At 42.6% G+C, this 288,358-nt stretch overlaps 1 protein-coding gene across 1 annotated transcript; it reads right to left on the reverse strand.

Annotated features, from left to right (window-relative positions):
* Positions 1-941: 941 nt before the first annotated feature.
* On the reverse strand, positions 942-123,347 carry VWC2 (von Willebrand factor C domain containing 2). The gene is made up of 3 exons (XM_068973377.1): positions 122,646-123,347; positions 97,852-97,981; positions 942-1,093 (listed from the first exon to the last, which is right to left on the reverse strand). The coding sequence occupies exons 1-3, from the start codon at positions 123,345-123,347 to the stop codon at positions 942-944; spliced, it is 984 nt and encodes a 327-aa protein (XP_068829478.1).
* Positions 123,348-288,358: the final 165,011 nt, after the last annotated feature.

Raw genomic sequence — 288,358 nt, forward strand, 5'->3', positions numbered from 1 at the left:
ATGGTGTACTAGTTACCTTTGTAGCTGCATCTCCCAAATGACTGAGCATGGAGATAATAAAAGCAGAAAGTTACAAGAAGGAAGTACTAATATTTGTGTGAATTAGACCGGATCCTTTCCCTGGTGGCTCAGAGGTAAAGCCTCTGCCTGCAATGCGGGAGACCTGGGTTTGATCCCTGGGGCAGGAAACTCCCCTGGAGAAGGAAATGGCAACCCACTCCAGTACTCTTGCCTGGAAAATTCCATGGCTACAATCCATAGGGTCGCAAAGAGTCAGACACAACTGAGCGACTTCACTTTCACTTTCATGTAAGGATCAACACTATATCCATCTCTATAATGAAACAGAATTTGGACAGGATCCCACCTGAAACTATCACAACATTGTTAATCAGCTCTACTCCAGTGTAAAATAAAAAGTTAAAAAGAATTTGGACAGGATCTCAGGAAAAATCCATTCTCTTATCTCATGATCCATTCACGGGTGCAATATTCTCAAGATTTGAAGGAGAATAAGCGACTGCAGATAACCTCGTGTGATGGAATCAGGACTGAAAAAGAAATGCAGGTACACAGCTCAGACAGTTGACAACACAGCATTTTTAATCAGTATCTATAGAAAACATGTATAGAAGCTCTCTAATAGAGGGATTATAGAAATACATTTCATATATAATAGTGGACTTCAGTGTACTTACTGTGAAAATAGCACATTTATTTAGAGACGGAATTTTTTTTTGCCCAAAGTTCTTGTGGATGTTTTGAAATATGTCCAGTTCTTTCTCTTGCAGTCTTTGTGACCCAGAAAAGCAAAAGGACCCACAGTTTTTCACGATTCCTCATCGAAAGTCTTACGCATTTGGCCGGCGCCTCCCAGAGTTGCCCAGAAGGTCCCGGCCGGGACAGGGTTCTAGCAGACGCCGAGGCGCGAGCGGCCCACCCTACATCTGCCTGCACTCGTGTCTGGTGCACATGGCCTGGCGCTCGATCCGCCAGGTCCCCTCCTCATAGGTGCAGTGACAGATGGTGCACTCGTCTGTCTTCACCTCTCTCCCGGCAGGGATGACAGCAGTCTCCGCAAAGCAGTTTGGGCCTGAAAAGAAGAAACAGGCTATACTGATGTATGACATGTGTGCATAAGTATACCACAGATTTAACTGGGGACTTTGCTCTCCCCTACAGGTTTTATCCACTCTCTTTCAAGAAGGACGGTGAAAAAGTTACCGTTTCAGCCTAGGAACTGCTCCCACTTTTTTCCTGAAATGCAAGCCATGTTGTTGAGAAGTTTTATAAGTGAAAATCCTGTGACTTTCATCGACAGACTATTCTGTTCTGGGGCCAAATCTGCAATCGCTTGATTGAATTAATTCCAAGTCATCACAGAAAAACTTGATTAATTGGGACTTTCAGAGAACCAGGCTTATTAGGAGAGACAGCAGAAACAAGCATATTGCTCAAACTGAGCTAAACTCAGTGTTACCACCACATCTCAGAGCAGGTTTCAAAAGTCAGTGGATGGAACAGCCACCTGGATGACTCTAGAAACCCTTATTGCTCATCCCAGCCCCAGGACTTCTGACTCACAGGTTTGGGCTGCGGCCATGGAACCTGCTTGGATAACAAGCTCCAGGTTATGCTGATGCTGGTCTGGGGCCACATTTTGAGAAGCACCAGCTTAGCCGGGACCAAGAGTCCATTGTCAGCAGTCTTTCTTGAGCACCGAGGACCCTTCAATTCTCAATTCACATCCCGTACAAGCTTCTCTACCAACAGAGGTGCAACGTGCATTTTATTCCATGTAAAATCCAGGACACAAAGAGATGGGTATCAGGGAGATTTCCAGTGTGAATTATTTCCATTGGAGCAAATGGTTTCTATGTTACGGTTCACACCCCCAACTCAGAGGGGAACAACTGTGCAGACTCCAAACCTTCTAAAATGAAGACTTAGGTCCTCACTGCAGCCTGAAGAGATGTGCTGACCCTGAGTTTCAGCCCAGGGATCTCATGCTCATTCTTCCTTCCTTTGCTTCTAAAGTCTCTGACAATATGCTCACACCAAAGCACATTCAGTGACACTTTTCAAGTCATCAAAAAAATTTACAAAATTAAAAAAGATAAGTTACTTCACTAAAACTCCAGGATAAAAACTGGCCTTTTTATAATTCTAGTCACAATAATTCTAAGCAGAGTATGCATGCTTCAGTGGCTGCGGTCACTGTTGGACTCTGGATCTTTCTTTGTCAATGATTTGCAACCACTGCAGTCTTTATATTCAATTATCCCAAATTCAGCTGGTGAGAGAGGCCAGATGTCAGGCTGCTCTGCTCCCAGGTCCTTTGACTAACTCCGTCAGCTGCTCTCAGCCTCCTCCATGTCTACACCAACAACCTGTTTCAGCTCACCTCAGCTCCTCTGGAATCAGCCTCTTCTCTGAGGGGCCGGGAGTCCTTTGGTAGAAAGGAATTTCGAGGATCCGAGACCTGATTATTGCAAGTGCCTGATACTACTGCGGTGATGTTGCTCCCAGCCCCTCTCAGTGGGCATAGGTAGGAAGGAACACACACACACACAGAGGTTTTAAATTGTGAGTGTATATTATTAGAATTCAAAATCCTTTCTTCTTAGATTTTATATATGTATATCTTTTCTCTTACAATGAAACAGTTCAAATTTAACATATTTATTTGAGTGATCCCATTAACTCAATTGTACTTAGATTTTAAATTATCTACCTTCTCTTGCACTGAGACTCTTTATTAAACCATAAACATGTTGGGACTTTCCTGGCAGTCCAGTGGTTAAGACTCCCTGCTTCCACTGCAGGGGAACGCTGGTTCAATCCCTGGTCAGAGAACTAAGATCTCACATGCCACAAGGCCAAAATAATAATGATAATAACAACAATTAACATATCCATCTATTTTCTCTCTTACACAGTTACATAAATGTTTTAAAATGACACCGTGTTATTCCTAGTAAAGAAAAAAAAATTTTATCGTTCTTACAGTCAATGTATTTTATTCACAAGTCGCTCAGTCTTCTCTCTCTGTGGTCCTAGGGACCGTGATGTGTGGAGTGAGGTTTATCTGTTTCACTGTACCCTCCCCCTCCAATCTTCCTTCCTCCTCTGCCACCTGCCACCCCAGCCACTGCAGTAACCACTTTTACTAGTTCTAATTTATCCCCTAGGGTAACTTTTTTTTTTAAAGGAGTAAACAAATTATTCATCTTTCTTTCACAAAAGATAACATTCTCCTAACTATGTATTTGGCTTTTTCACTTCTAATTTGTCTTGGGGGGGGTCACTCTACTTCTGTACACAGAGCTCATGTGAGGCAGCGGCCCTGTGTCCCCCAACACACGTGGTCAGTGGGGACTTGGATACTGCCCCCTCACCCCATCGTGTATAGGAAATGCTTAAATGTGGAGTGTGTTTGTTATCATTTGTTTCAGGCAAGGAAGAGATATGGTAGAGCCAGGCTTGCAAGAAACCACTGCTAGCCTCCTAGTAATATCTGTACTCATGAGGAAAAGCAAAATCCCACATAAACACCGAGTGTTCAAAAAGGAAAATTAGGGGAATTCCCTGGCAGTCCAGTGGTTAAGAGCCGGCACGTTCACTGCTGTGGGCCTGAGTTCAATCCCTGGTCAGGGAACTGAGATCCTGTAAGCCCAATGGTGAGGCCAAAAAAAGTAATTTAAACACATGATCCAAGAAGGGGAATGTAGCAACTCACACTGTCTCATATAAGAAAGTCTTTGCTCTATAAGCTTTCAAAATACTGTGTATGGCAAAACCAATACAGTATTGTAAAGTAAAAAAAAAAAACAATACTGATAACGTCATCTCCCTATTGTTGATTGATGAATAGTAAGAAGAAACCCTGATTCTCAGCCTCACTGAGATCAACTCTGGATAAATTTTGGGGCAAAGTGCTACAAGCATCTGGACCATCAGAGGTTTATCTCCCAGGCCTGCAATTAAAAAAGAGTTATAATTCCTGGTAAAATTTTATTATGACAAAATTCTTACATTTTTGACCATTGTTTCATGTGGATTATGTCCTATAGCCCCTTCTCAACACCTTGTAGAACCATCTGTGTTGGTATGCATACCACGAGGGGATGGTTTTGTCCAACATGGCAAGATTGACAGAAGGGGAGAGGGATTTGTGTTCCAACTTTGTGCATTTTGTTCAAAAGTCACTTAACTCTTTTTCTTGTCTCTGTGTGGTTCTATCAGTGACACAGAGTTAGGCTGTATAAATGTTGACCCCTGAAGAATTTACAAAATAAATTATATATATATATAATTTATTCTATATAATTTATATATGCATATATTTTATATAGGTTTATATATATATTTTATGGGCTTCCCTGGTGGCTCAGATTTATATTGATATATAAATATAGATTTATATATAGATAGATTTATATAGAGAGATCTATATAGATAGATTTATATAGATATTTATATTTTTCTGTATATATCTCTATATAAGTCTATATAAAATATGTTTTTTATATATATATATATGCATATATGGTGTTGCTTTAGTCACTAAGTCTTGTCCAACTCTTGCAACCCTTGTTCTGTACCTGGCCAGACTCCTCTGTCCATGGGATTTCCCAGGCAAGAATACTGGAGTGGGTTTCCATTTCCTTCTCCAGGGAACTTCCCGACCAGAAGTTGGAATCCAGGTCTCCTGCACTGCAGGTGGATTCTTTACTGACTGAGCTATGCGGGGATCCCCATATAAGTATAGATAGATGTACTCACACACATACATCAAAGGAACTGATGGGTACAGTGGGTGTGTACACGTCTGTGTCATTTATCACAGGTGTAGCTCCATGTGACCACCACCAGTACCAGGACAGAGCTGTTTCATCACCTTAAACTCAGAGTTGAAAACCCAGGTTAGGTTTTCATCAAGTACAAGTTATGTTTCCCTACCGGGCTCTGATTCCTATGGAGGTCTCTGCTCTGTTGAGTTGTGACACTATATCTGTCTCTATGTCTGCGATTTTAGGGGGATTCAGTTTGCTTTGTGATCTTACTTTTCTGATGGATCTAAAAAATATTACTGATGTTTCAGTTTGTTGAGCTTCTCACTTGTGATTAGGAAGATAAGGTGACTGGAAATCCTATAGATAGATTTTTGAGCCCATTTTGCATTCCTGGAGAAAACAATCCCACATGGTCATAGCATAAAATTCATTTTATATATTGTTGCACTTGACTTGCTGATATTTTGTTGAGACATTGTGTTAGCACATATTCATTAAAGATACTGATTTGTACTTTTAAAAAATATTGTTTTGTTGAGTTGTGGTATCAGGATAATACTGACTTCATAGAATGAGATGGGAATTATTTCCTCCTCTTCTATTGCTAGAAGGCTTGATAGAAGTGATATTAATTCTTTAAATGTTTGGTATTTTTCTCCAGTGAAAACAGTAGGACCTGGAGTTTTGAGGGGAGTTTTAAAATTATGAATTCAAGTTCTTTAATGGCTTTTACACAGATTAAAAAATTAGTTGCTCAATAGTGTTGCTCTTTGCAACCCCATGGACTGTAGCCCACCAGGCCCCTCTGTCCATGGAATTCTCCAGGCAAGAATACTGGAGTGGGTAGCCATTCCCTTCTCCAGGGGATCTCCCCAACCCAGAGATTGAATCTGGATCTCCTGTGTTGCAGGCAGATTCTTTACCATCTGAACCACCAGGGAATCACCCTTCATACAGATTATCTGTATCGTATTGAGTAAGTTGAGGCAGCTCATATTTTTCAAGGAGTTGGTTCATAACTTCTAAACTGTTAAATGCATGTGTGCAGAACTGCAGTTAGTACTCCTTTATAATCCTTTTAATTTATGTGAGATCTATAACATCTCCTGTTTTATTCCTAATCTTAGCAGTCTGCATCTTCTGTATTTTTTTTCCTATGTCTTGCTAGGTGTTTATCAGTTTTATTGCTCTTGGAAAACCAGCTTTTTATTTCATTAATTTTCAAAACTGGTCGGTTTTGCTATCTTTTAGTTCTTCTCTTTACTATTTTATTCTTTCTATTACTTTTAGTTAGTTTACTTTTCTTTTTCTAGTTTCTTGAGTTAGTGGATTATATTATCAATTTGAGAATTTTCCTCTTTTCAAGTGTAAGTTTTACTTCCATAAATTTCCCTTTCAAATCTACTGTAGCTGTGGTCTCAAAAGTTTTGATGTGTAGTTGTTGTCTTTTCATTTTCATGGAACACTTACTTAATATTATAGACCTGTAGCCCAAGAACCACTAAGAGACTTGAGAAAAAATACCACATATGAGAATTTGATGAACTAATATATAAGTCACTGAAGAGAACCGTGACATACAGAAGCAGATTCTGGTCACCACAGTTATTCAGTGTCAAATAAACCTTCATTAGAAAGTAGGAAATAGAGAAAAATAGATTTTAATCTTGACTAACTAATATAACTATGATATCTAACTTTCTTATTTATATGGTACTTTAGAAGAAATACGAAGCATGCAGAGTTTTATAAATATGGAAATGAGATTTAGACCATTAGTCCAAGTCACATGACTCATAACTAATTACTGATACATTAAATTCTGTTGATCTGGCCTGGCCATTATTCAAGGACCCTCAGGCTAAAAATGGCTGATTTCAGAATGGACACATCATATAATGTTTCCTTGCTGAAGAACAGTTGTGCAAGTAGGCAGCTGATGAGCATTGCTGAGCTGAGCTTTTCTGTGTCCTTCTGACTTCAGAGCAGGGGGGTCGTGGTGGGGGGTGGCTGTTGTTCACATCACCTGGACCCCATTCACATGGGCACCCCTTCACTGTGACTGACACACAGTGTCAGAACAGCTAGTGTCAGGCCCAGCCCAGGCCCCGAGGTGCCAGTGGAGGGGCTGGAAGACAAGGAGGTCTCTCCCCCCGTTATGGGCCCAAATCAAATCTCCTGAAAGGGAGTCTGTGTTGAGTCCCCAGCTTTGTCCTAATTACCAATGTGAATAAAAATGTGTGGCTGCCATATCATTACACAAAGGGTGCTGCAGCCATCAAGCCATCACATTACAGCCACCAGATGTGAGCCCTGGGGGAACACAGCATGGAGACAGGAAGCCCACCGTCTAGCCCTCATTCACTGCTGCCGCCCCACCCCACCCCACCCCCCAAGATGGACCCAGAGGAGACTCAGGTTGAGAAAGCCCAGGACTGGCCCCAGGTAGCTAAGGTGTGGATCAAAGCAATGGTTTCAGTGAGCCCAGACCCTGCATCTTCCCACAAACAGGAAAGTGCTAAATTCCTTAACTTGAGATGTCTGGTTTTCCTTAATTAACAGTAATCTTTTGATGTTCTGACCACCTTGTCTCTGTTGCAAAAGTTCCTATATATCCTGGTTCCTTCCTTACCTCCTCAGAGAAGTCCCTCAGATTACCCTGAGAGGCTGATTCCTGAGCTCAAGTTCTCAGTTTTGTCCATCAAATAAAACATCATTCTCAACTTCTAGGTTGTGCTTTTTTTTTTTCTCAGTAAACATTAGTACAACCCAGCCCAAGATAGGTGCATTCACTGAACTAACAATAAACTAGGCTGAGACTCATGAATTTCAAACCCAGCCTGGATGGCTGACACCAGCATTTCTCCCAGCTGCTCCTGTGTCTCTTGCCTGTCGCCATGCCCCCTGCTCCCTGTACTCCCCTTGGCCCTCGATGGGGAGCTCCTGGGAGCCAGAGCCATGATCACCTTGGAGTTGCATCCCAGGGTCCAACACTGCACCTACACAGAGCCAGAGCTCAGGACAGGTATACCTGAGTGACAGTTTTAGAATAAAATAATAAATTGACTCAAGAAAATAAAATTCCTGTGGCTATATTGATGGGTAAGCTGCCAACATGGTGTAGATTTTACAAGGACTGGTGAGTCACAGGAAGACAGGATGTTAATGAAGAAGGGCCCAAATGGGTACCTGGGGGCTCTTCCTCCTCCTCGGAGACTGAACACTGAGGAAGAGAAACCAGGGCAGCTGACCTTGTATATGTTTCAGGTGACTTTAGATATGTCAACTAAAAAAATGTACAGTCTAAAAGTTGCAATTATGTTTCATTTGGCACGTTTTTGAGGACTGTAGCCCGGGAAGCAGCCTCTCAGTGAACTCCAAGGGTCTGTTCCGAAGAGATAAAGGAGGAGCCAGGACACATGGGAATTGTTGCTGAAAAAAAAATGTAGTTGAACATCAAAAGATTATGCTAATCACAAAATCCAAACATCACAAGTTAGTGATTTTAGCACTTTTATGTGTATAGGAGGATGCAAGAGTCTGGGCTCATTGAAAGCATCCCTTTGATGTGCATCTTAGCTATCTAGGGCCATCGTCCTGATTTTCTCCATCCTGAATCCACCCAGAGGGTTCATGTCGGGCTGAGGGGGCAGCTACAGTGGCTGATGCCTTGGTGGCCCCAAATTTATTCTTTACTGGAATGGCAGGTGACAGATATATTACTGGTACTTGGAAAAGGATTATTTCCTGGCATGCCATTTCTTCCACTCTTCGTGATACTACTGAGGCTTCTATTTTGAAGGCTAAACTTGATGATGTGCCATCATATTTTTTTTTTTTTACATTTTTTTATTTTTATTTTTTTTTAGTGGCTGAGGGATTTTATTTTATTTTTTATTTTTTTACTTTACAATACTGTATTGGTTTTGCCATACATTGACATGAATCCACCACAGGTGTACATAAATTCCCAACCTCCCACCACCCTCCACATATCATCTCTCTGGGTCATCCCAGTGCACCAGCCCCAAGCATCCTGTATCCTGTATCGAACCTAGACTGGCGATTCGTTTCTTACATGATATTATACATGATTCAATGCCATTTTCCCAAATCATCCCACCCTCTCCCTCTCCCACAGAGTCCAAAAGTCTGTTTTTTACATCTGTGTCTCTTTTGCTGTCTCGCATCGTATTGAATAAAGGTAGGCCTAACTACCAGAGTAAGATGATGAATCATTTAAACAGCCTGGCCGCAGCACCTGTGTTTCCTCAAGTAGGTGAATGTTTGCACCTTGTGTGTGGGATCAGAGGGAAGCAGGAGAAGGCAGAAAATGTTGTCAGAATCTGGGACCTCAGCCAGTAGACTGGTTCCTTGAAGGAGGCGGTCCCAGGGCCTGGGGACTCAGAGCCATCAACAGGAGATGAAACCAGGAAGTGGCTGCAGGCTGGTGGCCTAGATGGAATCTGGGGATGCTCATGGGCATCCCTTTGGGTCCTGCCTGCACCCCAAGAGTGGAGAGTGAGTCCCAGGAGCTCAAGCCTCCCTCATCAGCTTTCCACAGTGACCACTAAAACTATATTGGAAGAGATGGTGTAAATTGGAAATAAATGAAAACAATTAACGTAACCTCTAAATATTCTATCTGAATTCAGTAAGCCTTAGAAGGCCTTTGGCAGTGGCAAATGTGTATGTACCCTGTGGTCATCATTCACATGTAGGATTCTGAACTAGGAGGGCCAGCTGGCTTATTAGATTATACCAGAAACTTTGCAGAGAAAGATATATGTTTTGCAAAAGAAAGTCAGATATGCAACCTGAATTCAAATCTCTTGATTTCTCTAAGTTTCAACTTTCCCATCTGCGTGTTGAGGGAGTCTGAACAAAAGATCTCCAGAATCTAATATTTGTAGTGTGAACATTCTTCACCTCAGTTTTTCCACCTTGCAGTTAATACTCAGGCATCTCTTGTAGAAAAAACGGAGAGTAAACAAACAAGAGATGGAATATTTCCTGTCATATCAGGATGGAATCACAAAGATGTCACAGTCACCAGGAATTCCAGCCACCACAGACGGTGAGCTGGTGAGCCCTCAGAAAACTCAGGAAGGAAGGAATACCTGCCTTCTAGCAGCCATCAGACTGCAGCCATTCCCTATGGTGAGCCCTGAGGAAACTCAGGATGTGGAAACACAGGATACTGGCCCCAGATAGCTGGGCTGCATACAAAGGATTGATTTCAGTGAGCTCAGACTCTTGCATCTTCCCATAAATAGAAAAGTGCTAAATTCCTTAACTTGGGATATCTGATTTTCTTTAGTTCACAATAATCTTTTGATGTTCACACTACCTGTCCTTTGCTGCAAAACTTCTATATAACCTTTCTCCTCCCCTTGCCTCCTCAGAACAGTTCTCTCAGGGTCACTTGACATGCTATCTCCTGGACTTAAAGTCCTAAAAGTTCCCACTGGGTAAAACATAACTCAACTTCTAGGCTGTGTGTACTTTTTCAGTCAACACTATCCTACAGGGCTCCTTATCATCTTCTCCTTACTCATTTGGGAATAGTCTATGTTGAATGAAAAAAAAAAAAAGCACAACCTAAAAGTTGAGAATTATGTTGTATTTGGTAGACAACACTGAGGACTTCAGCCTAGGACACAGCCTCTCAGATAACTGTGAGGCTCAGAAGAGGTAACAGGTGGTGGGGCAGGATATACAGGGATTTTATAAGCAAGACCAGGGAGTTGGAGCATCAAAAGATTACTGTTAATTAAAGAAAACTGGATATCCCAGGTTAAGGAATTCAGTGCTTTTCTACCAAGGGAAAGGTGCAAGAGTCTGGGCTCGCTGAAGTCATCCCTTTGATCTGCACCTCAGCTATCTGGGGCCAGTGTCCTGTGCTCTCTCATCCTGAGTCTCATCAGGATGCACCAAGGTGGGGGAGCGGCAGTGGCTGAGGGCTTGCCAGCAGGCGGGCAGCCTGTTTGTCTCCATCCCGAGTGCCCTAAGGCCTTGCCTTAGGGGAAGCTGTAACGTGATGATGGCTTGATGGCTGCAGTATCCTTTGCTTGGCAGCAACATTTTCCATTCACAGCATGATAGAGTGTATGAAAAACTCTCCCACTGAGATCAACTCTAAGGTTTGGATAAAATATACATGGGTTAAAAAAAAAAATGGTTTGATGATATCAGGCAGCAAAGGACTTGGAGGTCTAGCCGTCAAAGAAAAGGCAGGTTCACTGAACTGAACTCCACACTCACAGCCCCAGTGCTCAGGGTGTTTGCAGGATCTGGAGCAGAGATGCATATCTGCTGAAAACGGAGCTCAAGGTGGCAGCCTTCTGACTGAGCTGGGAGATGGGAGTCAGCATTGGAGCTGCCAGGACAGCTGGGATTTGAGAGGAAATAGAGGAATTTTCCTTACAGGCATTTACAGACTGTAGAGCTGCGATGTGCCAGGCAAGACAAGCAGAACCCAAGCAGAAAGCAGTGGCTGGGCGGCTGGAGCTTGCAGAGACCCACCAGGATTGCAGTGCTCAGGAGGGAGAGTGGAGGGGCTCTGACAAACAGCAGGGGTTTTCAACCAAGACTTCAGAAAGGCTGTGCCCTAGGAGGGGGAGGGGGAGCGGTGGGAAAGACATGCCTGAACAAAGCCTCACATCCATCCTCAGCCAGATCACTGTGCCCTCCTGTATTCTGTCAGCCCAGAGGCTCCATGCAGAGTCTGTACAATGTCCCTTTCGCAGTATCTGTCATTTAGTTAAAAATAGCCAGGTAAGCCAAGAAATAACCCCAAGCCAAGAGACACAAAATAGGAAATGAGAGACCAGGTGACTATTACAGAAGGTTTTTTTAAGTAATAGATTAACGTGATCCAGAAAAACAGAAGAAAAGTTGGAGAATTTCACTCAGAACTGCCTATACTGAAAAAGTTGAATCTGCAAGATGCAATAACTAATTAAGAATTCAGTAGAGGGTTTGCTAAAAAGATGAGGCAGAGCAGAAAAAGGTATCATTGATCTAGAAGACTGGGCTCCCAGCAAAACCTGTGAAGTGAATGTGGTGAGATCAGAAATGTGAGGACAGCCCCCTGGGATGCGCCAGCAGTAACAAAAGATACCTGTCCCATGAACTCCTGGTCTTGCAGTTCCACAAGAGGACAGCAGTAGAGTTGGCTGGTCCATGCAGCCAATCCATCCAGGCATGATGGGATTCTGAGCCAGCCCCAAGGTGGTTCCTGGATTGGGTGGACCCCCACCACCATCACCATATTGGGCTTCTCCAAAGGCCTAGAGGATCTCGTTGATTTTGAAGGGTAAGCTGTGCAATCAGTAATAATGTTATGAATTAGAAAAAAAAAATCTATACTCATAATGGCATAAAATGTATTGGAACCAGAGTTTTCCTCACCCTGTTTTACACATAAATTGATATCTGAAAGAGAACTGGATTTAGGAAACCACTGAGCAGCTAAACAACAGCCACAGAGCTAACCACATGGATCAACACTAAGTTACTATGAACAAGTAAGGAAAAGGAAACCAAGTACTGTCTCTGTGTCACATGAGCCAGGATTCAACCTAAGGAGAGAAAAGCTGAAAGGACATCTAGTGATGATCTGGAAAATGTTTAGCAGGTGGCTCTCAGATACAAAAGGAGAAGGAAAGAAGACCCAGGAAACACAAGCACCATTTATACGGTCACCGTGTCCACCCTGGAGCTGCAAACATGTGACTCTGGATGGAGCCGCAGACTTGGAGGCAGATGTGACCGACCATGTGGGCACAAAACCCAGGCTGTTCAAGTCAGAGAACAATGCCATTAACATGACATTTGATAATTCTGGTCAATTCTATGGAAAGACAAATCTTATGGCACACAAAACAGGAAATTATGAGACATTTTTAGTAAACCCAGACATATTCCACTTCATTGAGAGTTTAATAAAAGTTACAGTTGTACAAAGTATTCTCCTATAACTTTAAATTCAGCCCTTACCACTATTATATCCTCCTTATATTCCATAATTTTATCAAACTGTGTGTGTGCATGACTGCGTATGTGCTCGCTTGTGTCAGACTCTTTGCGACCCTGAGGACGGTAGCCCGCCAGTCCTCCGTCCATGGGATTCTCCAGGCAAGAATACTGGAGTGGGTTGCTGTACTTTCCTCCGTGGGATATTCCCGACCCAGGGGTTAAACCGTGGTCTCCTGTATCTTCTGCATTGCAGGCAGATTCTTTACCATTGAGCCACTGGCAAGTCCTAATTTTATCAATTTAATGTTTTTCATCTTTTTTTTAATTTGACATGTTACCAGTTATCATTTTATTTTCTGGTCACAGAGATAGTTCTTTTATCATTTCTATTTTTAAAAAATTTTCTAATTCACTATCTTTCTATTTGTTTTATAAGCCACTAACTTCTGTGTTATTTTTAGACTTTCTGTTTTTCCCTCTCTGTTGGAAACTTTGCTTGATTTATTTTTATCCTTGTTTAGAAAGGGAAATATTTAAGACAGTGAATTCCTTGAGGACTAGTACACGTTCACAGCTGACTAGCTCGAGGGTTTCTTATGTAGAATCTCTTCCTTCATTCTGCTCTTTTCTCTCTGTCCCTTTAGTTCAGACTGGCCATGTTCCTGCTAATATAACCTGTCTCTATTCCTGGCTTTCACTGGGGTGGCCGAATAAGTCCAAGAGTCACCAGGATCACTTTATCAAGTGGTTTCAGCTGCATCTTTAGTCTTCTCTTTAGAACCAGCTTTCTCATTTTTGAAATATGGATACACTGAGAATGTTACAAATTCCGAAGTTCTAATTCCCTTCTGCTTAACAGTTGTTGGACTCTTTTCTTTCATAATTCTAGAAATTCAAACATTAACTAGTTTCTGTTGACATATTGGACTCTCTTCAGTGCTTTCCACTGATGCTCAGGGAGCCATTTCCAGTAACAAACCCAAACGTCTCTTCAACAGGAACCTTTCTGGGGTTAATTTGTGCTCATGAGTTCACTGTCCTGATGCTCTTCCTGACTTCCCTGTCATCATGGCCCTTTCCATCTTTACACCGTTTGCCCATCCACACCTCTGAGCTAGCTCACTTCAATCCTATGTGTTTGCCACTGCAATTTTTAAACATTAGCAAATAAGATTTTAATTTTCTAATGGGTTTCCTAATCTCCCTATTTTAAATCTAATTTCATAGATAGGTCATTCTTTTCATTTATTTTGAAAACTCAAATTACCTCTATTCCATTTTTTTCCCTGTTTTGTTTAGTACATTTATTTTATTTTATTTGGTACATCTACTTTTGCATGTGAGTTTCTGTTTCTGGATCCACAGGGCACCTGGCCACATGTCCATCAGCCTGAGCTGCTTCTCCGTGGCAGGGCCTTGCTTTCATGTCCAGTCACTGATCTGGGAGAAGTCTCCCTAGACCGGGTTTCTGCTTGTCGGTTCAGATGAGCTCACCTCCATTCTTCCCTCTCTCCTCAGGGTCAGACAGCTCCAGGGCCTCCCTCTTCATTTCCTCAAAGATGATTCTTTTTGAAAATCCCCTGTCTGTCTAATCCTGTCTTGGTGTCTATCTCAGAGGGTCCGGATCAGCACAATGAGGAAGACAAAATCCAGGTAACAAGGTTGGTGGTGGGGTAGGCAGAGAGCAGGGACATAACACACTTTTAGACATGTTGAGAGGACAGGGTGGGCATGGGCTGCTGCTTCAGGGCAGATGAGGGGCAGGAAAATGCAGAAAAAAGAGATGTAGACACAGCTTATAAATCACCTCAATTCCCTTTAAGAAATTAAAGAATCTGATTCCTTTTAATAGTTTTTTGCTTATACTTCTGGAATGAGACTATTCTGATCTCAGGGCTTTAAGAGACCCACACTAGTCTCTTCAACTGCAGTCTGGGGGCGGGGACACTACATTGGACGCAAGGGCTTGGTTCCTAAATCTTTCCTGTCTCTCCTTCCCCGTCTATCTCTCCCTCCCTCTTGCTCCATCCCTCCTCTTTTCCCCTACAAACCTTGCATAGTTGTATCCAAACTATCATAGTGACACTCTAAATTATGGGGACCTATGGGGGGACAACAGAGGATGAGATGGCTGGATGACATCACTGGCTCAAAGGACGTGAGTTTGAGTGAACTCTGGGAGATGGTGATGGATAGGGAGGCCTGGTGTGCTGCCATGGGGTCACAAAGAGTCAGACACGACTGAGCGACTGAACTGAACTGAACTGACGGATGGGGGAAAAGACTGGAAGAGAACACAAAAATGAAAACAGCGGATGGTTTACAGACATGAAATAGTAGCATGTTACACTCCTTTCTAACGTGTTTTATTGCCGTCGTATACATGTAAATGGTTAATGCAAGGGGGCAGGAGCATGGGGGTGAGGGAGGAAGCCAGGCTCTGCAGAACAGAGAGAGCATTCCAGGGGTCTGTCCTCCTATTTCTCTTTGTAAAGTTTGCCCAACTTCGCTGGAAGGGAAGATTACCTCCCATTAGTTTTGTTTTCTATTCAATTAATAAAAAAATAGAACAAATATTGATTGCATCGCCAGTTCAATTTTTTGGGTATATGGAAATCTACTCTTAAATATTCATATGCAATCATTCTCCATGTTAAATGATTTCTAAAATAGAAAAAAAAATTCTGCGAGCGGCAGTTAAGCAGGCAGGTGGTACTTCAATGTTGATGTAGGGGCTGTTTTCTTTTTCTCTTGGGCACATAAAATGATGTGAAAATAAATTTATCCTCAAGATAAATTTCAACAAGGAATAGAAAAACTTAATCGGAGATTATACCAAATAATAAACTTTTACTTTAGTAATTTTAGTATTTGTTCTTCGTTTCTAAATAAATCTATAGGTTCAACTCTGGATATAGATCTCTAATAGTCAACAATAAATTTATAATTATTTCAGTTAAAATTATTATTACGTTAATTTAAGTCATCATTAAGGAAAGAGAAACTTCCCTTCATAGCTTATTTATGGTTATGCTAATATAAATCTAACTGAATGAAAGACATTTAAGGGAAATGATACATCCTAGAGCAGTATCACGGAGAAGGCAATGGCACCCCACTCCAGTACTCTTGCCTGGAAAACCCCATGGACGGAGGAGCCTGGTGGGCTGCAGTCCATGGGGTCGCTAGAGTTGGCCACAACTGAGCGACTTCACTATCACTTTTCACTTTCATACATTGGAGAAGGAAATGGCAACCCACTCCAGTGTTCTTGCCTGGAGAATCCCAGGGACGGGGGACCCTGGTGGGCTGCCGTCTATGGGGTCGCACAGAATCGGACACGACTGAAGCGACTTAGCAGCAGCAGCAGCAGCAGAGCAGTACCATGGTGGCATGTTTCATGGACACAAGCAAAGCATTCTGGATGGAAACAGTAAGAATGTCTGAAGGAAACTGCTGGGGGACTTCCCTTGCGATCCAGTGGCTAAGACTCCTGGCTCCCCATGCAAGGGCCCAGGGCTGAATCCCTGGCTGGGGAACTAGATCCCGCATGCTGCAACTCTGTCTAGTGAAACTATATAAATAAATATTTTAAAAACTAAAAAACAAACTGTTGGGAAAAACAATTTGTCCCCCCTAAATGTGTTTCTTTGGCATGAGGGTTAATTTAGGCTGATTATTTTGAAGAAACAGAAGACTCAGAAGAGTTTATTTTTGCTTCCTCTTTAGCTGCCTAAAGAATTGAGATAAAGGGACTGGATCAGAGCATCACCAGGGAGGGATGAGTCTGCAAATAACTGGGGTGAGGGGCGGAGTGGGGTGAATGGGCAGGGCCCAGACATCAGAGTTCACTGTGTTGCACTGACCCAACAGACATTGGCTCATCAGCATTTTCTTTCACCAGACTTCCCCCATGGCTCAGTGGTAAAGATTCCACCTATAAGGTAGGAGGTGCACTTAGACACAGATTTGCTCCCTGGGTTGGGAAGATCCCCTGGAGGAGGGCATGGCACCCCACTCCAGTATTCTTGCCTGGAGAATCCCATGGACAGAGGAGCCTGGTGGGCTACAGTCCATGGGGATGCAAAGAGTCGGACACGACTGAGCACCCACTTGTTTTCTTTTCCCTCTTCATGTGAATTGCCTTCCTCCACTATGAAGTCCTAAATCACTACCCCCAACATCCTCTTCTGTCTTTACTTGAAGATAGTATTTAAGGTGAGGGAGTTGACCATTTTAGTGAGTGACTCTGGAGAAGGCACTGGCAGCCCACTCCAGTGCTCTTGCCTGGAAAATCCCATGGATGGAGGAGCCTGGTGGGCTGCAGTCCATGGGGTCGCTAAGCTGGGCACGACTGAGCGACCTCACTTTCATGCATTGGAGAAGGAAATGGCAACCCACTCCAGTGTTCTTGCCTGGAGAATCCCAGGGATGGAGGAGCCTGGTAGGCTGCCATCTATGGGGTTGCACAGAGTCAGACATGACTGAAGTGACTTAGCAGCAGCAGTGAGTGACTCAGCCTTCCTGGGTCTCTCCCATGTATACAGGTTATTATACTTTCTTTATTTTTTCCTGTTAATCTGTCTCATGTCTGTTTAACTATTAGACCAGCCAGAAGAACTTAAGGAAACTTTCTTCCTCTGCAATAAAACCATGGCACACATTTTGTGGGTCTAGTAACACCTATCTTGAGTCTCCTAATTATTTCCAAGACAACCCAAACAGCTAACGTCATGACAGAAGACAAATGGACATCTTGCCCAAGGGTAGAGGTGGGGTAGAGGTTTGATCTAATGAGCTTTTATTGTTTTAAACAAATAGTTCACTGTTATTCCAGGTTTCCTCTTACCCCAAAACAATTTCTCCCCTGGTCTTATGAATTTCTCAAGTTGGGCAAGCTGCATTGTCAGATAAAGTGGAGTTGCTAGGTGGGCAGCACTCCAAAGCTGTGAACTAGTAAAAAGACTTGGAGAGCTGGGGCCAAAGCATTCTCGTCTCCTCTGGCTCATGCATCTTCACTTCCTGAACCAGTAGCTTCTAAAGCCTGAAGACATCTGCATGCAAGTGAAACAAAACTGGCTCCCTCGGCCCAGAAGAACCAGGGTCATGAATGAATACTTCCAGCAAGACCAAGGCCCCCAGACAATTGAAAAGGAACCAACAAAGGGTGAAACATTTGAATGGATCAATTACCATAGAAAAGATGGATTAAAAGACTGCTATTCAAAAAAGATACCAAGGCCAGGTAAACTAACAGTTGATTTTAAAGTAACCTTTAACCCCAGGGCTATTTTAATTATCCTGTCATAGGAAAAAATGAAGACTACCTCCCAGGAAGTCAGGAAAACTTTACTACGGAAGCCTAATAAAGACAATAATGATGTACTGAGAAATGCAAGTATGGATAAAGTTAGAAAATTTATTAATATGTTTTATATTAATATATATAAATTTTATCATAAGATAATTTGATCAAATTTAGCAGATATACTTAGTAAAGTATTGCAAAAGCAGAAAAGTTCGTAAATTTAAAATAAACTAGTTTACCAAAAACATCTAATTAGAATTATCTTCTTAAATGATAAGACACTAAAATCATTTCAGTTAAAATCAAGGACTGAAAAAACGCAAAAAACAAGGACTAAAACAGCATGTCCCCTCTCATAACTGTTTTATTTATACTTGAAGGCTGTAGAAAACGAAAAGGGGCAAAGAATGAAATCACTCAGCAAATACTGGGAAACCACTGAGGAGTCTAACATCCTGCTGCTGGTTAAGATGAGACGCACAGAAAACCAAATAACTCTCCTTTTGAAAAAGGAAGTAGGAAAACAATCCACTGACAACAGTGATCACACCGAAAGATTCTAAGAAATAATATTAACAAAGACAGCAAAAGCTTACTGAAAAAAATAACTGTTGAAAGAAATGACACAAGAACCAAAGAGAAAGATACACTGTACACCAGGAAGGAGACATTTTACATCACAAATACTGTGGCTCAGGGCCTGCCCACTGGGGCTGGGGCAGAGCTGCTTGCAAAGGCCACCTTCTTTGAGTCAGGCCACCGTCTTTGAGTCAGGGCCCTGAATTACTACCCCTAGGAAGTAAAAGTGAAATAGGAGTAGCTGGGCCCTCGTGGGACAGAAGCGCTCCTTGGTCAGCTTGATCACAGTAGAGCAAGCTGGAGCGTGCAAAAAGAAACCCAACATCATCTTTAGTCTCAAATGATTTCTGCAATGTTGCTGAGAGTATGTAGCAAATAAGAAAAATGAATAAACACATAAGGAGATCAGTCAACAAGAAGAAAACACATACAATAGAAACATAATTGCTTCAGATATTGGAATTACCTGACACAGAATTTTTTTTATACTCAAGTTTAAGGTAATATTAAGTAAAAGTATAAGGTTACTATTATGGTGTTTTATACAAGACTGCAGTTGAACCTGTATGGAGACAGAAAATCCCATCTACTTTTCTATCTCTAGTCCCAGATAATGTTAGAGTGTTTATGGAACATAATTGCCTATACTTAGGTAACTGTACTTCCATCTCTCCATGTCCTGAGATAGAAATTCTCCAAGACCAGAAAGGAATGAATGTAAACTCAATACATTAGTATAGCGCCCCCAACACACATACAAAATGTCAATCATAAAGGAGACTGATCATCCATATCAGCACATGAAGAATACAGTCACAAAAGATAAATGTCCAAGGAAGTCACAATAATTTGAATCTTATAAATAATCCCCCTGGTTCTAAGTCCCAGCTCACTATGCAGACATTTTTGATTAATGTTATACCTTTTAACTGTTTATGCATTATAAATGTGACACAGAATTTGAATGCAATTTGCTCATTATACTAAAGAAGGGAAAGGATGAAAATTGAGAATTTTGGCAGAGACTAGAAACTATAAAGAAAGAATCAAATGGAAATCCTATCTATAGTAGTAGTTTGAGCACTATAAAAAGTAGTGTTTGATATCATCGTGGCAGTGGGAAAAAATAACACAGAGTAAGCATATCTGAAGACAGAGTGAATGAGCTGGAAGGCAGTTCAGAAGGAAATATGCAGAATGAATCACGAGTAGACGAAAGATGAAAACCTACGGGGCGCATGTGACAGACACAAAGGGGCTCGAGAGAAGAACACGTTAAACCAGGGGTCCACAGACCCTTTCTTAAAGGGCCACAAAGAGCAAGTGTTCTTCGTATGTGAACTAAACAGTCTCCAGCAAACTCAGCTCTGCCACTGCCAGATGAAAGCAGCCGAGCACAACACAGGAATTTGAGTAAGTACAGCCGTGTTCCAGTAAACTTCATTTACAGAGACAGGCAAAGGGCCAAATTCAGTCAGCCAGCCACACTGCTGAGTCCCGGTCTAACTAATGAAAAATTAAAATGCCAGCAGTCAAGGAGAAAATATGCATAAGCAATTGTTTAAAAGATTATGGCATAGAGACATAGGCAGACACAGAGAACAGACTTTGGGCACAGTGGCTCGGGGAAAGGGTGGGAGGAACTGAGAGAGTAGCACTGAAACATACACATTCAGTCCAGTTCAGTTCAGTCACTCAGTCGTGTACAACTGTTTGGGACCCCATGAACTCCAGCACACCAGGCCTCCTCGTCCATTGCCAACTCGCAGAGCTTACTCAAATGCATGTCCATTGAGTCAGTGATGCCATCCAAAAATCTCATCCTCTGTCACCCCCTTCTCCTCCTGCCTTCAATCTTTCTCAGCATCAGGGTCTTTTCAAATGAGTCAGCTCTCAGCATCAGGTGGCCAAAGTACTGGAGTTTCATCTTCAACATTAGTCCTTCCAGTGAACACTCAGCACTGATCTTCTTTAGGATGGACTGGTTGGATGTCTTTGCAGTCCAAGGGACTCTCAAGAGTCTTCTCCAACACTACAGTTCAAAAACATCAATTCTTCGGTGCTCAGCTTTGTTTATGGTCCAACTCTCACATCCATACATGACCACTGGAAAAACCATAGCTTTGACTAGACAGACCGTTGTTGGCAAAGTAATGTCTCTGCTTTTTAACATGCTGTCTAGGTTTATCATAACTTTTCTTACAAGGAACAAGTGTCTTTTATTTTCATGGATGTAGTCACCATCTGCAGTGATTTTAGAGCCCCCCAAAATAAAGTCTGACACTGTTTCCACTGCTTCCCCATCTATTTGCCATAAAGTAATGGGACCAGATGCCATGATCTTAGTTTTCTGAATACTGAGTCTTAAGCCAACTTTTTCACTCTCTTCTTTCACTTTCATCAAGAGGCTTTTTAGTTCCTCTTCACTTTCTGCCATAAGGGTGGTGTCATCTGCATATCTGAGGTTACTGATATTTTTCCCGGCAATCTTCATTCCAGCTTGTGCTTCATCCAGCCCAGTGTTTCTCATGATGTACTCTGCATAGAAGTTAAATAAGCAGGGTGACAATATACAGCCTTGACATACTCCTTTTCCCATTTGGAACCAGTCTGTTGCTCCACATTCAGTTCTAACTGTTCCTTCCTGACCTGTGTACAGATTTCTCAAGAGGCAGGTCAGGTGGTCTGGTATTCCCATCTCTTTCAGAATTTTCTAGTGTTTGTTGTGGTCCACACAGTCAAAGGCTTTGGCATAGTCATAATGCTGAAGTAGATATTTTTCTGGAATTTTCTTGCTTGTTTGATGATCCAGCAGATGTTGGAAATTTGATCTCTGGTTCCTCTGCCTTTTCTAAATCCAGCTTGAACATCTAGAAGTTCATGGTTCACATATTGCTGAAGCCTGGCTTGGAGAATTTTGAGCATTACTTTACTAGCATGTGAGATGAGTGTAGTTGTCTGGCAGTTTGAGCATTCTTTGGCATTGCCTTTCTTTAGGATTGGAATGAAAACTAACCTTTTCCAGTCCTGTTGCCACTGGTGAGCTTTCCAAATTTTCTGGCATATTGAGTGCAGCACTTTCACAGCATCATCTTTTAGGATTTGAAAGAGCTCAACTGGAATTCCATCACCTCCACTAGCTTTGTTCGTAGTCATGTTTCCTAAGGTCCACTTGACTTCACATTCCAGGATGTCTGGCTCTAGGTTGGTGATCAATACCATCATGTTTACCTGGGTTGTGAAGATCTTTTTTTGTATAGTTCTGTGTATTCTTGCCACCTCTTCTTAATAGCTTCTGCATCTGTTAGGTCCATACCATTTATGTCCTTTATTATGCCCATCTTTGCATGAAATGGCCCCTTGGTATCTCTAATTTTCTTGAAGAGATCTCTAGACTTCCCCATTCTATTGTTTTCCTCTATTTCTTTGCACTGATCACTGAGGAAGGCTTTCTTATCTCTTCCTGCTGTTCTTTGGAACTCTGCATTCAAATGGGTATATCTTTCTTTTTCTCCTTTGCCTTTTGCTTTTTTTCTATTCACAGCTATTTGTAAGGACTCCTCAGACAACCACGTTGCCTTTTTGCATTTCTTTTCCTGGGGAATGGTCTTGACCACTGCCTCCTGTACAATGTCACAAACCTCTGTCCGTAATTCTTCAGGCACTCTATCAATCAGATCTAATCCCTTGAATCTATTTCTCACTTCCACTGTATAATTGTAAGGGATTTGATTTAGGTCCTACCTGAATGGTCTAGTGGTTTCCCCCACTTTCTTCAATTTAAGTCTGAATTTGGCAATAAGGCGTTCTTGATCTGAGCCACAGTCAGCTCCCAGTCTTGTTTTTGCTGACTGTATAGAACTTCTCCATCTTTGGCTGCAAAGAATATAATCAATCTGATTTCTTATTGACCATCTGGTGATGTCCATGTGTAGCGTCTTCTCTTGTGTTGTTGGAATAGGGTGTTTGCTATGACCAGTGCATTCTTTTGACAAAACTCTATTAGCCTTTGCCCTGCTTCATTCTGTACACACCAAGGCCATATTTGCCTGTTACCCCAGGTATTTCTTGACTTCTTACTTTTGCATTCCAGTCCCCTGTAATGAAAAGGACATCTTTTTTGGGTATTAGTTCTAGAAGGTCTTGTAGATCTTTACAGAACTGCTCAACTTCAGCTTCTTCAGCGTTACACATTACCATATGTAAAACAGATAGCTAATAGGAGTTTGCTGTATAGCACAGAGAGCTCAGCCTGATGCTCTGTGACAACCTAAAGTGTGTGTGTGGGGATCTAGAGGGAGGGAACATATGTATCCCTATGGTTGACTCATGTTGTATGGCAGAAACCAACACAACATTTTAAAGCAATTAGCTTCCAATTAAAAAGAAAAGATTATAGCAGAAAACTTCCAAAACTTATGAAAGACATTATGTCACTGATCAAAGAACTCCTATAAAACAGAGTAAAAATTTCTAGTAAATTAGTAACCAGCTTGGAATAGCATTTTATAAAAATGCTCAGAAAAAACAAAAACAAACATGCAGAAAAAAATTAAATACAAAATCTTAACAGCAACCAGAGGAAAACTGCAAAGAGCAGCCTGAATGTAAAGCTGAATGTTGGGAATTAAATGACTGAAAACAATGAAAAAGTACATTCAGAGTTTTGAGAGAAAATGACAGTTAAACTAGAGGACACACTGAGCAAACATTTAAAAATTCTTTACATGAATTCCGGGAGACTTTTTGAGGTTTCACATTTGGGTGGGTTTCAAACGAACAAGTACTGAGGAAACTCATGACTACCAGAACCTTACTAATGGGCAATCTTCAAGTAAGACAATTACTTTCCCAGAAGGAACTCAGATTGGCAGACACTCAAAAGAGCAGCAAAATCATAAATATGTGAGTGGATACAAATGAACATCGCCTGAGAAAATGACAATATTAATGTATTGCTATATATACAACAAAGCTGGAGGCAGGTTACCTGATTTCAAATTATATTACAAAGATATAGTAATACAAGCATAATGGTATTGGCATTAACGAATGATATATAGGCCAATGGAACAGATGAAGTTGCCCAGAAATAAACCCCCACAGTAAACTCAATGACTCTTCCCAAGAGGCTCAAGAATATACAATAAAGAAAGGATAATCTCTTCAAAGATGATGCTGGAAAAACTGGATTTACACATGCAAATGGATAAAACTGGACCTCTAACTTAAAGACTTAAAAATAAGACCTAAACCCATAAAACTGCCAGAAGAAAACTTGAGTAATAACTCCTTTGATTTCTTAGATATGACACCAAAAGCACAGGGGAAAAGAGTAAGAATAAGTAAATGAGACGATGTCAAATGGAAAGAAACAAAAAAACTTCTGTATAGTAAAGGAAACAATTAACAAAGTGAAAAGGCAACCTACAGAATGGAAGGAAATATTTGCAAAATTATATTTTCAATAGGGGTTAATATCCAAAATCCATAAGGAATTTATATCACTCAGTCACAAAATCAAATAAAGAACCCAAGGAAAAACATTGGCAGAGGCCCAGAAGAGACACCTTTCTAAAGGAGGACGCAAGTGACCATGAAATGATGCTCAACATCACTAATCGTCAGGGAACTGCAAACCAAAACCACAATGAAATATCATGTCACATCTGATAGAATTAAAAAAAAGGATAACTGTTTGCAAAGATGTGGAAAAAAAGGAACCCTTGTGCACTGTTGGTGGGGATGTCAGTTAGTGCAACTACTGGGAAAACAGTGTAGAGGTCCCCCCAGTTTTTAAAATATTATTACCATATGCTCCAGGAATCCCACTTCTGGGCACACATCCAAAGGAAATAAAATCACTAATGTAAAGAGATATATATGCAAGATAAGAATCAACCTAAACAGCCATTTCTGGATAAAGAAAAATGTGGTATATATACAATGGATTACTATTTAGCCTTAAAATAAAAGGAAATCCTGACATTTTACAACAGCATGGGTATAACTGGATGGCATTATGCTAAATCAAATAAGCCAGACATAGAAAGGCAAATACAGCATGATCTTATATGTGAAATTTCCAAACGTAGAAACTCACTGAAACAAAGAGAAGAACTGTGGTTATCAGGGATTGGGTGTGGGGAGATGTTGGTCAAAAAGTACAAACTCTCAGTTATAAGATAAATAAGTTCTGGAGACCTAGTGGACAGCATGGTGACTACAATTAATAATAATTGCATGTTTGTGATATATCTTAACACAAAGTCACCATGTGAAGTGATGGACAGCTTGAGCTAATGGAAGGCGGAAGCTGTAAAAGACCCCCAAACAGACAAAATAAATCAAGAAAGGAGAAGCAAACTTAAGCCAAATGAGACAGGTTGCAGGAGGCTGGCCCCTGTAACACGGGAATACTCACTCCAACAACATTCACAAAACCCAGCGCACACTCCAGGGGAGGGAGAGGCAGACGGGGCAGCCACAGGTGCCCACCAGGGGTGGCGGGGAACGGCGGCAGCACAGAGACCACGACCTGCCCCCCAAAATACTAAGCAGGGCTTCCATGGTACAGCCTGTGCCTGAAGAGTGACCATGGCGCTCCAGGGATAAGAGGACCAGATGGGTTCTCTGTGTCATCTCCCTGATGGAAGCGCCACAGCTACAGACTAGTACTTGTCCATCCACGAGTCTGGGCTTTGTTCACGGTAGGGTCCTAATGGAGGAAGGCAAAGGGTGGATGGATGAACGAGTGAGTTGGGGGGCATCTCTGAGCATCATCTGTGTGCCAGGAAAGCGCTGTGTTCTTTCTTCCAGTGTATTCTCATTGGGTTTTCACACCACAACGATGCATGCTAGCGGCGACATCTTTCCTCCCGCCTCCTCATGGCAGCACCTCTCATTCTGGCAGAGACTGACATTCAGATAGAAAGTTCCGCAACTCCAGGGTGTTGTGAGGAATAAACGTGGTTAAATGCACTTGAACTCTCCAAACCTGTCAGAAGGGATTGGGCAAAACCACCATGAAACGAGCACATCAAAAGCATCTCGCTGATAAATTTGGACTTTGTGTTTTAAGATGACTTGGCAGGTTGTGTCATATTCCTTAGATATGAAGGCTGAGCAAATAAAGGAACTCTACCACAGTAATTAAGAGCATAGTTTTCTAGCTAATTAAGCCATATTTATGCATACCTAGTGAAGCTGTGTTGACAGGTAATGACTGAATACAGATATAGGCTGTCAAGAGAAAGGCGGGTGAGGGGGATCTGAAAACAGGATAAAATGTCAGATTATGAAAAGGAAACTCTTCCCCTGACCCTCGCCCTGGAGCTGCTCTCCATTAATGCTCATATACTTCTTCACATGGGTATTTAATTAAAGTACCAAATTAAATATGAATTATATAAAAGCATGGGCTTCCCAGGTGGCTCAGTGGTAAAGAATCTGCCTGCCAATAAAGGAGCTGCAGGAGATGAAGGTTTGATCCCTGGGGTGGGAAGATCCCCTGGAGGCGGGCAGAGCAACCCACTCCAGTATTCTTGCCTAGAGAATCCCATGGACAGAGGAGCCTGGAGGGCTACAGTCCACGGGGTCACAAAGAGTCAGACATGACTGAATATGTGCATAATGATATATAAAAAGCATATCTCTGAATACAGCTTAAAAACTACCTTATGTTATCTATGAGTTTGTGGTCTTCAAAGGAATTGCACCTATGTTTGATTATTTTTAGAACTCTGTGAGGCAGGTGCTACTTTCCCATTTTACAGATGTGAAAACCAAGGCGCGAAGCGGTTAAGCTATTTGTCAGTGTGTCAATCACAGGGTGGCAAGCATAAAAATAAAAATCGGAACTCTTAAATGAAAAGCATATGTATTTTTCATTGCTCCATAACTGCTCCCCATGTGGTAAAGTCCCCTGTTTTGTCTAACTTTCTTAGACAGTGCATCTTAGTGTCCTTCCATGTGGACATGACTTAGCCACTGACCCTGGACCCACTGACCCTGGAGTCCAGGTGCTCAAGAGTAACTCACACTCCTGAAACAGCTTCTGTATAAGTCATGGCCTATGAAGTGGGTTATTTCCTGAGAATGAACTTACAGAAGTAGAATCCCTGGGTTACCCATTTTGAAAGTTTTTAATACTTTATATATGTGATCAAGTCGTGTTTCAGAAATGCTGTGTGATTTCACATTCCTGGTGCAAAAGATGAGGGCTTGAGTGCAATACAGTATTGGGGCCTTCTGCTCCTTCTTACAGCTACTTGTTCATGGTAGCAAATGCCAAGGAGACAGTGGTGTAAACCATGGGCGTGATTTCCGTCCTGGTGGAACCAAGACTGGGGTCCAGGTGAGGCAGACAGATGCCGTGGACAGTGGTAGTAACAGGACTACTGCCTGGGTGTACTGACTGTGGCCAGCTGTGTCCCAGGCACTGAGTACATAGTAAGTGATGCCACCCTCATCCGATCTCATCAGGCCACTAATAAACCCCCTCACTGTACAGAGGAGACAAGTGGGTACCAGGAGCGAGGTGGTGACCCTGAGCCTCAGAGCTGAGAGGGAGAGGGGTGTGCTCCCTCGACCTCTGACTCTCCTCCCTTTACGGGAGTGCAGTAAGTCCCCTACATAAGAATGAGTTCTGTTCTAAGAGCACATTTGTAAGTCCAGTTTGTTCATAAGTCCAACAAAGTGAGCTGAGGAACCCAACTAACTCAATTGGCTCTGTAGTACAGTACTGTAATGGGTGTATAATACTTTTCACACAAATAAGACTAAAAAAAACACAAACAATAAAGCCTGTTTAAGCTTATAGTACAGCACCTTGAAAAGTACAGCAGTGCAGCACAACAGCTGGCCTACAGAGACAGGCCCTGAGGGACCAGCCTGGAGGAGATGGCAGAGCCGAAGGGTCGGCAGCGACAGGAGACGGAGGGCCAGCTGCGATCCCATTCACGCCTGCACTGATGGAATGCATCGTTGCATCTGTGAAAGTTCACAATTTGAAGGTTTCTATGCAGGGGACTTACTGTAATAGCTCAGATGGATGCTCCCCCTTGCAGCGTGCTCCCCAAGGACACAGCTTTCCTAGACCATTGCTAGCTCAGCACTGGGGCCCCACATGGTAAGCGTATTGGATCCAAATGCTTGTATTTTTCCGCTGTATAAGTCCATTAAAAACTTATTTCCCAGAGAAACAATATCATAAACAGTTTCTAGCCTTGTCCCCCAAACTTATTTTGCTCATTTGAAATGATATTAGAATGCTAAAATTATTTTAACTACATCTTTGTGCAATTTAAAACTCATTTGTGTAGAAGTTGGGAATTCCAGGGATCTGGTCTCTCCTACAAAGAGGGGCAGGTGCAGGGCAGGTTGGAAAAGATGGACTCAGAAGATATAAAACCCAGGGCTGACTCATCACCCCACATCCCTTAGAAGGAGGGTGGCCTGCTCAGGGATACCACGGGGGTCTTCCATGCGTACAGTTCAGTTCAGTCGCTCAGTCGTGTGTGACTCTTTGTGACCCCATGAATCAGAGCACACCAGGTCTCCCTGTCCATCACCAACTCCCAGAGTTTACCCAAACTAATGTCAGTGAATATCAAATCTCAAGAAAGACAATAGAGTAAGATGAATGCCCTAGGTCCTCTCACCCAGATTGGCAACTCTAATTGTTTTATATGTTTGTGTGGTGTGTGCTGTTCCTTGATTTTGCAAAGTGTGGCTACAACACCTAAGGTGAGGGTCTCTTCTCCCCACTAATTCCAATCCCATTCTTCTTCATCCCAGAGAAAGCCTATATCAATCTCTGCTGTGTCTGCTCTGGCTCCATCAACAAAACCACACACACAAACGCATGTGCGTGCACACACACAAACACTCCAATCATAATCACCAATTTTAACTTGTTCAATTTTTAATTTTAACAAGCATATTATAAAATATGGGCTTCTCGGGAGGCCCAGTGGTAAAGAACCTGCCTGAAATGCAGGAGAAACAGGAGATGCAAGTTCAATCCCTGGCTCTGGAAGATCGCTTGGAGGAGGGCATGGCAACCCACTCCAGTATTCTTGCCTGGAAACCCCATGGATAGAGGAGCCTGGAGGGCTGCAGTCTCCAGTTCCAGTTCAGTCGTTCAGTCGTGTCTGACTCTTTGCGACCCCATGAATCACAGCACGCCAGGCCTCCCTGTTCATCACCATCTCCCGGAGTTCACTCAGACTCACGTCCATCGAGTCTGTGATACCATCCAGCCATCTCATCCTCTGTCGTCCCCTTCTCGTCCTGCCCCCAGTCCCTCCCAGCATCACACTCTTTTCCAATGAGTCAACTCTTCGCATGAGGTGGCCAAAGTACTGGAGTTTCAGCTTCAGCATCATTCCTTCCAAAGAAATCCCAGGGCTGATCTCCTTCAGAATGGACTGGTTGGATCTTCTTGCAGTCCAAGGGACTCTCAAGAGTCTTCTCCAACACCACAGTTCAAAAGCATCAATTCTTCAGCGCTCGGCCCTCTTCACAGTCCAACTCTCACATCCATACATGACCATTGGAAAAACCGTATCCTTGACTAGCCGGACCTTAGTCAGCAAAGTAATGTCTCTGCTTTTTAATATGCTGTCTAGGTTGGTCATAACTTTTCTTCCAAGGAGTAAACATCTTTTAATTTCATGGCTGCAGTCACCATCTACAGTGATTTTGGAGCCCAAAAAAATAAAGTCTGACACTGTTTCCACTGTTTCTCCATCTATTTCCCATGGAGTGATGGGACCGGATGCCATGATCTTCGTTTTCTGAAAGTTGAGCTTTAAGCCAACTTTTTCACTCTCCACTTTCACTTTCATCAAGAGGCTCTTTAGTTCCTCTTCACTTTCTGCCATAAGGGTGGTGTCATCTGCATATCTGAGGTTATTGATATTTCTCCCGGCAATCTTGATTCCAGCTTGCGTTTCTTCCAGTCCAGCATTTCTCATGATGTACTCTGCATAGAAGTTAAATAAGCATGGTGACAATATACAGACTTGACGTACTCCTTTTCCTATTTGGAACCAGTTTGTTGTTCCATGTCCAGTTCTAACTGTTGCTTCCTGACCTGCATACAGATTTCTCAAGAGGCAGGTTAGGTGGTCTGGTATTCCCATCTCTTTCAGAATTTTCCACAGTTTATTGTGATCCACACAGTCAAAGGCTTTGACATAGTTAATAAAGCAGAGATAGATGTTTTTCTGGAACTCTCTTGCTTTTTCCATGATCCAGCAGATGTTGGCAATTTGATCTCTGGTTCCTCTGCCTTTTCTAAATCCAGCTTGAACATCAGGAAGTTCACAGTTCACATATTGCTGAAGCCTGGCTTGGAGAATTTTGAGCATTACTTTACTAGCATGTGAGATGAATGCAATTGTGCGGTATTTTGAGCATTCTTTGGCATTGCCTTTCTTTGGGATTGGAATGAAAACTGACTTTTTCCAGTCCTGTGGCCACTGCTGAGTTTTCCAAATTTACTGGCATATTGGGTGCAGCAATTTCACAGCATCATCTTTCAGGATTTGAAACAGCTCAACTGGAATTCCATCACCTCCACTAGCTTTGTTCCTAGTGATGCTTTCTAAGGCCCACTTGACTTCACATTCCAGGATGTCTGGCTCTAGATGAGTGATCACACCATCGTGATTATCCGGGTACTGAAGATCTTTTTTGTACAGTTCTTCTGTGTATTCTTGCCACATCTTCTTAATATCTTCTGCTTTTGTTAGGTCCAGACCATTTCTGTCCTTTATTGAGCCCATCTTTGCATGAAATGTTCCCTTGGTGTCTCTAATTTTCTTGAAGAGATCTCTAGTCTTTCCCATTCTGTTGTTTTCCTCTATTTCTTTGCATTGATCACTGAAGAAGGCTTTCTTATCTCTCCTTGCTATTCTTTGGAACTCTGCATTCAGATGCTTATATCTTTCCTTTTCTCCTTTGCTTTTCGCCTCTTTTCTTTTCACAGCTATTTTTAAGGCCTCCCCAGACAGCCATTTTGCTTTTTTGCATTTCTTTTCCATGGGGATGGTCTTGATCCCTGTCTCCTGTACAATGTCATGAACCTCATTCCATAGTTCATCAGGCACTCTATCTATCAGATCTAGGCCCTTAAATCTATTTCTCACTTCCACTGTATAATCATAAGGGATTTGATTTAGGTCATACCTGAATGGTCTAGCAGTTTTCCCTACTTTCTTCAATTTAAGTCTGAATTTGGCAGTCTGTGGGGTCACAAAGAGTGGACAGGACTGGAGCAACTGAGCATGGCACAACACGGTACAGCACGTTATAATTTATAAGATTAACATACCTTGCTTTTGATTTTTTTCCTTGGTTATGGCCTGACATTTCTCCATGCTGACATAAATTCAAATTCTATAAAGCAGTACATTTTGTGTTTGTACTGTATGGTAATGTACTGTTTGGTAAAGAATGTACCATACTGAGCTCATCCACTCTGCTGCTGAACACTATGCAGACTGTTTCCATTTTCTGTATCAAAAACAGTGATTCAACAAGTATACATGTTCAAGTCTCCTCGTATTAATATGAAATCCATGGGGCTATGTACCCAGAATCGGAATGTGTGTGTGCTCAGTCACTTCAGTCATGTCTGACTCTGTGCTGCCCTATAGACCTGCGGCCCACCAGGCTCCTCTCTCCATGGGATCCTCCAGGCAAGAATACCAGAGTGGGTTGCCATGCCCTCCTCCAGGGGATCTTCCCAACCTAGGGATCGCACCTGTGTCTCTTATGTCTCCTGCACTAGCAGGCAAGTTCTTTACCACTAGCACCACCTGGGAAGCCCGTTGCCTTGCTATACATATTTACAATTTAAAAATCTTACACCAGACTTCCCTGCATGTTCGCCCCAGCTATGTGCAGCATCATTTCCCTATGGTGAGCCAAGAGCTGTTACTCTAATTTTCCAAAATACTGGATGAGAACTGGCTTTCCTCTATATTGTTTTGTAGTTTCCCCAGAAAACTAAGGTTGAATATTTTTTGGTTTAATTTTTGTCTCTAGTACCTCCTTTTTCCTGCTCTTTTCCCTCTCTCTCTGTTTCTCTCTTTGTATGTGTGTACACACACACACACACACACACACACACACACACACACATAAACACATATGTATATGTATGTGTTTGGCGGTGTAATTTCCCATAAGCTTGATTCTACTTTCTGTGGTCACTACTTTTTTTGAAGAAATTGTTTATTTGCTTTAATTTCTCCTATACCTCATCCAAATCTCTTGCCCCACATCTGCACAAACTCAGGCATTACCCTGTGTTTCCTTCCACAACACTCTATTATCACATCATACAGTAACAAAATGAATAAAAGCATACAGAGGTTTTTGTTTTGTTTTCTGCAATGCTTCTCTTAGGAGAAATGACTTTTCTTTCTCTTATTTTTCTACCTAAAAACATAATATGGAATCTTCACCAAGCAACTCATCTATAACTAAGTCGTCCCTTATAATTACTCTGTATTAGCTCATGCCTGCACACACCGTATTTCCTTTAGTCTTTCCATTACTGATGAGCATTCACCATAATTATTTTTTCTGATTGTACCAATAACATATGAAGAAGAAACCCATGTCATGGGTTTCACTGGAGGTTTCACTGTACGGTGGTCTCAGGGGTTAAACTGTTGTGTTGAAAGGTACATGAGATTTCAGTTCTAGGCAATCATGCTCTCCTTTTTACCCAGGAGGCAGTAAAAGTCTCATAAAGATACAAATGATCAGAACTTCTCTGGTGGCCCAGTGGTTAAGAATCCACCTTCCAATGCAGGGGATGTCGGTTCGATCCCAGGTTGGGGTACTAAGATTCCACATGCCATGGGGAAAGCCCATGTGCCAAAACGAAGACCCAACATAGCTAAATAAATAAAAATAATATTTTTAAAAATGATACAAGTGGTAGGTATCAGCATGCATTTTTTATTTTCACTACTCAAATCCTGCTATAAATTGATACTGTATTTCTTGATCACTTTATTTCAAAAATACTTTCTTCAAGTCCATTTTGGAATGTTCCACTCTCTTGACATTCTTAGGGAGAAATCTCCAGTTTGTTGGTTCTGTGGGATTTTTTTCATGGCTTCGTATTTTTTTTTAGTATGTTTTACTATTTTTGATAAAAACTCATATTCCAAAGCAGCTGGAGAGTCTAAGAGAGCCCAGGCCATACCCTGGAGCAGTTTCATGGTCACTTTGCCTGGGTGCTAAGGAGTTTAGCTGTTATTAATCAGCTTTTTGCTAGTTTCTTGAATTGAGGTTGCCCCACCAACATCATTATGAAAGAAGTGGCAGATCTAACTTTCCCTCTTGAGGGTGACTCTGTTCCAGTCATGACTTACTATGCATACTGCATCTTCAGCTGTCTAGATGGATGCAGGGCAGGGGGGATTTTCTGTTACTTACTCATAATACTGTCATGGTTTCCCAGCTCTTGCTTTAAAAGGAGAGCCTTCTCTGAACCTTCTTGATGCACATGGGCTTCTAGAGCCTTAGCTCACCTGTGCAGGTGTGAAGATTTCAACCTGCAAGATACACCCTATCCTTTATTACCCAAGTAACTGTCAGCACTACCATCTACTCATCATTTAAAACGTTTAGTTATCTATATGCATGCATGCATGCTAATTTGCTTCAGTCGTGTCTGACTCTTTGTGCCCCTATGGACTGTAGCTGGCCAGGCTCCTCTGTCCATGGGATTCTCCAGGCAAGAATACTGAAGAGGGTTGCTAGGCCCTCCTTCAGGGGATCTTCCCCATCCAGGGATCGAGCTTGTGTCTCTTACATCTCCTGCACTGGCAAGTGAGTTCTTTACCATTAGCACCACCTGGGAAGCCCCACTTTCCTGTATAGTAGAAGATATAAATGTTGCAGGTTGATGAATATTTACACATGTACATACTTGTGAAGCTACCACCCTGATCATAAACGACAACATTTTTATGTCCCCAGGAAAGTCCCCCCTCGTGCCCCTCACACTAGGATATTCTTTTCTCACCACCCATTACTTATCTTGAACTTATCTTATGAACTTCAAATAAATAGAATCATAGGTTATGTACTCTTTTTTAAGGCCTCTTTTATTCAGTGAAATATTTTTGAAATCCAGCCCTGCCTTGCATGTAAGAAGCAGTTCATTCCTTATGACAGCTGAGTGGTTCTCTGCTGTAGGAATTTGTCATAGCTTGTTAACCGACTTGCCTCTTGATGGGGACCGAGGCTGTTTCCAGTTTGGGGCTATTCTGACTGAAGCAGACATGTAAATTTCTATAAATATCTTCCAGTGGACCCGTGCACTCTTCTTGGGCATGTATCTAGGAGGACAGCTGTGTGCATTGGGAGGCTTGGGGTTAAGTTTGCAACATCAAGTTAAAGTGCTTTTCTACAGCAATCAGAATGGTGTGATATTGGCACAAAAACAGATGCATGGATCAATTGAACAGGAGAGAAAGCCCAGAAATAAACCTGAACCTGTGGTCAATTAATCTGTGCCAAAGGAGGCAAGAATACAATGGGGAAAAGACATTCTCTTCAGAAAGTGATTTTGGGAAAGCTGGCCAGCTGCATGTAAGTCAATGAAATTAGAACATTTCCTCATGCCACACACAAAAATAAACTCAAAATTTGTTAAAGATTTAAACATAAGACACAATGCCATAAAACTCCTAGAAAATAACAGGTAACATGTTTTCTGATATAAATTGTAGCAATGTTTTCTTAGGTCAATCACCCAAGGCAATAAAAATAAAAATAAACAAATGGCATCTAATCAATCTTATAAACTTTTGCACAGCAAAGGAAACCATGAACAGATTGTAAAGAGAAACCTACAGACTGGGAGAAAATATTTGCAAGTGATGTTACTGACAAGGGCTTACTTTCCCAAATATACAAACAGCTCAGACAACTCAACAACAAAAAACAACAGACAACTCAATCAAAATATGGACAGAAGAACTAAATATATATTTCTCCAAAGAAGACATACAGATGGCCAATAGGCAGATGAAAAGATGCTCAACATTGCTAATTATGAGAGAAATCAAAATCACAGTGAGGTACCACCTCATACCATTCAGAATGGCCAGCATCAAAACAATTTACAAAGAATAAATGCTGGAGAGGGTGTAGAGAGAAGGGAAATCTGTTACACTCTTAGTGGGAGTATAAATTGGTGTAGCCACTATGAAGAACAGTACAGAGGTTCCTCAAAAATCTAAAAATAGAACTGCCATCTATAGCCATCCAGCAATCTCACTCTTGGGCATGTTTCCAGCTGGAAGTATAATTAAAAAGAGGCTTGCACTCCAATGTTCACAGCAGCAACTGCCACAATAGCCAAGACATGGAGACAACCTAAATGTCCACCTTAGAGGAATAAATAAGGAAGATGTGATTTATATACACAATGGAATATTACTTGGCCACCAAAAAGAAGGAAGGAATGCCATTTGTAACAACATAGATGACCCTCAAGGTTGTCAAACTGAGTTAAGTAAATCATAAAGAGAAAGACAAATGTCATCTGATATCACTTACATGTGGAATCTACAGACGGAGGAAACAGACTCTCAGACATGGAGAGGAGACTTGTGGTTGACAATGGAGGTGGGCAGGGTAGGAGAGGGAAAGACTGGGACATTGGGATGAGCAGATATAAACTATTGTATACAGGATAGATAAGCAACAAGGTTTCACTGTATAGCACAGGGAGCTCTATTCAATATCCTGTGATAAATCATAATGGAAAAGAATATATAAAAATGTCTGTATGTGTATAACTGAGTCACTTTGCTGCCCAGCAGAAATAAACACAACATTGTAAATCAACTACACTTCTATAAAGAAGAATTTTTTAAAGAACCAGCTGCTTTATATCCTTGAGATCACTTTCTATTGGCAAGCTTTTTAAAATTTTAACCATTATGGGGAAAAACATATCCTTTTTTTTAAGATTATCTTTTATTTTAACCCCTTTGACCAAAAGATATCAAAATAAGGATTTAAAATTTTGCCCAAGGATCAGTATAAAAATCTAAGCAATTTAAAACTCGGAAATAATCATGACACCGAGATTGCAACACCTATTTTGCAGTATCTGAACGTCACTCAGTTGTGTCTGATTCTTTGCGACCCCATGGCCTAGACAGTCCATGGAATTCTCCAGGCCAGAATACTGGAGTGGATAGCCTTTCCCTTCTCCAGGGGATCTTTCCAACCCGGGGATTGAACCCAGGTCTTCTGCATCACAGGTGGATTCTTAACCAGCTAAGCCACAAGGGAAGCCCAAGAATACTGGAGTGGGTAGCCTATCCCCTCTCCAGCACCTCTTCCTGACCCAGGATCTCCTGCATTGCAGGAAGATTCTCAACAAATTTGAAGTATCTGAGACCATTCTGTTTTCCCATCTGGAATCTTCCTACCCTACTGGAGGCTTTGATTTTCAGTCTTTCATCTGTCTGGAATAGTCCTTCCCCCATTCTCTACCTAGAGAGGTGGACACAGCCTTTCAGATGACTTGACCATACCTCCCTGGAGTCCTGGGTGGCATGAGTCCTCCACTCACTGTGTTATTTGAAAATGCTTAATTTAATTGTCACATGGAATTATCGTCAATATTGGCTCTTCTCCTAAACTTTCGGATGACATATGTTACTTATATTTACAGCCACAACTTACCACAGCATTTAAGCACCTACTGTTCCATGAATTTCATGGAAAAAAATGAATGAAAAAGTAAATGATCCCTTACTTATAGGGTTTTCAAAAATTTCTTGTCATTCAGAAAGATAAACAACTGATATTTTTCTAAGTTGTAGTTTATTCCTCTGGAAATTATATTCTAGGAAACCCTATATAAATTTGAGACCACAAGTCCTTCCATATAACACCTTTCTTACCTCCCTTCATGAGACTATTTAAATGAGGCATATGAATGCTTATAAAAACTGGTCATAGGTGTCTGATCACCCATGCATAGGAATGTTTGTAGCCACTTTCTCTACTAGGTGATTCGGATGTTTTATAAAATATAAACATAATCTCTGTGAAATAAGTCAGAAAGAGACAAATACCATATGATGTCATTTGTATGTGGAATCTACAATATGACACAAATGATCCTATGAAACAGAAATAGAATTGTGGACACAGAGAGCAGGCTGGTGTTTGCCAGGCAGGGGAGGAGGTGGGGGAGGGACGGGGTGGGACATGAGGATTGGTAGATGCAAGCTATTATACAGAGGATGGACAAACAACAAGGTCCTACTGTATAGAACAGGGAGCTATATTCAATATCTTGTGATAAACCATAATGGAACAGAATACAAAAAAGAATGTATCAGTTCAGTTCAGTCGCTCAGTCATGTCTGACTCTTTGTGACCCCATGAACCACAGCACGCCAGGCCCCCCCTGTCCATCACCAACTCCTGGAGTCCATACAAAGCCATGTCCATTGTGTCGGTGATGCCATCCAACCACCTCATCCTCTGTCATCCCCTTCTCCTCCTGCCCCCAATCTTTCCCAACATCAGGGTCTTTTCAAATGAGTCAGCTCTTCACATCAGGTGGCCAAAGTATTGGAGTTTCAGCTTCAACATCGGTCCTTCCAATGAACACCCAGGACTGATCTCCTTTAGGATGGGCTGGTTGGATAAAGAATGTATATATGTACATAACTGAATCACTTTGCTATACAGCAATAATTAACACAACACTTAATCAACTATACTTCAATATAAAATAAAAGCACACTGTGTCCAAGAAGATATGGTGTCCCTAAATTAGATGTACATCATCTCACAATCACTAAGTGTCATCCTCAGTTGATTTGTGATCAAGGACATAAATCACCAATGGATATTTTGAAATGTATACAAAGTTAAATTGGCAAAAGAGGCTGGTGTCTGCTTTAAAATAAAGCATGCATGTGTCTTACTAATTAAACCGAATCGTCCCTTAAGCTCTAGAGAATCTATGTGCATTACTGCAAAAGATCAGGACGCAGTTATTGTAAGGAAAATGGATTATTACCTGAATCTTTATCCCTTTGATGGGATTTTCCGGACATAAAATCCATGCTGCTGTAGGCAGTGGGCACCTAAATCTGGGCAGATCTTCTCTCTCCCTGCTTCCGTACATGGGCCTTGGGAGCAGCCTCATGCCCTCAAGTTCATGCTTGATTGACAGGTGTACCTTAGGACCTGTCTCCTGTGTCCTTAGCCCAGAGCCCAGAGGAGCCAGAGCCTTAGGCTTTCAGGCCCTCAGGCATAGCCCAGGACCTGGATGTCTCTGTGAGCTTTCCACTCATTTTTAAAAATTTATTTAATTGAAGTATAGCTGATTTACAACATTGTGTTAATTTCTGCTGTACAGCAAAGTGACTCAGTTATACATATGTATTAATATATTCTTTTTCATATTCTTTCCCATTATGGTTTATCAAAGGATATTGAATAGAGTTCCACGTGCTTTACATTCTTATTTTTAACAGCAAGTAGCAGGTGTCAGTGTCTGGGCATGTTTCATTTAGTGTGGAGCATCACTTTGCTAACATTTTTCTCAAAGTGGGCCGTGCAGCCCCACCCCTCCTGGTTCTGACATCTGGGCCATTACCGTGCTCCCCCGACCCCTCCAGTCTGTGCTGAGCGGCAAATTCTGACACGAAATAAATTAATGAGAACATAGCCTGTCTCATTTTCTCCCAACTCTCCCTTCCCAGCGATCTCCAGGAGTGAAAAATCTTTAAACATGTATTTTAGTGAGATCTTGGTCAATATTTCCTTTTGGAATTGTTCAAGGATATAGAAACATACAGTCTCGATCTCTTTGCAGAAGTTGCTACAATGAAAAGGCTTTCTTCCTCGCTCTTCTGTATCCAGTGGACCCGGGAGAGACAGCCATGGGATATCTGTGGGACCCTTGGGTGTTGCCATTTAAATTTCATGAACCATCTGCTCTCTGCTGTGAGTTACAAGGATAATGATGTACTCAGTTCTGGATGATCCCCGCTCTGGGCTAACGTCTCATTTGGGAATCTCTTAGAAAGAGGAGGACACAGACGGCTTCCAGATCTCTCTGTCCTGGGAGGAAAGGGGGCTCTGCCTCCCCACCCCTGCTCACTCTAGGCACGTTCCTGCCTCAGGATGTCCAGACTAAAAGGAAGCAAATGCAGAGCCAACCCACCCACAGAGGAGCCCACAGGTCTTAGAGCAGAGCTGGACGCTGCCCAGAGCCTCAGCCCCCAAGGTGGTGTTTACAACCATCCTATGAAGCTGCGTCTCATTTTATCCCCTCCTTCTAACAAATGAGGAAATACCAGCATCCCCGACATTGGCAGTGACTCGTAGGAAAAAACCTACCTCTGCCTAAGCGTCTTTGGTCCTCCTGATGGGATAGAGGTGACCCAAAGAAGGAACCATTTAGCTTAAGGCAGAATTTAGAGCAAGACTGGAGCAGCTAGAACCTTCTGAACTGAAAAACAGTTTCACATTTCTAATATCACCAACTGGCAGAGAAGTCTCAAAGGAAGAAATGGCCTTGGAGAAAAACATAAAAGCAAGGCATGGCCTCAAGGTCTTAGACAGACCTAAGAAAGACTTCAGGTGGTACCTTGCAGAGTTTCTGCTGGACAATGGGTACTGAGAGTCACAAGGACCTTGTGTCACAGTTGAGATGCTGCCATAGTAGAGGGATTCCTGGGTGCTGAGACCTATGTGGTCCAGGAGAACCGGGAGGAGCTGAGAGGCAGCTCTTCACTTGAGTGTTTGAGATGGAGGAGGGTGGATCATTGGTGTTGAGGGTGGTTGGTGCTGGGCTGCTGCCATGACTGTCCCCTTGAGAACATTTCTGCAAACTGCACCCTTACATGAAAGTGAAAGTGTTAATCATTCAATTGTCTCAGACTTTTTGCAACCCCATGGACTGTAGCACACCAGGCTCCTCTGTCTATGCAATTCTCCAGGCAAGACTACTGGAGTGGGTTGGCATTTCCTCCTTCAGGGGATTTTCTCGACCCAGGGATCGAACCCAGGTCTCCCACATTGCAGGCAGACTCTTTACCCTCTGAGCCACCAGGGAAGCTGCATCCTTCGGTGGTCTCCACCAATCTGATTCTCTACTCCACCTGTGACTTGCTTTTGACAACACAATAACAGCAAGAGATGTACAAGCAGAAGGAGGGCTGTCTCCTCTTGCTGTTTTTCAGAATCCTGCACCCCTCAAGTGAAGGAGCCTGGGTGAGCCTGCCTCCCAGAGAGGGAGGGACCACCTTTTTTTTGGGGGGGTGCTGGTCCTCAGGCTTATAGGATGTGGGGTCTTAGTTCCTGGACATGGGGTCAAACCTGGGCCACAGCAGTGACTCCTAATGGCCAAACACCAGAGAATTCCCTAGGGACCACCAGGAAAGGTCTTGCCTTTCATTTTAAACAAAGGTAAAAGGTACATGCTTTGGGTCAAGTTTTCTAACTGAATTTTTGTGTGTGTTGAGATAGAATTGATTTTGTACACTGATCTTTTAAGAATATGAAATTCAGGCAAAGAGGACTATATTGTGGACCCTGAGATAAGGAGAGACCTTTAAGAACACGTGGAAAGAAGCCTCAGCATGCTAGTCACCCCCTCACCATCTGCAGAATCATGAGCTACAGAAAGTCAGTTTCGCTTGAGACACTAAACTTTGTGGTGGTCAGTTACACAGCAAAAGCCCATTGTTCAGTATCATGCTATTCCCATTTTCAGCTGAGAAAACTGAGGACCGAAAGTTTAAGTAATATATCAAAGATGACAGAATGGACAGGAGAGAACCGGTGATTTGGTCCAAGGTGATCTGATTTCAGAGTCCAGCCCTTCAGTCACCACCCATGGGCCACTTCATAGTCATACAAAATCAATTACATTTCTATACAACAAAAATCAGAAAACATCACATCCCATTGACAATAGTTTAAAACAAAAAATTAAATCTTTAAGAACAGAGAGTTAGAGAACAAATGCGTGAACACCAAGGGGGACGAGGGGGGAGTGGGAGGGATTGAGAGACTGGGATTGACATATATACATCACTGTGTATGAAATGGGCTTCCCTGGTGGCACAGTGATAAAGAATCCGCCTGCCAATGCAGGAGACACATGTTTGATCCCTGGATTGGGAAGATCCCCTGGAGAAGAAAATGGCAGCCCACTTCAGTATTGCTGCCTGGGAAATCCCATGGACGAGGAGCCTGGCGAGCTAGGCTAGTCCGTGGGGTCACAAAGTGCTGGACATGACTTAGTGACCGAACAATAACAAGTGTATAAAATAGTAGCTGATGAGAACTGACTGTGAAGCACAGGCAACTGTACTCAGCGCTCTGTGGTGACCTAAATGGGAAGGAAATGCTGAAAAGAGGGGATGTGTGTGTGCGTATAGCTGATTTGCTTTAGTGGGCAGTAGAAACCAACACAACATTGTAAAGCACCTCTACTCCGATAAAGGTTAATCAAAAAGAATAGAGAAGGGTGTCAGCGAGAAAGCAGAGGAGACAGCTTTACACACCCACCCTCACAGACGCCAGCGGCCGTCAGTCAAGTCTGTGGGCGTCACGGACGGCTTCCAAAGGTTTTCAGCGGCCAGTGAAACAGGAGAGAGGGAAGTACTGGCTGAAGAAAAGCCCCGCGGGGCTTTCCCTTGCGGTCCCCCGTTCAGCCATGGTGTGGAAGCCTGCAGCCCGCCTGCCGGGGTGGGAGCGCAGCCCTTGGTTTCCAGGGCAGCAGAGCTGACCGTATCTGCGCAGTGTCGTGCGTGTCTGTTTGAAGCTGTCTGGGGCACCCCAAGGGAGCCACACAGGGTCCCTGCTTCTGCCCACTCATAATGCATTAGGGCAGAGAAGCAGCAGATACTGTAAGAGGACGAGCAACCTGCATCCAGGGAGGCAGCACAGGACTGCTGATGAGCTTCTGCGGGATCAAACGTGACAGGCCACCGGAGCGCGAGGACGGGCCTGCGAAGAGTCCGCGTGATGCTAGGTCAATCAAAAGGGCCCATGCTTACAGAGCTCTGGAAAACCATGCAGAAGCCCAGAGCAAGACACATGGTCAGAAGCTTCTAAAAGGGCTTGAAGCTTTCACTGCAGGCTGACCCTACGCTCAGCAGAAGCCTCGCTGAGGACTGAAGTAGGGCCCCAGCACAGACTGAGCCAGCTGCAGAGACTGTTTGTTTTCCTCTCTCTGTTCTGACCCCAATGCTGGGAACGATCAAAGGCGGGAGGAGAAGGGGACGGCAGAGGCTGAGATGGTTGGACGGCATCACTGATTCAAGGGACATGGGTTTGAGCAAACTCCAGGAGAAGCACAGGGAAGCCTGGCGTGCTGCAGTCCATGGGGTCGCAAAGGGTCGGGCACGCTGAGAGACTGAACAATGACAACAACAAATTCTCAGATAACATAGGAAACCCTGGAGAATCCGCAAGAAAGCTGCTAGAGGTAACAACTAAACTCAGCACAGTTGCAGGTTACAAGATGGACACACAAAAATCATCTGTATTTCCATACACCAGCAAACAATCCAAAAGAAATGTCATTAGCAATTCTCTTTAAAATAGCATCTGAAAGAAGAAAATATCTAGGAATAAATTCAATGACTAGGTAAAAAATCTGTTGACTGAAAGCTATAAAACATTGCTGAAAGAAATTCAGGAGGCTACAAATCAACAGAAAAAATCCCATGTTCATGGTTTGGAAGACAATATTGCTAAGATGGCAATATTCTTCAAAATAATCCCCAGATTCTATACAATTCCTTCAAAATTCCACCAACTTTTTAAAAAATAGAGATACAAAGCCAAACCTTAAATTCCTATTGAATTGTAAGAGGTCTCAATTAGCCACAATAATCTTAAAAAAACAATTCATAAATCCTCACTTCCCAGTTTCAGAACTTAATACAAAGCTATAGTAGTCAAAACAGTGCAGAGACCAAAAAACGATGAAACAAAATTGAGAGTCCCAAAAGAAACCCAGACATCTATGGCTACTGATTTCTGAAAAAGTGAAAAGTGTTAGTCTCTCAGCTGTCTCCGACTCTTTGTGCCCCCATGGACGTAGCCCACCAGGCTCCTCAGTCCATGGAATTCTCCAGACAAGTATACTGGAGTGGGTAGCCATTCCCTTTTCCAGGGGATCTTCCCAACCCAGGGACCAAACCTGAGTCTCCCGCATTGCCGGCAGATTCTTTTTCAGAAACCCACAATTCCTGCATGTGGCAGATCTGAGCCACCAGGGAAGCCCCTGATTTTTGACAAGGATGCCAAGTCTATTCAATAACATGAACAGTCTTCAACAAATGGCACTGGGAAAAGCAGACAACCACATGCAAAAGAATGAAGTTGGAATCCTACCTCACACAATATACAAAAATGACCTGTAAATGGACTTTGACCTAAATATAACAGCAAAACCATATAACTCATAGAAGAAAGCAAGTACGTCTTCATGGCCCCAAACTTGGCAATGGATTCTTAGTTAGACCACAAAGACGAAAGCAACAACAGCAAACAGATGAATTGGATTTCATCCGAAGTAAGAACTTTTGTGCATCAAAGGACATTTTATCAAGACAACGCAAAGACAACCCACAGAATGGGAGAAAATATTTGAAAACTGTGTATCTGATAATGGCTTAATATCCAGAATATAAAGAATTCCTATAGTTCAGCTATAAAAGACAAACAACCTAATTTAAAAAATAGACAGAGGACTTGAATAGCCTCACTGTGACTTATTTACTTGTTTATCAGTCTCCCATCTCCTTTCTGCCTTCCCATCCTATCAGACACCCTTCTCTGAATAGAAGCCCCAGGAGAGCAGGGAACTCGTCTTCCTGGAAGTCATCATTGATCAGTCTACCCCTGTGTCTAGAGTGGGAGTCTTAGAATAAATATTTGTTGAATGAACTGTATAAATGAATAAATAAACTCTCCTTTTGTTCCCCCAAAAGAACAACAACAAAAAACCCTGCAAGTAAAAAAAAAAACAAAAAAAACAAAACAACAATGCAAATCACATTATTAGGGCCAGATAGCTTTATTGATGGGGAAGGACAGAATGTCTGTTGGTAATCAATTTCACTCTCATAAAAGAAATCAAGTCCGTGGACAGCAGCTGTCCCAGGCACGGACTGATCTGAGATAATAGGAGGATGATCTAGAAAGTCCTGAGAAGGGTGTTTGTGGGCATGGAAGGGGCGCCAGCCCTGAAAGGCAGCCTTACACACCCGCACAAAGCAGAGGCCGGGTAAACTGCAGGGCCTGTTCCTCACGGGCTTGAGTCTCCTCTTGCCCCGGCTCCAGCTGGACCCTTCCTGCCTGTGGGGAGGGCAGACCTGTCCAGGAGGCAGGGAGCCTGGAGGCTGAGGACCAAGCTGGCCCTAGGGGATGATTCTGGCTGAGTGACTGCTCACATCTGCTACCACAAGACCCCCAGAAATGGTTGTGGAGAACTGCCCTGCCTTCCAGCTCAAGCACCAATCCTGTCCTGACTTAAAGGAGCAGGATCTTCCTAAAGCCTGCAATTTCAGCTTTTCCCTCACACCATCCTGACTGGCCTCCTGTTATCACCTCTCCTGGACCCCTACTCTCTTTCACTCTTGGACCAATCAAACTGAACCCTCATCCCGTGAAAGGTGAACTCCCGTTCAGACACAGTAGACGGGTCCCCGTCAAGCCCGTGTACCCCACCATTAGCGATGCAGTGTCTAATTAATCCAAGCTGTCAGGGATGATGAGAAGGATCCTGAAATATTGCTAAGAGAGAAAATGGACTGTCAGGAGACTGTTACCAACCACTTTAATCAATGACTGTGAAAAATCCTAACTTCAAAGACAATAACATGCCAAAAAGAAAGTGGTGCCTTTTGGAACTATGAGATACACCCTTTATTCTAGTAAGAACCAGATGTGAGCAAGCTTTTCACACTGTCATCTCATTGATTTCTGTTTTCCCAGCTTTACTGAGGACCACAGTCATTTCTGTTTTAAAATATGAAAGCTGAGAACTCCTCATCTCTCCCAAACAGATAGGACATCATACCTGGTCTTGGGTCTATACAGTACGTCCCATTTCTCTCGAGACAATGAGTAATACTTCCTTCCCTGACCCTGAACCAGGTAGTCACCAATGCCAGTCACTGGACAAATAAGCTTTCTGAGCTTCAGCTTCCTCATCTGAACAAGCGTGGATGACAACAGCTCTCTCATTCAGCGTTGTGCCAGATGTGACCCCGTTAGAACGCTGAGCACATGCTTGGCTCATGCTAGAGATACAGGAGGCAGCAGGTAGAAAAGTGAATGTCCTTTATGTTAATCCTCTCATTTAGCCTTATCCGAAGGATCGGGTGCTACCGCCATCAGGAAATATTCGCACCTGGTTTATCCCACGGCATCCTTGGAATGGTGGACACAAGACTCAAGTCTGGAGTCGCAATCTTCCCCCAACAGGCAGAGCAGATCAGCCCCGGGCATCCACCCAGGCCAAGGCCCCTTCACGCAGATCCCACAGGCCCTGGGAAGGACGAGGTGGACACCTTCATGGTGGTGCTGGCGATCAGTCACCATCCTGCAGCCGCCTGGGAGGCCTGCTCCGTAGAGCCTGAGACCCCGCCCAGCAGAGGGACCCCGGCTTTCTGGGCTTGCTCCCTGCTTCTAGGGGATCCTGGGCACACAGCACAGTACAGCCATCTCTGGGGACCGTCCTCACTCAGAGACTCCCCTGGCACCGCCCACCCCGCTTTGAATTCCTGTGGCTTTTGCTTTGGTCTTCGCTACTGCGGGTGTTTTCAGTGTGAAGAGGAATGAGAAGAGGGTTGGGTTGGAGGTGTGTAGTAAGATGGACTTTTACGGAAGTCGAATGACCGCCCCTCCCCCACCGCCAGCTTGTTCATTGTCACCGGCGTCATCAGAGAGCCACTCTCTGCAGGTGGTTGTCTGCACGTGCAGTTTAAGGATGCTGCCAGCAGACAGCATCGCTGTCTGGGTCGTCCCCAACACTCGTTCTGTTGGGGGTTCGGGGTTGCGAAGAGGTCATCTGGGACAGGTGGGGAGGAAGCCCAAGTCCCCGAGGCCTGTGCCGGCCCAGGCTCTGGAGGAAGTTAGTCTAAGACAGAAACGCTCTTCGTCTTACCCTTGTCTAGAGGAGCGAGAGCCACCCCCCCGCCTGCCCCCCCAACCCCACCTCTTTGCCCTCAACCCAGATCCATCATCTCCAAATTTAGATGAAAATCAAAAAGCCACAGAAACAGGAATACCACTGAATATCGTTCTCCCTGGGTATGGATAAATGGCAACCCACTCCAGTGTTCTTGCCTGGAGAATCCCAGGGACGGGGGAGCCTGGTGGGCTGCCATCTATGGGGTCGCACAGAGTTGGACATGACTGAAGCGACGTAGCAGCAGCAGCCCCTCAGTTTAAAATATGATAAAGGCTTGATGTAAAGATGGAAAGAAACCATCTCCCTGACACGTGGGGCAGAGCCAAGCCCTTTAAGTCCATCAGCCGCACGTGGTCCACAGCCACCGGGTCCTGGGGGTCCCCGCTGTGGGCAGCCTGCCACAGCCTTCCAATTCGGGTCCTTCAGAATACACGCAGGTGCAGGATGCCCGGAATGGAGACAGAGGGGCGGCCCTGAGAGAGGAGAGCCCCTGGGGGTGGGGAGGGATCCTGAGAGAGGGCAGTGACCAGACGCGTAGGGGTACCTGGGCTCTGTTGACCGGCTCCTTGTGGCACGGCCTTGGGTGACCCTCCAGGGCGGGTCCGGGTTGTGGGTGGGTGGCCGTGCCATGCCCGCTGCACCCCCAAGAGGCTCACACCACACGTAAGGGCATGGTGCATGACTGCAGGACCCTTTCACTTCCCGGCCTCCCCATCCAACATGGTCCAGGGCGATGCAGGGCACTCAGGATCCCGAACAGATGCCTGCGGGGTTTCTCCCTAGAGGCTGGCCCGGGCTGGCACCCACTCCGAGAAGAGGGCTGTGGGAAGGGCTGTTCCATCAGCCTGTCTTTATCTCCTGTGTTCTGAGGCTTTGACTTCTAGTTGCTGTTGTTCAGCTGCTAAGTCGTATCCCACTGTTTGCGATCCCATGGACTGCAGTGCACCAGGCTTCCCTGTCCTTCATCTTCTCCCAGAGTTTGCTCAAACTCATGTCCATTGAGTCTGTGATGCCATCCAACCAACTCCTCCTGTTTTCCCCTTTTCCTCCTACCTTCAGTCTTTCCCAGCATCAGAGTTTTTGACATCTGACATATATGTGTGTGTGTGTGTGTGTGTATGTGTGAGCTTCCCTGGTGAATCAGATGGTAAAGAATCCACCTGCAATTGCAGGAGACCTGAATTTAATCCTTGGGTCAACAAGATCCCCTGGATGAGGGCATGGCAACCTGCTCCAGGAGCCTTGCCTGGAGAATCTCATGGACACAGGAGCCTGTCCGTAGAGTTGCAAAGAGTCAGACATGACTGGAGCGACGGAGCATGCAGGGATGTGCATATACACACGTACACCCATTCAGAGCCCTGGTCCGTACCACCTGCTCTACGGACCACCACTCAGCACAACCAGCCCCTTGCCCTAATCCCCCCAGGACTGGGTACCAGAAGTGTTAGTTGTAAGCCTTGCTCCTCCCCAGGGGACCAGACCGCAGAACCAAGCCTCTGGCCCACAGCTCCTGGTCCCTCGGCCCCCCGAGTAAACCCGGCACTGCCCCCTGTGGCGCACATGCTCCTTCCTCCTGGGAATCTATGTTTCGGGCTCTCTTGTGACTAGCAGTCATTGGCTGATCTGCTGGCCTCACCATTCCAATAATTGCGAAACCGACATTGTGAAGCCCATGCCCTCCATGGGGTCACGGGTCTGGCAACACCACCCAGGTCTCACTCACCGTGTGAACCTCTAAAATGCTACAACACAGGCAACGTTGTGATGCAAGTACAATAGGAAAAACCCGGGTCTGACAGTTAATACGTACACTGTCAAAACTTATGTAGCTGATACTAATCACAGATGGAACTTAGAGCCTAATCAGTCATTAAGTTAGCAAATTAACTTTTTCTTTCTTAACACTGCATCCCACAGAAGACTCATTTCCTGGTGGTGACTTCTACTTTTCATTTACTCTTTTAACAAGGTCATCTCTACATCTTCTGTTGTTTTGAAGCATTTTCCGAATAATAAGCCAACATTTTCAAAGACACCCAAAGTTTGTAACACAGACCTTCTGCTCCCCGCAAGCTGGAGAGTTAAATTCTGCATGTAGGAAATTCACAGCCTAACACCGAATAATTCACGTATGCAATCTGTCAAACTGCTAATTATTCCTTCAAAGAAAAACAATCAGATATTTGTATCATAATATTTTACCTCATCCAGGTAAAACTGCCAAGGTGTCAGCATGATTAAGAAACCTACTTTCCTGTCAAGTGATGCTGGGGGAAATTTACATACACATCTGTACATGAGAAGGGGAAACGTGCTCCTTCGTATGTTATGAAATTTTGAGTTCATTCGACACATGCGGTGGGAGAGGCTAATGTGTCAGGACCTCTGGGCACCGTGGGTACAAGACGAAAATCTGTGTGGTGCTCATGGCCCAGTGCAGGGAGTGAGTGAGGCAGTGCTAGTAACACAGCCTGATCAGCATACAAGGAGAGAGTGGTCTGTCGTAGACCCCCAGGCTTTCTGCGTTCTGCAGGACCACATCCAAATTAGCAAGGAGGGGAAGGGCCTTCCAAACCCGGGGAAGGGCAGGTGCAGAGACAGAGGTGAGGGAGAATCTAGCTCTTTTCCAGATGTCAGAATATCCCCTGGGGAACAGGGAGGCAGAGCTCGAGCACAGAAGCAAGAAGCCCCCGTGCGTGACTGTCCATCCGAGGCTGCCCAAAGTAGGAAGGGCTTGTAATGGGCAGGGGTGAGGTCACGTCTCATCTTAGACGTGTGGGTCCTGTGGGTCCTGCGGCAGGTAAACGGGAAAAGGAGACGGGCGGTCAGAGTAATCGGGTTTGACGGGTGGAGAAGAGAGGAGAGATGCAGAGACATGGAGGAGGCAGGAAATTCAACAGGTGGGACTAACTGGATGAGGGGCAGCTGTGGGTACCAGGGAGAAAAGGGAGGAAGTCCATGAAGATTTCTGGGTTTGGGCCAGAGGGGAGAGGGTTCCTGGTGCTCCCAGGGAAGCCCCAGCAGTGGAGGAGGATGGAGTAAGAGTCCTCTGAGGGCAGTCGTGCTAATCGCTCCACCTTTAAAGCAACTCAGAACCCCCAGTGTTCCCTCTGGGAGTCTTGCTTCATTCCTAAGGCCCCGTTCTCTCTGCACCAGGGAAGAAGCCCATTGGGTTGGTGGGCTTTGCTACAGTGGAGTCAGCTGACTCAGACACGCGTCTGAAACCCTCCTGTAAATCCTTTCCTGGGCCATCTCTATACCACATGACTCAATGAATTGTATGCTCATTAATGAATATAAATGGCTAAAAGAATGTATCTGGAACGCAGGAGATGCAGGTTTGATCCCTGGATTGGGAAGATTCCCCGGGAGAGGGAAATGGCAACCCACTCCAGCATTCTTGCCTGGAGACTCCCATGGACAGAGGAGCCTGGCGGGCTGCAGTCTATGGGAGTCACAAAGAGTCAGACACAACTTAGTGAGTGAACAACAACAGAACTAGAACCCCTCAGTAAATGCGAGATGCCAGCATTCTTCACTCCTGAGAAGATCAGAGTTTGGCAACCTTGGGAAGCCAGGTTACAGGAGTGCAGGCCCGACACACTCCCCAATCCTTAGAAGCAGCCCTGCCCTTGAACCATTGCTGTAAAACTCCTCACCAAATCTCCCTGGGTCGGGACATACAGTTTATGAGGCAGGAGCCTGCTCTGTCCCCCTTTGTTTGGCAAAGCAACAAAGCTATTCTTTTCTATTTCACCCAAAACTCTGTCTCTAAGATTTGACTTGGCACCAGTGCAGAGGCTGAGATTTAGGCATCACTGCTACATGATTACTGGGTTATCTGTTTAAGGAAGGAGCCTACAGACAAGACTGTCATGTCATGGAGGTGGCCTTTTCCAACATTAGTATCCTAACTCCTATTTTGTTCTCACGTCAGCTCTAAACTTTTAGAGTTTTCCTTATATTGTTTAAACTATTGTTTAGTTTAAATGGTCACACCTAGCAGGCATCCACTTAAAAATGAAAGTTACAGCACATTCGTTTTCTTCCTTACTCTAAGTGAGCTAGAGTGGATGGGTCATATATTTTTAGAATTTTTTGTTTCCTGAATGATCTATTCTCATATAAGCTGTGGTGTGGCAACAGCCGCTTTTTTCATTCATGTCTGTACACTAAACTTTAGCATGTATTTATTGAGTATAATGCTCACAACAGCACTTAAAAGAGGTTAAAAGGTTCTCCTCATGAGAGCTGCACATTGTCTGTGAAGCACATGACATAAAATTCATATTTTATAGCCAGACAAGAAAAATGTAAATATAAACGTTTTTCTCTGCCCTTTGGCCCCTTATCTCCCCAGCAGTGTGCACTGTGTGTCTGCAATCATGCATCCACCAAAGTTCCCCACAGGCAGGAACACCTGCTCGAATGCACACAGCAGCATTCTCCACGTGTCAACAGGACAACTGCTTGACACAACATTGCTTCTTGATCTTGTAAGGGGTCATGTGACCCACCACGATGATGCTTAGATCTGGATCATGTGAACTGTCAATAATATGTAATTAGATGTTGAGCCCTCTGTCTCTAAAAGTTATATAACTGTGTCTATACTTCTAATGGATGGAACAGCTCTCAGAACTTTCTGAGATGCTCTTCCTGAGCTATAATCCTCAAATTTGTCTCAAATAAAATTTCCCATGTCTTGGATTGACTAATTAATTTTCCTCAACAAGTAGAACATGAAATTTTTTTGGTGATCGGTCAGAAATGATGAGAAAAGAGGCCCTGCACACAGGCTCCCCAGGCTCAGAAACCGTAATAGGCGAACATGGTCTCCTACAGAAAGGGGGCTCTCTGAAACATGTCTCCATAGACTGACACATCGTTGGACACACAGATGAGAACAGGGAATGGGAAGAGGGATTACAAGAAAAACAGACCTTTCTGAGTCAGTCTGCACCACAGCCTTCTCAGAGAACCGTCGACTAAACCTGCCCATCTTGGCCAGGCATGATGATGACAAATTGGCAGAGTTGTCTGACAATAGGAAGTCCCGATATGGAACACAGTGCTGATGGTAAGAACTAACCGGAAGTATTCAGGAGGAGCAGAAGGCAGGGAGGAAACACTGCTTGAGCATGTTAGCCCATAACATGCCCTGCCAACCCCCCAGAATCCTTTGCACTGGAATCCATCTTGGCTGAGGGATGCACACACCACCATACCAGGAAGGACCCTGAGTTGGACTAAATATGGGCCAAATAAGATGACTGTCCGGAGACAGCCTGGAAACTAATCCCATCACCATAGAATCTGAGACTGTGGGCTATGCTGCAGAGCAGTTCTCCTGGGTTCCCTTCCCCTCCTTCTCTCCACCTGGGCACCCCTTCCCAATCAAGCCTCTTGTTTCTCATCATGTGTGTCTCCTCAGACAATCCATTTCTGAGGTTAGAGCCCACACTTGGTTCCTGGAAGAGACCCCCTCTCCAGTGGGCCCATAACTCCTCTCTCTTGCCAGAATGTCTGAGGGAAATAACTCCACATCCAAACCTGTTCTCAAAGCTTGTGACCTGTCCTGCAGTCTCCAGTCACACTGACATGTTAGAGAGGTGGCGTGAGCTTCCGAGGCAAAGATGCCTGCAGCTGTGTCAAGGGAGGACCTCACATCCTGAGCAGCGAGCCCTTCCTTAAACTTGCCAACACGTTTAATTTCTGCTCCCCGCTCTGAAGCCTTTTACTTTTGCTCGCCTCCAGTTCTATGCACGCTTAGTTCTGCTTACTGCTTTTGCCAGATTCTCTTAACAAAATGCTGTGTAAACATCTCAGACTGTCTCAACAAATGCTAGTGTCCACAATAAAGCCTCAGCCTTGGTTGTGTTCTCCAGCCAGTAGGGGGCTGTCCCTGCTCTTGTGCCCTGAGGCTGCCACACAAAGGCCACTCTCTCTGGAACCCCTCCTGCGCCAGACAGCTTTGCTCCTGTGTCTTATGTCTCATCACAGGGACAGGAAAACCAACACACACTCCTCCAGGCTTCCAAATCAAACCAAGTATCTCAACTCTCCTCTTTATAGGGGATCCAGTCAGGAAGAAAGCATTTCTTCTCCCCCTGCTGATGCCCTTTCAGCCTGCCCTTCCCCCACCTGCTGGTGCCATCAGCTCAGCCCCAGTGACCAGCGGCAGTGCTGCCCAGAGACTCACGCTTGGGCCGGGTTACCCATTGACTCAGGCTGAGAGAGGGCAAGAGAAACCAAGCGAGGATGAAAGGGGCTTGGCTCACCACGAACCTGAGGGCCCCTGGAGCTCCAGCTGGAAATTCAGGAGAGTCTTCCAGAATGGCACCCCGGTGCTCATTGCAGCGCTGTTTACAATAGCCAAGACATGGGAGCCACCTCAGTGTCCACTGCCCGGGAAACGGATAAAGAAGATGTGGTGCATATATACAGTGGGTTATTATTCAGTCATTAAAAAGAATGGAATGATGCCTTTTCAGCAACATGACTGAACCTAGAGATTGTCATAGAGTGCAGTCAGTCAGACAGAGAAGGGGAAATGTCGTATGACATCCCTTGTATGTGGAATCTATAAGAAATGATGCAGATGAACTTACAGAATAGAAGGAGACTTACAGACTTACAGAACAAACTTATGGTTGCTGGGGAAAGATGGGGTGAAGGGGTAGTTAAGGCGTTTGGGAGGGACATGTACACACTGCTATATTTAAAATTGATAACCAAGGACCGACTGTGCAGCACAGGGAAGTCTGCTCAATGTTATGTGGCGGCTGGGATATGAAGGGAGTTTGGAGGGGAATGGATACATGTGTATATATGGCTAAGTCCCTTTGCTGTTAATCTGAAACTATCACACTGTTAATTGGCTATACCCTATACAAAATAAAAAGTTTGAAAAAGAAAAAATAAAAAACCATGGTAAAACAGTGAATAAGCAGAATAAGCAGCTTATTGTACATAAAGTTCTTGAACTGTCACTGAAGCAAGTTTCGTTGATATTTGGGAAGAAAAAATACAAATTTTGACAGCAGGCAGGACCCGTGGGGCCCTCCTGGGTACAAAAGCCCCTTTGTTCCCTTTTCTTGTTTGTTGAAAAAGACTTTAGTGTCTGAGGCCTGCCCTGAGTTCCAAAGAAGAGATGCAAACAGGTGCTAATTAGGGAGGTGAGGGGATGCAGAGACAGGAAAAGCAGTCAAGCAAGGAAAGAAATGACAGTAGTTGAACATAACAATATCTCTGAGTTCTTTTGCAGGAACCAAGGCCCCTGCCCTAGTGGAGGACGGTGGCTTCAGGCTGAGGTCCCGCACCCAGAGCACTGCCCTCTGACCTCACCCCCAACCGATCTGAAGAGAGCCACACACCTTGCAGCCCTCACCTCAGTCTGCCTTTAAAAGCTCTTCCCTGAAACCCCTCCAGGAGTTTGGGTCTTTTGAGCGTGAGCCACCCATTTTTCTTGCTCAGCCTTGCATAAACCTTTCTTTGCTCCAAACTGACTGACGTTTCCATTTGTTTAGCCTCACTGTGTGTCAGGCACATGAACTTATGTTCCACAATGTTATCAATATATCTTCTCTTTCCAAAATAAATAAAAGCAAAGGAATTCCCGAAGCGATTATTGATTTGGGTGCCTGACACCCTGGTCTGTGCTCAGTGACCCGCAGCACCCCTCCCACGCTGGACTTCTTCATACAGCCAGGGATCCTGACTAAAGCAGCAGAACAGTCCAGGAAGAAATGGGTGGACACAAAGTCAGGTCCTGACAAGGCATGACATGTAGTCCCCACCAAGCAGGTGCTCCATGAGAGCTGTAGCTTTGATGCCACTGGTGTGTGCCCTCTACCACGCCTAGGACACTGCACTGGCTGCCCCCTACACTCAGTGCTGGCTACCCCTCGCCATGTTCTCCAAAGCTCTAGAACACGATGAGGATTCTAATGGCTTGCATTTGGCATACAAAGAAAAGTGTATTTATCTACACGCTGGCTTAGGGAATAGAGTAGCTTTCAAGATTGACTCTACCTTCAACCCAAGGGCTCTTCTCAGGCAGCCTGTCCTCGTGGGGAGAGTAAGGTGGCAGGAAGGAGGAGCCAGACTTCAGGGCAGGCCCTGTGGGGTGAGTGGTCCCTTATCGTGAGAGAGAAACGCCCCCGTGTCCATCTCCCAAAGAAAAGTGTGACGCCCACTCCAGGGGGCTCACCACAGACTTGACCTTAGGAAGACACAACTTGGAATCACTCATGTAGGAAAATCATCAAGAAAATCTTAGCTCAGAAGCCACTACACTACATCTGTTTTGGATACTTCTAACGTTAGGTTCTTGAAACATGGGATCTCACGATTAGCAATGTGGTTCCAACCCCAGCGTTCAACCTGGCCTCCTGTCAGAAGACTCTTCCTCAAGTGACTTTCTTTCTGTAGGCAGCTCTCCCAGCTTAAAACAGGAGGGAAGGGGGCAGGGCACCACCTTTAAAAGGATGCACAGCCATCGAGGACAGGACAAAAATCGGTGAGAACCAACTAGGTCCACGATGACAGAAGTTCCGGCTTCCGGTGGACCTTGAGCCTCCTGACATGTTGGTTGTAACACATCCACCAAACGACACAACTGCAGGCACCGTGACAGCTCCCAGGCTGACCACGAAAGGCCAAAGAGTGGGCAGTGGCCAGCTCCTGAAAGTCTCTGCCCCTTCTCCAGACCAGTTGGAATAATCCTACCACTCGTTAGCCTATGAAATTACCAGCGCATAAAAACTAATCACCCCATATTCCAGGCCTCTCGCCCTCTGCAGTGGCCCACACTCTGTCCGTGGAGTGGATTTCTCTGTAAATAAATTCACTTTTTACTTATCACTTGGTGTCTCACTGAATTCTTTCTGCAACAACACATTTAGAACCCGAGCTTCGTTAAGACCTGAGACCGGATGTGTGGTCTCAATGAAAAGACAGTGGGTTCGGGCCCCCGTCTGGGTTGTGTGGTTTCAACCTCGCAATATTTGCAACCATTCTAGGGCTCCCGGCTGCACTGGTCCAACATACCTGGTCCTGGACCTTTCAGGCCTGGGCCACACGTGGGGACTTTGATCTCAGGAAAGGAAAGCAGACCGAGTTTCCACACCCCAGCCATGCCTTTACTGAAGGCGCCAGCCTCCCCAGATCTCTTCTGTGATAAGCCCCAGGCTTCTCGCCACTCCAGTCAACATGAATGTGAAGCACAGTTCAGTGCAGACAATTCTGGAGGGACTCCAGACATTTTGGAACAAGCGAAGCCTGGATGCCCCTCAGTGCTGAAGGTATTAGAGTGTGTGGGACAGAGCCTTGCAGGTGACAGGGTGTTGCTAATGGCAAGGCGGCACCACTGCCCAGCGGGATCCCAGCAGCAATGAGGACCTCAGGACACACACAGACTGTGTCCATGTTCTGCCTTTGCATCCTGCCTTACTCATCTCAAGGGGCCACACCAAAACACACAGACTGGGAGCTTTAAACCACAGAAGCGTGTTCCTCAGAGTTCTAAGAGGTGAGGTCAGGGGCTGGTGATTCCGCTTCTGAGGGGGCCCTGGGCTTCAGACACCTCCTCCTCCTTGTGTCTGCATGTGGCACAAAGCGGGTGTTGGTGTCCTTTCCTTTTCTGATAAGGACCCTGATTTGATTAAGGTCCTTGGCACGACCCATTTAAGCCTTACCACCCCTCACAGGCCATCTTCAACCAGTCATATTGGGGGTGAGGGCTTCAACACAGCATTGCAAAGGGAAATTGTTCTGTCCCTAGCAATCCTTAATAGTTGTGTGACATGGGGCACCTTATACACCACTGCTAAGCCTTGGTTTTTGATTTGCAAAATGTACATTATATTTATTTCATAGATTCACTGTGAGCCTTAAAGGATCGATTAAAAATTCACTGACAATCCTGGAAAATTTTGGGTCTTGAAAAATACATTGCAGTTATTTTCACAGCTACCCTAACTTGATGAGGATGTTGGTCATGTCAGTTAATCTCTCCTGCAGGACTTCGATCACACCCTGCTGCCCTGTCCTCCAAAAGCAGACAGAAACCACAGGCAATTTCTAGGAGGAAGGCCCTTGAGGGCTCCCCACCCCCAATGAATGGTAAGGGTCCCTGCTCCCCAAGTCTCTTCAAGGATCCCAGCTAGGAACATCTGCTTCTCCACAGATAAGACCTAGAGAGACAGGAGTCTGCTCAGATCCTGTCCTGGCTCACATGCCTCTGCTAAGAGCCAGACCCCATGAAAAGTCCAAGCAGATCTCCTAGGAAATGAAACGGAGCACTCATCTGCCAAAAAGGCATTCTTTAAAGAAGAGATTATAGGTAAATCTGATTGCAAATCTTTTAACACAAGACCCTTCAGGAGTTCTGGATGAAAATGGCCTTACATCCGAAGAGCAGGTCCCCTCTCCTGGTTCTGTGCTCCTGGCACCAGTCAGAGACACAGCCCCTGACTCTGCCTCCCAGCGCCCATCACCAGGCTGGCCCACATGGAAGAGCGCCTTTGGGACCCCCTGGCTGCAGCTCACCACTGCTGTAAAGTAATACTCAGATTAACCAAACCATCTGAGACTTGCTTATCTGCCTTAAGAGGCAGCTTCTCTTGGATCTGCTTCCACTGAGCTGTTCGGCACCTTCCCATCACAGACAGAGAAGGTGGTAAGCAGATTTTCAAACTTTATGCTTGCATTTCCTGCAAGGAGTTCCAAGATGTTTTTTATTATGCTATATCCCAAGAACTTAATGGGAAAATTTCTCTGGGGCCTAAAAAAAAAAAAGAAAAAGAAAGAAAAGAAATTGATATGCCCCTCTGCAAGCAATGCATTTTATTTACATTATTAACACCATGGATCATGGAAGGTATTAGATTTCTCCCCTTTGGCTACTAGTGAATGCAAAACAAAATGTGTATTCTGTCTCTAATAAGTGTATATGACTTTCAGAAAGCATTGGGGGGGTACTGACTTTGCTATTGGATTTATTTTTTTCCTCCTTTCTTTCAAATTGCATCAGTTTTTAAATCTTAAATCACCTCATATTCTGTATTTTCCATGAGCCTTGTCAAGTACTTTTTCAAATGAAGTGAAATGAAGCAGATAAAACTCCTTTTTCATGCAAGTTTCCCAACTTTGACCGAAGAACACACACAAGCCAGTGATTCCCCCACGGCTGGGCCAAGTGCAGGTGGCCTATTCTGATGGGGTGGTCAGGATCCACACCCTAAACTCTCCACTTCCACGCCCATCCTTCACGTGAAAGATGAACCTTCACTTTAAGCAAGTAAGAGAGGACCCTCAAGGTCCTTCCTGCATCCTGGAGATACCCATTCTCCCATCTGGTATGGCAAGCTCATAACTGAGGTTATCTGTCATTACTGGCTTCTTTGTATTTAATACTAGTTTTTTTTTTTGTATCTATCTTTCTGATAGAAGTAATTTTCAACCATTATTCTAAGATGTCTGAACTTAATAAGGTTTGATTACATAAGGTGGTATGGAAATATTTGCATGGTTCATTGAGTTTCACAGAGCTCTGGTTTTTTAAATATCCCTCATTGAATATTGCAGTTGCAATTCTTAATTTAAAGTCCTCACATCTCTATGGAATATGTTTAAAATATATTTGAAAAGACTGGGTCATTTTTTTAAGGTTCTCCATTCACTTCAATAGCTGCCACATATTTTCCTCTATAAAGCCAATTTTTAATGTCACACAAACCAAGTAACTGAGACTTCAAAGACTAAAGTTTCAAGTCACTAGTGACTACATTCATTCTTATGTCTTTTGAAATTTTGTTCACAGGCAGAACAAAGGTAGTGTGCACTTCTAACCTGAGAAAGTTGATCTACTTATAGCTATATCTATAACTAAACAATGGTTTGTTTTCTTTTTCAGAATACACATAGATAAAATTATTTTTTGGCACCCAAAATTCTGAAAAAATGTTGCCTGACTCTAAGAAAAAAATGTATGAATTCTGTGCATGCCTAAGCATAGATTTTAAATATGGTTGGAAATAAAGCCATTGGCAAGACATTACTTTCAGTAAAAATATTAATGAATGCCATCAACACACACATTTATCTAATTTAATTAAAAATTTTACCAGTTGAAACATCCTCCTTTAGTTACTGGGCTAAAATAGTCTGTCTAAATTAAATTTGATGACTTGATGCTGTATTGGTTAAATGTGGGAACAGAATCCCAGACTTTGGTTAAACCCAGAATGAATATGAAATACCTAATAGGTCCCTTTCTCTGGCTCCTATTGATGTCTTCATGTTATCACTGAATGTCCACGGATGGATAACTGAAGAGCTGTATTTTCTCCTAAAGCAGTTTAACTCTTTTCTACTGTCTTGTACAAGGAACTTAGTCATCATGTTATTTTTAGAGGCTTTGTTTTTGTAAACAAAACAAAACAAAACAAAACAGAAACCCCAAATAAATAGAGCTGGGAGGCCAGCAGGGGGCACTCTCACACCCAGAGACCACAGCTTGAAGCACAGAAAGACAGACCCCTCCTTTTTTCTGTCAAAGACTCAGCCAATGAGAAGCCAAGGATTCTGTTTACTAAGCCTTTCCACCTTCCTTTATCCTCCATTAAAAGCCTCCTCCTCCCCATGTGGGAACTTGCACTTGGGTCCCCAGGGTTGCAGACTCTGTTTTACAAGTCTCTGCTGATCCCAAATAAACCCACAGTCTATTTATTTTCGGTTAACAATTTCTTTTGGTTTAAAATACAATGGTCATTATAACAAATTGAAAGAAATATGTAAATAAAAAACCAAAAGGTTTAATAACTTTCTAAGCCAAATAGCCAATACCATTCGCTTGCATATGTCCTTTTGGTGAGGATAAACAAATCTCTAGCCTATTTTATTACACTCTCTGATTGTTCCTGGTTTACAGGAACACTACTGACTTTTTTGTATCAACAGTTTAGTGAACTCCTTTGTTAGTTGCAATGGCTTATCAATAGAGTCTTCGGATTTTCTACATTTTGTCTTCTGTGAATGAAATATTTTTCTTCCCCTTGAAATTCTTACTCCCTTTATGTTCACTTGTTTCATTATATTTATTCGAATTCTCAATAAGATTTTGAATTTTTAACAAATGATGAGAATGGTTATTCTTTTCTTTTCCTTGAAAAGAATACTTATTATGCATCTTTAAATATACTTGCTTTAGGTTTTCTTCATACTACATGCAGATTGTTAAACTTTGTTCTTGAGATGATTTTTATTTTTTAGGCATTAATGGGGACAGAATTTTGTCATAGTTTTCTATTGAATCTTTTGAAAATCACACATTTTCTCATTTAATGTTTTAATGTGACTGATACCTCACTGACTTTGTTATCTTGACTATTTGTAAATCAGGAAGTTAACTCTATCAGATCATAATTTGGTTTTTGTTTCATATTAATGGATTTGGTTGGATGGTATTTTATATAGTAATTTATTTATGGTTGTAAATAAAATTGAGTTACAGAAACTGTCTCTTATCAAGGTTTTCTGGCCTCTCAATTCTTTATAAATTGGGAGAATTTCCTATCCCTTATTCAAAGAAACACAAGGTCTGCCTCTTTCTGGGAAATTTGATGGAGCCTTCCTGTGAAACAAATGAGACCTTATTTTTGTGAACAGATTTTTAAAAGCTAAATCACCAGTTCTATTTTTTAAAAGTTTACATTGTTATTTAGGGCTTTACATTTTTTCTTCAGTCAATTTTGGAAACATGTTTCTCAAAAAATTATTTTTTATTTAAGTTTCAATGTTTTCACATAAACTATTTACTGTATTCTTTTTCTAAAAGAAAAATAACACACTGTATTGTTCTTTTAATTAAAAAAAGAGTGTGTTGTATTCTCTTTTATAACCTTAATTACAGTTGTAGTTGAGTCTCAGACCTTTTCTCCTAAATGTCACCCGTCTTTTCTCTGTTTTCTGCTCAAGCTTGTGAGTTTACTATTATTTTGAATCGCAGTCTCACCTTCAGTACAGTTTGATCATCTCTGGGATTGATTTCTTTATTTCTGACGTGTGAAAATGCCATCACGTGGTCTGAGCTTTCTTCGCCAGAATTCCACATGTCTAAGTGTCCATCTGTGATCTGGCAACAGCCAGGGAGTGCACTGCACTGCCAAGCACTGTGCTGAGACTGACCCATCTGTAGCCCTGCTGCACCTGTATGCTGTCCTGAGGGCCACCCCAGCCCCCTTAGTCCACTGAGTCTCTGCTCAAGAAAATGCAAAGCTGCTAAAGGGCCCCTGTCCAGCCCCCGAGCCCAGCCACACAGAGCACCTCCCCACCACCCCTCTTCTACCGCCCTCTATTTCTCCAGGGTCCGCATCCCCTTTCTGCTCTCTCTTCTCCTCTTAGAAACCTCCCTCACCTCCTTCTCACCTGGAGTTGAGGTCCTCTACACTGGTCTCTCCCCCACTGCCCTGGTTTGAAGATCAGTTTTGCTGTTTTTATCAGTGCCTAGTGTTTTGCTCGTGGACAATCTTCAAGCCTGATTTTTTCTGCTCACCCCGCTCCTCACAGCAACATTTGCACCCCTGGCCCACATGTGTGAAGAGGAGCAGAACAGGCCTCTTTTGAATGAAGATTGTTGGGGACTGATTATTTTGACTGGCAGCCAACCCAGGAGAGTCTCAAAAAAACACAAATTATGCTTTTGTGAAGGAAATGTATAATCTATATGGGAAATCTACATTTTAAGGGTGCGTCCGTCTAGTCAAGGCTATGGTTTTTCCAGTGGTCATGTATGGATGTGAGAGTTGGACTGTGAAGAAGGCTGAGTGCCGAAGAATTGATGCTTTTGAACTGTGGCATTGGAGAAGACTCTTGAGAGTCCCTTGGACTGCAAGGAGATCCAACCAGTCCATTCTGAAGGAGATCAAACCTGGGATTTCTTTGGAAGGAATGATGCTAAAGCTGAAACTCCAGTACTTTGGCCACCTCATGCAAAGAGTTAACTCATTGGAAGGCTCTGATGCTGGGAGGGATTTGGGGCAGGAGGAGAAGGGGACGACAGAGGATGAGATGGCTGGATGGCATCACTGACTCGATGGACATGAATCTGAGTGAACTCCGGGAGTTGGTGATAGACAGGGAGGCCTGGCATGCTGCGATTCATGGGGTCACAAAGAGTCGGACACTACTGAGCAACTGAACAGAACTGAACTGAACTCCCTCTAGGTATCAGGAACAGAAGGATAACTAAGCAGAAGAAACTCTCTTCCACAGAGAAAGCTCTCAACTTCAAGTCTGCAGGACAACCTACCCCTTGTTTTCTGTGCTTTTCCTGGTCATATCCTAACTGACCCGCCACTCATCACCCTCAACCTCATTTGCCTTTAGTTAATACATTTCTGCTTTTCTCTTGTTAATCTGTTATTACAGGGGGTCTCAGTCAAGAACTTCAAAAGGTAGTGGAAAAATTATTTTTCCTTCCTTACACGTGTCACCTGTTGGTATATCTCCCCCCTCCACTCACCACTGAACACAGTCTACAGTAGAAAACTATTGAAAGGGTGTGTTCTAGGTCTTCTGAGTCTCAGCATCTGCAGCCAAATTTCCTGTCCACACAGGAGGTCACAAGCCAATCCTTGGGTCCTCCATAGTGCTGTCGCTCAGTTGTGTCCGACTCTGTGACCCCATGGACTGTAGCCCACCAGGCTCCTCTGTTCATGGGATTTCCCAGGCAAGAGCACTGCAGTGGGTTACCATTTCCTACTCCAGGGGATCTTCCCAGCCCAAGGATTAAACCAGCGTCTCTTACGCCTCCTGCATTGGCAGGTGGATTCTTTACCTCTAGCGCCACCTGGGAAGCCCCCAGCGTTTCAGACTGGCAGAGTCACTGTGGCATCGGTTGTCTGATATTCCTCTAGAGTTTATTCTTTCTTCACTTGTAGCCCTTGCAGGATTTTACTTACATGTCTCCTTTCAAATGACGTTATATTTTTCAAAAAGAAACAAAAAGATCTATATTTATTCAGCATTTTGTATCTGCGGGAGGAGAGGTTCCAAGTGCTGTGTTGCCAGAAATGCTAGCATTTTCCTTGGATTCTTCAGCATATTTTACAGACACTTAGTGGGACTAACAAATCCGCTGAGTAATCAGTTTCTCATTAACTTGTTCCAGGCATTTCTATTTATATAATCGGAATCTGACTCTGGAAGCTCTGAATGTTGTTGCCAGCCTGGGCTTCTTAATGTGTGAAGCAAGCTCTCTGCCCAGATTCACCCTCCATATAACTGAACTATTGGATTCCCACAGAGTCCCTCATGGAAATGAATGAGCCTCTGGGGATAATGAATAGAGGACAAAGAACATACAAATGAACGGCATCAAGCCAACCTTGAAGTCTGCCCCAAGGCCTGCGTAACCCACACTGTGTTACTCAGTGGGCCAGAGTAGTCCTGCTGCAGAATGAGGGAAGAGCTGGGAAGTACAAGTGGTCATCCCTCCTGAATCCTACGCATCAGCCTGGACCTCTGCTGGTCTCACCCTACCAAGGTACAGGCCAACCTTATAGACCCTGGCTATGATGATCCAAAGGCCACGTCCACAGACACCTCTCTGGCCTGAACTCCTCCTCTGAGTTCCAGAATCGAAATTCCTACCTGATAAAACCACTTGGATTTCTAATAGGCTTATCAATAAGCTTATCTAATAGGCTATCAATAACAAATAGGCTCATTGAAAAGTGAACTCCTAATCTGCCCCGGCCACCACCCTGCTGTGCCTACATCCTTCTCAGAATCAGCACGACATCAATCCCATTCATCTTGTTGCTCAGGCTGAGGTCCCTTCAGTGAACCTGGACCTCTGTCCTGAACGCCTGGATTCAACCCATCAGCAAAGATGACTGGTCTGATCTTTCATCTCCAGCCCTCTCTCTGCTCATCCTAATTTCCTGGATTTTGCACATTTCCAAATCAAGGTGTACATGGTCCATAGTTATGATTCTAGAAAAGTTCTTCTCCCTGGGACATGTATAGAGTGTGGTCTCTTTGAGGACCACACTTCAACCCCGGGGCCTGATGAAGCCCCTGAGGGAAGCAAAATGACCCCTGGGAACAGTTTATTGTCAAGAAGCTAAGAGAATCTGAGAAAGCCTTGCTAATGTTGAATGTCATCTGAAAGTCAAGAAATCCTCCGATTCTTTTGTGTTCTGGTAAACAGTGGACTGTAAAGCATCCTTCTTCCCCAAGGGACAGATGAAACTCACAGAGGACCCCTTGGTTACCCAGGAAAAGGTCATATCTAGACCCTCCCATTGTTGTTTCATAAATGATTAGCTCAACTGCTTTATCCGCAAGGATCAAGCAGAATGAAATGCATGCTAACCTCTCTCCCAGGCCTTGACATCATATTACGTTTCTAATTTGATCTGCATATGGTGAGAAAATGACCCATAAATAAATAGTAAATAAAGTGAAAATTTTCATATTGACTGAAAATCCTAAGACTAGACTGGCTACAAAGAATCTGGATGCATAAACGGATCAAGCATTTATATTTTATTGTGAGGAAAATGATCAATTAAAAATCATGGTTATGAGATCTTTAGTCGAATTATTAAAACACACACATTCATACAAATGTGGGCTAATAAAATAAAAAGGAAGCCTTTCCAAAAATATTTTTTCTTACTCCCAATCTGTCTCTCAGTTCCTGATGGAGTATGATAATTCATTACCTTTCAGCCTGAGCAGCAGACAACCCCCCTGGAGGAGAGCCTGGCCTCAGGTAGAATGTTCTCTGACCTTCTGTCCAGTCATCCTCCTTTCACTGCCCCCCGTATCCACACCCAGCTCTGTCCACCATGATCACTCTCTCTTCTCTATCAGAGCAAACCTACTTGGCTGGGCTGGAGACTCTTGCAAGTGCGATGGTGTGGTATTGCAATGGTCCCTTTTTCCCCTTGCAGTAATTCTTCTGAATAAATGTCTCTTTTCCTTCACTTGAGAGTTTACTGGTAGTCTGTTGTCTTGTTGATAGAACAGGATGGTATCATCGTTGCCCTAGTTGGGACTTGCTCTCACTGTCACAAAGGCATGGGCACCCAGTCTTTGCCCACCCCTCCAGTGCTGGAGGTCATGCCCCCCAAGTGTCTGTCTCAATGGGGAACAGCCCCATTGCTAGCATCACCTCTTTACACTGAGACAAAATCTGCCACCTGCTTATTCCACACATGTAGGCCCTCGGACGGAGAAGGCAATGGCACCCCACTCTAGTACTCTTGCCTGGAAAATCCCATGGACAGAGGAGCCTGGTGGGCTGCAGTCCATGGGGTCACTAAGAGTCAGATATGACTGAGCGATTTCACTTTCACTTTTCACTTTCATGCACTGGAGAAGGAAATGGCAACCCACTCCAGTGTTCTTGCCTGGAGAATCCCAGGGCTGGGGGAGCCTGGTGGGCTGCTGTCTATGGGGTCACACAGAGTTGGACACAACTGAATTGACTTAGCAGCAGCAGACCCTCGGAAGCTAAGCAAAACAAATCTAGTCCCTTTCCCAGGAAATAATTACTGAATTATTACATTTCTTCCTTGAAACGTCAGCATATTCTCTTCTTCAGGTTAAAAAATTCAGCTAAAGACATACACTATTTGTCATATTGTTCCTAAATCCTGGTGTCTGCAACATGGCATGATCCTCTTTAGGACTGCCACTGAAAAAAAAATTTAAATTAAGCTATCAACAATCTGAAGCACAGGTTATTATTTCACAGACAGAACATCCACATCAAAATAAATTAAATGGCTCCAAAGAGTGATAAGAGATTACAAAACCAAAAGCACCCATGAAAACCAGTTTGATGGGAACACTCCTGAATGTCCCGAGCGGGCAGCACGGGACAAGGACGCTCCACTCAGGACCCAGGAGAACCTTCTCAAAGCAAAAGAACGGCTGTTCCCTGGAAAAAGCAGACAAGTAGATGCTACTGCTCTAGCCATGCTAAAGCTGTGAATTCCAGGGTACTTGGCGATTAATAAATGTTCCATGAGGTGAAAAATACTGAAAAGTGAGAAATAACGAAAGAGTGACATCAAATAAACAGCAGCCCAGGAAAACTGTCATCAGCCAAATAGTCGTGCATGCATGCTTGGTCACTCTTTACAACCTCATGGTCTGTGGCTCACCAGGCTCCTCTATCCATGGAATTCTCCCAGAATACTGCAGTGGGCTGCCATTTCCTTTTCCAGGGGATCTTCCTGACCGTGGGATCGAACTCGTGTCTACTGCATTGCAGGCAGATTCTTTACCATCTGAGCCACCAGGGAAGCCCCCCAAATAGACACGAATCACAGCAATAACAAGGTGCGCTTGCACATTTGGAATTGCTTCCAGGAAACCAGAGCCTCAGCACCGTACCCAGCACCCCGAGGAGGAGGGACTCTGAAAGAAACTGCTTCTCTCCTGTTCCAGGACTCCTCAACTTGGAAAGATATTTTTTTAAACTTAAAAAAAAAAAATGAAGATCCAACAACTTGCCGGGACAAAAAGGAGAAGGCTTCAGGTTTCCTCCTGGAGACTTTGAAGAAGGGGATGTGATGAGCACAGTAAGAAGAAAGGGAGGCCCCCCTGCAAATGGATGAGATTCAAAGGAATCGCTATGAAGCTCTGCCTTCGGTTCAGTATAAAATGTCTCAAACGAGGACCATTCCAACCCTATGGAGAGGGAGCTGGGGAAACTATAAAACCCAAGCTGGTTTGTTGTGGCTGTCATTTGTCTAATGGGTTAAGCATTAGAGTATTGCATCTGCAGAAAGACCCAAGTGAACTAAATCCAGAAAGAGAGAGCCTTGTATGAGACAAGAGATGTCTTTATAGTGGCAGAGTGGGGAGGAGGCAGTCAACGTGGTCACCAACTTGAACGATTGTGAGAACAAGGATCAGCCTGATACTCAGACCCCAGGAGAACACCTGGCTTGGAGGTGTGTGCCCACCGAGGCCTGCAGAGCAGAGAAGCTGCTGAAGATAAAGAAGCCAGCATCTCAGCTGGGGAGCAACACCCAGAGACCCAAAAAGTCAGTGACCAGGTTGTAAATGGAGAGAGACTCAACGTTTCAGAAAGCTGGTTGTTGGAATTTAACACTCAGCAAAACAAAAAACAAAAAAAAAACAAAAAAAACAAAAAAACTCCAGGCAAACTGTGTTTAAATCCCAAGCCTTGTGAGAGGGCAAGTCCTGACCCCACCCTGAAAACATCCAAAGCCAGTAGATGGCTTGAACCCACCTGGGGACAGCAGGGTGAGGACACCCCAGGGGACCAGCAGCTGCCTGCTGGAAGGGCTGCAGTTAGAAAGCCACAAGGTCAAGTGCTAGTGGAGGGCGGGGTCGACAGAGGGGAAACACAGCATAAACTCTTCCTGTACCTTTAAATGCAAGCCCAACCCACAGCCTGCTCCATATATACCTGAGCCACCGAGGGCATGTGTATGTTTAGGACAAGACCAGCATGAAGTCCGTGGCACTGCGCTCAGCACAGCCCAGACTGGAGGGGCCCAGAGGTCCATCAGATTGTAGGATGTTTATACAATAGGTATTATTCTGCAAGAAAAAGAAGCTGAAAGACAAACAGCACCATGAATGAAGCTACCCTGATAGAAGGGTAGAAGATGTTACCCTGAGTAGAAGAAACTAGATATAAAACTTCTCTCCACTTATATGACGTCTAGAAACACATATAAATTATCTCTAGAGATAGAAACAGGAAAATACGTTCCTCTGGTGAGTGGGGCAGTGTGGGGATTAAAACATAATGAACGTGAAGAAATTTTCTTGAGTGATGGATGGTTCAGTGGATGGACATAATTATCAAAACTAAGACTGGGTGATGAAGACCGTGCACTGTATTATACCTAAACTGTGTCTCACTAAAACCTTGATCTGAATAGAGAAGCAGACAAAATTCATTCTGGAAACATATGCACAGAAGAGCTTGGGGAAAGTGTTCCATTTCATGGTGGAAAACTATAGGACCAAGACGTGACGAGCTGTCCAGAGGGCCTGTCCCCACCACAGAAGTCTCCCAGTAGCATGGTGGGGCACCTGGGCTATTACGTGCCAAGACCTTAAGACAGTTCCTGGTACAAAGCAGACTTCCTAAATGCGATTCCTCTTAAAAATAGGATGTAGGAACCTCCCTGGTATTCCAGTGTCTAAGACTGCATTTCCACTTCAGGAGGCACGGATTCCATCCCTGCTTGGGAACTAAAGTCTTATATGCTGTGAAGTGCAACTGAAAAAAACATTTTTTAAATGAAAAGTAAAAATAGGATGTAATGGTAATGATGGCAGAAACTAACGAAAGCAGCTTTTTCGAATGCAGTAAAATCTAGCAGATATATTTGACACAGTGTGTGTGTTGTGTCTGATTTTTGAGACCCCCTGGACTGTAGGCTGCCAGGCCCCTCTGTCCACGGGATTTCCCAGGCAAGGATACTGGAGTGGGGTGCCATTTCCTCCTCCAGGGGTTCTTTTCAACCCAGGGATCGAACTTGTGTCTCCTGAGTCTTATGCATTGGCAGGGGCTTCCCCACGTGGCACTAGTGGTAAAGAACCTGCCTGCCAGTGCAGGAGGGCACGCCAATTCACTACAGTATTCTTGCCTGGAGAATCCAACAGACAGAGGAGCCTGGTGGGTACAGTCCATAGGGTCACACAGAGTCGGACACGACTGAAGTGACTTAGCACCACTTAGTCACACGATAACCTCTTGTCTCTTACAAAGAAAAGAAGGTTCCATTAATAAATACAGAAACAAAAGGAGACTACAAAGGCTCCAATGTTGGCAGCAATGTTGAACACATCCGAAAATGGGTTCAGTATTGATAAAACACTCAAAAGAGCTGGCGGCTGCTGCTGCTGCTGCTAAGTCGCTTCAGTCGTGTCCGACTCTGTGTGACCCCATAGACAGCAGGCCACCAGGCTCCCCCGTCCCTGGGATTCTCCAAGCAAGAACACTGGAGTGGGTTGCCATTTCCTTCTCCAATGCACGAAATTGAAAAGTGAAAGTGAAGTTGCTCAGTCATGTCTGACTTAGCGACCCCATGGACTGCAGCCTACGAGGCTCCTCCGTCCATGGGATTTTCCAGGCAAGAGTACTGGAGTGGGGTGCCATTGCCTTCTCCACAAAAGAGCTGGACTCTTCCACAAAAAGGAAGATATTGCTGCATTTCAGATGAATAAAACAAATTGAAGCTGGTCAAAACAACTTCAATGAGAATAAACACAAAATCAAAATAAATATTCTAAAGTTGTAGAATGGGCAAAGCTTCACTCTATTTGCATAAGTATAAAAGCTTCTGAATTGACTATCAAACTTCAAGATTATTAAAAATGCTATAAAACCTAAATATAAAAAATCCAAGCCCTACTCAAAAATATAACTGCAAGCTGAGATATCTAATTCGGTTATCAGAGTATGAAACACCAGGCTAAGCAAAGATAATAAAAATATTTGAAAATTTAATAAACATATGAAAACATGTAAAAGTAATAAGGAGGCAATGCCATTGATGTGCAAGTGAATAAAGACAAGGAAAAAATAATTGTGGATCAATAGTTTTTCTTGAGTGACTAAAGATGAATGTCCTACCTAAGAAAATATATCAAATTCACATAATATTAGGTTTACCATAAGTCAAATAATATATAGTACTTTGTGAAAAACCACACATTTTTATTTATATAATACAACTATTAAGTGTCAGCCTTTATTAAAGAACTTAAGTCATCTTTTATGATGTTTTCCAAACTTTCAAGTAAGTACTTCAATCGACTTAGAGACCTAAGAAATCTGTTAAAGACTTTTTAAATGTAACTGCTGAAAACCTCATACCAGATTTGCAGTGTATAAAAACAATAATAAAAATATCACTGGTTTTGACATGTAATATTTATTTCCATTCATTTCTAAACACTGTACAATTTCAGTGTGATTTCTCCTTTAAGCTAAAAATAAGAGAGAGAAGGCTTTTTCTATTTTTTGTCTCAGACATGGACTCCAGCCCGTGGATCTGCAGGCTATACCCTTAGAATCACACCTGGGTTATCATGAGTCTTCAAATGAAACTCTTTGAATCACTTACTATAAATTTCATACTTTAAAATCAATGAATGATTCATCTGTACCAAGTATATGATTTAAATGTTCTAAGTTGTTGAGCCACTGATTCTCTTTTTTGACTATTAGATTCTTTTGTGTGTGAGAACATAGAGTATAGCTTGTTAAAGAACCTTCATTCTGAAAACTGAAAGTAGAAAACTAGATGAAATACTAACAATTAGAAGGCACTGGGAAACAAAAGCAGGAAAAAAGTCTGAGAGACTTTACTCTGAACAAACACTGAGAACAGAGGGTGAGAATCACGACTTTTTATCTTTCTGCTCACGGAGAGCCCAACGCGCTCTTTCCACTCCACTCACAGAAAACTCCATGCTACTGCCTCCAGGAGAGAGGAGGCGAAAGGTGGAAACGGCAGGGAGGGCGCTCCAGTGGAGTCACACAGAGGTGCAAAATCTGAGCCCGGAATCTGTCTCCCTGGTGACCACCAACACCAAGGAGGGGTCTGCAGGCGAGATCCGCGGCGCTGGCCTGAAGGAGGTGTGAGAGGGGCGTCCGTCCTGAAGTGCAGGGCGCCCTGAAACACCCTCCTGCATTGCGCGGCTTGCGCAAGGAGCTGCAGCCCTCCTGGCGGGAAGTGTCTGAGGACGCGGGGAAGTGGGAACATGGGGAGAGGAACCTGGAAGCAGGACACGGGCAGGCTAGGCTGACGCGAGCATGGACAGCACAGGCGCACGGCCCCCAGATGCGGGGCTGGGGAGGAGGAGCTGAGGCACGAAGGCCCGGGCAAAGCCCCTGCGGGGGCACAGAGACACACACGCACAGAGTGGGTCCAGGAAAGCCAGGGCCCCCTGGGCAGACAGCGACAGTCCTCAGACACACAGCGGATCTGGAGGCGGTGAAGCATCCATCTACACTATATAGTTTGTAAAATTTTTCAATTGAAGTATAGTTTATTTACAAAGTTAGTTTCTGCTGTCAAAGTGGTTAACTTACACACATATACATACTCTTTTAATATCCTTTTCCATTCTGGTGTATCACAAGATCCTGAATACAGTTCCCTACGCTATACAGTAGAATCCGGTTGTTTATCCATTTTTAAACAAAAGTAAATAGCCATAAAAAGGAACAACCACGAAAACATCTACCGATGCTCGGGACAAAGGCTGTAGGAACGGACTCTGATGGTCTGAATGTTGGATGTGCAAAGACAATAAATCAGCTATCAAAATAAGCAGAAAGAATCTTTTTAAACGTGGTCTTAATGAGTCAATGAGTGAACATATAAACTCAAAACTGAAAAATGAGAACTGTAAAAATATTTCTGTAAAATTTCTAGAGCTGAAAGGACAATAACTGAAATGAAAAACTCATTAGGTGAACTCAATAGCAGATTGGAGGGGGCAGAAGAAAGAGCCAGTGAAGCTGAAGGTGTATCGGTAGAAATTATCTAAACAAAAAACAGAAAAGAAAAAGGTAAAGGACTAATGAACAGATTCTCAAAGCCCTACGAGACAATTTAAGACATTTTCACATGTGTACTTGGCATCCAAGAAGGACAGAGGAGAGAAAAAGAAGCACAATAAATAACTAAATAAAAACTCTCACAAATTTGGTGAACTTAGCAAAGTGCTAAGACAATGATTAATAAACAGAAATAAAATGTATTTATATCTTGAAGCAGCAAGCAAGTGGAAAATGAAATATAATAGCATTTGCGTTTAATATTGGGAAAAATAATAGAAACTGAATGAACAAAAGTATTGCAAGACTTACACAATAAAAACTATGAAACTCACTGAAAGAAATTAAGACCTAAATAAATGGAGAGAGATGCTATAGTGGTGAATTGGAAGACTCAATTAGGTCAAGGTATGTATTCTCCACTATTAATCTATAAACTTAATGCAATCTTAATCAAAATCCAAGTAGGCTTCTTGTAGAAAATTGATTTAAATTTTTAAATGACAATGCAAAGTCCAAAGCAATCTAAAACACAAGATTTATAATAATTCCATAGGAATGCAGAGCCCAACACTAGCAGAAGTATCAATGGAACAGAATAGATGGTCCAAAAATAGGCCAAACTTATATGGTGAATCAATTTTTGACAAAAATGTCAAGGTAATTAAATGGAAATAAGATAATCTTTTCAACAAATGATTCTGGGACAACTTGGTATCAATATGGGGGAAAAAAACAAATATTACCTCTTCCCTCCCACCATCTACACCAAGCATGAACTACAGATGATGTGTCTGAGACATGAAATAACAAAAATTCTGAAAAGCAAAACAAGGGAAACTTCAGCAATTTGTTAGTCAAATGCACCATCGATAAGATACAAAAACTATAAACCACAGAAGGAAAACTGATACAGTCAGTCAGTTCAGTTCAGACGCTGAGTCATGTCCAACTTTTTGCGATCCCATGAACTGCAGCACGCCAGGCTTCCCTGTCCATCACCAACTCCCGGAGCTTGCACAAACTCATGTCCATTGAGTCAGTGTGATGCCATCCAACCATCTCATCCTCTGTCATCCCCTTCTCCTCTCGCTTTCAATCTTTCCCAGCATCAGGGCCTTTTCTAATAAGTCAGCTCTTCCCATCAGGTGGCCAAAGTATTGGAGTTTTAGCTTCAGCCTCAGTCCCCTCAATGAATATTCAGCTCTGATTTCCTTTACAATTGACTGGTGTGAGTCTCTTGCTGTCTAAGGTCTCTAGAGTCTTCTCTAACACCCACTGCAAAGCATCAAATTTTTGGCTCTCAGCTTTTTTATGTTCCAACTCTCACATTCATACATGACTCCTAGAAAAACCATAGCTTTGACTAGATGGGTCTTTGTAGACAAAGTAATGTCTCTGCTTTTAAATATGCTGCCTCAGTTTGTCATAGATTTTCTTCCAAGGAGCAAGCGTCTTTTAATTTCATGACTGCAGTCACCATCTGCAGTCATTTTGGAGCCCAAGAAAATAAAGTCTCTCACTGTTTCCATTGTCTCCCCATCTATTTGCCAAGAAGTGATGGGACCGGATGCTATGATCTAGTTTTTTGAATGTTAAGATTTAAGTTTTTTTCACATTCCTCTTTCACTTTTATCAAGAGTCTCTTTTAGTTCCTCTTTACTTTCTGCCATAAGGGTGGTGTCATCTGCATATCTGAGGCTGATATTTCTCCTGGCAATCTTCATTCCAGCATGTGCTTCATCCAGTCTGGCATTTTGCATGATGTACTCTGCATATAAGTTAAATAAGCAGGGTGGAAATATACAGCCTTGACATACTTCTTTCCCTACTTGGAATTAGTCCATTGCTCCATGTCCAGTTCTAACTGTTGCTTCTTGACTTACATACAGATTTCTCAGGAGGCAGGGCAGGTGGTCTGGTATTCCTGTCTCTTTAAGAATATTCGACAGTTTGTTGTGATCCACACAGTAAAAGGCTTTGGTGTTATCAATAAAGAAGAAGTAGATGCTTTTCTGGACTTCTCTTGCTTTTTCTATGATGCAGCAGATGCTGACAATTTGATCCCTAGTTCCTCTGCCTTTTCTAAATCCAGCTTGAACATCTGGAATTTCTTCGTTCATATACTGTTGAAACATTGCTTGGAGAATTTTGAGCATTAATTTCCTAGTCTGTGAGATGGGTGCAATTGTGAGATAGTTTGAACATTCTCTGGTATTGCCTTTCTTTGGGATTGGGATGAAAATTGAAATTTTCCAGTCTTGTTGCCACTGCTGAGCTTTCTAAATTTGCTGGTGTATTGAGTGCAGCACTTTCACAGCATCATCTTTTAGGATTTGAAATTTCTCAGCTGGAATTCCATCACCTCCACTAGCTTTGTTCGTAGTGATGCTTCCTAAAGCCCCCTTGACTTCGCATTCCAGGATGTCTGGCTCTAGGTGAGTTATCACACCATCGTAGTTAACTAGGTCATTAAGATCTTTTTTGTACAGTTCTTCTGTGTATTCTTGCCACCTCATCTCAATATCTTCTGCTTCTGTTAGGTCCATACCATTTCTGTCCTTATTGTTCCCATCTTTGCATGAAATGTTCCCTTGGTATCTCTAATTTTCTTGAAGAGATCTCTAGTTTTTCCCATTCTATTGTTTTCCTCTATTTCTTTGCATTGATCACTTAGGAAGGCTTTCTTATCTCTCCGTGTTATTATTTGGAACTCGGCATTCAGATGCATATATTTTTCCTTTTCTCCTCTGCCTTCCACTTCTCTTTTCTCAGCTTTTTAAAGACCTCCTCAGGCAACCAGTTTGACTTTTTGCCATTTCTTTTTCTTGGGGATGATTTTGATCACTGCCTCCTGTACCGTGTCATGAACCTCCGTCCATAGTTCTTCAGGCACTCTGTCTATCAGATCCAATCCCTTGAATTTATTTGTCACTTCCACTATGTAATCGTAAGAGATGTGATTTAGGTCATACCTGAATGGTCTAGTGGTTTCTCCTTCTTTCTTCAACTGAAGTCTGAATTTTGCAAGAGTTCATGATCTGAGCCACAGTCAGTTCCTGGTCTTGTTTTTGCTGACTGTATAGAGCTTCTCCATCTTATGCTCCAAAGAATATAATCAGTATGACTTCTGTATTGCCATTTGGTGAAGTCCAAGTCTAGAGTCGTCTCTTGTGCTGTTTGAAGTGGGCATTTGCTATAACCAGTGCGTTCTCTTGGCAAAACTCTGTTAGCCTTTGCCCTGCTTCATTTTGTACTCCAAGGCCAAACTTGCCTGTTACTCCAGGTATCTTTTGACTTCCTACTTTTGCATTCCTGTCCTGTAAGATGAAAAGGACATCTTTTTGTTTGTGTTAGTTTTAGAAGGTCTTGCATGTCTTCATAGAACCATTTGACTTCAGCTTTTTCGGCATTAGTGGTTGGAACATAGACTTGAATTACTGTGATATTGAATGGTTTGCCTTGGAAACAAACAGAGATCATTCTGTCATTTTTGCGATTGCATCCAACTATTGCATTTCAGACTCTTTTGTTGACTGTGAGGGCTACTCCATTTCTTCTAAGGGATTCTTGCCATAGTAGTAGATATAATGGTCATCTGAATTACATTCACCCATTCCGTCCATTTTAGTTCACTAATCCCTCAAATGTCAATGTTTGCTCTTGCCACTTCCTATTTGACCACTTCCAACTTACCTTGATTCATGTAATGTTGTTTTTTACAGCATTTCACTTTATTTCCACCACCAGTCACATCTACAACTGGGCCTTGTTTCTGCTTTGGCTCAGCCTCTTCATTCTTTCTGGAGCTATTTCTCCACTCTTCTCCAGTAGCATATTGGGCACTTATCAATGTGAGGAGTTCATCTTTCACTGTCATCTCGTTTTGCCTTTTCATACTGTTCACGGGGTTCTTAAGGCAAGAACACTGAAGTGGTTTGCCATTCCCTTCTCCAGTGGACCATGTTTTGTCAGAACTCTCTACTATGACCCTTCCATCTCAGGTGGCCCTACATGGCACGGCTCACAGTTTCATTGAGTTAGACAAGGCTGTGGTTCATGTGATCAGTTTGGTTAGTTTCCTGTGATTGTGGTTTTCACTCTGTCTGCCCTCTGATGGATGAGGATAAGAGGCTTGTGGAAGCTTCCTGATGGGAGGGACTGGATGTGGTGGAACCTGGGTCTTGCTCTGATGAGTGGGGACATGTTCAGTAAATCTTCAACCCCATTTTCTGTTGATAGGTAGGGCTGTGTTCCGTCCCTGATACAGTAGATGCCACTAAAATTAAACTGCCACCAAAATTAAGTACCTCTGTTCTTTGAAAGATGCTGTTAAGAGAATGAAAATGTAATCTAATGACTGAGAGAAATATTCACCATATATCAAAAGATTTGTATTAATCTCTTTAAGTCAATAATAAGGATCAAACAACTCTATAAAAATTGAGCCAAATTTGAAAAGAGTCTTTACAAAATGAGCTGTACAAATGGTAACTGATTACATGAAAAGATGCTCAGTAGTCAAAAGGAAAAAGCAAATTTATCTCTATTAGAACTACCAGAATTTCTAAAAGTAAACACCGCCAAACCAAACGCTGATAAGTCTGTGGAGGTAATGGTGTAATATGGTGTGTGACAAGGGTTGTGTTGACCCTGTTCTGAAGTTGGGGCTGAAATCTCTCAAGTACCCTCCCTTGCAGTAACTAAGCTCCCATCCTAACTCCTTCCCTTCTCAGGCTCTGACACTCCAAAGTTAGAATACACATGTTCCACCTGCCCCAACACTTCACACGCAGGAATGGCCTCTTCTTATGGAGACCACGGAATTATTCAAAATCCCAAAATGCTAGGAAGCCAAGTAGCTCCACCTGTAGGCCAGCTTAGTTCAGTCGCTCAGTCATGTCTGACTCTTTGCGACCCCATGGACTGCAGCCTGCCAAGCTTCCCTGTCCATCACCAACTCCCAGAGCTTACTCAAACTCATGTCGATGGAGTCGGTTCGGTGATGACATCCAACCATCTCATCCTCTGCCGTCCCCTTCTCCTCCCACCTTCAATCTTTCCCAGCATCAAGCAGGGTCTTTTCAAATGAGTCAGTTCTTCCCATCAGGTGGCCAAAGTATTGGAGTTTCAGCTTCAGCATCAGTCCTTCCAATGAATATTCAGGACTGATTTCCTTTAGGATTGACTGGTTTGATCTCCTTGCAGTCCAAGGGACTCTCAAGAGTCTTTTCCAACACCACTGTTCAAAAGCATCAATTCTTTGGTGCTCAGCTTTAAGTCTCACATCCATACATGACTACTGGAGAAATCATAGCTTTGTTGGCAAAGTAATGTCTCTGCTTTTTAATATGCTGTCTAGGTTGGTCACAACTTTTCTTCCAAGGAGCAAGCGTCTTTTAATTTCATGGCTGCAGTCACCATCTGCAGTGATTTTGGAACCCCAAACAATAGTCTCTCACTGTTTCCATTGTTTCCCCATCTATTTCCCATGAAGAAATGGGACCAGAGACTATGCTCTTAATTTTTTGAATGTTGAGTTTTAAGCCAACTTTTTCACTCTCCTCTTTCATTTTCATCAATGAGGCTCTTTAGTTCTTCTTGGCCTTCTGCCATAAGGGTGGTGTCATCTGCATATCTGAGGTTATTGATATTTCTCCCAGCAATGTTGATTCCAGCTTGTGCTTCATCCATTCCAGCATTTCTCATGATGTACTCTGTATATAAGTTAAATAAGCAGGGTGACGATATACAGCCTTGACGTACTCTCATCCTGATTTGGAACCAGTCTGTTGTTCCATGTGCAGTTCTAACTGTTGCTTCTTGACTTGCATACAGATTTCTCAGCAGGCAGGTCAGGTGGTCAGGTATTCCCATCTCTTTAAGAATTTTCCACAGTTTGTCATGATCCACACAGTCAAAAGCTTTGGTGTAGTCAATAAAGCAGAAGTAGATGTTATTCTGGAACTCTCTTGCTTTTTGGATGATCCAGAGGATATTGGCAATTTGATCTCTGGTTCCTCTACCTTTTCTAAGTCCAGCTTGAACATCTGGCCATCCAAAACCTGCAGGCCATCTCCATGTATAAGTTTCCCCAGGTTCCTGTCACCCTGTCCTTGGAGGCAACCCCTCTGGAGTGGTAAGTGACAAAGAGTTCTGCCTTTCATCATTCCAATATCTTTCTGTTGTGTTCTTCCATTCAGGGACCCCAGTATCATCTAATTATGAAACAGAATGGAGCATTCATATTTATTGAAAGGAAAGCAAAATGGAAAAGTCACTTTGGAAAACTGTTGGGCAGTTTCTGACAAAGTTAAACTTGTGCATACACTCACACTTAGAAGTTTCAATTCCTAGGAATCTATCCAAGTTATCACATTTCTGCACAAAGGCTTATATGTCAATGATAATATCAACATTATTGGTATTTGTCAGAGATGAGAAACAACTCAAAAGTCCATCAAGTGGTATACTGATAAATTGTGGTATACTCATAAATGGAATGCAACAAATATGTGGTGTATCCATACAACAGAACATAAGAAACATAATGTATTTGTACAATGTAATTCAGTAAGATGTAGTTTATACATACATATAATACATACATACATATAACGGAATATAATAAGATGGCATATCCATCCAATTAAATATAATAGGATATGGTGTGTTTGTATGGTGGAATGATACCCAACAAGAAAAAGAACGTGACGGATACATGCAACAACAGGGTCGATGGATCTCAGAACATGATAGATGAAAGAAGCCTGACAGAGATCCATCTCTCTGACTGCAGTCACATGAAATTCTACAAAAGGCAACTTAAAAACACCATCACAACAGAAAGCTGGTCGGCAGTTGCTTGGGAACAGAGTGTATGGGTTAGGGGGTTAGGGATGAGAGCTGCGAATGGAACTGCAGAGCCAAAAAGAGGCCTTTTCTTATATGCAACTTAAAAATGCTAAACAAAACAAAGACAAAAAAAAACCCACCCATTAAAACTAAAGTAAAAACACTACATAATTTATATATGATGAAGCAAAACTGACTGAACCATGAAGAAAAACCGGTACAAACTTGTTAAAGCCACCCTTATCTTCCTACTTAATTTATCATTTACTACACTTAGCCCCAAACTCTGTCTTGTCAACTCTTCAAAAATGTATGGCTTATTTGTCCAAAGGTAGAAGAGCCTCCTCCTTGATTATTTCATCGGATCTTTAACTCTCTTGTGAAGGCTCCCATATATGTGTCAAATTTTAATACAGTCTGTATAATTTTCTCTTTTGAATCTGTCTTTGTTGGTTTTCTTTTCAGACACAGCCATGAACCCTAAGAGAATCAAGAAAATTTTTTCCTCCCCTACACTAGGAGTAATTACTTTTGGTATAGTTCATGAAATCTATTCAATTTCTTAACTATATAATCTTAATTTGAGAGATCTTTTTAAGTTGCCTATTATTTTAAATATTTCATCAAATTATCTGGAATTTTTTTTTTCCAGTGACATTTTATGTTAAATGGGAGACATCTTCCTTTTTAACTGCTACTTTCACAGATATGCCAAATATTTTCACAGGTTACATCTTTACAACACTGTATAGGAACTTTCCTTATTAAATAGGTTTGAAGACAAAAATCATCAATTAATTCATCTTTGTTTATGATTTTTTTTTTTTGAGTGCTCACTGAATTCAGATGTTAGAAAAGTCATGGGGTTTCTCAGTACAGAATATCTAGAGATCCAGCAAAACATATAAGCTCAGTCAAAACATTCTACCCACAAACTGATATAGCCGAAAACACACTAAGAAAGTTTGAAAATTAAATCTTAAACATACGTGGGGGCCCACGGTATGCTTGGCTCAGTTGCTCTGGAGACATCTCAGCACTGTCTGGTTCACAGGTTTTGTTGCAACAATGGTAATTTTTTCAGACTTCAGAAGCAGATTTTTTTCTACTTGTTGAATACTGATTAAGGATCTCCAGTTGATTTCGAAAGAAACATGCAGCCAAAATACAGAGAATTCATCTACAAAAATAAGTCAAAAATTGTTTTCAAGCACTTAGCTTGACTTCACAGTGGTTCTTCCCAGGTTCAAAAATTTCTAAAGAAAAAAATCCAGCTGGCAAAAGAAGCGCTATTGCCAAGCTGAGTTTTTATTCACAAAACGACATGCTTAGAAAATTATTTAATAATTTTGACAATTATAGCTTCTGTAGTTATTTCTAGCATATCAATTTGTTGGGATACAATTATGAATAATATATGCAACACAATCAACTTCAAATCTACCCAACTGATTCCTTAAGTTAGGTAGGCCATGTTTTTATAATGATGCTCTTTTCTGCAAAATTGAATTCATAGGAGAAGTTAAAAATAATTTTACTTTCAACATCAAACTTATCAAAATGCACCTAAAATAGAATTAGCAATTGCACTAGATGTTTTGTCTTTGATGAAATTAATTTCCAAAAGCTTGGCCCTGATTCCTGAAACTGAATTGTAAAAAAGTCAGTTGACTCTGTTTATGAAAATAGCCAAATTGATCTATCTGAAGCACATGAAATACTGATATAACACTGATATTATTTAACTTTTTTTACTGTTTTTCTATTTCTGTTGGAGACAACTTATTGACAGCTGTTGTTTTACTTTCTGTACAAATACATGAAATGCTGTGATTGAAAAGGAGTAAAGTTAATCCGGATGGATTAAGTGACTCTCAGTGAGAACTCACAGCTCAGAGAATGATAGCTTTGTCATGCCTTCTACTGTCATGCCTGTTAAATCACCGTCTTTGGACGGTCTTCTTAAAATGACTACCAACTTATGAACTAGATGCTGATGCTTCTTAAATAGATGGATGTTTTCTAGTTTATTCCTATGTGTTCAGTGAGTTTACTACAACCCTCCAAAATGACTAGACAAAGTTTGTGCAAATTGCAAGTTCATCACCAATAGCATTGAGAAACAGAAAATCAATATTGAAGGTTTTTTAAATGTTCACTTTCTTCCTAATTGCATTCCTTTAAAACATTTTGTTTAAGCCTCCAAAATGACTAGACAAAGTTTGTGCAAATTGCAAGTTCATCACCAATAGCTTTGAGAAACAGAAAATCAATATTGAAGTTTTTTTAAATGTTCACTTTCTTCCTAATTGCATTCCTTTAAAACATTTTGTTAATAACTGGCTGAGCCACAAGGGAAGACCAAGAATATTGAAGTGGGTAGCCTATCTGTTCTCCAGGGGATCTTCCCAACCCAAATCAAACCAGGGTCTCCTGCATTGCAGGCAAATTCTTTACCAGTTGAGTTGTCAGGGAAGCCCTATTTGCTAAACAGTGAAGCATTATTCAGACTTGCATGACAAGGGTGGAGGAGTCAGGAGAGTATGGGGGCAAGGCTCAGGTGCTCATTCCCGTCCAATCACCTTCTCAGGGAGTCCCATCCTGCCAGACTACTGCTCCCTTGGGGAGCGTGCGTGTGCTAAGTTACTTCAGTCGTGTCCTACTCTTTGCAACCCCATGGACTGTAACCCACTAGGCTCCTCTGCCTGGAGAATCCCTTGGGGGTAGAACTGGTCTTTTTCATCATTTTAGCAATTTCAAAAAATTTTTTTGAAATTTTGAATTTTTGCCCATTTAGTGAGGTATTGTAAATCACTGTAAGTTTAAATGATGGGGAAGAAGAGCCAATTTCAGCTTTTCTTTGCATTCCCAGTATATGAACATGCCATCAGAACACAGAACAAAAACCAGGTTCTTGTGTGTTTGATTAGAATTTGTGAAGAAAATGTTACTAGTTAAGCATTTCCCCCACAGGTAAAAGACCACTTGGAGGGCACTGGATTTCATTTTTCTTTTTTAAATAAATTTACATTCTCTCCAAATTTCCTCCAAAGTAAGACCAGACTGGATGAAAATAGCTTTCCTTAAAACAAATATCCTTTTATTCCCACCCCCACCCCACCCCGGCTTATAAAATCTTAATGAATGAGCCCTTCCTGGAGGCTTTTCATTACTCAGGGGCCAGAGGGAACAGTCTTACATCTTCATTATTTCGATGCTGTATCTTACATAATGAACAGCAGGCGGCCTTGGTGATCATGATTTCCTGGAGCCTGGGGTTTGAAGCAGTTGGTGTGAGATGTTCCTGGCACTCAAGATGGGTCAGTGCCCGGAGAGCCAGTGGGGCTGAGGGTCAGGAAGGTATTTACCAGAGCTGAAGAAAAGACAAAATTTCCTTCCAGGGTTTCGGGAGCTTGGTATGCTCACTCTTTCAAAGTCAGGGCAGGGAGACTGGTCTTATTTAGAAGGAAATAAGATCCTGGAAACATATTAAAAAAATACTGTAATCAACATTTTATTCTCAACAGCTAAGAATGGACAATAAAGCAAGCAATTCCCTGGCCTTGGGGCCGTTCACGGCTGCACAGGAAGGAACCAGCCAGCGAGGCATCACTCCTGGAGGAGCCAATCTCCGGGGGCCGCAGGGTTCTCTGTGAAGGAAGGTGAGAAGCGTGTGTCATAGAGGACACAGACGTGGGCACTGGCCCTGGGAAACGGGTCTGTTCCAGAGTGTTCTGACGTACTCCAGGTGGAGGAAGCAACCGCGGCAGAGCAGGTGAGTGATACGGGCGAAGCTCTGGGCAGGGTCCGCCCAAGCAGGCAGGGCCTGCCGGAAAGCCGGAGGCTGTGTGCTGGGCCTCTCCAAGGGGTGGTGAGGGGCTTTCAAAAATCTAAATAGTGGGAGATAACTGAATTTGGGACTTTTAGGGGGAAATGTATTATACTTTTGAAAATATTAATCACTTATTTCCTAAGGCATAGCCCTCCTTTAAAGTTTATATATTTTTTATTGTTATTCAGTTGTGCAGTCACGTCCAACTCTTTGTGCCCTCATGGACTATAGCACCCCAGGCTTCCTTGTCCTTCACTATCTCCTGGAGCTTGCTCAAACTCATGTCAATTGAGTCAGTGACACCATCCAACCATCTCGTCCTCTGTCGTCCCCTTCTCCTCCTGCCTTCAGTCATTCCCACCATCAGGGTCTTTTCTAATGAGTTGGCTCTTTGCATCAGGTGGCCAAAGTATTGGAGCTCTGGTTTCAGTATCAGTCTTTCTAATGAATATGCAGGTTTGATTTCCTTTGGGACTGACTAGTTGGATCTCCGTGTAGTCCAAAGGACTCTCAAGAGTCTTCTCCAACACCATTGTTCAAAAGCATCAATTCTTCGGTGCTCAGCCTTCTTTATGGTCCAGTTTTCACATCCATACATGACTACTGGAAAAACCAAAGCTTTGACTATACGATTTCAGTGTTCTCGCTGGAGAAGATGAGTGCACAGGAAGTCCACCATCTTTAGTCCACCATCTTTAGTATACATATATACATACATACATAAATATATATACACATGGCTTCCCAAGTGATGCTAGTGGTAAAGAACATGCCTGGCAATGCAGGAGACATAAGAGATGCAGGTTTGATCCCTGGGTTGGAAAGATCCCCTGGAGGAAGAAATGGCAACCCATTCCAGTATTCTTCCCCAGGAAATCCCATGGACAGAAGAGGCTGGTGGGCTACAGTCCATGGGGCTGGTTGCCAAGAGTCAGACTCAACTGAGCAAATGAGCATTATATACATATAAAATTTATAAAGGCAACTTCATATATATTCTCCCCCATTTTGTTTATCCCCTTTGACATAAATGAAAGTGAGGTCCAGACATGCAGTACAACAGGGTGGGGGAACCCGGAGCCAGCAACCCTGCTGCCAGCTCTAGGCCCCTGGGGAGGCTCCAGTACCCCTACCTGGATTTTATACATCTTTCCACTCACTTTAGGGGAAGGTGATATAGGATCTTCTCTCTTCGGGTATTCAAAGAGGAAGTGTTTTAACTTTTATCTTGTTAATTTATGGAATGACATACTGATATAATGAAGATGGGAAAAAAAAAAAAAAAAACAAGCAAACATCTGACTTAACCAAAGAAAGGAATCTTGTTCCTTCCATGTCCCCAAAGTGGATTGTTGAGTAAGGCTGCCTGGGACAGGTTTGCATTAGCGTCAAAGAATAATAGAGTTATTATTATTGTGAGACACTAAATATATACTGTCAGAATATACATAGTGTCAAATAATAATAGAGTTTTAGCATTGAAGGGCTCTTCAAGTCATCTGGTCCAATTTGGAAAGTATTTATTAATCTCTGAATTGGGCTCCTTGGCCTCTGAAAACTGCTGAGGAATAGTTCTAATGGTCAGAAGAGAGTGCTGGGCATTGCATCACTGTCTGCGCTCTTTCCAAGTCCAGCCATCTTTAGTCAGTCCCCTCCAAGGACCTGGATGCAGGTGTACCAGCGTCTGGCGCTCTTGAGGGATGAACTTTAAAGTGTTCTTTGGTACCCACCGGGACCGCACGTCCTCAGGCGACCAAAGCATTGTTCAAACTACTGCATTTTTACCCAGTGTTATGAGGATCAGGGCATCACATAGGTTAAAATCTAGACAGTCTACTCAGAGGCCTACCTCTCCTATTACCTAAAACATGTGAGTGCTCCTGATGAATGCTGATGTCTCTCTCCCCACAATAAAGCTTTACTCAGTGATGGCTGACGTGCTTCCCATAGACACTCAGTGAATGTGTGATTAAAGATAAATTCAGTTCACAGCTGTCAGGATTACCAAATTGTAACTGCTCTTAAGTGAAGGCATTTGTCTGAGAAAAGATGAGATGCAATTTTCAGAACCAGTGGTTTATGGGTACCTCCCAGGGTAATGGGCTCTTTTATACCTGGAGTTTATCTTCCTGAAAGACAAATAAGAGCTTTGGGTTTTGCTGTTAGTGTAAGAGCAGAATGTGTCTGCTGATCATCAAAGAGGATATCTGACATCTCATGGACGTACCCATTGAAGGTCTTTGAGGAGAATATTCATTGGCTTGTTCTCTTCGAGATGGAGACAGATTGGGTAAGCTGTCCATGGGGCCATTTGTCTCAAACTGTCAGCCACTGACAGCTCATTTCTACCAGAACACATCCCATGGAAGGGTTCTGAAAGCAATTCAAGTTACCTCTGGTAATGGCACTATTGATCAAGCTGTGGATGCGGTGAAGGTACCTGCCTGCCTTGGATGAATGGCTTTATTGTATCTTGTGACAATTGATTTCCCTTTTGCTGAGGACATAGGCTGGAGATAATGTGAGACAACTGTATTAATGACCAAGTGGCTTTTAACAGATGAATGATGGCGAGGGAGTATGTATGGATAATCTTACAGAGGACAAATAATCTTGCTTGTGAAATACAGCTGGAAATGCGACCTCTTTTACAGCTGAGGTCCTCACTCCTGGCTGAGGCTGGACAAGCTGCCACAGCATTTGTGGTACAAATTTAGGATTTCCTTAAAAGATAAACTGGTGAAAGAAAAACATGTGGAATTTTTAGGAAGCACAGCATTTTTTTAAGTATTTTAAAAACTATTTTCTAATTGGAATATAGTTGATTTACAGTGTTGTGCTAGCTTCAGGGATAGAAGAGCAAAGTGAGTTAGCTATATGTACATATACACATTTCTAGTTTTCTCAGATTCTTTTCCCATATAGGTTATTACAGAGTATTGAGTAGAATTCTCTGTGTTCTACAGGAGGTCCTTGTTGATTATTTATTTGATAAGAAGCACAATTTTAAATGGAGCCCCTAGGAGGCCAAGGATGGGAGAAAATGGCTCTGAGGCTTGACTGGGCAGCAGGCACTTTGCATTTAATCCTCATGACAAGTCTGGTGGGTACCTAGGGATAAGCATCCTTCATCCTAAGTAGGTGAAGACAATAAGCAAGTCCAATCAGTGGACAGGGGTTCAGCTGGAGATTCATGCGTCCAGGTCCAAAGCCAGGGTTTTCCATGATGCTTCTCCAGCTTTAGTCTAAGTTGACAGCTGCACACGCTGGACAGAGTATCTGTGAATCATGGTCTTTCTTCCAACAGAACCTTCAACCTTCCCTTCCAAGCACCCTGGGTCTCACCGGCAGCAGAATAACTGCTTCTGTTCAAATGCAAATGCGCCTCTCCCACCCTCCAGGCGCTTCTCTGGTGCCTTGCTACCTCGGGATAAAATCTGACCCCCTAACATGGCCTAATGGTCATTCGAGAGCTGGTCTGTGCCATCCCCTTGCCCCCGCCTCTCAGGACCCAGCCGTGCCTCCACTTGCAGGCCTGTGGGACTATCCCAGCCCACACACAGGGGCATCTTCACCCGTCCATAGCCCCCCAGGACTGCAGTCCTGCCTGCCCCCATCACAGCCTCCTCCCCCCAGCAAGATCACCCTGGTCCCCTCCTGTGATCTTCTCCATTTGCCATCTTACCTCCTGGCACACAGCAGAGGACCCAACAGTATCTGCTGATTGGATGAATAAAACTCATCTAAACCCACTTCCTTACTTAACTGTCAAAAAACCATCCACAGATGTAGCTACATTTAATATGCTCATTTTCCAGAAAGGATTACAGAGAAATGAGGTTACTTGATCAAATTCTTATTCTGAAGACTTCACTGTATTCCAGGCCAGTCCAATAACTGTCTTTTAATATGATTTTTTAAAATATTTATTTATTTATTTTACTTAGTTGCAGCACACTGGCTTAGTTGCCCCTCAGCAGATAGGATTGCAGTTCCCAGACCAGGGATCGAACCCTAGTCCCCTGCATTGCAAGGCAAATTCTTAACCACTGGGGCACCAGGGAAGTCCCCCAAAATTGGATTCCACATCAATGACTTTCAACCATCAAGAACCACTCAACCTTCTCTTTAAAGTTATTTTGTTAAGAATGTGGAAGAGTAGAACACATTGAAAGAAAAAATATCATCAAGCTATTGTCAAGTTTTGGGGCTTAATATTCAAACCATGGACACTGTTTTCTATAAATTAAATTAATACAAGGCTAACAATTTTATCACAGAACCAGAGGTTTCACATTGTATACGACCTCCTATAAAACAACATGGCGATATTATCAGAGTGATAAAAATGTTCCAAGGCTTTGGCCTAATCATCTCACTCCTGGGAAGTTATCCTAAAGAAATAATTCAAAGCAAACAGAGGCTGTACACTTTGTGATTTTTCCTGCAGTTTTCCCCCTACTTTCCTTACCATTTTCATCATCATTCAAGGAAAGCAGCAGACACAATATTTACAGACCACTTCCCCTCTAGTTGATGAGCTCATTAAGGGCAGGAACCTGACTCATCCTTGCATGTGATGTAAAATATATAATAAGTGCCTCCATGTTTTATAAAAGCAATAAATATGCACACACACACACAAACTCCTCTACAAAAGTCTAAAAAAAAAAAAAAGAGTCAAATATTCAACAAAAGAACAGTTTTAATTACCTGTCTCCACCTTTCCTACATAAGAAGACAATGTGATTCAAGCTCTGGCCTGTGAGAAGGACCCCACAGGGGAATTAACCTGCTTTGGGAAGCAGGTTAGAGAAGGTTTTCTGAGTGAGGTCATTTGTGCTCACGTCTTTATTAAGGATGGGGGACTAGGAAGAGGCTCCAGGCCTGGTCCTCTGCAAGTTCACAGAGCATGGTATAAAGTGGCTGAGCCTTGTGGAGGCTGGTCTGTGACCTGAGTCCTAGCACTGTCTGAAATCTAAGGTCAGATGTGGCTGGACTCTAGGAAACACGCAAATAAAGCCAGAGTCGTGCACTTTCTGCCCAGAAGTTTCAACATGCACTTCACTCAGAAAAGCACTTCATTGTGATAATCAGGCAGCAGCGACTTGGTGGCAGTCTCTTAAAAACTGAGATTATGCCCAATGTTTGCAAACAAAAGTGTCATTTTAAGCTATCCACAAATTTCCAATGAGGAGCTGATGACTCAAAGATCTCCCGAGGAGATGGGAAACAAATTAAGCTCCTGAACTCAAGAGGTCAAACCCGACCCCTCTCTTCTCTTGGTCTAACGTGTCAGAAGTGAAGAGATCTGAGAGCCATCTGCGCTTAGGACACTGAGGACCCTGATGTGGCGTGGACCTTAGCTAACCCAGAGCTGATCTTAGTTCAGGAAGGATGAGGAACACTGTGGGGCAGGTGAATGCTTCTCTAAAACATAAATATGGGTGCCCATTGGGTTTTGTGAGGATTCATGGAATAGCCTCTGAATCATTGCTCCCACAAAACCAAAATGTAAGTCAACACATGGAATAGAAATATGCCAGCACTTTGGAGTTGAGCTCTTGGGAAATGCTAACAGGGATGTGAATAACGTTTTTACATTAAAAATACTGAGAAGGGAGATAAAAAGTATAAACTTTGAGCTGGAAATTTGAAAAGTCATAGGGATGTAACATACAGGATGGTGATTTTACTTAATACTGTGTTGTGTACATTAAAGTTGCTGAGGTTAGATTTTAAAAGTTCTCATCAAAAGAAAAAAATCTGTAACTGTATGGTGATGGATGTTAACCATTGGACATAAACCAATTTTGTAAAAATTTTGTGAAATACACAAATACCGAATCATTAAAAAATATTTTAAAATGCCATTTGCAGCAACATGAATGGACCTAGAGATGATCTTACTAAGTAAAGTAAGTCAGAGAGAGAAAGATAAATATCACATGATATTACTTATATGTGGAGTCTAAAATATGACACAAATCAACATATCTACAAAATAAGAACAGACTCATAGACATATGGAAAAGACTTGTTGCCAAGAAGTTGCGGGGGAGAGGGAAGGATTGGGAGTTTGGGATTAGGAGACGTAAGCTAGTACACACAGGATGGATGAACAACAAGATCCTACTGTATAGCACAGGGGATTATATTCAATATCCTATGACAAACCACAATGAAAAAAATATATATCTGTATACCTGAGTCACTTTGGTGTACAGAACTTCAAACAACATTGTAAATCATCTATACTTCAATAAAATTGAAAAACAAAAGCACACCAAACCAGGGAAAAATATACCACATGCCTCATATCAGCAAGTTACTAAATCACTGTGATCAGATTTAAACTATCTTCATTTTAGTTTTTTGTTTAATATAAAAAAAAAATAAGAATAGTAAACAATTCTATGCCCCAAGAGACTATAAATTGGAGTGAGAAAAAAATTTAATTATGTATTATTTTTAGGAAAATTGTTCAGCAGGAAGTAATTTTCTCTGGGGCATTTCTTTTTGTAGGTAATATTTATCAGGACTTTCTTTTCTGCTTCAGCTACTAGAAAACTTATAGTCATCTCTGCAGCTGACTCTAACAATGAGCTGTTGAAACACAGGGTGTTGGAGAGCAGGGATTTGTACTAAACCATCCAACCATCTCATCCTCTGCTGCCCCCTTCTCTTCCTGCCCTCAATCTTTCCTGGCATCAGAGTCCTTTTCAATGAATTGGCTGTTCGCATCAGGAGGCCAAAGTATTGGAGCTTCAGCTTTAACATCAGTCCTTCCAATGAATATTCAGGGTTGATTTCCTTGAGGATGGACTGGTTTGATCCCTTTCATGGATCACAGCCTTGTCATGGTAAAGGGGTTCTCATAACTCAATGAAGCCTAGAGCCATGTCGTGTAGGGCACCCAAGACAGAAGGGTCATAATGTCGAGTTCTGACAAACTGTGGCCCACTGGAAGAGGCAATGGCAACTCACTCGGGTATTCTTGCTGTGAGTACCCCACAAACAGTATAAAAAGGAAAATAAGATTACATGTTACATATTCCTATAAACTCTGAAATCTCTAGAAAAACAACAAAATGCTTCACAACCTCAAAAAGATCTCATTATGCCTAAAGTTGCACAGCTTCACAGTATGCTTCTTTTCTTAAATTTGGGAGGAAAAATCAAAGAGTGAGAAGATGAGTACCTCAAAGCAATAGTTTTTCAATGATGGCCCCAGACCAAGAGCACCAGAAGCACCCAGGAAGGCACATACTAAAAATGCAAACTCTTTGGCCCCATTCTTGTGCTTAGTTGCTCAGTCATTTCCAATTCTTTGCAACCTTAAGAACTGTAGCCCACCAGGCTCCTCTGTCCATGGGATTCTCCAAGAAAGAATACTGGAGTGGGGTGCCATTCCCTCCTCCAGGGGATCTTCCCAACCCAGGGATCGAACCTCTGTCTCCTGCATTGCAGGTGGATTCTTTACTGTCTGAGCCACCAGGGAAGCCCTCTCTGGCCCCAGCCCAGACCAGCTGGATCCAGAACTGTGCAGAGTGGGAGGGATCAGTGAGTCTGTGTCATAACAAGCCTTGCAGGTGATGCTCACCAGGCCTGAATGGGGTGAACACTGCATTCTGGGGTTGGGAATCCCCAAAGAGCACAATATTTGCATGAGATCTGGAGGCAGCCAGCAACCTCCATTCTCAGGGGATCTGCAGCCCCATGTCCTAGGAAGCTGGATCAGCAAGAAGAGTCTAAAATGGCATGGGGAATAGGCACTGAAGGAGGGAGAGAGGTGTCCACACTGTAAGTGAAGGGTAGAGAACAGGAGGTTTGCACATCTACATCAGGTATGGGGCCCCAGAGCCCATAAAGTCTAGCAAAAGCCACAAACCTTTATGGGCTTGTGTGTCTGCAACTTTTTACAACCTCCAAGCCCCTCAAGGTACATAACAATATATACTTAGGAGGGTCTCAGCTAAGGCACCAGCACAGGTTTGAAAAGCTTAAGGAAAGATGAAAGGCTGTGTACTCAAGGCTGGCCTTAGAAATCAGCCAAAGGAAATTACAAAAACTGCACTGGGCCATCTTTTAAAGAGATCTGTCTATATTTCTAGCAGTTTTATTGAGGCATATTTGAAATACTATAAAACTCACTCAATGCAAGCGTACAATTTAATGATCTTAGTAACCAACCCAATTAATAAACTTTCCATCACCTCAGTAAATTCCCACACACCCGTATGTGGTTAATCCTCTGTCTGATCCCAGGGGCTTTCTCCCTGTAAAAAATCTGTCTTCTCTACACATTCCAAATAAGTAGAATCATACAATATGTGGTCTCTGCAACTCGCTTCTTTCATTCAGGATGTTTTTGAGGTACAACCACTTTGTAGCATGCATTGTTTGCAGATTTCTTTTTTTAAGTTTGTTTTTTTAATGTTGGCCATTTTAAAGTCTGTATTGAATTCATTACAATTTGCCTCCTGTTTTATATTTTGGTTTTGGGGCCACAAGGCATGTGGCATCTTAGCTCCCACACCAAGGATCAAACCAGCAGCCCCTGCATGGGAAGGCAAAGTCTTCACCACTGGACACCCAGGGAATCCCTGATTTCTTTTAATAGACCCTGACTGGGAAAGACTGAAGGTGGGAGAAGGGGATGACAGAGGATAAGATGGTTAGGTGGCATCACCGATTCAATCAACATGAGTTTGAGTAGACTCCAGGAGTTGGTGATGGACAAGGAGGCCTGGCGTGCTTCAGTCCATGGGGTCGCAAAGAGTCAGACATGACTGAGAGACTGAACTGAATATTCTACTGCATGGAAACAAAATCATGCTATTTATCCATTCACTACTGCTGGACATTTGGATTATTTTCATTTTTTCGGCCATGAAGGATAATCCTGTCATGAATATTTATCTAACACCTTTGCATAGACATACGTTTAGTTTTCTGGGATTGAATTCCAGGATGGAATTGCTAGGGCAGATAGTACGTTTTCTCTTTTTTTTTTTTTCCCCTTTTCTTTTGGCCACATCATGAGGCCTATGGGATCTTAGTCCCCTGACCAGGGATTGAACCTGGGCCCTGGCAGTGAAAGCTCTGAGTGCTAACCACTGGACTGCCAAGGAATTAACTTGCTTCACTTTTTAAGAAAATGCCAAACTGTTTTCCGAAGTGTATGGACTATTCCCACCAGCAATGTGTTCTAGGTGCTGAGTCCAGTCTCTCCACATCTTCCACATCTTTGCCAAGGCCTGGTATTGTCTTTATTATTATCAAAACCATTCTAGCGGGGTACACTGGTATCTCACCGTGACTTTAATGTTTATTTCCCTAAGGACTAAGGAGGTTGAGAATATTTTTATGTGCTTATTTACATTTGTTTATCTTCTTTGCTGAACTATCTGTTCAAATACTCTGCTCAATTTTTATTGGGTTGTTTATGTTACTGTGTTATATGAGTTCTTTATACATACTGAACGAAAGACTTTTATCAGATATATAATTTGTAAACATTTTCTCACAGTCTGTAGCTTATATTTTCACTTTTGTAATCATGTTCTGAAATATGGAAACTTCTCATTTCTATATCATTCAATTTATCAGTTTTTCCCTTTTTATGAGTTATGATTTTGGTGTTGAATCTAAGAACTCTTTGCCCAACTAAAGGTCATGACGATGTTTTATTTGTTATTATATAAAAATTACATAGTTTAAAGCCTTACATTTAATTCTGTGATTCATTTTGAGTTAATGTTTGTATGTGGAGTGATCTAAGCAAGGATTTAAGTTATTTTTTTTTTCCCTTTTTACACAAGGGTATGTAATAGCCCCAGCCCCATTTGTTGAAAAGACTTTCATTTTTTCCCCCACGGAAAATGCCTTTGTATGTTGGTGAAAAATAAATATGTAAGGATTTACATTCAGGACTTACTTCTAGACTTTCAATTCTGTTCCATTACTGCATGTCTGTCCTTGTACCAACATCACAGTTTTCGATTATTAAGACTTTATAGTATGTTACGAAATTGGAGAGCACCAATTCTTGAGTTTTGTTATTTTCCAAATTGTTTTGTCTATCCTTTATGATCCGTAGGAATTTTAAGATCAGCTTTTCAATTTTTGACTCAAAAAGTATGCTGGGATTTGTATAGAATTTCATTGAGTTTATAGATCAGTTTTGGAAGAACTGCAATCTTGATGATATTGAGACTTCTATTCATAAAATGTCTCTCCATTTATTTATATCTCCTTTCTTTCCATAATAATGTGTAGCTTTCAGTGTACAAATCTTGCACATTTGTTGTTAAATTCCTTAGTCTTCTATTCTTTTTGATGCTATTGCAAATGGAACTATTTTCTGTTTCATTTTTACTGTCCCTAGTGGTCACTAGTGGTTCACTGCTTGCTACTCCAAAATAGACTTTTTATACATCAATCTGATGTTACTCTTCATTAGTTCTAATTGTTGTGTGTGTGTATGTGTATACTTTGGAATTTTTCAAATGCAGAATCATGACATGTCAGAGCAAAGGCAACTTGACCCCTTAATTTGCTTTATCATTATTTTCTTCTTTTTTTCCCCATCATGTAGAATATCCACTACAGTAATGGATACAAGTGGCAAAAGTGGATAATCTTGCCTTTTCCCTGATCTTACTGACACAGCATCCAGTCTTTCACTATTATCCATGATGTTACCTATGGCTATGGATTATTCTCTGGTGGCTCAGAGGGTAAAGAATCTGCCTACAATGCAGGAGACTTGGGTTCGATCCCTGGCTTGGGAAGATCCCCTGGAGAAGGGAATGGCTACCCACTCCAGTATTCTTGCCTGGAGAATTCCACGGACAGAGGAGCCTGGTGGGCTACAGTCTATGGGGTCTCAAAGAGTCAGACACAACTGGGCAACTAACACTTTACTCTGCATTCTTAGCTGGACTTCATCAGGATGAGACATTTCACTTTTGCTATTTTGTTGGGAGCTTTAATCATCAGTGAGTGATGAATATTGTCAGAGACTTTTCCTTCATTTTTGAGGTCATTATTTTTTATTCTTCATCTTTTTGATAATACGTATATTACCTTGCAAGCTGGGGATAAATTTCACATGGTTATATTGTATCATCCTTTTTATGGCGCTGAATTCAGATTGTCAATATTTTGTTAAGGAGTTTTCCACCTATAATCACAGAAAAAATTGATCTGTAGTTGTGTTTTCTGTGTGATGTCCTTGCTTTGCTTTAGTACTAGGGCCATAATAATTCTCATTTTAAAAATTCATTCATTCGTTTTTCGCTGTGCTGCATCTTCACTGCTGCACATGGGCTTTCTCCAGTTGCAGTGAGCAGGGGCTACTCTCAAGCTGCAGCATGGGAGCTTCTCATTGTGGTAGCTTCTCTCGTGGAGCACGGGCCCTGGAGCACGCAGGCTCAGTAGTTGTGGCACGTGGGCTGTGTTGTCCCACAGCATGTGGAATCTTCCCAGGTCAGGGCTCAAACCCATGTCCCCTGCATTGGCAGGTGGATTCTCAGCCACTGGACCACCAGGGTCAACCACCTTGTCGATTTTCTTAGTGATTTTTCTAAGCATTAAAATATGCGTCTTAATTTATCATTATCTACTCCAGATTAATACTAGCTTAATGTCACTAAAATAGAAAATTCAGTTTACTTTTCTCGTGTTACTCTGTGCACCAAGAACATACCCTATTACAGAGTGTTACGAAAATAGTGGTGAGTAGCAACATTCTAGTATGTAAAACTGAGTGAGAAAACTTGTTTGTATGATTCGTAGAACTAGAAGAAGGACACTGAGGTCCACAGAGTGGGAATTCCTTTAAATTTTTCTCTCTCTACTCTTCATCCCTACTTTTCCATCTCTCTGTTTTGATGCGTTAGAATGGCTTATTCATTTGTCAGATATATGTATTGCATATTTTCCCCAACATGTGGGCTGCTTTGCATTGCTGTAATAGTGTTGTTTGATGAATAGAGGTTCTTAATTTTAATAAAATTCAACTTATCAATTCTTTCCATATAAGTCTTTTAAGAATCTTTTAAAATTCAACTTTGCTGAATCAAAATTATAAAGATGTTCTCTGTTTTCCTCTGAAAGCATTAACTTTCATATTTAAATCTGTAATATATTTGGAATTGAATTTTTGGTACTATGTGAGGAAGGAGTCAAGATACCTTTATCTCCAGGCTGCTGTCCAACTCACCTAGTACCATTTCCTGGAAAGATCACCCCTCCCCTGAGCCACAGGATCAGCGTCATCATGCATCTGGTGATCCTTTATGCCTGAGTCTTTTCTGACTCTATTCTTTTCCCATTTGCCAGTTTTCTGATCTTTGAGACAATACCACAGTGTGTTCATCACTTTTATAGTGTAGATTTTACAGCTCTGTTATTCTTCTTCTGTATTTCACTGGCTAGCTTTTAACTTCTGTATTTCCATGTAGATTTTAAAACCAACTTGGTAATTTGCACATAAAAGTCATTGTATTTATTTTTTATTGGCATTATGCTGAATACATATTTTGTTTACTTAACAGAATAATTTGAGGCTGCCAACATCTTTACATTACTGAGTTTTCTGATTATTATACTGTCTATCCTTCCATTTACTGAGGATTTCTTTAATTTCTCTCAATAAAACTTTAAGATTTTTAAGTGTGGCAATCTTGTCCAAGTTTGTTATGTTTACTTCTAATCATTTGCTATGTATGATATTATTTGAAAGAGTAGTTTTTAATTCATTTCTATTTGTTTGTTGCTGGTATCTATACATAACAGCTGATTTTTACATACCAATTTTATAAAAGAAACAGTATAATCAAGTATTAATTCTGATACTCATAGTTTCCTTTATTTTTTATAGACAAAATTATAGTATCTTAAGCAATGACCAAGTGTTTACATGAGATAGGTACTATTTCTTTGGTAAAAATTTTAGAAAAGTATAATGTTGAAGCCATGTGGGAATGGTCTTTTCCTTATGAGAAGGATGTCTCGCACACACACACACATCATTCGATGCTGTGCAACTCACTACATGTGGTTTAATTATGATCTTATCCTGCTGTCTGAAATACACAAGAGAAAAAACAAAACCCAATTGTGTCTAATTCTTAGTGCCTCTCACGTATTTTCCAAGAAAGTGCTTCTAATAATGTGAAATCTCTGTATTTATCTTAAAAATTTCGTAAAAACTGTCCTTTTTCTCTAAAAAATAGCCATCCTCATTCTCTAGTGGAAATAAAGCTGTAAATAACTAACATCGAGTAGCACTGAATACTTCAGGGAGATACACAGTCCCTGTGAATTGTGCTTTTGGTGTACATACTTCCCCTCAGGTATAACATTCCACACTGGAGAACCGGAGTTAATCCCAACAAGACTCTCACATTTCAACGCCAACGCCCTACACCTGCCAGCTTTCTTTCTCTGAGTGCTCAAAGTAAGAAAACGTGTTCACGTGCAGGATGGAGTCTTCTGGTCGCCAGCTTGAAGGGAACGCGTGCCATGAGTGTGAGTGTGAGCTGCCTCTGAGGCGCAGGAGTGCCAGAGAGAGCCCAGAATCCTGAAGCCAGCAGGACACTCACTGTATCGCAGAAAAAATCTGAAAACCAGCCCCGCACAAACCACCATTTTATCCGAGAACATCCTTGGGAGATTGATCTATACAAGTCAACAACGTGAATGTTTTAGGTTGTATGTAATTTGTGATCATTTATTTATATTCCAGGCATTCTTGATTTCAAACTTCTGTACCTTTGATGCAACTGAACTGTTATTATGCTTCTGTTGGGAGGAGTTAGTTAATGCCAAAGGTTAAAACATTAGACTGTGAAAGTGAAGACTGATTTCCTAAGATCAGGCGTTAAAACCTTCATGTTCCACCCAAGCTAAGTCTATCCAAGCATGTAATTTTATATAAGGCATCACTTCTGATGTCCTGTAATCTAACATGTCAGATGTGTAACCTTTTGTTATGAAGACACTGATTTCTGTGTGCAGCTATAGGGACCGACCACCATAAATTATTCACTGATCTCAATCAGCTATTGCAGGACTTTGATATTTGGGAGAAACTGTTCTCATTTTTCAAGCAAAATTTTCACTAAGAATTCCAAGCACCACCTGCCCCGTCAAGGTCAAAATTCTATACCCTACACCTAGAGACAGATGAAAGCCAGATTATGTCTAGTGAATATGTTGAAACAAAACTTAAAGAGAACTTACATGATTAGACACATTTAAATTTATTTATGGGTCCATTTCTGAAAATAAAAAGTTGTTTTCTTTTTATATAATGGATCAAACCTTTGAATACAAATCCTTTTGTAATAATCCTTCTTAATCTATCTTTTAAAAAACATATTCATCCTCCTTCTAAGAGTCTCCAAGATAATACTCACCAAATCCTGCCTTATTTCATCTTATGCTGTCTCTCAAGGTTAGAGGCAGAGCATTTAGAAGTTTGATTTCAGAACAACCATCTACTCTCCCCCCAAAACATCAGTATAATATTAAAACATCCCGTGAGTCTCTGACCAGACCTTATTTATACAGATTTTACTTTTGAACATTGTTTGCTTATCAAAAAAATAAAATTATATCTTAATAATAAAAACTGAACCAAACAGAAATAAGTGACTTTAAATCTTTATAACATTTCAACATATCCACACAAGATAAAAAATTAATTCAAATAATTTGTAACACTATACCCTAACTGGGATATATCTTAAGGGCAAAAAGAACTGCAAAAAAATCATGAACTATGCCCAGTAGGTTTCATGCTGATTGTGGTATAAACAGAAGATATCCTGTGTATTTTATGGAAAAGAACAACTAAGCAAAAATATTGATAATATTGAGTTATATACAGAGATGGGGACAAAGATAGAGATCAAAAGACATAAAGCAAACAAAACAGGGAAATTTGAACAATGGGTATATATAGTGAAGGGTATATCTTTGTTCCTTGTGCTATTTATCAATATTCTGTAGGTTTGAAATTTTTATAAAGTTTGGGGGTTGAAAAAACCCTCAAGGATGCAAGTCATGTTTTCCTATCTTTTGTAAACATTGAGATGAGGACTCCCTGACTGTCTAAGGCCAAAACTTTGTTTTTTATCATAACTGACAAGTGAGACACAGTATCTTGGATACTTAGGACGCCAACTATTTGAGCCACTTGTATTGAAGCTATTCACTAAATACTGTTGACTCTGGGAAAGGCAGAACCAGGCCGCCAAGCGCAGCGTACTGCAGCCTGGACCTCAAAGGTCCTGGTCCCAAACCTACGCAGTTACCAGCTCCCACTTCTCCAGGCTCCCTTCTCTCCACAGCCCATTGAGATGCTGCCACATCCAGCTTCCACAGAAACTTCACCTTCTCTCCTATTGACTTCTTTCAATAATCTAAAAATCTGGATTTTTAGATTATTGTGTCTGTGGCACCTCACAGCCACACAACAGCAATGGGCATGATGGCAGAATCTCAGAATGACCTCAGACACTAGTAACAGCCCGGGTAACCGTCCGCCACTGACAAGGCCCACATCTTCTGGCTTGATGTCCAGCAACTCCACAGCTGACAAGCTGGTGACCTCAAAAGTAAGCTCATCACTTCTTTGACACACTCTGGTCGTGAGGGAGTTGCTTTCATCTTTCTGAGACACCCTGCTCTGGGCTCATCTTGCATCATGGCCTTGGGGCCACACAGAGGCGGCCCAACTCCCTCCCAAGGCAGGACGCCCTGTACCTGAAGATGCGCACGCATGACCAGAGTCAACTCTCTTCCAAGTGCTTCATCCACCCACCCACCTGGGTCACAGTCTTTCAACCCTCTCCTGAAGAACCCACTCTCATTAACAACCCCATAAGTGGTGCCCAGACAGGCTCAGAGCTCAGGTACAAAGCAGTTTCCATTCTGCAGGTTGAGGAGACACTCTCCCTGGCTCACCACGTCCCTCCTGCCATTTCTCTTTGACAAAGCACGGGCGGCTTCCGATCTACCCTGACCTCTCACATGGAAAAAGAGAGGCTTCTTTCTCTTCCTGCCGAATTTGCTTAAGAAAAATATTCAACGATGTTCCACGTTTAATTCACTTAGTAATGAAAAGTAAATGAGCCCAACCGGCATGTTTGATTTGTGATGGAAAGAGAGAAACTGCTTTGCAAGAGCAAACAAAGTTAAATTAAAGTAAGCGACTCGCCCCAACAGTGGAAATTGAATTTTCCTCCAAAGAACTTAAACACCTTTAAAACATGGAACTGATACCAATAAGAGGGCAGGGCCTACTGGAACCCAGCTCCTGTGGGTTCCCCGGGGCCCAGAGGGCAAGGACTCGCGTGCTAGGGAGTGGATGCAAATACCGAAACTCACAAGCGTCCCATCCTGCATCCTGTTCTTTATCCCGTCCTGCATCCCATCGTGCCTCTCTTCCTGCATCCCATCGTGCCTCTCTTCCTGCATCCCATCGTGCCTCTCTTCCTGCATCCCATCGTGCCTCTCTTCCTGCATCCCATCGTGCCTCTCTTCCTGCATCCCATCGTGCCTTTCTTCCTGCATCCCATCGTGCCTCTCTTCCTGCATCCACGGAAAGCGCTCAGGAACCCGTGCGTCATCGCGGCGCACAGGGCCAACCGCACATGCACCTACCGTTTTTGCAGATGGGGCAGCACTGGTCCGGCTCGTACACGGGGTCCACGCACTCGGTCTGTGGACACGCGGACACCGCGCACAGCACTTCCCCGCTGGCCTCACAGCGGCACCGCTCACACGGGGACACCTGCAACACAGGCCACGGTCAGGGACAGCGTCTCCACCCTGTGCTGAAGCCTCACACACTTCCCCAGCCCATGAGGACAGGGACTGAGGCTGAGGAGGCTCCCCTGGGCGCAAGTGCACCAACCCGCCGGGGACCCGAGGTTGCTCTCTCCCTCCTAGCTCCACACCAGGGAGCCTCTGTTTTTATTAACCCACATAGTGAGCTTCTTTACAAGCTTTCTGTTGAAATATTTTTGTTTCTCTAAAAATTACACAGCACGTTGTATAGAATTCTTGCCCACCCAGGTATCCTGTAGATCCTGCATAGCCCTGCCCAGGGCTTCAGGGATGGCCTTCAGGGCCCACTCTTATCATCTCTGCCCAGTGAAGAGAGCAGAGCAGGACAGGAAGGGGAGGGGTGAGGGAAGGAGAAACCTAGGGCTTCTCAGAGGTGGGCACCTGGCCAAGGGCTGTCCCAACATGACCTCATTTAACTCTCAGGGCAGCAGTAACCACACCTACTCCAATGAAGGCCCTTGTTTCTGGCAAGGAAACTGAGACTCAGGTGTCAGGCAACTGGCCACAGGTGGGGCAGACCTTTCATCAGAGGCAGGGCTTCGGCTCCAGAGCCCAAGGCCACTCATGGGCCATCGCTCCCATCACCCAGTGTCACCACATCCTGGCTCCACCTGGCCTCACTGAATTTGCCAGCCGCTGGCCCCAGTGCTCCCTTTTTGGCTCTCTCCAATCCAGCACAATAAGGGGCTCCCCAGGTGGTGCTAGTGGTAAAGAACCTGCCTGCCAAAGTAGGAGATGTAAGAGACATGGGTTCCATCCCTGGGTTGGGAAGATCCCCTGGAGGAGGGCATGGCAGCCCGCTCCAGTATTCTTGCCTGGAAAATCCCATGGACAGAGGAGCCTGGGGGGCTACAATCCATAGGGTTGCACAGAGTCAGACACGACTGAAGCAACTTAGCATGCAATCAAGTGTTACGGCCATTCCTGGCAAGGCTGGACACTGGCAACAAATCCCCTTGTAGTAACTCAGACAGGTCATGGTGGGGATGATATTTCTTTTCCAGTGAGTTTTCATCTGGGTTGACCCAGGACAGAGTGAAACAGGACATGCAGACCCAACAATCAGACACTGTGATGTGGGACAGTGCAGATGTGGGGAGGGCTGTCAAACTGAGTTTTCTGGACAGGGAGGCCCTGTTTCACTTTTGCCGGTAATACCTGTGGCACAACCAACACCACAGAAACAACTCTCGTGGCTGCTCCCTTGGACTAAACAGTGCAGATATCCCAAACTGAAATCTCCACTCAGTGAACTGACATCTCCACCGAGGGGCTTGGTTACCGCACGAAGCAAAAGCTCTACTTGTACTTAAAGGCATGGTTTTCAGGCACTAGACCACCATGTAGCTGAGAGTCAGGAGTGAGGGGGGTGTGAGTGTGTGTGTTCACACTTGAAAAATAAGAGAAATAAAACACTGAAAAAACACTTTAGAGTTGCCCAGGACAAAACCTTGACTGGTTTGCATTACAGCCTTAGAAGTTAAAGTCAATCTGCCAGCAATGTAAAAGCACATATTTGAGACGCGGAGCCAGCATGAGAAGGTTCTCTTGCTTCCATAACGAGCATGGCTCCGCTGCTCCCCTCTGTCCTCTGTCTCCTATCAGTTCCCCGCTCAGCCTGCAGCATCCTCATGTCCAGGGTGGGTTTACTCAGTGAGCAGGATATGAAAAGAATTGTGGGATTTTCAGAAGCAGAGATCCTGAGTTGCAAGGGCTCCAGCTCACCACAGGTCAGAGGCTCCAGAGCAGAGGCATAAAGCACAGAGTGGGTGGGTTAGACAGAGGGGAGGCACCTCCCGCCCCAGAAGTGAGGATAGTCCCACTGGGAGGGCTAGAGACTCAGGGAGGAGCAAGAGGGCCGGGAGTCACTGCAGTCTGTCCTCAAAAAACAGGCACAGGGAGCTCCCTGGTGTGCCAGTGGTGAAGACTCCATGCTCCCAGCGCAGGGGCACAGGCTCAATCCCCGGGGTCAACTAAGACCCTGCATGCCCCATGGTGTGGCCGAAAAAAGGGCAACAGCCAGGCACCACAGCACACCCTGGCTGTCATGCAGGAAGCAGGAAAAAGCCCCATTTGGGTTTGGGAATTTGAAAGGAGAGAAGGGCCCCCCTGCCAGGACAGGGCCAGAAAGGCTTCGTCACAGGTCCTAAGTAGCCCCTCCTGAAAATCAGTCTTCTTGCTGCTCTGGGCCTGAGACAGCACCCTGCCCCACCATAGAGCCATACTCAAATCACACAAGCAGCGTGGACTGCTGTTTTCTTTAAGGACTACAACTTGGGACTTCCCTGGTTGTCCGTGTTGAGTCCTGCCTCAAGGCCACAGGTGCGCAGCCTTTTACTAAGGCCACAGAAGTGGAGCCCAGAACCAAAGTCACCTCTGAAGCTGACTGACCCCCTTTGTAACTGTTGTCAAAAGCCCCTGTAATCTTCACGAATGGACTAGGTGACTCTAAATTAGGCAAAGATGCCCAACAGGTGGTACCAGTAGTAAAAAATCCACCTGCCAATCCAGGAGACATAAGAGATGCGGGTTTGAGCCCTTCAGGAAGATCCCCAGGAGGAGGGCATGGCAACCCACTCCAGTATTCTTGCCTGGAGAATCCCATGACAGAGGAGCCTGGAGGGCTACAGTTCATAGGGTCGCAAAAAGTTGGACACAACTGAAGTGACTTAGCACACACACACACCACCCTACACTGCCCTAACCAGTCACCTAGTGCCAACCTTCCAGGAGGAATTTTCTTTGTTTGGAGACTATAAAAATCAGCTACTAACCTACGAAAACTACTGACTGTCCCTGGTCTGCAGGAAGTCTGCCCTCTGTGCTCACAGCATCCACGTTATCTCTGCTCTTTGTTCTTAATAAACACTCCCTTCTGAAATGCTCTGTGTCTGGAAATTATTTTCCAACGCATGCTCAAACTGCCTCAACAGTCCAGTGGTTAAGACTCTGTACTCTCAGTGCAGAAGGCCCACGTTCAATCTCTGGTCAGGGAACTAGATCCCACATACTGCAAGCCACAACAAAGATAGAAGGTCCCATGCTGACTTGGCACAGCCAAATTATTCATGAATAAATTAAGTAACTTAAACTGATAAATAAGTTTTTTTAAAAAAGCTTTGCAACTTGATCAAAGATTGGATTGTGGGTTTTACTGTCACTAAATATTTGGAAATCCTGGTTCAACTATGTGGAGGTTTGTTTACTTCTCAAAAATCGGAGTTTAGGCTTACAGTCAAGATCACAAGGGTGTCCCTCCCAGACTTCAGTCCATGCTCTGCCTTCCCCAACCACGTGTGTGGCTGAAAACCCCCTTGCCCAATGGTAGCAGGTGGGGGCAGCAGACTGGCCTCTAGGACCCTGGTGGGAGGTCGGCCTGCCCAGCGCCTGATCGGATTCCACACGGCTGCTCTGATTCCAGGCGCCAGGTCTGAGCACTGCCCAGCCACAGAATCCTCAGCTACCAGCTCGAGCACCAAAAGGCCTCCTGCCACCCTGTGTTCTGTCCTTCAGTGCAAACTGAAGGTAAGGATGCCTAGTGCATTCCTGAATCTGTGAGTAGCAACGTAAGCTTCTAAGGTGCATTTCTGCAGTCTCTCCTGTTAGCAATAGCTACCTACACTGTGTATAACACATCCAGTGACTGAAATATCACCCTCTGCAGTCTTCCAGTTACAAATCCAAGTTTTGTACAGATTAGAAATTAGATGCAGAGCCTGGAAGAGCACTTGGTCATCTGAGGAAAAGGAGTCCACTCTTAAGGAACCCACCATGGACTGAAGTAATCAACTGTTGTGTTGAAGAAGAAAACGATTTTTCAGAATGAGTAAAGATAAGCTCTATGTCGTTCATTCATTTATCCCAGTCCAGAGGCCAGATGATGAGCCCCCACTGTGTGCTATTTCCAGAAAGGTGGGAATATTGGTCATGGCTGGGAGGTGGGTGATGGCTAGGAAGGCTGGTGAGGGGCTAGCAATTGGCCGGCCTGGGATCCAAGTCTGGATGCCAAGGGCTGCTCTGTCTCACAGGCCTCCTCTGCTTTCAGAGTCACCCCAGTGACCGTGACTTATGAACAGCTTCAAAGTGGATCTGATCTGAAGGGCTTCCCTGGTGGCCCAGATGGTGAAGAATCTGCCTGCAATGCAGGAGACCCCAGTTCTATCCCTGGGTCAGGAAGATCCCCTGGAGAGGGAAGTGGCAACCCACTCCAGTATCCTTGCCTGGAGAATCCCATGGACAGAGGAGCCTGGCGGGCTACAGTCCATGCGGTTGCGAAGAGATAGATACTACTGAGCAACTAACACTTTCACTTTTAACCTGAAGCAAAACCATGAAGAACTGACTTGCCGGAACATGTTTTCGTTGAACCATCAATGAACAGATAAAAGAAAGATACTAACTTGACAGTGACTAAAGTGTTTTCATAGTTAGAACCTTAGAATGCTCAGTAATGTCCATATCACATGTGCATAGGCAGTAAGACTCTAAATTAAATACTGAGTTTATTTCTAAACAATTAAGTAGGAACAAGCAATGTAATTTACACACAAAATGATTTACACATGAAATGTAAAATGAGGCCTTCATGATGGACACTACTTACATCAATCGCCTCACACGTAAATGATCTGTGTAAGTGAGTAGTGGTTTGGGAAGACCTTCTGTGCAAGTCATATATTAGCAGTTGTATTTTATCCCATATATTTCACATTCATGAATTTAGGTGCAGTCAGATCTCTGTCTGTAAGGAGCTTTGCCTTGTGTCATTTCATAACCATGGTTATGATCATTATAACAGTGAGAAGGACCAGGCTCTGAAACACAGCAGGAAACTATTGTGTTCAAAGGCTGAATTCGAATCCCACTCTTGTCTGTGTCCTAAACGTCTTTCTATTCTCAAGACAGCAACTTATTTTGTACAACATGTACTCTTCTTTTTTTTACTTCTTTTACTCAGCATTGTGACCTTGAGATATATCTGTGCTGTAGCATACCATTCCTTTTTGATCATATTCCATTGGATAGACATGCCGCAGTTTGTGTATCCATTTACTTGCTTATGGACATTTGGGTTGTTTCTAGTTTGGGGCTGTTACCCATAAAGCTGCAATGAAAACTCGGGGACACAAAAAAGAAACCAATTTCCAGACACTTCCTGCTGCTCCCTCCCGCCTACACAGCACCTTCTCCTCACCATCCGGCAGAATGTCCACCTACTTGGGAATGCCAATATACTTTTCTTAAATCTGGTTTCTACACATGTTTCTGTCCTGTGCTGCCAGAAAAGGCCGGTGGCCCAGGTGAGAAGTCAAAGATGCCTTGTGTCACGTGAATTCTGCTGTCTGACTAACAACCAGCATTATATTTCCAATCTGGAACTTTGTCCTGGGGTTGCTGGCATGGAAGCCATGAAAGCCCACTAATTCCACGCTGAATGCAGATGCCTCTGCCAGAACAGACGAATGAGAGACCATGAAAATCCTAGTAAAATGTCCCAAGAAATTGTAACATTTTCATAAATGTGATTAATTTATGCATGAAGAGATGTCAGCCCAGACCTTTCTCAACTAAAATCATTCAACCTGAAATAAACTCTTCTCTTTATTTCATCCATCAGCAGAGAGATCCTCTTTATTTTTCTAACTGTTGTACTGTTGGATTCTGCAAAGTAAGATTAACATGAAAACAAAGAGAAACACTGAAATCTGGGGCTTCCCTCTCCCTTCCCCATTCCTGCTCCCCCATCCTCTCCTTTCTTCAAATCTCTGTGAGCCCCAGGGCTCCTTGAATTCCTCCAGGCGCACTGGCCGAGAGTACAGTTCTACTCCCAGCCTGCAGTCAGCTGCTAGCTAGATTCAGCACAACTCAAGAGCCAGGGCTGAGTCCCTGTCACATCGGGATAGTTATAGCAACTGAGCTGGTACAAAATGCTGCACAGGTTCAATAAATATTGACTGAGTCAAGGAAAAAATGGAAAGACACAAGAGCTGAAATTAACTTGCACAGTACGTGAGAAACAGAAAAAAGTTAAATCTACAGCTTTGCTTCAGAAAGGGCTGGTCACCACCTGGTAAGGAGCTCAGAGGATTAGATGCCCACACACAAGGCAAAGGGAAGACAGATCCTTCTATTACGAGGGATCAAGATTTGGATTACACGCCTAATCCACAAACGGACGAGAAGATACAGACGTTAGACTGATATAAACACAAAAATGGAGACTTACAGAAAGGATCCGACAGTGCATAGAGGGATGTACGGAAATTGGGCCCCTAAACCCACAGCCTGACATCAGTAAGCAAATCCTGGAGATTCTGGAGCAATCCAGTCCTGCACGTGGGAAGCAGGTGTCTCACCGTGCTCTGCCTGTTACATCTCTCCTAGCTGTTCTCTTCTGTGTGTCACAGTTTCCTGCTGCTGCTGCTGCTGCTGCCAAGTCGCTTCAGTCGTGTCCAACTCTGTGCGACCCCATCCCTGGGATTCTCCAGGCAAGAACACTGGAGTGGGTTGCCATTTTCTTCTCCAATGCAGAAAAGTGAAAGTGAAGTTGCTCAGTCGAATCCGACTCTTCACGACCCCATGGACTGCAGCCCACCAGGCACCTCCATCCATTGGATTTTCCAGGCAAGAGTACTGGAGTGGGATGCCATTGCCTTCTCATATAAATAGCTAAAACTTATATGGCATATCTGAGGACTCATACTCTGACAAGCTAGAACCAAGATTGCTGGGAGAAATACCAATGATTTCAGATATGCAGATGATACCACTCATTGGTAGAAAGTGAAGAAGAACTAAAGAGCCCCTTGATGACGATGAAAGAGAGAGTGAAAAAGCTGGCTTGAAACTCAACATTCCAAAAAGTAAGGTCATGGCATCCAGTCCCATCACTTCATGGCAAATAGAAAGGGGAAAAGTGGAAACAGTGATAGAATATTTTCTTGGGCTCCAAAATCACTGTGGACAGTGACTGGAGCCATGAAATTAGAAGATGATTGCTCTTTGGAAGGGAATCTATGACAAACCTACATAGCGTATTCAAAAGCAGAGACATCACTTTGCTGACAAAGGTCTGTATAGTCAAATCTAGCATTTTTCCAGTAGTCATATATGGATGTAAGAGTTGGACCATAAAAAAGGCTGAACGCTGAAGAATTGATACTTTCAAATTGTGGTGCAGCAGAAGACTCTAGAGAGTCCCTTGGACTGCACAGACATCAAACCAGTCCATCCTAAAGGAAATCAACCCCAAATATTCATTGGAAGGACTGATGCTGAAGATACAATATTTTGGCTACATGATGGTAAGAGCTGACTCATTGGAAAAGACCTTGATTTTGGGGAAGACTGAAGGTAAGAGGAGAAGAGGGCGGCAGAGGATGACACGGTTAGATAGCATCACTGCTCAATGGACGTGAATTTGAGCAAACTCTGGGAGATAGTGGAGAACAGAGGGGTCTGGAGTGCTGCAGTCCGTGGGACTGCAGACTCAGACACAACTTAGCAACCAAACACCAACAAACATACTCTCTTACTTACCCAATGGACCAACTTCAAATCCAAATATGGAAGTTACCAGATGTGGACACACCCACCCTGCAGACTGGGGATTATGCAGGCATGGGTCCTGGGACAGAAAGACAGGAACAGGCTGCCCAGGACCTACCACCAAATCCTCCCACCTCCACTGGCTGATCCTAGAGGCTCCCTACCTAACAGAATCCTGTATCTCACAGAGAAATACAAAGACATGCCAAAGTCATTCACCTCAGTGCCCAGTCTGCAGACAATGGCAGGTGCCAACCGAGCTGTAGGCATGTTACAACTCCTAAAGGCAAAGCTATCCCTAGGGGTTGAAGGGAGAGGAGAGAGTACAGACTGGAATGGGGGTAAGTCAGCTGTAGAGAAGGCGGCAGACAGAGAAGGGGCCCCATCCAGGCAGGAAGGATGTCTCATTGCCCCACAGTTCCCTCCTGGGGCCAAGAACCTACCCTAAAGAGACTCAGAAATCTGACCTGGTGAGAACAAACATTTTCTACCATCAGCAGAACTAAAAGAACTGTTCTGAAACTAAAGAACAAGAACTCAGTGTTGGTGCATCTGAGTTTTATTTATATATTAGTCATTCAGTCATGTCTGACTCTTTTGTGACTCCATGGACTATAGACCATCAGAGTCCTCTGTCCATGGGATTTTCCAAGAAAGGATACTGGAGTAGGTTGCCATTGCCTTCTCCAGGGGATCTTCCCAACCCAAGGATATACTATGACTTTGTTTGGTTAATTATTCTGATAATATCCAATTAAGGAACAAGTTTCCATGCAGGGATACGTACAAATTTTAACTTTTTTTTTTCAGGAGTAGTTTTTCAATAGTTTCAAAATAAAAACTAAAGTAAGTGATTTCAAGTTTGAGATACTATATCACTTTCTCATTTCATTTTTTTTATCTGCAAAACAACAATCTAAATTAAAGTTTTGAAATAAATTTTTCTTAAAAAAAGAGAATTCCTCTGTTTACATATTGTCTTTTCTCTCCCCCCCCCCCGAATGGATAGTAACTTCTTTAATAACCACTCTTTACTTTTCTAATGTTATATTTTCATAGGATAAAGTTATTTTAAGAAAAAATTTAATGTGATAAAAGTAAATGTTATCGAAACTAAAAAAAAAAAAAAAAGAGAGAGAGAGAGAAAGAGAGAAAGAAATAAGAGGCAGGAGCTAAAATTGCCCTTGCCTAAAAGCAGTCTAGGCTCGGCCCTGGATGACAGCATCCTCCCAAAGCCACTGTCACACTTCTGTCACCAGATGGCGAGAGTGTCCTTTCTAGCTGCTAAGTGCCTTCCCAAAAGTGCCCAGAGTCACACTTGTGAGCAGGATGCACTTAAGGGGAATCAAAAAGTCCCTGCTACTTAAACCACAGGTCTCATCAGCTTCTGATGGCTGGGAGCTGGGTAATTTTGGAGCTGGAGGAAAAGGCAGGAGCAATGCTTTTCAACCCTGCTTTTGTATGGAGTGAACACACACCCGTAGGGCTGATGAACAGCCAAGAAACCTGCTTAGCAAGTCAGAGCAGTGGCTGGAACTGAGGATCTGGTCAGGGCACTGGGTCATTCAGGTATCAGCTTCATGAGTATGTCCTGGGCCATTCTTCCTACTCTGACCAATATCTCCTGACTCTCAGCAAGAAGCCTGAAAAATGCTATGCGGGTCCCAGCTTTCTCTTCAACAATCACTTTGGACTAAATCCTTCCCCAACCTTATTACAGGTTCCACACCTGAAACTGTCTTAAATTAGAGCAAACCCTCACTAAGCACCTAAGCAGCAGAGGCCTTCCTGGGACATGGGGGCACCAACCAGCAGCCTGCATCTCCCAGGCTCTGAGCACTCTCTGAGCTCCACCCCTGTCCATCAGGGCCACAGGGGGGGCCCACTCCCTATACGGCTCTCTGTCCTCCCCCTACCACAAGGACAGCAGCTCTGGAGTGAAATGAATCTGATCCACAGCCAGCTTCCAGCCACCACACTAGCAAATGGTCCCTCATAGCTACAGCAAGCGTCTGCTTCCTCTGCCTTTAGAGATTTTTGTTTTGTTCTTTTTGTCTTTCTCCTGGCTGTCAGAGAATGGATTTGCACACAAAGGGACTTAATTAAGAACTGTCCCCAGGAGCTGTCAGTTTCCAGTCTCAAGAAGAACACAACTTCACCCACCACACACACACACACACACACGCACGCACGCACGCACGCACGCACGCGCGCGCGCGCACACACACACACACACACACACACACACACACACACACACACACACAGCAGATGAACAGAACAACAGTCTGACAACCCGACAAGGCCCTGCTTTCTTTGCAGGCACCAAAGACTGACTTTTTCTCCTTTATAGTTTACCTTGAAGCAGGACCCTCTGTTTAACATCTTTCAAAACTTCTTGTGAATAAGTCCTTTGGATAAATTTGGATCATGCAGGAACTCACTTAGAAGGGGGAAAAATGTGGACAGTGTTTACATGGTGTATTTCACCTGGTGGCAAGCCGTGAAATAGCTGGGATGAGAATGAAGAAGGCTGCTTCTTCTGAGATGAAAATCCAAACCTGGTGAATGTCCTGGAAGGGTCCCGACCTGACAGATCACACAGTCAAATAAGATGCAGCAAAAAACCTGCTGGCCTCCTGTTAAGAGCTGAACATTTGTAAATTAATATGGTTAAAATTCATACGGTGAAGCTTTCACCCCCAGCGTGATGGTCTCTGGAGGAAGAACCTGTGGGAGGTCATAGGGGTAAGACAAGGCCAAGTTCATGAGGGTGAGGCCCTTAGGGTGGGGTTAGTGTCCTCCTGTGAGAGGAGGAAGGCCCTCTCTCTACCATGTGAGGACATGGTGAGAAGGTGGCCATGTACAAAACAGAGCAAGCAGAATCAGACCCTGCAGGCACCTCAGTCTTGGCCTTCAAGTCTCCGGAACCAGGAGAAGCAAACTTCTGTTGTTTCAGGCACACAGTCTCATGTATTTCACTCTAGCAGCCTGAGCTAAGACACCACCTGCACCCCTATTTCCGCAGTGGAGAGAGTTGTGTGTCCACGTGGACCCAGCCATGGCCTCCAGCTCTTGGCTTGCTGCAAACAGAGCTGGCAGAGTGGAGGCGGGGCCAACAAGGTCTGAAGTGACCCCAGGGCCACAGGCAGCCAGGCTCAGAGCCCCAGCCTGGACCCCACTTCTAGTAGGGAGGGCCCCTCTCCTTCTACTTGGGATCATGGGGGATGGTGAGATTTTGATGGAGCAGCTTTAATACTTTACCTATTCACAGATTTCTAAAATTAAGATCTTAATAGATGGGACATGAGGGCAACTGGGCATGATCACCCACTCGGGCCAAATGGGGGGAAAAGGCCAGGCGAGCAGTTCTGTTAAAGCCAAACTCCTTCTGGGACCTCCCTGGTTGTCCAGTGGTTAGGACTCAGTGCTTCCACTGCCAGGGCCCAGGTTCAGTCCCTGGTCGGGGAACTAAGAGCCTTAAGTTGAGTGGTACAACCGAAAAAATTTGAAAAGCCCAACTCCTTTTAAATAATGAGAGGCTCTAAACTCTTTTGTTTTGGAATTAGCATAAAGGTTAAAGATAAGTAATCCTTAGGAGAAAGAAGCAATAAAATGAATGGGCTTCCCTGGTGGCTCAGTGGTAAAGAATCTGCCTACAATGCATGAAACGCAAGGGACATTGGTTTGCTCCCTGGGTCATGAAGATCTCCTGGAGAAAGAAATGGCAACCCACTCTGGTATTCTTGCCAGGAAAAATCTCATGGACAGAGGAGCCTGGTGGGCTACAGTCCATGGGGTCACAAACAGTTGGACATGACTGAAGCCACTGAGCATGCACAGCCTTCCTTTAATATACAAATGACAAAAACTAAGTGTCTTCCAAGAGCAGGCTTTTAAAAGGTGGGTGTGAGATGTGATGAGAGGACTGGTTTCCTTGGGGATACAAGTTCAGAAATGAGGCAGTGAACGGGTGATAACAGGGAGTGGTGGGGACTCTGGCAAATGGAGAAAGCGCTTAACACACTGAAGCCCACATGTGTATCCCTTCCTAACACACGGACACGTACACATACCGAAAGCAAACAAAACCACGCTGCTTTCCTTCATCATTCTTCACTTGGGATGGAAGTAATAACGCTTAAACGCTAAACGGGGAGAGATGAAGACCTCCAGAGGAGAGCTGACTCAGTGGAGCTGGAGGGAACAAGGGTCACAATCCCCAACTAGAAATTGGCCACGTGGACACATCTGAGGTTGGAGCCTGGGTCCCAGCAGCCTGCCTCAGCTGTCAATCACCCAGCAAGTGCTGGACCACGGCCTGAGCCTGGAGCACAGGCATTCTCATTTCACACCTTGGCCCCTGCACTTCCCCTTGAAGCTCAGCCTCTTCCACAGCATCCTGCTGCTACAACAGGCCAGCCCAGCGGTTTCTCCAGTTAATGAGGTCCATTTCCACAGAGGCTTAAAACACCATGGGGCTCACTCACAAGAAAAGGGACCATCTCTGAGCTCAGACACCTCCCTGAGAGCCGACCATTCAATTGTGCAAGTGGCCCCTCACTGTTAGCCCGGCGCAAGATGAGCTTACTTCCTCGGCTCCCTGGAGGGCACAGGAAGCCTGAGGGGAACTCTGTTGCCAGTGGGAGGTGACCTGAGCCAGTGGTTGACAGCACAGTTTATCCCTCAGGCCACTGGCGCCCCCTGCTCCTCACAGGTCCAGGCAAAGGCAGCAGGCTTGTCAGAATTCTTTCGCTTCCTGCCTCCTAGACTCCAACGTTTCTGCAAGTGTGACATGACTGAACTACTGGCCAGTGGAGGCAAAGGTGCTCCGGGCGGCCCTGCTCCCCATGGGAATAGCCAGCATCCTGGCCACCCAGCTTCCCTGCACTGGGGCCTGGGGGACAGGGATGCCCCTACGACAGCGCCCATCAGCCAGGAGCCCTGTGTCCCCAGAACATAACTGTCAACAATTCAGAGTGTGACCAGGCCTAAAACTATGGCTCCTGACATCTCAACAGGGATGAATAAATATGAGTCCTGGCTTGTTGAAATGAACTTTATTTGTTTCAAGCCTTTTGAAACAAAACTATTGAGATAGATTTTGGGGGAAAAAACTCACAGAATTTAAAAGTAACATGCAAGTAACAATTTTTTTAAAAATGATTTTGTGACATGGACCTTTATTAAAGTCTTTTTTTGAATGTGTTAAAACATTGCCACTGTTTTATGTTTTGATTTGGAGGCCACAAGGCATGTGCAATCTGAGCCCCCCAACAAGGAATCAAACGGGTGCTCCCTGAGGTGAAAGGCTAAGTGTTAACCCTGGACCACCAGGGAAGTCCCCAGGGAATTTTTAAAGTTGGACCAGGGAAATGTAAACGATTGTACCATGTCAACCTCCAACGAAAGCAGAGACACAAGACAGAAGGCCCAACATCTCTAGGAGAGTGTGTGTTACGATTTATTTCTGAGCTGCCTCAGGAGCAGAAGGGCCATATCACTAAGAAGCGGCATCACTAGCTGTGGTTTTATACCGTGTGTGTATGTGTATGTGTGTATATATATATACCTATGTGTGTATATATGCACCTGCTGCTGCTAAGTTGCTTCAGTCATGTCCAACTCTGTGCGACCCCATAGATGGCAGTCCACCAGCCTCCCCATCCCTGGGATTCTCCAGGCAAGAACACTGGAGTGGGTTGCCATTTCCTTCTCCAATGAGTGAAAGTGAAAAGTGAAAGTGAAGTCACTCAGTCGTGTCCAACTCTTCGCGACCCCACAGACATATATATATATATACACATATATATACTTAAATATATTATGTAGTGTGTGTGAGTGTCAGTCGCTCAGTTGAGTCTGACTCTTTGTGACCTCACAGACTATAGCCCACCAGGCTATTCTGTCAATGGAACTGTCCAGGCAACAATACTGGGAGCTAGTCCCTTCTCCAGGGGATCCTCCCAACCCAGAGATCAAACCCATGTCTCCTGCATTGAAGGTGGATTCTTCACTGTCTGAGCCACCAGTTTTTGTTGTTCAGTTGCTCCGTCGTGTCTGACTCTTTGTGACCCCATGGACTGCAGCACGCCAGGCTTCCCTGCCCATCACTGTTTCCCAGAGCTTGCTCAAACTCATATCCATCGAATTGGTAATGCCATCCAACCATCTCATCCTCTGTTGTCCCCTTTTCCTCCTGCCTTCAATCCTTCCCAGGATCAGGGTATGATTTCAGTGAGTTAGCTCTTTGCCTCTGTTGGCCAACGTATTGGAGTTTTAGCTTCAGTATCAGTCCTTCCAATGAATATTCAGGGTTGATTTCCTGTTGAACGACTGGTTTGATCACCTTGCTGTCCAACAGACTCTCAAGAACCTTCTCCAGCACTACAGTTCGAAAGCATCAGTTCTTTGGTGAAGCTTGTATAATGTTATGTACACTTAATGTATAAGTGTGTGTATAAATATATACACATGCATATTTCTTTCTTTAGCTTTATTGGGATTCCTGAACCAGGAAATAGGGGTCTTTCAATGAGAAAGTCTCCAGCACTATCTCTTCCTTTTCGTACATTCCCTGCTACCTCTCTCAAAATTCTAACTGCACGTATGTTACCCTCTCTCTCAATCCTCCATGTCCCCAAGCATGTCTTTCCTACATTCCACCTGTGCCCCTGTGTTTCATTCCGGGCCACTGCTTCAAGTCCACCCCCAGGTTCACTAGGTTATCTCAGAACCTGCATCTATCATCCTGCCAAACTCTCCCGTTGAAGATCAGTTCTAATGACTGTAGCCTTCCTTTACAGAGGTTCTATCTGATTCCTTCCCAAAGCTGATGAGTACTTTGGATATAGTGATATTATTTACCCATCTATTTTTATTCCCGCATTTATTTCTCTAGGCATAAAAAATAATTCTCATTTATATCCTGACATCTGAGTCTGATCTGACTGCTTTTGGCTCAGCTGCTCTTTCTCCTTATGTGTTATTGTTATTTTGACATCATATTCCTTGGAACTGTATTTGCGGGGAGTCCCTGAGGCCAGAGAGTGTTTGTCTCTGCCCAATACCTGTGGGCATTGCTAGTCTGGGGCCCCTTTAAATGAAAATATTCCACGAGGATTATCCAGAGCACTCAGGGAAGCATGACCATCCACATCCACAGGAGGGGACGTGCAACTGCTGACCGTGAGCCCCAGCTCTGCCCACACTGAGGCTGTCCAGGGCTGTGTCTGCACTGCCCTCCTGCAGGACAGACTCTTCTGGGGAGCCTGCTTTTATGAGACACATTCTGATCTGACTCTCTCCACCTGTGGTCCTGGGCTTGCCACGTGCCCCAGCCTGGCCATAAGTGCCAAGCGTCCAGGTCCCAGGTATCAGAGATGGCCCTCAGCCAGCCACCCCTGAAGCCAGCCGCCCCTCTGGCTGACTTTCCTCTCTACATTAATTTCTCTGTGAGTGTGTGTGTGTGTGTGTGTGTGTGTGTGTGTGTGTGTTTGCCATTTCTGCTGTGCTTTTAAGAAGATGTGCTTTATTGTATGAGATCCAAGATTTCATGACTTTTATAAAAACAGTGGGTTTTCAGGCTATAATTCTTCCATATTCTCAGGCAAAATCACCTCTGCCATGATCGGAAATGCACAGAGCCTTAATTTTCCAACGCTCTGTTTTTCCACGGGCCAGGGCCTCCCTGAGAACTCACAGGGCCACGGGCAGATGCCTGACATCATCGCTTTCTGCATCCATTCGAAAGGCACTCTGTGTCCTGGCCGCACCCCAGTGCCCGGCAGAAATAGAAAGAGAAGTGAAATCCAGCTGGCAGGATCTCAGCCTTGGAACAGATAAGCAGCAAGAAGGATTTCCGGCTACGTGGTCAGAACCATGCCATGAAGGATGGCTACAGGGGCTGCAGACTTGAGTGGAAAACTGGGTCCTTTACTCAAGCTCACAACTGTTCTATTTGAAACAGGCTTGGTCTTTCCCCCCGAAATCGGCCCCAGGATTCCTCTGCCATTTTAAGGCAAATCATCAACAGCCGTGGGGTCTGAATGAGTGGCCTCCACCTACCTGCCCAGCAGACACCCCGTGCCCCATGACCAACCTCTGGGCACATCTCTCTCTACAAGGTCCCGACAGTTTGTCACCGTATCACCAGGATCTAGGCCAATGCCTGCAAAGATTTATTCAAAAAAGTATTTGAATAATACAAGAATAAATTTTCTGTTGGGATGTATCAGATCCGAGGAGCAACTATTTATGGGAACACACAGCCCCCTAGGGTCACCTTCTAACAATGAGGACCTTCTTCATGGGCCATCCTCCTGGAGACCAAGTGCCTCACTGGAGGCAGGACCACTCCTGAGATGCTCACCCCCCAGGCCACATGAGCAGCAGGCTTTTGCTCTGCTATTTGTACAGAGCTCTGTGGGTTCTCACATCTCTCACCTCCTTCCTATAACACGAGAGACAAGCAGGATCCCCGCCACAGTTTCCTACCAGCTGATAAGGAGGCTCTGTTGCCTGGGCTTCCCAGTTGGTGCAGTGGTAAACCATCTGCCTGCCAACGCAGAAGACACGGGTTTGATCCCTGGGTTTGGAAGATCCTCTGGAGGAGGAAATGGTAACCAACTGCAGTATCCTTGCCTGGAAAATTGCATGGACAGAGGAGCCTAGCAGGCTGCAGTCCATGGGGTTGTAAAGAGTATGGGATCACAAAGAGCTGGTCACGACTGAGTGACTGAGCATGCACGATTATCACCCTTCGGCATAGAACAAGGGCTCACTAGAGACTGACTCTCCATGCCAACTGAAGGACAAGTCTGGAGAGGGTGGCTAGGGTCCCTGAGCCACCTCTCATGCAGGCCGGCTTGTTTGGTCTTGAAGAAGTTACTGGTTTTATATGGTGACACCTCTTCACTTGTGAACAGACAGCATCACAAAGCCACATGACTGTAGGGCCATGGGAAAGTCAGGCCAGGGGGGTGATGGTCTCCTGGGGAGCCAATGCCCTTCTCAAGGAGCAGCTTGGCCCTGGCAGATGGCTACCATCTGGGACTCCCCCTGTTCTCATGACAAACTGGCAATTGAAGTATCTGCATGAACCTCTCACTTGTTAAATGTCTGTTCCAGTGACACAAACAGCTGATGCTCTGCGAGCCAAGCAGAGCACTCCCTGGGCCAGGGCTGGTTGTCAGACCATCAGTCTGTACCCCATGGCCTGACGACCTTTGAGGTCCTACACCCTGGCCAAGATCTGGAACCTACTGGAACCTTCCTCTTTGCCCTCGGGGAGCTCCTGGGGCTCAGAGCTCATGTTCTCCTTACAATTCAAGATTTCATACTTTGAAACCCACAGATGCTCATTTTGTTCCCTATGGCTTTGTCCCCTATGTTATAAGTGAAACATAACACACATCCACATAAACGCAACCAAATTCATTCGGTGTTTACCAGGCCAGTATAAGCCTTTCCTTTTCCAGGTACCAGAAATTCTCACAGCCACACACAAAATGCCCCTCCACCCCCTGGGATCAGGAAGATAAGGGGGCAGGGCGGGAAGGAAAGGCCCAACAGACCAGGACTCAAATCCTGCGCCCCAACACCCTGTTACTAGCTTGATGACTTTCATCAAGTTACTTACCTGTTTTGAAACTTAGTTTTCTCTCCTTAAAGAAAATACCACCAACTCGTCAGTCTGTTGTGTAAATCACACCCCCAAAATATAAAACATATAAGCCCTGGATAAATGTAGGTTTTTTTCTTCTTGTCATAAAAGACTAAACTTTTAGGTTAGCAGATACTGGTCCTGTCTAAAACGTCTGTAAGACAATTGGTCCATGCCAAAAGGCCCTTAAAATTTGGTCCTGTTCAAAGAATCCATGCCAAATGATTTGGGACAGGACCAAACAGCAGGTACTTTTTCCTTTTCTAATGAATACAGTCGATTTACAATTCTGTGTCAGTTTCTGATATACAGCGAAGTGATTCAGTTTTGTATATATATAAATATCTATATATGTACATATAACTTTTTCAGATTCTTTTCCATCACTGGTTATTACAAGATACTGAATATAGTTCCCTGGGCTATACAGTAAAGCTCTTGTTAAATAACTATTTTATATATAGTAGTGAAGAAGGCTGAGTGCCAAAGAATTGATGCTTTTGAACTGTGGTGTTGGAGAAGACTCTTGAGAGTCCCTTGGACTGCAAGGAGATCTAACCAGTCCATTCTGAAGGAGATCAACCCTGGAATTTCTTTGGAAGGAATGATGCTGAAGCTGAAACTCCAGTACTTTGGCCACCTCATGCAAAGAGTTGACTCATTGGAAAAAACTCTGATGCTGGGAGGGATTTGGGGCAGGAGGAGAAGGGGACGACAGAGGATGAGATGGCTGGATGGCATCACTGACTCGATGGATGTGAGTCTGAGTGAACTCCGGAAACTGTTAATAGACAGGGAGGCCTGGCGTGCTGCGATTCATGGGGTCGCAGAGAGTCGGACACGACTGAGCAACTGAACTGAACTGAACTGAATGTGTATTTGTTAATCCAAAACTCATAAATTATCCCTTCCCCAGCCTTCCCCATTGGTAACCATAAGCTTATTTTCTAAGTCTGTGAGTTTATTTCTCTTTTGTAAATAAGTTCATTTGTGTCATTATTTTGGGGATTCCACATATAAATGATATCAATATCATATGATATTTGTATTTCTTTGTCTGACCTTCACCTAGTGTGATAATCTCTAGGTCCATGCATGTTGCTTCAAGGACCTCTTGGCATGGAGCAAATATCTTTTGAAAGTTTTGGACTGGACCAAGTGATCATGCAGATATCAAGGACATTTTGGCATAGATTGAACATCTTATGGACCAGAGTTTTTAGGAAAGTTTGGATATGAACAACTGTCCTACGGGAACTTTCATAGTACCTATCTCATATGTGCATACAAAGTACCATGTGGACCAGGTAAAAAAAGCAGTCAGTCACATTAAGTTTCTTCTACCTGAGTTAGGGACACATCGAAAGATCTAGAGAAACCATATGTACTCTCCTTGCTTTAAAAATAAAATTGTTACCACTTAAATGGCTTTAGACAGAAAGGCAGAAACTAAGAAGTCCAGAATTCATCAAATCTTACTAGGAACCAAAACAAACTCAGCGGTAGCAATAGCACACATGTGATACTGACTTCCATAGAAGAACGTCCACTTTACACAACTCAGTTCACTTTCTTTAGCAAAGGAAAACAATAATGGTATTATTTTGACTTAAATAGCATCAGTAGAAAGAATATAAATCCTATTAGACTGAAAAACATGGAGAATTGTGTCTTTTTCCTTCTTGGCACTTTCTCATAATTGCATTACAGATCTGTTGAGATGATGCTTTTGATTCCAAATTTCATGTAGGTTGTTTTCCATTAATAAACTCCTAGAAAGGAGATTTTGTAACAAGTCAGATGCTGAGGCCCCAGGAAAGGCATGTAATTCAGTGGTCCCCAATCATCTCACCCACGACTCCCTCATTCACTGATTTCCTGTCCAACTTTCCCTGTGCTTTGAAAGACAGCCTAGCAAGGAGCACGTATTAATAATTCATTTTCTCTTTTCTTCAAATGCTTATACAATTGCCAATCAGAGCTCCTGATCTGCCATAATAACCAGTGTGGATACACAGAACTGATGTCATTCCAACAAAAGTGAAGTGAAAGTTCAGGTCTCCTGAGTGGCCTTATCTAGTGGAGTCACACATTCCATGAGATTCTATGAACCAGTGAAACAAACTTGCAGACCCCAATTCTGTCCCCACAGTCCCCCAGAAATCAGGATTCCCAGGAGGAGAACAAGTTCTCCTGTTGCCCAAAATGGAGTCATTTTTTAATGAAAGAATTTCAAATTTGACTTGCTACTGGTCTGCATGGAAGTTCTGGGCAAATTTAAAAGTGAGGCCTTCGCATGACACAAGCACCCACTGACTTAAGTAGCATGATAATTCGGAAAATGGTGCTCCGATTGGAACAGACACCGAATCATCGTGATCTGCGTGGGCAGCTTCATTATGTTTTATTTATGTTTCTCAGGCATTTTTTGTGCTACCCATCCCTCTGTGCCTTTTCTATGAATTCGTTCTTCCAGTCACTCTTGCTGATTCATCCTTGTCCCACCACACTCTTTACACCTCCCTGGACCCAAGCCTATGAGATCAACTCTGATCACTGACACCCAATGTTACAGGCTGGACTAGGTCCCCTCCCAGATTCAGACGTTGAAATCCTAAACCCAAGAGCTCAGCATGTGACTGTACTTAGAGACAAGGTCTTGACAGAGGCCGTCAAGGTGAAATAAGATCATACGAGTGGGCCCTAATCCAGGATGAGTGGTGTCCTTATAGGAAGAGGAGATCAAGGCAAGATACACACAGAGGGATGACCACGCGGGGACTCAGGAAGACAGCCATCTACACTCCTGCCCAGGAGGGAGGCCCCGGGGGAAACAGCCCCACCCACTCCTTGATCTTGGACTCCCAGCCTTCAGGGCTGTAAGACAACAAACTTCTACTGTCGAAGCCACCAGGTCTGGGGCATTTTGTTAAGCAAACGGAATAGTGTTCATGTATGAAAAATATAAACCAAGAGACAGGCTTCCTTGTTCAAAGTTGGAGACTTGTTGGTGTAAGAACAGGATACTAGGTATGATTTGAGAGGCAATGGAAGGCATTCTAGTAGTAACTATGTTTTTCTCTGGATATACAAATGAAATTGCAAACACCCCCGGCGGGATGAGGGTATTACTCTAAGTATTATTAGCAGCTCAATGTTATTTCATTGAAAAATGAGGTCATCAGCTAACATCTGCCCAAGATCAACTAAGCTGTAAGGAATGAGGGTTTTAAAGGGGTAAAGAGCCTGGAGAGAAGGGAAGAGACAGACTGAAGTACAGAGAAAACTGGGCAGAGAGTGAAAGTGAGCAGGACTCTGTGGGGCCCTCCCTGGTACAAAAACCTTTCTGTGTTTTATTTCTCCTTTGTAGGACAAAGATTTTAGCCTCTAAGACCTTCCCTGAGCTCCAAAGGGCAGAGTGAAACATCAGTAATTAGGGGCATGAAGAATGCAAAAAGAAACAGTAGTGCAGATGGAGGAGGGCCCCAGTTCCTCCTGGGGCATGGACACAGACCTCTGATATATATCTTTGAATTCCTTTGCAGGAACTAAGGCACCCACCCTCCTGGGCAACGGTAACTTCAGGCTGAGCACAAAATTCCTGGAGCACCGCCCTGTGACCTCACTACCAACCAATCAGAGGAGGGTTACATACCCAGCAGCCTACCTCCCAAATTTCGCCAGTAAAATCTTGTCCGAAACCCCTCTCCCTCCCCATGCTCCTTGCATTGTTGTTATTGCTGTTCAGTCACTCAGTCATGTCTAATTCTGTGCGACCCCAGGGACTGCAGCACGCCAGGCTTCCCTGTCCTTCACTATCTCCCGGAGCTTGCTCAAACTCATGTCCATTGAGTCAGTGATGCCATCCAACCATCTCATCCTCATCTCATCCCCTTCTCCTCTTGCCTTCAACCTTTCCCAGCATCAGGATCTTTTCTAATGAGTCAGCTCTTAGCATCAGGTGGCCACAGTATTGGAGCTTCAGCTTCAGCATCAATCCTTCCAATGAATATTCAGGGTTGATTTCCTTTAGGACTGACTAGTTTGATCTTCTTGCAGTCCAAGGGACTCGCAAGAGTCTTCTCCAACACCATGGTTCAAAAGCATCAGTCTTTTGGCACTCAGCTTTCTTTATGGTCCAGCTCTCACATCCATATATGACTACTGGACGCATGGCCCTGCAATAAATACACCTTTATCTGCTCCAGACTCTGAGGTGTCAGTTGATTTGGCTTCAGTGTGCAGCTGGCACAGTGACTGCAGATAGGCCCCCAGAACGGAGACTCACAGGAGGGATGGGAGGAGTGATGTTTGCCTGGGGCTGCCTACACATCACAGGCACAGGATCAGTTCTGCCAAGCTCCCAGTCTCCATCAGTAATCTCTCTCTCAGAAAGTAGAGTAGAGACTACCACAGAGCCTGCGTGCCTCAGGGGAAGCGGACCAGAACCAGCCTCCCTTTCACCTCCAATTTTGCCGTGGTCAGCAGTGTTTCATGCGTGACCCTTGAGACTACAACCTCCACTGAACTGCACTTTTCTCAGAGAAGCCCCCAGAGCTTCAGATATAAAATGCTTCCCTTTTCTGTTTTCTCTGCTATGTAACCTGCGAGCCCTGGAGGACCTCCTGGAAGCCCAGTGGGCCCACACCAGGCATGAGGGCAAACCCCATGGACTCACGGCTGACCCCATGTGCTTAGTTGCTCAGTTGTGTCTGACTCTTTGTGACCCCATGGACTGTGTAGCCTGGTAGGCTCCTCTCTTCATGGGATTCTCCAGGCAAGAATACTTGAGTGGGTAACCATGCCCTTCTCCACAGGATCTTCCTGAGCCAGGGACTGAACTCAGGTCTCCTGCATTGCAGGTGGATTCTTTACCAATGAGCCACCACAGCTGACCCTAAGCCCTTCTAAGCTCAACCTCCCAACACCCCTGACAAAGCCTGCATCCTTTTGGTCTTGGAAGGAAACTTGGACAAAGCCGCACTAAATCAGGGAAATACCTAGAAATGTCCCTGATACTAACAGAAATGAACAAGCATGATATATACAGTGAAATCCTTATGCAATTGTACATGTCATAGGAGCAGGAATATAGTGGAAATTTTGCAGCAGCTGCTCAACCCTCATGCATGTGTCATCCTAGCAGCTGGTAATGATTGGATGAAAGTTAAGAATGAAGTGTCACTTGAAGATGAAAGATGCACTTAATACTCTAAAAATAGCTTTATTAATGTTTTGATTCTTCCCGAGATAATCATCTCACCAAACTCCCTTTTCTTGCTAAAATCTCCCATCTCCAGAGTGGGAAACACATTCCACTTTCATTTGTTCATTCTCATGCTTTGTCGTGTCTGACTCTTTGCGACCCTATGGATTGGAGCCCTCCAGGCTCCTCTGTCCATGGGATTTCCCAGGCAAGAATTCTGGAGTGGGTTGCCATTTCCTCCTCCAGGGGATCTTCCAGGCCCAGGAATCAAACTTGAGTCTCCTGCATTGCAGGCAGATTCTTTACCAGCTGAGCCATCAGGGTAGGCACTAATTTTTGGAAACAGGAATCCAACAGGAGAATCCCCCAACAACCATATACACAGACAGTCCATGGCATCCAGCATTTAGCAATGAATAACTCAAACAGATTTGAATTCTTCCTTCTGCCTGTGATGGCTGCTCTGTGATGTGTTTGGGCTTCTGAGGTCCAAATGTTAGTAATTCCTCAGCCCACCTCGTGGGATACATAAGAAATGATTATGTTACCACACATAGTGCAGACAGTAAATACTATCAATAAAAAACTAACTCCTTGTCTTTGATCTTATAACACTTTCAATGAACCTGAAACTCCAGGGAATTGTTTGGCTACAGCTCCATTCTGGCCAACACAGAGAGTGGCTCCTTTGGGTCCCACCAGCTCCCAGGACCAGCTTTGCTTCTGCACTTCCAGGCTGCACCCAAAACTTCTGGAGAGCCATCTGTCTGGCTCTTCAGTTCTCTAGGAGAATTTTGAGAGCAGAGTTCCTGACTGCTATTGTATGGGCAGGGCCTGGTACCCATAAAGTTCTCCTCAAAGTTGTCTGGTCCTCCAAAGGGCCGAAGCCAAGAATTGTCTTCAACATGTTTGCCTGGAGTTAGACCCTGAATGTCAGGTGGTTAGAACTCCAGGGAGCCTTGAGGAATGGCTAGCCTTACTTTACAGATGAGAGGAAAGAGTATTTCTACAGCACTCAGGAATTCATTCCTGAAACTCACTACCTGCTGTCACACTCTGGCCACATTCTCAATCTGTAGATCTCAGAGGCTCTGTTCTGGAGACCCTGGAGAAGATTCCTCCCCATCTGCCTCCTCACTCAGCTTTGGGGGCCGGAGGTCCCAGGACACCCTCTGCTGCCCAGGAAAACTGTGGCATGCCAAGTCAATCAGCCAAGTCCAGGCAGGCCAGAGGCTGAGCCAACCCTGGGGGGCTGGAAAGGCTGAGCAGGGGTGCAGGTGGTCTGCCAGGGCTGCTAGTGAAGAAGCAGGGCTCTGGGCAAGTTAGCCCCTGGCCAGCACACCCACTGGGCAGTCTGTCCACCCAGCACCCGTGGGGCTAGGCTTTTGGTGTAAATAGAGCCTAGAGTATCAAAGCAGGCTTGAGGCACTGAATCTGCTCCTTAGCAGCTGTGTCGCCCTGGACACCTTATTTAAATATTCTGTGTCTCAGTTTCCTCTTCTCCATCAACTGGAGGTAAAAGATCATAATCGACTTTATAGCCTAGCTTGAGGTTTAACTAAGTTAGTATAGGTGAAAATGCAGCCTGGGGGTGTGACATTACTGTAGGCATTCAGGAAATAGCGCTACTAACATCATGACCAGTACTCACCTAAAATAAAACCATTTTAAGAACCATAACCTGGACTTATTTTTGCCATGGACCATGTTTTGTCATCCAATCAGCAAGAATTTTGTTTTGTTTTAATTTCTAGAACATCTGCCTGATACCCAGCACATAATCCAGGGAAATGGCTTATTTATATGAATAGTCTCCCTTAATAACCTATTAACTGAAGAATGCATCCCAAACAGCAAGGTAAATTGCCCTGTGTTTGAAAACAGGGTGAACATTTCAGCAGCAACACTTTTAACTCCGGAGCAGCCAATTAAGGGTAACAGCGCAGCCTGTTTTTTCGCTTGGGCTTTGGTGCCACGGGCTTTACTCTAAGGAAACCCTTTTGGAGCAAACACATGTCAGCTGGGCACGTGGCTTTCAAAAATTACCTCTGCACTGAAAAAGAGAGGGGACACAGGCACAGCGCCGTCCACCTCTGAGAACCACAGGGCGCCTCTTCTCCAAAGTGGGGGCGAGGAGCCAGCTCACCGGCTCCTGGGACGTGCAAAGTCGCCCGGGCGCTGGCCTCTTACCACGAACTCCTCCAGGGTCTGGTAGGTCTTGCCCCGGAACTCGCAGTAGTTCTTCCTCTCCTTGCACTGCGGGCAGCACTGGCTGGTGTCAACGTGGATGCAGCGCGGGTGCAGCCGCGGGCACTCGGGCTGTGCACACAGTGGTCCCTCCTCGGTGCACAGGCACGGGCAGGCCGAGGGCCCCGGAGCAAACTTCTCCCCGATCGCGTACACGAAGCCACTCTCGTCCACGCAGCCCTTGCCCCGGTAATCCGGGTACGCGTACTCCTCCGGCGGCTCGGGCGTGGGCTCCGACTCCGGACCCGCCACGTCCTGGGCGGCGGCGGCCGGGGGCTCTTCGTGCGGGGTGTCCCCGCGGGGCCGCCCCTGCAGGTCCCCGGCCCCGGCGCCCCCGCCCTGGGCGGCCCAGGCCTGCTTCTGCCTGCTCCACGCCTCCCGGCCGGCCAGCCCGCGGCCGCTCTTGCCCTTCCAGTCCCGGCCGCCGCCGCCGCCGCCCTCGTCCCTCGCCGGGCGCCCGAGCTCGCTCATCCGCCCCGGGCCGTCCCGAGACGCGTGCTCGCGCTTCTCCTGGCCCGGCCGCTCCGGCGCCTGGGCCAGCTTCTCCAGCGGGATCCTCGGGCTGCACAGGGCCACCATCAGGCAGCAGGTGAGCAGGAGGGAACTGGACAGCGCGCCAACTGCCATCGCAGTGGAGCTGGGCATTCCCTACCGCGTCCCGGCGGGCGGGCGGGCGGGGAGCGCGGCCGAGGGGCGAGTCGCATTCACAGCCCGGGGGCGCGCCGCCGCCAGCCGGGAGCCGCCGTCCCTGCGGAGAGAACAGCACACAGCTGAGCCCCGCGGCCCGCGCGCGCCCGGTCCCCGCCCGGCCCCGAGCCGCCCGACCCCGAGGCTCCCTAGATGGACTCGCCGGACCACAAGGGCAGGGGCTGCATTCCCGGCGCCGCCGGGGGTCCTACAGATCTGACTGCGGGCCTGGACACGGAAGCGAGTCCCAGAAAAACACCGACCCGCAGTGTGCCCCCTGTAGTCGTTATTAGTGGGTGGTGGAGAGGTGGGGCTGCAGCGAGCTGGGCCCGCGCCCCCTGCAAGGCTCGGATGGAGCCACATAACTCCAGCGCCTGGCGCCCCTCTTCAGGTCCCGGCCACACTTCCCCAAAGGTCGCGCAGTGAAGAATTCCGCAGTGGAGTGGACGGTGAAGACTGTGCAGAAAAATAAGAGGGAAACCCTTCCTCGCTTGCCTGAGGGTGTTTGGAGAAGAGGGGAGGGAAGGAAGGAAAGAAACCTTGCAGGGCCCGGTGATTCATCTGAAAAACTTTTCAAACGCCGCCAGTGCGGGGCGCAGAAGCCCCTTCTCCGCCCTCCAGCTCAGACCCCGCTGCCGGGGGAAGGTCCCCGACTATCCCCCAGTCCACCCCCGGTTCCCGGCTGCGGGTGGGAGATTCCGCAGGCTTCTCTTCCTCCGCCAGCCACCCGGCAGCGGCTCAGCGACTCCGGGCGCAGACCAGAGACCCCCGTGTGAGCCGCAGCGCGCAGTCTCCTAATTTCTTTGACCCTGGAGGGGGTCGTGGCGGTGGAGCAGGAGGGCCCGGCAGATTGAAGGTGTGCGGTGGAGAAGGCTGGAGATGCAGGGCGGGGGCGAACGCCCCTCAGTCTCCCGGTCTCCGAAAACCTCTCTGGTTCCCAAACTTTCTGTGGCCCAAAGGGGCCGACAGAACCCTAGACTAGACGCTGCAGGGTACTGGCCGCCCAGCCTCTCTCCACCTAGCCGTCCAACTCCCCAAATCTGTGCGCCCCGGAGTGGTTTCCTCGGCCTCCCCACCCTCTTCCAGTAAGCAGGGCTCCTCTGTGCCCTATGCTCATTTCCAGCCCTAGCCCGGTGGACCTCAGCCCGGGCGATCACCCATATTTACAAACTTGGGGTCTGGGGTGGGAGACTCCTCCTGAGCAGCAAGGGAGGCGGAAGGGCGCCCGGGGGCGCGGACACCCAGCATGCATCCTCATCCCCGAGGGCGGGCGCCCAGCCTACATACATGAGCGCAGGGCGCCGGCCGGACGCCGGGCTCGCGGCGGGCTCAGGGGCAGCAGCGGCGGGCACGGACCCTGGGCGCCGGCGCCCATCCTCCGGCCGACGAGGACCCGGAGCGGAGCGCACCGCCGAGAGCTCAGCCCCACCTGCGCGCGCTCCGCCCGGCGCGTGCACTCGGCTAGGGCGTCTCCGCGGTCTGGCTCGTCGCGCCGGCGGCCGGGAGCCGTGGCCCCAACTCGCGTCAGTTTCTGCGCCGCCTTCCGCCGCTCATCCTCCGATTTGGTCCCAGCGTCTCCGCCACGAATCGCGCCCCGGGGCGCCCCAACTCGTTCTTGCTCTTCTCGGGCAGGCGCCGAGAGCTCCCCGGACCAGGCAGCCGGGAGGCTGTGGTGTCCGCAGCACGCAGGAGGCAGAAGAGACGCCCGGAGCGCGGCGGGCGGGCTACGGGCCCCGAGGCTGGAGTGAGAGCCCTCGCTCCCGCCTCCCCTGCCGCAGCCGCCTCCCGCCCCGCGCGCTCCCCGCCCTCCTCCGCGGCCGGGGTTTGGGAGGCGTCGCCGTGGCGGCCCGAGCTACCCGGGGGTTGGAAGACCTCCCGCCCCGCCGCCCGCCTCGCGGCGGAGACCCACCTGTCAGTCTCCCGCGCAGCCGCCTCCCCACCTCCGCCGCCGGCTGCCATCCTCCAGCCTTGTCATTCACCTTCCGCTGGACCTTCCATCTGGGCTTTTCCCTCTCCTTTACTCTTCCCTTTAATACCTTCCTTCCTAATTGGCCCCCTCCGGCTTTCCTCCCCGCGGACAGCCTGGTCTTGCGACTGTTGAAAAACCCGAACCAAACTGTGTTCAGTTTGGAATTCGAAGGCCGTGTTAGCTTAGCAGTTTTTTTTTTTTTTTTTAACTTCTCTCTTTACATTCAGAAACCCAGAAGTATAGACGTGTAAGAGTCAGAAACCCATAACAATGCTTGCAGTGTCCTTTCAGACTCTGCCAAGCTCTCTTCTCTACTCCCCAGCCCCACCCCGGTCCCTCTGCCTTCCCTTTCCTGGGTGACGGACTCCTGTCACCGAATAGAAACATCTGCCAGGTTAACTTCGCTGGAATGCTAAGCTGTCCAGCAGAAGCCTGTGTGGTTCAGACTTTTTTTTTTACTCTGATCTTGCTCAATGAACATGCTACTTTTCTTGAATAGGAAAAGGAGGGAGAAAAGGAAACTGTTCAAATTAACCCCTAAAATGAAATTTTTTGTAGAGATGTCTATTCCCAGTCAGTGGTTCTTACTGTGTCATCTTAAAATCACTGACAATACTCAGATGTATAAACACATAACCTTTATCCTACAAGGCCAGGCCTTGGCCTGGGGATGGGTGTTTGAGAGCAATTGCTTTCCTCCTCCACAAGAGATGTGGCTGGATCCCTGGGTCGGGAAGATCCCCTGGAAGAGGAAATGGCAACCCACTCCAGTATTCTTGCCTGGAGAATCTCGTGGACAGAGCAGCCTGGTAGGCTACAGTCCATAGAGTCCCAAAGAATTGGATATGCCTGGGCAACTAAGCACGCAAAGCACCCACCTCTTGATAGTGAACAAACCATTTGAATGAATTGTGGAAGGGCCCTCTCCCAGCCTCAGAAAGACTGAGCAGAAGAAGTTTCTCCTGATTCACCTAAGCAACCTTCCGCCACAGCCAACCCCACACCAAAAACAAAAAAAAAAGAGAAAAGATAAACAGTTGGGTGGAGCGTTTCAATGTCCAGAAAGATTTAAGCCCTTCTGCCTTTGCATCCTGTCACTTCAAGAGACTGGTCACACCGGCCTGTGGGACTGAGCAGCCTGGCCACCCAATCATTTCACATCCTGTTTGTCTTTGTTTTAATACCAAGGAATCTCAGATAGCTACATTGGCGTAACCCCTAGTAGATGTGACCAAGAAGAATAAAACTTTAATGGTATGTGCAAAAGATTCTACTTCTAGCTAATAAGTTGGTTGGGGGTCCGATGGAGGGAATCACGAAACCTCTTCTGATCTCACCTCAGTCACAGAGCCCTTGAATCAGAAGGCTTTGTGCCTCCATGTGTGGGCACAGTGGAGAGCTGTGTCAAAGAGGCCTGACAAAATGAGGTATTAATTACACTGCCCAGTGTCCCAACACTACCTCATGGCAGGCGACTCTCAGGGGTGCTGTTAGAGGGCTGATGAGATGAGGGTAGAAGCCGTTTAGAAGGATTTCTGTCTTTAGTGGAGAACAATGTCCACGCCACCTTGATTAGCTGGGAAATTCAAGGCAATACCTGGGAAATAAAGGGGAATCTGATTCCCCTTTTCTCTTTCTCTCTTTCTCTCTTTCTTTCTTCCCTTCTCCTCCCTCCCCCTTCTTCCTTCCCTCTCTCTCCCTCCCTCTCTTTCTTCCTTCCTCAATTTTTTTTTCTTCCTTCCATCCTTTCTTTTATCTGAGTTCTTCTCAGGTTGCAGAGTAGGAGGGAGCGGCAGGAAGATTTCTGGCTGTGGAGTAAGGTGACAAGGTCTTATCGGGTCCTACTCAGGGCAGTTTTGTGACCTCAGACAATTCACCTGCTGTCTCAGAGTCACCATTTCTGGTCTTTAAAAGGACGACGACGAAGAAGAAAAAAGCATCTCTGAGTAGGTAGCGACCCCAAAGAGCTCTGGGACCATGGCATGTTTCTGCACCCCGACCTGTTGTAACTGACTTTATTAGTCTTAGACCAACCAACAGAAGACTTGAGTGTGCCCACAGCCCCCAGGCCCATCCTGAGCAGCAGGCAAGGCGGGCGGGTCCAGGCCAAGTTCAGAGTTGCCGCGTCCTCAGTTTTTCTGTCTGCTGAGGTATAACTCCTTTACTTTCCTTTTCATCAAGGCCTGTTTCTGGCTGACACAGGCCTTGTAGCCGCAGACTGTCTTAGCTCTGGGGTGTCTGCACATACCTTTGAAAAGGTGGCTTATTAAACTAGGGGCTCTTGCTAGACTTGATTCATCTTCGCGTGCCTTCAGCCCCGGAAGCACATGTGGAGGGAGGGGTGGGAAAAGCTGGGAGAGCCGTGCTTGCGACTCACACAGTCCTGGGCATGCGCACAGCCGTCTCATTCATTCCATGCGGCACGCCTGGGACACCATTACTGCTCGCCATCGGGGAGCTGTGAGCTGGCTAAGGTCCCGACTCACAGGGCAGAAGTCGGGGGACTCTGGAGCCTCCGACTCTAACTCCAGGGCTGCTGGGCCAGCACCACCGCTGCCTTGGTGGTGCTCTGCCCGTGACTTAACTGTCCATGTCATGGGGACTTCTCAACCTCCCAATCCAGCCGCTCCCTCGTGACTTTGCATCCCAGGTCCTACTCTCCTGAGAGCACACAGTGGCAGAGGGGATGGGAGGGATCAGAGCGGGCTGTGTGCCTGTGGTCAGTTCCAGGAACGTCCTAGAGGTCACGTGTGTAGATAAGGCCAAACTAACCTACCCTAGGGGCTCAGTGTGTTTCTGCCGAGGAATCAGGACAGAGTGATACCTGCATAACTGAAGGAAGATAACTCCTTCCAGGAAAGAATTAGACCAGATGCACTGGAATGGAGGTGTATTCAGAAATAAAGTGGCAAGTGATGTCATGAAGCTTGGGTCTGCTCCCAACTCCCCTAAAGGGATGAGACAGGGTCATTTGCGGGACTCGAGGGGGAAGAGGTGGTGTCTGTGGCTTGAGATTAGAAAAGAGACTATGGGATGAGGTTACATGCGTATGTGCCAGTCACTGCAGTTGAGTCCAACTCTTTCCTACGCTATGGGCTATAGCCCGCCAGGCTCCCCTGTCTATGGGATTCTCCAGGCAAGAATACTGGTGTGGGTTGCCATGCCCTCATCCAGGGGATCTTCCCAACCCAGGGATGGAAACCTCATCTCTTATGTCTCCTTCATTGGCGAGTGGGTTCTTTATCACTAGCGCACGTGGGAAGCCCATGGGATGAGTTTAGGATGAACAAACAAACAGCCATGGTACAGAGGGTCTGATGGAGACTAGAAAGTGGATGCCTGGGGGACTAGCATCTTGTGCATTTTCTCCACAAGCAAAGAGAATTGGGATGCAGGGAGAGCTTCTCCAGAGGTGGCCGTGGATGGCAGGGTGCTGCCAGCACTACCAGCCTTACTGGGAGGGGATGCAGAGTCATTTCTGTGGGAAGGAGAGCCTTCTGGAAACTCCCGTTCCAGTAAAGACGGGGCAGAAAATGCAGAGCTTTGAGCTTCTCACTACATCCTGCAGGCTTCTGCCTGTCTGGGCCCAAAGCCTAAGGGTTGCCTTTATTGAGTTCACACCTTTGCTAAAGTTGCATTTTTCTTGAATTCTGGTCTTGGTCCAGAGAAAAGCCATAAAATCTCCGACTTTCCAAGTTGGAGGGACTGAAAGCCATTTGTACCTGAAATCAGGGGCAGCCAGATGTTTGTGGTCAGGCAGAAGGCTGATCATTAACTCAACCTAACAAATGAGAGAAGCCACCTCGGACACTCCGATGCCTTTTTATAGTTGTGCCCAGAGAAAGCCTGGCCGTTAAGGGAGCCCCCAGTTAAAGTTCAACTCTGGACCAGGCTACGCAGGCAGCAGCTCCATCCCACCCAGCCTCTGATCCATGGCTGGAGCGGAGAGTTACTGTTCCCGGGCCTGCCCGCTGCACAGGCGGCCTGATTAGCCCACACCTTGGAGACTCATCCCTCCCGCTGTTCTGCCCAAAGTCAGCAGCATCTGTTCAGATAATCGAATGGATGACTTACAGGTATTCTTCTGAAGTCAGTGGCAAAGCATGTTTCTTGAAAGGAAGTGGCTGGGGATCCATTTCAAATACACTGTAAAGACCTGCACTGCATTTACATTCCAGACCCCCAGACCACAGACATATGGACCCGTATAGAAGTTTCCAAAACAACCCTAAAGGGACCAGGGCCCCTCAGAATTGATTGGCCTGAGAAGGACAAAATGGGGTCGTGGGCTTCTCCTGGCACAGGCAGTGCTCTCAGAGGAAGGGCCTGGGTGGAACAGAGGTGAAAAGCCTCAAGCACCACTATGTAGGGTTTTCCTCCTCCTTTTGGACAGTTCTGAAGGAGGCAGCCTATCAGATGCCAGATGCCATGCCATGCTGGGTTTTCCTTGCAATTGATGAAGGGAGTCTGGGGTCCACTCTGGAGCACTTCTGAGATGGGGTGCATTTTCTCATGACTGCATCTTTGGCCCCTGGTCTTCCCAGGAGTCAGGCACCAGACGGGGCCGTGGCACAGCCAGAGACCTAGCTCTGTTTATACTCTGCTCCTAGGTCCCCCAGAGTGGGTTGCGAGCCCAGCACAGCACGAAGCAGAAGATCTAAATAGACATTTCTCCAAAGAAGACATGCAAATGACCAAGAGGCACGTGAAAAGATGTTCAACAGTGCCATAATTGTTATAGAAATGTAAATAAAAACTATGAGCTATCATAACACTCCAGTCAGAATGGCCATCATCAAAAAGTCCACAGACAGTAAGTGCTGGAGAGGGTGTGGAGAAAAAAGAACCTCTTATGCTGTTTGTGGGAACGTAAATTGGTGCAGCTACGTTGGAGAACAGTATGGAGGTTCCTTAAAAACTAAAAATATATTTGCCATATGATCCAGCAATCCCACTTCTGGGCACTTTTCTAGAGAAAAACATAATCCGAAAGGATACATGCGCCCCAGTGTTCACTGCAGCACTGTTTACAACAAGACATGGACACAGCCTAAATGTCCATCAACAAAGGAATGGATAAAGAAGACATGGCACATATACACAATGGAATATTACTCAGCCATAAATATTACTCAGCAGCATGGATGAACCTAGAGATCTTCATACTGAGTGAAGTAGGTCAGGAAGAGAAAGACAAATACCATATGACAGCATCTATATGTGAAATCTAAAAAAAAACAAAGGATATGAAAGAGAAACAGATTCACAGAGAATGAACTTATGGTTACTGTGGTGGGGTTGGGGGGAAGGAATAGTCAGAGAGTTTGGGATTAACATGTACATACTGCTATATTGAAAACAAAGGAAAAGAAAGCAGAGTACAGAGCAGAGGGTAGTCCCAGGAGGATCAGTAACAACGTTGGGTGGTACATGTGTCTTTGATAGAGAGTCACATGACCTGTCTTCCTTGGATGACTTCTTCCCTGGACCCCAGGCTAAGTGGCCTCTTGATCCTTCCATGGTATGCCAATCCCTGGGGGATCTCAGCACTCTCCACTCTATTGGAGTCATGGACAGGATGGGGACGGACCCTCAAGAGAATCGTTTTGGAAATAGTGGCCCAGAACACTACTAGGGCTCAGACCCTGGCCTTCTGACATAAGCGTGTATATCACAACGATCATAAGGAAGTGCTTCCTCACCCCAAACTACTTTCACATAGACCCGGAACATGGGAACATCCAGATATCTGGGACTTAGGGGTACGAGGACAGTGACTGAGTCACAGATTTGAGATAAAAGCAGAAGGAGATGGTGAAGGGCTGGTGCTTAAACCAGGAGGACTCAGGACCAAGGCAGACTGTGGGGAGCCTGTGATGGCAGGATGGCAGTCAACGTCATCCATCGTGTATCTCACGCTAACAGTCCGCGACATCCTGCTGCGCACAGAGCCTTCCCTGGAGTCCGTTTCTGCTGGTCCTCGTGGGATAGGGGGTGGTGATTTGGACCTGCAAACCGGAACAAGGCTGACATTATATGATGGCCCCCGCAGGGCCAAGAGCTTTTTATTTTCAAATCTACATTTCTGAGCATTTGCAGAACAGTGTTGCTTATACTTGTTTAATGATGCCCTTCACCTTCCGCAGCCCAGCCCCCTTACCATAAGTCACTTCTGTGTCTCTAGCTCCTGTGGCCTCTGCAGTATGTAGCTGGGTTGTGACAAACGTTTGTCAGATGAATTATGGAAGAATCCAGACAGCGTGAGCTTTGAGGGCCGTGCCTCGCCCGAATCTCCTGCGACTCCCCAACCTTCGCACAGGGCTGAGTCACTCATCGCAGTCCTACAGGAGCACTTGAGGACTTCCTTTTGCCCTCACTAGAGAATGTGCAAGTTCGGTTTTATCTCCAGCCATTGAGAGAAACTCCTTTCTTCCAGGGCCAGCAGAAGGAAGAGTGAAACTTCTCTGTGGTCTTGAGCCAAGGAGAAGCTTTGTCCACTGCCCTGTTGTTGCCCTCTGTGTCTTTTTCCTTCCACTTTCCTGCAGGATTCAAGAAAGAAACACTTTAAGGAGTCAGCTGAGGGTTGAGGGGTTCAAAACCTGGTCCCCACCACTGGTCAGTAAAGAGTCAGTTGGGTATCCACCAAAGTTGGGTCCTTGCTTCTTGATTCCTCCTGGGTTAAGCGCCAACCCCTGACCATTTCCTTCTGCTTTTCACTGACTAAAACCTGGTCAGTGAAGAGCCATTTAGGTGTCCACTGAAGTTGTATAGCCAGCAAAGGTTCTCCATAGTATATTTGTGGACTTGGTCCTCTGTACATCTGTACGCCATCTTATTCTTTACATCAAGTTATTCAACTGGGTCCATTATTCTCAACAGCCTCATTTTATCTTCCTGTAAATTGGCTCACCAGCAGATGTTTGTTTCATCTGGAGATGTGAGGAGCACAGCTTGGTGTTTCTATGGCCAAAAGTGGGCCATCTCAGGGCCCTACTGCTGGCTTGCTTCCAGGTAGAAACCAATTCACTAATTGGGATTCTTGGAATAAAGTTTTTCAAACAATTCCAAAGCTACCACCTATTCAGTTCACTTTAGTTCAGTTGCTCAGTCGTTCTTTGTGACCTCAGGGACTGCAACACACCACACCTCCCTGTCCAGCACCAATTCCCAGAGCTTACTCAAACTCATGTCCATTGAGTTGGTGATGCCATCCAACCACCTCATATCCTCTGTTAACCTCTTCTCCTCCTGTCTTCAATCTTTCCCAGCATCAGGGTCTTTTCCAATAAGTCAGTTCTTTGCATTAGGTGGCCAAAGTATCGGAGTTTCAGCTTCAGCATCAGTCCTTCCAATGAATATTCAGGACTGATTTCCTTTAGGATGCGCTGGTTGGATCTCCTTGCTGTTCAAGGGACTCTCAAGAGTCTTCTCTAACACCACAGTTCAAAACCATCAACTGTTTGTCACTCAGCACTCTTTATAGTCCAACTCTCGCATCCATACATGACTAATGAAAAAGCCATATCTTTGAGTAGACAAACCTTTGGTGGCAAAGTAATATCTCTGCTTTTTAATATGCTATCTGGGTTGGTCATAACTTTTCTTCCAAGGAGCAAGTGTCTTTTAATTTCATGGCTGAAGTCACCATCTGCAGTGATTTTGGATCCCTCCACCAAAATAGTCACTGTTTCCACTGTTTCCCCAACTATTTGCTATAAACTGATGTGACCAGATGCCATGATCTTAGTTTTCTGAATGTTGAGTTTTAAGCCAACTTTTCCACTCTCTTCTTTCACTTTCATCAAGAGGTTCTTTAGTTCCTCTTTGCTTTCTGCTATAAGAGTGGTGTCATCTGCATATCTGAGGTTATTGACATTTCTCCCAGCAATCTTGATTCCAGCTTGTGCTTCTTCCAGCCCAGCATTTCTCATGATGTGCTCTGCATATAAGTTAAATAAACAGGGTGACAACATACAGCCTTGATGTATTCCTTTCCCTATTTTGAACCAGTCTGTTGTTCCATGTCCAGTTCTAACTGTTTCTTCTTGATCAGCATACAGATTTCTCAGGAGACAGGGCAGGTGGTCTGGTATTCCCATCTCTTTTAGAATTTTCCACGGTTTCTGGTGGTCCACACTGTCAAAGGCTTTGGCATAGCCAATAAAGCAGAAATAAATTTTTTTTCTGGAACTCTCTTGCTTTTTTGATGATCCAACAGATGTTGGCAATTTGATCTCTGGTTCCTCTGCCTTTTCAAAATTCAGCTTGAACATCTGGAAGTTCACAGTTCACGTACTGTTGAAGCCTGGCTTGGAGGATTTTGAGCATTACTTTGCTAGCGTGTAAGATGAATGCAATTGTGTGGTAGTCCGTCTAGTCAAGGCTAAGGTTTTTCCAGTAGTCATGTATGGATGTGAGAGTTGGACTGTGAAGAAGGCTGAGCGCCGAAGAATTGATGCGTTTGAACTGTGATGTTGGAGAAGACTCTTGAGGGTTCCTTGGACTGCAAGGAGATCCAACCAGTCCATTCTGAAGGAGATCAGCCCTGGGATTTCTTTGGAAGGAATGATGCTAAAGCTGAAGCTCCAGTACTTTGGCCACCTCATGCGAAGAGTTGACTCATTGGAAAAGACTCTGATGCTGGGAGGGATTGGGGGCAGGAGGAGAAGGGGATGACAGAGGATGAGATGGCTGGATGGCATCACTGACTCGATGGACGTGAGTCTGAGTGAACTGCGGAAGTTGGTGATGGGTAGGGAGGCCTGGCATGCTGCGATTCATGAGGTTGCAAAGAGTCAGACATGACTGAGTGACTGAACTGAAATGAACTGAACTTGAGCATTCTTTGGCGTTGCCTTTCTTTGGGATTGGAAGCAAAACTGACCTTTTCCAGTCCTGTGACCACTGCTGAGTTTTCCAAATTTGCTGGCATATTGAGTGTAGCACTTTCACAGCATCATTTTTAGGATTTGAAATAACCCAACTGGAATTCCATCACCTCCACTAGCTTTGTTCATAGTGATGCTTCCTAAGCATCCCACTTGACTTCCCATTCCAGGATGTCTGGCTCTAGGTTTTTGATCACACCATTGTGATTATCTGGGTCATTTTGAAGGAGGTCATCATCATCATTACCTCCACCATAGTTTGGCCTCAGGTCAAATAACAGAGAGGGAACATAGCCCCACCCATCAACAGAAAATTGGATTAAAGTTTTACTGAGCATGGCCCTGTCCATCTGAACAAGACCTAGTTTCCCCCCTCAGTCAGTCTCTCCCATCAGGAAGCTTCCATAAGCCTCTTATCCTTCTCCATCAGAGGGCAGGCAGAATGAAAACCACAATCACAGGAAACTAACCAATCTGATCACATGGAACACAGCCTGTCTGACTCAATGAAACTATGAGCCATGCCATGTGGGGCCACCCAAGATGGATGGGTCACAGTGGAGAGCTCTGAAAAAACATGTCCACTGGAGAATGACTGGCAAACCACTTCAGTAGTCTTGCCTTGAGAACCCCATGAACAGTATGAAAAGGCCACCACCTGTACTTACATTCAAATCATCTTTCTCCCTTCTCCCTTCATTCATTAGAGGCTTGTTTACTAGTTTATGCTCACACTGATTTTACTAGAGATTGCATGCAGTCAAAGAGATATAGCCTTGGATATATCAAAGTTTGCCACCCAATATCCATTCCCATTCTTCTAATAACAAATATTAACCTATTTTCCTCTGGAGAAGAACCAAGCCCTACTCCATCCTCAACCACCTGCTTCTCAGGGAGAACTGTCAAACGGGGCAAGGGACCTGGTCTGGCCCGCATCGTGGTCCTCCAACCACAGAGGATGGTTCAGGGATGTTCATGCGGTCCTTCCAAAGCTATGAGAGTCACATCTATCTCTTCTGCTTGAATCATCTGAGAATTAAAGTTTTTTTCTCTTTCTCATTGACTTGAGTCTTGTGAAAATCCAGCCTGGACCTGCCCGGGTTTTTACCTGAAATGGAGACAATACAGAGGAAAATTGAAGCAAGAAGAGGAGACAGATTCAGTCTTGAAAATAATACGTGAGATCCTCTCAGCCTTAGAGAAGGCTGGTGTCTTACATGGTCAAAGCCAATGAGCATTTTTTTTTAATTTTTTTTGCCTAAGTCTATTTGAATTCGAGTTTTCCATCCCTTGCAAATTAGAAAGACTTGGCAAATATAATGGCTCATTGATGGAATTCAGCAATGTCATAATTCTAATAGCAGCCCCCATATATCTGCAGACACCAAAATCCCACCATAATGGTTAGACTGCCAATAGTTTTAGTCCTTTCTGCAGCATTCGAAAAAGTGCCCTCTCACTTAGAAATGAAGCCACTGCTTTTTCTACACAAGAATTCCTTTCATGCCATCCCAGCAAACCCTTCTCTGTGTGCTGAGGCAGAGCTGTGTCTGAATCGCACAAAGACTCTCCATAGCCAGCGCTGCTACATTTTTTCTGGCAGCCCCAGCATCCAATCAAGATTTCTGGGTCTCTTCCAATTATAACACCGTTTAGAAATACTGAGCATCTCCCAGCCTTGAATAATGTATTGATCCCTTTAAAAGAAGAAATACTCACAGACCTCCAATGTTTGCTTCAGTTCTTTTCATTGTAAAAAATGTATGCAAATAGAAAACACTACAAACTCTTAGGCCTTTAGCTTGTAAGTACCTATTTTAAAAGCACCTATAAATTTACTGATAGGATGTAAAATAAACTACAAAACCAATGGAACTGAAGTGAACCACATTCGTCTGGGGAGACCGGGGAGGGCCGCTGCTAAAGATCTGTGGACAGGGTTGGGGGCCGTGTCGTCATTTATGCGGGCTCTGAGCCCAGCATGGTGAGAAGGCTCATGCCTGGCAGGGTGTGGGTCCTCCAGCATTTTTCTGTATTCACATTACTTCAGTGAGCACGGCTTCCTGTAAAGTCACTGGCCTCTACCTATCACAGCTACAACATTCATTTGTGAAGGCTCACTACTATTCTTTTTTTTTTTAATAGCCACTTTTAAAAATTAAAATATAGTGATTTACAATGTTGTGTTAGCCTCAGGTATAGTAAAATTATTCAGTTTTATATTTCAGCTGCTTTTCCATTATAGGTTATTACAAGACATTGAGTATAGTTCCCTGGCATACAGTAGGTCCTGGCTGTTTATCTATTATGTAAATATAGCAATGTGTATTTGTTAATCCCAAAGTTCTAATGTATCCCCCCTCCCCATCTCACTAATTTATCTTTCCTCCCTGCTTCCCCGTTGGTAACCAGAAGTTGTTTTCCATGTCCGTGAGTCTGTTTCTGTTTTGTCAGTAAGTTCATCCCTTGCTCTTTCTTATTGGGTCTGTGAGCATTAAAACTGTACCAGGTGTGGTGTCTGCATACTGACGTTCGTAACAGAGCTGTGGGAAGTGAACAATGTCACCATCTTCCCTGAGGGGATCCTCTGGGAGTCTAAATCCGCAGCGTTTTTGAGGAGCAATGTATAAACAATAATTTTCACAGATTATATGTATATTGTGCTACATTTTTATCACACTTGTGTCACCAGACACCACTCATGAGATACACGATCACACCTCACACAGGGCCTTATTAAAGCCTGGAGTCAATCCCTATCTGGCTGCCAGCACCACCCCTCACTTCCCTCCCGGAAAACTTCTTTCATTCTGCTGCTTCAACACTTCCTTTGCCTGGACTCGTGCAGCCCCACAGAGCCTTCCAGGCTGGGCTTCTTCCAGTAACTCTGACATGCCTGCGATTCCTGCATACATTATGGGGGCCAGGAGGACGTTCATTCTCGTTGCTGAGTAATGTTCCTTTGTATGGCTCTGCAGTAGCTTGTTTTCGTCTTGCTTGCTAATGGACGTTTAGCATGTTGGCTGGCTTTTAGAATAAAAGCTGACATGAACATTTTTATACAAGTCTTTTTGTGGATACATGTTTCCATTTTTTCCCCCGTAGTATTGCTGTGTCTATAAGTGTGTGCATAGCTTTATAAGAAATTACCAAATTGCTTTCACAAATGATTGTAAATATTGTACATTTCTACCAGCAGTAAGAGTGTACTTACTGTCCCATATCCTCGTCAACATTGATGTGATCCATTTTTAAAGCTTTAGCCACTCTAGTGGTGGTGAATCAGTGTGGTTTTCATTTGCTTTTGCAATGTTAGCTGTTACTATTAACTTAACTAAGCTGGATTCTTTTCGTGTGCTTTCTTGGCTTTTGGTATGTCTTATGTTTTGAGAACTGCTTGAAATTGCTCTTTTAAAATTGGTTATCTATCTCATTGAATTTCTGGAGTTTATACATTTTGGATACAATTCCCTTCATAAAAGTATTGTGAATGCTTTCTCCCATTTTCATTGTTTAAAATTTTTTTTAAAGCTTGCATTTTCAACAGTTTTTAACAATGACATGAAGATAAACTTTTAAAAGTTCATACGCTCATTTTTTTGAACCAAAGTCTCTTGAAGAACAGTAAATTTTTATGAATTCTGGCTTATCAAATTTATTCATTAGTGCTCTTTTTTTTGGATATGTGCTTTGTAAGACACCTTTGTCTACTCTGTGATTGAGAATAGTTTCTTCCATATTTTCTCCCAGATGCTTTACAGTTTTAGTTTTTATGTTCAGGTCAATATCATTTTGTGGTTTATCCAAGGTTGAGGTCAAGGTTTATTGATTTACTTTTCACATAGATATCTATTTTTTCCAGCACTGTTGTTAAGACAAGTTTTCTTTCAGAATTATTGATAGAATTGTCAAAATTCTATCAACCACTGTATTTTTTGAACTTCTCATGCATTGGAGGAGGAAATGGCAACCCACTCCAGTGTTCTTGCTTGGAGAATCCCAGGGACAGAGGGGCCTGGTAGGCTGCCATCTCTGGGGTTGCACAGAATTGGACACGACTGAAGCAACTTAACAGCAGCAGCAGCAGTTTGTTGCATTATTAATACAAACATCCTTATGGCAACACCTATTGTGTTCTATTTAAATAACTTCACTCAATTCAGTTCAGTCACTCAGTCATGTCCGACTCTTTGTGACCCCATGAACCGCAGCATGCCAGGCCTCCCTGTCCATAACGAACACCCGGAGTTCACCCAAGCTCACGTCCATTGAATCGGTGATGCCATCCAACCACCTCATCCTCTGGCATCCCCTTCTCCTCCTGCCTTCAGTCTTTCCCAGCATCAGGGTCTTTTCAAATGAGTCAGCTCTTTGCATCAGGTGGCCAAAGTATTGGAGTTTTAGCTTCACTGTCAGTCCTTTCAATGAACACCCAGGACTGAGCTCCTTTAGGATGGACTGGTTGGATCTCCTTGCAGTCCAAGGGACTCTCAAGAGTCTTCTCCAACACCACAGTTCAAAAGCATCAATTCTTCGCTGCACAGCTTTCTTCACAGTCCAACTCTCACATCCATAACTGACTACTGGAAAAACCATAGCCTTGACTAGATGAACCTTTCTTGGCAAAGTAATGTCTCTGCTTTTGAATATGCTATCTAGGTTGGTCATAACTTTCCTTCCAAGGAGTAAGTGTCTTTTAATTTCATGGCTGCAGTCACCATCTGCAGTGATTTTGGAGCCCCCCAAAATAAAGTCAGCCACTGTTTCCACTGTTTCCCCATTTATTTGCCATGAAGTGATGGGACCAGATGCCATGATCTTAGTTTTCTGAATGTTGAGTTTTAAGCCAACTTTTTCACTCTCCTCTTTCACTTTCATCATGAGGCTCTTTAGTTCTTCTTCACTTTCTGCCATAAGGGTGGTGTCATCTGCATATCTGAGGTTATTGATATTTCTCCTGGCAGTCTTGATTCCAGCTTGTGCTTCTTCCAGCCCAGCATTTCTCATGATAACTTCTTAGGAAGCCTTGAAATCAATTAATGTCTTTCCAACCTTTAAAAATTTTTCTTAGCTTTAATAAGTCTTTTGAATTTTCATGTGAGTAGTTGAATCAATGTGTCAGTTTCTATAGAAATGCTTGCTGGAGTGATGTTGAGACTGTAGATGCATTTGAGAAAAACTGACATCTTAGTAACATTGAGTTGCCTAATCCATGAACATAGTATATTTCTAAATGTTTAGCTCTATTTTCTCCATAGAATTTTAATGTAAAAATCCTGCACATACTTTCTTAAATTTATTAGAAAAATATTTTCTATTTTTAGATGCTATCAGAAATGATACTTTAAAATTTTATTTTCCAGTTGTTTATTGCTAGTATATATAGTAATGCAGTTGGTTTTTGTATATTGACCTTATATCTTATGACCTGGTTGTCATATTAGAATTATTAATTCTAATAATTATTCTAATATTATTTTTATTTTCTTAAGAATTTTCTAAGCAAAAATTATATGGGATTCAACAAAAGACAGTTTTAATTATTTTTCAATTACTATGTTTTATTTTTTAATGTTTCTTTAGGGACCTCCAACAACATGTGGGAAAAATATTCAGAGCCTTGTCTCCAATTCTACATGGAAAGCATTCACATTACATGATTGAATATAATGTTTAGGTTTTATTATGGTTCATCTTTATTAGATTGAAGAAATTTCTATTTTTTCCTTTGCTGGTTGTTTTTATGACGAACAAGTGTTGAATTTTGTTTATCTAATTTATGTGTCTGTTAACCTTCGTATATGATTTTCACCTAATGTGAGAATTACATTGCTTGATTTTTGAATGTTGGACAAATATTACATTTCTGGGATAAACCCAACAAGGTTAGGATGCCCATTTCAATTTTATAATGTTTAATGAGGACTTTTATGTACATTTTCAAGAGAAATATTGATTTACATTGTTTCTTCTAAGATCTCTATCAGGTTTTGCTCTTATGTAATGCTGGTCTCACAAAAGAAATTGGGAAGCATTTTCTCAATCTCGCTTTTCTGAAAGCATTTAAGATTCATACAGTTTCTTCATTTAATGTTTAATAGAACTCACCAGTGAAGCCATCCATACTTGAGGGTTCCATATTGATGGAGGAAGTCATCGAGAGGACATGACTGCTGGACCAGGGTAACTGGTGGTTCCTCAACTCCACCCTTCCTCCTGTTCTTAGAAGGTGTGATCTGCTTGTCTTCCCCAGGGTAGAAGCTGCTGGAGGACACAGCCTTGAGATAGTAGAGTGTTGTTGAGACCACTCTGATGATACATGTGACTGAATCCAGGCAAGTCCTCTCTGTAAACTTTCAAGATTCTGGCGGGCAGGTGCTGAGAGCTACTCATCTTGAGGTGTCTACGAGAAGCCTCATATGTAAGTCCCCTGCTTACTAAACCTGCTACTTTCCCATCTGGAGAGTGTGCCTCTTTCTTTGTTTTTTCTATGCCCTCTGAGTGTGAAGACCACGTTCAGATCTCACCTGGGAAGGTCCTGAGGTTGCAAACCAACACTGTGAGTAGAACTTCAGTGATAAATTCTACTTGCAAAATAAATATATCACAGCTAATGTTTCTAGTTTGTGCCTCTTTGGTAAGATATTTTCAAGACATTTGGTAATTTTACCTAAGTTGTCAAATTTTGGCAGAATGTTATTCATACTATGCCTCTGTCATTCTGTTAATGCTGAAGCCATTCAATCTTAGTTGTCTCTCCAATTTCATTCTTCTAGCTTGTGTTTTCTTTCTGTTTCCTTGAAATTTTCATCTTTTCAAAAAACAATGTTGGGATCTGTTGATGTGTTCTATAGTTTATCTTCTGTTTCACTGGCTATGTTGTGTTCTGCTCTTTTCCCTAGTGTTTGAATATTAGAAGCTTAGGTAATTAATTTTATATTCTTCTAGTAAAATATAACCATTTAAAGCTACTAATTTTACTCTGAAGAACACTATATCTATATCTTATATATGTTGATATGTTAACTTCTTACTGTTAAGTTAAAAATATTTTAAAATTTTTCTGGAGATTTTTTTCTTTGATCTAGTTCTTATTTGAAATCTTCCACAATACACCAAATATTTTGAAAGTTTCTAATTGTTATTACTGACCTTGAATTGTCAGTAATGACAATGTAATTGTCATTGACCTAGTAATTTTATTACAATGACCTGGTAATTGTTATTAATGGCCTTGAATTTTAATATAATTTGAATGTCAGAGAACATAATACTTAGGACTTCAGTATTGTGAAATGTACTGAGACTTGTTTCATGGCCCAGTATGTTATCTGCCTTGATCAATAGTCTTAGAGCTCTAGAAAACCGGAGTAGGCAATGTCACCCCACTCCAGTACTCTTGCCTGGAAAATCCCATGGATGGAGGAGCCTGGTAGGCTTCAGTCCATGAAGTCGCTAGAGTCGGACACGACTGAGTGACTTCACTTTCACTTTTCACTTTCATGCATTGGAGAAGGAAATGGCAACCCACTACAGTGTTCCTACCTGGAGAATCCCAGGGGTGGGGAAGCCTGGTGGACTGCCATCTATGGGGTCGCACAGAATCGGACACGACTGAAGCGACTTAGCAGCAGCAGCTCTAGAAAACACTATGGATTCTGAAGTTATTAGGTGTAGTGTTTTACAAATGTCAATTATGTCAAGTTGGTTGATAATATTATTCATATCTCTATATTCTTAGTGGTTTTTTGTTTATATTGCCTATCCTTTACTGAGAGTTAGCAAGACTGAATTTCAGCCCCGCACCCCCAACCAGTCCCTCCCATTAGGAAGCTTGCACAAGCTGCTTCTCCTCATCCATCAGAGGGCAGACAGAATGAAAACCACAATCACAGAAAACTAACCAAACTGATCACATGGACCACAACCTTGCCTAACTCAATGAAACTATGAGCCATGCCATGTAGGGCCACCCAAGATGGATGGGCCATTGCAGAACGTTCTGACAAAACATGGACCTCTGGAGAAGGGAATGGCAAACTTCAGTATTCTTGCTGTGAGAACCCCATTAACAGTATGAAAAGGCAAAAAGGTAGGACACTGAAAGATGAACTCCACTGGCTAGTAGATGTACAATATGCTACTGGAGGAGAGTCGAGAAATGGCTCCATAAGGCATGGAGAGGACATGATGCCCAGCTGTGGTTGTGTCTAGTGGTGAATGTAAAGTCTGATGCTATGAAGAATAACACATAGGAATTTGGAATGTTAGGTCCATGAATCAAGGTAAATGGGAAGTGGTCAAACTGGGGGGATGGCAAGAGTAAATGTCAACAATTTAGGAATCGGTGAAATAAGATGGACTGAAATGTGTGAACTTAATTCAGATGAACATTATATCTAACACTGTGGGCAAGAAGAAATGGAATAGACCTCATAGTCAACAAAAGAGTCTGAAATGCAGTTCTTGGGTGCAGTCTCAAAAACTACAGAATGATCTTGGTTCATTTCCAAGGCAAATCATTCAATATTACAGTACTCCAAATCTATGACACAACCATTAATGCTGAAGAAGCTAAAGTTGAATGGTTCTGTGAAGACCAAAATGATATTCTAGAACTAACACCAAAAAAGTGTCCTTTTCATTATAGGGGACTGGAATGCAAAAGTAGGAAGTCAAGAGATACCTGGAGTAACAGGCAAGTTTGGCCTTGAAGTACAAAATGAAGCAGGGCAAAGGCTAATAGAGTTTTGCTAAGAGAACACACTGGTCATAGCAAATACCAGATGGACATGGACATCACCAGATTGTCAATACTGAAATCAGATTGATTATATTCTTTGCAGCTGAAGATAGAGAAGCTCTATACAGTCAGCAAAAACAAGACCTGGAGCTGACTGTAGCTCAAATCATGAACTCCTTATTGCAAAATTCAGACTTAAATTGAAGAAAGTAGGGAGAACCACTAGGCCATTCAGGTATGACCTTAGTTCAGTCCCTTATGATTATACAGTGGAAGTGACAAATAAATTCAAGGGATTAGATCTGATAGAGTGCCTGAAAAACTATGGATGGAGTTCTGTTACACTGTCCAGGAGGTGGTGATCAAAACCATCCCATGGGGGGGGGGAATGCAACAAGGGAGAATGGTCATCTGTGCAGGCCTTATAAAGAGCTGAGAAAAGAGGAGAAGTGAAAGGAAAAGGAGAAATGGAAAGATACACCCATGTGAATGCAGAGTTCCAAAGAATAACAAAGAGAGACAAGAAACCCTTCTTAACTGAACAATGCAAAGAAATAGAGGAAAAGAGTAGAATGGGAAAAACTAGAGATCTCTTCAAGAAAAGTAGAGATACCAAGGAAACATTTCATGTAGAGATAAGAACAATAGAGGACAGAAACAGTATGGACCTAACAGAAGAAGAAGATATTAATAAGAGGTGGCAAAATACACAGAAGGACTGAACAGAAAAGGTCTCAATGAACTATATAACCACAGTGCTGTGGTCACTCACCTAGAGTCAGACATCCAGAAATGTGAAGTCAAGTGGGCCTTAGGAAGCTTCACTATGAACAAAGCTAGTGGAGGTGATGGAATTCCACCTGAGCTATTTCAAATCTTAATAGACAATGTTGTAAAAGTGCTGCACTCAATATGCCAGCAAATTTGGAAAACTCAGCAATGGCCACAGGATTGGAAAAGGTCAGTTTTCATCCCAATTTCAAAGAATGGCAATGCCAAAGAATGTTCAAACTCTCATACAATTGTGCTTATTTCACATTTTAGCAAGGTAATGCTCAAAATCCTTCAAACTAGACTTCAGCAGTACATGAACTGAGAACTTCCAGATGTACAAGCTCAATGAAGGAAAGGCAAAGAAACCAGAGATCAAATTGCCAACATCCTTTGGATCATGGAAATAGCAAGGGAATTCCAGAGGAACATCTGCTTCTTCTTCAGTGACTATGCTAAAGCCTTTGGCTGTGTGGATCACAACACACTGTGGAAAATTCTTAAAGAGATGGAAATACAAGATCACCTTACCGTCCTCCTGAGAAATCTGTATGCAGGTCAAGAAGCAACAGTTAGACCCAGACAGGGAACAATGGACTGATTCAAAACTGGGAAAGGAGTAGGTCAAGGCTATGTATTGTTACCCTGCCTATTTAACTTATATGCAGAGTACATACATCATGTGAAATGCAGAGCTGGGTGAAACAGAAGCTAAAATCAAGACTGCTGGGAGAAATATCAACAGCCTCAGATATGCACATGATACCACCCTTTTGGCAGAAAGTGAAGAGGAACTGAAGAGCCTCATGATGAAAGTGAAAGAGGAGAGTGAAAAAGCTGGCTGTAAACTCAACATTCAGAAAACTAACACCATGGCATCTGATCCCATCACTTCATGGCAAATAGATGGGGCAAGAATGGAAACAGTGACAGACTTTATTTTTTGGGGTCCAATATCACTGCAGATAGTGACTGCAGCCCTGAAAATAAAAGATGCTTGCTCCTTGGTAGAAAAGCTATGACAGAGACAACACTTTGCTGACAAAGGTCTGTATAGTCAAAGCTATGGTTTTTCCAGGAGTCATGTAGAATGTGAGAGCTGGACCATAAAGAAGGCTGAGTGCTGAAGAACTGATACTTTTAAACTGCGGCGCTGAAGAAGATACTTGAGAGTTCTTTGGACAGCAAGGAGATCAATCAGTCAATCCTAAAGCAAATCAACCCTGAATATACTTTGGAAGGACTGATGTTGAAGCTGAAGCTCCCATACTTTGGCCTCATGGAAAGAACTGACTCATTGGAAAAAAACCCTGATGCTGGGAAAGATTGAAGGCAGGAGGAGAATGGGTGGACAGAGGATGAGATGATTAAATGCCATCGCTGACTCAATGGATGTGATTTTGATCAAACTGAGGGAGATACTGAAGGACAGGGAAGACTGGTGCGCTGCAGTCCATGGGGCTGCAAAGAGTCAGACACGACTGAACGATTGAACAACAGCAACCATTTGTATGGTGTATCTACTTCTGTTTTTGCAATCTTTCTATATACTTTACTATTTAACATTCATCTCTTGGGACCAGCATAAAGATGGGCCAGACCAACCTTGCCATTCTGAGGCATAAACAATTGTGTCCCTTCTTTACGGCTTTTTTTTTTTTTAATTTTTATTTATTTATTTTTTATTTTATTTTTTTTAATTTTTAATTTTTTTAATTTTAAAATCTTTAATTCTTACATGTGTTCCCAAACATGAAACCCCCTCCCACCTCCCTCCCCATAACATCTCTGTGGGTCATCCCCATGCACCAGCCCCAAGCATGCTGTATCCTGCGTCAGACATAGACTGGCGATTCAATTCTTACATGATAGTATACATGATAGAATGCCATTCACCGAGGAAACCAGAATTGAAAGAGACACATGTACCCCAATGTTCATCGCAGCACTGTTTATAATAGCCAGGACATGGAAACAACCTAGATGTCCATCAACAGATGAATGGATAAGAAAGCTGTGGTACATGTACACAATGGAGTATTACTCAGCCGTTAAAAAGAATTCATTTGAATCAGTTCTGATGAGATGGATGAAACTGGAGCCGATTATACAGAGTGAAGTAAGCCAGAAAGAAAAACACCAATACAGTATACTAACACATATATATGGAATTTAGAAAGATGGCAATGACGACCCTGTATGCAAGACAGGAAAAAAGACACAGCTGTGTATAACGGACTTTACGGCTTTTTAAATGAAAAATTCTGCCTTTTATTTAAAGAAAGTGAAAGTCACTCAGTCATGTCTGACTCTTTGCAACCCTGTGGACTATATAGTCCATGGAATTCTTTAGGCCAGAATACTGAAGTGGATAGCCTTTCCCTTAGGTTTATTGCAATTATTCACTTGATCAGCTTTATGTTTGCTATCTGTGTGTCCTTTATTTTCATTGCTCCTTTGTTCCCTCTTTGTTGTTTTCTTGGGGGTTCATTAGGTATTTTACGTCATTTCATTGTGTCCCTTTTATTGACTATTAGGTACATGTTTTTGTATTACTTTTGTCATGGTTGCTATAGGGATTACAATGACTATCCTTAACTTGAAATTCCAGCTTGATTAATATTGGAGTACTCTATGAGTAAGGTAAGAATTTACAACAATATAATTATATTTGAGTTGGTGATGGACAGGGAGGCCTGGCATGCTGTGATTCATGGGTTCACAACTGAACGACTGAACTGAATTGAATTCTATTTGCACCCTCTCCTATTTTTCATGCTACCGTTGTTAGACATTTTGCTTCTCCATATGATATAAACCCAAATATAATTAATTAATATATGTAAAATATGTTCAGTTCAGTTCAGTCGCTCAGTTGTGTCCGACTCTTTGCGACCCCATGAATTGCAGCACACCAGGCCTCCCTGTCCATCACCATCTCCTGGAGTTCACCCAAACCCATGTCCATTGAGTCGATGATGCCATCCAGCCATCTCATCCTCTGTCTTCCCCTTCTCCTCCTGCCCCCAATCCCTACCAGCATTAGGGTCTTTTCAAATGAGTCAACTCTTCTCATGATGTGGCCAAAGTATTGGAGTTTCAGCTTCAACATCAGTCCTTCCAATGAACACCCAGGACTGATCTCCTTTAGGATGGACTGGTTAGATCTCCCTGCAGTCCAAGGGACTCTCAAGAGTCTTCTCCAACACCACAGTTCAAAAGCATCAATTCTTCGGCACTCAGCTTTCTTCACAGTCCAACTCTCACATCCGTACATGACCACTGGAAAAACCATAGCCTTGACTAGATGGACCTTTGTTAGCAAAGTAATGTCTCTGCTTTTGAATATGCTATCTAGGTTGGTCATAACTTTCCTTGTGTGTGTGTGTGTGTGTGTGTGTGTGTGTGTGTGTGTGTGTGTGTATACAGACATATATATATATATATATTGCTTTGAACAGTCACAAACTTTTTTAATGAGGAAAGAAACAAAACAATATTTCTATTTGCTCACATTCTCATTCTTTCTAGTGCTCCTCCTTTCTTCTAAACATAGAATTTTCCATCTGGTATCCTTTTTTAGTTTCTTTCTAACTTGAAAAACTTCCTTTAGCTTGTCTTATCTGCTGGCAATAAAAATCCCTCAGCTTTCATTTATCTGAACATTTCGTCTTTATTTTAGAAAATTTTTATCACTGGATATTAAATGCTAAACTGATAGATTTTTATTTTCCCTGGAAATTTCAAAGATGTTGTTTCAGTATTTTTGATCTTCCATTGTTTTGAATGCAAAGTCTATTATTTTTCAAACATTGTTTACCTGTATCTAATATGACTTTTTCCTTGGCTTCTTTAAAGTTTTTCTATATGTGCTTTGAAGTCATTTAACTCTGTTGTTCCTAGGTGTCATTTCATTTATACTTCTGTTTAAAGATTTCAGAGCTTTCTATATCTCTGGGTTACTGTTTTTGATTAAGTTTTTTTAAAAAATTGGTCAAGATCAGAAAACCAATTTTCTTTCCTCTTTCTCTCCTCCTCTTTTGTCCTCCTGTGAAACGATGCCTTAGCCCTTGATCTCTAGGACAATCTGTAGTCTTGTCCTTTTAGATTTCTTTGCATTCACAGCACCTCAATGATTCATTAAAACACTTTCTTATGATTTTTGATTGATATAATAGGTCTAATTTTTTTTTTACATCCTTCTAAATACTAAGTGAAGTGGAAGCTAGTCATCTGATTTTAAAAATTATTTGATGAATGAAAATTAACTGAAAATCAATGAAACAAATACAAAAACCTCAACGTCTATATGCAACATCTATGAGTTTTCAGGATCCTCAGGTGTCACATTGGAAAAAATATTATTTGAATCAATCACATCTCCCTGGGAAGTGAAGTTAATGAGGAACTTTTGCTCACCTTGGAAGCCTATACATAGAATATTGGAAGAGTCAGCAGAAAGCCCTCTTATTTGACCCATAAAACTGAGAGCCAGATCCTCCTCAGAGCCAGAGCAAGAGTCTGAGCTAAAGAGTCAGGCTTCTTATTCCTGGATTCTTTCCTCTTGGGATTGCCAGACAGACATGTAAAATAACTTATGAGATATACTGTATCAAAAATATTGTATATTGTTTATCAGAAATTCAAATTTAGCTGAGAATCCTGCATTTTTGTTTGCTAAACCTGACAACCCCATTTCCATTGATTGCATAATGCTGACTTTTTGTGTTAAGAGTTTCTATAAGAAGACATGATAATGACAGCTTTCCCTGTTTTCCAAGTCAAAAGGTAAAAATAAATGCCTATTTTAACATTCTGCTCCTCTCTGTGATCAGAGCTTTGCTGGTAGAGATTTTGACATTTAGTGAAGTCACTTTATGGTCCTGAGTTCTGGGGAAAGGATCCAAGCAAATGTTTGTGGAACTGAAGTTTCTTTTGTTATATTGTAACCTCCTTGAGGACAAGGTCACAGTCTTCTTATTGCTATTTGAAAAGCATTTAATAAAAAATTAAACTTGCTCATTTAAGAACATTTGGAGAATTAAAACAATGCCTAGGATAGCAATAAACACTGATTAGACCACTCGAGAAAAGCTTCTTCACATCTTGACCCATTCCTTTCCCTCTTTATATAGACAGAAGAAGGGTGTGTGTATATAATTTTAGAATCCCTGTTTCTCAGACTCCAGCAGTCAGCCTGTGAGCAAAGTTATATGCCTATATACAGAAACAGTTTCCTGTCGTAGCCTGCAAGGTAACTTTTAAATGCTGACTACATACACACAGATGCAATTCTTAAGGCTTAAGATTACTCTGCCTTTTGTGTCTTAGCAATTGTTTTTTCTTTCATTTTTTTAAAATTTGGAGGTGGTTAGTTTTTGCATATTTTTTGTACTTATTTTTTATTGAAGTACGGTTGATATAATGTATTCATTTCAGGTGTGTGGCAAAGTGATTCAGTTTTATACATATATATTTATGTATATTCCTTTTCAAATTATTTTTCCATATACGTTATTACAATATATTGAATATAGTTCCCTGTGCTATACAGTAGGTCCTTGTTGGTCATTCATTTTATACACACTAGTGAGTATCTCTTGATACCAACCTCCTAATTTACCCCGCCCCCTCTTTGGTAACCATAAGTTTGTTTTCTATGTCTGTAAGTCTGTTTCTATTTTTCTAAGTGCTAGCCCTTTATTAAATATTTTTAACATTTTAAAATGTATTAAATATTTATTTTTATTATTATTTTTTTTTTGTCAGAATCCCCAAGCACGATCCCCTACTAGGGATCAAACTCTTGCCCCTGCTATGGAAGTGCGGAGTCTTAACCACTGCAGTGCAAGAGAAGTCCTTGTTTCTGTTTTGTGAAAGTGGAAGTGTTAGTCTGACTCTTTGCAACCCCAGGGACTGTAGCCACCAGCCTCCTCTGACCATGGGATTCTCCAGGGAAGACTACTGGAGTGGACAGCCATTCCTTTCTTCAGGGGATCTCTCCAACCCAGGGATGGAACCCAGGTCTCCTGCATTGCAGGCAGATTCTTTACCACTGTGCCACCAAGGAAGCCACATATTTCTGTTTTATAAGTAAATTCATCTGTATCATTTTTTTGGATTCCTCATATAAGCTATATGATATGATAGTTGTCTTTTCTGTTACCCTAGATCCCTTGCTTCTCCAAATAATACAGGCAACCTTGAACCTCCCAGTTAGAATCTCCCTGATCCCTCCTTGCAGAAACCCACCTGTTCCCATTGTAGCAGCTACTTGCTTGCTTGTTTGTGGCTTTGAGTCCAGCCATTAGCTGGCTTTCCCATCCCCCTGACCTCGTTCTTGGCTGTGTCCATCCAGTGCCAAAGCGGGCTGGAGACATCTAGAGTGGCAGCCACCCCATAACTGAAGAAACCTTAAAACTGATCCCAAGGAGGAAGATGTTGGAATTCTTAGAGGTAGGCTTAGGCCTTCTCAACAGTCTAGCTTTTGATTCCCTTTATTAGAGGATGAATGTTGTCTACAGATATGTTCCTGCAGTGATAAATAGTAACTGCAGGAGCCGTATGGTCCTCTGCATGGTTGTATGTGCATAGAGCATTTGTATTATAACATGATACTTCAAATTAATATCTTTAGTTGATAGGTGGCCCTGGATGTCTTTGCTTTGAAAAAACCCATCCTGAAAAAGCTAATCTCTCCACAGATCATGGACGTTGGGGATCCATAGCACAGAAACTAAAGGAGGCCCTTGCTTTCAAAAATAGGTGCTCCTGTGGGCGGGAAATAGAGCTTAAATGTCAGGAGTCTTGATTACCAGGGAGTCCTGTTTGATATTCCCCCAATTTTTTCTTCAAATATAAATTCTCAAGAAGGCTTCCAAATCTCACAAATCCACCTGCTTTGGGGAACTGAGCAAAGTCATTTCCATACTTGGTCTCAAACTCACTGAATAAATATTTCTCCACCTGCCAAGTGTCTGGAGCTTGGCCATCTTCCTCTCCTGCTGCAAATCTCCCCCAGCCTTCAAAAATGTCTTGTCCCTGAATGCCCAGCTCTTTCAGAGGCTCACAGCGGAGCTCTTGGGGCTGTAGGTGACACATAGATTTCAGCTGTGCCTTTTCCTTCCCAGAACAAAAATTCCCCATGGACGGTGAGAAGACCAGGCCCTGGAACGGTCAGTACAGGTCTGTGTGCTCCCTGATCAGGTGCTCGGGGTTTGGCTGCAGATTTTCCCAAGTCCAGCTTACTCGGAACAGTCTGGAGTAATGTAAATCATGATTTAAGCAGGGTCCCCCTTCTTCCCTGGATGGGGCTTCCTGGGTAGCTCAGCTGGTAAAGAATCCACCCGTAATGCAGGAGACGTCAGTTGATTCCTAGATCGGAAAGTTCCTCTGGAGAAGGGATAGGCTGCCCACTCTAGTATTCTTGGGCTTCCCTGGTGGGTCAGACGGTAAAGAATCCATCTGCAATATGGGAGACATGAGTTCAATCCCTGGGTTGGGAAGATTCCCTGGAGGAGGGCATGGCAACCCACTCTAGTATTCTTACCTGGAGAATCCCCATGGACTGAGGAGTCTGGAGGGCAGCAGTCCATGGGATTGCAGTCAGCCACGACTGAGTGACTAAGCAGAGCACAGTACAGCCCCTTCTTCCTTAGATACCATGTACCCTGGAGACTCTGGGCCTCTCTCAGACAGCTGTTTGAAGTGTGGCTGACATAATGGGAAAGAGGTGCTGCTAGTATTTTGTGGCTTGTAAGAGGGCCTCTTTTCCAGACAGTGGAGTTGAGAGGAAGCATCAGTTAGTGGTCCAAGCCTGTCAGCTGGACTGGATCTTCCTACTGTTTCTTTTTCTTCCTCTTTTCATCTTTAGCTCCAGATCTCCTCTGGGACTCTTCCATCAACTTGGACCTTCCTTTCATTGAGAAGCTCATTTCAGGTGACTGCCAGCACTTAAATCACTTTCAGGGTAGCAGCGATGGGATTGAAATAGTCTTTGGAAACTAATGCATTTCTATCACTTCTTATCTGTTGATTGAAGGACAAATTTGATGGTCTTCAGTATTTGCAAAACTCAATTGGTGGGTAATGAGGTTATGTGATTTGTGCATGCATGCTAAGTCGCTTCAGTCATATCCGACTCTTTGCGACCCTATGGACTGGAGCCAATCAAGCTCCTCTGTCCATGGGATTCTCCAGGCAAGAAAACTGCAGTGGATTTCCATGCCCTCCTCCAGGGGATCTTTCTTACCCAGGGATGGAACCCATGTCTCCCATGCGCTCCTCCAGGGGATCTTTCTTACCCAGGGATGGAACCCATGTCTCCTATGTCTCATGCATTGGCAGCTGGGTTGTTTACCACTAACACTGCCTGGGAAGACTTTTCCCACAAGAGGAAGTCATTTGCAAGGGCCCTAAGGTACTCCTCCTCTTCCATTCTGTCCAGTAAACCTCTTGGGCAATTGCAAGTTTTATTTGTGGAGCTTCTGATGAATTCATTGTCAGCTCTGATCTGGTGACCACCCAGCCCCTCCTTCCCACTCGGCCTAGAGCTGGTGTTGCCCTCAGAGCCCCAGGCTTTGGCCTCTCTCTCCTGCCCTGCCTTCTGCTCAGGCTGTTCTCTCATCATTGGGAACTTTCCCAGTCAATTTGGGCCTGAGAATCACCACTGTGAAGCACCCAATAAAATGCCATCTTTTCCAGAAAACCTCCCTCCAGTCTCCCAGTGGGGCATAGCTGAAGTGTCTGTACAATCATGATGCTTTTCTACACCCATCTCACCCTTCATAAATGTTTCCTCTGGCTCAGATAGTAAAGAATCTGCTTGCAATGAAAGAGACCTAGGTTCAATCCCTTGGTGGGGAAGGTCACCTGGAGAAGGGAACTGCAACTCACTCCAGTATTCTTGCCTGGAGAATTCCCTGGACAGAGGAGCCTGGCCGGCTACAGTTCATGGGGTCCCAAGAATCAGACACGACTCAGTGACTAACACTTTCACATTTCACCTGTTATGTAGCTTGTTGAATAAATGTTTCTCTGAAGAAATTGATTCTGTAGCTCTTACATAGTAAGAGCTCTTACACTGTGAGATCAGAATCCCCTTCTGTTTCATCTTTATTTCTTTATTTCACAGAGGATTACCATGTGTGCAGAATACTCACTGCAAATGGTTTTTAGTAAATTGATTCATTTGTTAAAATACGAAGTACTTGCCCACATGGTCTCCCAAGATCTTTTGCCATTTTATATCCTTAAAAGTCCATCTTTACTGATAAAGCTTCTTTCGCCTTGAGCTAACCATTTTAAAAGAAATTATGGGATCCTCAAAGCAATAGTTATTTAAAATGATAAAGCTATTTTATTTATTACAAGGAAAGCTTTGTGTTGGAAGAGAGAAAGGAGATTAGTAAAGACAGAGAATTATCATGCACGCACACACATATTCACCCAAACTGGCACATCAGCGGTGGTTCTTTCTAGACAATGGAATTTTATATTACCTTTTCCCCATGTTTGCTTACCTACACTTCCTAGTCTCTTACAATGACTATATTACTTGAGCTTATTGAAAAACAACAACAACAACAACAACAATGAAATGCACAGCTTAAAGTAAAAAACAAAACAAAACAGGAAAGCAATAATTTGGGGGCATTTATCTGTTTCTCAAGGTGTAAGGAGCTGTGATGCAGAGCTTAGTGAGCCTCTCTTCTCGTCCTTTGCATTCCTGTTCTTCTTCTTCTCCAGTCTGATGATGGGAACATTCTAATGCCCTGTGTTCTGTGCCTGTTTCACACATGAGGAGATTAGAGCAGGAGCTGCAGGGTGGCTGGGCCTGCTCACAAGAACCCCTGTCACTCTACTCACATCAGCGAGTTGCTCACAGAGGATTTCCATCCCACCTGGGCTTTCACCTGCTGGCAACCCTGACAGTAGGTCTCCCCTCAAATTTCCCAATGACCTAAATTTCCCAATGGCCTAGTACTCTTGACTGGTCATACTATTTTTTTTTAAATATTTTATTTCATTGTACTGTGGTAAAAATACTTAACAGGAGATGCATGATGAACAACATTGATTGACTTTGGAACATTGACCCAGCTTGTGTTCTCGAGATGAAACACACTTGGTTGGGATATGTTGGGATATGTGACAGTCTTCACGTGGTGCAGGATTTCATTTGTGAGGACTGACTAAGTATGTGTGCATTCATGCTCCTAATTGATATTGTTCTGTGATTGTCTTTGTTCCATCATTGCCTAATTTGGGTATCAGAGTAAGGCTTGCATCACAAAACACATTCTCTCTTTTTTGTATTCTGGATAAGTCTGTGTAGTTTGGGTATCATTTCTTTCTTAAGTGTTTCTTAAAAATTGAACAGTGAAGCCATCTTCTGCAGTTTTCTGTGCTAGAAGATGATTAACTGTCAATTTAATTTCTTTCATAGATATAGGACAATTCAGATTATCATATTTTAAGCACAATACCCTCTAGGCCTATCCATGTTGTTACAAATAAGACTTTTTAAAAATGAAAATCTAATATTTCATTTCAAATACATACAAAATATGTATTTCTTTATCCATTCATCTGTCCATGGGCACCTATTTGCTTTCATATCATGACTATTGTAAGTAATGCTGTAATGAATGTACAGGTGTGTATATCTTTTTCATTTAGTGTCTTTTTTTTTTTTTTCAGAAAATTACCCAGAATTAGAATTGCTGGGTCATATTGTGGTTCTATTTTTAGTTTTTTGAGGTACCTCCAAACTGTTTTCCATAGTGGCTGCAGCAATTCCAGCAGTGAATGAGGGTTCCCTTTTCTCCACATCCTGGCCAAATTTGTTGTTTTCGATAATAGCAATTCTGACAGGTGTCAAGTGATATCTCCTTGTGGTTTTGATTTGCATTTCCCTGATGGTCAGTGATGTTAAGCATCTTTTCATGTGCCTGTTGACCATCTGTATGTCTTCTTTGAAAAAATGTCTATTCAGGTGCCCTGCCCACTATTAAAATCAGGGTTATTTCTCCTAATTTTGCCAGTCTGTCTGTGTTTGTCGTTTGTATCAGATATATCAGCTACAGTCCTAGGCTTGAAGGGGTGGCCTGATATGGAAGATGTCCTGTTGGATCCAGTGGTGCAGCGCCCACTCATCACCAGAACTGGTTTCCCCAGGGTCATCCCGGTGAGGGGAGGGGCTCCTGTTGTGGTTTGCCTGTGACTGCTGCCGGCATCCTTGTGGTCAGGGCTGATCCCCCAGGTGGGAGCACTTTGTAGGGCCACCCTGGGATGTGTGGGTTGGGCGGGACAGGTCATCAGAGGAACGACCAGACAGGGCACACAGGGTGAGCTAGTATGATAGAGAGTGACGAAATAGGACCCGCCAGAGATGGGTCAGCGGGTGGAAGGAGAGTGAGAAAAAACAGGGACCATCCCATGCTTCCATCCTCAAGGAATTTTCAGGAGGCCCCTCTCTCCCTGGCACCCTCTTTAAAATTAGTCAAAGTATCTCCTGCTCCTGAGGCCCAGGTGCCTTTCAAGCTGCTGCCTCTGCTCTGGAACTCAGAAGGACGGAGTCTGTGTGGGAGCCCTTCAAGTCTCAGCCTTGCTCAGCCCTCAGGTGCTCCAGGATGGAGCCTTGCTGGTTTCTAAACTCAGAGGAATGGGCAGGGGTGGTTCATTCTTCTGGCAGAGTTGCCTCAGCGGAGGATCCCCATGTGGGGCTCAGACTCCTGGTTCCTTGGGGGTGGGGGCCTCCGTGGTGGTGATAGTCCCCTGACCTGTAAGTCTGTGCTCTTGAGGTGCTGGTTCTGACTGGAGGTGTCTCTGCCCCTCCTCGCCATCCCCATGTGGCCTTTTCCTTATATCCCTAGTTGTAGACCACTTGTTCTGCTGGGCTTCAGCGCATTCTCAGAGGTTGTTGTCTGTGTAGTTGTAGTGTGGATGTGTCCCTGAGCTCAGGGTCTTGCTACTCTGCAGTCTTGATTAGACCTTACGTGGAAATTCTTCTCTTCTGTTTTATAGTCACCCTATCATGTGATCCATTATTAGGGTCTCTTTACTCTTTGCTGAATATAGTATATATAACAGAAATGTATGCCATGTACAGGCGCTTCCCAGGTGGCATTAGAGGTAACCAGCTTATCAATACAAGTAGACCTAAGAGATGCAGGTTCCACTGCTGGGTTGGGAGGATTCCCTGGAGGGCATGGCAACCTTTTTTTTTAAATTTATTATTTTTTTAATTTAAATGTATTTATTTTAATTGGAGGCTAATTACTTTACAATATTGTATTGGTTTTGCCATACATCAACATGAATCTGCCACGGGTGTGCACGTATTCCCAATCTTGAACCCCCCTCCCACCTCCCGCCCCATACCATTCCTCTGGGTTATCCCAGTGCACCAGCCCCAAGCATCCTGTATCCTGCATCGAATCTAGACTGGTGATTCATTTCTTATATGATATTATACATGTTTCAATGCAAATCAAAACTACTCCAGTATTCTTGCCTGGAGAATCCCATGGACAGAGGAGCCTGGTGGATTATGGTCCATGGGGTTGCCCAGCACACATGCAATGTGTATGTCAAATATGTATGTATATTTTCTGTGCATAGAGTTCTTATTTATAGACAATTATCTATAATTATGTAATTAATTATATATATTATATATACAAGACAGATGTCATATATGTACCATATATAGCTCTTAATTATATATAATTACTGACTTCATTTATAGGCTAGTACATTTCTTTCTCTGAGCGTGTTAATGTTTGTTATGTTTTAGTTTTTCTTCTCCCAGCATGGTCCCTATTGCCTCCAAGTTGTTTTTATTTTTGTTTGTTTGTTTATTCCTATTATTTCAGGAAGTCTTTCTTTTCTGTGAGAGGAGCTTTCTTCAGATATGTAATCATACATGGTTTTTTTAAATGACAGTTAAAAAGGCTGAAAAGCTGATCAGAGGCTCTGTCGTGGGTGAGGCCTGTTAGTTTTGATCTCAGTTGTAGCAGAGCTGTTGTGGGGTAACCGCTGACATTTCATCTCTAGGTCCTTCCTGTTGGGTTCACTGAATTAACCAGAGAAGAGCCTTTCCATCATGGGGTAAGGGCCTTCCTTCTGTCATCCCCGGGAAGCCTGGTGTGGGGAGTGGGAGGGGGCTCTGTTCCTAGCAGGACCCTCTCAGTCACTGAACTCTCCTTCTGTGGTGAGTATGTACCTGTATTCCCAGGTGGGCTTCGGATCCTCAAAGGATTTTCAGGCTTCAACCTGCTGCAAGGCCATGTAGAGCAGAAGGCATCTCAGGGCGGAATGGCTTCTCTTCTTGCTGTCACTCAATCCTCCTTTAAAAAACATTTCCAAAGGTTACTTTTTTTTTTTTTTTTTTTACTTTACAATACTGTATTGGTTTTGCCATATATCAACATGAATCCGCCACGGGTGTACATAAGTTCCCACTCCTGAACCCCCCTCCCACCTCCCTCCCCATACCATCCCTCTGGGTCATCCCAGTGCACCAGCCCCAAGCATCCTGTATCCTGCATCGAACCTAGACTGGCGATTAGTTTCTTATATGATATTATACATGTTTCAATGCCATTCTGACAGATCATCCTGCCCTCTCCCTCTCCCACAGAGTCAAAAATTCTGTTCTGTACATCTGCGTCTCTTTTGCATACAGGGTTATCATTATTCTAAATAAAACATGTTTTATACATTTGAAGAACATGCTCAAAGATGTAGCTCTTTCCTTGGGTTCATTAAAACAGGGAAGGGAATTCTGGGTGTCTCAGTGACGACGTGAGGGAAACGCATGGCCTCTGAACACACACAGGGCTTGTACGTCCACTCCCAAGTGAAGCGAACAAACAACAGAGCAAAGCTGTGTGCAAGGTCAGAGACTCACAGAAAGGGATTTTTAGAAAAATGTATTTTGTTCAAGTATAGTTGATTTACAATGTTGTATTAATGTATACTGTACAGCAAAGTGACTGAGTTGTACACGTATATACCGTATTACAGGCAGCTTCTTTATTGCTTGAGCTACTAGGAACGCCCCCCACATACACACGAATACATTGCTTTTATTGTTCTTTTCCATCATGTTTTATCATAGGAAATCGAATATTGTCCTCTGTGCTGTACAGTAGGATGTTCTTTATACATCCTACAAATACTAGTTCGCATCTGCTATTCCCATCTCCCATTCCAGCTCTCTGCCTCTACTGCTCCCACTTGGCAACCACAAGCCTCTTCTCTATGTCTGTGAGTTTGTTTCTGTTTTGAAGTACATTTGTGCTATATTTTAGATTCCACATATATGCCTATGACATTTGTCTTTCTCTGTCTGACTTGTTTCACTTAGTATAAGGTCTCTAAGTCCATCCGTGTTGCTGCAAATGGCATTATTTCGTTCTTTGTTATGGCTGAGTAGCAGTCCATTGTATATATGTACCATATTTTCATTATCCACTCATCTATAAGTGGACATTTACGTTGCTTGCATGTCCTGGCTATTATAAACAGTGCTACAGTGAACATTGTGGTACACGTGTCTCTTTCAGTTCTGGTTTCCTCAGTGTGTATACCCAGCAGTGGGAATGCTGGATCATATGGAAGTTCTATTTCCAGGTTTTAAAGGAATCTCCATACTGTTCTCCATAGTGGCTGTACTAGTTTGCATTTCCACCAACAGTGTAAGAGGGTTCCCTTTTCTCCACACCCTCTCCAGCATTTATTGCTTGTAGACTTTTGGATCATAGCCATTTTGACTGGCATGAAATGGTACCTCACTGTGGTTTTGATTTGCATTTCTCTGATAATGAATGATGTTGAGCATCTTTTCATGTGTTTGTTAGCCATCTGTATGTCTTCTTTGGAGAAATGTTCTTTGGCCCATTTTTTTGATTGGGTCATTTATTTTTCTGGAATTGAGCTGCAGGAGTTGCTTGTATATTTTTGAGATTAGTTGTTTGTCCGTTGCTTCATTTGCTATTATTTTCTCCCATTCTGAAGGCTGTCTTTTCACCTTGCTTATAGTTTCCTTTGTTGTGCAGAGGCTTTTAAGTTTAATTAGATCCCATTTGTTTATTTTTGCTTTTATTTCCAATATTTTGGGAGGTGGGTCATAGAGGATCCTGTTGTGATGTATGTCAGAGAGTGTTTTGCCTATGTTCTCCTCTAGGAGTTTTATAGTTTCTGGCCTTATGTTGAGATCTTTAATCCATTTTGAGTTTATTTTTGTGTATGGTGTTAGAAAGTATTCTAGTTTCATTCTTTTACAAGTGGTTGACCAGTTTTCCCAGCACCACTTGTTAAAGAGATTGTCTTTACTCCATTGTATATTCTTGCCTCCTTTGTCAAAGATAAGGTGTCCATAGGTATGTGGATTTATCTCTGGGCTTTCTATTTTGTTCCATTGATCTATATTTCTGTCTTTGTGCCAGTACCATACTGTCTTGATGACTGTGGCTTTGTAGTAGAGCCTGAAGTCAGGCAAGTTGATTCCTCCAGTTCCATTCTTCTTTCTCAAGATTGCTTTGGCTATTCACGGTTTTTTGTATTTCCATACAAATTGTGAAATTATTTGTTCTAGCTCTGTGGAAAATATCATTGGTAACTTGATAGGGATTGCAATGAATCTATAGATTGCTTTGGATAGTGTACTCATTTTCACTATATTGATTCTTCTGATCCATGAACATGGTCTATTTCTCCATCTGTTAGTGTCCTCTTTGATTTCTTTCACCAGTGTTTTATGGTTTTCTATATATAGGTCTTTAGTTTCTTTAGGTAGATATATTCCTAAGCATTTTCTTCTTTTCATTGCAATGGTGAATGGAATTGTTTCCTTAATTTCTCCTTCTATTTTCTCATTATTAGTGGATAGGAATGCAAGGGATTTCTGTGTGTTGATTTTATATCCTGCAACTTTACTATAATCATTGATTAGCTCTAACAATTTTCTGGTGGAGTCTTTAGGGTTTTCTATGTAGAGGATCATGTCATCTGCAAACAGTGAGAATTTTACTTCTTCTTTTCCAATTTGGATTCCTTTTATTTCTTTTTCTGCTCTGATTGCTGTGGCCAAAACTTCTAGAACTATGTTGAATAGTAGCAGTGAAAGTGGGCACCCTTGTCTTGTTCCTGACTTTAGGGGAAATGCTTTCAATTTTTCACCATTCAGGATAATGTTTGCTGTGGGTTTGTCATGTATAGCATTTATTATGTTGAGGTATGTTCCTTCTATTCCGGCTTTCTGGAGAGTTTTTATCATAAATGGATGTTGAATTTTGTCAAAGGCCTTCTCTGCATCTATTGAGATAATCATATGGTTTTTATTTTTCAATTTGTTAATGTGGTGAATTACATTGATTGATTTGCGGACATTGAAGAATCCTTGCATCCCTGGGATAATTTGTTAATGTGGTGAATTACATTGATTGATTTGCAGACATTGAAGAATCCTTGCATCCCTGGGATAAAGCCCACTTGGTCATGGTGTATGATCTTTTTAATGTGTTGTTGGATTCTGATTGCTAGAATTTTGTTGAGGATTTTTGCATCTATGTTCATCAGTGATATTGGCCTGTAGTTTTCTTTTTTTGTGGCATCTTTGCCAGGTTTTGGTATTAGGGTGATGGTGGCCTCATAGAATGAGTTTGGAAGTTTACCTTCCTCTGCAATTTTCTGGAAGAGTTTGAGTAGGATAGGTGTTAGCTCTTCTCGAAATTTTTGGTAGAATTCAGCTGTGAAGCCATCTGGACCTGGGCTTTTGTTTGCTGGAAGATTTCTGATTACAGTTTCAATTTCCGTGCTTGTGATGGGTCTGTTAAGATTTTCTATTTCTTCCTGGTTCAGTTTTGGAAAGTTTTACTTTTCTAAGAATTTGTCCATTTCTCCTACGTTGTCCGTTTTATTGGCATATAATTGCTGATAGTAGTCTCTTATGATCCTTTGTATTTCTGTGTTGTCTGTTTTGATCTCTCCATTTTCATTGCTAATTTTACTGATATGATTTTTCTCCCTTTGTTTCTTGATGAGTCTGGCTAATAGTTTGTCAATTTTATTTATCCTTTCAAAGAACCAGCTTTTGGCTTTGTTGATTTTTGCTATGGTCGCTTTTGTTTCTTTTGCATTTATTTCTGCCCTATTTTTTTTTTTTTTTGCTTTTATTTTATTTTTTTTAAATTTTAAAATCTTTAATTCTTACATGCGTTCCCAACATGAACCCCCCTCCCACTTCCCTCCCCATAACATCTCTCTGGGTCATCCCCATGCACCAGCCCCAAGCATGCTGTATCGTGCATCAGACATAGACTGGCGATTCAATTCTTACATGATAGTATACATGTTAGAATGCCATTCTCCCAAATCATCTGCCCTATTTTTTAAGATTTCTTTCCTTCTACTAACCCTGGGGTTCTTCATTTCTTCCTTTTCTAGTTGCTTTAGGTGTAGAGTTAGGTTATTTATTTGACTTTTTTCTTGTTTCTTGAGGTATGCTTGTATTGCTATGAACTTTCCCCTTAGCACTGCTTTTACAGTGTCCCACAGGTTTTGGCTTGTTGTGTTTTCATTTTCATTAGTTTCTATGCATATTTTGATTTCTTTTTTTATTTCTTCTGTGATTTGTTAGTTATTCAGCAGTGTGTTGTTCAGCCTCCATATGTTGGAATTTTTAATAGTTTTTTTTTTTTTCCCCTGCAATTGAGATCTAATCTTACAGCATTGTGGTCAGAAAAAATGCTTGGAATGATTTCAATTTTTTTTGAATTTACCAAGGCTAGATTTATGGCCCAGGATGTGATCTATCCTGGAGAAGGTTCCATGTGCACTTGAGAAAAAGGTGACGTTCATTGTTTTGGGGTGAAATGTCCTATAGATATCAATTAGGTCTAACTGGTCTATTGTATCATTTAAAGTGTGTTTCCTTGTTAATTTTCTGTTTAGTTGATCTGTCCATAGGTGTGAATGGGGTATTAAAGTCTCCCACTATCATTGTGTTATTGTTAATTTCCCCTTTCATACTTGTTAGCATTTGTCTTACATATTGCGGTGCTCCTATCTTGAGTGCATATATATTTATAATTGCTATATCTTCTTCTTGTATTGAACCTTTGATCATTATGTAGTGGCCTTCTTTGTCTCTTTGCACAGCCTTTGTTTTAAAGTCTATTTTATCTGATATGAGTATTGTTACTCCTGCTTTCTTTTGGTTTCTATTTGCATGGAAAATCTTTTTCCAGCCCTTCACTTTTAGTCTGTATGTGTCCCCGGTTTTGAGGTGGGTCTCTTGTAGACCAGATATATAGGGGTCTTATTTTTGTATCCATTCAGCCAGTCTTTGTCTTTTTGTTGGAGCATTCAACCCATTTACATTTAAGGTAATTATTGATAAGTATGATCCTGTTGCCATTTACTTTATTGTTTTGGGTTTGAGTTTATACACCCTTTTTGTGTTTCCTGTCTAGAGAATATCCTTTGGCATTTGTTGGAGAGCTGGTTTGGTGGTGCTGAATTCTGTCAGCTTTTGCTTATCTGTAATGCTTTTGATTTCTCCTTCATATTTGAATGAGATCCTTGCTGGGTACAGTTATCTGGGCTGTAGGTTATTTTCTTTCATCACTTTAAGTATGTCTTGCCATTCCCTCCTGGCTTGAAGAGTTTCTATTGAAAGATCAGCTGTTTTCTTTATGGGAATCCCCTTGTGTGTTATTTGTTATTTTTCCCTTGCTGGTTTTAATATTTGTTCTTTGTGTTTGATCTTTGTTAATTTGATTAATATGTGTCTTGGCATGGTTCACCTTGGGTTTATCCTGTTTGGGACTATCTGGGTTTCTTGGACTTGGGTGATTATTTCCTTCCCCATTTTAGGGAAGTTTTCAACTATTATCTCCTCAAGGATTTTCTCATGGTCTTTCTTTTTGTCTTCTTCTTCTGGGACTCCTATGATTCAATGTTGGGGCTTTTAACACTGTCCTGGAGGTCTCTGAGATTGTCCTCATTTCTTTTAATTCATTTTTCTTTTTTCCTCTCTGATTCATTTATTTCTACCATTCTATCTTCTAATTCACTAATCCTATCTTCTGCCTCTGTTATTCTACTCTTTGTTGCCTCCAGAGTGTTTCTGATCTCATTTATTGCATTATTCATTATATACTGACTCTTTTTTATTTCTTCTAGGTCCTTGTTAAACCTTTCTTGCATCTTCTCAATCCTTGTCTCTAGGCTATTTATCTGTGATTCCATTTTGATTTCAAGATTTTGGATCATTTTCACTATCATTATTTGGAATTCTTCCTCAGGTAGATTCCCTATCTCTTCCCCTTTTGTTTGGTTTGGTGGGCATTTATTCTGTTCCTTTACCTGCTGAGTATTCCTCTATCTCTTCATCTTGGTTATATTGCTGAGTTTTGGGCATCCTTTCTATATTTTGGCAGTTTGTGGAGTTCTCTTAATTGTGGAGTTTTCTCGCTGTGGGTAGGGTTGTACAGGTGTCTTGTCAAGGTTTCTTGGTTGGGGAGGCTTGTGTCAGAGTTCTGGTGGGTGGAGCTGGGTTTTTTCTCTCTGGAGTGCAATGAAGTGTCCAGTAATGAGTTATGAGATGTCAGTGGTTTTGGAGTAACTTTGGGCAGCCTGTATATTGGAGCTCAGGGCTGTGTTCCTGTGTTGCTGGAGAATTTGTCTGGTATGTCTTGCTCTGGAACTTGTTGGCCCTTGGGTGGTGCTTGGTTTCAGTGTAGGTATGGAGGCATTTGATGAGCTCCTATCAGTTAATGTTCCTTGGAGTCAGGAGTTCTCTGGTTTTCTCAGGATTTGGACTTAAGCCTACTGCTTCTGGTTTTCAGTCTTATTTTTACAGTAGTCTCAAGACTTCTCCTTCTATACAGCACCATTGATAAAACATCTAGGTTAAAGATGAAAATTTTCTCCACATTGAGGGACAACCAGAGAGATTCACAGAGTTACATGGAGAAGAGAAGAGGGAGGAGGGAATTAGAGGTGACCCGAATGAGATGAGGTGGAATCAAAAGAGGAGGGAGCAAGCTAGCCAGTAATCACTTCCTTATGTGCACTCCACAACTGGACTGCTCAGAGATGTTCACAGAGTTATACAGAGAAGAGAAAAGGGAGGAAGGAGACAGAGGTGGCCAGGAGGATAAAAGGGGGGAATCAGAAGGAGAGAGACAATCCAGCCAGTAATCAGTTCCCTAAGTGTTCTCCACCATCTGGAACACAGAAATTCACAGAGTTGGGTAGAGAAGAGAGGGGGTAGGGAGGAGACACAGACGACCTGGTGGAGAAAAAAAGAGAGTCCAAAGGGGGAGAGAGCAGTCAAGCCAGTAATCTCGCTCTCAAGTAAAAATGGGTACTGAAGATTGGGTCCTTAAAGGTACAAAATTGATAACAAGTACCAAAGAGCAAAGATTAAAAATCTAGAGTACAGTTTGGAATTTCAAAAATACAATATTAAAGAAAAGAAAAAAAAAAAGAAAGAGAAAAAAGTCACAAAAATTATAAAATATACATATATATGAAATTTGCTTTTTAAAAATAGGGTCTTTTTTATTTTGTAAAGTAATAGTAGGTTATAAAAGTGAAAATTAAAGGAGTAACAGAGGAATTAAAATAAAAAAAAAGAATGATCGTAAAAATAGTAAAAATATATCTAGGACTTTCTCTGGTGGTGTTGTGGGCAGGGTGGGATCAGTTCATTTTCGGATAGTTCCTTGGTCTGGCTTATATTTCTCAAGATCTATAGGCCCCTTCCTATGTAGTTGGTACTAATGACAGGGTTTTAATCTATTGCACCTGTCACTTCCAAGGCGGCTCCCTCTGTTTTAGCTTCTTCTGTTTGCTGGTCTCTTCAGTGTCTGATTTCCGCTCTGACACAAAGGGGGCAGTGGTGGACACTTTTTTTAGGCTCACTTGTTCAGTCGCGCTGTGGGGAGGGAGGGACACTGCAAACAAATAACACTGCTGTGTGCTCGCAGTGCCTCAGCTACACTGGGCCTGCCCCCACTCACCGCGCATGTGCCCTCCCTGCCCACACTGCTCAGGCTCTAGGTTGCTCCACCGGGAACCGTCCGAGGCCGGCCCTGGGCTGCATGCATCTCCCAGGTCTAAGCCGCTCAGGTTCAGACACTCGGGTAGTCCTCAGAGGTGCAGACTCGGTTGGGCCTGCGTTTTGTGCTCTTCCCAGGTCCGAGCAACTCAGGTGATGAGGTGTTAGGTGAGCACAGTTGCTGAGCTTTATTGCCTCCCCTGTCCCTGCCGCTCGGTATTTTGGGTGTACAACCGGTGCACCTTCTCAGGTGGATGTTGACCATCCAGAACCCCAAGAAGTCTTAGTTAGCAAAGAAGCCTGCTTACAGTTTTGTAGGTGATGTCTGGGGCTGTGATTGCCCCCTTCCGGCTCTGGCTGCCTGTCACTGGAGGGGATGGTCTGCAGCCGGTTATCTCTGTGCAGTCCTTTGTTCTGTGCATGGGCCTGGTGGTGTCTTAGGTTAGGGCTGGCTTTTCGCGTGGTAGTTATCCCACAGTATGGTTTGCTAGCCCAAGTTAGTTCGCTCAGATTGCCCTCAGGGCATTCAGGCTAGATCCTTACTGTAAGCAATGCAGCCCCTGCCTCCCTGCCCAGCCCCCGCTTGCTAGTGGCGGGTGCAGGTGTCTGCGCTGCTTCTCTGCTGGAGGAGTTATTGTTGGGCTCGTAATCTGTGGGTTTTAATTATTTATTTTTCCTCCCTGTTATGTTGCCCTCTGTGCTTCCAAGGCTCGCCACAGACTCGGCAGTGAGACTGTTTTCTGGTGTTTGGAAACTTCCCTCTTTTTAAGACTCCCTTCCCAGGACAGAGCTCCATCCCTACCTCTTTTGTCTCTGTTATTGTCTTTTATATTTTTTCCTACCTCCTTTTGAAGACAATGGGCTGCTTTTCTGGGTGCCTGATGTCCTCTGCCGGCATTCATAAGTTGTTTTGTGGAATTTACTCAGCGTTTAAATGTTCTTTTGATGAATTTGTGGGGGAGAAAGTGGTCTCCCCGTCCTATTCCTCTGCCATCTTAGGGTATTCCTATCTAATACATTTTCGACAAATTTTTCAAAAATACAGGTTAACTTCATTTTTGCTTCATTTTTATAAAAAAGCTAATGAAGTGGACATGTGATTGGAAATTGCTAAAAGCACTCCAAGAAATGTACTCATCCTAGTTTTTCCTGAGAAATACTGAAATATATACTTTGAAGTAAGAATGTATCTGGTCTCAGAAAAATCCCATTAAAGCAGATCTCTAGGACTTTCCCAGTAACTCAGCAGTAAAGAATCCACCTTCACTGCAGGACACCCAGGTTTGGTCCCTGGGTCAGAGTTCTGGAGGAGAGCATGGCAACTCACTCCAGTATTCTTGCCTGGAGAATTCCATGGACACAGGATCCTGGCGGGCTGCAGTCCATGGGGTCACAAAGAGTCGGACAGGACTGAAGGGACTGGGCATGTACATGCACCCTGGGCTGACCTAGATCCTCCTGTCATCTGCAGGAGTGATGAGTAAAGTGGGGACACAGCTGAAGAAGGGCTGGGCAAAGCTGACTGCTCCAGAGCATAAGAAGTCCTCAAGGAAGCCTGTCGGTCTGTGGCTTAGGCGAGCCCCTCATATCGCTGCTCCATGCCATGAAGAGTTCTTTGCAGTGAAGTTCCCTGCTGTTGTGGGGCCATGCCCCTAGCTGGCCTTGGGATGAGGGAGCTGCTGAAATCTGTTTGTCTTTTGGGTCAGAGGGGGCCCCACTCTGGTTTGATATTGAGGGGTTCTCTGGTTGGATTGGAGGTCTGCCAGGAGTGACTGACTGTAACTGTTGGGAGGAGGGTCCATGTGAAAGACGGAGAGATGGCCTGCCTCCCTCCTCTGTATGCAGCCTCATCCCCATAGCAACTCTGATCACAGAGACTGGAGTCATCAATCACTATACACACACTCAGGATGTTGCTCCGTCAATCATTCAGCTTCCAGCTGCCTCCTGCTCTGGACTTTCTTTGCTCAGGTTTCTGAGGTCAGCTCCCACCCTATCCATCTGATTTGAAGCCTTCAGTATCTTCTGTTCTTATCTCCTTACTTGGTCTCACTTTTTCTGTAGGTTTATGTGTTTTTTCAAATGAACCTTTATTTTTAAAGTGTATCTGGAAGGAGCATGTTTCAATACCTGTGTTTAATCTTTCATTGAAATCCAGAAACGGAGTGCACTCTGCCTGAATTCCACCCCACACCATCTCCATGGTTAGCAAAGTGTATTTTGAAAATGAAGACAATAGGAGATGACCTGTCTCATTCTTTATTAAAACATACATTGTGTGGCTTGTCTGTTGCATCTAATGATAGATCTAATGATAGGAAAGACCCCCAAAAGAAATAAGGATCTCATTTTTTTTTTGGTCATTGAAAGTTATGTTATTTTATTTTTTATAATTGGAGGACAATTGCTTTATAATATTATATTGGTTTCTGCCATACAACAATGTGAATCAGCCATAAGTATACATACATCCCTAACCTTTTGAACCTCCCCCCACCCCCCCCACCCCATCCCAATCCTCTAGGTTGTCATAAAGCAGTGGGTTGAGCTTCCTGTGTCATACAGTAACTTCCCACTAGCTATTTTGCATGTGGTAATGTATATGTTTCAATGCCACTCTCAGTTTGTCCTACCCTCTCCTTTCCCTGCTGTGTCCACAAGTCTGTTTTCTATGTCTGCATCTCTCTTTCTGTCCTACAAATAGGTCCATCAGTACCATTTTTCTATATTCTATATATATGTGTTAGTATATGATATTTGTTTTTCTCTTTCTGACTTACTTCACTCTGTATAACAGGTTCTAGGTTCATCCACCTCACTAGAACTGACTCAAATTCATTCCTTTATATGACTGAGTAATATTCCATTGTATGTATGTACCACAACCTCTTTATCTGTTCATCTGTTGATGCACATCTAGGTTGCTTAAGATCTCATTTTTACACACACACACACAAGCACATATGCACACAAGCCCAACAAAACATATGCATGGATAGCAATTAAGAAATCCTAGATAATCAATTAAATAGAAGCTCTTTAGAATGAATTTTAGTATGAATTCTCGGTCATTTTGATCATATCTAACTACTCGAGACCCCATGGACTGTAACCCACCAGGATCCTCTGTCCATGGGATTCTCTAGGAAAGAATACTGGAATAGGTGGCCATTTCATCCTCCAAGGGATCTTCCTGATCTAGAGATCAAATCCACGTCTCCTGTGGCTGCTGCATTGCAGGCAGAGTCTTTACCACTGAACCACAGGGAAGACTTTTAGTATAAATAATGCCTTAATGCGTTAACAAAGAATAATTGCAGATCAACAAAGGAGAGAACAAAAAGTTGAAATGTTAATAAGTGAAACAGTTATGTATGTTTAAAAAATAATATTATTAATATGTTTTTAGAACAGTTTTAGCTTCATAGCAAAACTGAGGGGGACAGAGGTTTCTAGTATGCACTCTCCCCCAGCACACAAACATAGCCTGCCCCAAGGTCATTCACTACTGAGGGAGGGTACATTTGTGGAAAATGGATAAACCTACACAGACACATCATTATTACCCAGAATCTATAGTTTACAGTACTGTTAGCTGTTGATGCTGTGTATTCTAGGGGTTTGAACAAGTGAAAAATCACATGAATAAATCATTATGGTATTGTATAGTATGTTCCCTGCCCCCAGACTCCTCTGTGCTCCACCTGTTCACCCTTCCCTTCCTTCAACCCTAGGCAATCACTGATCATTTTACAATTCCCATGGTTTTACCTTTTCCAGAATGTCATATAGTTGGAATCATATAGAGTGTAGCCTTTCAAATTGACTACTGTCACTTAGTAATGGGCATTTAGGACTCCTTCCTGGCTTTCTGTGGCTTGATGACTCCTTTATCACAGAGTAATATTCCATTGTCTAAATGGACTGCAGTTTATCTACCTACTAACCTACTTGAAGGACAGGCTGGTTGCTTCCAAGTTTTGGCAATTATGAATGATGATGTTATAAAAATCCATGTGCAGGTTTTTGTGTGGACATAAGTTTTTTACTCCTTTGGACAAATACCAAGTAATATGACTGTTGTATCATAGTAAGATAATATTTAGTTCTGTGAGAAGCCACCAAACTGTCATACAGAGTGGCTGAACCATTTTGCTCTCCTAGCAGTGATGAATGAGAGTTCTTGTTGCTCCACATTCCTGCCAGCATTTGGTGTTCTCAGTGTCCCAGACTATGGTGAGTCTAATATATGTACAATGGTACCTCACTGCAGCTTTCATTTGCATTTCCCTGGTGACATGATAGGGATCATCTTTTGATATGCATGTTTTCCACCTACATATCTTTGGTGGAATGCCTGTGAAGTCTTGGCCCATTTTTTGATTGAATTGCTTTCTTATTGTTGAAAGTGAAGTCGCTCAGTTGTGGCCGACTCTTTGCGACCCTCTTTGAGCCTACCAGGCTCCTCAGTCCATGGAATTTTCCAGGCAAAAGTACTGGAGAGGGTTGCCATTTCTTTCTCCAGGGGATCTTCCCAACCCAGGGATCGAACCCAGGTCTCCCGCATTGCAGGCAGACTCTTTACCATCTGAGCCACTGAGTTTCATGCATTGTTTGTATATTTGGATAATAGTCTTTTATCAGATTTGTCTATTGCAAGTATTTTCTCTCAATCTGTGTTTTACCTTCTCATTCTCTTGATATTGTATTTCATAGAGCAAAAGTCTGAAAGTTTAATGAAGTCCAGTTTCTCAGTTATTATTATCTTCATATCTAACAGTCATTATTGTACTCTAGGTCATGTAAGTTTTTTCCTGTGCTATTTTCTAGTTTTTGTTTTGTTTGTTTTATATTTCGGTCTATGATCAATTTTGAGTGACTTTTTGTGAAGGGTATAAGGTCTGTGTCTAAATTTGTTTCTTTTGCATGTGGATGTAGCTTGTTTCATTTATTGAAGAAACAGTCTTTGCTCCACTGTGTGGCCTATGTTCATTTCTCAGAAACCAGTTGACTGTATTTCTATAAGTCTGTTTCTGGATTCTTTATTCTGTTCCACTGATCTGTTCATGTCTATTCATCTTCTCTTTGGCCAAAACCACAGTGTCCTGATGACTGCAGCTTTATATTAAGTCTTAAAATCAGGTAGGATCAGTTCTCCAATTTTGACTTTCTCCTTCAATGTTGTGTTCAATTTCGGTGTCTTTTGACTCTCCATAGAAACGTTAGAATCATTTTTTCAAGATCCACAAAATAACTTGCTAGGATTTTTATTGAGACCACATTGAATCTATAGATCAAGTTAGGAAGAACCAGCGCCTTGATGATGGTTATTGTGGAGTTGACAGTCTTCCCATCCGTGAACATGGCAATTGTTATATTTTTAATATAAAATAATTATATATTAGAACAAGTAAATGAGCAATTAGCAGATGTTTGTGATGAGACTTTTCTTTCAGAACAAAATCAATAGATGAAGTCAAGAAAAATATGTAACTAATTATAAACATTTTACATTTTCTGTAGTCTCACATGTTCTCATTGTAACATTATTTATTACTTTTTCTACTTTTCTATAAGCTCAAATATTCTACATGGCATGAATTATATAATAATGCAAATTGCCACAACAGTTTACAAATAACTTAGAGACTTCAATTGCCTGAACTTCTAAATCACAAAATGAATGTAAGCGAGGGTTTTACAGTTTGAAACCTCAATTTTCTTATTATTTCATACACTTTTTTCTATATGAACGTCCTGGTTTTTCTACTAAATATTATCTGACAAGCACCATTTTATAGACATACTGACATGAACTGTAAATTATTTTCCTTCCAAAGTGAAGATGAGCTATGTATACACAACTGCCACTTTAGCAGCTCTATACAATGTCCCTTCTCTCTTAACTGCTTTCCTGTCAAGAAAAAGATAAAAGGAGGACGTCAAACACAGATCATCCTTAAATACCTTAAGTGCTTATGGAGACTAAAAGTTTTATCCTCATCTTGAACAATGAGACTGCAATGTTTATTAGTAATTCACATTTATTCTAGTAATTACAATTGGTAGTAGGAATAAAGAGAAGAAAGACTGTCCTGGGATAGTTTCTATATGGAGGTGGGTTGAAATGACAAAATGGGTCTCTAGTGCCATGAATAGTAAATAATATGATTTTATGGTGTCAGGGGTATGGTCTCAGATTGATGGTGTTGGGGTGGAAGTGGGTTAGGGTAAGATTAGGGTTTACTCCACTGCAGTAGGTGAAAACACAAGGACCCTCCGGTCTGCTGGCAGGCTGAACTCCTTGCAAGCTAAGTGATTTGCTTCCACTTAGCCTCAACTGGGCGAACCATTCAGGATCATAACTCAGCCAAATTACAAGTGTTTACAGGACATCCACAAAGAGTGTACATGGATGTCTATGGTCTGCATTGTTGAGTAGATTTGCTTTGAACTAGGGCCGAGATGCAGCTAGTTCAGTCTGAGAGGCTCTCATAGTTGCTTTATAATCATCATTTAACATTCTGACTGATCTCCAAGTCCATTCTAATTGATCAGTGTCTGTTCTACAGCAGTGTTAAATGTTTTGAACATTGCTAGGTTTATGCTGCATGCACGCGAAGTTGCTTCAGTCGTGTCCGACTCTGTGCAACCCTATGGACTGTACACCATCAGGCTCCTCTGTCAATGGGATTCTCCAGGCAAGGACACTGGAGTGGGTTGTCACACCCTTCTCCAGGGCATCTTCCAGATCCAGGAATCAAACTTGGGTCTCTTATGTCTCCTGCATTGGCAGGTGGATACTTTACCATTAGCAACACCTGGGGAGCCTAGGTTTACACTGCAGGGAATTTGGATATCTACAGATGAGCTTTGAGGTGTTTGCCATTGGAAATTGTGGAACGTTGCTCACTACTTTGCATAATAAGGTAAAAGGAAGCTAAAGAGGGGAGACAGAAGGGGAAAGAGGTGGGAAGCCAGTGACATGGTCTGAGCTTGGGATGCATATGGAATGAAGTGTCCACCCCCTCGAGTGGGCAGATGGCTAAATGACCATTTAAGTTAACTTTATTTCACTTAAATTCTCTCTCTCTCTCTTTTTTTTTTTTGTATTATCCAGTAGGCTCAAAGGAAATCTAAATGCTGTGAAGTACACAACAGTCCAAACACCCAGGTCTTCACCACCGGCCTTAAGGGCAGGAACGGCTCCCTCGGACCTCTGACTTTCATCTTCTACCTTCCCTCCAACGGCAATGAGAGAACCACCATTCTGGATGCTGGGTAGCTCATTATTTTATTTATGGTTTTATCTCAGTCGTCTAAATTTCCCTTACTGTAGCCTGTTTGAAACTTTGCATATATGTACTGTTCAGTATTTTTTTATCCGATATCTTTCTCATGAGAAATGTATTTTGCCATAGTGGCAAATGTAACCATGGTTCTTGAATTTTAGTCCTACACTCCCTGATGACCGGGAGGGATGGAATGGGGGGAGCAGGGTAGGCTGGGGAGGGAGGAGATGTAGGTATAATTATGGCTAATTTGTGTTGCTGTATGGCAAAAATCAACACAATACTGTAAAATATTTTTTAATTAAATTATAAAAATGGAAATAAGTACAACATTCTTCATCCTGATTCTCCTATTCTTAGACTTTTTTTTTTTTCCACTTGTTTGTTTCTTAACAATGTTGTCTTAGCTTGCAGTGCACACCTGCCAGAGATTCGCTAAGGTGTGTGATTTGGAAGGAATGTGCTGGATTCTGTGATATACAAGTCTTTGAGTTTACTCAAGTTCACCAAATTGTTTTTGGAATTGACTGTACCCGTTACACAGCACCAACAGTGGGTGTCAGCTCTTGTTTCTCTGTGCCTCTCCCCAACATTACAGGCTATGAAAGAGTCAATAGTGGTTTGATTGACGCTTGTTTTAAGTGAAGATGAGTATATATTTGTGTATTCATTTGTCATTCATGCTTTCTCTTCCCAGAAATAGCTTTTTAAGCAGTTTGCTTATTTTCTCTTAGATTGATTTTCAGATTGCCACTGAATTGTAAGCGTTCCTCATATGGTTTTACATTGACCTTTGTTGACTGTATATGTGGCAATATCCGTACCAAATTCTTGGTTTCACTTTTCATTCTTTGTTTTTTCTTTTTTTTGTAAATAAATTTATTTATTTTAATTGGAAGCAAATTACTTTACATTTTTGTAGTGGTTTTGCCATACAGTGACATGCGTCCACCATGGGTGTACATGTGTTCCCCAACCTGAACGCCCCTCCCACTTCCCTCCCCTTCCCATCCCTCTGGGTCATCCCAGTGCTCCAGCCCTGAGCACCCTGTCTCATGCATCGAACCTGGACTGGTGATTCATTTCACGTATGATACAGGGAGGCCTGGCGTGCTGTGATTCATGGGGTCGCAAAGAGTTGGACATGACTGAGTGACTGAACTGAACTGAACTGATGATAATATACATGTTTCAATGACATTCTCTCAAATCATCCCACCCTTGCCTTCTCCCACAGAGTCCAAAAGACTTTTCTATACATCTGTGTCTCTTTTGGTGTCTCACATATAGGGTCATCCTTACCATCTTTCTAAATTCCATATATATGCATTAGTATACTGTATTGGTGTTTTCCTTTCTGACTTAACTTCACTCTGTATAATAAGCTCCAGTTTCATCCACCTCATTAGAACTGATTCAAATGTATTCTTTTTAATGGCTGAGTAATATTCCATTGTGTATATGTACCACAGCTTTCTTATCCATTTGTCTGCTGATGGACATCTAGGTTGCTTCCATATCTTGGCTATTATAAACAGTGCTGCAATGAACATTGGGGTACACCTGTCTCTTTCAATTCTGGTTTCCTCAGTGTGTATGCCCAGCAGTGGGAATGCTGGGTCATAAGGCAGTTCTATTTCCATTTTTTAAGGAATCTCCACATTGTTCTCCATAGTGGCTGTACTAGTTTGCATTCTTACCAACAGTGTAAGAGGGTTCCCTTTTCTCCACACCCTCTCCAGCATTTATTGCTTGTAGACTTTTCGATAGCAGCCATTCTAACTGGCGTGAAATGGTACCTCATTGTGGTTTTGATTTGCATTTCTCTGATAGTGAGTGATGTTGAGCATCTTTTCATGTGTTAGCCATCTGTATGTCTTCTTTGGAGAACTGTTTATGTTTGTTTATTTGTTTAGCAGAAGCTTTTAATTTTAAAGTGGTTAATGTAGGAACAAATCTTTTTTTCTAGTTTTTCATTTTAAAATCGTTAGATTTACGGGAAGTTATAAGTAGGTTGCACGGACCTTTCACACAGTTCTTCTGATGGTTCCATTTTACGTTACTATAGTGAAATATCGAAAGCAGGAAGTAACATTGGTGCAATGTGCGTGTGTCATCTGCCATTCTGTCGCATGACTACGTTTAACACCATGGTCAAGAATCAGAACTGATCCATAACCACATGGATATTTTTCCTGCTCCCCTGTTAGTGTCACGCAATACCCACTTTTCTGCCACTAACCCTAACCTTGACAAGGTAACCACAAAAGCCCAAATGGGCCCTATTCAGTTTCTAATGATACTGAGTTGTGTTTTAGATATTTCAGAGACAACATGACAAAAGCACAAGTCACATAGCTCATGAAGCATGAGCAAATAATAGGAATAATAATACTGGGATGATCATTTTTTGAATTACTGTTTGGGGTATATATGCTTGTATTTCTGCTTGGATACATACCTAAGCTCAGAATTTCTATATCACATAATATATGTATATTTAATTATGGAAGATTTTTATTTTTTTAAAAATATTTTCTACTATGTTGACACTATGTGGCCATGATAGTGTTTGTAGGTTAATTGTATATCTAGCGTTCTTGCTATCCTCATGGATTTTTTCATAAGCAAATATATTATCTGTATGCTATTTTATTTTTGTTGTCTCCTATCTTGATAGTGTTTATTTTATTTTAATGTCTTACTGCACTGAGTAACAATACTAGTTTGCAGTATAAAGTTAATGATTACTGTCCTTGCACTTTTTATTCACTTATAATGCAAGTATTTATGGCTGGGTTTTCTTTTAAAACTCATTGGGTATGTATTAGTGTTAACTGTCATTCAAAATAAATACTTTCAAATTGTGTTTCTTTTCTGACTCTGAGTGTTTAAAACAGTTCTTAAAATTTTTGAACGTATGGACTTCTTATTTGTGTCTGTTATTGATTTCTACATAATTGTATTTTCATGAGAAAAAAAATTGTGTCTGAGTCAAAGCCTTGAAATTTGTTGAGGTGGCTGAAAAGGAATGAAACAAATCTATGGTTTGATTTGTTCATTAGGTCAAGGTGGTTATTATAACTCAAATCTTCTATAGTCTTACATATTTCTTATGTGCACTCAATCTATCAACCACAAATAGGGTAGGTTTGCTAAAATGTTCTATGAAGATTGTCCTTATTTTTTGTGTGTGTCTTATTGAAGGTCAGCCTACTTCTTACCCTATAATTTTAGTATAAATATTTTCAAATATACAGCAAGATTGAAAGCAGTTTACAGTGCAGTCCTATAAAACTGCCACCTAAATATTACAGTTAACATTGCACAGAAGCACTGGGATGGAAGAAGCACAAGCTGGAATCAAGATTGCTGGGGGAAATATCAATAACCTCAGATATGCAGATGACACCACCCTTAGGGCAGAAAATGAAGAGGAACTAAAGAGCCTCTTGATGAAAGTAAAGAGGAGAGTGAAAAAGTTGGCTTAAAGCTCAACATTCAGAAAACTAAGATTATGGCATCTGGTCCCATCACTTCATGGGAAATAGATGGGGAAACAGTGGAAACAGTGTCAGACTTTATTTTTGGGGGCTCCAGAATCACTGCAGATGGTGATTGCAGCCATGAAATTAAAAGACACTTACTCCTTGGAAGAAAAGTTATGACCAACCTAGACAGCATATTCAAAAGCAGAGACATTACTTTGCCAACAAAGGTCTGTCTAGTCAAGGCTATGGTTTTTCCAGTAGTCATGTATGGATGTGAGAGTTGGACTGTGAAGAAAGCTGAGCGCTGAAGAATTGATGCTTTTGAAGTGTGGTGTTGGAGAAGACTCTTGAGAGTCCCTTGGACTGCAAGGAGATCCAACCAGTCCATCCTAAAGGAGATCAGTTCTGGGTGTTCATTGGAAGGACTGACATTGAAGCTGAAAGTCCAATACTTTGGCCACCTGATGCGGAGAGCTGACTCATTTGAAAAGACCCTAATTCTGGTAGGGATCGGGCGCAGGAGGAGAAGAGGACGACAGAGGATGAGATGGCTGGATGGCATCATCGACTTAGTGCACATGGGTTTGGGTGAACTTTGGGAGTTGGTGATGGACAGGGAGGCCTGGCGTGCTGTGATTCATGGGGTCGCAAAGAGTCGGACATGACTGAGCGACTGAACTGAACTGATGCTTGTTTTTTTCACATATATGTTCATTTCTTTCTCCACTTTTCAATCCAGCTTATTCTTTTGACACATTTCAAAGTAAATTTCAGTACACTTTCGCTTCTGCTGCTAAATCACTTCAGTCATGTCTGACTCTGTGCGACGCTATGGACTGTAACCTACCAGGCTCATCTGCCCATGGAATTCTCCAGGCAAGAATACTTGAGTGGGTTGCCATGCTCTCCTCCAGGAGATCTTCCTAAAACAGGGATTGAACCCGAGTATCTTCTGTGTCCTGCATTGGCAGGCGGGATCTTCACCAATAGTGCCACTTGGGAAGCCCAATATTTCAGCATGTATTGTGTATAACATTGAGAAGAATTCCATATTTACTTACTCTAAAAGAATTGAGATAAAATTTACTTGCATAAGTGTATCTTTGATAAGTTCCCATGACTCTGCACACCTGTGCAAATAAAACCTTTGTCAATATGTAGGACATGTCTCCTCCTGATAAACCCTTGCTTAACCCAGGCAAATTTTCCTCTGATTTTTTTTTCTCTACCCCAGATTAGTTTTACCTGTTTTTGACATTTATATATGTAATAATACAGCATCTTTTATAAGGCTTTTTTTTTCACATAGTATTGTGATTTCAAGATTTATCCATGTTGTTTTGTTTCTTCCTTTTTATTGCTGAATATGATTCCATCGTTTTTTTCTATATCTGTAGCACTGTTGTTTTATTGATTTTTCTATGGATGGTCACCTGGGTTGTTTCTCGTTTGGGGACATACATATATACAAATTCACATCTGTGTATTTTATTATTCTTGATGAATTGTACCTTTTGAATAGAATGTTGAAACTTTGTCTCTAGAAGTGTTCTTTACCAAAAGACTATTTTCCATTTACTAATATAACAGCACCACTTTACTTATGGTTATTATATCTGGCAATAATTCTCCACACCTAAACTTTGTTCTCTCTGGGTTTTGATCTCTCTTTGCATGAGAATCTGTCATTTATTAAAAATCTCTGATTTTTAAATGTTTATTTTAATTTTTATATTTTTAAATATGTTTTTCATCCTTTTATTGTGCTATTTGTTTTTAGACTGGATCTCTGTATTTTTTGGATTGATTATATAATAATAATCAGTCTTTTTATAATCTTCATGAACAAGATAGGACCTACCTCTGAGTGCTTTGACTTAGATAATTTTTCAACTTTTCAATATTTTTGTTGAGTGTATTTGTTTTATCCTATTTTATTGAATCTTTAAATTGAAGAGTAATATTAATTTTAGGTCTAAATAGCAAACTATGTTATTAAGTATTAAATTTGTTACTTATCCTGTTTCCTTGCTTATTTGACTTTTCAGCTTGGATTATTAATCTCTACTGAAAATATAGTCTGTAGAAGTTACTAAATTATTTATTAGTGGAAAAAGAAACTCACTTCTTTTCAGTAAAATATCATTATTTCTGTAATTGATTTTAGGTTTCAATGCGATTCTCATGCAGAATCTGAAAAGTTCTCAATCATTACCTGAACTAATATTGCCTTCTTGTTTAATCCTTCTACAATCTTTTCTCTGAATTTTTATTAATAATCTATGTGTGTTAACCTCTTTTTTATATTTAAAACTTTTATGATTTTCTTTTCTCTGTGTTATACTCTGAATAAATTTTCATAATCCATACTCATGTTCCTTTATAGTCCAACTCTCACATCCATACATGACTACTGGAAAACTCATAGCTTTGACTAGACAGACCTTTTAGTGTAGAATTTATAGGCAATTTCTAGGCAACTCGTAGATTTTCTAGGCAATTGACTGGTTAATCATTTCAGTGGAAACAGTAGTTCAGAACCAAAGATTACCTTACCAGTATAAGACTCAGTGAAATTGTTGCATACATTGTGAAGTTTTAATTGCTATAAGCTGTGGGTTATATACAATAAAACTTTGTCTTTTTCAAGATATGGGGGCACTATCAGATTTCTGGCCAGAAGCAAATCTTTTCTTAATATAGATCTTAATTTTCTCTCTTTTATTTGAAAGCCGAACACCAAAGAATTGATAATTTTGAACTGTGGTATTGGAGAAGACTCTTGAGAGTCCCTTGGACTGCAAGGAGATCCAACCAGTCAGTCCTAAAGGAAATGAGTCCTGAATATACACTGAAAGGACTGATGCTGAAGCTGAAACTCCAATACTTTGGCCACATGATGCAAAGAAATGAGTCTTTGGAAAAGACCTTGACGCTGGGAAAGACTGAAGGTAGGAGGAGAAGGAGACGACAGATGATGAGATGGTTGGAGGCATCACCAACTCGATGGACATGAATTTGAGCAAGCACTGGGAGTTGGCGATGGTCAGGGAAGCCTGGCATGCTGCAGTCCATGGGGTCGCAAAGAGTTGGACACAACTGAGGGACTGAGTCCCTTGCAGTCTAAGGGACTCTCAAGTCTTCTCCAACACCACAGTTCAAAAGCATCAATTCTTCAGTGCTCAGCTTTCTTCACAGCCCAACTCTCACATCCATACATGATCACTGGAAAAACCATAGCTTTGACTAGACTGACCTTTGTTGGCAAAGTAATATCTCTGCTTTTCAATATGCTGTCTAGTTTGGTCATAACTTTTCTTCCAAGGAGCAACTGTCTTTTAATTTCATGGCTGCAGTCACCATCTGCAGTGACTTTGGAGCCCCCCAAAATAAAGTCAGCCACTGTTTCCACTGTTTCCCCATCTATTTGCCATGAAGTGACAGGACTGGATGCCATATCTTAGTTTTCTGAATGTTGAGTTTTAAGCTAAATTTTCACCCTCCTGTTTACTTTCGTCAAGAGGCTCTTTAGTTCTTCTTCACTTTCTGCTGTAAGAGTCCTGTCATCTGCATGTCTGAGGTTATTGATATTTCTCCTAGCAATCTTGATTCCAGCTTGTACTTCTTCCAGCCCAGCATTTCTCATGATGTAGTCTGCATAGAAGTTAAATAAGCAGGGTGACAATATACAGCCTTGACATACTCCTTTCCCTATTTGGAACCAGTCTGTTGTTCCAAGTCCAGTTCTAACTGTTGCTTCCTGACCTGCATACAGATTTCTCAGGAGACAGGACAGGTGGTCTGGTATTCCCATCTGTTTCAGAATTTTCCACAGTTGATTGTGATCCACACAGTCAAAAGCTTTGGCATAGTCAATAAAGCAGAAATAGATGTTTTTCTGCAACGCTCTTGCTTTTTCCATGATCCAAGGGATATTGGCTATTTGATCTCTGGTTCCTCTGCCTTTTCTAAATCCAGCTTGAACATCTGGAAGTTCATGGTTCACGTACTGTTGAAGCCTGGCTTGGAGAATTTTGAGCATTACTTTGCTAGCATGTGAGATGAGTGCAATTGTGTGGTAGTTTGAGCATTCTTTGGCATTGCCTTTCTTTGAGTGGAGTGAAAACTGGCCTTTTCCAGTCCTGCGGTCACTGCTGAGTTTTCAAATTTGCTGACATATTGAGTGCAGCACTTTCACATCATCATCTTTCAGGATTTGAAATAATTTCACTGGAATTCCATCACCTCCACTAGCTTTGTTCATAGTGATGTTTCCTAAGGCCTACTTGACTTTGCATTCCAGGATTTCTGGCTCTAGGTTTGTGATCATGCCATTGTGGTTATGTGGGCCATGAAGATCTTTTTTATATAGTTCTTCTGTGTATTCTTGCCACTTGTTCTTAATATCCTCTGCTTCTGTTAGGTCCCTACTATTTCTGTCCTTTATTGTCCTCATCTTTGCATGAAATATTCCCTTGGTATCTCTAATTAAATCTATACTTTAGCTGTAAACAACTATGTTTCCATCTGGTTTTCAGTATTGTTTTTTATCCACACCTGAAGGTGTGATGTTCATATCTCACCCCTAAACACAGATCACCATTTAGACTCTCAATTCTAGGTCTGCTCAAGCTTTCAGAACCTGTTTCTTCCAGAAGTACTTTTAAGAATATGACTATGAATTTCTTTGTGTTGCTAAAACTAAACTCTTCTACCCTTCCTAAAGAAGTTTTCAATAAATTTGGTTCTGTAGCTATGTTAATTTGTTTTTTGCCTATAATTCTTTTTATCAGTATGACAGATGGAGAGGACATTTGTAGAATTTCTAGGCAATTGAATGGTTAATCATTTCAGTGGAAACAGTAGTTCAGAACCAGAGATTACCTTACCAGTGTAAGATCTCAGAGAAATTATTGCTTATATTATGAAGTTTTAATTGCTATAGGCTGGGGCTTATAAACTATAACACTCTTTTTTTTTTTCCCCAAGATACGGGGGCACCATCATATTTCTGACCAGAAGCAAATCATTTCTTAATATAGATCTTAATTTTCTGTCTTTTATTTGAATTTGTGTCCTAATCAAAAATCTACCGCAAATTTTTTAAACAGTACAATTTCCGCTCTCTTCTCTTCTATTGAAGTCAACTGCAATACTTTGGACAACAGTTGTTCCTTAGGCCCTTATTTTCATTTATCTAATGGCTATTGCAGTTTATGATGATAGTCCACACATAGAAAACACAAGCAATGATTGTTGGACTGACTGAAACAGAGTTGAATCATATAAGTTATCTTTTGGTTTACTGTGAACTTAAAGTCTTTACACAATTCAGTATAATCGTACTTCAAAGTCATTTTTTGAACATGAGCATATAAAATGGACAATTATTATGCTAAATAATAATTAAGGAAAACAACTACTTTTAAGATTGAAAAAGTAATTCATTGTTAAATAGGTCATGTTTTAATGTTTAGATCTGCAAATAGTAAAGTGTTACATAAATGTTTGATTTTATTTAACTCAGATACTAATTTGGCCTTTTTGCCAAGCCTGTTTTTAATTGCTTTAGAATTTCCAAATGCCTGCCATCAAAGAGAAAATACAAGTAATCAGACCCTCTGTGAGCACAGCAGGTGCAGGAGACAGAAAGCAGAGGATGATGCCCGTCCACAAATTCCTCTCCTAGAAAGAGATTTCAGAGTTCAGCTTGGGATTGTGCAAACAGCATATGGATTTGCTTCGATGCTGAGGATCTAATCCAAGAGCTGGTTTGCTTAACTGAGATCATGCATCTATTGTCTTAAAATACCCATCTAAAGAAAGTGCTAATTCTACAGACAAATAATATAATGGATGTGAAATTGATTTTAAAACCAGTAAGTCGTGATACAAATGTGAGTTATTATTATAAGTATGATCTATAACGTTGTATTTGGCTGCAGATGTTTTTTCTTAATATTCAAATTTAAAACTCAACTACTGAAATTGAGTGCTTTAACCTTGTTATTGTTTCTGAGCAATGGACACACCAACAAATTTTTGGTTCAAGTTTTCATGGTAGTAAAATGATGATGGATAGCAATAATAGTTACTTTTTAATTGAAGTGTAAATAACATATATTAGTTTCCAGTGTACAGTGTTATGATTGAATATTTGTATATATTGTAAAATGATCACAGTATGTCTAGTTAACATCTATCACCACACATACATAGTTGTAAAACTGTCTTTGGTTCAAATTTCATGCTAATAGAATGGTCACAGAGAGCAAGAATAATTGTTTTTAATTGCAGAAAAAACACTCATTATTCTCTGCTCTGTCCTAAAAGCCAGGCTATGGGTAATATTGAAAATTAGCCCTTCCTTTGATTTGTTTTTGTGCTCCGATGTGCAAACTGGGTTCTCCCCTCAGCTTTGACTTGAAGTAGGAGATTATGGGAAAACAATAAGACACATGGAGAAATGTTCATGTATCAAAGGTTTGTGAGTACACAGATTTGTGGGTAAACATAAATTTCTGTGTGACAAGACTTTATAACAGTAAAATATTAAAAGCAACTTTTCATCCAGTTTATATGGATTAAATAAAAGTTGATATATCCATATGGTAGAATATTATATGGGATTTCCCAAGTGGCACTAGTGGTAGAGAACCCACCTGTCAGTTCAGGAGATGAAAGAGATACAGGTCCCATCCCTTTGTCGGGAAGATCCCCTGGAGGAGGGCATGGCAACCCACTCCAGAATATTTATGAGGAATGTATGACATCATGTGTATATATCAGTACAGTTCAGTCGCTCAGTCGTGTCCGACTGTTTGCGACCCCATGAATCGCAGCACGCCAGGCCTCCTTGTCCATCACCATCTCCCGGAGTTCACTCAGACTCACATCCATCGAGTCGGTAATGCCATCCAGCCATCTCATCCTCTGTTGTCCCCTTCTCCTCCTGCCCCCAATCCCTCCCAGCATCAGAGTCTTTTCCAATGAGTCAACTCTTCACATGAGGTGGCCAAAGTATTGGAGCTTCAGCTTCAGCATCAGTCCTTCCAGAGAGCACCCAGGACTGATCTCCTTTAGGATGGCTGGTTGGATCTCCTTGCAATCCAAGGGACTCTCAAGAGTCTTCTCCAACACCACAGTTCAAAAGCATCAATTCTTCGGCGCTCAGCTTTCTTTATAGTCCAACTCTCACATCCATACCTGACCACTGGAAAAACCATAACCTTGACAAGACAGACCTTTGTTGGCAAAGTAATGTCTCTGCTTTTGAATATGCTGTCTAGGTTGGTCATAACTTTTCTTCCAAGGAGTAAGTGTCTTTTAATTTCATGGCTGCAATCACCATCTGCAGAGAATTTTGGAGCTCCCTAAAATAAAGTCTGACACTGTTTCTACTGTTTCCCCATCTATTTCCCAAGAAGTGATGGGCCCAGATGCCATGGTCTTAGTTTTCTGAATGTTGAGCTTTAAGCCAACTTTTTCACTCTCCACTTTCACTTTCATCAAGAGGCTTTTGAGTTCCTCTTCACTTTCTGCCCTAAGGGTGGTGTCATCTGCATATCTGAGGTCATTGATATTTCTCAATCAAGATTGGCAATCTTGATTCCAGCTGTGCTTCTTCCAGTCCAGCGTTTCTCATGATGTACTCTGCATATAAGTTAAATAAGCAAGGTGACAATATACAGCCTTGACGTACTCCTTTTCCTATTTGGAACCAGTCTATATACATGATGTGATTTTCCATGAAAAAGCAGTAGTCAGGGTCAGTCACACATTAGAATTTAAATGTTGTGTAAAATGTGGCAGAAATAGTGGATAGAATACATTCAATGACTTTTCTATTTTGCCTATAATATTGTGCAGTTTGTGGGACCTTTGTTCCCCATCCAGGTACTGAACCCTGGGCCGTGGCAGTGAAAGCTCAGAGTCCTAATCACTGGACTGCCAGGGAATTCCCTATCTTGCCTAAATTTTGAACAATAAGCACATTCGTTGTTGTTGTTGTTGTCAGGACAAAGAAATAAAATATTACTTAAACATGTAAAGCCTTTTCACTAAGACACTCATTGGCCAACTACAACCAAACCCAGCCAGCAACCTGAATTTATAAGTGAAATTGATTGGAACACAGCTTCGCCCACTTGCTTATCTGTTGTCTGATCCTCTGCATTCAATAACTGCAGAGGTGAATAGTTGAGCGAGACCATATGGCCCGCAAATCCTGAAGTATTTATTATCTGGACCTTTAGTGGGAAAAGTTTGCTGATGGCAATTGTAGGCTCTTATCCTGTTATTAGTCTCTTCCTGGTGATTCTTTTTTTAAAAAAATTATTTCCATTTTACTGAAGCATGTGCGTGCATGTATGCTCAATTGCTTCAGTCGTTTCTGAGTCTTTGTGACTCTATGGACTGTAGCCCTCCAAGCTTCTCTGTCCATGGGATTCTCCAGGCAAGAATGCTGGAGTGAGTTGCCATACCCTCCTCTAGGGGATCTTCCTGACCCATGGATCGAACCCAAGTCTCCTGCTTTGCAGGAAGATTCTTTACTGCTGAGCCACTGGGGAAGCTCTTATTGAAGTATACTTTTTTTGCTTGTTCTGTGATTTTTTAAATTGAAATATAGTTGATTTACAATGTTGTGTTAGTTTCAGGTGTATAGCAAAGTGATTCAGTTTATTTATATATATATTATATATATATATATATATATGCTGCTAAGTCAGGACAGTCATGTCCGACTCTGTGCGACCCCATAGACAGCAGCCCACCAGGCTCCCCTGTCCCTGGGATTCTCCAGGCAAGAACACTGGAGTGGGTTGCCATTTCCTTCTCCAATGCATGAAAGTGAAATCTCTCAGTCATGTCCGACTCTTTGCGACGCCATGGACTGCAGCCTACCAGGCTCCTCTGTCCATGGCATTTCCCAGGCAAGTGTACTGGAGTGAGTTGCCATTACCTTCTCCGATTTTATATAACATATATATTCTTTCTCAGATTTTTTTCCCCTTGTAGGTTATTATGAAACGTTGAGTGTGGTTCCCTGTGCTATACAGAAGGTCCTTGTTGATAATCAGTTTTATAGTGTGTGCATGCCAATCCCCAACTCCTAATGTATCCCTCCTCAGCTTTCCTCCCTGGTAACCAAAACTTTGTTTTCTATGTCGGTGAGTCTATTTCTCTGTCTAACTTACTTTCTCTAGGTCTATCCATGTTGCTGCAAATGGCATCATTTTTGATGACTGAGCAGTATTCCAAGTGTGACTCTACTACAATTCTGATCCTGCGTCTAAGCTGTGCTCAAGTAGCTCTGCTCCCCCTGATCCTTTCCTTACCCACAGCAGAACTTCTACCCGGAACTCCTCACTGTTTGTTTTTTGGGAGCTCAAATCTCATGGTGCACCATCAGCTACATCTGGGATGTTCTGGGGACATGAACACCAGCAGGGCTCTGCTTGGAGCCAGCACCACCCGAGATTCTCCTTTAGCCACTTCCTGGTGGATGTTGTGCCTAGAAGCCCCATCACTGCTCTGCTCTTTTGGAGGCTGAGGCTGACCCAGTACCTCCCCCTGGTATCCACCTCCAGAGAGAGACAACCCCTGCACTGACTGCCCTGTGTCCTGACTGGCTCTGTGAGCCTCTTCAGTTCTCTCCAAATCCTTTCTCACACTTTGTGGAGCTCAGTGGATCTGAGGCAACCCCACGTTCGAGCCCTTGGCTGCCTGTCTCAGTCCCTAATAAGGTCTCAGTGCTACAAGCTATACGCTGTCTAGGCAGCAGGCCAGCAGAAGACAGGCCCGGTCAGACGCTTGGCCCTCCCAGCTCATTGGCAGCAGGAAAGAAAATTGATTTTCCTATTCACGAGGAATGCAATAGGCATTGACTGTCCTTCAAGTGAGAAAAAAAAAAACAACGACAGCGACAACAAACATGTCCAGACATGTACGTTAGTTCATGTCCAGTGTATAGAGGCCTGTGCATGCATCCTTTGCTTTTACGTGTACTTCACTGCACAGTATTGTTGCTGTGCAACATGAGGTGCTTACTAACGAAAACCTGATGGAATTAGAAGTCTAGAGAAAGGACAAAGAGAGACAAGAGGGTGAAGAAGTAACTGAAGAACTGAAGAGGTTCATGATGCAGGAAGTGGCAAGTGGATTTTCTTTAAGGAGGCACTGTTAGTTTTGAGGGCTTCCCTGGTGGCTGAGGTGAGGTACAGGACCCGAGTGTAGAACAAACAGTTCCTAAAAGTTGCAGCATCCATTCAGAATGCACTTCAGTACAGTTGTGTCATCTATGATAAGCAAAGAAGAGTTCCTACCCAAATATCACTGGATCGTGTTTTCAAGAGGGTAGATAGAATTGAACTCAGCAAGGAAGTAGAACCCGTGCCATCAACGGCAGTTGAGAGTGAGATTGCAGCCTGCCCTTCGTCTCCTAATGCTGACCATCCCTCAGCTCCACCACCTCCTACCTCCTTTCTCCTCCAGTCAATAGCTCTTCTTGCCTGTTCGCTTGATGTCAGTCCCTGCATGTTAGCTGCTGAACTGCACTACTGTACTAGTCAAGGTACTGTACTGTAAGATTAAACACGTTTTATTTTTGTGCTTTTTTAATGTATTATTTGTGTGAAAGCATTATAAACCTATTAGAGTACAGTACTATATAGCCAATTGTGTGAGTTGGGCACCTCGGCTAAGTTTGTTGGACTTACAAATAAACTGGACTTCATGAACATCCTCTCAGAATGGAACTCATTCATATTTGTAGGGGACTTACTGTGTAGTGTGATTTTCTGGGATTATGATTTTTCATGTTATGATTTTTTTCTGGGATTTTCCAAGTTGCTAGTAGTAAGTCAAATTTTTGAATGTTGATGTCATGAAGTCAAGGCTACCAGGTCTGCTGTTGTGAAGACTCCTGTCTTATACACATGGGCTCTGAGTCATAGCTGCCCTCTAAGGACCCCTTCTCGTATAACTTCCTGACCAACAGACTCGCATCTCTGGAGCAAAGATATCTGGGTTTTCTGTGTAACACTGGCTCAGTCCTGTATATCTGGGAACCTTGACTTTTCTCCCTTGAGATATGCAACCTTGTATTTTGTTTGAACAGTTCTCACTTCCTTTGAGTAGAACTTGAGTTTCTTGTGGCCATGAGTTCCCATTATTCAGTCTCCTACATCACATTTTAATAATCTCCTTCCAGTTGACTATTTTGAGTATTAACCCACTGGTTAGTGTCTGGTGAGGTTGCCATTCTTTTTTACACTTGATTTTGAAAGATCATGTTTGCCCCTTACTCTCATAAGCCTGGGAAGAGGTGATTGCTTTGGTCTTCACTTTCCTTCGTGAGCATCAGTTCTTGAGGGTTAAAGTTTTAAAAGCTCCTCCCACCAGCACAAAATTCAATTAGAATTTTGTTCACGCCTTCAAGGTTCTATATGAAATTGCTGATCAGCCTCTCAGTCATGTGAAACTCTTTGCAATTCCATGGACTGTAGTACGCTAGGCTTCCCTGCCCTTCACCATCTCTGGGGGTTTGCTCAAACTCAAATCCATTGAGTCAGTGATGCCCATCCAATCATCTCATCCTCTGTTGTCCCCTTTTCCTCCCGCCTTTAATCTTTCCCACCATCGGAGTCTTTTCCAGTTATAGTTATTTCTGAACAGATCAAATGAAGCTGAGCAAACACTTTGAACTTTGTCAATATTATCAGAAGGAAGCTCAGATGAAAGTAAAGAATGTTCAGAGATGCCCCATGTCACCCTAACAGGCATCCTCAAAAATAGCCATACCCAAATGAGTCCTCTGTGCAGGTGAGTCTCAGGGCACTTTGTGGTGGCTGGTCCTTTCACACAGGCTGTTAGGCACCAGGCATGCTTCCTTTACAAGAACAGTAGACTTTTTAAGGATCCAAACCACACCCAGCCTGATCACAGATCTCCCTTGGGAAGGAGAATACAAATACTGCTGCATATGTATTTTATTTCCTGCAATTCACTCGCTGACACTCCTAGTCCATTAATCACCTTTATGTGATTTTATTTTTGCAAGAAGGGATGTGGTGGCTGCATCCATCATTTGCAGTCATCCTCATAGCCTTCATCAATCTGAACATGGACGTGATGTCAAAGACGACTAGCATGTAGAGTGTAGGCATCATTTACCTGGAGTTGGGGAATAGGAGTCCCGGATGTTTGCTGCTTCTACAGTGGATAAAACTGGAATAGATGCCCTTCTCTCGCCTTGAGCTTAAGTTGTGTTTCTGTCACATCAGTCACTACTATTTAGGCCATTTTCTAACCACACCCTGATGGGCATTGCCCTCTTTAAGAAAGAACTCATCTGTGCACTCACTTCTCCTGCAGTGAGTACAAACCAAGGGTCGTTTAGAGATCAAGGCCAAGAGATACTAACCTCAGAAGACAAAGATGCTGGATCATAACCCCTGGCAAAGACGTGGGAATTCCACGAGGTAAGGCTCCTTCCCCAGGATGAGGTGGCCACCAGCAACCTTCGATACCTCTTATTTTACCATTTTAAGCTTTTCATAAGAGAAATATTGTCAGTGAGACTACTGACTTTTTAAGGAAGGCAGTGTGGCTGGCCCATAGCGAGGAAGGCTGGCTGAAATGCCATATTCTGTACAAGATATGATGTCACACTGAGCCCAGGGGTTGGACTTTGAGTTCTTCCCACTGATCATTCAATATTGTCAGAGTTGTAGAACTGACTGAGCTTGAAGGATGTTGACTAGTGCTAACTAAACACCTGAAGAAAAGAATTGTACACAGCAGATATTCAGATTCTTGGTGGTGGTTTAGTTGCTAAGTCATGTCTGACTCCTGTGACCCCACGGACTGTAGCCCCCCAGGCTCCTCTGTTCATGGGATTTTCAAGGTAAGAATACTGGAGTGGGTTGCCATTTCCTTCTCTAGGGGGTCTTCCTGACCCGGGGATTGAACCTAGGTGTCCTGCAATGCAGGCAGATTCTTTACTGACTGAGCTACCAGGGAATTCCTCATCATCTCCAGTTCCCAGGGGATTGACTTTTCCTTGGGACGCACTGTCAGTCCCTTCACTGTGGAGCAAGTGGGCAGTTTGGAGGGCTTGTGTCATCGGGGAGCCACTTCTGGAACTTAGAACTGACTGAGCTGCTTTATTGTCTAAGGTTGAATCAATCACTGATAGCCAATGATTTAATCTATTGTGTATATATAATGATGGGCTTCCCAAGTGATGCTAGTGGTAAAGAATCTGGCTGCCAGTGCAGGAGACATGAGTGACACGGGTTCGATCCCTGGGTTGGGAAGATCCCCTGAAGGAGGGAATGGCAACCCACTCCAGTATTCTTGCTGGAGAATCCTACAGAGAAGCCTAATGGGCTACAGTCTATAGGGTTGCAAAAAGTCAGACATGATTGAAGTGACTCAGCATGCATATATGTGATGAAGCCTCTATAAAAATCCAACAAAAACAGGGTTGTTCAGAAAGCTTCTGGGTTGATGAACCAGAACACATTCACTTGGCACAGTGTAGAACCTCAAACTCCATGAAGACAGAGGCTCTTTGTTTGGGATTCGTCCTCTGTATCTCTTCACCCCTCTCTATCCTTCAGTGCCTTTTGCAGAAAATGGGTCATCTAGTAAGTACATCAGTTTCCTGAGTTCTACAAGCTTCTCTGGAAAATTAATCAGACCTCAGGAGGAATTGTGGGAAGCTATTGTATAGCCAGTCAGAAGTACAGATAAGTGCCTGGTCTTGTGGTGGCTGTCTGTCTGAAGTGGAGGGAGGTTTTATGGGACTGGCTTCCCTGGTGGTTCAGCTGGTAAAGAATCCACTTGCCAATGCAGAAGACACAAAAGACTTGGGTTCCATCCCTGCTTTAGGAAGATCCCTGGAGAAGGAAGTGAAAACCAGTATTCTTGCTTGAAAAATTCCGTGGAGAGAGGAGCTGGTGGGCTACAGTCCATGGAATCACAAAAAGTCAGACACGACTGAGCACACACACCTATGCCCCATATTTAGGGGGTCTCATGTAGTCTCTGGGCAGATAGTGTCGGAACTGAGTTGAATTGTGGGACCCCCCCAAAGCTGGAGTCTGGAGCATTGCTTGGTGTTTTGGGGGAACACCCCCTGCACCCTCACAAGCAATGGAATTGGGTACTGGACCCTAAATAGTGCACTGTGCAGATGCCCTCATGGAGGGGCCCATGCTTGGTTTAGAATGCCACTCTCACCTTCTTGAGTAAGAGACCCTGCCATTTGTCTGCATCAATTTTGTGGCCAGATGCACGTGGAAACACACAGAATTGCTTGCACTAAAGAAGGCTTTGCCCTTGAGGATTGCCTGCCAAGGGCTCTGGACATGGAGCGGGACATTCTCTCAAACATGTAGATGGAAGGGCAGTCTGGAGCATCACCAAGGGGAGGAGCTATCCTCATGATGGGAGGTGCTGGACAGCATCCTCACTGAGGTGTGAGGTATGATTATAAACGAGGCCCAGAACAAAGTCAGAAGCTGGAAAAAGTGGCATTCCTTGTTGAGAAGTCAGTGGTTTGCTCCTAGACTGTGATGAGTGTAGGATATTGGAGCCCTGATGTGGGCGGTGCCTGAAAGCCTTAAATGGCACATCCAGGTACTCACATTTTGTGGTGGAGTATTTTTCCTTACTGGATACATTAGACTGTAGAAGACCCGGTTTCCTTTTCTATATAGTAATGTTACTGGCTCGTCTCAGTAACTGAAAATTTTTTTTCATTTTGTAGCCCAGTTATCCTGCTGCTGCTGCTGCTGCTGCTAAGTCGCTTTAGTTGTGTCCGACTCTGCGCAACCCCATAGACAGCAGCCCACCAGGCTCCCTCGTCCCTGGGATCCTCCAGGCAAGAACACTGGGGTGGGTTGCCATTTCCTTCTCCAAAGCAGGACAGTGAAAAGTGAAAGTGAAGTTGCTCAGTCGTGTCCCACTCTATGTGACCCCCATGGATTCCAGGCTCCTCCGTCCATGGGATTTCCCAGGCAAGAATACTGGAGTCGGGTGCCATTGCCTTCTCTGGCTTCAGTCCATGGGGTCGCATAAAAGAGTCATACATCACTTAGCAACTGAATAGCAACAAATGTTTTAAGTACTATGCTAACCATAGATACCTCTGCTTATTCTTATAAAAATACCACGAGGTAGTTCCTACTCATTACACTGTTGAAAAACTGGAGCTTAGAACATAAAGAAGAGTGTGTTTGCCAAGGGAGAGGAGAGGTGGGGCAGGAAGGTTTGGGAGCTCCGGCTAGCAGATGCAACTGTTATATATAGGATGGGTAAACAACAAGTTCTTATTGTATAGCACAGGGGATATAGTCAGTATCCTGTGATAAACCATAATGGGAAAGAATGTTAAAAAAGAACATGTGTGTGTGTGTGTGTGTGTGTGTGTGTGTGTATGACTGACTCACTTTGCTCTATAGCAGAAATTAACACAACATTGTAAATTAATTATATAAAATAAATTTAAAAAACCCTGGGGGTTCGAGAATGAAACATTTTTGAAGGTTAAATAGATAGTAAATGTTGGAGCTCAGCAATCTGACTTTGGAGAAGTCCCCTAACTTTTGTATTCAATGAGAAACATAAACATAATTCTGACTCTTCTAATGTACTTATTTATACTGAACTAGCCTAAGACTGATACTGTCACATCAATTGCTTGGTTGACATCAGCTCCTTTGTTTAAGCCCTGACACAACTTGAGGGGAGCTCAGCCCCTCCTCCTCCTCTCTGCATCACGTTGATATAGAAAGCCTACCGCTAGTGCAGTACTTAGAACGCTAGGTTTGATCACTGGCTAGCTGATCCCACCCTCCCTAACAGTCCTGGGTCCCTACAAAGAAATGATGCTGTGTGTCTGAAATCAGCAGTTAGAAAAGTATTCAACACGTAAGATCTTCTCTCTCTCTCTCTCTTTAGTCGCTAAGTCATGTCTGACTCTTGCAACCCCATGGACTGTAGTCTGCCAGGCTCCTCTGTCCGTGGGATTCTCAAGGCAAGGATACTGGAGCAGGTTGCCATTTCCTTCTCCAGGGGATCTTCCCGACCCAGGAATCGAACGCAGGTCTCCTGCATTGCAGGCAGATTCTTTACCAACTGATCTATGAGGGAAGCCCCACCCATATCAAATGAAGGGGTGGGTGAAGGGCTGTGGATAATTCCAAACCCGAGTTTGGGAGATCTGAGGGGGTCGCAATGTCACACTGCCTTTTTGAAGGTTGACCTATGCCCATCTCATCTCCCATGCTCTCTCTGCCTCTTCTGTCATGATGAGCATACTTCTCTTAAAAGTCTCCCCTTTTCAAATGGCTGGCTATTTTTGCTCTTATGAACAAGGCTAAAGAGAGGTCCTTCTTCACTGTTTTCTATTCTTGACAGCTTTTCCAGAAATTGAGGATTCCACAGGGAGGTTTTAGGGAACATGGTGGCTCAGAAGGTAGAAAGTCTGGCTGCAATCTAGGAGACCAGGGTTCGATCCCTGAGTCAGGAAGATCCCCTGGAGAAGGGAATGGCTACCCACTCCAGTATTCTTGCTAGAAAATCCCATGGACAGAGGAGCCTGGTGGGACACAGGTCCATAGGGTCACAAACAGTCAGTCACAACTGAGCAACTAACACTTCACTTTCACAAAGACTTTCCAGCCAGCAGAGCCATCTCATTCTACTCAAGACATTTTAATTTGTCTTCAAGGAAGCCCTGGGATTTGGAAAGTTGAGTAGAGATTCTTTGTTGATTCTGGGCTAAACTAGAAATTTGATAATTCTTCTGTGTTCCTGTCCTACTATAAAGGAAAGCTTTTGATTTTCTGCATTTCTCCTCCCAACGTCTGCCAAGTTAACATTTTTTGACTTCAGGATAGCTGGGAGCCAGGAAAAGGCTCTTCTTTTATTTAAGGAGTATGGTATTTTATTTCTTTCCCCAAAGTTTTTTTTTTTTTTTTTTAAACAGCTTTTGCTTTTCTCATTTGTGTCCAGTCAAGTTACTGGGAGGAGATGATGCCACAGAAACTGATACCTTATTTGCTTTTCTTTCTGACTCACAGGGTAACGTGCTTAGTCACTAATGAAAAATGCCAGGCTCCATCAAATCACCTTCTGATTGTACATGATCATTACTCATGTGCGAGGCTTGTCAGGTAGTTTTGGGAGGTGAAGCAAAGCAAACTGACCCTACCATGAAATAAAATAGAAGCTTGATTGGCTCTGGTTAAATCCCAGCTCTGACATTCTCTAGATACAAAATCTTTCATAAGATCCTTTTTCTCTCTGAATCATATTTCTTTTTTCTATAAAAATAGAGTTGCTCTAGAGGTGTGTCATTATTTAATTTAAAAACAAGTCTCTGTAAAGCTTCCATAATAGTGTCTGGCAAATAGTAGCTGTGCAACTCATGTGAATGTCCTTTCAAATTTTCTTTTTTAAAAAAAATTTGGCCACCCTCCCATAGCATGTGTGACCATGGTTCCCTGCTGCTGCTGCTGCTGCTGCTGCTATGTCGCTTCAGTCGTGTTCGACTCTGTGCAACCCCATAGACGGCAGCCCACCAGGTTCCCCTGTCCTTGGGATTCTCCAGGCAAGAACACTGGAGTGGGTTTCCATTTCCTTCTCCAATGCATGAAAGTGAAAAGTGAAAGTGAAGTCGCTCAGTCATGTCTGACTCTTAGTGACCCCATGGACTGCAGCCTATCAGGCTCCTCCATCCATGGGATTTTCCAGGGAGGAGTACTGGAGTGGGGTGCCATTGCCTTCTCTGATAGTTCCCTGAACAAGGATCAAACCTGTCCCCTGCATTGAAAGGCAGAGTCTTAACCGTGGACTCTCAGGGAAGACCATGTCTTTTCCAGTTTTCTATGTTAGAAGCTGGATATCAAACATCTGTGTAGTGTAAGCAGGTTGCAGGTATCTGGATTGATTAGCTGTACTGCCTCTGCTTGGAAACTCTGGTGGTTGCCCTTGACTCTCCATGGGGTCTCTTGTAAGTCCTAATTGTAGAGAGACCTCTCTGAGAATAAGTTGAAGAGACGCAGTGGAATTGGGCAGGGGGTTCATGCAATTTTGGATTTTGCCTAGCTGTCTGTTGTATCATTTCCTTTCCCACACCCCAGGTAAGACGCCGGGTGACTGCAGACTCTGGGATGAGCTCCCAAGGAGCGCATCTCCTGGATCTCGCATCATTTTCTGTCCTTCTCTACTTTAGTGTGGGCAGGGTCTGTCTCCAGCAGGAGGTGGCAGAGGTGATGTCACTCCCATGATTACATTTGGCAAGATCATGATGTGTGTCTTTTAAGAAGATTCTAGGGGACTCACATGAGTAGCCTGCTCATACTCATTCCACAGCACAGAGTGATCCTTACCATCTCTGCTCAGGGTTGGATGAATCTCTCAAACATGGAATGCTGTGTTCACAAACCTTCCCTGGAACCAACCGTGCCTCCCTGCTGTCTGCCCTGAGCTCTGGGTTGAAGATCCCTCTTCCCACATTATTTTTGTCCCTGTTTCCTGCTTTGGTTGTGAAAGGAAATGACAACCCACTCCAGTATTCGTGTCTGGGAAATCCCACGGACAGAGAAGCCTAGCAGGCTCCAGACTACGGAGTTGCAAAAGAGTCAGACATGACTGAACGACTAAACCGCCACCAGCAGCAGCTTTGGTATCACAGTTCACTGATGCTCTTGAAGCTGACCTTGCTTTACCTGAATACTTCACGCGTGCTTCCTGACTTATAGTTGAGCATTTTTTGGACAGAGGGACAGATTTGCAAGCAGAAAAACAAACAAACAAACACACAGTTCTGTCTCCCTTACCCACACTAGTGCAGGGAATTTCATCCTCGTCAATTTTCATCACGTTGGCTTTGCCACTGCTATTAGAGTCATTTGAGATGCTAGCATTCAATAAATTTGCTAATTACCCTGGCTTTTGTCCACTCCAAAGAAACAATGAGTGCACTGTCCAAATAGTCAGCTATGTCTACAAAAGTTTGTAGGACAAATCTGGATAAAGCACAGTCTTATTCTCCAATGTAATGTCCGAAAACCCAGATAGTTCCTTCCTATGGGATAAAGCAGACATAACCAGAAGAGTTGCTCAGACATTGTTGGGAGATCTTGAGAAGAACTGAGCACTCTTGTATTTAAGGGATTAAATCCAAACACATTGTCTCCTTTCCTTTATGGTTCACAGTGATTAAGTGTTTTATGCTTTGTTGTTATTGCTGTTGTTTGTGTTTGAAAGGGATGGACCTGACCTTCAAATGTGTGTGATAGAAACTTTGTCAAGTGTGGGCCACATCATTCCCATGGACCTGCTTTTCACACTGTAAGAACCTAATGTCCAGAGTTCACTGAACTGCTGGTGCTACATAAGAAGCTGCTTAGTTCTCTCTATTAAAAGGGAGTGAAAGAGAGAAGCCTGTGTGAGTTCTCCCTGCTCCTCCCGCCAGAGATGCTGTGCATTACATGACAATGTGCTCAGTGGATCCTTCATCCATCTCAGCATCTCTGAGCATCCCCTGAAGTTACAGACATTCATGTTACTGGGCCAGACATATGTCTCCACAGCCCTAGATGGAGAGTCCCATGTTCTTTATTGCAGGCCATCAGGCAGTAATAACTTTTAGTCTTCAAAATAGAGATCTAGATTCAAATGAACCAAGAAAAAGAAAATGCCACAGCTTGTTTTTGCAAACCTAGTGCTTGCCCGATGGATACTTAAGCAACAAAACAATTTTCCTCCTGATTGTTGTTACTCTAAAAGGGTTGGCAGTGGCTCATCCTCATCTAGAGAAGTCTTTGAAGGGTTGTAACTGCGTGTCCACTTTTAACTGAGTAGTACCACTGTCACCATCATCATTGTCCCCTTTACAGGAGGCCCTGTGCCAGGTTTTATGCTGGCTATGCATCTTTTGTAACACCAGCAATTTCCTTAAAATGTAGGTTTTAGTATTTTTCTTTTGAAAACAAGGAAACTGAGGCTCAGAAAAGTTAAGTGCTCAGATATATGACTTCAAAGTCCAAAAACATGAAGATGATGTTCATTTCAAGCATGCATGCTCACACATTTGGGTAAAAGAGTCATGTTCAAGTGGTGGGTAGAGCTGGGAGTGGGCTGTAAAAATAATTGTGTCAATTTAAAGACACAGTGAGAAAACCATACACATTTATTGAATGGAAATGTACATACTGAATAAAAATTAGTCAGTTGGTAACTTAACTGTCTATTGAATAAAAGTACAAAACTATATTTAAAGGTATTAAGTATGTTGCTTAATTTGAAACAGGTTTGAAATCTCATCCCAGTTCCTTTTTGGCTTCTTTGTCTTTGAACAAGTGGCTATAAAAATTCCAGGAAAATGCTTCCAGTCACATCTTTACAAGAGTCAGATGGGAAAAATGTGCACTCAGATCACAGAAGCCACCCGAGTGCTTCGGGCACACGTATTCCATCCATCCTCTTCAGACGGAGTAGAATCTCTCTTTCTAGCACCACACATTCTTTTAGGAAAAGGAAAAAGTTATTCCCTTAATCAAGCATCCCCCAAACTGATTTCTTCTTCTAAAGTCCTTTTTTCTCCCTAAAACAAATCTGTTTCAAACTGATGAGTAAAAGCTGGAGTGGTTCCCCAGAAGCTTCTCATGAAGTCAAATTTCTTTAAATGCTGGGATGTGATGTGTGTGTTTCTCATACCTCACTGTCTTTACATCCCATAATTTTTCACCCTGATATTCTTCCCACAAAGACAAAGTCCATTTCCCTCCCCTTCAGCTGTGGGCTGTGCCTTGTGGCTAGTTCTGACCATTGAGGTCACAGCTGACCTCAGGCAGGGGCGCCTGCTGTCAGCTGCACAGCTGGGAGGGCTCTCGGACCACCTCCAGGAACTGGGAGAGTCTGGTTCTGCATGGAGGATGAAAGACACATGGACCAGTTACCCCAGCTGATGCACTAACATGTGAGTAAGAAGCAGAGGCTTACACACATATGTCTGTGAGATGCTGAGCTTGTCTGTTACTCAGTGAGAGCTGACCATTACCAACCTTACAGCACTTCCTCGGACCCAGAACCTCCTAATTCTTTTGCTTCTTCTCCCTGCTTTTCCCTGGGGATCTTTCCCCAGGGGCTTCATAGGCTGGCATCTCCTTGAGCATGTAGTGTTGGTTACATCATTTCCCTGCTGGCGTGCATGCCTGGAATGATTTTCTTCAGACTTTTGTCTGCCCGATCTTCCAAGAGAAGATGATAATCACAAGCATTAGCAAGATGGTTTGGGGAGTCAAATGTCCCTGCATGGTAGAGATGGACCAGGCCACTTAAGCTTGAGTGCACATACCTGCTCTAACCTCAGTTTTCCCATCTGGAAAATGTGGACCACAACATCTCATAAGGCTTGTACAAATAGCACAAAGGAATAAATCATTTGTTATGCAAATTTAATCTGCTCAATGAGATTTGCTTATGGTATTTATGCTTAGCTAACGTACTTAAGTCATTTGCTTTTATTTTGTGTTTACTTTCCTCTATTTGTCTAACCTTCATTTTGAGAGTCCTCACTTTGGGTAAAAATGGGGAAGGAAATGGCAACCCCCTCCAGTATTCCTGCTTAGAAATCTCCGTGGACAGAGGAACACGGCAGGCTACAGTCCATGGGTTCAGACTTAGCATCTGAGCATGCATGCACGCACGCACACACACGTGCACACATGAACTTTGAATAAAAGGCTGTAGGTGTTCCCTGGATCCACAGGAAAGCTCATTCCCCATCTTGCTCAGCATCTCCTGGCGGATTGTGTAGAAGCACAACCAAGAAAATACATTGTGAGGGGCATGACGCAGATCATCAAGTTTCTGTCATAGTAAGTCCTTAGTGGTTGAATGGAGGTTGAGAGATGGTTAAGGATTCTAGAAACGTCTTTGCCTACTCATGTTTACACTTTTTTGGTTAAAGCTTTAAATTGAATGCATTCTACACTCAATTCCCACTCAATGACTCAGTTTTCTTTTAGATGTTTCTTTACACCCAGCTCAAGTTGACAGTAAAGGGGCAAATTTTCACTTACGATTGCACTGCTAACTGTTACAGAATAATAGCATTTGTTGTTCTGTTCTAGCCATGAGGAATGAGGAAAGACACATACAAAGGCTGCTGCTTTTATATGGCTTGCTTTGTGGAATTTTTTTAAAAATTATTCTTTGCTGCAAATTTATTACCTCATAATTCCTATTCAATATTTGAAAATATTTTAAAACTGCAAACTGAGTAAATTCTAAATAACTGTATAAATAGGGTAATTTTATTATAATTAAAAAATATCTCTATATAGGTCATTTTATTTTGGGAATTGTTTATGCCCATCTCCCTGTTTTCTGTCTCCCTGTTCCCCATAAATGAAACTCACTCCACTGACTCGGAACTGAGGAAGCCATAAGCTTTCTGCCGGGTGGGGCAGGGGGAGGTAGTTCTCATCCATGCTGGTTGGTACATGGTAGGGTCACGTCTTTCTTGTCTTCCTGAATTATTGCTTCTTACTCTCTCCATCTATACACACAAAATTCCTGGGGCAAACTCCATTATCTCTGTTCCATTTCAGACCCTCCCTCCTCGTTCTGACTGAGCTTTCTGTTTACTTCTTGGAACCAGGAACATTGATCATTCTAGCGTGTTTCCTTCCCTTGGAACACTATCGACATGATTATTCATATGTAGGAGTAAACAAATTCAGCTTGTTTTCTTCTGGGAACCAATAAACCTAGAAGCTATTAATTTAGACCAGAGAAGAGGAGTTTAAAAAGCATTTCCCTTTTTAGTGATGCTTTCCTTGTAATTTTATTGTATTACATTTGGGAAATAACACGAGAGTCCTCTTGTGGCTAATTTAACACCTGTTCTAGAATGGAAAGGTCTTTTTTTTTTTTTTTTGTAGTCATTTGTGTATTAATTATGTCACTTTCCTAAAGAAGAAAAAAATAGATTACGTATATTTTGCAACAGTTAACAAAAACAAAATTAAATATGAGTTCTAGGTAGTGCTGTACTATATAAACATTTTCAGAAATATTAGAGTGGATGGTGAATCATCATTTCTACACAATGTGTTTCTTTCTGACAATTTTCACAATGTCCTTTGGGGCATTTTTTTTGGTATAAGTTATGAGAAGCTTGCAACTTTGCTTTCCATAAGGTTCAATAGCTTTGAAGCAAAAAGTTAAGGATTTGAATGACTAAAGAACAAAACATTATGTGTACAGGAGAAAAGAGTTACCGTTTTGAAGCCAAAAAAATGTGGATTTGGACAACTTACTAATTAACGGTGCAAAATCGAAACATACCCTCTCTGCATCTCAGTTTATTCAGCCCTAAAATGGAAATAATATTAAAGACAGGATAAACTTATCGTGAGGTTAAATGTACAGCTTCCAAAATATATTGGGTCCTTTCATTTGAAGATGATGTTTGGTTAAGAACACGATGGAGCTCGCTGCTCCATCACTGTAAGAAGGGATGACGATCGGTTTTGGATCCAGCCTTCATTGGATACGTCACCCTGAGAAGGTCACCTGCCTCGACGCGGCAGCCTCACATTCCTCCACCATGGAGAGGGGCAACCATTAAACCAATTTTGTGAGGTTATTTGAGTAGGAGAATATGTCAGAGGGTATGGTTATCAATTGAAAATGGCATTTTTTTTCTTTTTTTTGTGGAAAGATTCAGTGAGATATAATTTACATACCACAAAACTCACTACTTGGAGTGTGCTTTGCACACTTTTTAGCACATTTATTCAGAAATCAGCCACAATATAATTTTATAACGTTGTTATTAACCCTCAAAGAGACTTTGACCTACTGGTGGGGAGGCAGGGAGAAGCAATATAAGGGTGAGGGAAGGGGAGGTACAAACTATTTGATGTCAGATGGCTCAAGGATGTATTGTACAATAGGAGAAATCTAGCCAACATTTTGTAATAACTGTAAATGGAAAGTAACCTTTAAAATTGTATGAAAATAAGTTTTTGAAAAGTATAGGGCTTTCTAGAGTCATGTTACAGTAATAAATTTAAAATTAGCTTACAGATGTGGATAGGATAGAAAATGAACCTACAAAAAATTTTTAGTGAGAATATTCCATTTCCTGCACACATCTGTTGAAATATAATATTAGTTTTGACATTAAGTTCTGATTAAAAATACAAAAACTGAAAATATGGGTTTGATATAATCTTTGTAAAAGGTAAAAAATGCAGCTTTGGTTTGTGCAGGTCTAGGTTGTTTTTAAAGGCACTCTAATGGCAACTGAAACTAGGAACTTCATGTGACAACTTATTTAAATGAAATAAAAGATGCAACAAAACTGCCTTTGACCATCAGTCACTCCTCATTTCTACCCATGATTGCCCCCATCTTGTTGACCCAAAGCTTTAGGCAGCACTAATCAGCCTTTATCTCTAAATTTCATCCATCACAGATTGTTTCCTATGGTGAAATCATAAATATGTACCTTGTTTGAGACCAGCTTCTTTCACTTGGCATAATATTTTTGCGGCTTATTCATGCTATTAAATGTATCTTGCATCTCCATCAGCAAGTATCAAAGTTTTAATTTCTCTGCATCTTTGCCAACATTTACTATTCGCTTGTGTTTTTTATTTTAGCCATTCCAGTGATGTGAGGTGATCTCACTGTGCTTTTGAGTTGAATTTCCCCTAATGACTAATGATGTTGAGCATCTTTTCATGTGCTTATTGGCCATGTATCTATCTTGACTGGAGAAATTTCTATTCAAATCTTTGCCCACTTTAAAGAATTATTTATGTATTCTGGGTACATGTCATTGGATATATTATTTGTAAAGATTTTTTTCTTTGTATGCATGAATGATACTGGAGGGATAAAAGCAAGACAGCTTCTATTTCTGGAGGATAATAGGGGTCTTTGCCTATTACAGGAAAACCTACAAATAAGCACCTATTTTCTGAATTCTGCTCTGCCCTGCTGTCCCCCATCAGGTGTGAAATGACAGCACAGATCCCCACATCTACCTGTCTCAGGCGGACAGTGGTTTGTTGAGACAGAAACAATGCGGCTCAGGAGTCCAGCAAACCTGTATTATTTCTGTGTTGTTTGCAAATCACCTCTCTTTTCTGACTCTCAGCTTCTGTTTCTGTCAACAGGGACAATAACACTGTTCCACATAAACAATAAGATTAGATGAGATGGTCTGTGTTAAAGCACAAGACAAACACAGAGTGGATATAAATACATGGTTGCCTGCACCCTCTGTTATGTGGATTGAGGGGTGTGGATATAGATGAAACAGACTTGCTGCTAGGCAGCTTCCAGCCCCCTCTTACTCTGCTCAATCTCGTGTGCCCACTGAGAGGGCACCCAACAGAGCCTCAGGAAGTGCTGGCCAGAGCAGGTGTCCCCATGCTCCTCCATAAGGGATGGGACTTGTTCAGTGAAGTCAGCATTCTTGTTTGTAAGTTCGAACAGAAATCAAGCAAAAACTCATACAAAAGCTATTGTGAAAAGCATGGTGGTCCTGGGGCAGAGGCTGGAACCGGAGACGTCAGGCAGGCTCTGGTTGGGGTGCCAGCACCGACATGACGATCATCACGTGCGTGCTTTCTGGCTAAGCCTGGTCCCTGCACAGCCTGGGCAGGACCATATTGTTGGAGCTCAGAGGGTGGCCCTGCTCCACTCACCCTCCCTACTCCAGGTGTGGCCTCCCCAGAGTGAGGAGCCTGCCTTCCCCAGAGCGAAGAGTGCGAGTCCCCTAAACAGCAAGCAGCCATGGTTTATACTTGGTTACCCATTGGCTGACTTAGTTAATAAATCAAAATTGCTTTGTAAATAGGTGAAACCAAGTGTACTGGATACTAGTCCAGGATGCCCACATGGACTAATACCCAGCACAGACTCTTAGGTTTAGCGGGGTCTGTTGTGTGACAGGTGGGCAGATGAAGACACGAGTAAAAGATAATGATCCTGTATAGTATCATGGCAGAAATGAGTATCCATAATGTCAAGGCCACTGATGTCTGTAGGCTCATAAATTTAGTAGCACAAACCTAACATTTTTATACCTTCTAATTGATATGGGTTACACTTCTGAAACTCGTGGTAAAGGGAAATTTTAGTGACTGAGGGAAGAGATCCTTTTGTAGACCTGAAATCTGTCCTTGGCACAGAATCTGGTTTTTTACGTGATGATGTACTAAAGACCTAGCCTTAGATGCTCCCTAGGTGTCATTGTTTCCTCTCTGTCATCCGCTATCCTGATCATCTCTTACCTGCACTGGCTTTTCCTGGGCCTTTTGTTTCCACATTCTATATAGTGCCTGGAGTGGCGCATCCCATTGACCCTTCCCTCATTTCTTCCTGGTTAATTCCTACTTAATGACCAGAATCCTGTTCAAATGTCACCTCCTCCTGAAGCCTCTCCTGACTGCTCCTACCAGCTTGTTGACTGTAGCTCTTCATTTACCTGCCTGTGCTCCCTTCTTAGACCCTGGGTGTTTCAAGGGCTGAAAGTTGCTCATTATTAGTTCTTGTCTCTCACAGTCACACCAATTCACCCCACAGAGTCTGCAATTCCTAATCCACATTCAGTTCAGGGATGCTATATCTAATAGTTAATTACTCCCAAGGGAAGCATTTGTGACTGCTGGGCTCCTCGCCTCCTCCCAGAGCCAGTTGTTGAGATTCTCACCCACCCTCTCTGAAGGTTTGAGGCTGTCCCACGCTCTCATCTGCTTCGTCTCATTTAGATTTTAGACTCCGCAAGCAACAGATGATTTTGGCAACTCGACACTCTCTCACCAAAGAGTCCTCTCATTCTTCCTTTCCGCTTTCATGTAAACATTTGTACTCACCGACATGATTTCTACTTAGTGTTTATTTCTCTTTTTACCAAATGAGGTAGTTACTGCCTCATTTGCATACAAGATGCAGGACGTGAGAAGTGTCCATAAATCATGATAATTAACACTTCTGCACACTCAGTTTCACCTATCTACAAAACAATTTAAATTTATTAACTAAGGCAGCTAATGGATAAACAAGTATAAACTGTGGGTACTGTTCTCAAGAGCAGGAATTGAGATGCGGACGCTCTAAGTGATTTGTCTGAACTATTCAGCAAATGCAGTGCAGAGAGAGAGTCTGCACCAGGCTGGCTGGCTTTCAGCCCCACATCAGACTGCTGGCACAGGCCGGGCTGCAGGGCAGGGAAGGAGGGTGATCAGCTGTGCAAATCAGGCCATTACATCCTACAGAAGCATTGCCTGCACCACGTCTTGTGGCTGAGCACAGCTCAGGGAGAACTGGGTCCTGAAGGACTGCTTTAACCAGCTCAGCGGGGCAATGCTCAGTCTTGGTGAGATCCACAGCATCTCCTCTGCTACTGGGTTGTGTAAAGAACACAAGTCCTAAGTCCTCAAACTCAGGATTGTCAGAATTGCCTTTTGTAAATAAAAGGCTTTGTCCCTTTGAGAAAAGTCAGTTAATCATTTAATAAATACTTTATTTTTTTTTTCTTCCTTCCATTTTATTTTTTATTTATTTATTTTTTTTGAGAAACACTGCTAGGTTTATTTCATATGCTACTATGTCTTTTTTTTTTTAATTAATTAAATTTTAAAAACAAAATATTGATTAAGCTATTCCATGGCAGGTATTTGGGAGAAAAGGTTAAAAAAAAGGCATTCTCTTTCTTTATGAGAATGCTGTTGTGTTCTAGATGCCTTTGTATGTGTAGGGTACTTTCATTTTCCCAGGGAAATTCTGGGAGGTGTGATTATTTGTGATAGATTGAGAAACTTGCCCAGAATCAAAGGTAGAAGTGAATAGCGTCTGGTGATTTAGACTCAGGTCCATGTGATTTTGAATCACATGCATTTTTTAGTGAGTCAACAGAAAATAGTACAGATCAAAAGTGACATTTTTGGATAGGAATCTGAAATAGAATATATATATATATATATATATGTATGTATACAGGCATATAGATATGTATATGTATATACATGGGATCATCTTGCTGTGTACCTGAAGCTAACACAGCATTACAAATTAAATAAATACTTCAATAAAAAATTGTTATTAAAAAAAGCTGAAAAAAATATACACCTTTGCAAAGTGAAAACATCTAAGCATCCAACATGAATAAAAATCACTCATCAACAATCAGAGTGCTGTTTTCAGGCAGTTGTACAAGATATTCACTGTTCTGGAGCCCATATCCATTAAAAAATTTTGATTTTTATGGGAGTCGAGTTGTGTTACAATGTTGTATTAGTTTCTGCTGTACAGCAAAGTGAGCCAGCCGTACATATATATATATTCCTCTTCCTTGAATTTCTTTCCCATTTAAGTCCCCACAGAGCACTGAGTAGAGTTCCCTGCGCTGTACGGTCGGTTCTCACCGGTTATCTGTTTTATACACAATATCAGTAGTGTATATGTCAATTTCCATCTTCTAATTCATCCTACCCCTTTTTCCCCCCTTGGTGTCCATATTTTTTTTTCCACATCTGCATCTCTATTTCTGCTTTGCAAAAAAATTCATCTGCATCATATTTCTAGATTCCATAAATAAGTGGTATTGTTATTTTAAAAAATTGTATTTATTTTTAATTGGAGGATAATTGCTTTACAATATTGTGTTGGGTATGATGCACCCCCAAGCATTTAACTACTTTTAAGTGGGGGGAGACAGCCTGGTGAATGCAGATACGTCCTTCCACCTGATCTCTTAGTAACCCTGCCTGTGCTCTAGTCTCCTCATTGCAAACAGCTGGATGAGATGATCTCCACCTTGACTTGCAGCCATAAAGAGGCTGTAATCTAGTCTTGTTTTGAGAGGGTGACTGTTGAGCGTGGCAAGGACCATGAATGCAGTCAGAGTGGTCAGAACACAGATTTGGGCCATTCCTGCCTGTTCACAGATTCTTCTCGGCAACTCGTTGGCCCTCTGTTTCGGGGCCAGTAATTTAGATACTCTGTTTTATGTTACTTCATCTGTAAAAATAGAGACAATGATAGTAATATCTATACAGTATTTTTTGTGGATTAAAAGGATGAATATTTGGGAGACATGTAGGGCAATGCCAGGCATCTAAAGCCTTGTTATCATGTCCTCCAAGTCCGCTGGGTGTGGGGCTGTGACCGCCTGGTTTTCAGCTGTCTTTCCAGGGCAGGGCGAGTGGTTGGTACTTGCCATACGCTGAGTGCAGGGCCGAGGTTTGGTGGAAGGAATGTAACAGAGACCTGACTTCATCTCAGGGCTCTGTCATTACGTCTATCCTGACTTTATCAGCTCCTTTGTTCATTCTTTTGAGCATAGTTCACAGAAGGACTTGTCTTTTTCTGCATCTTTCCTTAACCTGGGAATAATCCTAACTGGGCTTCCCAGGTGGTAAGAACCTACCTGCCAATGCATCAAACATAAAAGACAATCCCTAGGTTGGACAGCCGGATTCAATCCCTGGGTCGGAAAGATCCCCTGGAGGAGGGCGTGGAGACCCACTCCAGTATTCTTGCCTGGAGAATCCCATGGACAGAGGATCCTGGCCGGCTACAAACCATAGCGTTGCACAGAGTTGGACATGACTGAAGTGACTTATCATGCATAACCCTAGACAGCTGTTCTTCCTCAAAGCACAGGCTGGACTTCTTGGTAAGTAGAGTCCTGAGCAGAATTAGAATGGGACCTACTTTTTAGGCTTCTGAGGATGTGTTCCTGGTCCCCCCTGGCATTTCCTGCATCACCCTGTGGAATGGGAAGACAAAGGGGGTAGGGAAGATGGTTCTTGGAAGCAATAAATGCAGAGATGTTAGGAAGGAATTGCACTGACCAAACAGGATGGAGGCGTGTTTTGTAGATGTGAGCATCCTTTTGTAATATTTGCTTTTGGTGTGGATGTTACATCTGTGGTCCCAAGAAAGGATGTAAGGGTGTTGACCTAAAAGAGAAAGTTAGGAGGTGCTTTTCAGCATTCCTGGCAGCAGCTGCTCCATCTTGGTGAGACCTGGAGGTGTTCCTGATGGGTGTTCTGGGAATAATGATAAAATATAAACTCCAGAAAGCAATCACGATGAAACAAAATAATGACTGCCCAGGAATAACTCTAAGAAGGCAAATGTTACCCTTGGTGAGAGGATCAAACCATTTCATCTCTCACCGTGGAGAACAGAGCATCCTATTAGATCTTTGCTTTGCAGATTAATTTTTTGTTATTAAGAAGATAAATAGTACACAATCAACACTTCAATCTAGATGGTGCTGAAAGCAGCCGATTAATTTAAAATGAAAGGACCATACTCAGATGAACTTACCCTGCAAGGAGAGGCTCATGTATCATGAAGAAAGAATCAGATTAAAAGGGGCAAGCTTTGTAATAAAACTGAAGCACCAGGCATCTGGGAATTCAGCCAGGGAGATGCTTGTGGCTCCAGGTTTTCAAGAGAGAAAAATAAAATTTTAGGGTGTCCTGTAACAGGTGTTCTCTAACGTAGGGTTCTACTGGCTGATGAGAATGCCATTTCTTAAAGAAAGAGACATATTTGTATTTATCTGAGAAGTTTATTGTGATGTATTTATGTGAAGCTTGTTTGTTAAGTTTTCTGGAGGACTGAATATTTATTGGATGGATACTTAATAGAACTGTTTAGCACAGTCTAAAAATTTGAGAGATGATAAATAAGTCTGTATTAAGAAGTAATGACAGAACCAATATTATGGGTGCCATCTTGAATATATTAAGTATTAGGTTGTTTTTTATTTCTTTTTCACTAAATATAACATGTATTACTCATTTAAAGCACTCACTTGAAAGGCTGTACATATTCATTATAATACAGCAAACGTTCTTTGGAATCTGTAATTTAAAAGCTAATATTTATCTCCTTTCCATCGTTGAAAATACATCCATAATGCCACACATGGACACTCTTAATACTTTCATGATTTTTTAAAATTTTCACCACCATTGCTTTGTAAAGTTTATTTCATGTAAATATAATCATATCACAAACAGACTTTTACTTCAAAACATCAATTTGACATGAGTTAGCACAGAATCGGACATTACTGAAGCGACTTAGCAGCAGCAGCAGCAGCAGCACGTTTCATGACTATGCAGTAACTGAGCAAGTAATAAACCATCATTTAGTTAATGATTCCTCTGCTGTTGGACTCTCCCCTCCCTAATTTTCTCTCCCGTAAATCAGTGTCTCCGCACCAGTGTGCAAGTTGTTTTGTAGATGAGTTTTACTTGGAACCAGCCAGGAGACTTTCACACTCATGTGTAGTTTATAAAGAGTCGTTATAATTTTAGCAAATCCTTTCCATATTACCAGGCAGTCAACTAGATGTCCTTTCCCTGCAGATGCATAACCACATGGCTCTCTGGCCACAGCCCCTCCCATTGAACCTTCCAGAGTCGGCTACTAGGATCAGGTTGGATTAGAACATCATAGCATAGAAGCAAAGGTGTCAGGGCTGGGAAACTTCACAGAATGTGGAGGCGTGGTGGTGGTGAGGGAATGTGGGAGTTTTATTTGCCTTCTTCGAATCTGTGCTACCCTTCTTGTATGTGGCCGTCCTGTATTCTCAGCTGGGTAGACTCCACCTCTGACTCAGGAGGGTCAATCAGGGGAATACGGTGATTGGTTGGGAAGTGGGCTTATGGCTTGAGATGCTCCCCATATAATGAAGCTGAAGACATTTTATAATCGGTATGGAAGAGACTTGGTGTTTCCCCAGATGGGCAGCATGGCACTCTGGTAATACTAACAGCCATCTTTGGGGGCAAAGGCAACACATTTAAGAATTGAAACCTCAAGTCCTCACAGAGAAATAGCTGTTGCACCAATAGTACCAAGAAGACTAAGCGTGAAACCTATGAACTTCCTAACTTTCTACTCACTGAGCTGATAAAACCCGTTCCTGGCTTAAGGCACGTGAGGGGTTTTTGTTCCTTCCCCTGACAAGATGGTAATGCAACAGGATGCTGCTTTAGCCTGGGATGAGGAGATGGAGAGGTTATTTGAAGATAAATCCTGGTAAGGACAGGTAGCCACGAAGTCAGAAAAGGGCCAAGAGCAGAAGTCACATTAAGGCAGACAGGATCCATGTGTGACAGAGAAACAGAAGGAGGAAGAACATTCTGTGGGGCTGGCCTTGCTATCCCTTGTAAGAAACTGAAGCTTACAATTTTCAAATTGGGTAGAGCATTGAGTAAGTAGTGCAGCCAGGAACTGAGCCCAGATCTGGCTGGTTGCCTACTTTTTTGCTTTTTCTACTATATTTTCAGCTCATCACCTTTCACAGGAAGCCCACATGCCTGGCTATAAGGGAAGGTGTAGAAGACACCTCTGCGATAGGTGGGTTTACAAAGAAATATTCTTTCCAGCCTGTCTCTTCTGCTGATGACACTGGCATGTTTGTAACCAGAAACAAGCGCAGGTTGAACTTGACCTGTTCAGAGGTCTGATTCAGCTGGACACGCAGGACTTTGTACCCATGGGAGCCGACATGTCCATTTGCACAGATCCGCTTGTCCTTTGAGTTATGATAATATAAACAGCAGCCCAGGGGTGAACACAGTGGACAGTGTTATATCTAATGCAGTGCAAAGTTGGCAAATACTTTATGGGGAGAATACTCATGACTTTATGTTCTTCTTTCATGAACACACTGGAAACTCTAGGATGAGCTCTGTAGCACTGGCATCAGTGGGTAGAAGATTTTGAATGTGGGTTTAATTCTGGAAATAGGTGATCACTTGTCATCTGCTTCCTGCCCTCCCCACCCACCCCAAGAAATCTGGTAGCAAGTGTTCTGTAAAGTGCTTAGTAAGCCAGGAAGCAAAGGAATTCTTAGGAGGAAACCTCCCTTGCTCTGCTGACTTCTACCTGTCTCAGCCTTCACTCTAGGGGTTGAAACTCAAATGTGGTTTTTTGGAGGAAAAAGCCCTGATGACACTTTTCTGTTCTATTATTGTTCTTGACATAGAATCATTAAGTTGGATTGATTCATTAGGGAGAATTGAAATGTTTTTGATGCTGTAAACTTCAACCCCTTCTTAAGTAATCAGTTACACTAGAGTCAGGGGGCCACAAAGACATATGGATGGAGACTCTCTGAATAGCACAAGGGTTTTGCTACACAAGCTTGAAATATCTGTGTGGATGATTAACAGACGAGAAAGGGAAGCGTGAGCAATTCAGCTTTTATGATGTGCCAGTCACAGTGCAATAGTATTTATAGGCATTACTTCATTGTGTCCTCACAATAATCTCACAAAGCCATTTAACCACCATTTTCAAGATGAGGAAAATGAGCTTCTGGAAGCAGCAAGCATATAGCTAATGAGCGGCTGCTCTCAATTGAAACCCCGACCTCTGAATCCAAAGCTACCGCTCATGTCTCCTACATCAGGCAGACCCGGGACGTAAGTCTAGTTCATGAGACTCCAAAGCTTGTACTCGTCTACTAACAAATATAAATTTAAAAAAAATGCAATAGAAGAGAGTGATGGATTAAAGCAGTAGAGTTTGGGAAAGCAGAGTTTATGTTCACATTAAAATATTTATGCTATTCAACACACAACCCTTTGAAAACTGATTCCTGATTTAGACTAGATTAAAAAAGACCATACTGTTGAGTACAAAACATACTTACCAGTCCATTGTAAGACATTCAGAATGAAGGTAAAACATACTTACCAGGCCATTATAAGACGTTCAGAATGAAGGCGGGGATTCAGGCATGTGAGTACACATGTGTGTGTGTTTTAGTTTTTCACTTGTAAAATAGGAACAATTTATCTCCTTTTAAACAGATTTAACATAAAGAACCAACTGCATTCCCGTCCCATTGTATGTTTTCAGGAATACTGAGCATTTTAATATCTGAGCTGCCATGTGGCTTAATTTAAGCAAGATATCAATCTAAAGCAAAAGTCGGGGATAGTTTCTACTAAATAAACTTGCACAAATGTCAAAAACCAATTACAAAACTACCATTTTATTTTAGTAATACATTTTGATTCTTGTTCTTTTTCAATAAGCAGTAAGTCTTCAGACTTCAGATTGGAAAGTTCAGCTAAGGAAAACAACAAAATAAAAATCATTATTGGCCAGAACCTTTAGAAATAAAATGATTTTACTATTAACCTGAATATAATTGTACTTATTCTTGAACCCCACATCTTATCAGCAGCTATACAAAAAGGAGTGAGGGGAAAAACCCAGGCTGCTTCCCCTCACCAGTCATGCTCTCGGTGGGAGATGAGGTGGTGTCCTGATGACCCCATAGCGATGTATGTTGTGTGCTGCCTGAAGGATGCTGTTCCCTCCTATTATCACTACTGAGGAGCTGTGCTTGGCTCCAGGCAGAAGTGGGAGCGTCCTTCATCTTCCACTTGATGTTGGTGCTGGGCGAGGTGCCTGTGGATGCCTGAAGCATGCCCATTGCTTCCCTTCAGAGGCAGCCACTCTGCCTCTCTGTGCAGAGTCCTTAGTCCCATAAAGCTCAGCCATGGTGCAAGCTGTGCAGATTTAGAAATCATTTTTATAATTATAATATAAAATTATATTCTATATTTTATATAATTATATATATTAATTTAATATAATTGTATATATTCATTATATATCTTATAATTCATTCCTTCTCTCTGCTGCAAAGATCTTGAACCGACTGATAAATGATCTCAGAGGCAGGTGAGAATTAAAATATTACAGTGACTAGTCCTGCTGTGTTGCTGAAGATAGCAAGGTTTGGAGGTTCAGTTTCCTGAGTTTCTTGAAATGCCAACAGTAGCCCCGCTGGGCGCCCTCCACTGGATCGGTCCGCTCCCTGCGTGTTCACTGCAGGGCGCAGGGAGTGTGGGGCTGGGCAGCTCCTGCCTGTAGGGAGCTTCCGAGGCAGAGCCAGGTGCCCCATCACAGGGAACACGATTAAAACGGTGGAGGGCAGGTGGAGGGCACTCAAATGCGAATTTAGCACAGTGTTGCTTAGAGAGAAAAACAATGTAGTGCCACGCAAGGAGAATGGGGTAGAAAAGCCCGCAGGACACATTTAGAACCCTTGTATCCTGGATGTTGCCAGAACTCCCATATCGCACCTGGCAGCTCTCGGCACGTAGCTGCTGCTGGAATCACCTGAACAGTGCTGGACATAAACGCCGTGTGCTGCCTCCAGGCAGTCTGAATGAATTTGCCTGGACATGGGTGACATTTCAGCATTTTCAAAATTCTCCCCCAGGTAATTCTAACAAGAAGCCAAGGTTGAAAAATCCAACAGGACCCTCAAAATGATTCTAATTCTATTTGATGTATTTAAATTCTACTTCATTAGTCAAAACCATCTGGACCAAAGGCACAAGGCCCTGGATAGATAAACAGAAAAGAAATGACCTGCTCTCAGGCCAATGGTAATGGTCAAATTCAACATTGAACAGGCCACCGGGATTGTCATTCTGTCCCATGGTAAAGGCCATCCACGGTGTGAATTTGAATCAGAGAATGGTTGTCAATGAAAGCAAAACACACCTATGAGGGGAGCAGTCAGAGAAGGATAATTGCTGACTCTGACATTTACTAAAGAGTATCAAACACATGTTATAAATATGACTCAAGTACTGAAGAAAAGGGAAGGGAACCACTTCCCAGGGTTGGATGTGTTTAGTAGCAGATATTTAATTTGCTTATGAACAGAGGGAAGCCTCCCTCACAGGGCTTTTGATTAGAAACAGAATCAGATAGAGTTTGAATGTGTCAATAAACAGAGCTGAAGACTAGCACTGTCATGTAAATATGGTTCAGATTAGGATGAACTAAGAAGAAAATTCAAAAAAAAAATTCAGGCCTGGCAATAACTGAAGCTGTTTAAAAAACTTCATAAACTACGTGGTACCAATAATTTCGGGTAAAAATTGTATTACATCTGTAGATTGCTTTGAATAGTATGGACATTTTAATGTCCATTCTTTTAATCCAAGAGAACGAGAGTTTAAACTGCATCCTTCCACGGGGGAAAGGCTATTTTATTCAATTTTCCTCATTATGTGCCAGAGTTCTGGGCTTCCCAGGTGGTGCTAGTGGTAAAGAACCCACCCGCCAATGCAGGAGCTGCAGGAGACACGGATCTGATCCCTGGGTCAAAAAGATCCCCTGGAGGAGGGCATGGCAATCCAGCCCACTGTTCTTGCCTGGAGAATCCCATGGTCAGAGGAGCCCGGCAGGCTACAGTCCATAGGATTGCAAAGAGTCAGAGATGACCAAAGAGATGAAGACATGTGCCAGTGTCTGAGGAAGCTCTTGAGTTTCCTGGGAAGTATTGAAATAGCTTCCCTGGTGGCTCAGGGAAAGAGTCTGCCTGTAATGCAGGAGACCTGGGTTCGATCCCTGGTTTGGGAAGATTTCCTACAGAAGGGAATGGCTACCCACTCCAGGATTCTTGCCAGGAGAATCCTATGAACAGAGGAAACAACCCATGGGATCATATAGAGTCGGAAATGACTGCGCTACATGCATTTTGCCCTATTCAACATACCAGGTTTGGAATCAGATTTTTCTTTCTTTTTTTTCTTAAGGGAAAAAATGTTTGGTGCTTTAAGAAAGCAGCCTAGAAGACTCCATATTAATGCTAAATGTACATTGTTATAATTCCAAAGAGTGAACCCAAACATTCTAAACAAATTCTTTACTTGTCACCTTCTATTAAATTACCAGGAACATTCACTCCCAGGGCCATTGCTCTAGATGGAGAAGTAGGCTGGCTGGAGCCCACCCTGATTGCAGGGCTCCAAGGGCAAAACAAGTTATAGAGAGACTTTAGATATAGTTCTTTTTGGACAAGTATGCTTCTGGCCATATTTCAGTGTTTGTTTGTTTTTTTTAAGCTAATTGTCTTTTATTAAAGTCCTGTTATTTAGTCACTAAGTCATGTCTGGCTCTTGTGACTCCATGGACTGTAGCCTGCCAGGCTCCTCTGTCCATGGGATTTCCCAGACAAGCATATTGAAATTGGTTGCCGTTTCTTTCCCCATATCAAAATATAGCTGATTTACAATGTTGAGTTAGTTTTTGGTGTACAGCAAAGTGATGCTGTTATACATATGCGTATTTTTTCAGATTCTTTTCCATTACACACGGTTATTACAAGATACTGAATATAGTTCCCTGCACTATACACCAAGATCTTACTGTTTATTTTTAAATTAATTTTTATTGGTGTACATTTGCTTTACAGTGTTGTGCTGGTTCATACTGTAAAGCAAAGTGAATAAGCTGAACGTGCACATGTATCCCATATCTTCTGGATTTCCTTCTCATTTCAATTCGGTTCAGTCGCTCAGTCATGTCTGACTCCTTGCGACCCCATGAATCACAGCACGCCAGGCCTCCCTGTCCATCACCAACTCCCAGAGCTCACTCAAGCTCATGTCCATCGAGTCCGTGATGCCATCCAGCCATGTCATCCTCTGTCGTCCGCTTCTCCTCCTGCCCCCAATCCCTCCCAGCATCAGAGTCTTTTCCAATGAGTCAACTCTTTGCATGAGGTGGCCAAAGTACTGGAGTTTCAGCTTCAGCATCAGTCCTTCCAATGAACACCCAGGACTGATCTCCTTTAGGATGGACTGGTTGGATCTCCTTGCAGTCCAAGGGGCTCTCCTGCCCATTTAGGTCATCACAGAACACTGAGTAGATTTCTCTGTGCTACACAGCAGGTCCTCACTAGTTATCTATATCATACATAGTATCGATAGTGTATACATGTCAGTCCCAATCTTCTGGCTCATCTCAAACCCTGCCCCCCATTTCCCCTTTTAGTGCCCATGTTTGTTCTCTACCTCTATGTCTCTATTTCTCTTTTGCAAATAAGATCATCTATACCATTTTCCTAGATCCTACATATTGAATCTGCATTCAGATGTTGTTTAGAACACTAAACATTTGGGCAATAAAATAAAAGGAAGAAACATTAACATACATTAACATAAACCTCTTCATTCCTGTGTATGGATAAAAACAGAATACACACACTCAGCTCTCCACTCCCATGGGAAGATATGCGAGTTAAGTGAATGTGTTTATGCACTCAATCAGAGACAGATGATTGCAGCTCTGTTTGAATAAAGAGTAGTGATCCAGTTTCTTCTTGCTCTACATCAACTTTTCTAAATTCATAGGTAGTCTGCACTTAGGCGAGAAAACATTACTGGAAACTCCTAAGGAAATGGTGATGGGTTTAATAGCACAGAGCATGGGAATGAGACCACGGGTAGGAAGACAGAAAACACATCTGAAGAAGCCTGCACCTGCTTGTGCCTGGCTCACACGTGCATGTGTACACACCTGGATTCCCCGGTTTGACAACGGGAGACATGCCTTGTGAAAGTCGGATCATGAGCCCCAGGGGGACAGGCATCAGACATCCAGTGCATCTCTTCCATGAATGGGATTTAGTAGCTAATCTTACTTAATGTCTCATTCGATGTCTCACCAAAGCCTGAGGTTGGGAGACCTGCCTTGTGTCTGAGATTTGAGCTTCAGCAGAGCTACTCTTCCAGGTGGGACTACTGCCTTCACCCTCTTGCTATGCCCATTGTTTGTGCTAGTCTCTCTCTCTCTCTTTTAAAAATAGTGTTTATGCCTAAACAATAGCTGTTTTATCCTCTAGAGAGGTTCTCCAGTTGGCTGAAGAAGAATCATTCTCATCCCATGTCTTTGAATCCAGATTAATTCATCTGAAGTGGTCCTCAAGGATATGATTAACATTTTTGGTGTGTAAGCAGGTTTGGAAGCATAGCTTTCTGATTTTCATAGCAGGATTGAAAACTTAGGAGCTTGTGATATTTTATTTTAATTTTATTCTACATAATATGTTCCATTGAGGATTCTTTGAAGCCTAATGAGCCGGCACAAACAAGTCATTTCCCGTAGGTCAGGACTGCAAACGGTCCAGCATCGCCCCTCCTCCTAACCTTTAATTTGAATCTTTGCTGTTATTATAGGAATTCAAATATTTTGTGGCATTTTTCTTTTATTTTTTAATGACGGAAAATTGTGTTGGTTTCTGCTGTGCAACAATGAAAATCAGTCGAGAGGAAAATCCTCTTCCTCTTGAGCCTCCCTTCCCTCCCCCCCATACCACTGCTCTAGATCAGCACAGAGTGCCAGGCTGGGCTCCCTGTGTTACACAGCAACTTCCTCTATTTTACCTGACGTGCACATATGGCAATGCTGCTTTCTCAGTCTGGCCTACCCTCACCAGCCCCTGCTGTGTCCACAAGTCCATTCCCTACTAGGCTCGTCTTTTTCAATAAGTGTCTTCATGTTGTCTTATGTTAAAAAACTGTTGTTGTTTACAGTTTAAGTCATGTCCAACTCCTTTGACATCCCATGGACTGTAGCCCACCAGGCTCCTCTGTCCATGGGATTTCTTAGGCAAGAATACTGGAGTGGGTTGCCATTTCCTTCTCCAGGAGATCTTCCCAACCTAGGGATTGAACCTTGGTCTCCTGCATTGGAGGTGGATTCTTTACCTCTGAGCCACTGGGGAAGTCCTTATGGAATAATTGTTTCACAAAGAATTGGTTTAGTGAAACCAGGGCAAGCAAAAAAGGAAATCGGAAAGGATCATTAGCAAACTAGCAGATCCCAGCATCAAAAAGGTGGGCTTGGGCTCAGGGGGGTTGACAGCTCAGACCACGTAGCTGTCATTCCATTCCCTTTGGAGCCCATGCTTTCCCATCTGCCCTTCATCTTTCATACCAATCCCTCACCCTCTCTCCCCTTTCTATCACACTATATTTCTTGCTCTCAATTTTTTCTTATCTTCATAAACCTGGCTTCACCCTTACATTTAAGGAGCCTCAGTTTAAATAGTTATTGGACAAACTTTAGTTTTAATATCCTGATTCCAAATTGCTGGAAGAAGAAATGGACTTTGCCAGCTTGCACTCACAGTCCATTGCTGTTGTGGTCATTGGCACCTTTAGGGGAGTGTACCCATTTGTAACCATGGGTGCTGATTTCTAACTGGAGATGTGAGCAGAACCATGGGGACAGATTGTGCCTAAGAAAGAGACTCTGAAGGCAAACTCTACAGAGAAATTTCAGAGTCAAGTTTCAAACAACATTTGCTTGTAATAAAAAGGAAAGCTGGTAAAAGAAGACTTACAGTATAAAGCGTTGAGTAAGAAAGTAAAAATTACTGAGGAAAAAGTAAGAAACAAGATTTAACAATGGAAAAAAAAAAAAGACTAACATCTTGCTAACATGAGAGATACTTCACCAAGAACATATTTCTTATCCCCAAAATATTATATAGAAACATTGTGGCTATCTATCTATCAATCATCTATCTATCTGGAGAATTGGAGAGTTAAAAGCAGACCCCTCCCACCCACACAGATGCAGAATTCCAGGGGGTTGAAAGAACCTGAGAAAAGGAGAGAATTTTCTTCATCATCAACCACCTCAAGAGACCGACACAGAGAACAGATGAATGTAAGAAATGGGAAATGTTGTTCGACAAGTTCTTTTATGAATCTTGGACCTACTGTTACATTTTAGGAATATACAACTCTAGCATTAGTGAAATGTGTCTGTGAGGTACACTATTTCAACCGATATCTGTTTACTATTTGGCTGTGCGCACACTCTTGTCATGACCGCACCCAGTCACGTGTGCGCACTCTGTCGTGTCTCACTCTTTGTGACCCCATAGCTCCTCTGCCCGTGGAATTTTCCAGGCAAGAGTACTGGGTTGCCATTTCCGTCTCCAGAGGATCTTCTTGAACCAGGGATCGAACTTGTGTCACTTGGCTCTCCTGCATTAGTAGGCAAGTTCTTTACCCACTGAGCCACAGGGGAAGCCCACTATTTGGCTGTACTTGTCTTGGTTGCAGCTTGCTGGCTTCTCCGGTTGTGAAGTATGGGTTTCTCTCTGGTTGTGGCAGGTGGAATCTTACTCAGCAATCCAGCCCACATCCGCCACATTGGAAGGCAGATTCTTCACCACTGGACCACCAAGGAAGTCCCCCAAGTGATTTACATGATGCAAATTCTTAAGTTAAAACTTTAAATGTAAAAAAAATTCTAACTGTTCTCTGTTATGAAACATTTGATTTACACAAGTATCTAAGTTCTCTTTTCTAAGACTCATCTAATCATAAAAGATTTCTGCCCTCATGTATATGTTTTGCTTCAAAGTGAAATGTTATATTTTAAAGTACATAGCTTAGTGTCAAGTTCATAACTAAAATTTATTTTCTGATAAATATTTTAATTGTGAAGAATTCATGTGCCTTTTATTTCAGTTTTTGGAAAAAAAGCCAATAAGTTTCAATAACTTAATCAAGAGGAGTTATATCTTGAACATGGCAACAAAAGTCTGCATTTTTCTTCTTCTGGAAATTATTTTAAAAATAAAATGAAAATAAGCGAAAAAACTTTTTTTAAACTGAGGTTTTAGTAAAATAGAAAATAGATATTATTAATAGGTTCCAAAAACATTCAAGAGACTAAACAGGAGTGGATAAAAAAATACTAGGCTGGAATGAATAAAGGAAGAGACCAGTAGCATCAGGTATAAGAAATACATACTAAGAAACACTAGTGTTGAAAGAGAAAATCACAGACTTGAGTGTAAAAATCTAGCAGCTGAAACATTCTGGAGAAGATTTAGTCAAACGAGCAGAGAAGGTGGCAGGAAGAGCCATCAGTACATGAGAAGCCTTTCTGTCCTCCTCAGCTAGTAGGAACCAAATTCCAGGAAAGTCAAGTTATTATACAATGAGGCATAAAAGAAATATAGTATTTGTAGAAGGAAAGTGTAAGAAAAATGAAGAAAAGAGCAGCAAAGATTACTAGTAGATAAACGACATCACTTTGCTGACAAAGTCTGTATAGTTAAAGCTATGATTTTTCCAATAATCATGTACAGTTGTGAGAGGTGGGCCATAAAGAAGACTGAGAGTCAAAGAATTGACACTTTAGAATTGCAGTGCTGGAGAAGACTCTTGAGAGTCCTTTGGACAGCAAGGACATCAAACCAGTCAATCCTAAAGGAAATCAACCCTGAATATTCATTGGAAGGACTGATGCTGAAGCTGAAGCTCCAATACTTCATCCACCTGATGTAGAGAGCCAACTGTTTGGAAAAGACTCTGATGCTGGGAAAGATTGAAGGCGGGAGAAAAAGGGGATGACAGAGGATGAGATAGTTGGATGGCAGCAGTGACTCAATGGAGATGAGTTCGAGTCCCCTGGAGAATGACATGGCAACACACTCCAGGATTCTTGCTTGGAGAATCCGCATGGATAGAGGAGCCTGGAGGGCTACAGTCCATAGTGTCGCAAAGAATTGGTCATGACTAAGAGATAGGGAAACCTGGCTTGCTGCAGCCCATGGGGTCGCAATGGGTATATCTCTGCTTTTCTCCTTTGCCTTTCACTTCTCTTCTTTTCACAGCTATTTGTAAGGCCTCCTGAGACAACCATTTTGCCTTTTTGCATTTCTTTCTCTTGGGAAAGGTCTTGATCACTGCCTCCTGTACAATGTCACAAACCTCCATCCATAGTTCTTCAGACATTCTGTCCATCAGATCTAATCCCTTGAATCTATTTGTCACTTCCACTATATAATTGTAAGGGATTTGATTAATGTCATACCTGAATGAGCTGATGGTTTTCCCTACTTTTTTCAATTTAAGTCTGAATTTGGCAATAAGGAGTTGATGATCTGAGCCACAGTCAGCTCCCAGTCTTGTTTTTGCTGACTATACAGAGCTTCTCCTTCTTTGGATGCAAAGAATATAATCAATCTGATTTCGGTATTGACCATCTGGTGATGTCCATGTGTAGAGTCTTCTCTTGTGTTGTTGGAAGAGGGTGTTTGCTATGACCAGTGCATTCTCTTGGCAAAACTCCATTAGCTTTTGCCCTGCTTTATTCTGTACTCCAAGGCCAAACTTGCCTGTTCTACAGGTATCTCTTGACTTCCTACTTTTGCATTCCAGTCCTCTATAATGAAAAGGACATCTTTTTGGGGTGTTAGTTCTAGAAGGTCTTGTATGTCTTCATAGAACTGTTCAACGTCAGCTTCTTCAGCATTACTGGTCGGGGCGTAGACTTGGATTACCGTGATATTGAATGGTTTGACTTGGAAATGAACAGAGATCATTCTGTTGTTTTTGAGACTATAACTGAGTACTGCATTTTGGACTCTTTTGTTGACTATGATGGTTACTCCATTTCTTCTAAGGGATTCTTGCCCACAATTATAGATACAACGGTCGTCTGAGTTAAATTCACCCTTTGCAGTCCATTTTAGTTCACTGATTCCTAAAATGTTAATGTTCACTCTTGCCATCTCCTGTTTGACCACTTCCAATTTGCCTTGATTCACGGTCCTAATATTCCAGGTTCCTATGCAATATTGTTATCTACAGCATCAGACTTTACCTCCATCTCCAGTCACATCCACAATTGGGTGCTGTTTTTGCTTTGGCTCCATCTCTTCATTCTTTCTGGAGTTATTTCTCCGCTGTTATCTGGTAGCATAATGGGCACCTACTGACCTGGGGAGTTCCTCTTTCAGTAGCCTATCCTTTTGCCTTGTCATACTGTTCATGCGGTTCTCAAGGAAAGGATACTGAAGTGGTTTGCCATTCCCTTCTCCAATGGACCACATTTTGTCACAACTCTACCATGATATGTTTGCCTTGGATGGCCCTACATATGGCACAGCTCATAATTTCTTTGAGTCAGACAAGGCTGTGAATTAAGGAGAGGTGGCAAGAATACACAGAAGAACTCTATGAAAAAGATCATCAAGGCCCAGATAATCACGATGGTGTGATCACTCACCTAGAGCCAGACATCCTGGAATGTGAAGTCAAGTGGGCCTTAGGAAGCATCACTACAAACAAAGCTAGTGAAGGTGGTAGAATTGCAGTTGAGCTATTTCAAATCATAAAAGATGATGCTGTGAAAATGCTGCTCTCAATATGCCAGGAAATTTGGAAAACTCAGCAGTGGCTGCAGGACTGGGGAAAGTCAGTTTTCATTTCAATCTCAAAGAAAGGCAATGCCAAAGAATGTTCAAACTACTGCACAATTATACTTATAGCAAAGTAATGCTCAAAACTCGCCAAGCCAGACTTCAACAGTACATGAACTGTGAACTTCCAGATGTTCAAGCTGAATTTAGAAAAGGCCAGTGGAACCAGAGATCAAATTGCCAACATCTGTTGGATCATACAAAAAGCAAGAGAGTTCCAGAAAAACATCTACCTCTGTTTTATTGACTACACCAAAGCCTTTGACTGTGTGGATCACAATAAACTGTGGAAAATTCTTAAAGAGATTGGAATACCAGAACACCTGCCCTGTCTCCTGAGAAATCTGTATGCTGGTCAGGAAGCAACTGTTAGAACTGGACATGGAACAATAAAGTGGTTCCAAATAGTGAAAGGAGTACATCAAGGCTGCATATTGTCACCCTGCTTATTTAACTTATATGCAGAGTACATCATGAGAAACACTGAGCTGGATGAAGCACAAGCTGGAATCAAGATTGCCAGGAGAAATATCAATAACCTCAGATATGCAGATGACACCACTCTTATGGCAGAAAACAAAGAGGAACTAAAGAGCCTCTTAATGAAAGTGAAAGAGGAGAGTGAAAAAGCTGCCTTTAAACTCAACATTCAGAAAACTAAGATCATTGCATCCAGTCCCATCACTTCATGGCAAATAGATGGGGAAACAGTGGCAAGAGTGACAGACTTTATTTTTTTGGGCTCCAAAATCACTGCAGATGGTGACTGCAGCCATGAAATTAAAAGGAGGAGATTAAATTTCTTTCCTCCTTGAAAGGAAAGCTAAGATCAACCTAGACAGCATATTAAAAAGCACAGACATTACTTTGCCAACAAAGATCTACCTAGTCAAAGCTATGGTTTTTCCTGTAGCCATGTATGGGTATGAGAGTTGGACTATAAAAAAAGCTGAGCCCTGAAGAATTGATGCTTTTGAACTGTGGTGTTGGAGAAGACTCTTGAGAGTCCTTTGGACTGCAAGGAGATCCAACCAGTCCATCCTCAAAGAAATCAGTCCTGAATATTCACTGGAAAGGCTGATGCTGACGCTGAAACCTCAATACTTTGGCCACCTGATGGGAAGAACTGACTGGCTAGAAAAGACCCTAATCCTGGGAAAGATTGAAGCCAGGAGGAGAAGGGGATGGCAGAGGATGAGATGGGTGGATGGCATCACTGACTCAATGGACATGAGTCGGAGCAAGCTCTGGTAGTTGCTGATGGACAGGGAAGCCTGGCATGCTGCAGCCCATGGGGTTGCAAAGAGTCAGACGTGACTGAGTCACTGAACTGAACTGAACTGAACTGAACTGATGGGGTCACAGACTGTTGGACGTGACTTGGTGACTGAACAACAACAATGAACATTCATTGGAGAAATATTTCCCTGGAGGAGATAAAAATTGTAATTAAAGCACTGGCTTAAGTTAAAAACAATACACCAAAACGCAGTGAATAGTTGCCTGTGAGAAAAGACCACAAAACAAGAATAATTTGAAACAATCAAGGACAATACATGACAAAGGAGGAAATGAGGAACAAGCTGAGAGAAATATAATATAATTGTTATAGAAATAAAGGCAAGTAAAATGCAGAGGGGATACTGTGGGAAGCATAGTAGAGGACAGAGAGGGGAAAAAATGAAAAAAGTAAGCAACATAAACGAAAAATAAAAGTTTGTTAAAAATTAAAAAGAGAATTCAAACCATGAAACACAAAGAAAGGTAATCCAACACATGCAAAATTGGTATTTGGATAGAACAAAGAAGTAATATGAAAAATATTTAAAGATATACTTGAAGAAATAAAATTAAGATTCCAGTTTATATCTAGAAAGATTATACTGTACACCAAGCAAGACTTTCCCTAAATGGTTAACTGTGAGGCACACAGTGATAAAGCTATTGGAGCTCACACACAAGTGCCAGGCACAACTTATTTTACTGTGTTTTTTACTTTATTGTATCTTAAGGATACTGCTTCCCCCCGCCCCAAGTTGCCAGTTTGTTGCATCCTGGTTCCAGTTAATCTCTGAGCACCATTTTCCAACATCATTTGCTGACTTCATGTCTCTGTGTTACATTTTGGTAATTCTTGCAATATTTCAAGCTTTTTCATTACTATTACGTTTGTTATGGTGATCTATAGTCTCTGATGTTACTACTACAACTCACTGAAGGCTCAGATAATGCTTAGCATTTTTTAGCAATACAGTTTTTTTCCTTTGAGCATTTTTAAGATTTATTAACTTCAGAACTGTAAATACTATAAGCTTACAAAGTAATTTGAATGTTGATTTATATTTTTATATACCTACTTACTGTTGTAAATTTTATTTATTTAGTATTTTTAACTGAAGTATAGTTGCTGTACAGTTTTATATGTTATAAGTATACAGCATAGTAATTCACAATTTTTAAAGGTTATACTCCATTTATAGATATTATCAAATATTGACTATATACTCTGTGTTGTGTTATATATCTTTGTAGCTTATTTTATAACTAATAATTTATACCACTTACTTAATCCCCTACTTCCCTTCTCCCCTTCCTTCTTCACAGTGGTAGCAATAGCTTATTCTCAACATCTATGAGTCTGCTTCTTTTTTGTTATATTGGCTAGTTTGCTGTATTTTTTAGATTCTACATTTGAATGATACCATACATGCTTGTCTTTTTCTGTGTGACTTATTTCATTCAGCATAATGTCCTCCAACTCCACCCATGTTCCTGCAAATGGAAAAATATTGTTCTTTTTAATGGCTAGATGTTTTGCATTCTGTGTGTGTGTGTGTGTGTGTGTGCATGCGTGCAAGCACGTGTATCATTTAGCCATTCATCTGCTGATGAACACTCAGGTTTAGATTGCGTCCATATCTTGGCAGTAAGTAGTGCTGCTCTGAATATTTCTAATTAATGTCTTTTTTTTTTCTTTTGATAATACCCAGGAGTGGAATGGCTGAATCATATACTAACCCTATTTTTAATTTTTTTCAGAAACTTCCATATTGTTTTCCGCAGTGGCTGCACTGCTTTGCATTTGCACCAACACTATAGGAGAGTTCCTTTTTCTCCACACCCTCTCCAGAATTTATTATTTGCAGATTCTTTTCTGGTGGTCATTCTGACAGGTGTGTGATGACATCTCACCGTGGTTTTGATTTACATTTCCCTGGTGATTAGTGTTGAGCATCTTTTCATGTGCCTGTTGGCCATGAAAAAAATGTCTACTCATTCTTCTGCCCATTTTTAAAACTGGGTTATCTGTTTCTCTGATGTTGAGTTGTATGAGCTGTTTGTATAGGTTGACTATTAACCCCTTGTCAGGCAGGTCATATCATTTGCAAGTATTTTTGTCCATGCTATAGGCTGTCTTTTCATTGTGTTGATGGCTTCCTTTGCTGTGCAAAATGTTTCAATTAGGTCCCATTTGTTTATTTTTCCTTTTATTTCCTTTGTATTAAGAGACAGATCCCAAAAAAATATTTCTATGATTTATATCAAAGAGTTTTCTGCCTGTTTTCCTCTAGGAGTTTCATATTATTTGATCTTACACAAAATGTTTAAGGCTATATCAAAAAAGAAACAACAAAAAACCCTATACAGGAACAGAGAAATGCAGGTAGATTAGTTCTAACAGATTAGGAACACTTTTGTAGAACCTTTATAATTAAAATAGCTTGGTATTTTTCTTCTAATATCATGTAGACTGAAGAGCCTCTTGATGAAAGTCAAAGAGGAGAGTGAAAAAGTTGGCTTAAAGCTCAACATTTAGAAAACTAAGATCATGGCATCTTTCCCATCACTTTATGGGAAATAGATGGGGAAACAGTGCAAACAGTGTCAGATTTTATTTTGGGGGGGCTCCAAAATCACTGCAGATGGTGATTATGGCCATGAAATTAAAAGACACTTACTCCTTGGAAGAAAAGTTATGACCAACCTAGATAGCATATTAAAAATCAGAGACATTACTTTGCCAAAAAAGGTCCATCTAGTCAAGGCTATGGTTTTTCCAGTGGTCATGTATGGATGTGAGAGTTGGACTGTGAATAAAGCTGAGTGCCAAAGAATTGATGCTTTTGAACTGTGGTGTTGAAGAAGACTCTTGAGAGTCCCTTGGACTGCAAGGAGATCCAGCCAGTCCATTCTAAAAGAGATCAATCCTGAGTGTTCCTTGGAAGGACTGATGCTGAAGCTGAAACTCCAATACTTTGGCCACCTCATGTGAAGAGTTGACTCATTGGAAAAGACCCTGATGCTGGGAGGGATTGGGGGCAGGAGGAGAAGGGGATGACAGAGGATGAGATGGCTGGATGGCATCACTGACTCGATGGGCGTGAGTCTGAGTGAACTCCGGGAGTTGGTGATGGACTGGGAGGCCTGGCGTGCTGCGATTCATGGGGTCGCAGAGAGTCGGACACGACCGAGCGACTGAACTGAACTGAATGGAAATATATCTTAGAAAACCTCTATACTTACATATATGCAGTATAAACTAAATATTTCGCTGGTGGCTCAGTCGGTTAGGAGTCTGCCTGTAATGCAGTAGACCTGGGTTCTATCCCTGGGTCAGGAAGATCCCCTGGAGAAGGAATTGGAACCCAACTCTAGTATTCCTGTCTGGAGAATTCCATGGACAGAGGAGCCTGGTGGGCTCCTGTAGTCCATGGGGGTCTCAAGATTTGGACATGAGTGGGTGACTAAACCTACCTACCTTGTACCTTTCTTCTACTACCATCATGTGGACTAATAGAACTATATTGAAAAAAACCTATAGTTACAGATATTTAGTATGAACTAAAGTTGGTTTCTCAAATCAGTGGGGAAAAATATGGACTATGCAGTAAATATTATTGAGAAAATGAGGCTAGCCATCTGGAAAGAAGTTAATTTGGATCTCCACCTCCCAGTGAACAGCTGGAACAACTCTATGTGGGTCAAAGATTTAAATGTAATTAATGAAAATTGGAATTTATTTATAACCTAACCGTGGTAAAGAACTTTCTAACTGTAACTTACAATCCAAAAGCCATAAAAAAATCAGTCTGACAAGTTCACTATTTTAGAGACAGTAATCAAACCACAAAACATATACTTGATCAAAAACAAACAAACATAAACTGAGCATAGTCACAATTTTAATGATTAGATTTTTGCTAAATGAAAAGATGCATCAGGCTATGTGATTGAGTTTCCTCAACTCTCAATCAAATTTGGCAAATGGAAAATTTGTCAATATCCTCTACTAGTAAGGCTGTGGGATCAAGGAATCACATATATTGGAAATGTGAAAATGTACTTGTTCTATAGGAGAGAAATTTATCAGTATTGTTCAAAATTATCAATGCATACCCTTTGGCCTATCAATTCTACTTTCAAGGATATGTCCCATGAATATATTCACATGGTAAAAATAGCATATGCACCATATAATTTTTTGCAACATTATTTTTGACAGCAAAATGTTCTAAATTTTCATTAATACAGGATGGTAAGATGAATACAAGTCCTTTTTTTTTTTTTTGTCTATAAACTGCCACTATGAAACAGTTAAAAAAATAAAAGAACCCACTCTGTTGTATAATAAAAATATCTCTAGTGTCTATCATAGATTAAATAAACCAAGATTCAGCCCACTTTGGGCCATATGCTACCACCTGTGTTAAGAAGTTGGAAGATGAGACAGCATTATAGTTTTTACTTATGTGATCATGAGAGTATGTCTAGAAGGATATACAAGAAAATAATAATAGTAGTTACTTGGTTAGAGGTGAGATGGATGTTAATTGGGCAGAGGAGGAGCACGAGTGCTAGGGTTGTTCTTTTATTTTGTTACATCTAGAAGGATTATACCATGTGCCAAGCGAGAATTATTCACTTTGCTCTGTTACTTTTTATTTTGAATCATATGCATGTATTATCATTTTCAACAATTTAGTAACTACTGTGAATATAAAAGTTATAATACTTTAATATATGTGCATGGGCGTACTAATTCTGAATGAACCTGAGTGAGATTCATCGACACCTTTGTAATATATTCTAGATTTTTTTTGGCTTTATTTGGTATGGACATTTCCAGTTGCTTCATTCTAAATGTTTATGTAAAGGACACTATTACTTTTTCCCACAAACATTTTGACAATTTTTTCCTAAAGTGTCAATTATTCCTGGGATGTACATTGTTTCCTTTCTGCATTAACTTCGAATTTACTAATGATGTTTGGGAGTTTGACATCAATGGGTTTAATAGTTCTAGTGGCAATGGGAATTGCTCTTTTTAGTCATATGACAAGAAACGTGTTGTAACTGCATATTATTTGTACTATTTATAAGTGGAATAGAATGTGTGGTGAACACAGTCGTGGGTTGACTATAGATGTATGAAATTTGAGAGATGAATTTGAGTCCATTGCTGGGTTGGCATTATTTGGAGTGACCCGTAACCTAATAGAGAGTGTTTTTATGGCTGAACTGAGGTTTTGTAGCAACCTCTGGAGTAATGAGATGGGAAATGGACACAGTCACTTAGCTGGCCAACTGCTGGTCCAGGGAAGACACAGGTGTGGCAAACCAGTCACCATGTCATCAACCTGTGTGGAGTTACCACTTCAGTCTAGGAAATATTTTCTAATTTCCCTTTGTTTACTTTTTGATCAATTGGTTATTTAAGATGTGTTATTTAGTATACACATTTGAGAATGTCCCAAATTTCCTGTTAGAGAACATACTTTGAATGATTTCAGTTCAGTTCAGTTCCTCAGTCATGTCCGACTCTCTGCGACCCCATGAATTGCAGCACGCCAGGCCTCCCTGTCTATTAACAGTTCCTGGAGTTCACTCAGACTCACATCCATCGAGTCAGTGATGCCATCCAGCCATCTCATCCTCTGTCATCCCCTTTTCCTCCTGCCCCCAATCCCTCCCAGCATGAGTCTTTTCCAGTGAGTCAACTCTTTGCATGAAGTGGCCAAAGTACTGCAGTTTCAGCTTTAGCATCACATTGTAAATCATTTAAAGACCAAACTGAAAATACAGAGTCTGGAAATATGGCACAAAATGAAAATCACATCATCTAAATTTAGGAGCATCTGAGAACATGAATGTAAGCTAGTTTCCAGCCTTGTTGGATGGATGTCTTCACAGACTGTTCATTTCCTTGTTGAGTAATATGATGAAAACACCATAGCTTCATATGTTCTTTTGCTCTATTCTTACCCATGAGTCTTTTCTACACAAAATAGCCCAGATCAGCTACTTTTGATTGATGTATTCTCATATCACAGATGATTGCATTGTCTTTCCTCAGGTGTTAGGGATTTTCACAACAGAGGATTCTACATGGAAAGATGAATTCTGTGGTGTTTCTAGCAGAGACATAATGTATCACAAATCCCACTTCTGTTTCTTCCTGGACTGACTTCTAGACCAGTAGTCCTCTAAGTTTTGTTCTCAGAGTCCCTTTACACTTTGAAAACTTGTTGATGACCCTAAAAATGCTTTTATTGTTATGTATTCTGTGTATTTCTTTTTGATATATAGGAAATTAAACTGAGAACTTTGAAAATCTTGGTTAATTTATGTAAAAAACAATAATAAATCTAGCCCATGTTAATATAAATAATTTATCATGAGATATAGCTATATTTTCTATAACAAAAATAGACAAAATGGCATTTTGTATGTATTTACAAAGCAAAAACAGACTCACGGACATAGAGAACAAATTTGAAGTTGCCAAGGGAGAGGGAGGTAGGAAGTGATGGATGGGAGTTTAGGATTGGCAGGTGCAAACTACTATATACAGGATGGATAAACAACAAGGTCCTACCGTATAGCACAAGGAACTATATTCAATATCTTATGATAAACCATAATGGAAAAGAATATATATATATATTCTTATTATATATATATATTCATATTATGACCAACCTAGATAGCATATTGAAAAGCAGAGACATTACTTTGTCAACAAAGGTCTGTCTAGTCAAGGCTATGGTTTTTCCAGTGGTCATGTATGGATGTGAGAGTTGGACGGTGAAGAAAGCTGAGCACCGAAGAACTGATGCTTTTAAAGTATGGTGTTGGAGAAGACTCTTGAGAGTCTCCTGGACTGCAAGGAGATCCAACCAGTCCATTCTAATGGAGATCAGTCCTGGGTGTTCTTTGGAAGGACTGATGCTAAAGCTGAAACTCCAATACTTTGGCCACTTCATGCGAAGAGTTGACTCATTGGAAAAGACTCTGATTTTGGGAGGGACTGGGGGCAGGAGGAGAAGGGGACAACAGAGGATGAGATGGCTGGATGGCATCACCAACTCGATGGACCTGAGTTTGTGTAAACTCTGGGAGTTGATGGTGGACAGGGAGGCCTGGCATGCTGCAATTTATGGGGTCGCAAAGAGTCAGACACGACTGAGTGACTGAACTGAACTGACCTGAAGTGATATTTGAATCACTTTGCTGTACAGGAGAAATTAACAGAACATTAAAAATCAACCATACTTGAATAAAAATGAAAGTAATAATATAGATATAAATCCAGAAAAATAGAAAAATGGTATTGTTTGTTTGCAAATGTCTTTTATGTCTAAATTAACAGGATAGTGCTGGATTCACCCACCTGTTTCTAAATTCAATCTGTTGCAATATATTGTTTGGTTGAAGTAAATGCCAAAGAAATATGACCTCAGACAGACCTACATGTAGGTTGAAAATGGACTAGCGTTTTTAAAGTATTCTCATTGTAGATGTTAATTGTAGTTGTAATTAAAGACTTTCTTTTTTGATTTTCTACCAAAACTGGGCATGGAGTAATTTCTTTCTTTCTTTTTTTTTTGTTTGGCTGGAGTGTGGGGAGCAGTTCACATCGCTTGCTGGGTCTTAGTTCCCTAACTAGGGATTGAACTTGGGCAATGGCATTGAAAGCTCAGAATCCTAACCACTAGACCACCAAGGAATTCCTGATATATACTGTCTTTTTCTTAAAGGTTAGTTGCCAAGAATTTTACATACACTGCTGCATTTATCTAGCTTGTTCTCTGGATGTATCTTTTTTTAAAAAATGTATTGAATATCATGCATGATTTTTGTAACCATAAGTGTCAGTCACTTGGAAAACATGAGTTCACTGGCTTGTACAAATCTGCCTTCAACTGTTAGAAATGTGCAAGTATGAGTCAGTTACATTCTCACAAACTGTGAGTCAACTCTAGAGACCGGACAGCCAGGAAAGAAAGCAAAATCTGCAATGACCGGTCTGATGTGGCCCTACAGGGTGAAAACAAGCGGAAACTTCTGATTTGGTGGAGCCATGGGATGTGAAGAAGAGAGGACAGTGGAGATCCTTCCCCTAAACCAAAGTGGAGATAATCAGGGAAATTCTCCACCCATCAGGACCTGGGAACGCTCTGGGTCTAGGCGAGCAGTTTGTGCAAGGCTGTAAGGGAGAGTGGGCAGAGGTTGCCATTTGTGCAGGACTGTAAGGGAGAGTGGGCAGACGTTGCCCTGTCCCCCACCTCCCAGTACCCAGAGCATAGGTGTGTTATGATCACACAGCCACCTTGGTTGACAGACCATCAACCCACGAATAGCCCATCTGCACTTGAAGGTGAATATCCTGTATCACCCAGAAGCTCTGAAATCTCAACGGATTTTGGAATTTAGGTAAGAAGTGAAGTACATTCCTTGGGGTAGGAGCGAGTGTCCCTTTGAGATGAAGAATGAAATGAATGGGCACAAGAAGAGAGGACTAGGGCAGGGATTGCCAGGGTTTCCTCACCATTTCCTTTCCCTTGAATCCAGAGCTGGGCTTGACTTCTGAGCACTCCTTGGGGTTATGTGGGGCTAAAGTGGTGACCACATGGCAGTGTTGTCATGCCAACGGAGCCATGAATGCTGCCATAACTAAGTGAGAATGACACTGTGGTGTCACAGAACAGATTCATCCAGTGCTACCATTGTTGGAATACTAACCTTATTTAGCCGGTGTTGCCAACACAGTGGATCGCACTTTCAAAGTTTACAATCTACTTATATCATATATGAAATAATTTCTGTGAGCCATTCAGTGGCGGAGTGGAGTAGTTCAGTGAAAAGTACCATGTGGAGGTGGTATTTTATATCGCATTTAATAAGTAACGTATAGTCAGTCATCTGAAAACATTTAATTGATGTTTACGGTTGGTAGGAAAATCGTCCATTTGAAAATGTTTCAATATAGAATGCTTTTTATCTGTTCTCAATTTGATTGGAAGAGTATTTATATATTAAAAAAATAGGCAGAAACAAAGAATACATTGAAAGGAAGCCTTTAATTAACTAAAGAAATTGGATTTGGAGGCAATTAAAGAGTAGAATAAGCTTGCAGAAGAGTTAATCAGTGATAATTAAGATAAAATTAAAAACCACCATGGATCAAAGCAAGTTTAGAAAATATAATGAAATAGAAAATAGCTTAATGTCGCTTCATCTAAGAAAGAAAGGAACTCCTGATAACTCCAGAGAAAACAAATGATAATATATTATGAAAGATAAACTAGAAAAAGACATTTATTTATCCATAAATAGACCAATAAGCAAACCTTTAAAATTATCTAGGAGAAGGGACTGCCATTTTTAACAAACTGAAAAAAGAATGTATAATTAAGAAGCATGATGATTCAACAGTAAAATGGATGAAGGAACTGTGATATGTCCATGGAATGGAAAATCATAAAGTGATAAATAAGGAATGACTTGTGATCCAAGTGTAATTGAGGGAAATAAGCCACACATAAAGAAATACGTACTTGATAATTTTATTTACATGAAGACATTATATTCAGGATCACAGGATTTTTTCATTTTTCCATTTTTATATGTGAATACATTTTACCATTTCTAATACTAATGCCCTCAGTCAATGGCCTGTGCTAATATTATTGGTTATTACCAATATATCATAACTGGTTTGATTTTTTTTCTCTGTTTGAATATCTCAAAAGAGATGTAGCATAATGAAAGGGCTGGCTCTGTCAGGACAATTTACGTTCTAGACCTCCCTGTGCTACACTAGCAACATATAATCTTGGGGAAAATCACATTGTTTCTTTGGAGATCAATTTCCTCATTTGAGTGGTTTATGGAATAGAACCAAGGGCATCAATCTGACTCTAGTGCCAACATAATTGCAGCTATATAATCTGACTTAACAATGACAGTGACACCATTTTCTTTCCTAATTAGAAAGACAATAACCTCATCCTTCACTACCTGAGTATAACTACTTTAAAACTCTGTACTCTCCTGAGTACATTATGATATGACCAATACTCTATTGGTAGCAAGCATATGTAAGCATCAAGCAGACAATTCCAATGCACACATCTGTAAATAGAAACTAGAGTTAACTTTATGCCTGATGGTCCTTTCCATAATAAAATGTACATATTACTAAAGCAAATAGGAATTCTAACAGCTACAAATTCAGGACTTGCCAGTTTGGCAGTTTTGTGAAGACTGTGCAAACTATTAGCACTTGTACTGTGCTTGGAAGCCACTTTGCAAAAGTTAGGAAGCAATTTTATCCTAACATGGATTTTAAAACAGGTGTATTGTCTTGGAGGGCACACAGTGTGGAGATTCACATCATACTGATACTTTGGACAAATAGCATCTTGGGAAAATTGAGTGTCACTTGACTTTTGTACCTGCGACCAGGCTTTGACCTTGAAGAGGCAAAGTAAAAATTTTTCTTCAAACAAAATTGGGTATACAAGTGTGTGGATTGAATAAGCAAAAACTCAAAAAGAGAGAATTCCTCTAGCAGTGAATGAATGATCCTTGTATGCAATTTTAAAACTGTGGATGTTACAAAGAAAAAGATGCAAATCAAATTCCACCTCTTTAAGAGATAAAGAGTTATGATATACTTTTATAAAATTAAAATCATTTAGCATATTAATTCTCCATCTTTGTTTTTCACTTAGCATTCTATCATATGAATTATCTACATCATTTACTTGCTTTTAAAAGTAAAGTTAATTTCATTTTGTGACTGAAATTTATGGGTAAACTATACTGTATTTAACCATTATTTTATATTGGAGATTCTCCTTTTTTGCTCTTATTTACAAAAGTGTGGTCTCTATATAAATATCTGCCTGAATTTCTGATAACAAACTATTTTTTCTAGAAGCAAATGAAACTATTAGGCCACAGAGTGTCTTAATTTTAACGTCTTAAAGCATATTTTGGAATAAATTTCCAGAAAATATTTTATCAAATTTGTGTTCACAGCAGATGTGAATTTTTAACTTGTTCATGATTAAATTAGTATGGATTTATACAAATGGTTGACTGTAAGGTTCTTTGATACTCTGGCCTTAACACAGGTTGGAGGGGGTTCTTTCTTGTGGTCCCCTACATACAAACAAGTTCCATTCTGAGAGTACATTAAGTTCAATTTGCTTGTAAGTCCAACAAGGTTAGTCTAAGTACCCAACTAACACAATCAACCATAGACTACTGTACTGTAATAGGTTTACAATACTTTTCACACAAATAATACATAAAAAACAAACACAAAACCATTTGTAATCTTATAGTGCAGTATCTTGAAAAATACAATAATTGGCATACATTGTCTGGCATGCATGTTCACGTCTTTGAAAGTCTACAACTTGAAGATTTTCTATAGGGCACTTGAGACTTCTCAGATGGCTCAGTGGGTAAAGAATTTGCCTTCAATTTTCCCGCAGGAGATGCAGGAAATGCAGGTTTGATCCTTGGGTTGGGAAGATCCCTTGGAAGAGGGCATGGCAACTTACTCAAGTATTCTTACCTGGAGAATCCCATGGACAGAGGAGCTTCTTGGGGTAAAGTCCATAGGGTCGCAGAGAGTCAGACATAACCAAAGTGACTGAGCATGCATGCATGCACGTAGAGGGCAAACTGTATTCGGATTTCTCCTGACTACACTGCCCTAGGACCAGGCACTAATGGGTGTGTCTGAGGATAAACAGGCTTTACTGGTCAGAGTAGCTTTGAGAACAGGAATTTGCTGGAAGTAATGGAGACTCTGTTTCTTGGGAGAGCTGATAATTAGAATCTATTTGTCTCCATGGTAAAATATTTATTTCTCCAGAGATACTTCAAAGAAAGTAAAGGATATCTTTTTCTGGTAAGCTCATAATGTGTGCTCCTCATGGTAGTGGCATATGCCGTGTAATGCTTAAAATATCAAGACGTAATTTCATAACAAAAGAAAGAAATCATTTACTTCAACTTGCAGTCCTTCCTCTGGGCTAGTCCTATGACCTGGTTTCTGTTTTATTTCTGTAAGGATTTTTGTCTTCTCTAATTGAAAGAAGAAATGAATATATCAGCTGAATGCTTATAAGAATTTTACTCGTGAAAATATAGCTACCAGATATAGTTCCAGGACAGTTAAGAAGCTCTTTTAACTGTCTTAAGTTTTCTTCTTTAGAGCTATTTGAAGGGTTGAGTGTTATCTAATTCATATTCCATTTTTTCCCAACCATATTTGGTGTCAAGTTGATGAAGGTAGCAATTTATAAATCTATAAATTGGTTTCAAGGCTTCAGATTCAAAGACTGATATAATCTAAACAAATAAAGTAGAAACATAATCATAAGGCTGATAGCTTAAATTTTATAAAAATATAATTAAATATAACAAATTAACATATGCTATCACTTTATATTGTAGAAATCACTTTCAGTTCAGTTCAGTCGCTCAGTCGTGTCTGACTCTTTGAGACCCTGTGAATCGTAGCATGCCAGGCCTCCCTGTCAATCACCAGCAACCGGAGTTCACTCAGACTCATGTCCATTGAGTCCGTGATGCCATCCAGCCATCTCATCCTCGGTCGTCCCCTTCTCCTCCTGCCCCCAATCCCTCCCAGCATCAGAGTCTTTTCCAATGAGTCAACTCTTCGCATGGGGGGCCAAAGTACTGGAATTTCAGCTTTAGCATCATTCCTTCCAAAGAAATCCCAGGGCTGATCTTCAGAATGGACTGGTTGGATCTCCTTGCAGTCCAAGGGACTCTCAAGAGTCTTCTCCAACACCACAGTTCAAAAGCATCAGTTCTTCGGTGCTCAGCTTTCTTCACAGTCCAACTCTCACATCTATACACTACCACTGAAAAAACCATAACCTGGACTAGACGGACCTTTGTTGGCAAAGTAATGTCTCTGCTTTTCAATATGCTATCTAGGTTGGTCATAACTTTTCTTCCAAGGAGTAAGAAATTTAATTTCATGGCCACAATCACCATCTGCAGTGATTTTGGAGCCCCAAAACATAAAGTCTGACACTGTTTTTACTGTTTCCCCATCTATTTCCCATGAAGTGATGGGACCAGATGCCATGATCTTTGTTTTCTGAATGTTGAGCTTTAGGCCAACTTTTTCACTCTCCACTTTCACTTTCATCAAGAGGCTTTTTAGTTCTTCTTCACTTTCTGCCGTAAGGGTGGTGTCATCTGCATATCTGAGGTCATTGATATTTCTCCCAGCAATCTTGATTCCAGCTTGTGCTTCTTCCAGCCCAGCATTTCTCATGATGTACTCTGCATAGAAGTTAAATAAGCAGGGTGACAATATACAGCCTTGACATACTCCTTTTCCTATTTGGAACCAGTCTGTTGTTCCATGTCCAGTTCTAACTGTTGCTTCCTGACCTGCATATAGGTTTCTCAAGAGGCAGGTTAGGTGGTCTGGTATTCCCATCTCTTTCAAAATTTTCCACAGTTTATTGTGATCCACACAGTCAAAGGCTTTGGCATAGTCAATAAAGCAGAAATAGATGTTTTTCTGGAACTCTCTTGCTTTTTCGAAAATCCAGCAGATGCTGATAATTTGATGTCTGATTCCTCTGCCTTTTCTAAAACCAGCTTGAACATCTGGAAGTTCACGGTTCACGTATTGCTGATTTAGCATTCCCAAATAGGAAGAGTTTATCTCTTTCTCCTCATGTACTTTCTATCTACCTCAGAGCCGTCACTTTGAAGCAAATTTGCTTCATATTCTTGGAGATGATTGTCTTTATATCTGACAAGTATTTATTGTTTATTATTTGATTGAATTTTTTGTTCCTTTGTTTTAAAAAATGTTTACTCTTTAGAGGCAGCAGCCAATTGGAAGCCTATTTATTCTTTAACTCCCATTTTGTTTTCTTTAAATTCAGAAGTAACTTAGTAATTCGCTACTTTAAACACCCCATCCCACCTCCTCCTCTAAATATCTTCCAATGACATGTGCTGAATCTTGCCAAAGAGATGCTTACAGTGTGTATCTGCAGGCCATGGCTTTGTTCCTTTTACCAGAAAATGAAAACTCAGTTCCACTGTGCATCTTAAGGGTTCATTCCAATTTTCAAAAACACAAAAGAAAATCTTTAGGACAGCTAGCTAAGCTGAATTTCAAAAAAGTTCATGCAAACACAGCTTGTTTGGGACAGGATTCCACTCCCATGGCCCATGAATCCTTGTAATTAATCCTCCCTCTCAACTTCACATTATGATTTGATTAAAGAACATTTATTCTAACTGAAAAAAGTAATATCATGATAAAATGGGCTTTGTTCTCATTGAGCTGAGGACTATCCATGCATCTCACTGTAGGCTGACTTTTGGGGACTGGTGAGAGGAATAGGTACTTTTCAAGCTGTTGTTGTTCAGTTGCTAAGTCATGTCTGACTCTTTCCACCCCTGTGGATTGCAGCATGCTAGGCTTCCCTGTCCTTCACTATCTCTGGAGTTTGCTCAAACGCATATCTGTTGATTTGATGATGTCATCCAACCATCTCATCTTCTGTCAGACCCCATCTCCTCCTGCTCTCAATCTTTCCCAACATCAGGGTCTTTTCCAATGAGTTGGCTCTTTGAATCAGGTGGCCCAAGTATTGGAGCTTCAGCCCAATACTTCAGCTTCAGCGTCAGTCCTTCCATTGAATATTTAGTGTTGATTTCTTTTAGGATTGACCAATTTGATCTCCTTGTAGTCCAAGGGACTCTCACGAGTCTTCTCTATCACCACAGTTTGAAAACATCAGTTATTTGGCACTCAGCCTTCACTATGGTCCAACTCTCACATCTGTAATGACTACTAGAAAAATCATATAAAATAAACAGTATATAAGAATTTATAATACAAAATCAAGGTCTGTTGCTCTCTTCCTCTCAAATGCTTTCTTTCAATGAAAGAGTCATAATTTTGAAGCTATTTAAAAAAAGTCTTTGGGAAATTGATTTTTTATCTGATAAGTAATTATTTATTAATTTTTGATTGATTGCTTGAGTGACTTTGCATATATACAATGAATTAGTGAAGGCCTCCCTTCCTACCCAGTGAGTAGACTGGTGCCAGAGTATAGAGCTTAATAATGGGAGGTGGCTGGAATTCAGCCCCTCTGGGTGACCCTCTGTACAGTTCACAAGCTCCAGACCATAATAGATAACACTTGCTCTCATCAGCCTTCTGGTCCTTGCCTTAGCTTATTTCTGACTGTCCCTCCCAGGCATGGGTCTGTTAAGCCTTGGTGATACTTCTCCACCCAACTTCTTTGTCAGTCTTCCCACCAGGGATAGGTGACCCCAGTCATTTGAGAACATTTCAACATAATGTGCCCCTTATTTTTTATCTTGAGACTTCCAAGCCCACGCTGACAACTCAGAGAAAAACTAACACATGGAGAAAGGTAATTTCAAAAGCCTCCTGGCTTATGACTTCCCAAATTTGCTGGCTATTGAGTGCAGCACATTCAAAGCATCATCTTTTAGGATTTGAAATAGGTCAACTGGAATTCCATCGCCTCCACTAGCTTTGTCCATAATGATGCTCCCTAAGGCCCACTTGACTTCACATTCCAGGACGCCTGTCTCTAGGTGAGTGATCACACCATTGTGATTATCTGGGTCATGATGATCTTTTTTGTATAGTTCTTCTGTGTATTCTTGCCACCTGTTCTTAATATCTTCTGTTTCTGTTTGGTCCATAACATTTCTGTCCTTTATTGTGCCCATCTTTGCATAAAATATTCCCTTGGTACCTCTAATTTTCTTAAAGAGATCTCTAGTCTTTCCCATTCTATTGTTTTCCTCTACTTCTTTGCACTGATCACTGAGGAAGGCTTTCTTATCTCACCTTGCTATTCTTTGGAACTCTGCATTCAGAGGAGCATATCTTTCCTTTTATCCTTTGCCTTTCACTTCTCTTCTTTTCACAGCTATTTGTATGGCCTTCTCAAACAACCACTTTGCCTTTTTGCATTTCTTTCTCTTGGGAATGGTCTTGATCACTGCCTCCTGTACAGTGTTACAAACCTCTGTCCATAGTTCTTCAGACACTGTGTCCATCAGATCTAATCCCTTGAATCTATTTGTCACTTTTACTGTATAGTAGTAAGAGATTTGATTAAGGTCATACCTGAATGGTCTGGTGGCTTTCCCTACTTTCTTCAATTTAAGTCTGAATTTGGCAATAAGGAGTTCATGATCTGAGCCACAGTCAGCTCCCAGTCTTGTTTTTGCTGACTATACAGAACTTCTTCTTCTTTGGCTACAAATAATAATAATCAATCTGATTTTGGTATTGACCATCTGGTGAAGTCCATGTGTAGAGTCTTCTCTTGCATTTTTGGAAGAGGGTTTGCTATGACCAGTGCATTCTCTTGGCAAAGCTCTATTAGCCTTTGCCCTGCTTCATTCTGTACTCCAAGGCCAAATTTGCCTGTTATTCCAGGTATCTCTTGACTTCCTACTTTTGCATTCCAGTCCCCTTTAATGAAAAGAAAATCTTTTTTGTGTGTTAGTTCTAGAAGGTATTGTAGGTCTTCATAGAACCATTCAACTTCAACTTCATCAGCCTTACTGGTCAGGCATAGACTTGGATTGCTGTGATATTGAATGGTTTGTCTTGGAAATGAACTGAGATCATTCTGTCGTTTTTGAGATTGCCTCTGAGTACTGCATTTTGGACTCTTGTTGACTATGATAGCTGCTCCATTTCTTCTAAGGTTCTAGCTAAGGTTCTTCTAAGGTTCTAGCTAAGGTTCTTCTAAGATTCTAGCATATTGGGCACCTACAGACCTGGGGAGTTCACCTTTATGTGTCCTATCTTTTTTCCTTTTTATACTGTCCATGGGGTTCTCAAGGCAGGAATACTGATGAGATTTGCCACTCCTTTCTCCAGTGGATGACATTTTGTCAGAACTCTCCACTGTGCCCCGTCTGTCTTGGGTGGCCCTACACGGCATGGCTCATAGTTTCATTGAGATAAAAAAGGCTGTGGTCCATCCAATCAGTTTGATTAGTTCTCTGTGATTGCAATTTTCATTCTATCTGCCCTCTGATGAATAAGGATATGAGGCTTATGGAAGGCATAGCACAAGCCCTCTTGGAGGAGGTCACCATTAACCCCACCACAGAGCCTCCATAACTGACATAGGACTGGGAAAACAGACTCTTGGAGGGCACAAACAAAACCTTGTATGCATCAGGACCCAGGAGGAAGGAGCAGTGTCCCCACAAGAGACTGACCCAGACTTGCCTGAGACTTGCTCTTGAGAGTCCCTCGGACTGTAAGGAGACCCAACCAGTGAATCCTAAAGGAAATCAGACTTGAATATTCACTGGAAGGACTGATTATTGAAGCTGAAACTACAACACTTTGGGCCACCTGATATGAAGAACTGACTCATTGGAAAGACCCTGATGCTGGGAAAGATTGAAGGTGGGAGGAAAAGGGGACGACAGAGGATGAGATGGTTGGATAGCATCACGAACTCTATGGACATGAGTTTGATTTGGTGATGGACAGGGAAGCCTGGCATGCTGCAGTCCATGGGGTCACAAAGAGCCACTGAACTGATATGACTTCAAGGAAGTCCTGTGTATTGAATTGAACTCTGCCTTATGCCAGCTCAGCCATCTGAGTCATAGATTTTGTCAGGTTTATGGTTCTGAGTATTAGAATTAAATTCTTTTTTGTTGTTGTTCAGGCTTAATTTATGACTCATGACCAGGGTGAGTGTCATGCACTGGTTGAGTGTCTATTAGCCAGAGACCCTCAGGCTTAAAAATAAGCCATCCTTATAAAGTATAAAGCTTTCTCTCATTTGGGCCCAAACCTAACTATGCAGAGTTATATGATTAACAACAAAAAGAGAAACACCGAAGCTGGCATGTGTTTAGATATCAGTGGATCCTGAAAACTACCTTTGTGTGCACCTGATTAGTTTGAATAGTAAGATGCCTACCATCCACAATTCTGTAAGTTTCAGAGAGTGAGGAAACACAATGTTCTGTGTAAATTTCCATAGTCTTTGCTGAGGTGGACTCAAAGTATTTATTACATTTTCCAACATTACAACAATCTTATGGATGCCACAAATAATAGTGGCCTGTTTACCATGTACTTCTTCATTTCATATGTATTGGTTCATTAAAGAAATTCATTTTTGCATGGACACTGGAAAATTAGGACCTGAAGCCCCTTTTTCTATCTTTCAGGTTCTTCGTGACACTTCTCATCTCTGCATCTCCCTATTCCCCAAAGCTGGAAAGTGAGAATCTGAAGCCTGCTCTTTTGTAAGTTTCTGGGGTTGTGTGGTCTCTGTTGTGTCTGTGTCTCTAGTAACTGTTCTCCTGCCCCCTTTCCTCTGCAGGTCAGGATGACCTGCCCAGACTTGACCTCTAGGACATTTCAGCTCATCTGACCTGAAGCAGCAGCCTGGCTGACTCAGGTTTGTCTGTGGCTTGGCCTTTCTGGGTCAGTTATTGTTAGAAGCCTGGGAGGCTAGGGCAATACAGACCAGGTCATGAGTACAGACATTACCAGACACCATCCCACAGTGATTTCAGGCTTTGGGAATGGGTGCCAGGGGCCCCAAACCACGACATGACCTACTGAAGAGTGGGAGCCCTGAAACAGGGAGGTGGGCCTGGCCAGGTGTCCAGGTTCACTCAGGACTTTGTCAGTTTCAGCACTGACAGAACTCAGGAAACCCATCATTCCCAGGCAAACATGAGCTTCTAGTCACCCTCAGTTAGTGTGTAGGTTTTCCATCATGGAGGTCTATCGCCTTCATCTTGAATGTCTCTAAGGAGCAGGGCACTGGGGCAGAGGAGACGCTCAATAAACATTTCCTGATTAAGGAATGAATGGACTAATTGCAAAAGGATGAACACTAGCCAGGAAAAAACAAACACAAACAAGATTCAAACTGCTGATTATAGTGGGAGTTTCCCTGAAGTCCCCTGGAATAACTGGAGCTGAAGCTTTAACCTAAAACCTTACATCCCAGTGCTAATGACTAGATGGCGGTACTCGATTCCCTGGGAAGAGAGACGTGATACTGAGTAAGCTGCCCACTTTTGTGTCTATTGCATTTTAAGTAGGCAGCAGAGACCGGAGCAGGATGCTCCGAGGACACAGTTAAACCTGCTTCTAGCTCTGAGCTGGCTCTATTACTCACTTCTTGCCTTGCTATTGATTTCATTTATTTCACTCCCAGATTTTTGAGAGCATAATTTCCACAGAGAGTTTACTATTCAGCAATGGCCCTTGTAACCATGAAAATCTCTCTTTCATCATTGGTCTTCCCAGTGTTCCAGCCTGGTTATGGATCTGGTGATGGGGTAGTAGGGGAGGGGGTTGAGAGGGTGAACACATGGACCCATCTGTACAGCAGTTGCTTCATTTCAACAATTTGCCAGATGAACAAATATCCACTGGGCTCTCTTCTGTGCAAGGAACTTTCTTTGACTGTGGCTCCCTCCCCCAAAAACCCAAGTTTCAGGGTCCTGGTTGGGAGTTTGAGCCACTAGCCCAGCTGTGGGAGAAGCTTGAAGCTTTGAGGGAGGATCCTGTAGACAGTTCACAGCAGGAAACTGTCCGGTGAAGTTGTGAATCCAAGAGGCATTGGCAAGGAATCTTGGAACCAGGAGACAGGAGAGAAACTGGGGACGTGCTGTTTGTGTAAGTGAGCAGTTTCAGGCTGGAGAGCTGAAAGCAGAACCTGGAGAAACTTCTGGATCTGAAAGATATAATCTAGACAGAGCAGGCTTTTTATTCTTGGACAGGGAAGGCCACTTAAACCAGCGCAGATCGCCAATCATGGGATCCAAGCATGAGTCCTGCCCAGACCCTCAGGCACATTATTTAAAGTCACTGAGTCTAGTTTCCTTGTCTATAAAATGAGGCTGAGATGCATGGTCTCCTGGCAGTTTCGGGTAATTAAACGAAATGATTTATGCATATGGTAAACTGCAGACTTGGTGATGGTTGTTACTGCTCATTCAAGAATCTCTTTTGATGATGCTGTAGTTGGGTGCATAGTGAAATGTGGGCCTGCAGGGCGTTGTAACATCCACTTGTGCTGGCAGGAACTCTTCCTGCAGACCAGTACCCTGCTGGTGGGTAAGAAATACACAATGAAAGCTAAAACCTGTTAAGTTTGACAGCCAGAAGTACAGTTAAAGTGACATTCAATTTCAAAGGAGGGAAAGGACATTTCTGGCTTAGGAAGTCTTCACAGAACAGTGGGGTCCATTGAAAGGTAATAAAGAGACCAGTGGTTTCCCAGTTGGCTGGCATGTGTGGAACTTTCAGATATTAAAGATGTCTGTCTCCGCCTCACAAATACTGATCCTGGGGGCCAGTATGTCATCATGTGCTGAGAAGTAGGGTTGGGGCAGTGCTCATAAGCCTTTTTCCAACACAGATGGGGGCCCAAGGAGAAGAGGGCAGAGGAATCCAGACAGAGGGATCCAGTGGGATTCATAGGGCCTCATGGCGAAGGACTAGTGCTTTGGTTTGGATACACACAACCAGAAGTTATAGAGATGGTAGCATAGTTACGGTCACACTGTTGTTGCTCAGAAAGACTGTGAGGGACTGTTCATAGACTTTGAGCAGGAAGATAAGACACTAATTAGATCAGAAAGTCTCACCTGAAGATGGAGAGCCTGTGTCTAGAGGCTACAGAAATGTTCCAGGTGATTCTATTTGCAATTTTTTAAGGAATCTTCACACTGCTGGGCATGCACACCGAGGAAACCAGAATTGAAAGAGACACGTGTACCCCAATGTTCATCGCAGCACTGTTTATAATAGCCAGGACATGGAAACAACCTAGATGTCCATCAGCAGATGAATGGATAAGAAAGCTGTGGTACGTATCACAATGGAGTATTACTCAGCCATTAAAAAGAATACATTTGAATCAGTTCTAATGAGGTGGATGAAACTGGAGCCTATTATACAGAGTGAAGTAAGCCAGAAAGAAAAATACCAATACAGTATACTAACACATATATATGGAATTTAGAAAGATGGTAATGATAACCCTGTATGTGAGACAGCAAAAGAGACACAGATGTATAGAATGGACTTTTAGACTCTGTGGGAGAGGGAGAGGGTGGGATTATTTGGGAGAATGGCATTGAAACATGTGTACTATCAGGTAAGAAATGAATCACCAGTCTATGTTTGATACAGGATACAGGATGCTTGGGGCTGGTGCACGGGGATGATCCAGAGAGATGATATGGGTTGGGAAGTGGGAGGGGGGTTCATGTTTGGGAACTGATGTACACCCATGGCTGATTCATGTCAATGTATGGCAAAACCAATACAGTATTGTAAAGCAAAATAAAGTGAAAATAGAAATTTAAAAAATATATTGAATCAAAAAAAAAAAAACAGAAATGTTCCAGGTGAGGCATGAAGAATGCATCAGTTAGTGGGCTCACTGTGGGATTCAAGGCAGGGTAAAAGCACCTTTCTGCAGAGGCAGTTTGAGGCTCTTACTTGATCATTTCTGTGTGCTCAGTTCTCTAGGCTGGGGACTTAGATGTGTACATCAGTTGGCATGCGTGTGGTGACTTAAGACACAGAAATGTCTGATCTTGTAGTTCGGAAGGCTAGGAGTCTGAAATAGCTCTTAACTAGGTGTTGTGGGCTGCTTTCCTTCTGGAAAGCATCTGTAGTCTGGCTTCTCCTTGAGAGGATGACTGCATCCTCAAGCTAGAGATAGGGGGTCAGTCCTTCTCATCCAGCACCGCTTTGGCACTGACTCAGATTCCATGTCTCCCCTCCCCATGTCAGGGGTCCTTGAGATTACATTGGTCCTGCCAGGACAATAATGGGTCATATCTTCATTCTAAAGTCAGATGATAGGCAACATTAATTCCATCTGTAACCTTACTTCCTCTTTGTAGGTAATGTCATAATGTTCACAGGTTCCTGGGCCTTTTCTAGTGGCTCAGATGGTAAAGAATTTGTGTGCAATACAGGAGACCCAGGTTTGATCCCTGGGTAAGGAAGATCCCCTGGAGAAGGGAATAACAACCCACTCCAGTATTCTTGCCTGGAAAATCCCTTGAACAGGGGTGGCTGGTGGGCTATAGTCTGTGGGGTCGCAAAGAGTCGGACAAGACTGAGTGACTGACACACTTCAGGCATTAAGACCTGGTCATCTTTGTCAGGGGGAAATGATTCTGCCTCCTCAGTGCTGCACTGAATGGAGCTGGATGGACCAACAAATTATCAGATGCTTGCATTTCTGTGTATATATGCATCTGTACACATACAGTTTCACATTGAGGCAGGTTACAACTGACAGTAGCAAAGAACATGCTGTGATGGAGAAAAAAAAAGGAGATGCAGAAACAAGTCTCTTGGGACAGGTGACATCCACTCCCAGTTCTGGTGGTGGAGCCAGGACCTTCTGCCTCAAGTCAACACAGGAGCACAGCTTGGTGACCAGCCCTTTCCGGGTAAGATCTTTGGGAAAGCAACTTAGACTCTTTGCTCCTCCAGTTTTTCATTGCTAGGGGAAAATAATGATGATTTATCTTTAATGATTTAAAGATTGAATGATGGAACAGTTTTTATAAAACATCTAGTGTCACTGCTGATTCTCGAAGCCTACAACTTCTGCATAGAGAAATCCCTCAATATATTCTTGTTGAATGAAAGAATTCATAAAGATTTTTGTCCTGGTGCAGCAGGGCTATTATTTTTGGAATTGTTTTTAAATGGACTGTCATATTCTGCCTTTTTTTTTTTTTTTGGCCCTGGAGACTTTATACCCATTAAAACAATGTTTCAGAGAGAAAGAAGATACATCTGTTTATCAATATACTTCCTAACCCAGGGATCAAACCCAAGTCTCCTGCATTGGCAGGCAGATTCTTTACCACTGAGCCACCAGGGATGCCTATAAAGAAACAGTACACAGATGTTAAGTTATTTTCCAATATATTCAAAGTTGTATAGATATCTTTATATTTTAATGTTAATGGTTAAACTCAGAATTTGATGTTTCTGATACGCAAAGGAACTACTCTGAGAGGGAGGTTCATGGGTCATGTTTATTTTCTTCTTTATGCTTCTCTGCTTTTACTAAATTCACCTATTTAGTATTGGCACAGGCTCTGGCATGAAGAAAACACTGTGCAATTTAAGTGCACATGAATATTGGCCAACATTCCCCTATTAAAGAAGCATTATTGTAAATGAAAGTTATTGCTTTAAGGAATGTGGCCATGAGAGCTGCAATGATCAGAGCGTGGGGAGGTGGGAGAATAATGGAAAGGACCTAGCAAACCATGGCTGCATAATACAAGCAAATGCCAGTGCTGGGAAATCAGAGCTCCAAGCCCTGCTCTTGTCACCTGAAAAGCCCTGTGAGCTGCAGCCCTGGCCTGGCAGGAAGTAGGAAACTGACACTAAGGTGGATGTCAGGGCAATAGAGGAAGATGGCCCCATCAGAGGTCATGATGTTTCCATCTCAAACATAGCAGAGGTGCTCTCTGTATAGCTGGTACAGAGGATGATGGAAAACGGAAATACTTAAGAGCATTGCCTTGTCTTGCTTTCCTCTCGTTTATTGTGTGGGCCAGGGGCACTTGGGGACATAGAAATAGAAGTAGACACAGATATAGGCGTGCAGGCAGATGCTGATGTAGATACAGAGCTGGGGGCGGAGATGGGGAAGGAGACGTAGATGAAGACGTGAAAACAGACACAGATGTGGACGTAGACACAGATGCGGAGGTACTGTCAGCAGGTGCAGAGGTGGACGCCTCAGGACCTCCTTGTACATGCCTGTCCAGCCTACTCTCCCTCCTCAGTGTAGATATCTATGCATTTTTTTCTGATTCGTACATACATTTATGCTGCTTCATGCTCCTTTGCCTTTTGTTACAGTGTTTCCTTCACCTGGAAAGCTCTTCTCTCCCTCTCCAGGCAACTTCTTCAAGAGACAGCCCAGAAGGACACTTCAGAAAACCTTTCATATACTCTTACGGCAGATGGGTTGGTGTTCTGTACCATCTCCTGATCCCTGCATTTTGCTTTGTCTTGGTATTTATTACACAGTGGGGATTAGTGCCTTTCTGCTTAGGATTAGAATTGGTGGAGGGCGGGTGAACATAATAAAACGGTTTTCAAATTGGGTCCAGATTTCTCCAGGAGATTGCTAGCTGACACCTGATCACAGCCAGGAGCATTTAGTGCCCACATGTGGGCTTGTGCTCATAATTGTGTTGGTGCCAAGGAATGTTTCTTTCCCTGTCACCAGCTAATGGGAAAGCACTAGGGTGAATTAACTTATAAAAGATGTGCTTGCATCTAGAGCAGGCCAGATGGCACCGCGGCACACTCACTAATGAAGTTTCACAGTCGTTCCAATACAGGGAAGTGAGGGGAGACGTGAATCATTGCGGACACAGGTCAGTAGACACAGCGATGCAATTCAAGACGGCATTCTCTGCCGCATCCAAGTATGATTCAACTTAAATTATATTGGTATTGTGTTTGGTATGTTATTTGTAGGTGTTTTCCATATCACATTTGCATGAGAGCGAAAGGAATTTATACTTGGCCTTAATATCTTGTGAGAAGGCTGTGTGAGCCCTTCCCCTCCCCGTAAAAGAAGTTTGAGAAACACAACCCAAATGCCTCCTTTTCTAACTGCTGTACAGGTGACTTTGCGAAAATTTCTTGAACTTTCTAAACCTTAGTGTTCTTCTTGGAAAACGGGGATAATATTGGCTCCTACTTTATATAGTTTTTTTAAATAAAATTAAATGAGATAGCTGGTGATAATTAAATGATAAAAAATTAAATGACAAAACTAAAAAATGTTTAGTACAGTGAGTTATATGGTTATGAGCTAAATGCATATTATTATTAATATTACTAGGCAAAGTGAAAGCAAGTGATACGTATTAGGCAACTCTGTCCCTGAAGAAATTCGTATGCTTGGAATATATCTACAGTGTAAAAATGTTCATTAAAATAAACTCCTTTTCTCTAGTTTTGCAAAACCAGGCTTCTTGCAGAAAGGTTTAGTGCTTCAGTCCTGAATGAATCAGAAGATGTGTTCATGGCTCTGTCTTTCAACTATCAGCCTTTTAATGAAGCTACCAGCCCTGCCTAGAATAGGTGGCCCATGACTCCTGAAATTCCAAATGGATTCCAGAATAGCCTTTGCCACCAGGCAGACCAGGGTCCTTCTGCTTTAGAAAGTGATTCTTTCATTTTATTTTTTATGACTTTGCATTTTTTATTTAATTTTCAAAATTTCATATTAGTTATATTATATATATATATACACACTGGAGTGCCTATATATATTTATATAGATATATAGCTATTTACTATATAAATATATGAGCTATTTATATAGCTCAGCTGGTAAAGAATCTGCTTGCAAATCAGGAGATCCTGGTTTGATTCCTGGGTCAGGAAGATCCCCTGGAGAAGGGATGGGCTACCCACTCCAGTGTTCTTGGGCAACCTAAGAAATGCAGGTTCCATCCTTGGATCAGAAAGATCCCCTGGAGTGGGAAATGGCAACCCACTCCAGTATTCTTGCCTTGAGAATTCCATGGACAGAGGAGCCTTCTGGGTTACAGTCCACTGGGTCACAGAGTCGGACATGACTGAAGTGATTGAGCACAGATGCAGATATATATATATATATATATATATATATATATATATATATATATTCAGATTCTTTTCCCTTATAGGTTATTACCAAACATTTAATACAGTTTTCTGTGCTATACAGCAGGTCCTTGTGGTTTATTTTATGTATGTGTATATTATTTTAGTATGTGAATATGTTACTCCAAACTCCTAATTTATACCTCCCTCAGTTTCACCTTTGGTAACCATAAATTTGTCTCCTCTTTATGTGAGTCTGTTTCTGTTTTGTAGATTAGTACATTTGTATCTTTTTTTAAATAAAGATTCCACATGTAAGTGATATTATATGATGTTTGTCTTTGCATGGCATTTCACTTAGCATGACAATCTTTCCATCCATGTTGCTGCAAATGGCATAGAAATGTGGGCCCAGTGCAAAATCCTGATCTGACTTAACACCCATCCCCACCCTCCTTCTTTTTGTCGACTCATGGGTTTTTGATTGTAGGGACACTTGTATTACCCACCAACGCCCGTCCCCTGGGACTGCAGGCTCCTACTTACAGAGAGCCCTCCTCCAGGGAAGTTTTTCCAACTTCATTCTGGTTTAGTGGACAGATCCAGGAGAGGAACATGTTCCCACAGGACATTTTGTAATGTTCTCATGCTTGGATTCCCTCCACTGTGTCCCCTTGTTGCCTGAATGACACCTGGATGGTTCAGACTTGGAGGCACAGCTAGATCTGCCAACTGCATATTTCTAAAGGCCATCATTAGACTCCAATCAGACGTCTAAAATATATCCTCATTCCAAAGGGCATGTCTTGGGCCAAACTCTAATTTCCCCTCCTCTTCAGCTGCCTGAAGTTGCCTTTAGTGTGACAACGACTTGCCCTAAAGTTGTAAAAGAGTAAGCTTCCTTGCAGATGAGGACAGCATGGGGACTCACACAGGGTTAGGGGCCTGGAAGAGGTTGCTCTCTTTGAGCAGGAGATGCAAAGGCAGGTCTCTGTGACAGGCTTATTACCAGCATGGATGACTGACAGAAAGGAGGTACAGACTTGAACAGATACTTAAAAAATGAAAAGGTGTATGTAGTAAACCCATGCACAGATGTGTAACAGCACGATCAAAAGGAGAGATGAAGGCAAAGACTTGGTGAGGTTGTGTTACACACTCATTCTATAGGCACAGAAGGGCAAATTCTGGAGGAGATGTGCAACACAGGGCTCTCATCTACTCTGCTGGACTGTTGTGTGACAACTGTAAAAATCTTGTGGATGTTGGATTGGTTCATAGTGCTTTTCAGGTCTACTATATCCTTCTACTTTTCTGTATAGACATTCTATTAATTTTTGAAATTTTGACATTGAACTTCAACTAAAAATCTTAATTTATATACTAAAAATAATTGTAATACATAGTGGATGGCACTAGTGGTTAAGAACCTGCCTGCCAGTGCAAGAGATGTAAGCGATGTGAGTTTGATCCCTGGGTCAGGAAGATCCCCTGGAGCAGGAAATGGGAACCCACTCAAGTGTTCTTGCCTAGAGAATCCCATAGACAGAGGAGTCTGGTGGGCTATGGTCCATAGGGTTGCAGAGAGTCAGACACGACTGAAGTGGTTCACACACGCACTCATGGTGAAACTATACGTAACTTTGTTCTGTACTTACCAAGACTGCTGTAAATGTATTATCATACTTTGATAATTAAAAAAATAAAAATGAAAGAGGTAAAAATAAAAGATGCCATTGGTTTCCATCAAGATGTCACCGTCCTGACCTTTGGGGTAGTTGACACACTGGTGCTTCATGCACAAAGTTACTAACTAGATGGCCAGTGTTGTTGAACTAAGGATTATGATTAATCCTTTTATGGGCTCTTGTGCCATAAAGGAAAAACAACAATAAACTAAAAATAAAAGCAAAAGAACAATGAACAAAGAAAAGCCAAAGTCAATTCTTGTTGCTGAGAAGATGACATTGGGTGATATATGTAAACTGTGTTCATATTGTGAAGTGCCCAGAGTTTCAAGCTCCTGCAGTCGGAATCTTGTTTCTGAAGACTGTCTGAAGGTTAACAGAGTTCTGAGGGGCAGGCCAAGCACAGTCACGGTGGCCGAGGACCAGTAGGGGCATCTGGCTTCGAGTAGGAGGGCATGGGCTTGGGGACAGGACTGTTTCAGGGGACTGCAGGAAGTGGGTCTGCAGGGGTCAGCCCAGGACCCGGCAGAGGGTCTAGGCAATGGTTACAGGGTGCCTAGGGAAAGAGCAGAGGTCATGCTACAAATGAACTCATGAGAAACAAGGGAAGGTTGGAGGTCCACTTATGCTGGTGAGGGAAACTGGGGGACAGACGGGGTGAGAGAGGGTGTGAGCAGGGAACAGGAGCTTGACGGGAGGTGGATGCACTGCCTCTGAGTCCAGGGCCTGAGGTCTTACACCTGTTCTATGAGTTACACTGTGAGATCTGCAGTGAATTAACCTACCTCTGTGTTCTGCTGTTTGCTTCCTGAAAGACATATAACGTAAAGTAGCATAAATATATAATATATAATTGGAATTCCCTGATGGCTTAGATGGTAAAGAATCCACCTGCAATGTGGGATATTTGAGTTTGATTCTTGGGTTGGGAAGATCCCCTGGAGAAGGAAATGTCAACCCATTCCAGTATTCTTGCCTGGAAAATCCCATGAAAGGAGGAGCCTGATAGGCTACAGTCCATGGGGTCCCAAAGAGTCGGACACGTCTGAGCCACTTCACCTCACTTTGGTGGCTCAGCAGGAAAAAGTCTGCCTACAGTGCAGGAGACCTGGGTTCAGTCCCTGGGTTGGGAAGATCCCCTGGAGGAGGGCATGGCAACCCACTCTGGTATTCTTGCCTGGAGAATCCCATGGACAGAGGAATCTGGCGGGCTACAGTCCATGGGGTCCAAAGAGTTGGACACAACCGAGTGACTAAGCACAGCACATAATATATAATTATCCACAGGGAGTCAGACCTTCCCTCTCACTCCCTCAGTCCCTGGTTCCATGGAACTGTAGGACCGTTTGCTGTGGGGTTCTCTCAGCAGTGAGATGACCTGTGTCTATGCTGATCTCCTAGACTGCTCCATGTAGAAACGGGAACAGGGAACATCAGCCCTGTGTGGGTTTGGTCTCTTAAACCATTGCCACGACTGGAGGCTTCGCTGCTAGTTCTGTCTGTTTTGTTTGGCTGTACTGACACCGGGCTGCCCAGTTGCCTCTGCAGGAGTCTGAGCTCCTGACCTGAGTGAATCAAACATAGATGCACAGGGGCTGGTCACCAGCAGACTCTCCAGGGTGTGACATGGAGGCCGTGGATCATGCTCTGTGTCTCTTATCTATGGGTGATTTGTGGATTGTTGAGCTGCAGTCATGTTTGAACGTCCTGCGATTACTCACACTTAATATACTGTGATCCTTAATATGCCGTGAATATAGCTGAAATGAAAATTGTGTTATTGAAGAGACAAGCATTTTTAAAATTAATTCAAATTAAATTATGCATTTGTATAAGCAAGGACTGTACACGACAAGGACTGCCTTTCACTGTAATTTGTTTTGTGTTATTATCAAGCACATGGAAGATAATCAGTGCAATCCAGCCCCCACCTCCACCCCCCACCCCCAGTCCCTGGGGACAGCCTGCCCTTTCCACAGTGAGGCTTCATGTGGGCTGCCTGGCCAAGGGGGCCCTTGAACATGGCTGTCCTCAATGCAGGGCAGAGCTCCAGACGTCATCTCACAGTCATCTCTGTTTGCAGTATCTCTCTACTCTCATGACCAGGCGTCAGTTTTTACTAGTTTAGTCCAGCTCCAAACTTTTGACTCTCAGATCCGGATCTCCACAGTTGTGACACTGTCCTAGCAACACCCGACCAAACACCTGGGTGAGTGGACACCTTGGTGAATAGCTGTTCTCTCAACTCATCACCTTCTCCTTTCATCCTCCTTCTCCCTACTGAAGTTTCAAGCATGGTTCTATTGATTAAGTGAGCTGAGTAATTGATTGGTTTACTCATGCTTTCATTTCCAAATATTTATTAAGGACCCAATATGTGTCTTCCATGTGCTAAAACGGACTGTGGGAAGTCTCTTTGTCTTCCCCTGAATGTTGTGAGCTGGGAGCTACAGGCAGAGACCCCAGCACTGAAGACCCCCTGACCCACATCTTCCTCCAGGGCCCCTACATCCTTCTGTTCCTCTGGGAGGTCCATTTAGGATTCGTAAGACATATTGCGTTTAAGGTGAGCGGAACTGACCAAAAGCCTTGACTTTGAAGAAGGTATTTTAAAATTGCTACTGGAATCATCACTGCCATTTCACTCTGAAAAGCACTTGAGGCAGTTTCCTTCGGTTTCTCTTGATCCTCCTGGGCCCCTGTGTTCCCTGTGGATCAGTCTCCGAGGCTAGGGAGGTACAAATCATTTGCTCCAATGAAGACAGAGTGTGGGCTGTGGAGGGGTCCCGAGAGCTTTTTAAAGGGCTCCTTTTGGGAGCTGTTTGGTGCAGGCTGTCCAGCATCTGGAAGCATCTGTCTCCACAGGAGGCCCAGGAGGATCCACCCTCTGAGAGTGAGTGGAGCCCACTGTGGTGCTGTAGGATCGGGGGAAACGAGCCTGCAAATCCTCTGATTGTGACCACCACACAAGTTGCTTCAGAAGCCAAATCGAGTCAGTATGTGTCTCCTGTGAGTCTCCTGAAGGTGGACCATGAAGACTGCCCTGGAACATACCCAGGACTCAGAACTGGGATGTGGCCAGTGAGCAGAGAGGACCCTGGAGCCCATTGTTTGGGGGAAGAGACAGATTCTTACAGATTCCTAGTGCCTTGGAATATTCTCCCTAGACATTCAAGTTGTTCAACAAAGAAGAAAAACACTGTCCAGAAAAAATGCAGTGTTGGGAGAAGAGGGAGAGGGCACAGGCTCTTTGATATGTCAGATATGTCTTTGATATGTCAGAACAGAAGGAAAGCAAAGAAAACATTGATCTTAGTGTCTCCATTTTATAGATGAGCAAACTGTGGGCAGAAAGATGATGTGTGTCTAAGAACCAGCACAGGGCCTGAAATGGCTTCGGATGAAGTTTTTCACAGACATTTTTCATCACAGATGTTTATTTGCTGATGGTGTCCTATAGAGGTGCATTATCTTGGAGGCAAAATTAAAATCTGGTGCCTGAAACCACACATGGGGAACCCTGTGCTGCACACACAGCCTTCTTTTCTGCCAGTAGATATGTTCTGATCTTAGAGAACAGATTGATTACATGTCATTTCATAAACTTACCAGAGAATTTCCCTCCAAAATCTCCCATTTGGAGAAACTCTCAGGAAAAGTCTCAGGGCTCAAGCATGCAACTGCTTCCTGGTTCTATGTTTACTGGTTGACCACTAAGACAAATGTCTTCACTCTCTAGCTCTTGTTTTTCCTTTTCTCTCTTTGGAAAATGAACATAAAACAGCTACTTCTATGGTTTTTTGGATGAGAATTAATTTTTATAAATGCATTTTTTAAAAAACAGAATTCAATAGAGAAAGGATAGTCTTTCCAACAAATGATGCCAAAACACAAAACAGTAAATCTAGACAAAGACTTTACATTTCTCACAAAAATTAACTCAATAAAGACTGTATATCTAATGTAAATTGCAAGACTATAAAACTCTCAGAAAATAGCAGGAAAAATCCAGGACACATTAGATTTGGACATAACTCCCTGCAGACAATGGGCTTCCCTTGTGGCTCAGCAGGTGGTAAAGAATCCACCTGCAATGCAAGAGACCTGGGTTCGATCTTTGGGTTGGGAAGATCCCCTGGAGAAGGGAATGGCTACCCACTCCAGTATTCTGGCCTGGAGAATTCCATAGACTGTATAGTCCATGGGGTTGCAAAGAGTCAGACATGACTGAGTGACTTTCACTTTCCTACAGACAACAACAAAAGCATAATCCATGAAATAAAAAATCGATAAGTTGGATTTCATTAATATTAAAATGTCTGTTCTGTGAAAGACACTGTTAAAAGAATGAAAATACAAGCTACAGGATGGGAGAAAATATTTAAAAAAACAAGTTTTTGATAGAGAGTTGGTGTCCAAAATATATTTTAAAAATCTCTTAAAACTCAAAAATTAGAAAATGACAATAGCAAAATTTTTTTTAAAAAGGAAAATTTTGAACAGACTTCTCACAAGGAGGATATGCAAATGGAAAATGCACATATGGAGAGCTATTCCACATCATTTATCATCAGGAAAATTCAAATTAGAACAACAGGCAGATCCCTCTACACACCTGTCATAATGACCAAAATTCAGTACACTGACATCACCAAATGGTGGTGAGGAGATGGGGCAACAGGAACTCTCATCATTGCTGGGGGGAGTGCAAAACGGTGCAGCCATTGGAAGATAGTTTTGCAGTTGCTCACAAAACTAAGCATACTTTTACCATTTTATCTGACAATCACTCTCCCTGGTATTCACCCAAAGGAATTGAAAACTATGTGCACACAAAAACCCCCACACAGATGTTTCAGTTCAGTTCAGTTCAGTTCAGTCACTCAGTCGTGTCCGACTCTTTGCAACCCCATGAATCGCAGCATGCCAGGCCTCCCTGTCCATCACCATCTCCCAGAGTTCACTCAGACTCACGTCCATAGAGTCAGTGATGCCATCCAGCCATCTCATCCTCTGTCGTCCCCTTCTCCTCCTGCCCCCAATCCCTCTCAGCATCAGGGTCTTTTCCAATGAGTCAACTCTTCACATGAGGTGGCCAAAGTACTGGAGTTTCAGCTTTAGCATCAGTCCTTCCAATGAACACCCAGGACTGATCTCCTTTAGGATGGACTGGTTGGACCTCTTTTCAGTCCAAGGGACTCTCAAGAGTCTTCTCCAACACCACAGTTCAAAAGCATCAATTCTTCGGTGCTCAGCTTTCTTCACAGTCCAACTCTTAACATCCATACATGATCACTTGGAAAACCATAGCCTTGACTAGACAGACCGTTGTTGGCAAAGTAATGTCTCTGCTTTTGAATATGCTATCTAGGTTGGTCATAGCTTTCCTTCCAAAGAGTAAGCGTCTTTTAATTTCATGGCTGCAGTCACCATCTACAGTGATTTTGGAGCCCAATGTTTGCAGTAGTTTTATTCCTAGTTGTCAAAACTTGGAAGCAACCATGATTTCCTTCAGTGGGTGATGGATAAATAAACTGTGGTGCATCCAGACAATAGAATATTATTCAGTGATAAAAAAGAAATGCTTTATCAAGCCACAGAAATACTATGAGGAAACTTAAATACATATGACTAAATGAAGGAAGTCAATCTGAAAAGGCTACACATTGTTTAATTCCAATAATATGACATCCAAAATAGGCAAAACTATGGGGACAATAAAAATATTAGTGGTTGCCAGGGGTTGGGTACACCTGGCCAACAGAGGTTGAGATGGTTGGATGGTATCACTGACTCAATGGACACGAATTCGAGTAAGTGATGGACAGGGAAGTCTGGCATGCTGCAGTGCATGGGATTGCAAACAGTTGGACATGACTGAATGACTTAAATGACTGAGGGGATGAGGGAGGGATAAATAGGCAGAACACAGAGGAGTACAATTATTCTGTATAGTACTATAATGGTGGATACATGTTATTATCTGTTTGTAAAAACCATAATGTAAGTGAACCATACCTGCACATTACGTATGTTATGAAAGACTGAACCTAGCAAATATGCCACAGGATGCAAGATGTTGCTGGAGGAAATCGTATGTGTGGGGTGGGTGTAAGGTACCTGCAAGCTCTATGGACTTTCTGTATTTTCCCCTAAAATTTTCTGCAAACCTAAATTTGTCCTAAAAATAAAGTTTATTAATTAAGTCCCTAAAGAAAAAAAAATGTGTGTAAAACACTCACATGTTGGCAATATTCAGTAATGTGGCTCATTTAGGTGAATAAAATGTCTTCCTCACTGACCTCTGATGCCCTCACCTGGCATGGGTGAGTTCTCCATATACTGTCTCCCTATCTGCTTGGCCAGCTCTGCCTCAGGACCCCTTGGAGAGAAATACCCTGAGAGTGACAGAAAGATGTCAGTCACTTGTAGGGAGTCCTGAAACATGTAGGCACAGCACAGTCACGTGTGAATCATGTTGTGACCGTTTACTGATTTGTCTTTCTGAATCCTGCGGAGCGCACATCCTGTCTGCACAGAGAACTTCACTGTTTAGCGTTTCAGCATGAAAAGTTGCTTTGAGCCCTGGCTCCCAAGGCGCTATCATTCTGACTCGTATCACTGGTTTCTGTCCAATAAAAATGCTGCAGATAAAGGTGACAAATTCTGCCTTCATCTGAAATGCTCTATTTTGTCACCCAGCAGAGGGAAAGATAAGGACATTATTAAAGGCAATGAAGAGGATTTAGCGTCAACCCATTCAACCCACAGATCATCTGCTCCCACCTCCAGGAACCAGGAGAAAAGACCCAAGAAAAATAAATGATATTAAGTCTCCTTCAGCAGTGCTATGGAACAGAAAAGGGTCCCATCTGTGAGCTATACATTTTGCAAGTTTCTATTATTTTTTATTCTATTGGGGAGTTGGCATGAGATCTGGTTTTCAAATTAGGTTCCCATTCACCAGAGCTTCAGGGTGTCAAGATATGGGGGTAATTGGAGAGATGAGGATACTCTCAAGGCTCAGCTCAGAGCAGTCTGGGCTGCAGAGAATGGCCTCCATGCTCCCTTTCTTTTTTAACACATGCACACATACATCAGAACCGCAGAGGAGGCTGGAGGTCAGATACACAGCAGCAGGGGGAGTCACAAAGCCCTTCAAGAAAATTGTGTGCCTATAAGGCATTCCCCATAGCCAGGTCTCAAGACTCTGGGCTTATTTATTTACTCTGTGTCATCATTTATCTGGGCAATGTGAGTATCCACTGTGGACATGATTGTCAAAGAGACTGAACTAGACAAGTTGCTCCCGTCTCTTCCTTTCACAGGGGTCTTTATGCCTAAAAGGTTGAATGAACCACAGGCCAGGGCTTTAATACCTCACTCCCTGGTGAGACATATTGATGGAAAAACAGCTCAGAGCTGAGGTCACAGAATAAGCTAATAAGGCTGTCTGCTAACCTGCCCTGGAAAAGTGAAGGCTGGACCAGTTTCTCTGATGGTAGTCAGAAGCACCCTCAAAATCAAGGAATCAAGAGTGCACTTCATGTGTAAAAGAGACACAGCTGTAGAGAACAAAGTTCATTTCAGTTCAGTTCAGTCCAGTCGCTCAGTCATGTCTGACTCTGTGACCCCATGGACTGCAGCATGCCAGGCTTCCCTGTCCATCACCAACTCCCTGAACTTACTCAAACTCATGTCCATCGAGTTGGTGATGCCATCCAACCATCTCATCCTCTGTCATCCCCTTCTCCCACCTTCAATCTTTCCCAGCATTAGGGTCTTTTTAAATAAGTCAGTTATTTGCATCAGGTGGCCAAAATATTGGAGTTTCAGCTTCAGCATCAGCTCTTCCAATGAATATTCAGGACTAATTTCCTTTAGGATGGACTGGTTGGATCTCCTTGCAGTCCAAGGGACTCTCAAGAGTCTTCTCCAACGCCACAGTTCAAAAGCATCAATTCTTCGGTGTTCAGCTTTCCTTATAGTCCAACTCTAAAAAGCAGAGACATTACTTTGCCAACAAAGGTCCATCTAGTCAAGGCTATGGTTTTTCCAGCAGTCAGGTATGGATGTGAGAGTTGGACTATAAAGAAAGAGAATAAACTTATGGATACCAAAGGGGGAGAGAGGGGTCGGATGTCAAGAATACAGTGATGGATACTGTGATGGACTGAATTGGGTCCCCTCTAAATTCAGCTGAATGTTGGAACCATAACCTCCTATGAGATGGTATTTGGAGATGAGACCTTTGGGAGTTTATCCAGTTTAGATCAGGTTACAAGGGTGGGGCCCTCATGATGGATTCAGTGGACTTATGTGAAGGATACTGAAGACCCCAGCTTCCTCTCCTTTTCTCTCTATTTTATGAGGACACAACTGAACTGTGGCTCTTAGCTTCCCAGAAGGCTAACTGTCACCAGGAGCCAAACTGGAAGGTGCCTTGATCTTGGACTCCAGCCTCCATAGCTGTAAGCAATGGATTTCTACTGCTTCCTGCACCCTGTCTGTGGTACTTGTAGCCTGAGCAGACAAACACAGGGATGAGTTGCAGCCTCAGGAGAAGCTCTCACATCCATATTTCATGTTTTTGCTAAATATTGTGGGTCAGAGGCATGAGCCAGACAGCCGTGCTGAAGGATCTACCTCCTAGCTAAGTTCAGGCGAGTGGCTGGAAAATCATCTCAGAGGCGGAATTGTCTAAACAGCTCCACTCCCACGGCAATGCCTTCCCTATGTCCCAAGGGGTACAGCCCTCTTGCCCTTTCTCGGTACTCCTGAGAGTCAGCAGGTGGGACTGGGCACATGGGCTCAGAGATTAGCTACCAGAGAGCAGCACAAAGCCTCTGCATGACACTCATGCCCCGAACATGGAAATGGCGCTGCCTCCCCAGGGCCTCTTGGTGAGGCTGAAGGCTGCTTGCATGGTTGGGGGCTCTAGTTCCAGAGGGTGTGCAGGAAGGACCCAAAGGTGGCCACCGGCAGAGGGCTCTGACAAAACCAGAGCTCAGCTCTCCATTCATTTACCTAGATAAGGAATCCATCATCCCTTGAGGAGAATCAACATCTCAACAGAAGCAGACCAGGCTCATGAGGCAGAAAGGATCTGACCCAGGAACCAGCAAAGGACATAGGAAACCATTACCTTCAATGAGATTCAGACACAATGATACCTAGAGAATAAGAATAAGAAGCTCTGAAGAATGAAAAAAAAAAAAAAAAAAACAGAAAATTGAAAGCAAGAGGGATTTCTTGGTCTTCTGACATGCAATTAATAAAACTATAAAATTAGGGCTGAGGGAACTTTGCAGAAATAATGATTTAGAAAAGTGGTCATTAGATGACAGCCCAGGGGCCAAATTCAGAGCGAATTTTCATGAATCCCTCAAGCACATGTGGCTAAAATTCAGAAACATGGTGATATTTGGGGCTGGTATCTGAAAAGTGCTCAGAAATGCAAGAACAGGGCAAATGAAAGAGAAATGGTGACTAAAAATATGGAGACAGCTTCCCATCCGAAGGGCTCACTTAAGGCCATTCAGAACACTGCAGAGAGATATACACGGACAGATCTTAAATCAGGTTCAATGTCAGAATTTAGAAATAGAGAAAAAACCCACAAGCTTCTGACTGAAAAAAAATTTCAACAAGTCAACAGGTTAGGGTATGAAAACAAGTCAGAATGTCACCAGCCTTGCCACTCTTAGTACTAAATGCTTGAAGACACAAGATCGATATTTTCACTTTTCTAAGAGGAAGCAGATTAAAATCCTTACATTCCATACACACTCAAATTATTATTCACCAGGGAGGTCAAAAGATGATATTTTAGGAGTAGCAAAGACTCAAAACTATCAGAGTCCATTTACTATTTCTGACATCATTAAGCAAATATTTCAGATAAGGATGAAATAACCAGAATAAAATGTTCAAGAAAGGTGGGACATGCACTCAGGACACATTGGTTATTGAGGAAGAAATAGCAAAGCATAAGGGATTCAAGTAATTGTGATGCATGTTTGCAAGGTGACAGAATGGAGGCAGTGTGGACATAGGCATGATTTAGCTGTAGATTAAACTGCTTTCTAAGGAGCTCTGTGGAATGACCTTGCTCTGCTGACATCTGCCATGTGCATCTTCTCTGGGTGTAAAGTCCTGGCAAAGCTGAAGGAAGTGTTAGTTGAGAGCTCCTAGAAAGCTCTTCTACTTTACGCTCTCCAGTAAATGGCCCACATTCTGTCCTTTGTCCTTGGTGTATGACTACTTCCTGGGGCTTTACTTTGACTTTTATGTGGTTCACAGATGCTGACCCATCACTCCAATGCCAGAACATTGTTGATTCGTTATTCTTCTCAACTGATCTCCTGTCCACAGCTTCCTTAATGATCACTTTTATTAGGTAAGGTTCACAAAAACAAAAGAAGGCAGTTTGGACCTGTCCTGGTAAATGTCATGTTGATAGAGACGATTTATTATGAAAATTTCCAGTGGGCATGTCCCCTATCTGGGAAATGCATTACCCAGTTCTGACCAATTAAACTCTTCAGTTAAAACTAATTAGTTGACAAAGAGTTGCCCTGGCTCCCCATGTATAAATGGCATGCTCCATGCTTGGGTGGTAAGATGGAGCATGAATGGTGTCAACAAACATTTATCTGTGGAAGGCTTGGTGTGTGTCATTATTAGCTACACACATTTACTTACATTGTCTTATTTAGACTATAAAACATTTTACTACTTGAATTTTCTCAATCAGAACATAAAGACATGACAAGTGAACTTATTTACAAAACAGAAATAGACTTACAGTCATATAAAACAAACATGGATACCAAAGGGGAAAGTAGGGGTGGGATTAATAAGGAGTTTGGGACTAACATATACACTACTGTATATGAACGGTAATCAACAGGGATCTACTATAAAGAGCAGGGAACTACACTTAAAATTTTTTAATAACTTGTAAGGGAAAACCATTACTATGAACAAAGCTAGTAAGAGGTGATGGAATTCCAGCTGAGCTATTTCAAATCCTAAAAGTTGATTCTGTTAAATGGCTGCACTCAATATGCCAGCAAATTTGAAAAACTCATCAGTGGCCACAGGACTGGAAAAAGTCAGTTTTCATTCCAATCCCAAAGAAGGGCAATGCCAAATAATGTTCAAACTATTGCACAATCGCCCTCAGTTCACATGCTAGCAAGGTAATGCTCAAAATGGTTCAAGCTAGGCTTCAACAGTATGTGAATGGATAAATTCCAAATGTACAAGCTGCATTTAGAAAAGGTAGAGGAACCAGAGATCAAATTACCAACATCTGTTGGATCATAGAAAAAATAAGAGAATTCCAGAAAGTATCTGCTTCTGCTACACTGACTACACTAAAGTCTTTGACTGTGTAGATCACAACAAACTGTGATCACAACAAAAATTCTTAGAGATGGGAATATCAGACCACCTTACCTGGCTTCTGAGAAACCTGTATGCAGGTCAAGAAGCAACAGTTAGAACCAGACATGGAACAAAGGACTGGTTCCAAATTGGGAAAGGAGCTTGTCAAGTATGTTTATTGTCACCTTGCTTATTTAACTTATATGCAGAGTACATCATGCAAAATGCCAGGCTGAATGAAGCACAAGCTGAAATCAAGAGTGCTGGGAGAAATATCAATAACCTTAGATATGCAGATGACACCACCTTAATGGCAGAAAGTGAAGAGGAACTAAAGAGACTCTTGATGAAGGTGAAAGAGCAGAGTGAAAAAGCTGGCTTAAAACTCAGCATTCAAAAAACTAAGATCATGGCATCCAGTCGCATCACTTCACAGTAAATATATGGAGAAAAAATGGAAACAGTGACAGCCTTTATTTTCTTGGGCTCCAAAAATCACTGCAAATGGTGACTACAGCTTTGAAATACAAAGATGCTTGTTCCTTGGAATAAAAGCTATGGCAAACCTACATAGTGTGTTAAAAAGCAGAGACAGCACTTCACTGACAAAAATCTGTCTAGTCAAAGCCATGGTCTTCCCAGTAGTCATGTATGGATGTGAGAGATGGACCATAAGGAAGACTGAGCACTAGAGAATTGACACTTTCAAACTGCGGTGCTGGAGAAGACTCTTGAGAGTCCCTCAGACTGCAAGGAGATCAAGCCAGTCAATCCGAAAGGAAATAACCCCTGAATACTCATTGGAAGGTCTAATGCTGAAGTTGAAGCTCCAGTACTTTGGCCACATGGTGTGAAGAGCATACTTATTGGAAAAGACTCTGATGCTGGGAAAGATTGAGGGCAAAAGGAGAAGAGGGCAGCAGAGGATGAGATGGTTAAATAACATCACAGACTCAGTGGACATGAACTTGGGCAAACTCTGGGAGATAGTGAGGGACAGGGAGGCCTGGCATGCTGCAGTTCATGGGGCGGCAAAGAGTTGAGTTAGCAATTGAACATCAACGAATATACACATGTCTTGTGCTTAGTCGCTATGTCATATCTGACTCCTTGCAACCCATGGACTGTAGCCCGCCAGGCTCCTCTGTCCATGTGGATTTTCTAGACAAGAATCCTGTAGTGGGTTGCTATTTCCTCCTCCAGGAGATCTTCCCAAACCAAGGATCAAATCCAGGTCTCCCAAATTGCAGGCCAATTCTTTACCATCTGAGCCACCAGGAAAGTCCCAAATATACCTAGTTTCATAATGTCTGTATATATAACTAAATCATTTTTCTGTAAACCTGGAACTAACACAATATTGTAAAGCAACTCTCTTCAGTAGAAAGAAAGAAGAAAGAAGAAAGAGAACGTCAGTTCATGAGACTCCTCCCTCTCTGGAACTTTCTCACATACTTTCAAGCATTAGAGAAGAAAACATCTGGATACTGACCTTGACTCTATTCCAACATGTGGGTACAATCTTGAATGGCAACATGGTTGTTTCTCTTCTCCAAATTCTTTTCAGGAATTATAGCCTGAAACTCCCTACCAGGTATTTCTTATCTCACAAGTGAGTGTAAGCATCCATATTCACAGAGGATGGTCTATAATATTCCATACACCTGTTTCTCCAGGTGCTCTGAACTCACTCTTGGCAGTCAGAGCAGCAACAGATTCATGAGACTCACGAGCTGCACTCTCCGCCAACCTGCACTGTCCTACCTGCAGACTTGCTTGTATTATAGGTGGTCTGTGGCTCCTGTAAGTGAGGAGCTGTCTGGAACTTCCTGCTACTTTCACAACTGAGGTTTTGTTGAGGTCTCTGTTTACTACATCACATAGGTGCCACAATGGAGCTGCAAACAGGTAAGTGGAGGGCATGCAGAGATCAAGCACAGAGACCTGCCGTGAAGAGGTGGTGGTAAGGGGCGGTGGGGCCATGACCCTGAAGAAACATGGTTGCTGGAGAGAAATCAAGGGATACAACTGGTCACCGAGGGCAGTATGAAGGCTTGGGCCCTGAAATTGGTGCGAGATTGAAGTGGTAAGAAATGCATGAGTTTTTAAATCCAAAAGCCTGACTTCAGCCCAAGGTCCTTCAATTTTCTGAGCTTCAGCTTTTCTCTATCACATGGGGATGAAATTCCAACACATACGATTGTCTTGAGGATTAAATAAGATGATGCAAGGGAGGCAGCTAGGATGACCATAAAGTCAAAAACAAGATGAAAAACTACAAGCTTTACCACCTGATAGTGTGGGTACCAGAGCAGAAACTCCGAACACATGTCTGCCTCCACAGAGTCTCCTGATACTGCTTTCTCTTGGCATGTGAGGATGCATATAGAGCCTGACAACAACAGCAGGATCCTAAAGTGATCCCAGGTGGGGAGAAATAGCCTGTAGGGCCAGCCTTCCACATCCCTCCCCCAGTGCATTATCCTCCCCGGTATACTCTTTTGTTTTTTTTCTTTGTTACCTTTCTTTTATTTATTTTTTTTTTAAATTTTAAAATCTTTAATTCTTACGTGTGTTCCCAAACATGAACCCCCCTCCCACCCCCCTCCCCATAATACATGGGCTCAGTTTGGAACAGCAGCTGTACAGCCCACCTCTCAGATGGCAAAGCAGGCAAGTTCTCAGAGAAATGTCTGTCCCTAGTGAAATAATTTCCATGGGGAAAAAAACAAATAAACAAAAAATATTTGGAGATAATGAGATAAATTCTGATGCAAGTAACATTTCATTGGGGTTCTTTTATTTATTAAAATTCTTCCTCTGCTTGGTTTCTTGCTACATTTATGCTTTACCTAAATCTTCTTTCATAAGCTGCTATCTGGAAAGAGACATCCCTTTAAATAATTGAATTCTTCTGCTGTAGCCCAGTTTCCATTTATTGCTTTGGAAACCTGACTCTACTAATTCTCCTCCAGAATGAAAATAATTAGTTGGTCTGATTTTCTTTAATTTCATGAGCTCTAGTTCTAAAAAGAGACCACATACTAAAGAACATCATACTTGAGGAGTGTGATCTTGCCTTTATGTCCCCAAGGAAGGAAAGAAGGAGATTTAGTCTAATATTTGCTTTCTATGTAAGAGGAACCATGTAGGTAATTTCATACACACAATCTTAAATTTTGAGTCACAGTCTCTCTGAAGCAAAGGTTATTGTTTTCCTTCTCTAGATGAAGAAACAGGTTCATAAAAGCCAAAATTTTAGGATACTGGAAGAGCTACGGTTTGAAGATCAATCTATTTGATTTTCAAACATCTTCATGTCTGTTTAGAGCTGTCAAAACCAAATAAATACAACATCCTGTGATGTTATGAAAAATTTAAACACATTTCTAGGAAGCATGTTTTCATCGTGGGGCTCTATGGGCTTTGCAAAAACTGAAAACTTGACTCTCTGCCTTCCAGATACTGTTTTTTGTTAATTGCTTGCATTCATTTTCACATGGTCCGCAGAATAGAAGGCTCAATGAAAGGTTTTATGAAATGCCATAATCACTTTGGGGATCTGAGATACTGGGACTTGAATTCCTATCTTCCTAGATGCCCAAATGAGGTGGAATGAGGTCAGGTGCTGAGGAGAGTTGGGGAGGGGCAGTCTCCAATGGGAGAGCTTGCCCATTTGGACTACATTGTAAGTAAGGAAAGAGGTCTGTGTATATGCATGTACACACAGGGACTTCCCAGGTAGCACAGTGGTAAAGAACATGCCTGCCAATGCCAGGGACATTAGAAACAAGGGTTTGATCTCTGGGTCAGGAACATCCCCTGGAGGAGGGCTTGGCAACACACTCCAGTATTCTTGCCTGGAGAATACCCATGGACAGAGGAGCCTGCCAGCCTATAGTCCACAGGGTCACAAAGTGTTGGACACGACTGACATGATTTAGCATAGCACACATGTAGATATGAAAAGTCCACTCTGTTGGGGCGATGACCAGATACTTTCAAAAGCAAAAGTTTGTGTGGGAAGGATCTAAATGCAACTTTGGGGAAAATGGACTGAAAATAAGCATTTGCATTACATGTCAAGAGACAGTTCCCCCAGATCCTTTATCATTACCTTGTTCCTTTTTGCAAGGAGGGTCAGAGAGGATTTTTATCTTCAAACTCAAGGGTTTTAACTCAAAACTCGCTCAGCTTCATGTTCCGCTGAGCCAAGCACTTTGTCTTTGGAGACTTTTCCAACCTTAGAAACAGAGCTGAGGGTGGTTAATAAAACAGTTGGAACCCAGCCTTCTCATGGCTTCCTGTGGTGGTTGTTTGTGGAGACTCAATTTCTGTGCTGGGTAACTTTCCTATCCAGGACGAGGTGGGCAAGGGAGGAGGCTGGGGGGTGTTTGTGTCATGATCCTGCTGCTCTGGATTGTGACATGAGGTCCTTCTCCAGTGCATCACATTACTAACTACTTGCTGCTCTTCATTCGCTCAGTCATGTCTGGCTCTTTTCGACTTCATGAACTACAACATGCCAGGCTTCCCTGTCCTTCACTATCTTCCAGAGTTTGCTCAAACTCATGTTTATTGAGTCACTGATACCATCCAACCATCTTATGCTCTGTCACACCCTTTTCCTCCTGCCCTCAGTCTTTCCTAGTATCAGGGTCTTTTCCAGTGAGTTGGCTCTTCACATCAGGTGGCCAAAGTATTGGAGCTTTAGCTTCAGCATCAGTCCTAATGAACATTCAGAGTTGCTTTCCTTTAGGATTGATTGGTTTGGTCTCCTTGCAGTCCAAGGGACTCTCAAGAGTCTTCTCCAGCACCACAGTTTGAAGGCATCAATTCTTTGGTGCTCAGCCATTTTTATTGTCTAGCTCTTATATCCATACATGACTACTGGAAAAAAAACATAGCTTTGACTAGATGGACAAAGTAATGTCTCTGCTTTTTAATATGCTGTCTAGGTTTGTCATTGCTTTTCTTCCAAGGAGCAAATTCTTCTTTAATTTCATGGCTGTAGTCACCATTGGCAGTAATTTTGGAGCCCAAGAAAATAAAGGCTGTCACTGTTTCCATTGGCTCCCCATCTATTTGCTATGAAGTGATGGGACCGGATGCCATGATCTTCATTTTCTGAATGTTGAGTTTTAAGCCAGCCTTTTCACTTTCCTCTTTCACCTTCATCAAGAGGCTCTTTAATTCCTCTTTGCTTTCTGCCATAAGGGTGGTGTCATCTGCATATCTGAGGTTATTGACATTTCTCCCAGCATTTTGTGCTTCATGCAGCCCAGCATTTTGCATGATTACTCTGCATATAAGTGAAATAAGTGTCGAGGTACTTCCTTCCCAATTTGGAACCAGTCTGTCTTTCCATGTCTGGTTATAACTGTTGCTTCTTGAGGTGCATACAGGTTTCTCAGGAGGCAGGTCAGATGGTCTGATATTCCCATCTCTTGAAGAATCACAGTTCATTGTGATCCACACAGTAAAAGGCTTTAGCATAGTCAATGAAGCAGAAGTAGGTGTTTTCCTGGAATTTTGTTGCTTTTTCTATGATCCAGTGGATGTTGGCAATTTGATCTCTACTTCCTCTGTCTTTTCTAAATCCAGTTTGTACATCAGAAGTTCTTGGTTCACATAGGACTTGAAGGATTTTGAGCATTACCTTGCTCGCATGTGAAATGAGTGCAACTGTGTGGTAGTTTGAACGTTCTTTGGCATTGCCCTTCTTTGGGATTGTAATGAAAACTTACCATTTCCAGTTCTGTGGCCACTGCTGATTTTTCCAAATTTTCTGGCATATTGAGTGTAGAACATTAATGGCATATCTTTTAGGATTTGAAATAGCTCAGCTGGAATTCCATCACCTCCACTAGCTTTGTTTGTAGTGTTGCTTCCTAAGGTGCACTTGACTTCACACTCCAGGATGTCTGGCTCTAGGTGAGTGATCATTATGGTTTGTGGTTATCCAGGTCATTAAGATCTTTTTTTTTTGTATAGTTTTGCTGTGTATTCTTGCCACCTGTTCTTAATATCTTCTGTTTCTGTTAGGTCCTTATCTGTTCTTTTTATTTATTTATTTCTTACTTTACAATATTATATTGGTTTTGCCATACATCAACATGAATCTACCACGGGTGTACACGTGCTTGGGAACACATGGCGGATTCATGTTGATGTATGGCAAAACCAATACAATATTGTAAAGTAAAAAATAAATAAAAGGGAAAAAAAAGAACAGATATAGTATGGACCTTACAGAAACAGAAGATATTAAGAACAGGTGGCAAGAATACACAGCAAAACTATACAAAAAAAGATCTTAATGACTTGTTCTTTATTGTGCCTATCTTTGTATGAAACATTCCCTTTGTATGAAATGTATCTCTAATTTTCTTCAAGAGATCTTTAGTTTTTCCCATTCTATTGTTTTCCTCTATTTCTTTGCATTATTCACTTTAAAAGGCTTTCTTTAAAAGGGATCCAGAGCCCTTGTCATTGGATGTGGGATTAACTCAAGAACCATGCCAGGCTCAGGCCCTGGGCTGGGGACTTACCAGTGGTGGGCACATTTGGCCCTTCTCTGAGATGGCGTCAGACTGTTGATAAGTTTTAGAAAAGTCTCATTAATATCAAGGATGTGCTTGCTGTTGAAACACCTGGAGGAGCTGAGCTCTGACACCCCTCCTTCCTTCCAGGAGAAGGCTGGCATTCTTTAGGATGGAATTCTCTGCTTCCAGCCCTCCATCTGTCTCACTGGTCCTCAGTCATCTTCCTGACTTCTGTTCTCTCTCCCTGACTATTTCTCTGACTCTGGGTTTTCTGCATTTATCCAGGCTGTCTCATCTAGTCTTCCGCCTGCTGCCAGCAGCTTCTGCCCCACTGGATTGATTCCCATTTCCCTTCCCCTGAGACCCCATACTGGCTTGGACGAGTACAAGCTTTTAGCTATTTTTTTTTTTTTTTCGTTTTTAATTCTGGTGAGGGAAGAACACATATATGCACAACTGAATTATCTCCTGCAAACTTGTGCAATTAGAAAACAGCTGCAAGGATGATCCTGGGATTTGTAATAATCTCTTGCATTTGGAGGGATATGGAGATACCATTCTGATATGAGTCCTGAGTGCCAGCTGGGGGCCCCCGTGCTAATTAGAGTCCTACCACTTCCTGGGGACAGTTGAGATCATTTAACCCTTCTTTCTTCTGACAGCTTGCCTTTCAAGTGAGGGAGGCATGCAGTTCCCTCCAGTGGTGTGTTGGAAAAGCATTATTTCCCTCTTCTTTTGGTTGGTTGCATTATTTTAGTCACTGTGTCTGATGCCCTGCTTTCCCCAAACCCTCTTAACTCTGTCCTCTGGTCACTGGACAGAGAGGCTGTCAAAACAGATGCCCCTCTGCCTGTTTCTGCTGCCTTTATCTGTGCCTTTTTGGGGAATCCTGAAGAAGTACCATGAGCGTTGCTTTCTTTGCCCTTCCTTACTCCAGCATCACAACTGATGAGCTCTTAAGTCACCATGCACTGGAGAACATTACTTTGCAAGTCACTCATCTTCAACTTTTCAGTCAGGCTGAGGGCTCAATCTTCAGGCCTCTAGCAAGTTCTCAACCACAAAGCACAGAGGGTTTTCTTGTAACTAAGTGTGGATCCTGATCCTGTTGTTCTGACTTCTAATCCAGAAGCATGTTGCTGCTTTCCCTTTCCCTGCTACCTGGAGGTCCAGGACAAGTGGTCAGCACTGGGGTTGATGGGGCTCCCCGCCCGTTTGTCTTAGCTTCTCTGTGTGTGTTCTGAGGGTATTCCGTCCTCACATGCAGGTCTGTGAGCACCCCTCACACACACTCCCAGTCTTATACTAAGACATATGACACTCTTTTATCCTCCAAAGTTAATTTCTTCCTTGTTCCCTACTCAAGGAAGCCCCAACAACACATCTCACTTAATTCAGGATACAGGTGTTAGAGTGTAGGGCACCTACTCTCTAATATTAAAAGCACTGCAATCCATGGAGGTCAAGAAGCTCTGTAACATAACGAGTTGAATTTTACTCAGCTGTGCCAGGGAAGAAAATAAAACAGAATAAAAATAGAATGAAACCCTAACATCTAATGGGGGTGTGTTTGGAGATGAGGCATTTAAAGAGGTTATTAAGGTTAAATTAGGTTACCAGGGCTCCTTACCCAATAAGACTGGTGTCTTTATAGGAAAAGGAGGTGATCAGAGGTGTCCACAGTGAGAAAAGGCCAGATGAGGACAAATGAGAAGGTGGCTACCAAGGAATTTAAGAGTTCTGTGTGAAGAAATAGGGCCAATGACCAAACATTATTAATAGAACCAAAGGATACTCTTAATGTTCTCATCACTCAGGAAATTACAAGCATTTTAGGAGCTCTGTGCCAGGAACCAGGAACAGATGGGATGACAATGACTGTGATGATGATGATGATGGTGATGGGATGACGTTGAAGATGATGATGGTCACTCAGGAAATGACAAGTGTTTTAGGCACTCTGTGCCAGGAACCAGGAACGAATGGGATGACAATGATGGTGCTGATGTTGATGGTGATGCTGAGTGTGTATTTACAAAATATTATTTCACATTTTTTATTCTTTTAATATTTTTACTCAAAGTTTACTGATTCTTTCAATGATTTAAGCTATTGCAATTTTAATTTGTCCTTAAAAAGACACCACAAGCAAACAGACAGTGTCTGCTAGCTTAGAGAAGCCCCTCGATGTATGGTGGAACATATGGTACGAGGGAGCAGGGAGTAACTTATGTAAGGTGGGTACCTGGAATGGAGATGCAGCTCCTTTGTACTCTAGGATTTGTACACTAGATTGCCATGGGGTCAATCCCTCAATCTCTCCATGTTTTAGTTTGTCATTTGTAAAATAAACATATTGTGGTGTCCACCTCAAAGACGTCTATAAAGACTAAATTTAAATGTTATTGTGTTAATTAATTATTATAGCATTAGCAATTATTCTATTACTAATGTATGAAACAATACTTGGAATACTATGTACCTCTGGAGATTTTGAAATGAAAAAAATTCCCCAAGGAAGTGTGCTTTTTCACGGATTTGGGGAAAAGTTCACGTAGAGTGTGTCTGAAGCTTCACTCAGTAACTGATATGGAGATAACGCTGAGGAAGGACTATAGTCAGATGATCCCTCCCTCCTCATCCACAGGCTCCCCATTCATCCTCAAGTTCTCAGCTGCAACGGTGGGGCTGTCATCCCATCACTGCGGTGCAAAGGGAGCTTCTGTGCCCACTCATCCTCTCACACCTGGGTTGGAGAGGAATGGCGATAGAATGGTGAAGAAGTCCTTCCTCTGGGTAAAGAAACAGCACAGGAAAGCGCTCAGCACCTTGGACAGCAGAGCAAAGGGTGATCCCGGTGTTTCAGTCAAAGTTGCTCTGTGGGGACTGTGCCCCTTCTGCTTCCACAGTCTGTTCTTTGTCTCATCGCTCACGTAAAGAAAACAGAATGAAATGAAAAGGAGAGAAGGGAAGAAAATTGAAGGAAGAGAAGAAAATGATCCCTTGGTGTTTTCCAGAACAACCAACACAGCCAGGGGTGGTGAATCTGAGCAGGGCTTCACTCTGGGGTCAGTCTCCTCTCGGGAGCCTCTGGGAGGGTGCGGTTACGTCTATGGCAGTTTGTGGGGATGCAGAGGAAAGGCAGCCAGAGGCGCTCTGCTTCCACCCTGCTCCTCAAGACTCTTCTCTGAATTCTCTTAAACAACACTCAAAAGTATCACTGAAAGTGAGCAAATTCTCACTCTGTATGAGAAGCCAGCCTGTCTCAGCTGAGTCCTACACCCAGGAGTGTCTGAAACTGATTAAAGCACCACAAGATGTGGAGGGTTCTACTCCTTCCTGGGGAAATGGACTAGGGGACAGGTGATTTCTCCAGGGTCCACGCTAGCACTGGGACTCAGCCCTTTCTTTGAAAGCACCCGGAGGAAAGTAATTTTCTGGAGGTGTGGGAGATCTTGCCCAAATGAAAGGTAGGAGGCTTGACATTTTACAAATAACTGAATCCCTCTAAAGTGTTCTGTGAGTTTCCTTTCTGAGGTTTCCAATTGGCTATCTACTGTTCCTAAATTAACCCCCTAAAGGTAGTCTCCCTGGGTTGCAGAAGGCATCCAATCTCGTTATGTCTAATTATAACAATATAAAGTCTATTTGTGAATGAGATTAATCATATAAAATGTATCAAAGTCATGTCCAAGGACTGCAGGGCATATTAATTTGCTTCCATGCATTTTAACTTGGCAGTTCCCATTAACATTAATGAGATTATTAGGTTAAATTCAGTGCCATGAACAAAGAACAGTCATCAAACAGGCACAAACAATTCATATAAGAAAAAAGTTTCCATAATAATACCCACTAACTGTGTGTATTAAACTAGAATTACAATGAAGAGAAATTGTGTTATTCAGGAACTTGTTCATAAATCTAAATGCTTGCAGAGTCAGTACTAGTCACCTAAGCATGTGATTGTGACAAAGCGAGCCTGTGACCCTTGTTGGTGATTATTGCTCAGGGGAAGACACTTTCTGTTCCAAGGATAGATCATTAACAACAACATCTGTTATTCCTATATTATCAAGATAAAACCTTTGTTTTCAGAAGATGAAACTCCAAGCAAGATGATACTACAATAGGTGCAATTTGTCTGCAAGCTTAATTATTTCCAGAGAAACCAGCTTCTGACAAAAATCATCTTGGCAATCTATCAGGAAGAATTATTTGTGCATTTAGGAGCAAAAGGCAAAAATAGCTTCTAAAAATACACTCTTCCCTGAGTGCTTACCTCATATTGTTTTTTCAAAACATAATGGGAACTGCAAAATGAGGGTCCAGAGGAATTGAAATGTCTCTGTTAAATGCATGAGCTCTTCCTCTGCTGGTTTCTAAGGTTGCCCCCACACAACACCACAGTTTGGTTGGCTTAAATCAGTTATTTATTTTCTCAGGATTCAGAAAGCCAGAGGTCCAGGATCGAGGGGAGGGAAGATTGTGCTTCTCCTAAGGCCTCTCTCCTTGGTTTGCAGGTGGCAGCTGTTTTGCTGTGTCCTTACCTGGTCTTTCCGTGCATCTGCCACCCTTGGTGTGTCCAGTGTCTTCTTAGAAAGACACTAATCAGATGGCATTAGGAGCTCATTTCAACCTGATCATTTCTTTAAAGGCTCTGTCTTCAATACAGGGACATTCTGAGGTATGGGGGTTAGGACTTCAACTTATTAATTTTGGGAGCGTACAGATCAGCCAGAACTCTATCGTTCATCTGTGTATCTATCCGTGTTATCTACCAATCACCTAGCTATTATTCTCTCTAGATTTTAAACCTAGCATTTTTGAAGTTGTGTGCTTAGTTGCTCAGTCGTGTCTAACCCTTCAAGCTCCTCTGCCCATGGAATTTTCCAGGCAAGAATACTAGAGCGTGGTGCCATTTCCTACTCCAGAGGATCTTCCTGACCCAGGGATCGAATCTTTAAAATTGGATTGCTATAACATTGAGAATTCTTTGAAAAATAAAATGAACATATATGTGTGTTTTTATTGGAGTATAATCGCTCTGCAATGTCCTGTTAGTGTCTGTTGTATGGCAAAGTGAATCCGCTGTATCTATGTACACATTGCCCCCGCCTTTTGAGCTTCCTCGCCTGCTGCTTCCTTACCCCACTGCTGTAGGTCATCTCACAGTGCTGAGTTGAGCGCCCCCTGCTATGCAGATGCATCCTGCCAGCCATCTATTCGCCCAGGTACTGTACGCCTGTCAGTGCTGCTCTGCAAATCTGCCTCACCCCCATTCTCCCTCCTGCCATGACCACATGCCTGCTGTCTACATCCGCATCTGCATTCTACCTTGCAAATAGGTCCTCTCTACCAGTTTTCTAGATTCCACATATGCAGGTTAATATGTATTTATTTTTCTCTTTCTAACTTACTTCACTCTGTATGACACACTCTAGGTCCTTCCACATCTCTTCGTTTATCTTTCAAGATGAGGTAGTTCTGAGTTTTCACTTTGACCCTTCTTTCTTCTGGGAGTGATTTTCTATTGAAATAGGGAGTCTGTCAACTTCTACTTCTGGAGATTATTGTATTTACTAATTTAATGCATGTGGAAACACCTAGCCCTATTCAGACAGTCATCAATACTTGCTACTCCTTCTACTTTTGTAGGTACTATTCCTTTAGATTAAAACAAATGGAAAAAAAAATCCCCATTTTCAAATACAAGTTTAAATGTACATCGTGTGGGCAAATTTTCCAGACAAGATGAAGGACTTGAACTTTGCTAGGTCCTACTTAGTCCATTTTCCTTAACTGAAAGTCATTATGAACCAACAATTCTTTTCCTTCTAAAAATAGATATATAAATGTTAAAATAATATAAATTCATTTCAAAAATTTTAAATTTTACCAAAATGTAAAGGATAGAGAAATCTACCATAAATGCTATAACTCAACGGTAACCACTGTTAGTATTCTTGAGACGCTCTCCTATTTAACTTATTTGTATATAGGCGAAAAACACGCCAGAGAAGGCAATGGCACCCTACTCAAGTACTCTTGCCTGGAAAATCCCATGGACGGAGGAGCCTGGTAGGCTGCAGTCCATGGGGTCATGAAGAGTCAGACATGACTGAGTGACTTGACTTTCACTTTTCACTTTCATGCATTGGAGAAGGAAATGGCAACCCACTCCAGTGTTCTTGCCTGGAGAACCCCAGGAACAGGGGAGCCTGGTGGGCTGCAGTCAATGGGGTCGCACAGAGTCGGACACGACTGAAGTGACTTAGCAGCAGCAGAAAAACACACACTTCAAAGAAATGGGATCACTGAATCAAATTATCCAATGATTTTAAATGTTTAGGTTATTTTACTAATAGAATTGTTATAATGGATCCTCTTCATGAGTTCTGAGATTGAGAGTCTGCACTGGCATTACTTTTAAAAAGAATTGCACACAAGTTTACTCAAATAATAAAGCATTCAGTAACAAACACTTGTAGAAGGCATAAGAGATGTGGGTTTGATCCCTGGGTTGGGAAGATCCCCTGGAGGAGGGCATGGCAACCTACTCCAGTATTTTTGCTGGGAGAGTCCCATGGACAAAAGAACCTAGTGTGCTGTATAATCCATAGGGTCACAAAGAGTCAGACATGACTGAAGCAACTTAGCACACAATCAGTAAACAGTTATTGAGCATGAGTGTATGTTAGGAGCCAAAGATTAAAAAACAGAACAAAACATGAATGGGATGTGGTGTCATGGGGGCCTGAGGAAGTGCTGGCCCTAACCTAGGAGCTAACTTTCAAAAGCTGGAGGGGGACCTGGGAAGAGCAAGGTGCCTAGAGCAGTGCAATGAGCTTCAGCAGCAATGCCCAGGGCTGAGTCTGCAGAGGTGGCCAGGGTGGTAAAGCCTCCCCACAACACAGAGTTAGTAAGTTTGGTGTCACGTGAGCAGGCAGCTCAGACAGATGAGAGAGGCCTAGTCAACACACATTTACTTGGAGAGGAAAGAAAGGAAAAAGCTGGGGATGGCTCACAGGTTTTGAGTTTCGGAGTCTGGGAAAACCAGCAGTGCCATCACTGAGATGAAAATGGGTGGAACTTCTGGAATATGTAGATCTTTCTTCCTGTCACACAGAATGGAAGCTTAAAGAGATGCATGCTATCATAATGAAGACATAGACCTAGCAGATAAAGAGTATGGGGCTTCTTTTTTTATTTATTGATGGAAACTGGATCTTTCAGATAAAATATGGCACTGAGTCTGGGTACTGCTCCTTACTGTTATGTGTTTGATGCCCACTGGCTGAGTTGCTCTCATTAAGTACATTTCTCCCTTGGTGGGGACTTCTGTTGCTGCCTCTAAGAAGGTTCACCTTCGGTCTTATACACAGTCACCTGGGATGACACTGGAGTTAGCAGATTCCCTCCTTCTTTTACTATGACTCCCTGTCTTCCTACCAAGTTTTCATAGATTTTCTCAAATACTTGTTTCTTCAGTCATTGTATACTATGTCCTCAGGGCCATTTCTAGAAACATTAAATGGTTTTACTTTTTAAAAATACTTTTTACAAGTTTTACTGGGGATTTGCTTTGTCAAGGTCCTATGTTGTCATTCTGAATGTGTAACTCCTTAAAAAAAAAAAGTCTCTATTTTTAAAAACTTTGCTAAAGATTGCCTGAACCATTTCCCCTTCACTTCATATGCATTTGACATGGCTGAGTGTGTCTTGACCATGAGGGTCATTGGATTGAGATGGCCATTAGACCCTTGTATCACTACCAGCTGGATGTGGTTCATGGATGCTGGATTTGTTATGTATTGCTAGATACCAAAGTAGCACAGACTTGGTGGTGTAAAATATACATTTATTATTGCATAGATTCTGGGTGTCAGCTGTCCAAGAATGACTTAGCTGGATCCTTTGCTTACTTCTCTCTCACAAGACTGAAAGCAACATGTTGGTAAAGGCCATGGATTCCTCTCAAAGTTCGAACAGTGAAAGATTCACTTCAGGGCTCATGTAGAGTTGACCCTGGAGAGTTCTATATCAGCTGTAAGCCTAAGGCTTGAGTTTCTGGCTGGCTGTTGGCTTGTCCATCCTCTGTTCCTTGTTACATGGACCCCTCCACTGAGAATCTTTATGAAATGGTTTTTCAGTGTATTGAGATGACCAAAAAAAAAAAAATCAAGACTTTACTCTGTTAGTGTTGGTTGAAAGTATTAACTGATTTTTTTTTAAAAAAATGTCAAATCCATATTATATTTCTGGAACACATCTGATTTGATCATGATCCATCTTCCTTTGTATACCTGTTCTGTTTGGTTTAATATCAAGTAGAGAATTTTGCATTGTCAATTGAAAAAATACACAAAACATAAAAATTGAGAGTTATGTATTATTCATTGGAAATTTTTATGACTTAAGCCTGGGAGGCAGCATCTAAAGTGAACCTGAGAGAACTTCTCTGAGAAGGCAGAAGGTTATATAGGAGTTTTGCAACAAAGGGCAGGTAGCATGAACATCAAAATGTTCTTGTAGTCAAAGGCAACCAAATATCCCAAGTTGAGGAATTTAGTGCTTTTCTCTGTATGGGAAGTTTCAAGAATCTGGGCTCACTGAAATAATTTGTTTGATATTCATCTCAACTATCTGGGGTGAGAATCCTGTTTTCACATCTTGAGCTTCCTCAGGGCTGACTGTAGAGAGTGACTGGACTCTGATGGCTGCTAGATGGCAGGTATTTTTTTCCTTTTTGAGTTCCCTCAGGGCTCACCAGGTCACTTTCTGTGGTGGCTGCAATCTCTGACGACTGTGACATCATTTGTTAGCTGGTATGGCAGAAAATATTCCATTTCTTTTCATTCATCGGTGATACTGACCTTTCCTGGGGAGTCCTGTGTTTAGCTTGTTTACCTGCCCTGACTTACAACTCAGACTTCTGAAAATGAGTCCAATATAGATAAATGTAAATTACTAAAAAATTACTCATGACTTTTATTAATTTGAGAGATGTATAGATACAAGAGGAGTATCTTAGTAGTAGCTGCATTAAATGAGCAATGATGATGCTGGCATAAGTGTTAGCATATTTCTTGAAGTAGTGAGTCTAATTTTATTTATCATTTTATGGGCCTGGAAAAGGCCTGAAAAAGTTGCCGCCTTTTATTAAAATTATCATTAATCTCTGCTTTTATAGGAGAACCTTGTGAGAAGTGGATTATTTCCTGCCATATCAGTAAACAAGGATGTCACAGTCATCAGCCATTTTTGTTCTTGTTCAGTCACTCAGTTGGGTCTAACTCTTTGTGACCCTATGGACTGCAGAACACCAGGCTTCCCCGTCCTTCACAATATCCCGGAGCTTGCTCAAATTCATGTCCATTGAGTCAGTGATGCCATCCAGCCATCTTGTCCTCTGTTGTCCCCTTCTCCTCCTGCCTTCAATCTTTCCTGGCATCAGGGTGTTTTCAAATGAGTCAGGCCTTTGTATCAGGTAGCCAAAATATTGGAGCTTTAGCTCCAGCACCAGTCCTTCCAAAGAATATTCAGGGTTGATTTCCTTTAGGATTGACTGGTTTGATCTCCTTGCTCTCCAAGGACTCTCAAGAGTCCTCCAACACCACAGTTCAAAAGCATCAATTCTTTGATGCCCAGCTTTCTTTATGGTCCAACTCTCACATCCATACATGACTACTGGAAAAACCATAGCTTTAACTAGACGGACCTTTGTTTGCAAAGTGATATCTCTGCTTTTTAATATGCTCTTTAATATGTGATTTGTCACAGCTTTTCTTCCAAGGAGCAAGCATCTTTTAATTTCATGGCTGCAGTCACCATCTGCAGTGATTTGGAGCCCAAGAAAATAGTCTGTCACTGTTTCCATTGTTTTCCCATCTAGTTTCTGTGAAGTGATGGGACTGGAGGCCATGATCTTCATTGACTGAATGTTGAGTTTTAAGCCAGCATTTTCACTCTCCCCTTTCCTTTTCATCAAGAGGCTCTTTAGTTCCTCTTCACATCAGCCACTGTGGTCCTCCAATATGAGCTGGTGAGCCCTGGGGGGACTCAAGAAGGAGAATACCTGCCATCTTGTAGTCATCAGACTGCAGCTGCTTTCCACATTAAGCCTTGAGGAACTCAGGATATAAAAAGAGGATACTGACCCCCAGATAGCTGAAATGAAGAGCAAAGTGATGATTTCAGGGAGGCCAGAGTCTTTCATCTTCCCATACATAGAAAAACACTGTATTCCTTAACTTGGGTTATCTGGTTTCCCTTAATTTGCAACCATCTTTTGATGTTCAGGGGCTTCCCTGGTGGCTCAGCTGGTAAAGAATCCGCCTGCAATGCTGAAGACCTGGGTCCCATCCCTGGGTTGGAAAGATACCCTGGAGAAGGGAAAGGCTACCCACTCCAATATTCTGGCCTGGAGAATTCCAAGGACTGTATAGTCCATGGGGCTGCAAAGAATTGGACAAGACTGAGGACTAGATCTGATAGAGAGAGTGCCTGATGAACTATGGACTGAGATTCATTACATTGTACAGGAGACAGGGATCAAGACCATCCCCAGGGAAAAGAAATGCAAAAAAGCAAAATGGCTGTCTGGGGAGGCCTTACAAATAGCTGTGAAAAGAAGAGAAGTGAAAAGCAAAGGATAAAAAGAAAGATATAAGCATCTGAATGCAGAGTTCCAAAGAATAGCAAGAAGAGATAAGAAAGCCTTCCTCAGTGATCAATGCAAAGAAATAGAGGAAAACAACAGAATGGGAAAGACTAGAGATCTCTTCAAGAAAATTAGAGATACCAAGGGAACATTTCACACAAAGATGGGCAAAATAAAGGACAGAAATGGTATGGACCTAACAGAAGCAGAAGATATTAAGAAGAGGTTGCAAGAAACACAAAAGAACTATACAAAAAAGATCTTCACGACCAAGATAATCACAATGGTGTGATCACTCACCCAGAGCCAGACATCCTGGAATGTGAAGTCAAGAGGGCCTTAGACAGCATCACTATGAACAAAGCTAGTGGACGTGATGGAATTCCAGTGGAGCTATTTCAAATCCTGAAAGATGATGCTGTGAAAGTGCCTCACTCAATATGCCAGCAAATTTGGAAAACTCAGCAGTGGCCACAGGACTGGAAAAGATCCGTTTTCATTCCAATCCCAAACAAAGGCAATGCCAAAGAATGCTCAAACTACCACACAATTGCAGTCATCTCACATGCTAGTAAAGTAATGCTCAAAATTCTCCAAGCCAGGCTTCAGCAATACGTGTACCATGAACTTCCAGACGTTCAAGCTGGTTTTAGAAAAGGCAGAGGGAGCAAAGATCAAATTGCCAACCTCCGCTGGATCATGGAAAAAGCAAGAGAGTTCCAGAAAAACATCTATTTCTGCTTTATTGACTATGCCAAAGCCTTTGACTGTGTGGATCACAATACACTGTGGAAAATTCTGAAAGAGATGGGAATACCAGACCACCTGACCTGCCTCTTGAGAAATCTGTATGCAGGCCAGAAAGCAACAGTTAGAACTGGACATGGAACAACAGACTGGTTCCAAATAGGAAAAGGAGTACGTCAAGGCTGTATATTGTCACCCTGCTTATTTAACTTACATGCAGAGTACATCATGAGAAACGCTGGACTGGAAGAACCACAAGCTGGAATCAAGATTGCCGGGAGAAATATCAATAACCTCAGATATGCAGATGACATCACCCTTATGGCAGACAGTGAAGAGGAGCTAAAAAGCCTCTTGATGAAAGTGAAAGAGGAGAGTGAAAAAGTTGGCTTAAAGCTCAACATTCAGAAAACGAAGATCATGGCATCTGGTCCCATCACTTCATGGGAAATAGATCAGGAAATAGTGGAAACAGTGTCAGACTTTAATTTTTTGGGTTCCAAAATCACTGCAGATGGTGACCGCAGCCATGAAATTAAAAGATGCTTACTCCTTGGAAGGAAAGTTATGACCAACCTAGATAGCATATTGAAAAGCAGAGACATTTCTTTGCCAAGAAAGGTCCGTCTAGTCAAGGCTATGGTTTTTGGTGTAGTCATGTATGGATGTAACAGTTGGACTGTGAAGAAAGCTGAGCACCAAAGAATTGATGCTTTTGAACTGTGGTGTTGGATTAGACTCTTGAGAGTCCCTTGGACTGCAAGAATATCCAACCAGTCCCTTCTGAAGGAGATCAGTCCTGGGATTTCTTTGGAAGGAATGATGCTAAAGCTGAAACTCCAGTACTTTGGCCACTTCATGTGAAGAATTGACTCATTGGAAAAGACTCTGATGCTGGAAGGGATTGGGGGCAGGAGGAGAAGGGGACAACCGAGGATGAGATGGCTGGATGGCATCACTGACTCGATGGATGTGGGTCTGGGTGAACTCCGGGAGTTGATGATGGGAGGCCTTGCGTGCTGCAATTCATGGGGTCGCAAAGAGTTGGACACGACTGAGCAACTGAACTGAGCTGAACTGAATGGAACTGAGCAACTTTCACTTTTGATGTTCAGGCTACCTACCTTTTGTTGCAAAACTTTCCGTATAACCTGGCTCTTCCACTCACCTCCTTGGAGCAGTTCTCTCAGGGTTACTTGAGACACTGTCTCCAGGGCTTGAGGGGCATCATTCCTCAGAGGGCCTGGAGCCCCCCTTGCATTCAGAAAAATCACCAGTGCCCTGGTACTTGCTCATCCAGCAGCAACACATCCAAGGCCCCACTGAATTTTCCACTGAATAAAACATAACTCTCAACTTTAGGTTGCTTGTAATTTTTTAGTTGACACTTGGATGCTGTGTCTCACTAATAGTCAGCCTAAGGGTGTTAGTTGGCGAGTCCCCACATCTCTGTTGCAGTAAGACACACAAGACAGTCAAGGTATCGAAGGGATGAAACAGCTTCTTACCAGTAAAAAGAAGTTGGGTAATTTTTTTTCATCCAATGTTTGGTATATTCCCTCTGTGTTGATGTTTTCCTCCAATTAGCAAACTTTTAGATTGATTTTTCTTCCTAGGAAAATATTAGGAAAATTGTACAATCTCAAAGGCATGAAGCTGTAAGTATCCAGAAGTCAACTGGTTAAATCCTTCATTTATTCATTCTGCTGTTTCTTACTCTGCTCACTGAGCACCGAAGGCACCATTGTATGTCTAACATCTGAGTATGGACATTTGTGTTCCATCCCCTCTTTTCACTGTGTACCTCGTTCTTGCCTTCAGCTCTAACCAGTGTCTGCTTCCTAAATTGCTCTGATTTAATCTCTTTAGGGAGTCACACTTATTCCAGGTTTGTTTTTATTCTCTAGGTCAGGGTGACTATAATGTGGAGTATATCTTAGAATGTGGAATATATCTGAGTGTCCAACTTCTCCTTAGGTAGACTTTTTACCCATCCTCCCATGTTCATTGCCGCCTGGGTATCCTGGCATCATTCCTCAGAGGGTCTGGGCCTCTCTCTTGCATTCTGAAAAGTCACCAGTGCCCTGATACTTGCTCACCCAGCAGCAGCACATCTAAGGCCCCAAATCCACAAACCCAGCTGTCCATCTTCTCTGCAGCTCTCACACCTTGTCCCTGCATCCATCTGTTGTCCATCTTCCCTTTTATAACATGTCTAATCGTGCTCCTCTCTCTATATCTCTTTGCTTCTTTTCTACAGGACCATACATTTCGTAGCTGTTATCTCATCATATTTTGTTTGTATGAAATCTTAAAAGTTTAGGCAGAAGAGTCTTCCCTTCAATTTTCATTGCCACTGTCAAGGAACTTTAAGGAGATAATTTTAAGCAGGTAACTGGCTTATGCTGCATTTTAATATGCTTCTCCAAGTATACAGAGAATATGTTGGAGCTGGGGTGACAGTGTAGCAGTGTGGACGTCAGTTAGGGGGTTGTTACAATATTCCATGAAAGACAGGGTGCTGGCTGTTTCTTTTTCCTAGGATTATTGAAAGGGGATGAGAGAAAATGGATCAATTCATTTGGGAACTATTTGAGATTTGAAAGGAAGTTTAGAGAATTTTTGGCTTTACCTTCAACACATAAAGATCTTGGAAACCGTCATTCTGAGGTAGAAGACAGATGGGCCCCTAGGCTGGACAGCTGGTATTTATCAAGTAGAGTAAAATTCAAGCTTTGTTCTCATCCAGACACTCAAAGGATGAAGCTAGTGACAAAAGCTGATCTCTGCTGAAGGAAAGAGATGAGGTGCCCACTCCTGAGGTCAAAGAAGATTTACCTGTGTGCACATGCACAAAAAGACTTATTGGAGGTCAAAAAATGGGGGGCACCCCATAATAACCATGGACATGTACCCACAGGCCTCTGTGGTGGCCTTAGCACACCTTAGCAAAATTTGCCTTAGCAAATCCACCTTAGCAAAAATTTGCACAGTCATGTTGAGGAGGGTCTAAGAACCAGTCAGAGTTGAAGAAAGAAATGAGATAATTGGCCAAATGTCCACAAAGACCCAGAAAGACTGTCCTATATAAGTGATTTACATCACCTCTTTATTACACTGCTCATTCAGGATGCTCACACCCCTCTCTGGGTGGGTGTCTCTGCCTTGCTTCTGGCTTACTGTATTCTTCATTGGGAAGGATGCCTGTGCCCTTTCCCTCTGGGTGTGTATTTCTGTCTTGCTTCAGTCTTAAATAAACAGTTTCTCTGTGTGCTCTCCCACATGTTATTCTGTGTCTCTAATAATAAACTTTGCACCATTTTTTTTTTTTTATAGCTTTGTCTCCTTGAAACTTTTTTTATTTCAAATCAGGGAAGAGACAGGGCCACTTTCGTTCTGACCTAGCCCTTGGTGGTCTGGTGGTGAGGATTTCTGATTTTCATACAAGCTACCCAGATTCAGTTCCTGGACAGGGAGCTAAGATCTCTCTCCAGAATCACTGCTGTCCCTTGGGGATCAATTCTTCTCCATATAACAAAAGAAAGTTAATCAGGCTAAAAATCAAAGATTTTTCCTGAACTCATAAAAGAAGAAGTCACAGGGGAAAACCCAACCCAAAATCTCAGGAGACAAATAAATTCAGAGAGTCACAGTTGACATGCTCCTGGGAGCCATAAACCCATAGGAATGCTAAATAGTTATTTTGACAAGCTAATCGTGATGCTGAAGCTGAAACTCCAGTACTTTGGCCACCTGATGCAAAGAGTTGACTCATTGGAAAAGACTTTGATGTTGAGAGGGATTGGGGGCAGGAGGAGAAGGGGACGACAGAGGATGAGATGGCTGGATGGCATCACCGACTCGATGGACATGAGTTTGAGTGAACTCCGGGAGTTGGTGATGGACAGGGAGGCCTGGCGTGCTGCGATTCATGGGATCGCAAAGAATCGGACATGACTGAGCTACTGAACTGAACTGAATGGAGGCTGGGTGTGGATTCACAGGAAAGTGAGGAACTCCTGGGGCCCTATGTATGATATCACGGGGTCAACTTCAAGGAACCCCACAGCTAAGACTCAGAAATATCCACTGTGGCTCTGGCAGGGGGAAGACCAGAGTACATTGAGAAATATCTTCAGAGCAAGTTTCTCAACAGAGACTCAGGCTTTAGGGAAAAAGACTGGAGGAAGGGCATTTCTATGACTCCAGTCTTGCTCCTTCCTTCTCACTTAAGAAGGTGAACAGAAAACTAGGGACCCTTGTGATGGTCAGAGCCCAGGGACACAGGCACACAGTGGTACTGAGATGTCATCCTAAGATCATAAAACTTCCTCCCCGGCCCCACCCCCTTACCCTAGTCGTTACTCGCAAACCAAGGCTCCAGCAGCACAGCATAGATTACAAAGGAATAAGCTGAAACAAATGCATGGTGCCCAGGCAGGAGTTCTTAGGTACAGTCAAAGTCAGTGGAGGAGACGCAAACCAAGCAACCTTCACAAGAATGAGAATTGTCAGTCTAAATGTGTATACATCTGAAACAACAGAGAATGAGGCATTATTTGGTAGAATTACAAGGAAAAACGGCAGCCCACTCCAGTATTCTTGCCTGGAAAATCCCATGGACTGCAGAGCCCGGTAGGCTACAATCCATGGGGTCACAAAGAGTTGGACACAACTGAGCTATTTCACTTTCACTTTCACTAGGAACAATAGACAAATCCAGTATTACCATCGCAAACCCTTTTTTCAGTAATTGGTAGATCAAATGGAGAGAAAAATCAGTAAGGATAGAGTTGATCTGAGCAGTATAACAATTAATTACATTGGTTGATATTTAAATAATACTCCATTTAACCACAGCTGATACATACTTTCTCAAGCTTGCATGACTTAGTGGCAAAATTAGCTAACATTCTGGGCCATAAAACATATCCTAACAACCCTAAAGGGATAGAAATCAGAAATTATGTTCTCAGACCACAATGAAAGGAAACTTGAAATCAATAACATAATGTCTGGAAATCTCCAAATAATAGGAAATTAAACAACACACTTCTAAATAACATGGGTCAAAGAAGAAGACTGAAGAGAAATTAAAAATACTTTGAGCTAAATGAAATTGAATATGTAACTATCAGGATTTATGGGATACAATGAAAGCATGATTTGATTAGAGAGAAATTTTATAGCACTAAATGAATGATTTATAGAAAAGAAATACATAAAATCAATAATTTGAGCTTTAATTTTAGGGAACTAGAGCACAAGTAATTTACAGTAAAAAAAGAAAAAGAAAATATAAATTAAAACAGAAGTCAAGGACACTAAAGAAAAAGAAAAACATTAGAGAAAATTAGTGAAAGCAAAAGATGTTTCTTTGAAGTAATCAATAAAAATTGATAAACTTCTAGTCAATCCAACCAAGAAAGAGTGAGAAATTGCATAATTTCTTACTATCAGAACTGAAAGAGATTTCATTACCACCGATGCTATGAACATTAAAATGATAATAAGGAAATACTATAAACAATCTTGGGCTAACAAATTTGATTGCTTAGGTGAAATGAGACTGCTCCTTGCAATATAAAAATTTCCAAAACTCACAGGAGGAGAAATAGGGCATCAGAATAGAGTTAAATCTGTTAAAGAATTTAAGTCAGTAATTACTAACCTTCCATAAAAGAAATGTCCGGGTCCAGATGGTTTCACTGGTGCATTCTACAATTTTTTTTTTTTTTAATAGTGAAATCAGTTTCCCACAATTTAGTTCAGAAAACAGAAGCACTGGGTCGCTTCTGAACTCAGCGTAAAAGGCCGGCATTACTGCTGCTGCCGCTGCTGTTTAGTCGCTCAGTCGTGTCCAGTTCTGTGCGACCCCCATGGACTGTACCCCGCCAGACTTTTCTACCCCTGGAATTCTCCAGGCAAGAATACTGGAGTGGGTTGCCATGCCCTCCTCCAGGGGATCTTCCTGACCCTCGAACCCAGGTCTTCTGGTTTGGTGGCGGATTCTTTACCATCTGAGCCACCAGGGAAACTTGAAAGGCCAGCATTACACTAAGCAAAGAAAGGCATTATAAAAAACCCATGGATGAATGTGTTTAGTTGCTCAGTCGTGTCCAGCTCTTTAGATTGTAACCCACCAGACTCCGCTCTCCATGTAATTTTTCAGGTAAGAATACTGGAGTGGGTTGCCATGCCCTTCTCAAGGGATCCTCCTGGCCCAGAGAGTGAACCTGCATCTCTGAGTCTCCTACGTGCAGCTGGATTCTTTACCCACTGAGCCAGCAGAGAAGCCCCGTGAGTATGTCTCATGAATATCATTCTAAGATTCCTTAGTCAATCAAGTCTAATAATGTACAAATTGAATCAAACAATAATTATACCAAGTAGGATTTATTCAAGTTATGGAAGGCTGGTTAAATATTTGAAATTCAATTAATTTCATCCACCATGTCAATAGGCTAAAGGAAAAAAAATCATGATTATACTAATAGATGAAGATAAAGCATTTGACAAATCCAATACCCAATTATCATTAAAACTGTCAGCCAAGCAGGAATTGAGAAGAAACTTTCTCACTTGATAAAGAATATCTACAAAAATATATATCTAACACCAGAGTGAGTAGAGATAAATTAGATATTTTCTCACTAAGATAAGGAAAATGGCAAGGATGATCCCTCACAACTCCAATTTAAGATTGTACTGGAAGCCCTAGCCCGTGTAAAAAGACGAAAAAAGAACTAACCTGTACATAAATTGGGAAGGAATAAATAAAACTGCCTTTGTTTAGATGACATATTTGTCTACATAGAAAATTCCAAATATTAGAGACAAAACTTGGAACCAATGATAGATGATTTAAAAAAAATCATGGAATGAAAATGTATTATACAAATGTCAGTTGCTTGCCTATGTATCAACAATAGACAATTGGAATTTGAAATTTAAAAAGTAACATCATTTATACTAGCACCTAAAAGTGAAATAGTTATAAATATCACAAATTATGCTTGGGCTCTACATGGGGAAAACTACAAAATTCTCTTCTTTTTAAGTACTAAAGTAAATTTGTTAAAAGAAAATAAGATAGATTTTTATGTGAAAAGCTGTTTTTAAGAGTTAATACCACATTTGTTGGATTGCTACATTTTTGTTTTGATTTTGAAAAACTGCAAAATTCTGATGAATGAATTAAAGAAGATCTAAATAAACATATCCTAAACACATATCTGTTAAGCTTCTTGTGTCCAAAATATGTAAAAGTTCCTGAAAATTCAACAATTAAAAAAAACTCAATTGTAAAGTAAATAAAAATGATGCTGGAGCAGGGCCTTCTAGCCTCCAAGTTTCTTCCCTTTCTGCACACACACAAAAAAAACGGCTCTGGAGGAGGTTAAAGTCCACTTAAGAGGTTGCAGCAACACAGTGGAGCTAAAAGCCTGAAAAACCCACATGAAAAGGGTAGGAAGAATAGTTCCACTTTGCCTGCATCATCTCAGGCTCCTGAGAAGCACTGAGAAGAGCCCAGAGTGGATTCCCTGGTCCAGGAGGGAAAAGGAGAGCAAGGTATCCACCAGCATTTTGGGCCACGTGGTTTCTCCTATCTGGATGGCTGGGGAGGTGAACATAACTGAGATGTATGGATACAGCTAAGAGAGAAGAGGGCTGAGTTACCAGCATCAGCCAAGCAGCAGGGGCCTCCATGGTCCTCAGGGGCCCGCTCTGCAGAGGAGCCTGGGAGCCGTTACTACTGAGAACCTCAGCCTTGCGGATCCCAACAGTTTTTACTGTTGAGTGCCCTGCAGTGCTCACCACCACCCCCCCACCCCCCCACCAGGGGCCTGCTACACAAGGGACTCTGGCAGTTGAAACCAGTAGCCAGCACAACCACTGCGGACTGCACCTCCCCACCCCCACCACAGAGGGCCTACAGGAATTTTCCTTTGCAGACTTGAATTGTCCAGGTCCGTCTTCCACTGGGCTGACAGCGGTGCATGCCACCATGTCCTGCCCCGGAAGCTGCCTGTGTGCTCACAGTTGACCCCTGCCTTGCTGCTCATCTCAGTACGACCATGGTGCATGAGCCTGCAGTCAAGTGTGTGCACACCACTGGCCTTGGACACCACTGCTGCCTCCCCTGGTCTCTTGTTACTGGATACAGAGGCATCACTGGATTCCCCAACAGTCCTTGTGGACCCCATAGCTCTCATGGTCAAGGATCACCCAGCTGTGATGGACTCCAACTTTCTGAGCCCATAGGACACTGTACCCCCAACCCCAATCCAGGAGCCACTACGTACCAGCACATCCAGTGCCCTGAGCCACCAGACTTAGGGCCACAGTTTCTTTTTCTCCAAAATTCTGTCTCCATATTTTTTTTCAGCATCGGTGCATAGTAAGCCAAGATTTCTGGCATCACCAACCACAGGGGGTATCTTTACTTATTGATGCCAAACCATAAAGTCTAGGAGAGGTGACTGCTTCTTCAAACAGAAGCAATCAACAAAATGCAAAGGCAACCTAGGGAATAGGAGAAATAATTACAAACTACATATCTGAAATACATAGGGAACACATACAACTCAATAGCAAAGAAACAAACTACATATTTATTAAAAAAAAAAAAAAAACTGGGCAAAATACTTGAATAGACATTTTTCCAAGAAAGACAAACAAAGAGCCAACAGGTACATGGAAAGGTGATCAACACCACTCATCATCAGGAAAATAGAAATCAAAGGCACATAACATATGACCTCTGTTGAAATGGCTGTTATCATAAAGACAAGAGTTGACAAGTGCTGGTGAGAATGTGGAGAGTAGGGAACCTCTGAACGCTGTTAGCAAGAATGTAAAATGGTGCAACCACCTTGGAGAATAGTAAGGAGGTTCATGAAAAAATGGAAAATGAAATTATTCTATCACCTAGTAATCCCACTTCTGAGTATATATACCCAGAGGTCACATCCGGGCATTCAGTAGTTCAAGTCTTGATTCAAACAAAGGACTCAGCTTCAGGAATCTGAATGTCACAACACATCTTCTGAAAGCTGTACAGAGGGCTTTTGGAATACATTTTAGTGTCTATTATTTTATTTTATTTTTTTAAGATTTTGTTTTATGTGGACAATTTTTAAAGATTTTATAGAATTCGCTACAAGATTGCTTCTGTTTTATGTTTTGGCTTTTTGGCTGTGAGGCATGTGGGATTTTAGCTCCCCGACCAGGGATTGAACTTGCACCCCCTCCATTGAAAGGAAAAGTCTTAACCACTGGACTATCAGGGAAGCCCCTGGGCCCGTTATTGATGATGAAGGAAATGTTGAAATCTGCTGGAAAAATGGAAATGACCACTTCTGTCACTGTGGTCTGAAAAGTGCAAAATGAGATTCTTGGTCACATGTCATAAGGCACAAACACACTTCACCAGACTTCAGTTGCCAATAGCCGACATTTTTCAAGCTGGGACCCAAAAATTCTTCTGCCTTCAATTGAGGTTCACTGGTAAGAGAATCCGCCTGCAATGCAGGAAACACGAGTTCAATCCCTGGGGCAGAAAAATCTCCTGGAGAAGGAAATAGCAACCCACTCCAGTGTTCTTGCCTGGGAAACCCCCTGGACAGAGGAGTCTCACAGGTTACAGTCCATAGGGCCGCAAAAATGTCCAACATGACTTAACAACAAAACAACAGCAACAGCAAAGATAAATCCAGTCTTGATGTCTACTTGTATTCCTGTCTTGAAGGATTCTCTAAATTTGAAATCTTTGGTTTGAAATCTAACTGATAATTTCTGAAACTTATAAATAAAGGCCTACCTTTGTTTTTGCTATATGGACAACTTTTGTTTATAAAAAGAAAATTCCTCAGTATTGTACTCCCTACACACCTGAGGTCTCTTGACCTGCCGCCCCTAGATAGGAGGCTCTATGTTTTTCTTTGGACCGGTTCCTGCTGCATACACTGCTTGAAGTCATTCTTCTTGTTTCCCATCTTGAGCTCTGTCTGTTTCATTTTTCATCCTTCAGCCAGAGACAACACTTTAAAATGAACCTAATTGTGTCACTGCCATTTGTAAAATCCTTCCATGCCTTTCCAGTGCCTACAGGCTAAAGTCCAAATGTGTTGCTGTGAATTGTGACTGTGACACAGACTTGGTCACCTTGCCAGGTTTATCTGGGGCTGCTCTGTATGATGTGCATGTGTGTAAATGTACCTGGCCTCTGTTTAAGCTTGTGCACACACAGTCATAGTGTATCATGCCATCCAACCCTAGAATCTGTGTGTAAGATCCTAGCGTGCACTCTCTCTCAACACTGTCACCAAACTTGCTTCTGCTTCCTCACCTAAGAGTTCTGACCCATCTTTGGATGATTCTTCCTCCAGGAAGCCTTCCCTGATAGCGGGGTTGAGACTAGACATACCTGCCATATTACAGCATTTGATTTTTTCTGCCCAACAACTCATGCCCCTGGTATAAGAGCTGTTTTTTAAGAGCTCATTGCCTCCAGTACTAATGATTCTTACTAGGTACATTTATTAATTCACTTATATTCAAA

Source organism: Capricornis sumatraensis, chromosome 5, assembly GCF_032405125.1.
Source record: "Capricornis sumatraensis isolate serow.1 chromosome 5, serow.2, whole genome shotgun sequence".
NCBI lineage: Eukaryota > Metazoa > Chordata > Mammalia > Artiodactyla > Bovidae > Capricornis > Capricornis sumatraensis.

Excerpts from the sequence above, each read along its gene's own strand:
- VWC2 (XM_068973377.1), bottom strand. The coding sequence starts at position 123,347 with ATGCCCAGCTCCACTGCGATGGCAGTTGGCGCGCTGTCCAGTTCCCTC. Across the intron at positions 97,982-122,645 it reads AGACCCTGGAGGAGTTCGTG|GTGTCCCCGTGTGAGCGGTG; the intron begins GTAAGAGGCCAG and ends CCTGTGTTGCAG. Across the intron at positions 1,094-97,851 it reads CTGCCCCATCTGCAAAAACG|GCCCAAACTGCTTTGCGGAG; the intron begins GTAGGTGCATGT and ends TCTTCTTTTCAG.